Source organism: Astyanax mexicanus, chromosome 8 (genome assembly GCF_023375975.1).
Source record: "Astyanax mexicanus isolate ESR-SI-001 chromosome 8, AstMex3_surface, whole genome shotgun sequence".
Lineage (NCBI taxonomy): Eukaryota > Metazoa > Chordata > Actinopteri > Characiformes > Acestrorhamphidae > Astyanax > Astyanax mexicanus.
In genome coordinates, this window is record NC_064415.1 from 40,277,452 (window position 1) to 40,565,809 (window position 288,358).

At 38.5% G+C, this 288,358-nt stretch overlaps 5 protein-coding genes across 7 annotated transcripts; 4 read left to right on the top strand and 1 right to left on the bottom strand.

Annotated features, from left to right (window-relative positions):
- The first annotated feature begins 11,667 nt into the window (after window positions 1-11,667).
- Window positions 11,668-18,890, top strand: chmp5a (charged multivesicular body protein 5a). The gene is made up of 8 exons (XM_007260172.4): window positions 11,668-11,867; window positions 12,584-12,688; window positions 12,944-12,990; window positions 13,412-13,505; window positions 13,621-13,692; window positions 15,299-15,407; window positions 15,490-15,605; window positions 18,394-18,890. Exons 1-8 carry the CDS (start codon window positions 11,802-11,804, stop codon window positions 18,442-18,444), a joined length of 660 nt encoding a protein of 219 aa, XP_007260234.1. The 5' UTR covers window positions 11,668-11,801; the 3' UTR covers window positions 18,445-18,890.
- Window positions 18,891-20,953: 2,063 nt separating this feature from the next.
- On the top strand, window positions 20,954-25,883 carry bag1 (BCL2 associated athanogene 1). The gene is made up of 7 exons (XM_007260169.4): window positions 20,954-21,055; window positions 21,366-21,491; window positions 21,625-21,707; window positions 21,870-21,983; window positions 22,068-22,175; window positions 23,504-23,566; window positions 23,857-25,883. Exons 1-7 carry the CDS (start codon window positions 21,019-21,021, stop codon window positions 23,944-23,946), a joined length of 621 nt encoding a protein of 206 aa, XP_007260231.1. The 5' UTR covers window positions 20,954-21,018; the 3' UTR covers window positions 23,947-25,883.
- A 2,006-nt stretch (window positions 25,884-27,889) lies between these two features.
- Window positions 27,890-106,584, top strand: myom1a (myomesin 1a (skelemin)). 3 transcript variants are annotated; one of them, XM_049482462.1, is made up of 38 exons: window positions 27,890-28,029; window positions 33,417-33,617; window positions 48,516-48,647; window positions 50,208-50,385; window positions 51,444-51,601; window positions 56,690-56,782; window positions 57,240-57,328; window positions 58,849-58,881; window positions 60,399-60,560; window positions 61,942-62,103; window positions 63,747-63,888; window positions 66,179-66,378; window positions 66,484-66,540; window positions 66,627-66,751; window positions 66,872-67,055; window positions 70,523-70,697; window positions 70,795-70,916; window positions 76,100-76,296; window positions 77,138-77,264; window positions 79,631-79,806; window positions 79,983-80,097; window positions 80,882-81,038; window positions 81,430-81,536; window positions 82,827-82,871; window positions 83,004-83,140; window positions 84,750-84,894; window positions 86,605-86,664; window positions 86,748-86,815; window positions 86,933-87,058; window positions 88,521-88,598; window positions 88,853-88,940; window positions 92,038-92,076; window positions 93,247-93,352; window positions 98,214-98,377; window positions 98,583-98,619; window positions 100,074-100,096; window positions 100,405-100,460; window positions 104,530-106,584. In XM_049482462.1, exons 2-38 carry the CDS (start codon window positions 33,490-33,492, stop codon window positions 104,788-104,790), a joined length of 4,452 nt encoding a protein of 1,483 aa, XP_049338419.1. In that variant the 5' UTR covers window positions 27,890-28,029; window positions 33,417-33,489; the 3' UTR covers window positions 104,791-106,584. The 3 variants fall into 3 exon arrangements, with proteins under 3 accessions (XP_049338419.1, XP_049338420.1, XP_049338421.1); XM_049482463.1 differs by lacking the exon at window positions 88,521-88,598 and having other exon boundaries at window positions 27,891-28,029; XM_049482464.1 differs by lacking the exon at window positions 33,417-33,617 and having other exon boundaries at window positions 27,891-28,029.
- Window positions 106,585-116,223: 9,639 nt separating this feature from the next.
- On the top strand, window positions 116,224-166,256 carry lpin2 (lipin 2). The gene is made up of 19 exons (XM_007260170.4): window positions 116,224-116,501; window positions 127,363-127,563; window positions 138,721-138,816; window positions 140,915-141,210; window positions 141,309-141,416; window positions 143,319-143,442; window positions 143,607-143,979; window positions 145,795-145,894; window positions 146,168-146,355; window positions 146,471-146,564; window positions 148,032-148,194; window positions 150,561-150,646; window positions 151,008-151,158; window positions 153,013-153,161; window positions 155,681-155,767; window positions 155,939-156,091; window positions 161,572-161,686; window positions 163,040-163,143; window positions 165,827-166,256. The coding sequence occupies exons 1-19, from the start codon at window positions 116,394-116,396 to the stop codon at window positions 165,969-165,971; spliced, it is 2,841 nt and encodes a 946-aa protein (XP_007260232.3). The 5' UTR covers window positions 116,224-116,393; the 3' UTR covers window positions 165,972-166,256.
- A 12,218-nt stretch (window positions 166,257-178,474) lies between these two features.
- On the bottom strand, window positions 178,475-223,495 carry emilin2a (elastin microfibril interfacer 2a). The gene is made up of 9 exons (XM_022678039.2): window positions 223,236-223,495; window positions 211,738-211,857; window positions 202,073-202,269; window positions 199,842-201,758; window positions 184,419-184,772; window positions 183,168-183,215; window positions 183,003-183,050; window positions 181,194-181,334; window positions 178,475-180,039 (listed from the first exon to the last, which is right to left on the bottom strand). The coding sequence occupies exons 1-9, from the start codon at window positions 223,328-223,330 to the stop codon at window positions 179,711-179,713; spliced, it is 3,249 nt and encodes a 1,082-aa protein (XP_022533760.2). The 5' UTR covers window positions 223,331-223,495; the 3' UTR covers window positions 178,475-179,710.
- Window positions 223,496-288,358: the final 64,863 nt, after the last annotated feature.

A 288,358-nucleotide genomic window follows, 5' to 3' on the forward strand; every position in this document is an offset into this window, starting at 1 on the left:
CCTTCACCTACACGTAGAGAACATCACACAGGCATCACACATCACATTCAGCCATCCATGAACATCACCTTCATATAGACACATATAGACAAAGATATAAATCTTTGCTGACTAGTTACTAAAATGTTGGAACATGATGTTTGTTATTTTGTAACTGAATCATTAGCTGACTGACAAACTTAGTCCCTAAGATTAGTCTATTGATTATTATAGGAAGATGGATGATCACAAGCCATCAATCCAGGCTGAACTGCTTGAATATTTGCACCAGGAGTGGCATTAAGTTGTCCAAAAGCAGTGTGTAAGACTGGTGGAGGAGAACCTGTGATTAAAACCCAGGTTATTCCACCAAATATTGATTTTTTAAACTCTTAAAACTGTATGAATATGAACTTGTTTTCTTTGTATTATTTGAGGTCTGAAAGCTCTACATCTTTTTTGTTATATCAGCCATTTGTCATTTTCTGCAAATAAATGCTCTAAATGACAATATTTTTATTTGGAAAATTTTGGAATTTGGGAGAAATGTTGTCCGTAGTTTATAGAATAAAACAACATGTTCATTTTATTTTACTTTATATACCTATAAATAGCAAAATCAGAAAATCTGGTTCAGAAACTGAAGTGGTCTCTTATTTTAACAATGCATTTTATTTTTTCCAGAGCTGTATTATACAAGAGAATTCAAAAGTTTACATGTTGACATTGTTGGCTCAAATAATAAAAACTAAATCAGAAAATGAGTGATATTTGCTTGTCACTAGGGTTGCAGCGGTAACCGGTTTCACGGTATACCGTGGTATTAAAATGCACGGTTATCATACCGTGTGTGTTTGCTTATTACCGGTAAAACGCAAGCCAGCGGAGAAAGTCACCCGCGCATGCGCAACTCTGCTCCGCTTCAGCTACTCAGCACACAGCGGTGAGAATGGCAGAAAGTGCATCAGACTAGAGCCTAGATTCTCTGCCCGAACCAGACCTGACCCGAGGACCGACCCGAAATCAGGTCCGTTCGGGCCGAGATTTCCCACCACATTCCTCGGGCCGGGTCGGGTTGGGCTCCAGAAAATAGTCTGAGATGTAGGCATCTGTTTTTTAATTATATATTTTATTTTTAAATAAAGCTCTGGTGTGATAATCACAATGTTAAATCTAAGTAACCAATTATTATTGTTAATGAAAACGAACCAAATAACGAAAACTGAAAGTGAAACTTAACTAACTTATTTATAAGCGCTGTTTTCACTCCTGCAGTTCTACAGCGGGAGGTGTTGTGCCGATTCTGTCCGCGAAGCGGGAGTCGGATTGAGCAGGGAGTCGGATTCGGCATAACAGCGGCAGCGCGGCTGCACCTCGCGGTCCGCGGTGTTAGTTGTAAGCGCTCGCGCTACGACAGAAAACACTGAGAAACTGCAGAATTATGAATTGGACTAAAATGAGCACGAGGAGATAAAAGAGAACCTTTACCTGTGAGTAGCTCACATCAGAACACGCAAATCTCTCTCTCTCTCTGTGTCTCTCTCTCTGTGTCTCTCTCTCTCGCACGTGAACTTCTCCGCACTGTGTTTAGCTGTTCTTAAAAATCATTTTTATTAAATAATAGTTCTATGCTTCTATGTTAGTGTTAATTAACATAATTCTGATCATATTTCGCTCATTCAAACAGCCTGAAAACAGACTTGTAATCTTGTAATCAACAAGCTTGTAATCAATGTGGCCGTAGTCACAGCTAAAGGAGGAAATACATCAAACCTGTTCTCCCATCTCCGAGAACACCACCCCGCTGTGCAGCGCAAAGTATGTGTTCAGTTTATAATTTTACCTAAATAACCTAAATAAAACTTCTTTGTAGTCGTGCACAACCCATGCGGTAATTTATTTAGTTATCCGAAATTTGGGCACGCAGGTACAGGCGTGAAGTGCGTGCTACGATGGATTCACGTGTCCGTGTAAAGGTCCTGGCCGGACTGGATGTGAAAGACGCCATTCATTTACATGCGTTCATTTTCAAATTCTGACGTGCCTGTTTTTCATATGTTGAAGGTTTTAAGGTGTGAAAGCCTTAAAATAGAAATCTCTATTGTGAGGATCATGTCAGAAATAAATCCCCTCTTTCTGCAGTATCTGGTTATATACCAACTTTTTTTATATATATATACACTCTTAATGCCCTTAAGAGTAGTGGGAAAACATGGTTCCCTTCACCTGATGGTGTAGTTTCTACAATAAATAGTTAATTGAACAAAAAAACTTTGTTGTAATTTCTTTAAGGGTCAGTTTAATAATATATGTAACAAACTGTGATACCGTGATAACCGTGATACCGCGGTATTTTCCGAGACGGTTATCATACCGTGAAAATCTCATACCGTTGCAACCCTACTTGTCACAGTGGCATTTACAAATATGTGATGATTATATTAATGTCTGAATGGTTTATTCATCTGACCTGATCAGATTATTGATTCAACCTGAACCTGAAACAGTAAGAGAAGATTTATCTCCCCTTTTAGCAGCTCTGCTTGTGAAATCACAGCAGTGGAACAGAAAACAGGCTCAGCCGCTGAGCTCAAATCATTTACGCTTCTTTTGTCTGCCTGCGTGCGCATTAATAACGTTTTTCAGGCAGCTTTCAGTCCTCCGTTTCTGCTGGAGCACTGCTGTTGCCATGGCAGACTCTGAAGGATGAAGGCAGTGGTTCACGTTTACCTGTGACAGATACTTACAAAACAGTAATTTATCAAAAACAGCCCAGGGAGAAGTTCACTCAGCCTTTCTGATTGGATTTCTTCTGAATTTATTACCTGGGATCTTGACTGTGTCAAAATGAAATGTGCAGATCATAATATTAAAAACATTGGACTTTTAGTGATTATTTTTAATTGATTTATTGATTTACACAGCAAAAACTGGAGAGTTTAAATTTCAGAGTTAAACAGCTGAGAGTTGATTTTCACTCTCAAAGTGTAATTTTAACTCATTCAGATTTAAATGGTGTTCAGTGTTGGAGTTTTTTGACAGAGTTGAATATTTCAGTGTTAATCCCACTAAACCCAATAAATACTGGCCAACTCCACAGAGATTTAATTAAACCCCGCCCAGTTAAACCCGTTATTTGCATAATGGGTGTGTCCCCCAGATCCTAACTTACCATCAGTGTGAAATCTTGCCCACCAGGGCTACCTTCCATTGGGTATTGTGTTATATTTTGTTTAATGGTTCTTTGTCTAGCCAATATGTTGTAGGCTATAAGAGCAAGTTACCATCCTTTGTACAGTAAATTGTGATAAAGTGTTGGCAATGCACTAAGAAATACAATGGAAAAGTACACGCTAACCTGTCCTGAACAATAATTAAATAATAATAAAAAGTCATATCAATTGACTAATCTTCTTCTCATTTATAAATTTTTTAAACTCTTTTCAGTGTTAGTGTAACAATTTAGGAAGTCTGTGGGAGTTAATTTAACACTTGCCTTTTTGCTGTGTTATAATAGAATTTTGAATAGACAAACATAATTTATTTTTCATAAACAACTTTTTGGTTGTTGAGATTGACCTAATATATGTGTTGGCTGACAAAGAATCCTTCTTTGGATTCTTCATTACAACATAAAAGAAGGACACATTGCACACAAAATAAGCCCAGTTGCCACTACTGTGATGCAATCAATCTTCAAACACAGCCTCTAAGGGGTGAATTGCAGATCTCCTATTCTGACCTCTGGTTTCTATCACCACAGCAGTAAAGAAAATATAAGTTGTTATAAGCTGAATTTGGATTATTTTAAAGATATAGCCCTGCTTTAGATCACTGAATTAGTGGTCTCTGAAGAGAGACAGGATTTCGGCTCTTGCTCATGAATATTCATCCATGCAAACATATCGCCAGAGAACGTCAACCTGCCTTTCCTCACAGTCTAATATTATTTTACAGCTCTAAAACTCAAAAGACGTAATGTTTTCAGAGATACTGCCTTAGTTGTAAAGATATAGCACTTAGTGCTTTCCCTGTGGCATTGATAACATTTCTTTCAGCTAAACTAACTTGGTGATGTGGTGCTTGGGCAGTTTCACCACGTCGAAGGCCCAGATTCTGCTCTAAATCATAAAATCTGATTGGAACAGCGGCCGCTTTGACCAGTGTTGTGTTGAGTTGTGCCTCCTTGTCAAATCGTGCTTCTCTAGTGTTTATTTAAGGCCTCTGTAAAATACGGAATCAACCGGAGATCCTATACCTATAGTTACTTACAGAAGACAGCTAATGTTAACTAGCTGGTGTAAACAGAGCTGTAAGCTCTTTAGCTGATGAATCACTGTCGGCTCTGCTGCAGCCCGGGTTCAGCTCTGTCTGTGGGCGGTCCTGAGCCAAGGTGGGCGAGGCCATAAATAATATTTCACGGGTTAACGTAGACCCGTATGCTTTTCCTGATGGACTGGTTATTCTGAGCATTTTCTTTTATTAGCTACTGCAGATAATGGAGGTTGAGGAACAAATTCATGTGCAGCATCATATACAACTCAGAGAGACCTATTGTATTTCAAAAAGAACAAGAAAAAGTGGATTTTAGCAGAAGGAGACCTTTAAGAATAAAATCAGCTCTATCATAAAATCTGCAACAGAAAGCTTAGAGAAGATGGTTAAGAACTATTTTTCTAAACTATGGCCTAAAATCGCTGGTTCAAATCCTTGATGCCATCAGTAGCCAGAGTCTGAGAGAGCACAATTGGCTCTTGATGTCTTAGGTGGGTAGATGACGTATCTCTCTCTCCCCTCATCACTACTATTGTGCTGCCAGGACAGGCGTCACATTGGAGGCAGTTCTAAAAGAGGTAGTGGCTGACTTAAAATATATGGGGGATATAGGGGGAGTCCTAATAAGAGGGTGGGATAACTGAGGAGAAAATTGGATGGGAAAAAAAAAAATATATATATAGGCAATAAGTAAATATTTGCTAATGAACTCAACTTAAAATAACACAAATAACAGAAAATCAGTGGCTTGCAGTTAATATAGTGGGTACCCCTTCTGCAACACCCAACCCCCACGCCGACCTACACATAGATTTATGTTAGAGCTACATATTCTCTGTCTCGACGTTATATGAGCTTAATGCACATTAACAGCCCAAAAATACAGCTACAAACGACCAAATCAATGCTTCACTTTCCTACAAGTACAGCTGGCCAACAAATATCACTCATTTGTATGCCTACAAGATGCCAGAGCAGCCAAAACATTAAGTACACACAAAAAATAATATTGTGAATTAGGTTCACATTAAAGGGCAGCCTTTAAAAAGGCTTTTTAATATGATATGACAAAATATTTGTCTCATTTACCGTTTCAATTCCAACTAATCCAGCATGTTCTCCATTTTATGACTATGCAACGCGTAGCCCCTTCAGCACAGCGCAGAGAAGGGCTTAGACAGCCATGACCCCGCCCCCGGAGTTAAAATAATGAATCTGATTGGAAAGCTTGTCCTGCGACTTTGCTAATATACTTCTTAAAAAATCAGTAGAAGGGTCAGGCAGAACCGTTGGCATAAGCCATTTTAAAAAGCTTTGATTGGTTAGAACAGCTGTCAGTCAGATAAGAGTCCCATAGCAACTGAAAAACACAGACTAATGCTTTGAATTAGTTGCTGTTTTTTTATTTTAGTTAATTTATAAAAAGATATGCTTATAGTTTACAATAACTATAATATATATTTACAGATGAAATATTATGTAATGATTTACATGCACCTATTGTCACCCCTTCTCTGAAAATATACATAAAAAGACACATGAAATAAGGATTTTTTTGTCAGATCTTTTTAGCACAGTTTTGGTGCCAGACATTACAATTGTCTTCAGTTCTAGCAGCAAGAGCAGCATGCCTATTCTCTAACTTAATGATAAATGATATTGATATTGAATGGTAAGTACACTATTTTTAAAAACATATCTAATTCTGTATTCTGGCTATCCAAAAAAAGGTCACATACTTTTTGGTTGAACCACCTTCCACTTTAACTACGGCACCCATTCGATGTGGCATCATTTCCACAAGCTGTTGCAACGTCACAGCATTCATTTCTGTCCAGTGTTGCATTCATTTTTGTCCAAGATCTTGTATTGATGAGGGGAGATTTGGATCACTGCGTAAAGTCTTCTCCAGCACATAACCAAGATTCTCAATGAGGTTAGGATCTGGTCTCTGTGGTGAACAATCCATGTGTGAAAATGATGATCTCATGCTCCCTGAATCACTCTTTCACAATTCCAGACCCATGAATACTGGCATCGTCATCTTGGAATATGGCCGTGTCATCAGGGAAGAAAATATCCATTGATGGAATAACCTGGTCTATATTCAGTATATTCAGGTAGTCAGCTGACCTCATTCTTTCAGCACATACCGTTACTGAACCTAGACCTGACCAACTGCAGCAACCCCACATCATAGCACTGCCCCCACAGGCTTGTACAGTAGGCACTAGACATGATTGGTGCATCACTTCAGCTGCCTATCTTCTTACTCTGATGTGCCCATCACTCTGGAACAGGATAAATCTGAACTTCTCAGACCACATGACCTTCTTCTTAGTCCCAATCCCTTGAGTTGCCTTCATGTTGTGCATGTGGAAATGCTCTTACTTTCACTAATAAACAATTTTAGTGCTGTTTTTCTACAATATGATTTCATCAAATGTTTGTGATTGCCAGTAACGATCATTCAAGATTTTTTTCCGACCACATTCCTTCCTCAAGGATGATGTTTACCCACTGTTCTTCCACTGTTCCACTGGACAGTTCTTACCTTGATTTTAGTATTTTCATCTCCAACCGTAGATGTTTTCTCTGCTTGGTACTAGTGATGGGTCGTAGTGTGCCGAGGCTTCGGAACAAGTGTCAAGAAATCCAGGAAGTGCTTAATGAAGCATGTATTGAGGCTTGTGTTATTAAGGGGGGGATGGCGTCACTGATGACATCTGAAGAAAAGATTTATTGTATTAATAGACCTTTACCAGACCTTTACCCACACATCACAAACAGATTAGATGAATGAATGAACACAAATTCAAATATAGGTGTTTTAATTTATTTTCCTGGCAGTGTACATCAAAAACAGTTAAAATACCCATAAAGTTTTTGGGCAGCAGGGGGTTTTGTGTGCACATGAAGCCTTAAGAAATTAACGATTTCTCTAACCACTTGAATGGAAAGCTTCAAAGCTTCATAAGGCTTCATCTGGACATCAGAACTTGATGCATGCCAATAGTGGTGCAGGGAAAAATCGAGCTCAAATCGCATTTCTAACATTGAACGATTCAGAATCGATTCTCATTTTCAAAAAAACTTTTTTTTTTTGCGGGTGCAGCTACTGTCTCACGGAGCTTTTTAACTGTCTCACAGAGCTTTTAAACTGTCGCACAGAGCTCAGCTACTGTCGTGCGGAGCTCAGCTACTGTCAGACGGAGCTTTTTAACTGTGGCGCAGAGCTTAGCTACTGTCTCGTGGAGCTTTTTAACTGTCGCGCAGAGCTTTTACTGTACTGCAGAGCCCTTTAACTGTCATGCGGAGCTCAGTTACTGTCCTGCGTAGCTCTTTAACTGTTAAAGAACTCCACGAGACAGTTAAAAAGCTCCGCGTGACAGTAGCTGAGCTCCGCGGGACAGTAGGGTGAGTGTCGCGAGACAGGAACAACAGGACAGGAAAAGTTTTTGCTCTTACTGCCTCTCCCTATTAGGCTACAGAGAGGCGTGTAGTGTTGTGTTACGTTGTTTGTTGTTGCGCCACTAAAATATGGAGGATGAAGAAAAAGAGTCCAACCGATTCGAAAGAATCGGAAAGAAATTGAATCGTGACCCTAAGAATCGATTCTGAATCGAATTGTGGGATTCCCAAAGATTCACAGCCCTACATGCCAATAATTTGACTCTTTTGAAACAGAGTAACATCGTTTCCACAACCACAGGATGTGTCTTTTCACATGGTTGTTTAAAACATAAGAAGCTACTCACTGCATCAGTTAAGCTTAAATCACTTGTTGCCAGCTGAAACATAATCACCCATGTAGTAATTGTGCAATGGAAGGCTCTTGCCTATTTGCTTAGTTAAATTCAGGAGGTTTCCTTTTTGAACCAGCAGTGTACTAAACAGTGTTTAAATATATTTGTATATTTCTCTAACATTTGTGTTTTTCTGAGAAAATAAATGTTTACTGTCAAGGCAAAAAGCTTTAAATCTGTATTATCCTCAGGCGTCTGCAAAGCAGAGTGAAACACTGCATGGAAATAAATTATGGACACAATAGAAGCAGGTGCCAAGGTTGAAATTCATGTAATACTGTTTCATGGCAGTTCAGGGATCTCCTGCAAAATTTGTAGGCAGTGTAAATTATTTAAAAGCTTATGATGTGCAGTTTCAGCACCTGAGCATGAATCATACAGGGAAATAAATTAGAAACTGTGATATATAATAAATCAACGGAGGCACAAACAAAACAACCTTAATAGTGCACATACACTGATACTGAAGATGCTCGGTTTGGTCAGGTTATTTATAATATACCATCCATCACAACAGACTAAAAAGCACTTTAGGAAGCTCTCAGCACCCTGGCTGTACTAATGTGACTTTAAATTGAGAATGAACAGGTTTAATTTTCACAAATGTACAATAAGAGAGCCACAACATCCCCTAGTGTTTAGAACATCCTGATAAATTGAGTGACTGGGCTAGTGAAGAAGGTCATGAAGACCCCTATAATGACTCTGACAGAGCTCAGTAGCTGAGATACGAGAGACTCTACATACGACAACTGTTGCCCGCGTTGTTTATCACTGAAAGCTTTACGGGTAAGTGGCAAAGAGAATTATATCTAAAGCTCACCCTAAGGCATGTGATTGACTCCAAGGTCAAGTGGAAGAAGCTTCTTTGATCAGGTGAGATAAACCTCACATCACCACAAACACTACATTCTCACTGTGAAGCATTGGTGGCACTGTAAGGGTTGTGAAGGTTAAATTTAATCTGAATGGAGCAAAATACTCTATAGGCAAATCCTAGAGCAGAATTAGAATCAGCCTGCACTTAAGACATAGGAGAAGATATATTTTCCAGGAATACAATGTATCAGTGTCCTACAGCGAAAGCTACAATTTAAAAAAAAAAAAAAAAAACAACAGGAAGGTTCTGGAATGTTCTTTGCATCTGGACTTGAAAAGGGCTGTTCACCTCTGATTTCTTTGCAACTTGACAGAACCTGAGCAGTTTTTCAAATAGAAATTGAGAAAATATGTATCCAAGTAAGTATCCAAATGGCAAAATTGACTTTTTTGCCCGAATCATCTCCTCATGATATTGCTTGGCCACCTGTGTTAAAAATTTCATACACCCTCAGTTGATCAGATCATTTGATTTTAATCCTTTAAAATAATGGTCTATGTTAAGAGTGTAACCTTTTGTTATGCTAATTTCTTATGCCTATAATATGACTAGGACCATTTTAATAGATTTCCAAGATGGTGGCTACCTTCATTGAACTAATTTCCATGATTCTGGGTTTGTCCCCAATTTGTGGTAATGAGATTTTACTTTAATATACAGTTGACTTATTATTAATAAAGGCTTTAAATATTGTATACAGTTACAAGTATTGTACACAACTAGATGTTTACATAAAGACACATTTTTATCACTGTCTGACACAATGATTTTTATGCTTTTTATCACTGTCTGACACAAACTCAGAATAAACCTTTCCCGTATTAGGTCAATTAGTATTACAAACAATGTATATTTTTGCCAAATGGCAGAATAATGAGCAAGAGTTTTTAAGACATTTTTATTACTTTCTGCAAAGTCAAAAGTGTACATAAATTTAATTAGTATTAGGTACTCTTAAACTGTAAGACTTGGGTCAAATGTTTTGGATATCCTTCAACAAGCTTCTTACAATAGTTGGCAGGAATTTGGGCTCACTTCTCCTGACAGAACTTTTGTAACTGAGCCATGTTTGTAGGTTGCCTTGCTCGCACCTGCCTTTTTCAGAATGATCCATACATTTTCAGTAGGACTGAGATCAGGGCTGTGTGATGGCCACTCCAAAACATTGACTTTGTTATCCTTAAACCACTTTGTAAGCAGTTTGGCAGTATGTTTTTGGAAGACACATTTGCGCCCAAGCTTTAACTTCTTGGCTGATGTTTTGAGTTGTTGCTTCATTATTGCCACATAATGTTCAAATATAAATATTCTAATAATCCTAACTGACCTAAAACGGGAAAGGTTTATCCTTATGTAATGTCAGACAGTGAGAAAAATGTGCATATGTGTTTTTTATATAGTAAATGTAAACTTCTGGTTTCAACTGTTTATTCTTATTTTTTTTAGTTTTTTTAGTCTGCATTTTAGTCATAAAAATAGCTAATTTAATAAAGCTAGCTAGAAATGCTCTACAATTTATGGCTGTTTAAATGCTAAAATATAAAACTGTTGTCTGTCTTTTCAATTAATATTTAAAATATTTTGAATTATGGTTGTTTTCTGGTTGGCTGTTAGTTAATGCTAATGCTAATGCTAATGCTAACATAACATTTTTGGATTAGCCAGGCTATAGTACACACACACACACACACACAGGACTAGTTAAAATGTCTCATTAAAAATGTATGCAGCTTACTTTCTGCTGAACTTCAGGACTATATAAGAAGTTTAATGATTTTCACTATAATTATTTGTTTAATTTTGTTGGAAGGTAATCCTAGGGTTGGACTTTAGGGCTCCATTGTTGCTTTTACCTGTGTAATATATTATTAAACTCTTGGTTAAATGGGAGAAAAAATTTATGCAAGTAAAGCATGCTGTGCCAAGTAAAATTTTCTAGATATCTGAAGCCCTAAAACTTCCTCACATAAAGTTATTACACCGGAGTAATCACCAAATAATTATAAATAACGTTACACTTTAACCATAGGTTTGAGAAAAAAAATTGGGTCTGAAACCTGTTTTTAAAATTAAATATAATTAAAATACATGCAGCGTTTTGTACAAATAATATTCCCAAGGTATTTCCTAAGGCCTGTCCACATATACGCAGATATGTGTAAAAACAGTAAAGTTCAGTAAAGTTATCAGTAAAATTTCACTGATTAAATTACAGCAGCTTACCTTTAATCAGTTAAGAGAAGTCTGAGGGTTTTGTAGTTTCCTGGTTTTTAGAAGGGTTAACAGCGGTAAACACCTGTGCTGTAAATGTGATAATATCTGTAGTTATTATCCAGGTAGCATTACGAAGCTGGGTGCAGCAGAAAAAGCATTTATCAGTGTTGTTAACAGATAAGTAGAGTCTCTGTTATCCTCTCTCAGCTCGTCTGGAGGAGCTATTTCCCCACTTTACTTCCGTTTCTCCAGTTTTATTGCCTCAAATTCTCCAAACATTATAAAACAAAGTTTGTTCCTAGTAGTTTCTCTGCATGGCTCTGTTCTGTGATGTTGATTTTCATGTTAGACTGTATAAATACTGTGTATATATATATATATATATATATATATATATATATATATATATATATATGCGTATTTATTATTTTATATAACTTTCTCCGTCTCTGTATGTTATTTATTATTTTTGTAAATTCACGTTATTATCCGAGACTTTTATTCTAGCGAGGCTTAGTTTGGCGATCTACCGGAAGTGGCTCCTCACTGATGCTCTGTGTCTGTGTGTGGCCGGTTAGCGTTTATTTAATCCGGTTATTTTACTGATTCTCTTCAAACACAGTCACAAAAACACAACACAGCACAGCATGAACCGGATCTTCGGTCGGAGTAAGAACCAGCCGCCACCCAACCTCTCAGAGTGCATCGGAAATGTGAGCTGAATCTGTAATATCTCTCTCTCTCTCTGTCTCTCTCTCTGTTTTTTGTCTGTCTCTGTCAGTCTTCCTTTTCTGTCTCTGTCTCTCTCTATGTCTCTGTCTGTCTCTTTTTCACTCTGTCAATCTGTCTCTCTTTCTCTCTGTTTTTTTCTGTCTCTGTCAGTCTGTCTCTCAATATCTCTGTCTTTTTTCACTCTGTCAGTCTGTCTCTCTCTCTGTCTCTCTCTCTGTTTTTTGTCTGTCTCTGTCAGTCTTCCTTTTCTGTCTCTGTCTCTCTCTATGTCTCTGTCTGTCTCTTTTTCACTCTGTCAGTCTGTCTCTCTTTCTCTGTTTTTTTCTGTCTCTGTCAGTCTGTCTCTCTGTCTGTCTCTTTTTCACTCTCAGTCTGTCTCTTTCTGTTTTTTCTGTCTATCTCTGTCAGTCTGTTTCTCTGTCTATCTCTATATCTCTGTCTCTCTTTCACTCTGTGAGTCTCTCTCTCTCGCTTTCTCTCTCTCTCTGTCAGTCTGTCTGTCTTTCTCACTGACTGTTTTTCTCTCTGTCTGTCTTTCTCTCTGTCTCTCTCTTCCTCTCTCTCTTTCTGTCGCTCTCTCTCTCTCTCTCTCTCTCTCTCTCTCTCTCTCTCTCTCTCTCTCGTTATCACGCTCTCTGTCTCTCCTGAACCCTGACAGCTGTGCAGCCTCTGACCACAGTGATGTCCACCTTTTCAGGTTGACGCGAGGGCGGAGTCCATCGACAAGAAAATCGCCAGGATCGACTCTGAGCTCGTCAAGTATAAAGACCAGATGAAGAAGATGAGGGACGGACCAGCAAAGGTGCACCAGCATTATAGCCTGGAGCCATAAAACAGCAAGCATAAACAACATAGTGCATGTACACCAGTTTATCAGTTACTCAGTTCTTAAGTGCACCAGTCAGTCACCTAATTAATGCACCAATTAAGAAGTTAATCAGTTTTTAGTTTGTCAGTTAGTCAATGCACTAATTGATCATTTCATTGGTTAATCAGTGCAATAGTTCATCAGTTAATTTAAGGACTAATTTAGAAAGTCTAAACTTTCTGTTTACAGAATGCCGTGAAGCAGAAGGCGATGAGGGTTCTCAAACAGAAAAGAATGTGAGTTTTTTTTCATATTATAAATAGCTATAAATGTTTATTTGTTGGCTGTTCTTAATAATGATCTTGTCATTAGCATGCATAAGACACAAATTTAGCAAAATGTAATGCTTGAGCTTAGGGCTGCACAGTATACATTTCAGTATCATTAATGCAGTGTGGGAATCATTGTTTTTTGAATATGTTACAGTAGAGGGCAGCAACTGTAAAAGACAAAAGACAAGGTTAGACAGTCATCATATACAAGTAATTATTACCACAAAAAAAACCCACAAATTATTTTTTTAGGAAATAAATAAATGTAGAATATTGACTCCTTAACAATTTCATTTTATGTAAAAGAAGTTGTAATATTATGATAAATCATATTTAGAGATGTAGTTCTCTGACGTTCTGATTGTTTTGTGTGGCTGTGATGAAGGTACGAGGGCCAAAGAGATCAGCTTGCCCAGCAGTCTTTTAACATGGAACAGGCCAATTACACCATTCAGTCTCTAAAGGACACAAAAACAACAGTAAGAACATAATTATTTATTATGTTTACCGTGCAGCTAATCTGAATATAACAAATTAACAGTGGTGTAAATAAGTGGACCTGCTGAAAATTACCTGTGACTTGTTCTTGTGTAGGTTGAGGCTATGAAGATCGGCGCAAAAGAAATGAAAAAGGCCTATAAGCAAGTGAAGATGGATCAGATTGAAGTAAGTGATTGTGCACTTTTGCAATACCTAGTCTGCACTGTCAGGCAGTAATGAAAGACATAGGGGTGTATTGGTTCACGACAAGATAACCATATTCACCATACTTAACTCATTTGCCCATCTGTGCAGTGAACACACACACATAATGTACACACTAGTGAGCATACACAGACACACAGTGACATATAGTGCGCTGCTAATGACTTTTGCTTGTGAGTTTTGGCACAGTTTTCACTGCCATACAGGCCTTAGAAGAAGGCGTTCCCCTTGAATCTGCATTGGTCAGCTGATTTTGACCTGAGAACTTGCCTGCAGAGCTGCAGCAGCTGCCGCCACAGTACCTGCTTGGCTTTACCTAGAGGCATTATAGCTAGACAACCCTATCTAACTCACTGACTAAGTAAGTAGCATACTTCAAGCATGGATATTTGGCCCTCCTCACTAATGTGTACTTTTTAATGGAGTGAAATACTCACTTAGAAAAGAAATATAACATTACACATACCGTTTGTATGAATTTTGATTAGAAAAGTATCTGCTGCTGCTGCTGTGCACTGAAACCTGTTCTCTTCGCCGTGTTTGGAAGACTGCTTGAAGCTGGTGGGGTGGGCGTGGCAGGTCTCAGACGAGGGTTCAGGCTACCTGTCAGTCCAAAATTAGGTGACCAATGGAGATTTGAGGTGAACGCTTCTTCCAAGCCCCGCCCATCCGTGAAAAGTGTGCCAAAACTCAGATACCAAAAAAATAAGCAGAAGCAAACAAGGGATTCCGGAAGCAAGTCTTTAAGAGCAAAAACCACAAAAAAATCACAAAAATGAAAGCAAAGACGGGCAAAATCTAAACTGGAACATTTTTTAAATAATTGCAAGGAATAATAAGGTAACCAAGTATGTTTAAAAATATATATTTGCTGTATTTTTTCTCTTTTGAAAGTATGGACCAGAGTACGTCTCAAATCTATTATTTTCCATCATTTGACACCGGTGGGTCTTTTGTGACAATATAAGCACCAAAAAATGTATTAAATCTGTTCAATTTGAAATCTGATACATATTAAGTTTGCTGCAGTGCGACTGTGTCTGAAAAGCTAGATAGGAATTCATTCGACTTTTACAACAAAGAGAAGGAAAAAAAAGCAGCAGCAGTGATTTGAGGACTGTAGTGGTGGTATAAATCCCAAGATACTAGATGTTTTTTTTTGTTTTTGCAGCCACACAGTGTTCCTAAAGAAATGGCTTAACATGGCTACATATTGTGGCTGAGTCAGATGTCAGAGATGTCCGACATGGGCCACATTAAAAAAATTGTATGAAAAGCCAAAAATAATCATTGGATTTGGTCAGAAAATCTAATTTGGGCCACTTTTACCTGCTGTGTAAACAATCAGACATTGACCCATATTAAACTTCCAATTTAAAGTTTCTTCACACCCACAGCTGTTTATTATGTTACCAGAAATGCTTTTCCAAGATGCTTCTTAAGTGGCCTATGTGATTTAAACAAATGTAACAATTGCTGTGTTTGTGTGACAATTACGTGTTTTAACTAGTTTTTCTGTGCTTTAAAAGTTAGTCAGCTCATCATTATCCTTGTGTCTGACTCCTAGGACTTACAGGACCAGCTTGAGGACATGATGGAAGAAGCCAGTGAAGTTCAGGAAGCTCTGAGTCGGAGCTACGGCACTCCAGACATCGATGAAGACGATCTAGAAGCAGGTAGGGGTCTACTCTTATATCTGGAAGGCAGGAGGATGTAATGCAGAGAGCATTTAAATGGTAATTTTGACTGTCATTTCAGAGTTGGATGCGCTTGGAGATGAGCTTTTGCTGGATGATGACAGTTCCTATTTAGATGAAGCTTCGGCTGCACCCGCCATACCAGAGGGAATGCCCAGTGACAGCAAAACCAATAAGGTTAGATTTGCATTTCATTTCTGCAACAACAACTTTTTTCATTCACGGTTGTCTTTGCTAGTTTGAATTTACACTTGTCACACGAGACTCAAGTCTTAGTATTATTTCACACATTCAGGGAAATCACTGGTAAGTTCCTTTAATATCACTTATATAATCATAAATTGCCAAAAGTCATGGGATATTAATCAGTATGGAAATTCATTAACTTTTTTTTTTTTAAGTTGTGAGGTGTTATCTTGTGAGTGAGGATGATTATTGGTCAGGATGCTCATTGCCAGAGTGATGTGAATTATCAGAGTTTGAGACAGGACTGTAAGCACATTCCAAGAATGAAGTTGTGAACATTTTAAGAGTGCTCACACCAGCACAATTTGGTCAGGTTAAAATGCACTTAGGTTAAAAGGGATTCATTTGCACCATTGGTGATGTACATTTCAGCAGGTGTGAAAACAGTAATATTACTTCACCGAGACTTGCAAGAGGAGGACTCTGGAATGGATTATTTGTAGTGAGAACATGATCAGACCATGTTTGATTCATGTTTGAGTTGAACAGTTTTGATGATGTTGGTTAATCTGATTTGTAGGGCTGGCCCGAATAGCGTTTTTTGAGCTCCGGATATTCGGCACTGATTCGAAGCGAATATTCGAATATTCGTTTTTAAAAAAAGAGATAAAAAAATAAAATTAAAAAAAAGCAAATCACGGCCCCTTTAATCCACTGAAAAATGTTCAATTTGCTCTGACCGACGAGACATATTCACCCCGGATTTTTGGTGTTTTTATCCCCCATATTTTTGTGTTTTCACCCCATATTTTTTCTGTGTTTTTAGCCCAGATTTCTTTGTGTTTTCATCCCGGAATTTCTGCTGCCCCACACGCGGCTTATCCGCTGCATAAGCAGGCTAGGAGGCTGCTGCACGGTCTCTCCGCTGCGCAAGCCAGCCCAGTAAATTGCTGTTTGTGTTTTCACACTTAGGCTATTTGCTTAAAAAAACAAACAAAAAAAAACGTTTGTTCAGGAAGTATTTTATATTCTTAAACATTGTTAATTATATTAGAGGACAGTCATTGTAAACTGTACTTGGTCTATTTCGGTTAAAGGATTGTGCAGGGCATATTACTGATTTTGTATTTTTGCACTTGGGCTATAAGCTCAATATTAAACATTTCGTTTGTTTAGAAATTATTTTATATTTTTAAACCATGTTAAATTATATTAGAGTAGAGGAAAGTCATTGTTAATGACGTTATTGTACTTGGTCTATTTCGGTTTAAGCATTGTGCAGGGCATAGCCATTACTGATTTTGTATTTTTGCACTTGGGCTATAAGCTCAATATTAAATATTTCGTTTGTTTAGAAATTATTTTATATTTTTAAACCATTTTAAATTATATTAGATAAGAGGAAATTCGTTCAGACATCATTTTTGTAGGCCAGGCTTTTGTAACCGATTTAGCCCCTACTGTTGCCACATTACCCCTTCCGTTTTATTATATAAATCAGTTTCGAAGAGCCTGCATTTTTTTTTATCATGTATAATAGAGGTCTGCGCGAGACTGATTTTTAAACCCACTCTTCCACGCTCCCGCGTTTCTGTCTCGTTACCGCTCCGCAAAAAAATTGCTTCTTTTAATCCCGCGCGCCACATACACATTTCTGCCGCTCCCGCCCCACGTTCCTAATATAAATTAAATAAACTACATTTAATGCTTCAAATTTACTTATATATTTATTAAAACAGCAGCGCTGAATAGTGCTGTCCCGTTCCTTACCCCAGTCCAAACACCATCGGTGTGTGCGTGTGTGTGTCGGTTCATCCTGCGCGTTGAGAGTTTTCTTTAGGTTTTTTTTTTTTTACAATTATTACAGTTTTCTTAACTATTTATTAATTTGCTCCCGCATCGTCTGGATTAAACTCCGGCTCCAGCCAATAACAGTTCAGTTCTGTCCCGCGCGCAAGATATTCTGACGGGACCCGCGAAAACAGAAGTGGTTAGAGTGAGGTGGAACTCTGGAAAGGAGAAAAAAAACGAATATCCGAATACCAAAATTAAAAACCGAATACCTACTCAACGAACGAATATCCGAATACCCGAATATTCGGGTCCAGCCCTACTGATTTGTTTTGCCCGGATAATTACAGAATACATATTTTCAAAAATGTCTTCTCTACTGCCGCTCTCCGCTGAATTGTTAGTCCAGAATACAGGACCTTCTTCCTGTATTTACTTTCTTGCTTCGCCCCACACAGATCAGACCAATAAGCAGAGACGCAGTGCTCACATTGTTTGTTGTAAGGCATTTTGTTGCACTTACAGTTTTCCTTGTGAGAAACCATCCAAACCAGGAGGAAGGAACAATCAAAGTTAACAAAGTCATAAACTGATTCAAATGAGAGAAATGAACTACAGATGTCATAAAATCTTTACCACCCACAGTGGACCTCGCTGTAGGTAATAATCGTGATTGGTGGTATCTGGCAAGAATTGTCCATGTGAACAGACAAGTGAATCAGAAATCAAATCCATATTCAATGCAGGATACCCCACACACATATCCCACAGGTCAGTGCGGTGTGGCAGTATGGAGCTTCCAAAGGACATGGCAAAAGTTATGGGACACTATACTCCACAAAGTTCATTTAAGTGTAGACCAAGCCTTTATAGCTCTTTAACTGCTTTTTAAGAATTCTTCTAAACAGAAAAGAAGCAGAAACTGGCATAAACCCCATGCATTGATTTTGTAGATCATCTGTTCAGCATATTTATGTTTATTCCTCAGGACGGCGTGCTGGTGGACGAGTTTGGACTACCGCAGATCCCAGCCACGTAGACGGGGTGCTTGCCGGATCTTTCTCCTGACTGAATTTCTTCTGCATATTTTTGTACATTTGGCATTCAGATCCATGTTTGCTCAAGAAGGCTTACCCAATATGTGGTAGTAAAGCTTGTGTTTGTGTTGGGTTTTGTGCCATTCCAGCATGTGGACTTGTAGCATTAAGTTTCCTTTTTGTTTTATTGGTTGACAACCATCTAAGTATTACCAAGTGTCATGTTCTCAACATTAATACCTAATTTAGTAGGTAATAATAATAATTATAATAATAATAATAATAATAACAACAGTAAATATAGTCTAAATCCAGTTTGATTATTCATTTCAAGTTGACTGTTGACTGTATGACTGTCTGTGAATGGTCAGTACTCTGGAAAAAAATGTTTGCACTAACTTATTATTTAAGTTTACATAATAAATTATACTTTTTTGGAAAACTGCAACTCAGTGGTCATATTGTTTCCTCAGTTCATATTGCTCACTGTGTACATCAGGGTACCCGCGGGTCCTTTTTTAAAAAATCTTAAAATGTCTTGAATTTAGTTTTACATATTCAATATCTAAAATGTCTTTAACTGTCTGTAAATTTAGGAGGGGAGGCATTAAATTACATTTGAAACAAAGTGAATAGCCGCACAAAGCGTTTAATTTTAGCCGTTTAGAGTGTTACAGGTATTTAAATCAATAAAACGATGAGTGCCCAAATTAATGCACCTGCCTAATATTTATTGCACACTTTCTTTAAATCCTATAAACTTCATTTTACTTCTCACATATCACTGTGTTTATCTGCTATATGCTATATTTAACTTAACTTGCTGATCCAAACAACCAATGATTTATAAAGGAAAATCATGAAAATTATCAACGGTGCCCAAACCGTTTCATACCACTGTATATCACAGACCCTGCTAAATACGCAACAATAAAGCATAGCATTAAGACAACCTTCTTGTTTCCACACCCACTATCCACTTTTTCAGCGGCACTCAGCTTATAGAAGCTCTTTGTGGTCCTATAATTACAGATTGTACTCATTCTGTTTCTCTACATACTTTTATTATCCTCCATTTACCCTGTTTTTTGTTCAGAGTACATATTTGTTGGGTGGTGGGCCATTCTCAGCACTGCAGTGACTGTATTGACATGGTGGTGGTGTATGAGGTGTTAGTGTGTGTGTATGAGTGGTTCAGACACAGCAATGCTGCTGGAGTTTTTTTAAACACTGTCCCCACTTATTACGCACTTCTATGTAACAGGTCCGCCTTGAAGATTTAAAGATAGAGACAGAAGGTCATCTGTTGCTGCAGTTTATATTGGTCATCCTCTAGTCCTGCATCAGTGGTCACAGGACATTGCTGGCTGCATATTTCTGGTTGGTGGATTATTCTCACCATTCTTCTTCTCTGCCTTTCTGATATTTTTCTTGTTCTGCCACTTCTGGGCTTAACAAGAACTGTCCCTGTGGTCTTCCATTTCCTTACTTTGTTCCTCACAGTGGAAACTGAGAGGTTAAATCTCTGAGACAACTTTTTGTATCTTTCCCCTGAACAACTATGTTGAACAATCTTTGTTTTTAGATCATTTGAGAGTTGTTTTGATGAGCTAATGATGCCACTCTTCAGAGGAGATTCAAATAGGAGAACAACTTGCAATTGGCCACCTTAAATACCTTTTCTCATGATTGGATACACCTGGCTATGAAGTTCAAAGCTCAATGAATGTATATATATATATATATATATATATATATATATATATATATATATATATATATATATATATATATATATATATATATATATTATTTTTATTTTATTTTTTTAAATGCTTTGCTGCACAAAACAATATGTGAGAGCTGTTTGTTGTCCATTAGAATAGACCATGAACCAGCTAATGAACAAGTTTATAAACCAATCAAACAGTAACTTGGCCTGCCCACTGCAATGGAATAACAGTAGTACTAGAAAAGGCAAATTTTTACTAATTTAATTTGATTCATAATATTTTTAGTTATGCTTTTTTTTTTTTTTTTTGCTGTTTAGGGATGGTTTATGAAATCAAAATGTCAATATGAAATGGAAAATATTACACACAGGCTTCCAATTCAATGGAAATAAAAATAGATATAAATATTTTAGTTAATTTAATGTATTTGCTCTTATAGATTTTATAGTAAAATATTAGACTCTCTACTATAAAATCTATACAGCAAATAAATTACAGAAACAGAAAACAGCATTCTTGTATTTTTGAAAAATGAATATTGAATCATATTTGATATAATATATAATATTTTTATTAATATTGTCTCTCAAATAAATAATACACAGTCATAAAAAGTGCTATATCATTTTTGTGTTTCCGGAAAAGTTAGAAAAAATAAAATAGTTTATATAAGCAATTACTTTAGAAAGGTGTCGATATTTGAAAAAGGACCACTTTTAATTGTGTTTACATTTTTGTTGCGTTTCTACACTGAGCGGCGCTGTGTTTTTAAAAGTTGACAGGGGACTTTTATTCTATATCCGGTTTGACTGCGGCTCTGTTAGCGGCTGCTAATGTGAAGCGATGGCGGAGAACACCGTTACAGTGACGGTTGCCTACGGTAATCATGTTTACTCAGGGGGTTATGGTCTCCAGCAGCTTCCTTAGTCTCTTATGTCCTCCAGGACTTAAATACCAATTTAACTAAAGACTTACAGAGCTGAAGTTTAAGTGTAGAGAGAGCGAAGCTAGTGTTAGCCTGTTAGCTGAGCGGGTCTCTGTTTACTGTGCTGTAGAGACAGACTGTGGGTTCAGACTCAGGGGCTCCAGGTTAACTGAATTAACAGCTGGTTGAGTTAATAAACAGGTAGTTAGTGCTCTGTGTAACTTAGCTAATTCTGATAAAGTGTTTTATTCTGCTTTGATTTCAGGCGCTTCAAAGCACAGTCTGACACTGACAGGTCAGGATGGAGCAGAGCCCTGTCTCAAGGACCTGTCTGAAGCTTTGACTGAGGCAACAGGTGTACCTTCAGCTTCACAGAAAATCATTTTTAAAGGTAGGAAGCATTCCACGTTTCATCTTTTACCACATTGTTCCCTCAAATGTTAGTATTTAGCATTGCATACCTGTTTTCTCTTTTCTTAACACCCTAAACACTAAATAAAGACTTTTGTTTTGTGTTGCTGTAGGAAAGTCCTTGAAGGAGATGGAGGAAAGTCTCTCCAGCTTTGGGATAAAACAAGGAAGTAAACTTATGATGATTGGGAAAAGGGTAAGGCAGATATACAGTACCAGTCAAACATTTGGACACATGTCTTCTTATTCAATGCATTTTTTTGCTTTTTATGATTTTTAACTCCGTACAATTTTTTTGTTTTATTGTTCTGGAGGTCTGGACAATTGTGTGAATAATACATGAATTTGTGCCCGGTAGAATAGTCCAGAAGAGGAGGCAGAGCTGAAGAAGCTCAAAGACATCGAGAAGTCTGTGGAGCAGACAGCCAAGAAGCTGGAAAAAGTGGATGGAGAACTGACAGGACTGAAGAATGTATGTATGCTCAGCTCAGCGATGTTTACTGTAATGTAAGTGCATGTTGATTGCTCATTTTGAAGTGATGCTGATTATTTCCAGGGTTTCTTAGCGAAGGATTTGCAGGCTGAAGCTCTTAACAAACTGGATCACAAAGTGAAGGTTGCTGCTGAGCAGTTCATGAAGATTCTGGAACAGATTGATGCCTTGGTAAAGCTTTTTTTATTTCAGAGGTTCAGTCACTTTTTATTTTGGTCCATTCAGATTATGTACAGAAAACTGTTAAATAAAATAAACTCAGAGTGGTTGCAGTTGAGATTAGGGTTAAATCATGAAATGAATTGAAATCAAACAAAAATTGTTTACCTTATTTTTCGTACTAAGGCACACAGACTGTCTGTTTTCTGGTTTATTTTCTTACATAAGGTGCACTGGATAATAAGGCGCATTATGCAACACTAGTAAGGAACAGGTGTGTCTCCATGTTTTCCCTCTAATTCTGCAGGTCTTGGCTAATGCTGCTCCAGCAGTGCTAGATGGGGTTAGCAGCAGGCTACAGTCCAATAATACTCACCTCTGAATGGTGAAAGATCTAGCGGTTAGTGGCTAATGCTAATACTTCTCCAGTCCCGGTGCTGGAGAACTAAACTGAAACTCCTGTATCACTCTGCACTTCAGCGGAGTGGCTTTACTGCTCTATACAACCTGACTATTAAAATTCATACATAAGGTTCACTGGATTATAAGGCACACTGACAATTTTTGGCCAAATGAAAGGATTTTAAGTGCACCTTATAGTGCGAAAAATATGTAAAATTCTGGAGATAAAACATTGGGGTTGTAATCATGTATATTTACACGTATAGTAGTATAGTATAGTAGTGGCATTTAATAATTATATTTAAATGTAAATAAAATAATGCATGCATTATTGCCAAAATGGCATCAATTGCTTTAAAAATAATAACCGCTGTGTAGTGTACACTAGTGTAGACCATCCTGTGGGTGAGTGAGTGAGTGAGCAATGTATGCATGTGGAGAGGGTAGTCATAATTAGTTAGGATTTGTATACATATTTCAGCAAAAATAAATAAAGGTATATATTTTAATGATATATCATAGAAACACTCAGCCATATATTAAGTACCATAGAAAATTAATGCTTGTCATTTTTGACCCATGTTGTGCAGAGTGGTAGTGATTTAAAATATATTTATTTGAAAAGTATGAAAAACATCTAAACTCGACAGAAAAAACACCTGTGTTTCCATCACTAAATAAAAACACTAATATGTCCCCAGGCATTTTAAAAATATTTACATGTTAACTATTCTAGTAATTATGTACATTTCTGTTAACATCACAAACTTAAACATATGGATAAAAGTATGGATATTCATTTGAAGAGCTGATCAGCAGCAGTATTAAATTTAAACAACTGAATTTTCATCACTACTGAATAATGTCAAACATGTTGTTGCTTGTTTTGCCAGCTGTTTTACCAATGAATTGTCATGCTATTCTGATTCTGTTTGCAGAACGTGCCAGAGAATTTCAGTGACTGTAGGATGAAGAAAAAGGGACTTGTAAAAACTGTTCAGGTGCAGTTATACTTATTTTTATTGTTACATGTTGTAGATTTAACGTTAAAACAGTGATTCTAGTTCATTTCAGGTCCTGGTGCCACCATCATCTGCACAGTTTAATGTTTTTACTGCACTGACACACTGTCAGCTTCCAAGTCTGGTTGTTTAACTGATAATCGTATTTTTTTTGTCCATGTGTGCACTGCTGTTTTAAAAATCATATGGTCATGAAAATTTCCCTTGAAGGCATGGAAAAGTCATTAAAAATATCATTTTTCTTATTTTGAATCATTTGTCTTTCACAGGGATTCCTAGCTCAGTGTGACAAGATCGAAGCTGGTATATCGGATCATCTGGCGAAGATTCAGACCAAAAACTTAGCCCTAGCAGAATAGCAAGGAGCTCACTCCTTACATCACCGGTTACTGTAAGAGTTGCTCTGTGAGCAGCCGAAGAACCATCACAGCAGGCTTCAGTACTGGAGCAAGTGTAGCAGCGTTTATATATGCCTCATGTCCGATCTTGGGCAGTCCAAAAACTTGCAGTGAGTTGAGGTTTGTAATGTCGGATGCATACAGCAGTCTCAGCTCTGGTTCGCTGCAGTGCTGTAGTTCAGTTCAGGCCTCATTTTACAGCCTATGGGCCAGTTTCCCACACTCAGATTAAGTCTAAATTCGTGCTGGCAGCTCTGCAGTTTAGTCCAAGACTAGGCTTAATCCATGTCCTGGAAACCAGCCCTAAGGACCAGAATTTAACAACCCAGAGTCTGGGGATTACAAATTTTACGGGTTTGGCGTCTGCCTAAGTGAGAACTGATGCCTAATTTTATTTGTTAGATATGACTGCTTACTAATTTGGCTCATCAGGAGTAAATACACAGTATGTGGTGCTTAAGTTGTCTCAGATCTCGCTGTATGGAATTGTCCAAACTCTTAAAGGAGAATTCTGGTGTGAAATGGACTTTGGGTTTAGTAAAACGTGATAAAAAGTACTTATTTTTGATGAATAGCCTACCTCCACTCTTCTGCTGCTTTCTAAGATCCAGTATTTTTTTTTTTTTGCACTTTGCCCAAACAGGCTTTAGAATGAGTGATATGGGGAATGCCTTGCGCCTGCAGATAAATTGCTTTTTTCTACCAATATCCAGGTTTAAAGTAGCTCCACACTTCATTGGTAGAATCCAGAGAGCCCTGATATTTAAAACGAGGCATTACGAACTTTAAACCTTTAAAGCCACTGTTTACATCCCATAGCATAGGTAAATCTCCAGGGGCCACCAACTTAAATTTAAGTCACAATAAATCAACCATCGTTCATGAATAGTAAAACCTTTTGAGCAGTGTTTGTCATTTTTTGTTGGTGCTTTGCATTCTAATATCGACAGTAACCAGATTTTTTTTTTAACAACAACTGGAATTCATGCATTTCTAAGGATCTGATTTTGCAATCTGCTCAACTACCCTACCTATTCGTTCGTGCTCTTCGCTCGTGACTTCTTGTGACTTAAATTTAAGATGGCAGCACCCAGAGATTTACCTTCACTTTGGGATGCAAACAGTGGCTTTTAATAAACTTCTTGTGCAGTTTTAAAGTCCTAAATGCCTAGTTTTAAATGTCAGGGCTCTCCAGATTCTGCCAGTGAAGTGTGGAGCTACTTTGAGCCTGGATAACGGTGGAAAAAGCGATTTATCTTCAGGGGCAAGACATGCACCGTATCATCCATTGTAAATGCCTGTTTGGGCAAAGTGCACAAAATACTAGATCTCAGAAAGCTGCAGGAGAGCAGGGGAGGTCTGTTCAACAAAGTTAAGTACTTTTTATCACTTTTTAATTCACCCAAAATCCGCTTTACACCGGAGTTCTCCTTTAAGGACAGTTTCCCAGACAGGGATTAAGCCTAGTCTTGGGGGAAAAAAAGCATTTTGATGACTAGGCTTAATCCCAGTCTGGGAAAACTGACCCATAATCCTACATTTTGCTGGTCCATTTAAAATCCCATTTACATGTACACTTTTGCACACATTCATCACACTCACAATCCAAAACCATACAACACAAAACAACACAGTTATTATTACCTCTGCTCTATTATATTTATGAGTACAGCTGGACAATACTGTCTGCTGTGGTTGTATAACAGGCTTAAATCTCAACATGTTTAATGTGTGTGTGTGTGGGTGGGAGTGTTCTTAGCTTGTAATGTGCTGACGAAGTCCTTAAAAACAGGGCTTGAATCTGAACTACGTAACATCAGATGTTATTCTCCCCTCATTATGGAATCAAGTGTTTATGTGCAGTATTTTGCTGTGGAAATAAAATATCTGTGATTTTATGCAAATTACATTGGAATTTCATTGTTAAACATATGTCAAAGTTAAAGGTTTTATTAGGATTTAGTGAGTTATTTAGAGTCAGTGGAGGGCCAGGATTAGGAAAGGGGCCAGAGTCTGAAATGCAATAAATAAAGTTAGAAGTGTTTACTGTCTCTTGTAGCTCATCTCGCGAGGGGGGAGAAACAAATCAGAGCTACGTCTGACTGCCCATCACGCTGGTGAACATCCTGAGCTGTTGTCCTCAGTGACTTGAATCTGAGCAATGTCACTTATCTCACCAAGCATCTGTGCCGTCCCTAGGAGCATCTGTCCCAGAACGTTCTGCTCGTTGAGGGTGTTGCTGGCGACACATGGCAGATGTCGTGTACTGAGTAAACGTGTTGTTTTTCTTCCCCCTCAGTTCACTCCAAGTTAAGTTAAAGGGCCAACATCTCTAAAAGTTAAATTATCTTTGCCAAAATGTTGTCTACTTTCTTACAGCGTTGCTACAAGTTGCGTTGTTTTAAAAATTTCAATCTTGAGTTTATTTCAACTTATCCATGTTTGTTGGGTAGATCCTATAGTTCATAATGTTCACATATTTGCTTCACTTTGACATTGTTAAAATAGGATTTTGCAATATCATAAGATTTATTACGATCCAATGTGTGTGTGTGTGTATATATATATATATATATATATATATATATATATATATATATATATATATATATATATATATATATATATATATATATAATGTGTGTATGTTTATATACACTTCCTGGCTAAAAAAAAATAAATCGCCACCTGGATTTAAGTAAGTAAATGATGTGAGGTTGATGCTGCAGTTGGTCTGCAGGTCTAGGTTCAGCAACAGTATGTGCTGAAAGAATAAGGTCAGCTGATTACCTGAATAAACTGAATATAAACCAGGTTATTCCCTCAATGGATTTTTTCTTCCCAGATGGCCATATTCCAAGATGATAATGCCAGGATTCATGGTGCTGGAATTGTGAAAGAGTGGTTCAGGGAGCATGAGATCATCATTTTCACACATGGATTGAGAGTTCACCACAGAGTCCAGACCTTAACCTCATTGAGAATCTTTGGGATGTGCTGGATGGAGAAGACTTTGTGCAGTGGTCAGACTCTACCATCATCGATTCTGCAAGAACTTGGTGTAAAATTAATGCAACACTGGATTGAAAAAAAAAAATCTTGTGACATTGCAGAAGATTATTGAAACAATGCCACAGTGAATGTGTGCTGCAATCAAAGATAAAGTTGGTCCAACCATATTGGTTCCAGTATATAACATGAGGAACTGAGACAATGTTTTCTAAAATAAAACATTATTGTTAAATTCAGAGGAGAAGCATGTCTTGCCAATTGAAGTCTTTATTGGGTTAACTACAGGTGTAAAAGTAGGTGGTATCTTGATTTCACCTCAGACCATTATTAATACCCCAGAGGGGATTTCATCCATAGGAATAGAGAAGTTCTTGGGTGTCACTGATATTTCATAGGTTGCTAGGAATTCTGTATAGTTAATTAACAAACCGTTATCATTAAATAAAGGCACTTTCTTCTCAGTTAACTCTTTACCAGTTCCCACCCACTCGACTCCTCCCTCTGTAACTTACTGGGATTTCAGCACATTAATCTTTTCAAAGATTTCAATCTCTCTAGTGCAGCATTTAAAGAACACATTTTTTTTTCTCTTTAAAAAAAAGTTATAGTCAGGGCCCACTAAACCCTGGTTTGAATTTCCTTGTTGCAAGTTGTTCTTAAAATAAAAACAGAAACAGCTTTGAGAAACATTTTAACATATTAATTCCATATTAATAATCAGTCATTTGCAGTTACAGATGTTATTCAGAGTTGAAGTTGGTGCTTCCCACAGTTCTGTCCTCTTTTATAGGCTGCCTGCTGGCTAGGCCTCCACCCCCAACCCTAGGCTATATTTAACAGGCCTGCTGGCCATACAAGGTCGCGGCTGTACTCTGCATTCTGCCGAGTGGCAGCATTATTTTTGTTCTGGGTAGTCCCGTCCCCGTCCCCGTCCTGCTGTCGGCTGCCCCTTACGCCTTGCCTGGATTTTGCCTACTTTTGGAGTTGAGCTGCTTTTTTCTCTCCCTTTTTTCCTGCAAAATTTGGAGTTCGGTAAGGAATTGCATTTTCATTCTGCTGGGAAACTTGACTACCTGTATTTTGGACCAATGAAAATCTATGTTTTGGATGAGTATGCTTTTAAATGCCGTCCGCAGTACAGGTTTTGTACTAGCAATATTAGCAATGTCTGAAACTGAATGTCAGAAATGCTTCCTCTTTTCTCTGTGACCCAAATCTTTGGGTTGCATGAAATTGACTGTACTGTAATTAAGGCCTATGACATAATGCCATATTCAGTTAGTTAGCTAAAGCCCATATCAAGTGTTGAAGCCTAATGCAGAGCTTAGAGTGCTGTAATGCTTTTTAGCACCTGTGAACTAGTATTATGTGTAAATTGTGTTGTAGTAATATCTGTTTTTCTCAGCTTTCCCATGATTCCCAAGATGAAGTACAGCTCTGGAAAAGAATAAGAGACCACTTCAGTTTTTGAATCAGTTTCTCTGATTTTGCTATTTATAGGTATATGTTTGAGTAAAATGAACATTGTTATTTTATTCTATAAACTACAGACAACATTTCTCCCAAATGCCAAATAAAAATAGTCATTTAGAGCATTTATTTGTAGAAAATGAGAAATGGCTGAAATAACAAAAAAGATGCAGTGCTTTCAGACCTCAAATAATGCAAAGAAAATAAGTTCATATTCATAAAGGTTTAAAAAGAGTCCAAAAATCAATATTTGGTGGAATAACCCTGTTTTTTTTTATCACAGTTTTCATGCATCTTGGCATGTTCTCCTCCACCAGTCTTGCACGCTGCTTTTGGATAACTTTATGCCTTTACTCCTGGTGCAAAAATTCAAGCAGTTCAGCTTGGTTTGATGGCTTGTGATAATCTATCTTCTTCTTGATTATATTCCAGAGAACTTGGTAAAATCAAAGAAACAAAAGAAATTATTTTTAAGTGGTCTCTGTTTTTTTTCCAGAGCTGTATGAACAGAGCTGTATCTCAACTATCTACAGTTTATGCATGTCAGTTTAGTTATTTACTGTTAATATACATATTTCTAATGATGTTTGAAACATTGTGGATGTTTTTTTTCTTTCTAGAAATTACCAGAGTAGGTTAAAAGAAACTAGAAATAAGAACATATGTAGTAAAAGTAACAGGTATTGTTCAAAGAACAAGTATAAGGTCCAAAAAGCTGAATATTGTAAGTTGTAAGCTACTAGCTCAACAGTGTATTGGCCTAAAATGAATGCTAATGCATGATGAACCACAGTAAAGCAGTCCACATGATGAACCAATGTATAAACATGAACTGAATCCATAACAATACATTACTAGACGTAAATGAATTGTAAAAAGCAGTGTAATGGTGCTTTCCCAATGCATGGAACCAGCTTGCTTTTCTGTCACTTGGTACCTGGAATTGGATACTTTTTTAGTGCCTGCTTACTTGTGGTTCCAAGCGAGCCAAATTGGGATTAATGCTGCCTTCAAGTCCACCTTGCAATTTTAAACTTCAGACTTTGAAGCTTGTAGATACAAAGTAATCTTTAATCCATTAAAATGGTTTCAGGCCAAAAAAAAAAACAACCCCCTGAGAATTTCATAAATTATTATTTTTTTTAATTATTCTGTTTTATTTGAGTTGTTTTGCTGTTTTACTGCAAACAAACAAAAAGCAAATTATGATTATTAGTTGAGCAATATTTTTATTTGTTTCATATCTGGATGAGAGAAAACCAAATAGACTGCATTTATTAGCATTTTTATTGACATGCCCCCCTTTCATTGAAAAATCAAAAGTTTTCCACTCATAATAAGAATTTTTGTTGGGGGGCATTTAGGGTTGCAGCGGTAACCGGTTTCACGGTATACCGTGGTATTAAAATGCACGGTTATCATACCGTGTGTGTTTGCTTATTACCGGTAAAACGCAAGCCAGCGGAGAAAGTCACCCGCGCATGCGCAACTCTGCTCCGCTTCAGCTACTCAGCACACAGCGGTGAGAATGGCAGAAAGTGCATCAGACTAGAGCCTAGATTCTCTGCCCGAACCAGACCTGACCCGAGGACCGACCCGAAATCAGGTCCGTTCGGGCCGAGATTTCCCACCACATTCCTCGGGCCGGGTCGGGTTGGGCTCCAGAAAATAGTCTGAGATGTAGGCATCTGTTTTTTAATTATATATTTTATTTTTAAATAAAGCTCTGGTGTGATAATCACAATGTTAATGCTAAGTAACCAATTATTATTGTTAATGAAAACGAACCAAATAACGAAAACTGAAAGTGAAACTTAACTAACTTATTTATAAGCGCTGTTTTCACTCCTGCAGTTCTACAGCGGGAGGTGTTGTGCCGATTCTGTCCGCGAAGCGGGAGTCGGATTGAGCAGGGAGTCGGATTCGGCATAACAGCGGCAGCGCGGCTGCACCTCGCGGTCCGCGGTGTTAGTTGTAAGCGCTCGCGCTAGCCGCAAAATACGACAGAAAACACTGAGAAACTGCAGAATTATGAATTGGACTAAAATGAGCACGAGGAGATAAAAGAGAACCTTTACCTGTGAGTAGCTCACATCAGAACACGCAAATCTCTCTCTCTCTCTCTCTGTGTGTCTCTCTCTCGCACGTGAACTTCTCCGCACTGTGTTTAGCTGTTCTTAAAAATCATTTTTATTAAATAATAGTTCTATGCTTCTATGTTAGTGTTAATTAACATAATTCTGATCATATTTCGCTCATTCAAACAGCCTGAAAACAGACTTGTAATCTTGTAATCAACAAGCTTGTAATCAATGTGGCCGTAAAGTCACAGCTAAAGGAGGAAATACATCAAACCTGTTCTCCCATCTTCGAAAACACCACCCCGCTGTGCAGCGCAAAGTATGTGTTCAGTTTATAATTTTACCTAAATAACCTAAATAAAACTTCTTTGTAGTCGTGCACAACCCATGCGGTAATTTATTTAGTTATCCGAAATTTGGGCACGCAGGTACAGGCGTGAAGTGCGTGCTACGATGGATTCACGTGTCCGTGTAAAGGTCCTAGCCGGACTGGATGTGAAAGACGCCATTCATTTACATGCGTTCATTTTCAAATTCTGACGTGCCTGTTTTTCATATGTTGAAGGTTTTAAGGTGTGAAAGCCTTAAAATAGAAATCTCTATTGTGAGGATCATGTCAGATATAAATCCCCTCTTTCTGCAGTATCTGGTTATATACCAACTTTTTTTTATATATATATACACTCTTAATGCCCTTAAGAGTAGTGGGAAAACATGGTTTCCTTCACCTGATGGTGTAGTTTCTACAATAAATAGTTAATTGAACAAAAAAACTTTGTTGTAATTTCTTTAAGGGTCAGTTTAATAATATATGTAACAAACTGTGATACCGTGATAACCGTGATACCGCGGTATTTTCCGAGACGGTTATCATACCGTGAAAATCTCATACCGTTGCAACCCTAGGGGCATTAAATAATTAAACATTCGACCGCTGTGTCAATAAATGCTGTTCCAAATTGAAGGTTCCTTCATATCCAGCAGCCAAAGTTTAAAACGGATGCAATTTGAAAGACACAACTGATGTATCCTTTGCTGCCTTCGGTTACCCACAATTCACTCCACACGCCAACGAGGCGAGGGGAAAAAAAATATACAATACCACGAAATTTGGGTGTAAATAACGGGAAACAAAAACGGGAAAGAGTTGTTTTTTTTATTGTGTTACAATTATTCATGAATTTAGTATGAGAAAAAAAGAGCCTGTAACACTTGTGTGTGATGTCACCACAAGGACAAGTTGTTAGCCTGTTTCTAATGTGTGGCCAACAGGCACAGTTCTGGAGAACCTCATTTGGAACTGTTTGCCATGTTTCCACCAACAAAAGTACTGTTTTTTCCGCACTATAATTATATAATATTATATAAGGCGCACTGGATTGTATGGAGCATTTTAGGAGACACTCAAAGGAACTTTTAATTCAGCAGGTGTCGCCGCTGGGTGGCTGTGGGGAGATAGCTTACTAAGTTAAGTAAAGCTAAGCTAAGTAAACAAACTTGAAATAAAAAAAACCTTTCTTTTAAAGTCAAAAGAGCGCTGAATAGTAATCTACACAGATTTCTCTCCTAAAAAAACTGTTTATATGGGTGAGTAAATCGCTTTTGTTTAATTACAGTAAGCTTAGATTAACAAATTTCTTTAGCACTAAGGCTGGAGCATTAGCAGTAGTGGCTGCTAGCGGGTAATGCTAGTGCTGCTCCAGCAGTGCTAGCTGGGGATAAGAGCAGGCTACAGGTTGATAATACTCTTTGATAGGGGAAATAGTGTCCGCTGCTGAGCATATGATGTGACATTTTGACAGTTCTACTAAAACTAGTGGAAATGAGGACTGGTTCGCTGAAAAGCACCACGGTTTTTAAAAGCCTGAACTGTTCTTATGGTGGAAAAAAAGCGCTATGAGACTCTTTATATGACTGCTACAGAGAACCTGTCCCAACTTGGCTCCATCCTAGGCTTTTGAACATAGCCAATGTTTCCAACACGAAGGCAGCATCATAAAATGTGGCGGTGTAAACTTTGCAGAGCACCTATTGGACAGTATAAAAACTGACCAACTGAGAATCTAGTCCACCATCCTTTCAGCACTGTCCATTTTTACTGTGTCATCATCTCATATGAAGATAATAGTGATAATGTTTAGCGACGTCACCAGCTATAGCTGTGGAAAAAAATGAGATCACTTAAAAATGATGAGTTTCTTTGATTTTACCAAATTGTAAACCTCTGGAATATAATCAAGAGGAAGATAAATGATCACAAGCCATCAAACCACCAAACTGAACTGCTTGAATTTTTTACCCCAGGAGTGAGTAGCATAAAGTTATCCAAAAGCAGTGTGTAAGACTGGTGGAGGAGAACATGCCAAGATGTATGAAAACTGTAATGAAAAAAAAAACACCAAATCTTGATTTCTGAACTTTTAAAACTTTATGAATATAAACGTTTCTTTGTATTATTTGAGATCTAAAAGCCATTTCTCATTTCCTGCAAATAAATGCTCTAATTGACTATTTTTTATTAGGAATTTGGGTGAAATGTTGTCCATAGTTTATAGAATAAAACATCCATGTTCATTTTACTCAAACAAATACCTATAAATAGCAAAATCAGATAAACTGATTCAGAAACTGAAGTCGTCAAGGTGGATAAAACAAATCAGGTACCAGGTACAAGAAAGCAATTGTGGTTCCATGCATTGAAAAAGTCCTATCATTAAACATACTCAGAAAAGCCCAAATTCTTACATAGATCATGTACATCAGTGACTGTATCTGCTTATATTCAACCTCTGGTAAGTACATAAACTTTTGAATGCAATTCTTCTTTCTGCCTTGATCTAAATCCCACTGCATTGATCCTCACTTAAGCTACAAAAGTGAGAGGGAAAGGGGTCCACAGGAAAGTCCTGAACTGAAAGCGCTCGGCCACGATCCACTCAGGATGTCGGCATCCTCGCAAGTGCAGAAGGAGGAGCGGAACCTGGAGACGCGCTATGAAAGCAGCTACCACCAAAGCTCGCTGTCCTCCGTCAGCCACCAGTCCTATGCAGCTCATACGAGCTTTGAGGGGTAAGAGGAGTCATGGAGGAGGAAGCCATGCGGAACTGGGCTTCCATGCTGCTGGAGCTTTAAAATAATAACGTGTGCTGTGTGAAGACTAAGCTCCTGGATCAACACCTCACTCTGCTACTGCTTTTTAATCACAGCTTTTTAAGCCTTTACCCAGCTTTAGCAGTTTACTCAAGAGGCTAAGCTAACTTTGCTAATAACCAACCATCTTCTAGTTTAGAGGTGTCCAGCTGTGGGCCTGGAGGGTCTTAGCCCAGATTGCACATTTGGCAGCTCTTCAGATTGTGGTGCTACAGATGGTTCTTTGTTTGATGGCGTAGAAGAACCACTTTTGTTTCCATGGATAACCTTTTTTTTTAATGGATAGAAATGTGTGCATATGAAGAACCTTTACACGAACCGATGTTTTTTTAGAACCAGTTTTAGCCTTCTATATCAGGGTGGACTGGTAGAAATATGAGTTGAGCAATTGTGTCTTTTTAAACATGCAATATGAAAAGTTTTAGAAAATCTGATTTTTTGAAATCTGATTTTTTTTTGTTTAAAACAGCTTGCTGTCCAATGACTGTTAAGCTGTCAGGTGTGCAGTAAGCAACTGTGTAGGCGGGCTGTAAGACTGCCCACCCAATCAAAAGCTAGACTCGCTAATGGTATTTGCTGTGAATGGAAAACTAATTCTTAACTTTTGACTTAATTTTGACACCACTGCACATAGCTTCTGTCAGCCGTGCTAAGAAGTCCAATGCCCTGCACTTTATTAGTGTTTTTATCTGCTTCAAACACACCTGATCCATCTAAACAGCTCATTAACAAACCAATATTTACTGTATTTTTTGCACTAGAAGGTGCACTGGATTATAAGACGCATTTTAAGAAACACTATAAGGAACTTCCAATTCAACAGGTCTAGCTGCTGGGTGGTGGTGGTGGGGGGAAGCTATCTAAGTTAAGTAAAGCTAAGCTAAGTAAACAAAAAAATGACTTTCTTTTAAAGTCAAACAAGCACTGGATGTAAATCTACACAGATTTCTCTCCTGAAAACTGTTTATTTGGGTGAGTAAAGTGTTTCCAATTATTTACAGTAATCTTAGATTCCTGAATTTCTCAAGCACTAAGGCTGGAGAATTAGCATTAGTAGCTAACTGTCAGCGGGTAATGCTAATACTGCTCCAGCAGTGCTAGCCGGGGTTAGGAGCAGGCTACAGGCCAAAAAGTCTCACCTCTAAACTGGGTAAGAGCTAGCGAGGTTAGCGGGTAATGCTAATGCTGCTTCAGCAGTGCTAGCTGGGGTTAGGAGCAGGCTACAGGCTGATAATACTCCCCTTTGGGAGTATAGGGAAATAGCGGTAAGCGGCTAATGCTACTCTAGCCCTCGTGCTGGAGAGCTGAACTGAAACTCCTGTATCACATTGTGCTTCAGCAGAGTGGCTTTACTGCTCCTTATAACCTGACTGATATAATTTATACATAAGCTGCACTGGATTATAAGGGGCAGTGATATTTTTTGGAAAAATGTAAGGGTTTTGAGTGTGCCTTATAGTGCTAAAAATTGTGGTAGTTAAAGTAGGCGTGTTAAAGAAGGATTAGCTCTAAAATGCTCATGGCACAGGGTTGAGAAATCACTTTAAAGCTATAAAAGGTTCTTCACACTCACTCATGTCTACTGCAAGCATTGTTCTTTATGGAACCAAAAGTGGTTCTTATCTGGCATCGCTCAAACAACCTTTTTGTAGCACCTTTATTTTTAAGCCTGTATATTGGAGAAGGAAGTCACCAACCCATTCTGGACTCCAGCCCTCTAGGCCTGGAATTGGACACCGCTGTCCTAGATGCCCCATACGGATACTCTTAACTTAGACTAATGGTGTTTTGCAGAGTGCAGTAAGTCATGCATTGTTTCCCAATCTTGTCTTTAAAGAAGAAATCCTCAAAGCTTTTCCCTCTAAACACACACAGAATCAAGCTAAAATTACTAAACACCTGGTATAGCTTTAATGGGGACTGAAACAGAGAAGAATTTGGACTGTATGATGGTCACTGGTGATGAAACTGGCTGAAAAACACTGTCCTACAGGCTTATCTGGTGTAATGTACTACTTTGTCTAGCATTATGAGCCAAGGGGGAGATTGATTGATTGATTAATTGACTGATTAATTAATTAATTGATTGATTGATTGATGATTGATTGAGTACTAGTTGTACTTTTCCACAAATAGTCTGTCTGTTTGGCTATGGAAGAGTTTTGGTGGTGGAAACCATTTAAATCGTTGGATTATGGTTAGACGTACAACTTCTGCAAACTTAAGTAGATTTAACTATGTGTTTTAAAACACATTTTTAATACACTTGAAGTATATTGTAAATGTACTACTTTGCATATTGATGCACATAGTGTTTATGCCTTAATGATACTGAAAAAAACAAACACAAAATTGCACTTTAAGCAGTATTTAATGCCACTACATATATTTTCTATCAACACAATGTGTAATTTAAAGCATTGCTTAAAATACATTTTATGGAAATGCAGAGAAAGTATATTTAATGTGTATTTTCATAAAGTATATTAAATTGAAAATGCTCTTTTAGTATTTTTTATCTAATTTCAACACACTTTTAATGCTCATACGTGTGTTTGTGTCTGTATTTGTTGGTTTATGTGCTTTTTATAGACAACTTTAGGCTACACAATACCAAAAAGTGTTGCACTGTTGATACAAGGCAAAGAAGCATAGGAAAAAAACAGTTTGTGCCAACAGTTAAATAGCTATCACAGTAACTACAGTGAAGTAGCGGCCGCTAGCTGAATGCTGCTAACGTTAATTGTGTTGTTAGCGCAACGCTGAGAGCAGTGCAGTGAAATGAGGTCAGATTGCTTTTGTTCCAGTGGCAACACCTTGTCTCAATGCTGAGAACTGTTCTCTGTGACCCTTTGGGAGGAAGAATTTGAGCCTCTCAGTCGCCGCGAGCCAAGTTTATTAATGGGAGCTAAGCCCTATTTGTAGCTCCCAGGATACAGGATCACACAGACTGGAGGACTGGAGTTACTGTACTGGAAAACTGTACTGACACTCTCCAGGTTAGACTATTGATATTGCTTTACTTTATTAAATTATATTCAACATAAAGACGGGCAATGCAATATGCTATTATTTCTATTTTTGATGTTCATCCCCTTCAGTCCTAATTTGATTTTTTTTTTACTAAAAAAGAGGACAATTACAGTCCTAAAAAGGACTTAAAGGTTTAACATTAATTGAAAGTTAAAAAGACCTACAAGTTTTTTTTTTTTTTTTTTTTTTTTTTGATGTTGATGATACATCATTCGGCCATAATGTTGTTTGTATCTGAAATGCAAAAAATGCTATCTTACTTAAAAGGCAGTGTAGACATAAAATTTCTCTGTATCCAAATTAAAAACTAACCATATGTCTCTAGTTCACTACTAGTAATGAGCATTTAGCTGTGTTTTTTATGTGTCCGTCAGGGCCGGCAATAGCCATTTGGGTGCCCTAAGCAAAAATGACCTCTAATTACTTCAAAATGCTAAAGTAATATTACTTGATACTTATACCCTTATTAGTATGGAAAGGCCTCTTTAAGGATTTAATGGTGTCTTTTAAAAACTGTTTGATTTGCTGGTACATTTCTCCAAAATGCTAAAGTTATATCACTTAATGCTCATACGATTATTTGTATGGCAAGGCTACTTCAAAGTTTTAATGGTGTCATTTGATAACTGCTTAATTTGCGGGTTTTATTGAACTCCAAAATCTGGTTTATGTGCAACCAAATAGACAATTTTCCTAGGTTTGACCTCCCATTACTCCAAAATGCTAAAAGTAATATTACTTGATACTTATATCATTATTAGTATGGAAAGGCATCTTTAAGGAGTTAATGCTGTCTTTCGATAACAGTTTGATTTGCTGGTTTTATTGGACTCCAAAATATGGTTTATGCACAACCAAATAGACATATTTTGAATACCTTGATTACGTGAGAAAGAGATCTTTATGAATTTAATAGGTCTACATTTGGTCTATATACAACCAATATAGTTTTTTTTTCGTCCAATTTGCCATTCTATTAATTTAAATTCTTTTTTTTTTGGATTCAATGTTTTTATTTAGAAGCATTTTGTTTTCACGAAAAATTACATTGCTTACAATTAAATTGCTTTGAATGATACAAATGCAATGAAGTGTGATATAAAGCATTAATCATAATCCAACTCAACTGAAACACATAAAAAGCAAAAACATCCCCAACCCACAACCCTCCCATGAATGCTGCATAAAAAAGATGGATGTACAAAATAGATCTTGGTTAACTTTAGTCTCCTTTGAGGTATAATATTAAAGGGGTCCAAATCTTGTCAAATAATTTAAGTTTATCCCTCAGCATGAACCTAATTTTCTCCAACTGTAGCGTATTTGTCATTTCTGCAATCCACTGCTTAACCGATGGTACTCCTGTGTGTTTCCAGAAGTTAAGAACAAGTTTTTTAGCAGTAATTAAACTATAGGAAATCAACTGCTGCTGAGCTGAGGAGAGCTCTAGTAATACTTCAGATATACCAAATATGACGAGAACTGGGTCTGGCTCCAAGTGTACCGACAACATATCAGATAAGGCTGCAAATATGTTGGCCCAAAAGTTATAAATCTTAGGACATAATACATAGCTATGAGAGAGGGTGGCCTCCGCTACCTTACATTTATCACACAAAGGTGATATATCTGGAAACAGTTTGTGCAGCCTAACCTTTGAGTAATGTAGCCTATGCAGTATTTTAAACTGAATTAGACAGTGCCTAGCGTTAACAGAGCAAGAATGAATGTGTTCAAGACTAGCTTCCCAAACATCCTCAGAAATGTTTATACCTAATTCTTCTTCCCATGCACTTTTGATTGATTCCATGCCAGGAGACTTAAAACTCTGAAACATGCTATACAGATAAGAAATCACCCTATTCATTCCTATTCCATGTTTCACACATTGATCAAGACTATCCAATTTTGCTGTAGCATAATCGGGCAAATACGATTTGATATAATCTCTAATCTGAAGATATTTAAAAAAATGGTTTCCAGGTACATTATACTTCTCTCGCAACTGCTGAAATGAGGCAAAAGTCCCAGATACATATAAGTCTCCAATCATGCGTAATCCCTGTTTTTCCCAAGTACGAAATGAACCATCCAAGGTAGACGGAATGAAGGAAGGGTTTGACGCAATCGGAAGCAAGAAAGACATTTTCCTAAAACCAAAGTGGTTCCTTAATTGATTCCAAATACGGGCTGTGTCATAAATAATAGGGTTTCTATTACATAAAGAATGATTATGAGTTGTAGGAGATAAAATGACAGCTTCTATAGCATAGGGCAAACAATCCTCTCTTTCCATTTTCAACCAGTTAGCGCCCACTGATAAATTCTCACAATGTTTAAGAATATTTCTCACATTGGCTGCCCAATAGTAATGTAGGAAATTTGGTAAGGCCAGTCCTCCTTCTGATTTGAATTTACAAAGATGATATTTACTGATTCTAGATGCTTTATAATCCCACACAAAAGGAATTACAATGGAATCCAATTTTTTAAAAAATGATTTTGTTAAGAACAGTGGGATATTCTGCAAAAGATACAATAATTGTGGAAGAAAAGTCATCTTGATAGCATTGGTCCTACCCAATAAAGAAATTGGCAAAGTTTTCCAGAATTTGATATTATTTTTTAACTTAATCAGCAAGGGGTTGAAGTTTGCTTCAAACAAAGAAGTGTGTGACCTTGTTACCTCAATACCTAAGTAAGTAAATTTATCAATAGAAGTTCTAAAGGCAAAGGAATGGGGCCAGGATGTATCCTTAACACAAATAGGCATTAATTCACATTTGCCCCAGTTTATCCTGTATCCAGAAAATGCCCCAAAATAATTGATCAGGTTTAAAATGTTTGGAATACTAACTTTAGGGTCTGAAATAAATAAAAGAATGTCATCAGCATACAGGGAAATTTTGTTTGACGTGCTACTAGTATCATAACCAAAAATACCCGGATGAGCCCGGATAGACTGAGCTAAAGGCTCTATTGCTAATGAAAACAATAAAGGGGATAAACAGCAGCCTTGCCTTGTACCCCTATGCAACTTGAACTGTGGGGAGAGTGTTTTATTAGTCAAAATCCTTGCACAAGGATTGACATATAACAGCTTAATCCAGGATATAAAAGAATCTCCAAGACCGAGCCTCTTTAAAACAGCAAAGAGATAAGACCACTCAATTTGGTCAAATGCCTTCTCTGCGTCAAGTGAGAGCACAGCAAAATCTGAAACCGCAACTCTGGGTGTGTATATAATATTAAAAAGGCGTCTAAGGTTATCTGAAGAATTACGGTGTGGTATAAAACCTGTCTGATCAGGGTGTACTAACTGGGACACTACCATACTCAATCTGTTTGCTAAAATTTTTGTAAATATTTTTTGATCCGAATTTAGTAATGCAATCGGACGGTAGGACCCAACATCCTCAGGATCTTTACCTTTTTTAGGAATCAGTGTAATAATTGCCTCATCCATTGTGGGGGGTAGACACCTGTTCTCGCAGGCGTGTTTAAAAACTCTCTGCAAGTAAGGAGAAAGCAATTTGTCAAATTTTTTGTACAGTTCATTGCAAATCCCATCAGGGCCAGAAGTTTTACCGCACCGTGAAGACATGATAGATTTAGAAATTTCCTCAATTGTAATTTCAGCACCAAGCTTATCTTGATCATCCTGATTTAATGTGGGTAGTGTACAATCCTGTAAAAAATCATCCACTGTCTTTTGATCAGCATTGGATTTAGAAGTATATAGATGCTCGTAAAATTGTTGAAACCTCTTATTTATGTCCACTGGTTTAGTAAGAGTGGCACCAGATTCTGATTTAACTGTATGAATTGTTCGGTCAGATTCAGCTTTGCGCAGTTGCCTAGCTAAAAGTTTCTGTGGCTTATCTCCGAATTCAAAATGTTTTTGTTTTAAATAAAGAAGGGGCTTACTAATTTTGATTGACAGAATTTGGTTAAGCTTAAATTTAAGTGCTGATATCTTTTTAATTTTTTCAATCGTAGGATTAGTTGCATTTTCCTTTTCCAGTTTATTTATTTGATTTTCAAGTTCTGCTTGTTCTGCTTTATCTCTTTTCCTCTGTGATGCCTGATAAGATATAATACTACCTCTTATATAAGCCTTAAATGTATCCCAAAGTATAGGTGCAGATATGTCAGGTCTATCATTAGTCTCAAAGAAAAATTTTATTTCAAACTCCAAATAAGAGCAGAAGGAAGCATCGGTCAGCAGCTGGGGATTAAGCCGCCAGATATTATGAGGTTTATCCACCTCTCCCAGTTTCAGGGCAAGAGTCACTGGACTATGATCGGATATAATAATGCTATGATACTTAGCACCACAAACAAATGGCATGAGTTTGGCATCTAACAGAAAATAGTCAATTCTTGTGTAAACATTGTGAACATGAGAATGAAATGAGTACTCTTTACCAGTTGGGTTAAGGATCCTCCAGATGTCATACATATTAGAATTTCTAATAAATGTCTTTAAGAAAGTGCTTGTATTGGAAGAGGGATTTTTTACAGTTGCCGATTTATCTAGGTACTGGTCCAAAACACAATTGAAGTCACCCCCAAATATCAAATTCGAATTAGAAATGTCAGGAATCTTGTCAATGACCTTCCTAAAAAAATCAGGAGAGTCATAATTTGGCCCATAAACATTCAGTAAAGTTACAGGTATAGATTGCAATTCTCCAGTGACAATAATATATCTACCCTCTTTATCCGCAATAGTAGAGTGATGTTTAAATAGAACTCCTTTGCGAATTAAAATTGCCACACCCCTGGCTTTGGCTGAAAAGGAGGAATGATATACTTGCCCAACCCAATTACATCGGAGCCTGATATGGGAGTCCCGTTTGAGATGGGTTTCTTGAAGAAATATTACATCCGAGGAGAAAGATTTCAAATGCGTCAAAACCTTCCTTCTCTTAACTGGTTCATTAACCCCACGAACATTCCAGCTAGTAAACGTTAGAGCCAGACCCTTCCTCCTAGAGCTCTCAGTATCATCCTGCATAGAGACCGTATAGGCAGATCATCATCCGTCAGTCGAAATTGGACATTTATAACAGTGTGCAGCACTCATATAATCCCACCCCCCACCCAAACAAACCCAACATAACAAAAACTGTCTGGCTGATACCACAAACGGTACAGCACGACCTACATGGACAGAGAGCAAACTCAGCAAAATGGATCTTAAAGAAAAAAGTAAAAACAAATATCCATCCACCATCAACTGGACTAACTCCTATCAACCAGTTAAAGTCCCGCTGTATACACACACACTGGGTTAACACGAAGCCAGATTCAGTGGCTCAGCTAAAACATACATAGTAATCAGACAGTTGCCCCATTATCAGATGGAAAATGAAGTATATAAAGTATAACATCAATCTCGAGCGTAACAAGCGTAGCAATGAGTGTAACATACACGTTCGAGCGCTGAAATTATAAGGCACAAACTGTAAACACCAAAGCGCTTAACATATATAAATATAAAGATTGCAAGAGGTGGTCGCAAATATTACCTGCGTCTTCCGTGACCGGCTACGAAAACAAAACAAGTAGCCTATAAGTTTCACGGTCCTTTTTCGGCCCCAAAATGTTCTTGTACAAACTTCAGTGCCTCAGTGGGATCCGTGAAAACTTTCTCATTGCCGTTATATGTAACTCGCAGCTTAGCTGGATAAAGCAAGCCGAACTTAACTCCCGGTTTGTCCCTCAGCATCTGTCTGACTTTAGTGAAGGCGGCTCGGCGTTTAACCACTGCCGGAGGAAAATCTCGAAAAATGTAGATGGGCTGATTGTTGAAGCGTAGACTCCTCTTAGCCGTGACCTTGCGCATAATCTTCTCCAGCACATGATCGTAGTGGACCCGGAGGATGAGATGGCGCGGGGGTCGTCCATCCTCGGGCTGAACTCGCAGGGCTCGGTGTGCTCGGTCGAGAAGTGGCGGCTCCTCCAGTTCGAGCACCTCTTTTAGCAACTCCGCTACAAAGTCCCTCACATTTCGGCCATGTTCCAGTCGTTCTTGTACTCCTACAATCCTCAGATTTTGCCTCTTGGAGCGACCCTCCAGATCGAGGCATTTCTCAGAAAGTTCTGCTACTTCGGCAGCCAGAGCTTTAACTTGAACCTGAAGGGTTGGGATGGAGTCGGAGTTAGCAGACGTAGCCCGCTCGACGTGCTCTAAGGTTGCATGGTGGCCATCCACCGTCGCCTTCAGCACGTCTATCCTCGCATTAACATGCGTTTCCAAATTCGCAATCTCTCCCCTTAAAGAGTCAGTAACCTCTCGAAGCTTGGTATCGATTGTGGAGCAGATGTCCGACTTCATAGTACTGAAGTCCGAACGCAGAAGCTCAATGGCTTGGAGGATTGGTTCATTAGCCTGTTGCTGCACATTTTCACCTGCGCCATGGCTTTCAAGCAAGCCCGAGGACTCCTGCAGGCCTTCCTCCTCAGAGCTCTCTTTCTTCCCAGCTCTTTTTGGTGGCATTTTCTGCAAGCCAACCGAAACAATTAAGCTCTCAAGTGATACAGAATCACTTAACAGCCAGTTTACTCTGATATTGCCTACTTAGCGCCGTGTTAAATGAAATTTTAAGCGAAATTAGCGGGAGCTCCCCAGAGTGCGTCCTACGCCGCCATTACCACCGGAAGTCCCCCTATTAATTTAAATTCTTACAGTATTATTACTTGGAACATACATATTAAATACGTTTACAATAATTTAACAGTGTTCTTCAAGACTCTCTGACCCACTGTTCTTGGTTTCCACAAGATATCTGAAGGTGTTTTGTGGTATCTGACATCAGATCATTTCAGATCAAACCCACAGCACCTGCCTGATGATTGGAGATGTTCTGACCCAGATATTTGTTGAGCCATCACAGTTTGGTTTGTGTTAGTGTGTGCAGTTCCTTACACTTCCTTCCTTACACATTTTTTCCTGCTTTTAACACGTCATCTTCAGGAGCCGACTGTTTACTTTCTGCCTTGTACAGTGGTATGAAAACATTTTGCCCCCTTTATGATTTCTTATTTGTTTGCATGTTTGTCACTCTTGAATGTTTCAGATCATCAAACAAGTTTAAATATTAATCAAAGACAACACAAGTAAACACAGCGATGACTCATCCACAAGGTCACAAAAGACCCCACAACAACATCCAAAGAACTGCAGGTCTCACTCGCCTCAGTTAAGGTTCACGACTGTACTTCAGAAAAAGAACATTATACCAACAGTAAAACATGGTGGTGGTAGTGTGGTGATCTGGGGCTGTTTTGCTGCGTCAGGGCCTGGAAGACTTGTGATAAATGGAACTATGAATTCCACTGTCTTCCTAAAAATACTGAAGGAGAATGTCTGATCATCTGTTCGTGACCTCAAGCTGAAACAAACTTGGGTTCTGCAGCAGGACAATGATCCAAAACACACCAGCAAGTCCACCTCTGAATGGCTGAAGAAAAACAAAATGAAGACTTTAGAGTGGCCTAGTCAAAGTCCTGACCTGAATCCTATTTAAATGTTGTTTCATGATCTTATAACTGTGGTTCATGCTGGAAAACCCTGCAATGTGGTGGAATTACAACCATTCTGTAAAGAAGAGTGAGCCGAAATACTCCTGCAGTATTGTGAAAGACTCATTAGATAGATAGATAGATAGATAGATCTATCTATCTATCTATCTATCTATCTATCTATCTATCTATCTATCTATCTATCTATCTATCTATCTATCTATCTATCTATCTATCTATCTATCTAATGAGTCTTTCACAATACTGCAGGAGTATTTCATTGCAAGTTACTGCAAACGTTTGATTGGTGGCCCAACCAGTTATTATTTTTTCTTACAAGGCCATGTAGATTTGGGTTTTTTTGTTCTCTCTTAAAAATATAAACTTTCGTTTAAAAACTGCATTTTGTGTTTACTTGTGTTATCCTTGAATAATATTTAAATTAGTTTAATGATCTGAAACGTTTAAGAGTGACAAACATGCAAAAAAATACTGTAAATAATGCAAACAACTGTATATCCAGTCCTTGTTTGATGCCTTTGTTAATGAAGATAGTCAATATTTTTCTTACTTTATCTGTTAGCAGTGCTATTGTTGTGGCTAATTAGGGCATAGAGTAGTAGTAAAGGAATATAATAAACCCATATAAAGTGAAAATGATTGGCCAAAGAAGACTCAGTTTTGGACACAAGCTGTCAGGAAACTCTGTTGAATACCACCATCTTGGATTCAACTTTAGTTTTTCCTAATTACCCTGCAAGTTAGGGTACCTTCATCACACAGATGTACCATTCAGCAGAGTGACCATTTTTGTTGTGTTGCACAGGTTTTACTAAACAAGTTCTTGTCTAAAACAGGAAAGGCTATTTATCTATCTGCTACCAACTCTTCTTTTATTTAAAGCTCTATTCAGACAGGATTCATTTCTCAGGGGGACATCTGTTAAAAATATTTCACACTTCTAGTTGATAAGACTCTTGCATCCGGACTGCAGTTGAAAAAACAGGAGGACCAGTGAGTTTTTTGCCTTTCTTAGTCACATGACATCGCGTTCAGTAGCTCCTCCATTTTCACTCGCTGTTGTGTTTACGTGGATCTCCGTGGAAACGCATGCTCAAAGTGTAATTACGGTGTGTGGCAGTGGAGAAAAGCTTATTAATTAAACGCGAGATTATGTGCATGTGCATCCAGACAGGACTAAAATAAAAAACAGTAGGTAATTCAGCCTGTAATTTTCTAAGAGGACATCTGATAAAAACACATACATGGTCGTTCTGGACAGGAATAAAATCACAGAGGACCACCCCCCCCCCCCCCCCCTCCATAAAAGAGAAATTGCCCCAGGACCCCTGAGAACCTAATCCATTCCAGTTAGAGCTTAAGACACCTAAAAGGACTGAAGCTAAACTAAACTGCTATAAAACCATTAGACAGTTGAATACAACTGGCAGATGCATTTGGGTGATGGATAAATTGATTTATTGACATAACATCATGATATGTACGACCTATCAGGAGACAGTCAGGTCAGTTATGCTCTTGTGAACTATTGGAAAAGTATGGCTGTGTGACATCATCAGGGATTGAACCCGTGATCTTTCACTGATAAGCCAGTGCTTAAATTGAAGTCAGGTCAGTTTTGCTCTCTTGAAATATTGGAAAATTATGGCTGTGGCGTCATCAGGGATTGAACCTGTGATCTTCCACTGATAGGCTGCTGCTTAAATGGTAGCTATGCTGGTTTGAAGTATAGGATGTTCTGCTCTATAGTTTGAGGCAGTGTAAAGTGAGGTGAACAGTATGAATAGATGAGATGCTTCTTCAGAAAAATGTTAAGGCCACTGTGATGCAGAGCTAAGCTGTGACAATAGAAGAGATGAAGATTGAATCTCCCCACACAGCAAAGCCTTACGGATTATAGTGCCCCATTTATTAACCACAGTATCAACAAAAGCAATCCCCTAATACCCCTGGCTGTGGAAGTATGTGTCAGGGCTGTTTACATGCCTACAGGGTTATCTCCTTCTGCTGTTCTATTTAGATGATCATCAATATTTAATACTTCCTGTCTCGCACATTATTTCTATGCGGTATAGCAGTTTGTGCTCACGCTTTCTTTAATTCTTATTATCTAACTGTAACACCAGAGCATTAATAAGCAACATTATAAATGTAGATAACTGATGATACTCACGCAGCCCTGTAACAGATCAAGAGCGGAAAATGCTCCTTTCCCTCTGAGCTTCTTGTTGTAGTGCGCATACAAAACATTTGCTCGAATTGAATAAATCATTCGCTCGAATTAAAGAAATCATTCCCTCGAATTAAAGAAATGCTGAGCATGAATTGCAGATTGTTCTCTCGAATTCAAGAAATCATTTGCTTAAATTAAAGAAATTGTGAGCACGAATTGCAAATTATTCACTCAAATTAAAGAAAATGTGAGTACGAATTGCACATTATTCACTCAAATAAAAAAAAACATTCTCTTGAATGAAAGAAATTGTGAGCATGAATTACAAATTGTTCAACTGAATTAAGGAAATTGTCCACTCAAATTAAATAAATCAATCGCTCAAATTAAAGAAATAGTTCTTTCGAATTAAAACATTTGCTTGAATTTAAGAAAGATTTCTTTCAAATTAAAGAAATTGTTCTCTCCAATTAAAGGAAACGTGAGCATGAATTGAAAATTGTTCACTCGATTTAAAGAAGTCATAAGCACGAATTGCAAATCGTTCGCTCAAATTAAAGAAATCGCTCATTTGAATTAAAGAAATCGTACACTCGAATTAAAGAAATCGCTTATTCGAATGAAAGAAATCGTACACTCGAATTAAAGAAAACATTCACTCGAATTAAAGAAATTGTGAGCATGAATTAATGAAATCTGTCACTCAAATAAAAAAAAAATCGTTGCTCGAATTAAAGAATTTGTCTGCTCGAATCTAATCAACCCATCTAACGTCCACTTAGCAAAACCGTAGCAACCACCAGCTTGCAACCACCTGGGAGCAGCATAACAAATGCCTATCTATAAATTGGCAACATCATACCATAGCAACCATTTAACAAAACTGTATCAATTATATAGTATACCAAAGCAACCACTTTGTGCAACCATAGCACTCACCTAGCAACTGCTTAGAAACACTACAGCAGCCACCTGGGATACCATATTAACCACCTAGCCACCTAACCACTTCAAGCTAAATAATAGCAACCATTTATCACTGTATTAAGAACATAAAATGAACAAAAGAAACGTTTTATTAAGAGCCATATTCAAGAGTTTTCAATCATGGAGAAGAACCATTTAACCATGCAGAGAGCTATGTTGGCAATTAATCTATGAGATTATACCTTTTCAACTCTTTCTTAAAGGTATATAAATTGGAACTTTAGGTAAAAGATGGTGCAAAAAGAACATTTAGATCATTTTGGATGGTTTCTACAGCTAAAGGACCCTTGTTAAGTTGTTTTCTAGTTAACATTGAAGTCTTTATTAGCTGGAGATGCTCAGGGGAAGCTCCTCCAGAGAGAACAACGGAATTGAACCTGTTGTGTCAAATGCAATTTGGATAGAATCGTTTCTGTTAATGACAACAGGAGGCTTCAGCAAATGTGCTCTGTTGTCTAGTGGCTTGTTCCATTACCCGTTTGTCACGAAGTTTTGTTTGTTAGAATTGCTTCTCTGAGGCTTTTCATAGCTTTTTCAGGCTTTTCAGAACTATGGAACAACTTTTTTTTTTAATGGCGGATAAACACATTATAGGCTTGTACTAACGCTAAGCAATATTATCATGTAACCTACTAAAGTACTTCTCATCATTCCATCAAAACTGCACCCTCTGATTTTGCCAAATCGTTGCTGTCCTGAGAGAAACAACTCAGAAAACACATCTTCCTATCAAAACCTCACTGAAATTTGCTAAATTGATGTTATCTATATTTTTGTGTATATTTCTGTTACCATGGAAGCTAGCAAACTTAAGCTACAGTATGTACAAACATTAGCATGTAGCTTGTCCTATTGCTACTATTAAGGCTACCAAGGTTGGCTAGTCAGCTAGGTTAGCGATTAGCTGGCCATAGCATGAAAATGTTGAAGTTGTTGCCTCCAGAACAGCCACGACTTGAAAAATCAAGGTGAGGTGTGTTGTGGTTCTCGCCGCTTGATCAGTCTCATATCAGAGGAGTCATATCAGATATCATATCAGCTTTGTGGGCTAACTTCTCTTGGCTGTTCTTCAGGGTGAAAACCTCAAAAACAAAGAAGCAGGAGAAGAAGCTGACTGCCCTCTCCAAGAAAGACAAGCGCCGCCACCTGGCACTGGACACCGAGGACGAGGTCATCGGATACGTGGTGCCGGTTTTTAGAAGCAGGTGACTAAAGTAAAAAACTGTGTAAAATGTTTCGAGCATAGACAAATTTGAATATCACTACCATCCATGCCAACATAAAGGATAGGTACAGAAATACAGTATTGTGCAAATGTTTTAGGCACCTGTGGTAATTTTTATCTGTAAAGTAAGTGTTTACTAGCTCAGTAAAACAATAACAGCATTACAGTAAATACAAACAGCAGATTTACTAAAAGCAAAGCTTTTACAGCCTTGTTTTCCTTAAAGCAGCACTAGGTAGGATTTCCTTGATCGTTCCTCTTTTTAAAGAGGTAAAATTACAGCTTGAAACTCACTGCAGCGCTGCATTGAGGTGTAATAGGAGGAATAGCGGTGCTCTCGTGTCTGTGTCGGAGACTCTGTAAATTTTACGAGGCGGCCGCTACCAACGCTCGCGAGAATTGCGACCTGCTTTCCGACCTTTAGTTCTTACAGTTCTACAAGGACTACTGGTTCATTCTTTACAAACTAACATACAGACACTCTGGCAGAAGCTGGAAAGAGGCAGAAGCTGGAAAACGAGAAAGAGAAACTAATCCGCCTGAAACATTTATTACACTCTGCAACTGTAGGGGGAGCCCACGAGTACAAAATCTCAATCCTACCTAGTAGAGCTTTAAAACATATTATAATCTCTCCTCATCTGAGTTTAATAGAGTTATTTCTAGTTCTCATTATATCAACACCTGGTTTGGTAAATGAGTAAATGTGGTAAATCAGGTGAGCTGCTGACGGAACTGAACATATACACATGCTGGCTAAGGAGCATCCAGGAGAAATCTGGAACTAAACTTTGTTCTTCAGCTTCGGTTACAGGATATAACATACTTATTTAAAAACGAGAATTCCTTGTTACGTTCTACGGAATGTATGTTTATTTGCATCTTTTTAAATTATATGTGGTGCTTTTTTCAGAGAAAAACACTCATATTGCTGAGATAAATGGATTGGTCTAATATGCTTTGGTGCCTAAAACTTTTGCACAGTACTGTATGTAATAAAAATAGTGTAATGGTGTGAAAAACAGTATAAAATATTCTTATGGTAATGGTTGTGTTTTGCTATTGTCTACGCTACCCCATTAATTCCCAGTGGTATTACTCTGTTCCCTCCACATACTTCAAGCAAGGATATGAATGCATATGCCACGTCTGCAAGTGCTTACTTACTTTACTGTGGGTGTTAAAACACTCAGTTCTTAAGGGGACAGTAGAGGACAATTCACAGTGTCTGTAAACAAGATAGAGTTACCCCCACGATAGAATGCCAGAGGTACAAGTCCACTTGGCTGTAGCTGTAGCATTCCATGCAGTTCACACTTGTGTTGTATTATGAAATGCATTTTTTTAAATACATTTTTAAAGACAATATTTGATAATATTAGCTAATCAAAGCTAGCTCCTCACACTTATAATTGCATAACATGCTTATTTCTTTAATTATGTACTATAGAACTAGATACTGTATCTGAATATTTATATTGTCTAGGAATATTTTAGCTTGTATTGTGTGCCACTGACTCAAATGAATCTGTGTGATCAGTCATTTAGCCACTCAGGAGCTGATGGAGACTCAGGAGGAGGTGAAGGAGGAGGGCGTGGGCTACGTGGTCATGAGGAACCTCTTCGCCAGAGACTCTGCTTACCAGGTCAAAGTGGAGAAGAAAAGTCACACCAAGTGCATGAGGGAATCCGCTGACCGTCTGACCCTGGGAAAGAAGGTTACAACTCTTTTATCTCTTTACCACATTTGTTTAAATTTACCTCTGTTCCAGATTTGAGTATTTTTTTTCATTTAACAACACTCTTTAAATAGTGAAGAAATCTGTAAAGTTGCACAGTGCCATTATTTGTTTACAAAAATGTACATTTATATGCTACACAATTTACTGTATCCCAGCAAACATGCCCTTATAGGCAGCCCCCATCGGGCTAATGTGCATTTGGGAAACAGTGGGTAGTCCTAATAGTAGGACTAATGACATTGAGTTTATGCTGGTGTCCCATTGTGGACAGCCCACATTGGGCCGCTGGAGATTTTTTCAATAAGCCTATGCCATTGGCAAACTGTGGGCAGCCCATATTGGGCCACTGAAATTTGTCTTATCAGTGTGGCATTTGCTCCATTAGCAGAGTTATGGCGTTGTCCCTATGGTATGGGCAAACTGTGGGTATCCCACATTGGGCCAGCAGCATTGGGCCCATTTTACAGTCCCACTGTGAGCAGCCTATACCTGGCCACTGAAGATTTGCTCATCAATACGATGTTGGCCCCATGGCATTGGCCACATTGTGGCTCTCTGGAGAGTTGCCCAGTGGCATTGGCCTGATGGCATTGGCAAACTGTGGGTTTGGGCCAATGGTACTGTTTCACTGTTCCACTATGGGCAGCCAACACTGGGATGGAGATTTGCTTGTTTTTGCAATGTTGATGCCATGGCATTGTCTTATTGTGGACAGTTCAGATTGGGCAACTGGAGAGAACTGGAGAATTCAAAAATGTATAGTTTAACTTATAACTTTGCTTGATCAACACCCATCAACATAATATCTCAATACTTATCGCTTTTCGAGTGTTTCCACCAACAAAAGTATGTTCCGTACAACTGGTGGAAACGTGGGCTGGTTCGCTGAGAAGCACCACGGAAAAGCCCAAATGGAACTGGTTCAAGAACCAAGAGTTATTTAGGTGGAAAAGCAGTCTATGTGAGATATGAAGGTAGCACTGTTTACATAATGAAGTGAATCTGAAAGTATGACACTGTCTCCGCCCCTGCAGATGCAAGAGAAGCAGGAGTTCCACAAGAAGATGAACCCGGACAGCCTGACCCATCCTCCTGAGTTCACAGTGAAGCCCCGTGGTCAGACAGTGTGGGAGGGCAAGAATGTGACATTGCACTGCACCGTGGCCGGCTGGCCCAAACCTCGTGTTGCCTGGTAAGAAGTGCATCACTTCTGTTTAGTGCAGCAATAAACAGCTGAAACTGAAAATGAGTGTATTTTCCAAAGCATTCTTTAGGCTAAGAACTTCGTAACCTCTCACATAAGAACATTGTTAAAATGACCTGAGTTTCCAGAAAACCTTCATAAGTTACATAGTTCTTAAGCTTGTTCTTAACCAAGAATTCTGACCCAAATATAAACGTTTTACAAACGTCTTTTAAAAAATGTCAGCTGCCGCCAAAGTCCTTTAAAAAATAATTTACAGATGCATTCAATGTGCTCTGAAAAAAAATAGTAAAAAAAACATTAATATTTAGAAAAAAGTCTGTGAAGGTCTTTAGTTCATTAATAAGCATATATATATATATATATATATATATATATATATATATATATATATATATATATATATATATAGTGTTATATGCAAAATTTAACAACAGAACAGCTGAGACGCTAGCTCTTTCTCCATTCAGATGAGAGTATATCAGACTGTAGCCTGTGCTTTTACCGTGTTAAAACAAGCTACGTAGGAGGAACTGCTAGCTGTTATTAACCTGGCTTACCGGAACACTCAGGGTTTCTCAGTGTAGTGCTGTAGGGCGGCATTAACTAGGGTTAGCGGTTAGCCGCTAATGCTGCTGCACACAGCCTTATTGGAAATCTGGAAATCTAAACTTACTGTAAATAAACAGAAGCACCTTTCTCACACACATAAACAGTTCTCAGGAGAGAAATCTGTGTAGATTAACATCCAGTGCTTGTCTGACTTTAAAAGAAAGTTTTTTTACTTGACCTGACCAGTTATTAAATTATAATAATTCTAGTCATTTAATAGGCTTGCCATTTGAGCATTCACATGTATGGGTAACACTTTATAATACTGTTCCATAGTTAATAGGTAACTAAGCAGGAACTAAGCAGTAACTAATTAATAGTGCTGCATTAACACCTAAATATTTTCTATTAACTACCAGGGAGTACTGAATAATTACTCAGTAGATAGTACTGAACTAATGATTATAGTAGTTCACTATTAACTTCACAATAATTACTGAGACTTACATATCTCCCAGAGAACTACTTACTAATGATGTCTTCTTTATAATAACTATTCATTAATTACTGCTCAAATCAACATTAATTACTGAAAACCCTTACATCCCGGGGAACTATAGATCTAAATCAGGCATATTTGAGTTAAATGCATATTAATTGAAGGCATATTTGAATTAAGCAAGTGACACCATTTGTAGTAGTGATAACCTTAATTACCTTATTATCCTCAGTTACTTCCAAATATTAGCACCATATAGTAAAATACTTCAGTGTGTATTACTCTGCTTAACCATCAATTTTTGGAAGAAAAAAACAACATTATAACGTAATATTATTGCATAGAAGACATTGATGAAAGTTCTCCAGAAGGCATCTAAGACTCTAAGAATGACTGTAAGACTGTAATAATGTAACAATCATTGCTTTAATACTAGGTATCAGCCTTATAAAAGTGGATCTTCAGCGTTTGCAGTCTCACAGAGATTTATTTTACTGCGTACTATTAGGGTAATTACGGTAATTTCACAGCGGACGCAGCTCTCCAGGTCCTTCGTGTAAATTCTCTGCTGTGCTGCTGTGCTGCTGCTGCTGCTGCTGGAAGAGGATTAAAAGAGACTCTGCTGCTTTCATATTTCTGTATTTGATTGAAAATAAACTAGTAATCAAGATATTGAGATCTTTTCCAGCTTATTTTACCCCCGGATCAGATGAGGACTCTTTGTGGGTTGTTAACCAGCTTTAGGATGTGTGTTAGCTAGCTAAGTTAGCTAAGTTGGTTGTGTGTGTAGTTAGCGTTAGCCACCTAAGTTAGCTAGGTTATGTGTGTGTTAGTTAACTGGCTAAGTTAGCTAGGTTATGTGTGTGTTAGTTAGCTAGTTAAAATGTGTGTTAGTTAGCTAGGTTATGTGTGTTCGTTTGCTAGCTAAGTTAACTTTTATGTGTGGGTTAGTTAGCTAGGTTATATGTGTGTTAGCAAGTTAAATGCGTGTGTGTTAGTTAGCTAGGTTAAATGTGTGTTAGTAAGCAAGCTAAGTTAGCTAGGGGAAATGTGTGTGTGTTAGCTAGGTTAATTGTGTTAGCTAGTTTAAATGTGTGTGTTAGTTAACTAGGTTAAATGTGTGTGTGTTAGTTAACTAGGTTAAATGTGTGTGTTAGTTAACTAGGTTAAATGTGTGTGTGTTAGTTAATTAGGTTAAATGTGTGTTATTATTATTATTATTATTATTAATGTATATTTCCCTTTATAATACTGTGACATGATCTGCAGTAACTCCTAAAGAAGAACACAGTAACTCCTCAGTAATTAGTAATTAGTTACCATGTTTCTCACTTTATAATACTGTGGTATGATTTGCAGTAACTCCTAAAGAAGAACACAGTAACTCCTCAGTCATTAGTAATTAGTTAACATGTTTCTCACTTTATAATACTGTGGTATGATTTGCAGTAACTCCTAAAGAAGAACACAGTAACTCCTCAGTCATTAGTAATTAGTTACCATGTTTCTCACTTTATAATACTGTGGTATGATTTGCAGTAACTCCTAAAGAAGAACACAGTAACTCCTCAGTCGTTAGTAATGGGTTAACATGTGCTGCTGTTAACTCCTGCCTAGTTCGTTATCTAACACAAATATTTATTCATTTAAACATGATTTCCCCCAGAATAAGGATGTAGGACACAACCTAGAGTAAAGCTGTATGTGAGCCATCACTTCTACTGAGCACATCTCCAGGAGGACTGAAGAAGAGCACAGGTTTAGAATAAACACCTGTAACACACTGACAGAACATTACAAAAAGGGGGGTTAAGCAGACTGCTGCACATTTCAGTGTGTCTAACATTTGGAAGATATTGAGGATACTAAGGTAAGTAAGGTTAATATATGATAAGTGGTGTCACTGACTTTAATATCACCACTGATAGAATAACCTGCAGCAGCAGATAAACACACTGATAGAAGCTAGCGGTCCGGCGCTGTGGAATTACCGTAATTACCCTAATAATGGGCACTAAAAGTCTGTGAGACTGCAAGGCTAAAGATGAACGTTTATAAGGTTGGTGCTGAAAATTAAAGCAGTGACCATTAAAACAAAATTGAGTACAGTCTTAGAGTCTTCTGGAGAACATAAATAATGTCTACTATGTAATAATATTACGTTATAAAGTTTTTTTTTTCTTTCAAAATTGGGGTTTAAGCAGATTACGACACACTGTATTAATTTACTATATGTTGCTAATATTTGGAAGATAATGATGATAATAAGGTAATTAAGGTTACTACTACTACAAATGGTGTCACTCAATATCACTTTAATATCACCACTGATAGAATAATTGTTTGTGTAGACTGATTTAGATCTATAGTTCCCCAGGTGGCATGTAAAGGTTTTCAGTAGTAAATGTTGATTTGAGCAGTAATTAATGAATAGTTATTATAAAGGAGACATCATTAGTAAGTAGTTCTCTGAGAGATATGTAAGTCTCAGTAATTATTGTGAAGTTAATAGTGAACTACTATAATCATTAGTTCAGTACTATCTACTGAGTAATTATTCAGTACTCCCTGGTAGTTAATAGAAAATATTTAGGTGTTAATGCAGCACTATTAATAAGTTACTGCTTAGTTACTGCTTAGTTACCTATTAACTATGGAACAGTATTATAAAGTGTTACCCATGTATGTAAAATAGCATTCACTTTGTGATGACAAACCATAATTTTAGATATTACTCTTTATTTAAAAAAAAGAAATACATTGGAGATTTTTACAGCAAACGTGATATTATCTTCTGCATAATATAGAGTTTGCAATCAAAAAGTTTCAGATGCATCATACTTATTAATAAAGCAAGGTGTTTCTTCTTGCTCACCTCACAGAGATCTTGTACATTGGCATGCACTCTGGTAAGAGCTGCCTGTAGGTCTTGTGATGAAATATTCAGATTGTTGGAGATTCTTCACACATCTTACAGTCTGCTCTTGAGCTGAACTTGTTAGTACAGCCTGACCTGCTCATGTTGACAACTGTTTATTTTTTCATCAGAATCTTCTTTCTGAAGGGTCAGAGACCATAGTGATCATCTCACTTCAACAATCAATCTCAAACCAAACAGATATCTGAGATTTAAATAAGGCAGGATCCTCCAGAAACATCTGCAGCTGATTCTAACTATAGACATATAATGTCTTAACTTATTCTTCAGAATTGAAGATCAACTGTCCATACTAAATATGTTAAATATGTTAGATAACACAAATGTTTTCATGGTGTAATTAATGACTGTAAATATGTTTGAGTTCTTGATCAGTTTCTGCACTGGTAAAAATGTAAAACAAGTAAAACAACACGTCTTTTTTGGCAGAAATGAAGGGGATCCCTGCTGTGAAAAATATATATTTATATATATTTTTACATTTTCTAGCAGCCATCAGAAGCCATTAAAAAAAGATATCATATGTATTACATTTTTGCAGGATTTTAATAAAAATATATTTAAATATAAATTTTATAAATGTTTCTTTCAATAATTGACAGGGAAATAGCAATATATATTTTAAATTATTTTTCATTATTTGTTATTTTCTATTTTTCATTGTTTGTATGCAGTTTATATGCATGCACTAAATATACTGCACTTAATGTCATGGTAGCTTTAGGTTGTAATATCACTTTATTTTTTATTGTATTTGAAAAAATGTTGCACTATTTTTTTTTAATACAAAATCAGGGTCAATGAAATACACAAACATTTATATATTTTTAGTTTCTAATAAATGTATTAAACGTTTTTATCTAAACTAAATAAAAGTATTTTCTTGCAGTAGTATCTTGAAATTAAATGTTTTGTCATATTGCCAGTAACATATTTTATCAAAAAATACCCATAATTATAAATATATTATTTCAGGTCCATATTGCCCACTCCTATCTCCAGTTTTTTTTATTGTAAATTCATGGGCAGAATTGTGTGTTTTAATATTTATACTCTTCTTTTTTTTCAAACTCTTTACTCTTTCAAGGTACAAAAACAACGTGCTCATTGATGCCAAGGCCCACCCGGAGAAATACACCGCTGAGAGCAGCTACAACATGCACTCTCTGGAGATCAAGAAGTAAGAGAATTGATTGGTGTATCGTAGAGTTTAACACACGTGGGTCAATACCCCATCCTACACCAGTAGGAGCCCTAGAGCAAGACTGTTATAGTGCTACTTCCTCCAACTTCTTTACTTTAATACTTCTGCCTTAAATGCTTTACTTTTCCTTGACACTTGTGACTTTACTGTGAAATAAATGGTTCGGGTCATTTTTAATAGAAGTCAATGTAAAATTATTTTTTAAAGCATATTCATATTCACATTATGTCAAAATGTAACCAATTTGCAGAAACAGAGATACAAGGTTGGCACCTTACTGTGGTGAACTTTTGAACTATAACTACCTCATCCATGTCTGCACACACTGAACATCTGTACACACTTTATTTCTATTTTTTCTCAGTTTTTTTTTCTTAATACATTTTGCTTATTATTTTATTCTATATCTCATTTTTGTTCTTGTGGCCTATAGGTGTAATTTTAGCGACACTGCAGAATATCGCATCTCAGCTCTGAATGTGAAGGGGGAGAGCTCTGCTTTTGCCTCAGTTATTATTAAACGTAAGTTTCCTGCATTTATCTGATTTATTTTGTGTCTATTGTAATTACAGTGATTTCTTTAGGAAAATCAGGAGTGGTAAAGGTAACCAATATTATCTATTTTAAAGTATTAACAATAAAATATATTTTATAAATACAGCTAGCGCTGGGAGTTTAACTTGAAAGTTAAGTCGAATTTTTGTTTTAAAGCGATGTTCAAAATGGAATAATGGAGATTGTACATCATTACACATAGAAGCTCCCAGAGTGAATGTCAGTATATAGACATTTGCTTCGGTCAGAAACATGTAAAGAACTCTTTTATGTGACAGTATTTAACTGAAATACAAGGAGGTTAAAAGCTGCATGTCTAAAAAATTGACTTGTTAATTTTAAAATGTAGATAACTGATTGTGATCACAGCAGCCCTGTAACAGATCATGAGCGAAGAATGCTCCTTTCCTTCCCTCCGTGCTCTGCTCTTAAACTACAGCCCAAGCCGTTAGAACTACATTTCCCTCAAAATGCTACGACTTAAACCTTGTAATATTATGACTTCATTCTTAAAGTCAACTGTATATATTTTATATTTTAAGATTTTTTTTTCGTAAGAGATCATGCTTTTGGCAGAGGTAACATTTATTAGAAGAGGAAGTTGTGTTCTGTATGTTATTTAGAAAATATATAGAAGGAAATATATATTTATTAATAAATATTTTGTAGAATGGTACTTAAATGTACACTGAGGTACAAGCTATGTTATTTATGTTTTTCTTTTTTTTATAGAATGAAAAAAAAAATCTTAATCAGGTCACAGTCTTGTCTTGGACACTTCTGGTTTTAGTCTTGACTATGACACTAGCAATAATATCTGCTTTTTCAAGTTGCTAAAGAATGCAAGAATTTAGCATTTTAAATTTGTTCTCTGTTCCTAGACTTTAGTAGGATGAAACATGCTGATATTTTGAAGTCAGGCTCATGAATAAGTTTGTTGAGAATTACTGATATTAATATACCAAATAAAGCTGAAAAAATGAACCTTATAATGTTGAAAAAATTCACTTCATACGTCAAACCTGTTGTGTTTGAGCAAGATAAACACGTAATCAATGTACTGTATTATACTGTGTGCTGGGCTCAGGCCCTGATAAACCCTGTGCTACACAGGTACGGATGAAGCTTAGATAAATCAAAAGGGAAAGAAGAACTTCTTCAATTACTGCCATACCTACTATTGAGACAGTAATGCTCTGCAATGTGCAGTCATTTAAGAAGTGCTTTTTCAATTCTCTTTAATGTAAAAGGACTAATGATGCACTAAAATCACAGAACAAGAACATTACCCTCCATTAAAGCTTTCAGATCATTGTACCCTGAATGCACTGAGTAACAGTAGTGCTCAGCTAAGACAGAGAGCCATTGTTCCTATTCAAACACAACAGGCAGTGTTCAACGTCTTCTGTTGATTAATCATCTGATAATAATTGCTGTCTGTGCAGTACTCAGGCTAATTTGCATTTTACTTTTTCTTTTTTTTTAAGGATTCAAAGATGAAGAAATATGTGAAAGACCACGTAAGTCTGGCTAATATGCCAATCTAGATAGAACATTGACAAAAGCATGCATTTTACACTGACATGCCCCAAGGACAAGTCTCATATCCCATGACTTTTGCCATGTTTCATCGAAGCCCATATGATATCTGCCAGAGTCACTTGTTTGTTTGCATGGACAATTCTAGCCACTATAAGGCGCACCGGATTATAAGGCGCATTATTTTTTTAATCAATCGAGTGCTGAATGTAAATCTACACAGGTTTCTCTGCTTAAAACTGTTCATCTGGGTGAGTAAAGTTCATTTGTTTATTTATAGAAAGCTTAGATTTCCAGATTTCCACTGAGGCTGGCCAGACAGTGCTACACTGTGGAATCCAATATACTCACCTCTAAACAGCGAAATAGCTAGCCCTTAGCACAGTTAGCGGGTAATGCTACTGCTGCTCCAACAGTGCTAGCCAGAGTTAGGAGCAGACTACAGTCTGACATACTAACCTCAAAACAGCGAAAGAGCTAACTAGTGCTTAGAGCGGTTAGCAGGTTATGCTAATATTTCAGCAGTGCTAGCCGGGGTTAGCAGCAGACTACAGTCTGACATACTAACCTCAAAACAGCGAAAGAGCTTACTAGCCCTTAGCACAGTTAGCGGGTAATGCTACTGCTGCTCATGCAGTACTATCCAGGGTCAGCAGCAAGCTACAGGCTGATAATACTCACCTCTGAACAGCGAAAGGGCTAGCGCTCAGCGAGGTTAGCGGGTAATGCTTATGCTGCTCCAGCAGTGCTAGCCAGGGTTAGCAGAAGACTACAGTCTGACATTAGAGCAGTTAGCAGGTAATGCTAATACTTCAGCAGTGCTAGCCGGGATTAGCAGCAGGCTACAGGCCGATAATATTCACCTCTGAATGGTGAAAGAGCTAACAGCTAGGTAACGCTTAGCGCGGTAAGCGGGTAATGCTAATGCTGCTCCAGCAGTGCAAGCCGGGGTTAGCAGCAGATTACAGGCCAATAATACTCACCTCTGAACAGCGTAAGAGCTAGCGCTTAGAGAGGTTAGCAGCTAATGCTAATACTGCTTTAGTCTCGAGTCTTGGTGCTGGTAAACTAAACTATTGAGCTAAAATATAAAGCTGTACTTCAACAAAGGGGCTTTACTGCTTCTTACATCCTGATTGGTAGAATTCATACATAAGGCCCACTGGATTATAAGGTGCAATAAAGGATTTTAAGTGCTCTTTATAGTGCGAATAATACGGTACTCATATCTGGCACCGTTATCAGACCATGTTAAACTAGGCAATTGATCATTCACGTTGCCTTGTCATGAGCACTCTGGCTAGTATTAAGTCTCACACACTGACAATAAAACACCTCACAACTCATACAAGTTTGGATGTTCCCAAGCCGCCCCCTGAGGAAATACTTTATGATTATGGTAAAGTTTAAATGCATGTTGTACAGCTATTGGAATATAAAACACTCATTTAAAGATTTTTGTTGAAGATCTAATTCTTGTCTCTCTTGTGCTCCTCAGATGGTTATAGTCCTGAATATGGTGTCACCTTCAGGACCTCCATTATTGATAAGTTTGGAGTTGCTTTTGGACGAGAGGGAGAGACCATGAGTTTGGGCTGCACAGTCGTCATCTACCCGACTGTCAAACGCTACCAGCCTGAGGTGCTCTGGTACAGGAATGGTGGGTAGGATCTTTTGACTGTTTTGAATGTTTCCCAAAATACTTTTTTTTCATTATTTTTTTCAAATTTTATCCCATTTTTCCACCAATTTGGAAGGATAATTAGCCCATGCATTAGGACTTTCGCTCTCACTAGAAATGTCCCCAACTCTAGGCAAGTGAAGACTGGCACATGCCTCCTCAGATATGAACTTAGCCATTGCCTCATTTTGAACTGCTGCTGATGCAGCATTGCTGAGTAGCATCACAGCGCGCTCATAAGAAAACGCAGCAATTCCTATACATCAGCTCACAGACGCCTTGTTCTGACCGATATCATCTTGGGCGTGATGTGGGGAAAGAGCGCCCTCTACCCACCCAGCGAGATCATGGCCACTTGTTCTCTCTCGGACTCTGGCTGCTGATGGCTAGCAGCATGATCCAGGATTCGAACCAGCGATTCTCGGATCAGAACATAGTGACAGTGCCTTAGACCACCGGACCACATGGAGCCCCCTTATTCCCCACAATTTCGAATAAAAATTTACATATAAAAGCATGTTAAAAACAATGCAAAGTAAAAAAAAAGGTTTTACAAGAGGTTTCATACTTTTGGGCCCCACTATATGTTTGAGGTTTATGTTGTGTCTATAGGTGTTAGAAAACCTGCTCATTAATAGTACCGAAATTTTGATTTTTTTTTTTAAATAGGTTTATCTTTTAACATTTATGCAAGTCGAACATTATTAAACATACATACAGCTCTGGAAAAAAAATAAGAGACCACTTAAAAATAATGAGTTTCTTTGATCTACCAAATTGAAAACCTCTGGAATATAATCAAGAGGAAGATGGATGATCACAAGCCATCAAACCAAGCTGAACTGCTTGAATTTTTGCACCAGGTGTGGCATAAAGTTATCCAAAAGCAGTGTGTAAGACTGGTGGAGGAGAACATGCCAAGATGCATGAAAACTGTGATTAAAAACCAGCGTTATTCCACCAAATATTGATTTCTGAACTCTTAAAACTTTATGAATATGAACTTGTTTTCTTTGCATTATTTGAGGTCTGAAAGCTCTGCATCTTTTTTGTTATATCAGCCATTTCTCATTTTCTGCAAATAAATGCTCTAAATGACAATATTTTTATTTGGAATTTTGGAGAAATGTTGTCTGTAGTTTATAAAATAAAACAACAATGTTCATTTTACTCAAACGTCTACCTATTAATAGCAAAATGAGAGAAACTGATTCAGAAACTGAAGTGGTGTCTTAATGTTTTCCAGAGCTGTATATTAAAATGTTTAATCACAAGAATAGTTCACATATTAAGCAGTTGGTCACTTGTTTTCAATGATTGTCTGTGCTGCATTATATTGACCTCTTTGCTGTTTGACCAGATGTTCTCCTGGCACCATCTAAGTGGGTGCACATGCACTGGAGTGGGGATCGGGCCACGCTGACCCTGGTCCACCTCAACAAAGAAGATGAGGGGCTTTACACCCTGCGCATCAACACCAAGTCTGGATTTGACACTCACTCTGCCTATGTGTTTGTCAGAGGTGAAGCTTATACCATTACATTTCATACTCAAATAGTTTTCTGTTCATGTTAAGTAGCAAGTTTAAAGTCCTTAAATCCTTCTCCTCCATTAGTATTTTGCCTTTTTTTGACACTAATTTGCTGAATGCAATCAAATCTTTACAATTACTTTTTAAATCAGTTAACTCTTTTTAAATCCTTTGATTTCTGAAGAAACACTAATGCCAGGTTCACACTGCACAACTTTTTGAGTCTTCAGTCGTGCTGTTCACACTACACGACTGGTTGTGCTGTAATCGTGAGTCCTTCAGTTGTGAAGACTTTCACACTTAAATGACTGATCAGCGACACGGGGTCACAAATGACACAATTTCTCACTGTGGGGATTCGCCGACTAACCTGACTGCTCTCCAGAAACACGTTTCGTCACCAGAACACACCTGAACTAAACACACACGAAAACTTGTGATGCCATGCCAGAGAATCTCTATAGAGGAAAATGCGCACTCGCAATGAGATATGAAGCAACTGAGAAAAAACAGAATTCTGATCAGTTTTATACTGAAATATGTACTTATGTCCTCAACACAGAACTGTCAAATGTTTCAGTACCGCAGACATCTTTTTCTTTTTCAGTTTGAACTCCAGTTATAAGCCTTTTAAACATGCTCTACCCTGTATCTCCAGGATCAGCTCGCCAACCAATCAGCTCACAGTAGCAGTAATGCTAGTGCTTTAGATAAACTGAAATATACAGGCATGCTTTCTTAGTTGTTTAGTACAATACATTATTCTACTATTATTCTAAAATTAAAGAAATACTCAGAACAAGTAGTTCATAATTATTTTTATTTTAAAGTTTTTAGCTTTTAGCTCCATTCACCCCCATTCATAGAGGATTTACTCAGGGGCTCCCTCTAGAGTCATTTACTGATATAACAGGGGGAATGGTAGGGTGGTCAGACTCTCCATAAACACCTCCGGTGTGTTTTGGACCCGTGGTTCTCTTTTTCTGTGATCCCATTGGCTGTAGGTAGCCGCTGCTCCTGACTCCTAGTCGCAGACTGAGTCAGATATTAAACATGTTGAATATTTACGCTTCAGTGAGTGTCTTTCAGTAGTTCACACTACAAGACAGCGCGAGAGCCGAGCGATCAACAAAAAACTGTCTGCGAAAACTGATAAACTGACCCAAAATCAGGTAGTGTGAACCTGGCATAAATGAGCAGCTGTCTCAATACTTTTTTTTTTCCATAAAGTATAAGTAGGCATATGTGCTTCACATTAGTGAAAGACTAAAGTGCTGTGCCTTCAAGCAGTGGTTTACTCCCTGTATTAGGTTTCTCAGAGGAGTGCTGCTTCTATATCAGGCTGAAGTCACCAAAGACATTCCAGTGAAGACAGAGGCTGGAGTGCACGCTAACCTTAAGCCTTAAAACATTTGTGTGACGTTTAGTTCTTGTTTATGACATGGAAATCATGCTATTAAAATAGTACGATGTTGACTTGTACATGTGTATTTGGAGTTTGAGAAGGTTCTGTTGATCCTCTCTTTAAAGTCAGGATTGCAGACATGTGCTCAGAGAGCAGAGGCCACACATGTTACTTACTGTGCCATAATTAGAACTGACACCAGTGTTTAATGTGTGTGTGTGTGTCTCAGATACTGATGTGGAGGTGGAGGGGGTTCCTGTTGCTCCTCTTGATGTCCGTTGTCATGATGCTAATAAAGATTATGTGGTGGTAACCTGGAAGCAGCCTGCGGTCGAGGGAAGTAGCCCCATTCTGGGCTACTTTATAGACAGGTCAGTACCTACAAAATACAGTGTATACAAGAACATTGTATATCTATAAATTTACCTTATTTTTTGCACTATATGGCACACTTTAAATTCTTTAATTTTCCCAAAAATCATCAGTGCATCTTTTAATCCGGTGCACTTATGATGTATGAATTTTACCAGTCAGGTTGTAAGGAGCAGTAAAGCCACTCTGCTGAAGTACAGCTTTATACAAGAGTTTAGTTTAGTTCTCCAGCACTGAGACTTAGGCAGTATTAGCATTAGCTGCCAGTATTATTAGCCTGTACCCTGCTGCTAACCCCGGCTAGCACTGCTAGTGCATTATTAGCATGACCCCCTAACCACAGTGCTAGCTCTTTTGGTGTTCAGTGGGGAGTATATCGGGTCTATAGCCATATAGCATTTACTGTGTTAAAATAGGCTATGTGGATGAACCGCTAGCTAATATCGCCCTGACTTACCAGAGAACTCAGGGTTTCTCAGTATAGCACTGCCGGCTGGCATTATCCGCTAACTGCTAGCGGTTAGCTGCTAATGCTAATGCTTCAGCTTTACTGGAAATCTGGAAAAACAGTAGCACTTTACTTACCCGAATAAACAGTTTTTTTAGGAAAGACGTCTGTGTAGATTTACATCCAGCGCTCGTTTGACTTGTTTGCCTCATCTGAAATGTTTTTTTTTAAGATATGCAGAGTTGTTTACTTAACTTAACTTATTTTTTACAGGTATCGCCACCCAGTGGCTAGAAGGAAAACATGGAGACACTACTATATATATACTATATATATAGTTATTAGTATCGCATAAAATGCGCCTTATAATCCAGTGTGCCTTATGTATGAAAATAGACCAGGAAATAGCCTTGTTTTTTTTTGATAGTGCACCTTATAATCAAGTGCGCCTTATAGTGCGAAAAATACAGTATATATTTTTTATTTTATTTTATTTTACACATATTATATTTATATATATATATATCTTTTCAATATTGCCGAAAGTATTTACTCACTCATCCAAATAATTGAATTCAGCTGTTCCAATCATACCCATGGCCACAGGTGTATAAAACCAATCATCTAGGACTGCAGACTGCTTCTACAAACATTAGTGAAAGAATATGTTGCTCTCAGGAGCTTAGTGAATTACATTGTGGTACTGTGATAGGATGCGTCGTGAAATTTCCTCACTACTACAGTCACACAGTCAACTCTCTGTGCAATAATATCAATTAGCAATTTTATATGTATTAGCAATTTTAAAGTAACCCATAACAGACAAACCAAGTCTCCTTGAAGCTGCGGGAGTCTCCTGCATTTCGGTAGTGGCTCCCTGATGTCACATATAATCCCCCGGAATTCAGAACGAGTGCACTGCACACAAACGCGCACACAGTTCTCTGCAAAGAGTCTGTGAGAAAGCCAATCTGTTTTTAGTGTGGGCGGGCAGTGTTTTTCCCCCCTCCCGGACGGGATTTGTTCAGTGAGTGAGAGAAAGCAGATCATGGCGGAGGCAATATTAATAATTATTGTAATATGATATGAAATGTTTTAGATGTTGCGCAATTTTTTGTGATATTGTAACTGTCAATTTTTGTCAAATAAAGGCTTTTTTCCAAAAAAAAAAAAAGGAAAGCAGAGGCAGGGCCTTCCAAAAAGAAAAAAGATAAAAATCTTTTCATTTCACCTCTGAATACTCTAAATTTAATTAAAAAAAAAACGTAAAATTAATTAATATAATAGTAAAGTTTTTTAAAGGGGATTAACCTCCCTGAAATCAACTTTTGCAACTTGGGATGTCTGCCATAATGCCACAGTAAAGAAGGCCAAAATACCACACTTGTGCTGGGCACAGATAGAAATTAGCCTCTTAGCTTTTGAGCCATCTGTGCAGTGAACATACACATGCACACCATACATGAACACACATAAACAGAGGGATGGACAGCCAACACTGCTTAGCCTGGAGAGCAGTGAGAGTTGAGGGCCTTGCTGAAGTGGCGGCCCACCAAACCAGGGTCTCGAACCCACAACCTTGCCGTCAATTGTCCTGGCAGCATCAGTGTGTCATACAACACAAGAACTCACAGAATCACAAAGCACATGTATTTCACACCAAGATTTAAGTCATGTGTTTGATTTTTTGTTCATGCATAAACACATATTGGCACCATAGCTCAAATAAAGCTAACTTAGGACACCAAAAATTTGGACACTAAAAATATGTCTTACCTGATCAATTAGTCTCTGAACTATTGCTTTCACTTTATTTTATTTTATTTATTTATTTTTTGTAGGTGTGAGGTTGGTACCCAACAATGGATCCAGTGTAACGACACCCCTGTGAAGTATGCCCGCTTTCCCGTCACTGGGATCATTGAGGGCCGCTCCTACATCTTCCGGGTGAGCGCTCTCAACAAGTGTGGAGTGAGCCGTCCCTCGAGGGTTTCTGACCCTGTGGTGGCCATGGACCCCTCTGACCGGGCCCGTCTGAGAGGTGAGCGACCGTTATTGTGGTATTAATGAATTATTAGAACATCATGTCAATTGAGTAATGTATAATTGACTGTAATGACTGTTAATCTATGTAATTTTAATACAGCTGGCCCCTCTGCTCCCTGGACTGGTGTGATTAGATTCACTGAGGAAGACCCCACAGGTAATGAATGAAGGAATAAATGCTTATTTTTATTTCATTTTATTTTAATGAGATATATAAAAAAATATTTTTCAATCCTCTCTCAGTTGGTGTGATCCCTGGATCTCCTACTGACCTGGAAGTGACTGAGGCCACAAAGAGCTATGTGGTGCTCAGCTGGAAGCCTCCTCTGCAGAGAGGGCATGAGGGGGTCATGTACTACATTGAGAAGGTGGGTGGATCTATGTGAAGGGGTTTAAAAAGCTCTAAGTGCTTTTTAAGTGTTATTTTTATTGTTCTGAGTTTGGTCTGTCTGAAGCTGATTATGGCTCTACTGTGCACCTGTTTGCAGTGTCTGGTTGGCACAGATACCTGGCAGAGGGTGAACACTGGCATGCCTGTGAAGTCTCCTCGTTTCGCCCTGTTTGATCTGGCTGAGGGGAAATCCTACAACTTCCGTGTGCGATCCTGCAACTCTGCGGGAGTTGGAGAGCCATCTGAAGAAACTGGGGCCACTACTGTGGGAGACAGACTGGGTAGGAGTCGGGCTGGAGCGTGACAATCTAGCACTCTGTCTAAAACCCAAGATTTTATTGAGCCAACCAACCTTCACTAACACAAACACAGAAAAAAACACCTCTGTCACCTTCATTTTAATGTGTCGTATACAGGGGTTGGACAATGAAACTAAAACACCTGTCATTTTATTGTGGGAGGTTTCATGGCTAAATTGGAGCAGCCTGGTGGCCAATCATCATTAACTGCACATTGCACGAGTAAGAGCAGAGTGTAAAGGTTCAATTAGCAGGGGAAGAGCACAGTTTTGCTCAGAATATTGCAATGCACACAACATTATGGGTGAAAAAAAAAGGAAAAATTGTTGTTGCACGTCTTGCTGGCGCATCTGTGACCAAGACAGCAAGTCTTTGTGATGTATCAAGAGCCACGGTATCCAGGGTAATGTCAGCATACCACCAAGAAGGACAAAAGACATCCAACAGGATTAACTGTGGATGCAAGAGGAAGCTGTCTGAAAGGGATGTTCGGGTGCTAACCCGGATTGTATCGGAAAAACATAAAACCACAGCTGCCCAAATCACAGCAGAATTCAATGTGCACCTCCACTCTTCTGTTTCCACCAGAACTGTCCTTCGGGCCAATAAATTATTGTGCTCTAAAACCAGGTTTCATTGTCCAACCCCTGTATATACTGTATTTTTTGCACTATAAGGTGCACCGGATTATAAGGCGCACTATCAAAAAAACGTCTATTTTCTGGTCTATTATCATACATAAGGTGAACCGGATTATAAGGCACATTATGCAACACTTTTTTTCCTTCTAATTCAGCAGGACTGTTTATTTGGGTGAGTAAGGCCCTTCTTTTTATTTACAGAAAGCTTAGATTTACAGATTTCCACTAAGGCTGGGTGCAACAGCATTAGCATTAGCTAGCCGTGGTTAGCAGTTAATGCTGCCCGACAGCGCTACACTAAAGGAACCCTGAGTGTTCTAGTAAGCCAGGGCGAGATCAGCTAGCAGTTCGTCCCACTGGAGCAGCCTTAGCATTAGCTGCTAACCACACTAAGCTCTAGCCCTTTCGATGTTCAGAGGTGAGTATATCGGACTGTAGTCTGCATGTTTACCATGTTAAAACAAGATAATCAGGATGAACTGCTAGCTAATATCACCCTGGCCTACCGGAACACTCAAGGTTGCTCAATAAAGCTCTGTCGGGTGGCATTTTCTACTAACCACGGCTAGCACTAGAGGTTAGCTGCTAATGCTAATGCTGCTGCACCCAGCCCTAGTGGGAATCTTTAAAGCTAAGCAGACTGTAAATAATCAGAAGTGCTTTACTCACCCAAATAAACAGTTTTCAGGAGAGAAATTTCTGTAGATTTACATCCAGCACTCATTTGACATAAAAAGTACAGTTTTGTTTACTTAACTTAACTTAGCTTTGCAGGTTTCCCCACCCAGCATGTGTTAGAATTAAAAATTGCGAAACCCTTGTCCCTTCGCCTTATAATCCAGTGCACCTTATGTCTTAAAAAAGTCAAGAAAATAGACGATTATTTATAGTGTGTCTTATAAACTGGTGCGCCTAATAGTGCAAAAAGTACTGTTCATAATTTACCATTTAATTGAAAGTTTTAAAATAAAATTTTATTTATTGGAAATTTGTAAACATTTTTTATTAGCAATTTATATTTTTCGTTTGTCTACAATTGGCTGTTTAATTGATTACCGTATTTTTCGGACTATAAGGCCGTATTATAAGACGCACTATCAAAGAACGTCTATTTTCTGCTATTTTTCCATACATAGGGCGCATCGCATTATAAGGCGCGTTAAGTGACACTAGAAAGGGTGCCTATATCAAAGTGAACAGGGGTGGCGCCATGTTTCCCTTCCCCCAACAGGGGTGGTCGCTTGCCGGTGGAGCGTCTCAGTATACAAATCTAGCTTTTTCAAAGTCAAACGAGTGCTGGATATTAATCTACACAGATTCCTCTCCTTAAAACTGTTTATTTGGGTGAGTAACGTGCTTCAGTTTATTTACAGTAAGCTTAGATTTCCAGATGTCCACTAAGGCTTGCTGCACCAGCGTTAGCATAGCTATCCGCTAGCACGCTAGCTAGTCACCTAAACTAGTAAAGTTAACCCAAACTTAAACGACAGCGTTACACTGAGTAATCCTGCGTGTTCTGGTAAGACAGTGAGATATTAGCTAGCGATTCGTCCCCCGTAGCTTGTTTTAACACGGTAAACAAGCAGATTACAGGCTGATAAAACTCACCTCTGAGAGAGTTAGCGCTTAGCATCTAGCTAATGCTAGCCAGGCAAAGCAGCACAGACTTACAGGCCGATAACTCACCTCTGAACGGTGAACGCTTAGCGATTAGCATCTAACTCTAATAATACTGCTCCAGCAGTATTAAAAGTGCTAAATTTAGAAAATACTGATCTCTGAACAGTGAAAAAGCTAGCTAGCTAAGCGGTTAGCATCTAGCTAATGCTATTGCTGCTCCAGCCTCGGAGCGGCACGGCTCTGCACGGAGTGTGTGTTTACTGCTCCTTACACCTGACGGGTAAAATTTAGATAATACTGATCTCTGAACAGTGAATAAGCTAGCTAATGCTATTTGCTGCTCCAGCCTCGGAGCTGCACGGCTCTGGACTCTGTATAGCACTGAAACTCTGTATAACGCTGCACGGAGTGTGTGTTTACTGCTCCTTACAACCTGACGAGTAAAATTTAGATAATACTGATCTCAGTGAATAAGCTAGCTAGCTTAGCGGTTAGCATCTAGCTAATGCTATTGCTGCTCAGCCTCGGAGCTGCACGGCTCTGGACTCTGTATAGCACTGAAACTCTCTATAACGCTGCACGGAGTGTGTGTTTACTGCTCCTTACAACCTGACGAGTAAAATCCATACAAAAGGCGCACCGTATTATAAGACGCACTGTCAATTTTTGTGAAAATTAAAAGTTTTTAAGTTCGCCTTATAGTCCGAAAAATACGGTAGTTAAAGTGGCCGGCAAAAGGTTAACTTTGTAATACAATGTTTATCTAAATGGTTAAGTTAGAAATGGGCATTCAACTGAATGGTTACACTGTAGTTTATAGTTGTCTGTTTAACTGTTTTTACTTGGCTGTTTCATTGAATGGTTACCGGTAGTCAGAAGTTTGTAATTGGCATGTAATCGAAATGTCAATTTTGTAATTGGCCGATACAATCTCACTTAAGTTTGAAATTGGCCATTTGATTGCATGATTTTGTAATAAAAACTGTAGCTGTAATTGGCCAGTTTTTTTCACATGGATAAATTTGTAATTGGCCATTTAATTACATAGTTCATTTTTATCATTTTTGTTAAAGAGCCACAAATACCATAATTATTAGGTTTGTATTGCATTGTTTGGGCTATGTATGTACTGATTTTATTGTGATCTGATTATATTCTCACTCTACAATCAACGTTTGACTATTTCAGACCTGCCCTCAGCCCCAGGGCCTGTTGTGGCCATCAGGAACACGGCCTCCTCTGTCGTGGTCACCTGGGGCGCCTCCAAGGAGGACAAGTCTCTGGTGCGCTACTACATCGAGGTCAGTGTGGTGGGAAGCAACGTGTGGGTGCCCTGCAACAACAAGCCAGTTAAAGGCACCAGGTAAATCCCTGTCCCTGTGCCTCCCTCAGGCTGAAAACATGTGAGGTCAGTGAGGGTGTGTTAAACTGATGTGTGCTGGATCTCCTGTGGTTTGCAGGTTTGTGTGCCACGGGCTGAACACTGATGATAACTGCTTGTTCAGAGTGAAGGCGGTGAATGCTGCCGGCTACAGCACGCACTCCTCCGAGTCTGAAGCCTGCATTGTGAAACAAAGCATTGGTGAGTGACATCACACCAGTCCAAGCTGGAACTGGGACCTGTAGAATGGGTTATATTATATTAGATGTAGTCCTGTGGACCCACTGTCCTGCACTGTTTCAAACTACAGCCACCAAAGCCAAGGATAAAGCTTTTACTGGCTGAGGAATGATGAAATTCTTAATTTCCATTCTTAATTTGACCATTTCTAGTTATTATGAATGACTTTTTTTTTTAAAGGCAACAGTGAAAGTAAATGACATGCAGATTTTTATATTTATTTACAGTACTAGAAAAAAATTTGGACACACATTCTCATTTAATTACATTTTTTTCTATATTGTAAATTAATACTGAAGTCATCCAGACTATGAAGGAACACATAAGGAATCGTATTAAATTTAAAAGTGTTAAACAACCAAAATACTTTGCGAAGCATTTATGTAACTCTGATGAAATTATCCTGTACAACAGAGGTAACTTATGGTCTTTCTTTCTCGGAGCAGTCCTGATGAAAGCCAGTTTCATCATAATGTTTTTGATGGGTTTTGGGGACTGCATTTGAGAATACTTTTAAAGTTCTTAAATGTTTTTGGGATCGACTAACCTGCATTTTTTAAAGCCATTTTTCTTTACTTATTTAAGTACCGATAGTTCTAGCCATAATTTAAATAGGGCTTTTCGTTCTCAAACACATTAACTGTTTCTTAAATTCAATTAATTAACTGTTGACAAGTTCAGCACAGCTGTTAACTGAAAACCATTCCAGGTGATTCTACCTCATAAAACTGACTGAGAAAATCCAACCAAGATGTGCAAATCTGTCCTCTAAGCAAGAGTTGCTACTTTAAACAATTTAAAAGGGTTTAAAGCCTTTTTATTTACTAAATAATTCCATATGTTTTTTTTTTATCATAGTTGGATGACTTTTGTATTAATAAGTCATGTGATAGCAGTATGTAAACCCATCCCAATCACATTTTTTTTGTCTAAAAATGTGAGCATTTTGCAAGGATGCTATTCCAGTAAGCTACCCATCAAGCCACCCGCTACTTTAATCCACACTTCTTTTTCCTCCAAACTGTCTACACAGTCACTGTACTTAACACTCTCATGCCCTCTCTCTCTCTCTTTGTTTCTCTCTAATATACAGTAGATATTAAATTACAGTAAAAAAGACTCCAGTCTGCCAGACCTAAACCACACTACACTATTATTACTGTCCCCCTCTCAGAAATGGGGGTGAGGTTAAACATTGGCTAATGTGATTAGGGCAAGATGACGTGAATTAGAGTTGGAGTTTGAGTGACATATAAAAAATATGTATTTGCTGTTTAGCTTCCTTTTTAATTGACTGTATCAACTGCAGAGCGTACAGTAGGGCTGAAAAAAATGGTCAATTCAGAATTACGTTGTGAATGTGTCTTTAATGTATGAAGGGCGAGAGAGGAAGACACACACAATGTGAGAGAGTGACGAATCCTGAGCATCCTGATTGGCCTCTCCTTATGTTATTTGGCCAACAAGGTTTCAGTGTGGGTGGGACTTGCAGCGCTATGTTTTAGGGAGATGGGGTTGTTAGCTGGCTAAGTTTTAGGGAGATACTGTACTGTGTCCGCTCCTTTAAAATTAAGTTATATGTTATAGTAACTACAGACTTAGACAAACCATCATGTCAGAGAGTAAAAAAAGTAAAAAATGCATAAAAGTATATTGGAATCTCCTAAAAATAACATCCAGCCTGTGTGAATAATTCCTATAATATACTTTGTAATTTTTTGTTTAATATAGTACGTCAAACAATAAAAAAATCTACGGCAAAATTGGTCAAAATTGGCCCTAAATGTTTAGCTGTCCTCACCAATAGGAAGTACAAATGGAGGCATAACAAAAAATAGTTGTGACTAATCGACTATTCGAACAAATAATTGCCAGAATATTTTCCATGAAATAGGCCCTTTGAAAATGTAAAACTAAATTAATTTCTGTCAAAAATCTTTACATTGCACATTTTTTTTACCTCACCACACCTGAGTCAAGCTAATATCCAAGGTATCATGAGCTACGTCAAGTTTATTGACGCAGGGAATGTTTGAAACTGTCCACCGCACAGAGAGTCCAAAGGACAGGACTGTAGAACCACAGGTATGAACATAAATAGATAAATATTACAATGGAGTAAAATAATTGAAGGTCAGAAGGTTCTTATTTTCTTTATAACAGCAGCAGTGACACTGTTTATATGTCTTGTTGATACACAGATCAGCACTGTTTCCTCACACTGTACGTAATTAAGCACTGATTATCTTTTAGCTTCCTTTTTTCCAGTTTTCACTGTCACCTCACAGCCCTTCACTCTTCGTGTCCTTGTCATCACAAGACCCTGCTGATTTCCTCATGTGTTTAAACCCACAGCCAATGATGCTGTTAGTGCTATAAATGGTCCTGTGCCTGTTGTTTGCTGCATGAGTGTATTATAGGAATTGCATGCTTTCTAACTTCATTTGACCATGCCTCCTTTACCTCTAATCCCTATTTAATGCTGTGAAACTTCTAAAGGACAGTGATACTAACCTGCCTTGTGTATATGATGTAATGGTGCATCAAAGCAAAGTAGAGTCCGGTAGACTCTGGCTTTATGTCGCTGTGTAATGCAGTTTGCCTGTGCCCATGCTGTGTGTCTCTTGCTGTGTTTTATGAATGACTCCAGGGCATGGGGTATGTGTCCTTGTTTCACCAGGCTGAAGGGTAAAGTACGAGTGGGAGAAGGTCCAGACCTGCCCCAGAGTGCTGGCAGGTAAAAGCACAGTGAGTAGGTCAGTGTATGGGACAGTCATACATCTCTTATTTACATCTGATTTTAAAGTAATAAATTGTAAATGTATTTTATTTGGTACTTTTAATTGTAAAAAAACAGTATACATTGGTATGAAAAAGTCTGGGCACCCCTGATAATTTTAATGATTTTCCTTTATAAATCATTGTTTTAATATATATATATATATATATATATATATATATATATATATATATATATATATATATATATATATATATATATATATATATATATATAGCAGATGAACACAGCAATATTTGAAATGTGAAATAAAGTTTATAGGATTTACAGAAAGTGTGCAACAATTATTTAAACTAAATTAGGCAGGTGCATACATTTGGGTCTAGTTGTGGTCTCTAGTATGAATAAATTTCATGTGAGCCGTTTTTTTTTGTAGAAAAAAAAATGTGTTCAAACTTTTGACTGTGTACAGTATAGTGCACAATTTCTTAATTATTTCTGAGCTTTCAAAACTTCTAAAAACACAGAGAAACACTCTTTTTTGACAATTATTTATAGAATTTATTTATCAACTGTAAAATGTATAATCTCTAATTCTTGACAAAATATCTGTACTGCATGTTTAAATTGCATGACATATTTTGATGTTTAGTATGTTGAAGTTTTACTGATGTGTGCCAAGCTAAATAAATTGATTGTGCACTTAACTGTGGGCAATTCTTTTGTCCAGTGAAAACATGACTTCAATACGGCATGCTGTTTTGTTTTGTATTGTACTAATTTTATCTATCTAAAATGTTAGCATGAACAGCATCATTTTGGCTTTATTTCATCAATTTCTGCAAACATACAATTAGCGGAACAATGTAGGATCAAGATTACAGTTTTCTATTTTACATTTAATGCTTTGTACAGTATGTCCATATTACAACTACAAACTTAAAAAAAAAAAAAATTTAAAACTGATGTTGTTAGCCACATTAGCATGTTTCTTTAAGCACTGGTACCTTCTTTCACATGATACACTTTCCTCTTCACACGAGCTTTGTGTCATATTTGTGGGGACATGTCTTGGTATCTGTCAACACTGGCAAGATGGCGGTACAAGCAAACAAACAAAAAAAAAGAGTATTTTCCTTTTCCTAAAAAATAGGATAATCACTATATTACCATAGTTTGATGTGTAGTTTTAATGTTTTATGGCCATTTTCAACATTTAAAAATTTGCTAGCAGTTTGTCTGAGGAGCTAACCAACTTGCTAACTGTCTAGTTCCACCTTAAATGGTGCAACAGACAGCAGAGGCTGAAACACTTAAGGTGGAACGGAAAGATAAATTAAAATAAAAATCAATCAAGCTAATTTAAGCTCTCCATCACAGAGTAATTATGCAATAGACAATAATAATTAATTTCTGATCCTCCCGCTCCCTTTCTGAAGACACGTGATGCCCTAAAGTTAGCTAGTTAACCAGCAGCTAGGTTAACTAGCTAAGTTAGCTAGCTGAGTGTTAGTAAAAACCTCTTCTAATTTGAATGTAAGTTAATGAAACCAGACCTTTTCCAAGCAATTTGTGACCATTTCTGTGGGTCCATCAATCATGACATGTTCATATAACAAAATCGACTATTGCTGTGAATAAATAATGGAAATAAATAAAGTGGAGATATATGTTTTTCATTGGACAGCGGCAACATGTTTTTGATCACCTCAGGTAGGCTAACAGTTAGCATAATTTATAATAACATTGTTAGCTAGTTACCAACAGGATGCTACTGCTAACCAACATTAGCAATGTTATCTATTGATGTCTTTTAAGGTTATTGTAGAAGCCTCTTACCAGCTAAACTGTAGAAAACGAACTGTTAGCTTAGCTCAACATGTTTGTGCAGGTTTGATGTTGAGTTTTTATAAGAAGCTAGCTCCCTCTCTCTGAGCAAACACAGTTTACACTGGATAATAAAGCTGTTGCCTTTCTTGTACTTGAAGCCGAAAAGTCCAGTATTTTCTAGGACTTTTTTTTCTCAGTAATGTATGTGATTTAAAATTCACTGAAGTACAATAATTCAAACAAAACATACTTAAGTTTAAAAATGATTTAAAAAGTATAAGTACAGAAAAAACTACTCAATTACAGTAATGTGAGTAAATGCAATTTGTTGTTTACCATCTCTGACAAAGATAATGTTTAGTTTTTATGCGTGAATTCCGATTTAAATTCCCAGAAATTTAAAAAATGTACACCAAACAAAAGTCTGGGTTATAGGAGGATAATGAAATAATAATTATTGGGCTGGTATAGACATTGGTTTATTACTGAATCTTGTATAAGAAAAGCTAGTATGGATGCTTCACTCCTTTAATTTTGGGTAGCAGGGTGTTAATCTGATCTGTTCTCTGTACAGAGGTCCCCTCACCTCCCTCTGCTGTGACCCTGCTGGAGCGGGTGCGTGACTACATGGTGGTGGGCTGGCAGGCTCCTGCAAAGACAGGGGGAGCCGACATCAGGGGCTACTACCTGGACTACAGGACCGTGAAAGGAAATGTTAAGAGCAAGTGGCATGAGGTCAACCTGAAGGCAGTCACTACCACTACCTATAAGGTAAATATTGCTGCTTCAGGAGCCTTTCTGGTTATTGAGCTTAAATTGCAAAAATAAATGAAAAGAATTGTGTGAGTGTTCTAAAACTTTTGACCAATAGTGTATCTCTCTAATTTACAAGTCTGTGCTAACCACTTGTTAAGCTAAGCTATGTTATGTAATGTGAATCAGATTTTCCACCATTTAACTGTAATGTAATATGTATGTCTAGCTCTTTTCTGATTGGCTGCCCTGTACTGCACCACATTCAAATACTGAACTGAAGTGAAACCTCTCTTATAGCTTCAGCCTGAATGGGGCAGGGCCAACTAGCTGTAGTCTAATTAACTGACATGCCAAAGGTCATGGAATAGCAGTATCTACACTGACCACAGAGTGTTACCTCTGGAGATTACTTAGTAGTAGTTGTGAGGTATTATCTTGTGAGTGTGGTTGTCGCTTATGGCAAGGTGACTGAATTATTATATTTTAAGTGACATTGCAAAATGTATTATGCAATGTAAATGACATTTTCCTAATCAATAATATTAACCAATTATGGGTTGTAATGGTGGAATCCTTGAGTTAAATTGAGGTATTTTTGGCCATATATTTGGATTCAACCCCAGACTTTTATTTGTCATAAAATAACAAAAATTATAAGGGTAAAGGCCACACCTGGCCATGACATCATCAGTCAATTGTCCAATAATATTTGAGACAATGACAATAGAGGGAATATGTAAAAATGTATTTTGGGAGACTTGCCTTTTTCTATACTTCAAAGCTTTATACACAATTTTAGATAAGTTAAAAATGAGGTAAAATCTTTTTTTTTTTTTTGCTTTCTATTTGTGCACAGGTGGAGAACTTGAAGGAGAACCTCTTCTACCAGTTCCAGGTGCGCGCAGTCAACCAGACTGGCATCAGCGAGGGTTCTGTCCCCAGTACTCCATTTGAATGTAAGGAGTGGACCGTCGCAGTGCCAGGTAAATCTATCTGCTATAACTCTCTAATACAAGACTAATCTTCGCAATGGACCTCATTCAAAACAATCCAATGCGAAATAATGTCTCTAAGCTCTCATTTCATTCATTTAATCAGTCATTTAACATTATGGAAATGAGATCATGCTAACCGGTTCCCATTAGATTACATTAGCCACATTAGCATTTTTACTTTAAGGCACTGGTTCCCAGCCCTTGTTCCTGAAGTACCCTCCAGCCCTGCATATTTTAACGTTTTGTTTTCCTGCTGTCACACGCCTACTTTAACTTCGGAATGGCTTGCTAATGAGCTGATTAATTCAATTAATCATGTGAGTGGAGAGCAGGGAAAACACTGAAACGTGCAGGGCAGCAGGTACTTCAGGCCCTGCTATTTAGAAATTAATGCTTTATGACAGGGTAGCAGGTACTCAAGGCCCAGTTACTCAGGGGAGAAATAAGGGATTATTTTTTAAATTGATTTTAGATTATGTTGTAGTGTTTAACTTTGTGTTTACTTTACTGTTTACTATTTCAAGATACAAAGCCAAAAATATATCAGAGGAAGCTTAAATCTACCAACAGACAGAAGGGCTCACTATAGCCACAGGGCAGTGTAAAAACAGCTCAGTGAGTAATCCAGCTCAGACAATTAGCATCGCATCTAAACCTATTTAGCCATGCCAAGGCCATAAGCATTACATCTTTGTTTAAACCTGGCTGATAGCAGGAGTAGCTTATTCTGAGCCTTGCTACTGTCTTTCATTTTTTGTAATTGCGTGGGCCTCCACAGCACAATGCAGTATATGTAGTAGAAATGCGGTATTGTGCTTCATTAATAAGTCTGCTGGAATGCAACAGTTGTTAAGTGTTCAATGAATATTTATAAATTATATAAGAAATTATAAAAAATAAATTATAGATATTTTTTAAAAGCAAGACAAAAAAATATGTTAAGGTTATTCTGTATTCAGTATTTGGCTTTTGAGCAAATGTTCTATTTTGTTTAGTTTTAGTTTCAACCAAATATTTTAGTTTTGATGCATTGCTAGAAATTATGCATTACAGAATATTGGCACTTGAATTAACATACACTACCAATCAAAAGTTCAGGTCATTTCAGGTCAATAACCGGAAATGGTACAAAATCCAATGTACAAAATTTTACAGTAAAATGCTAGAGCCTTTAAAAATATCTATTTTAATATTGTAAAAAAACAAAACAAAAACAAAACAAATTGTATATTGTTAGAAGATATTGTAAAAACCCGAAAGAAGTATATATTGTTAAAAGAAAGTTTTTATTTATTTATTTATTTATGTAACAGCTTACAGTTGGTATGCAGCAATGGAAAAAAATAAAAGTTTTGGATTTTTAATTGGATTTTAAAAATGTCAATTTACAAAGCTGTTATCTGTAGTAAAGCATTGCTGGAACAGATCATGTTACTGCACTCTCTACTGCAGCATTTACACACTTACATACAGCACATTCACACTTTCATCATAATTACTAGAAAAAGACACAGAAACACAGATAACTACTAAACTACTAAAAGTAGAAGTCTTTTCTTTAGAGAAATTACAAATAAATCCAGAGAGTGGTGAGTAGTGTTTCCTACACCTTCAAAAGACTTTTGTAAACTGGAGAAAACTGGTAGAGGAAGAGGTCTGGCTGACCCACATGGCAAAAGCTTTAGCCTTTAGCTTATCTTAACATTGCACTTAAGCATCGATGCATCCTATGCATTTGAATGTAGAGAGTTGCCACATGTTGCGGTGCATGCTGGGTTGTGTTGTGATGAACGCAGCCCCGCCTTTTGGCAAAAAAGTTCAGCAGAGCTCAACTTAATTCAAAGAATCTGTTTGCCGCACTGCGTCCTGCCAATCAGGGAACAGCAGGCTGCGACTTCACACACATATGAGCTTCACACACACACAGAGAACAGATGCTTTTTAAGAAAAGCAAAAAAAATGGCAGACTATAAATTTTTAGAACTATAGATTACAGTAAGGTTGATTTCAAATTAAAAATCTAAAATTTTTGATTGCCTACTTCTGTTGCTTTATTTAAATTTAAAAAGTAATCCAGCAAGACAGAATGTATTGAAGAAAAGTGCTAGTAGACACGTACCATCTTAGTTTCAACAGTGAAGAAAAAAATTAGGTCTGACAAGCAAAATGCAGTAATAAAGTCATTGCTAAGATTAAAAAAAAAAAAAGGCAATTTGTCTGCATTTGGACAAATAAAAATGGTGGTGTTTTAGGATTTTTGACCTGGATATTTTCCATCAACCCATCAGTCCCTCAATTTACAGTTTGAAATGACGTTTTCCTGTCATATGTTTGTGTTTTGACTATTAACAAAGGACCTTCTCATGGCCTGCGTGTGCTGGAGGTGCGTAAGGACTCCATGGTGCTGCTGTGGGAGCCGCCCACATTCAACGGCCGCAGTTCCGTCACTGGGTACTACGTGGACATCAAGGAGGAGAAGGGCAAATGGAGAGGTGTTCAGGAAAGATCCACCAAGGAAACATATATGAAGGTTGGTTGCAAACATCTATCTGGTCATGTCAGCCAAGGAAATTTGAGTTGAAACTTGAGGCGTGGATGACCTCTTTGGTCATAGAAAGCTTGTGTGGTAGATGATGTCATTGTCAAGTGTGTTGCATTTACGTACAAGTTATTAATATAACAAACAAACTGTTTGTGATGACTCAGATATCTGGACTGAAGGAAGGCACCTCCTACCAGCTGTGTGTGTTCGCTAAGAACGTGGTTGGCGTTGGTGGACCATCGAAATCCTTGGGCCCTGTTGTCGCAGAGACCCGACCTGGTGGGTAGCCAGTTATTGGCACATTTGAATTTCTGAAGTTTTTCTGTATTCGTCATCACTGTTTGTTTTTCTGATGGTGTTTAGATACTAGTGCATTTAAAAAAATGGAATACCATTGAAAAGTTACCTTATTTCAGTTATTCAGTTGAAAATGTGAAACTGATAAATTAAATAGATGTATTACACACAGGGTGATCTATTTTAATTAACTTCTTTTATGGCTTACAGCCAATGAAAATCATTATATAAGACCAATTGGTACTTTTGGCAATCTGGGCAGTGTGCCAAGTCCGGCTGGAAAATTAAATCCATGACATGACTCTCCAAACCATCACAGAGTGTCTCTCCACTCTTTCTTTAGACTCTGGTCCCTTGATTTGCAAATAAAATGTAAAATTTACTCATGATCAGTGATGGTTTGGGGAGTCATGTCATCTGCTGGTATTGATCCACCGTGTTTTATTATCAAGTCCAAAGTCAGTGCAGTGTTTTCCCACAAAATCTTACAGAACTTCATGCTTCCCTCTGCTGACAACTTTTATGGAGATGCGGATTTCATTTTCCAGCAGGACTTGGCACACTGCCAACACTGCCAAAAGTACCAATTGGTCTTATATAATATTCAAAATTTTGGGTTTTCATTGGCTGTAAGACTTAAAATAGATCACTCTGTGTGTAATACATGTATATAATATATGAGTTTCAGATTTTGAACTGAATCACTGAAATAAAGTAACTTTCCAAAGATATTCGATTTTTTTTTCTTGGTCTTGGTCATGTCTAGGCACCAATGAGATTGTGGTGGACGTGGACGACGACGGTGTGATCTCCATGATCTTCGAGTGCTCAGAGATGTCCGAAGGTTCTCAGTTTGTGTGGTCCAAGAACTACAAGGCCCTCACCGATACCTCTCGCCTCAACATCGAAACAGTCGGGGGCAAGTAAGTTGGCCAATCGCAGCCGTTTATTATGTAACACAGTTCCTGTGATCAGTCTGACGTGTTCTTTGTTAAGGAGGTCTACAGTTCCTTTGTTGGTCACATGGCAGCGGAAGGTGATGAACGTTTATATGAGCACTTTGGGGGGGACTTGACAATGCCGCGTGGGCGCTGGTGTGAAGATAAGTGGCGGCAAGCTGTCATGCAGGCTAGAGGACGTGTGTGCCAGGCTTCGCTCTGCCAGATGTGATGTAAGAGCAGAGACAGTTGGAAAGTGGGCAGGAAGCTTGAAGAGTTGGAAAGTTTGAGAACTGCGAATAAAAATACTTCCGACGCTGTTCTTACAAAGTGAGAGACAAAGTAATCTGAGTTGCTCCAACTAATCTGTCATTAGATCCAGAGCCATCTTCAAGGACCCCTCCCTGGAGGACCTGGGCACCTACTCCTGTGTGGTCACCAACACTGATGGAGTTTCTTCCAGCTACACTCTGACAGAGGAAGGTGAGTCACTTTCCTGGACTCTCTGGCCGCCGAGCGTCAGTGATATTCCGATCTCTGTTTTGATTTGTGATGTCTGCGTCTTGAGAGAAGCTCTGGCAGGCCTTCTCAGATAATTGTCTGCAGTGGCCTGTCTTTTTTTTCCTGTTTTTTTTTTTATTTTGCGTAGGTCAATGTCACATAGACAACTGAAGACATGTTATTTTCTAGTCAGAATCATGATTGCATTAGCAGGGTGTCTGCAGATCATTAAAAACTCTTAAAAAAGAGTCCTTAATTTGTCTTAATATGTCTTAAGCCCTGTCCAGACTGGATTAGTTTCTCAGGGGGTCCAGGGGGTAATTTTCTCTTTTATGGGAATTTGTGAATTTATTAGCATCCACAAAACCATGTATGTTTTTTTTTTAGACATCCTTTTAGAAAATTACAGGCTGAATTTCCTACTGTTTTTCGCTAAACTCTGTGGTTGTCTGATAATTTTATTCCTGTCCAGACACACATGTCTGAGTTTCGTCACCTTGCGTTTAAGAAAATAGTGGAGATCCATGTAAACACAACAGCGACTGGAAATGGAGGAGCTACTGAACGCGATGTCACATGACCGAGAAATAAAAAAAAAAAAACTTTACTGATCCTCCTGTTTTTTGAATTAAAGTCCAGGTGCAAGAGTTTTATCATTAGTAGAGTAGAAGCGCTTCAATTTTTTTACAGTAAGCTTAGATTTACAGATTTTCATTATTGCCACCCGACAACGCTACACTGAGGAACCCTGAGTGTTCCGGTAAGCTAGGGCATTATAGGCTAGCAGTTTGTCCCATGTAGCTTGTTTTACCATGGTAAACACGCAGACTACAAGCTAGTAATACTCACCTCTGAAGAGCGAAGTAATGCTTATACTGCTAAAGCAGTGCTAGCCTGGGTTAGCAGCAGACTACAGGCTGAATAATACTCACCTATGAACGGTGAAACAGCTAGCACTTAGCACGGTCAGCCGCTAATACTAATACTGCTCGAGTCTTAGTGCTGGAGAACTAAACTAAAACTCCTGTATAAAGCTGTACTTCAGCAGAGTGTCTTTACTGCTACTTACAACCTGACTGGTAAAATTCATACATAAGGCACACCTGATTATGAGGCACACTTTTCATTTTTTGGGAAAATTAAAGGATTTTAAGTGCGAAAAATAATACAAAATATTTTATTTGTTTTTATTATTGTGAAGAACTCAATGCATGAAATTTCATGCATGAACTCTATAGTCTTAATATATATTTTTTTCATTTTCTTTTATAGGTCTGAAGCGCTTGTTGGAACTCAGCAATGAACACCAGTTCCCCAGTACGTATCAATCAAGGGCGGTAGCATTATAAAAGTGTGGCCTTCACTTCCATGCCTTCTTTTATGTCGTGATGATGTGATTAAATCTGTCTGTGACAAAGCTATGCTTAAGTTATTATGTTATTCTCCCAGTTATTCCCTTCAAGTCTGATATGGCCATTGAGCTTCAGGAGAAGGGACGCGTGCGTTTCTGGGCTGAAGTGGGCAAGTTTACTGCTAACTGCCAAGTGGAATATGTCTTCAATGACAACATTGTTACTCAAGGAAAGGTATGGCAGCAAAAGTGTGGACATTGATCCTTATTAATATTTGTTCTTTATTTATATTATTTACGTTGTAGAGTAATATTAAAGACTTAAAAACTATGAAGAAACGAAAATGCAATAATTTACTCATTGCACTTACTCATTGCTACCTCACACCCCATCAACAGTCTTTTTTTACACCTTCTGCCTGCGTCATTTAAATAGCAAAGGTGCTTGTGAATATATCTACCTTGATGGGCATGGTGGTCTGAAATTAAGGTGTGTCCAGGTACCCTTCTGGCATATTGCTATCTTGGCTGTGGAAAACACAGGTGCACCCCTAATTGATTTGAACCCTGAGAACATTCAACAGTCGGACGTCCATTACTATCTTGGCAACACAAGTGTGCCACATGCACTTAGTGTGTGTGTATAAACCCTGCTTGTTACACACACAACTGCAATTCAAGAAATCTAGGTTTTACATAAATAATAAACAGAATTCTAAATAAAATTACATTGCTGTTCCCATAAATGATCTGCTAATGCACCTTCACAGCATGAACACAGGTCAGTTTCCTCTGCTAAGAAGCGCAGAGGAGCTGCACCATTAACATAGCAATCTGCCAAAGTCAGAGGACACCTGGCTTTTAAAGGGAATGGAAAGTGACACTGTGATTGGTTTATTTCATGTTACGCTCAAAACACACTCATGATTAAGATAAATAAGAGAATTTAGTGTATGCCTATTGTGTTTTTTGAGCCGTGCAAGGCATACTTTTCCCGTCATTACGATAGCAAAGACACACTGACATGCCCTAAATCAAGCTGCACTGTGCACGGTTAAAGATGTGCCTTAAGATTGCTCAAATATGGCCCAAAAAGTGTTTGGCCTTCACAAAAACTTGACATAAAATCCCAACCCAGGTCATTTGTTAGTGCAGAATGAAGGAAAAGCATTTAACAAGAGTTTAGCACCTCCAGGAACTCATTTAAGACAGTTGGAGAACCATTCCAGGTTCCACCTTATGAAACCAGCTGAGAGAATAATGCCAAAAAAGATGTGTAAAAAAAAAAAAGGCAAAGGGTGCTACTTTATATGAACATATTTTGGCTTGTTTAACAATTTTAGTTTACTTCCTAATTGCACATGCATCCCATCATAGTTCTGATGTCTTCAATATTAATCTGAAATGTACAAAATAATCCAAATAAAGAAAAGAAAACATTTAATTTTAAGATGTGTGTCCAAACCTTTGAGCAAACCGATTGCATATTGCCGATTGATAACCTAAAAATATTAATATTCATATTATTACAACTAATGGGGAACTGTAAGTTACGTTATAGTGATTTTACTTAAGATAAGTTAATTTTTTAAGACAACTGTTTTGCTATTTTTTTGTAAGTTATGTTGAATAAAAACCTGAGTTAGCATAAATTAAACCATCAAGTTATTACAACTAAAAGGGAAGTTGATTTAACTTTTTTATTTTTGTTATACAATCCATTTGCCCAAAATTCTACTTAGTATCTTGTGTTCTAAATAAATATGTTGATTTCTTCTTAATTTTCTTTTAAATTCCTTTTTACTTAAATATTTATTTTAACTGTGTGTTTTTTTTCACATCAGAAATACACAATGAACTTTGACAAGAACACCGGCATTATTGAGATGTTTATGGACTCCCTGGAAGTTACTGATGAAGGAACCTTCACATTTAACCTCGTTGATGGCAAAGCTACTGGACGGACCAGCTTGGTGCTTATTGGACAAGGTACAGTAATGATAAAGGTGCTCTTCTAAAAATGTACAGTACATCACAACAACAGCGTCCATCAGCCTGTTCTCATTGCTGTACTCTAGTGTCTGTCCTCTAGAGGGCAGGATAAGATCAGAAGAAACAGCAGCTTCAGCCTCAGCCTGAGCTGACAGATTTCTGCAGGTCCTGGTTTAGGACTCCTGTTAGTTTGTACAGCATGAAGCTGATAGTACAAATATTTTATTAATTTAAATATATAAATTCTACCCAAACCGATCTTGCCTTGTGTGGAAAAGTGTTTGCCCCTAAATTTAATAACTTGGTTGTTCCTCCCTTGGTGGCAATAACTGCAAACAAGCTTTACAATAACTGGCAATGAGTCTTTCACATCTCCGTGAAGGAATTTTGGTCCACTTTACAGATTTTTTTTTTATTTAACCACATTGGAGGGTTTTCCAGCATAAGCAGCCTATTTAAGATCATGCTACAGCATCTCAATCAGACTTTAACTAGGCCACTCCAAAACCTTTATTTTATTTTTTATTTTTTTAAGCCATTCAGAGTTGGACGTGTTTGTGTGCTTTGGGTCATTGTCCTGCTGCAGAACCCAAGTACACCTGAGCTTAAGGTGATGAACTAATGGCCAGACATTCTTCTTCAGGATTGCCTGAGATACGGCAGAATCTATTACAGCAAGTTGTCCAGACCCTAAAGCAGAAAAACAGCCCCAGCCAATCACACTACTACCACTATGTTTTACATTCAGTATGATGTTCCATTTCTGAAATTTTTAGTTAGTTTTACGCCAGATGTAACAAAGCAGACACCTTCGAAAAAGTACAACTCTTTTGTCACATCAGCCCACCGAATAATTTCTCAAAGTTATGGGAATCATCAAGATGTTTTTTGGTAAATGTAAGAAGGGCTGTTGTGTTATTTTTGGTCAGCATTCGTTTTATCATTGGAACTCTTCTGTGGATACCATTTTTGACCAGTCTCTTTCTTATTATTAAATCATTAACACTGACCTTAACTAAGGCAAGTAAGATCTGAAGTTCTTTAAATGTTGTTCTGGATTAGTTTGTGACCTCCTGGATGAGTTGTCCATGCCCTTTTTGAGACATTTTGTCCATTTGTGAATAGTAGCTCTCACTGTGGTTCACTGGAGTCCCAAAGCTTTAAAAAATAATTTGTAATCTTTTCCAGACTGATAGATGTCTGGTAATGTCTGTAATGAATTTAGAAATATTGTGTTGTTTTTTGAGATCTTTTATCCTGCTTCATGTTGTCAGACACGTTTTATTTGAATGATTTCTTGATTCTACAGGTCTGGCAGTAATCAGGCCTGGTTGTGGTTAGAGAAATTGAATTCAGCTTTCCAAAAAATGTAGTTATTCACAGTAAATTTGTATGTATGTATATGGGGGGATTAATTTTTCTGATAGGGCTAGGTTGGTTTAGATAGATTGTTTCCCTTAATACATTAAAAAACTGTTTTTTGAATTTACTCAGGTTATATTTGTCTGATATTAAAAAAAATCTGAAAAATGTTAGTACTAGTTCTTTACCTCCTTCAGTTGCAGCCTAGACTTTAAATCACTGTGAATATTATAGTATGTTCTTCTTGCATCTGTTTTATTAAATAACTTAAACACTGTTTTAGTTTGAACAGGCAGTGACAAAAGCAGCATTTTGTGATTTTCCATCTTCTGTTTTGTTTTGCAGAATTTGCTGAGCTTCAGAAGAAGTCTGAGTTTGAGAGAGCTGAGTGGGTCAGGAAACAAGGTAAACAGCCAGAGGCGTGTCTGAATACTAAAGAGTAAAGAGCATAAAACAATATCCTCACGCTTTCCTGTCTCCCCATACAGGTCCTCACTTTGTGGAGTACCTCAGTTTCGAGGTCACACCAGAATGTGACGTGTATCTGAAATGCAAGGTTGGGATGGGATGTTGAGTGAGGCGTAACAGATTTCTTTCTGGCTTTTCTCTGGTCTTCCTGATTGATGTTTGATCTCTTTCGGGCCTCTCTCTCTCTCTGTCTGTCCCTCTGCAGGTAGGGAATATCAAAGCTGACACTGAGATAGCCTGGTTTAAGGATAAAATTGAGATCGAGGAGGGCGATGAAGATGCGCAGAAGATTGGCATCACTGAAGGAGTGCTATCCTTCAACATCGGCAAGGTGAGGCAGCTGTGGGAGGGCTTTGGGGATGAGAAAGGAATCCAAAAATACCTTTGCTTGCTTGGCTATGCTAAAGGTTACTCTCCCTCTCTGTGACATGGACTCATAAACAATATGTCCATAGAGAAATAATTATTAATTATTGTACTTATGTAATTTTTTTATATCCAATTCATTCACTTTTTAAACAATATAGTGCACACTGACATGTCACTAGTTTTATCATATCCCATGACTTTTGTCATGTTCCATGAAAGCTAAACAAAACTTAGTTTACCTGTAGTCTTTTTGTTTGTGTGGGGCCCACAATCATTGCCACCCACTGCACTGTCCACTGTGGATGGTAACGTGTTGTATGATGTATTCCTGATACAAACATGGTACATACAGTGAATTGAGAAATCGTATATTTTTATATAGAATAGAATACTTCATACAATGTTCCTTTTATCTGGCACCCACTATCTCATATAAATTCATGCTTGATAATTCACATTGCCTTGCCATTAGCATGTTGTCCAGTGTTAAACTTAATTTTACACCCTGCACAAAGTGTGTTGCAATGCTCATTGCTATATATCTACAACAAAAGTAGTGGTGGTCTGGAAGTGAGGTGCGTTCAGGACCATTTCTGGTATATTGCTATCTTAGCAGCATAAAATGCAGGTGCAACACTGACCGATTTAAACCCTGACAACAGTTAATTGTCAGATCTTCATTAAATTATCTTGGCAACACAGACGCACGCTTCTTATACACCCACACAATGACAAGCAGCAGCACAGACTCAAATTTTACATTAACAATGAACAGAATACTAAAATAATATAACACTAATGTTCCTGTAAATGACGAGCTCACGCACCTTCACAGCATGATCATACAGGTCAGTTTCAGAGCTGCTTTGTTAAAATAGCAATCTGCCAAAGTCTGGCTCTTAAAGGGAATGGCAAGTGACACACTGATTGTTTTTTTTTACATTATGCCCCAAACACACGCATGATTCATTAAGATAATTAGTACTTGCCTTTTGCACGTTTCGAACCACACAAGGCATATATAAAGATTTATAATGTACATAAACATGCCATTACAACTGACATCAACCCAGTTTAACATATATTAAAGCTAATTCCATCAAGTGGGTTTTTGTTTTCTGTCGCTTATTTTTTCATACTGCTATATTAAATTAACAATATGCTCTATTTATGTGTACAGTATGTGTGAAACTTTAGAGGTTTAGTGGGCTTGGAACCTAATATTAATTCACTACTGATGCCTCATACATTACAGAACATGTGCAGCATCCTTCATCACATCAGTATAGGTTGATATACAGATTGATATACTAGACATAAAGAGGGATAAAAAGTTACTGCATGCAAGAACAGGGGAGGTGCATGTCCCATGCTGCTCCAGCAGAGGACGCTGGCAATAACTGCAATGTTTGTCTAATTTACAGCTTGTTATTAAGATGGAAAAAGAAGAAAAAAAGAAACCCTCTAAAGCTGCTGCAGAAGAAGCCCCAAGGAAACCAAAAGTCTGGAGCTTTTCCTTTAATAAGTTGTCGCCGATTCGCTCTGTTCCATGTTCTTTTATCTGTGTCGCTGTCCTCCTCTTCCGTTTCTCTGGTGTCCCTGTTTACCTGCAGCATCCACCGCAGGAGAAAAGCTTGACTTTTCGGATTCTTTCTCGTTCCTGTTTGATTTACTCAAAACGTGTCTACATTTATCATATCTGCTCTGCACTGCCCCTAGTGATCTTCCCTAACATCCTTCACAATTCTTCACACAGCTCTCCAAGAAGGATGCAGGTGTCTATGAGGTCAAACTGAAGGATGAGAGAGGAAAGGACAGTACTCTGCTGGATCTGACAGATGCAGGTAAGAAGCTGATGATACACTCAAGTAAAAAAAAAAATACAGGTGCACTCAGAAGGAATCTGGGACTGACAGGAATGAAATATGGTGGGTGGTACTTTTTGAGGGTCATGTACTGCAAAAAATCCATTGGCAAAAACGAGACAAAATATACTGCATTTTTCGGACTATAAGGCGCAACGGATTATAATCAGTAAACGGCTATTTTGTGGTCTATTTTCACACATAAGGCACAATAAGCGCCATTAGTGCTCACAGTGATATCCAGCCCCGGTTAGCAGTGCTAGCCAGTTGCTGTTAGCAAACGCTATCCACCCCCGGTTAGCAGCGCTAGCCAGTCGCTGTTAGCAAATGCTTAGCCAGTCCAGGTTAGCAGTGCTAACCAGCTGCAATTAGCAGTGCTTATTCAGCCCCCGTTAAAAGTTCTAGCCAGCCACAGTTAGCAAGCACTTAGCCAGTCGCTGTTAGCAAATGCTTAGCCAGCCCCAGTTAGCAGTGCTAGCCAGCCGCAGTTATCAGTGCTTATTCAGTACCAGTTAATAGTGCTAGCCAGCTACAGTTAGCAAGCACTTAGCCAGCAGTGGTTAGCATCTCTATCCAGCCCCGATTAGCAAGAGCTTAGCCAGCCCCGGTGAGCAGCACTAGCCAGCCCTGGTTAGCAAGAGCTTAGCAGACATCCCAAGTTGCAAAAGTTGATTTCAGGGAGGTAGCCCCCCCCCTAAAACACTGCCCGCCCACACTAAAAACTGATTGGCTGTATTCACAGACTCTTTGCAGAGAACAGGCCAATCAGAACCATCTTTGTTTTCTCTCTTTCCTTCCCACATGCGATTAGAGAAAAAAAGTCTGTCGCCTGTGTGCCCGTTTGTGTGCAGTGCACTCTTGGGGCTCTCGTTCTGAATTTCGGAAGCTAGACAAAATATACTGCATTTTTCAGATTGTAAGGCGCACTATAAAAGAACGTCTATTTTTTGCTCTATTTTTATACATAAGGCGACACTGGTAAAATTGCACACTTAAAGTGAACAAGGCTGTCGCCGCTAACACAGCAGCGCTAGCCAGCCATGGTTAGCAGCTCTTGCCAGCCACAGTTAGTAGCACTAGCCAACCCCGATTAACAGCACTAGCCAACCTCGGTTAGCATTGCTAGCCAGACATAGTTAGTAGCGTTAGCCAGCCCTGGTTAGCAGCGCTAGCCAGATGTAGTTAGTAGCACTTGCTTAGCAAATGCTTAGCCAGCCCCTTTTAGCATCACCAGCCATTTTAGCTATCCAGCCCAGGTTAGCAGTGCTAGGCAGCCGTGGTTAGTGCTAGTAAATGCAGCTAGCGGTTCTTCCCATATAGCTTGTTTTAACACGGTAACTTCAACACACAGACTACAGTCCGATATAATCACCTCTGAATGGCCATAGAGCTAGCGCTGCACTCAGCCTCAGTGCTGGAAACTCCTGTATAACGCTGTTCTTTAGCAGAGTGGCTTTACTGCTCCTTAATACCCGACTGGTAAAATTCAGACATAAGGCGTTTCAGGTCATAAGGTGCACTGTGGATGTTTGGAAAAATTAAAGTTATTAAAATTAAAATTTTATGTGCGCCGTATAGTGCAAAAAATATGGAAGTATGTAAATTGAGACATAAATGCTTAAGTTAAGCAAAAAAAAAAAAAAAACTGCCAATGGGGTGAGAACTTTTTTCTTAGTAAGATTTCTTAAAATAAGCAATCAGCAATTCTTAAAATAAAGTCTCAAAATGAGCGAAGTAAAACTGAAATCAGATAAAAAATGAGAATAACTTGTCTGGTGACTTTTTGTGCTTATTTTAAGTTCAAATTACTTGTTCTGAATAAAATTATTATTCCTAAAATAAGTAAAACTATCTTACACTTACAATGCTTATTAAAACAGAATGTTTTATCAGAGAAAAAATAAGATTTATTGCTCTTTTTGATTTAGATATTTGCAGTGTTGTGTGACACTGAAGATGACTCCCTGCCACTCAGTGAAGAGTCATGATTTCGTGATGGGGGTCTGTGTATGGATCAATATCTTTTTGTCATGCATCACACATCCAGAAGACCCGGTGTCATGGTGTGGGGTGCAGTTTCATATGATGCCATATCAATCTCTTTTGGTCTTCATTCTGAACGCATGCTCTGCTGCTCAATTTAACAAGGCCAGACATTGAAAATGTGTGCAGGTGGTTTATTACGGGACACCATTAGGAACCTCTATGACTCCATGCTGAGACATCTGGCATATTGCACAACACATTATGCATTACACACTACTCAAAGGTGTGAAAAGTATTCCCATTAATTACTCTGTAGGTGGAAGTATAGATACTAGAGTTTAAAATACTTCTGTAGAAGTTGAAGTATCAACTCAAGCTTTTTACTCAAGTAAAAGTTTAAAAGTACTGCTTTCAAAACTACTTAAAGTATAAAAGTAAAAGTAATGTAATGTAAATATGATATTAAGGTTAAAAGCTTAAGCCACACCACAGGAGCCTATAGTGTACTACCCTTCCCCAAAATACATTTTCTTAAAGCCATAATGACTCAAATGTTATATTAATATGCTAATGTTGAAAAATTTGGAATGCACTAGGCTGCCTGTTTCAGCTGCATATATATCTAAATTCCTAAATTCTTAAATTTCCTTCGCGATAAATAAAGTGTCTGTCTGTCTGTCTGTCTGTCTGTCTGTCTATCTATCTATCTATCTATCTATCTATCTATCTATCTATTGAAACAATGCATTTTAATACAATGCAAATATATTAAAAAAAGCTTAGTTGGTACATTTCGAGAGCTTTACTTTATTTGAGTATAGAAAACCAACATTTTTACTTAGGCAATGTAACAAAGTACACTACTGTTGAGTACGCTACTCGAAACATATTGCCCATATTAGTCTATTTTCCTGGTAACATTTATCTTCCTTCTGAATAGCACTGCATCTGACACTTCCTTCTGGGTGCAACTATTTTCGCAACAGTTTTTTTTTATAGTATGTGTATGAACATGAATGTCTTCTGTAGGCCAAAGGTAATAAAATGCTGCACTCAGACTAAAACACATGCTCTTGATTTCTCTTTACAGGCTATCAGGCCGTGCTGAATGAGATGTTCAGAGTTATAGGTGAGATTCTATATTTTTACTGTATGCACTAATATTGGAACTGTGGGCTGATTCTGATTTGCAACACCTTTTATGCACATACAAATTAATACTAGTATGCAAACTTTTATCATATGTAAACTCTAAGTAAATAGACCTCCATATATAATACAAATTGAAAGGGTTCTCTTGATGTAAAAGTTGGGTTTTCTGCGTTGCCTAGATAGCAATGACCGTCTGACAGTTGACTGTTGTCAGGGTTATAATCAGTCAGTTAATTACCTGTGTTTTCCAATACCAAAAAAACAACACACCAGAAATTTTACTGAGATAGAGTATATATATAGTTCTTATTGAAGGAAGCAGCAAATGTTGCTGATAGGGGATAGAGACATCTCAGTCACTGTGTGCTAAGAGTGTGTGTGTGTGTAGAGTGATGGATGGGTTCAGTACAGTGTTTCTGTTGTGTGTGAGGGGTGGTGAGGGTGGGTTAGTTCCGTCTCTGTGTGTTGAGGAGTCTGACTGCCTAATGGAAGAAGCTGTTGCAGAGTCTGGTAGTGGAGGCTCGAATGCTGTGCTATCTCCTGCCGGACGGTATTAGAACGAAGAGTCCGTGTGAGGGATGGGTGGGGTCGTCCACAATGCTGTTGACCATGCCCATTGGTGTAGATATATTCACAAGCTCTGTTGCTATTTAATTGAAAGTGTTGACTGTGTCTAGAATGTAGTAATGAGCACCTTGACAGATCTTTCACCAGGTGTAAGATTGACTTATACACATACACTGTTATGCCAAAAGTCATGGGATAGAATGTAAACTGATCATAAGGCACTACCTAAGGGGACGGCTTGAAAAGGGGAACAGCATTATTAAGTTAAGTTGTGAGGTGTTATCTTGTGAGTGAGGCTGAAGTGTGAGCATTTAGCATTTCTTGTTCCACATTGTCAGGAATACATTGAAGATGCCATTAACACCCTAAGCACCCTACAGCACAGTGGGTGATAATGACAAATGACTCTCTGTTAGTCAAATCTGAATAAATCAATACCAATGGCAATATAATTCCAATATCGTGCATCACTTTTTTTCTATCCACACACTTCTGGAAACTATTGGAAATTATTAAGATTATTAATACTCTGCGTAGTTTTGTGATGCTCATATTTCCATTCTGGTCTTCACCCCCATAGCCAACTCCTCCACCGAGCTCCAGATTCAGAGCACAGAACAAGGCATCATCCTTTACTCCAACGTAGTGTACCACACTGAGGAACTTCGTGTTGGCTGGCTTCTCAAGTAAGTTCTTTCATGCTCACTCATTCACTCATTACACTTTTATTCCTGTCTCTTCACAGAAACGCTGCCGTCGGTTTCGTAACTGACAGCTTTATTTTTAAACTCATCTCCAGCAACATCTGCTCACAGACAGACAGTGCTTCAGTTTCAGCTACAGAGCTCCAATGCGCTGCCAGTGGGAGCGTCTGTAAAGTCACTCTGACACTTCAATTAATAATTAAAGAATTAACAGCACTGCAGATTGCCTCAAGATTGTGGAAGTCTAGTTAAACCAATTCACCAAGACAGTGTTTCTCAATCCTGGTCCTGGAGGCACCCTGCAGTGAGCATTTATCAACTAATTATTTATTCAACTAATCAGCTCCTTAATGAGCTATTTAGAGTGGTTTTAAAGTAAGGAAAATACAAAAAATGTTCAGAGCAGGGTGCCACCAGGACCAAGGATTAAGAAACACTGCACTGCAAGACATGTAATACTGTAATAAAAGTTCAGTTTTTCAACATATTTTTGCTTTGTAAGAAGTACAGTGGCTACAATCCTATGCAAATATTTGGACAAATCTGACGAAGTGAAAAGCATTTACTCAACCCTTTTCGGAGCACAATTTCTATGATTTGCTAAAATGTGTGGAATATACTTCTTAAACATTACACAGTTTATTTTTTTTAGAAAACAAGCAATTATTTTAAACTGAGGAGTGATATCTGTATAACTAAACTTTCATGTTTAGATATTTTTCTAAAAACTTCACAAAATATTGTGTCCGATTCCTCAAGAAGCAGCATAAAGGCCAAAACAGACCTAAATACAGCGCAACACATTTTCTTACAAAAAATTGCTTTGTATTAAACAGCAGGTCTTCAAAACTCCAAAACCAAATACACAAACAAACCATGATTTGTACAAGAAGGAAAAACAATTCTTATAATTAAAGAAACCCGGCTAGCTGAATGGCGCTGTCCGGAATGTTGTCGTTAAGCCACGATTCCACAAAAACCAAAACACAGCAGTCTCTACCCAGCGTGAGTTCAGAGACTGCTGTGTTTTGGTTTTTGTGGAATCGTGGCTTACCGACAACATTCCGGACAGCGCCATTCAGCTAGCCGGGCTAACCACGTTCAGAGCCGATAGAAGCGCGGCTCTATCCGGGAAGACCCGCGGTGGAGGCGTGTGTGTTTACATCAACACGGAATGGTGTAACAACGCTGTGACTGTCGCCAAACACTGCTCTCCACTGGTGGAGTTCCTGATAGTCAAGTGCAGAGCTTTTTATTTAGTACGGGAGTTCTCCGCCGTGCTAATAGCTGCTGTGTACATTCCACCCAGCGCTAGCATTGGTGCTAATGCTAAAGAGGCTCTGTGTGAACTCTATCGGACTATCAGCGATCTGCAAAACAAACACCCAGACGGACTGTTTATTATCGCCGGAGATTTCAACCACGCAAATCTCAAGTCAGTGCTCCCTAAGTTCCACCAACATGTGAACTTTGCAACGAGAGGAGCGAGCGCGTTGGATCTTGTTTACACAAACATCCCCAGCGCGTACCGGGCGGAGCCCCGCCCCCACCTCGCTTTCTCGGATCACATGTGTGTTTGGCTGACACCAACATACACACCACTCATCAGACGCTCCAGACCAGTTCAGAAGCAGGTGAAAACCTGGCCGGCAGGCTCCATCTCTGCCCTTCAGGACTGTTTTGAGTGCACTGCATGGGACATGTTTAGGGAGGCTGCTACTGAAGGCGATTCTGTTGATTTGGAGGAGTATGCAGCATCAGTCACTGGCTACATCAGCAAGTGTATTGATGATGTCACTGTCTCCAAGACCATCACCACACACCCAAACCAGAAGCCTTGGATGACTGCTGAGGTACGTGCGCTGCTGAGGACCCGCGACTCCGCCTTCAGAGTGGGTGACAAGGTGGCCCTGAGGAAAGCGAGAGCCGACCTGTCAAGAGCTATCAGAGTGGCAAAGCGCGCACACGCCCAGAGAATCCACAGCCACTTCAAGGACACGGGTGACGCGCGGCGCATGTGGCAGGGCATCCAGGCAATCACCAACTACAGGACAATGCCACCGTCCTGTGAACGTGATGCCTCCCTCCCTGATGCCCTGAACAACTTTTATGCACGGTTTGAGGCACAAAACAACACGATGGCGAGAAAGACCATGCCCAAGCCGGACGAGCAGGTGTTGTGCCTGACTGCAGTGGATGTGAGGAACACTCTGCGCAGAGTCAACCCACGAAAAGCTGCAGGACCAGACAACATCCCCGGCAGAGTGCTCAGGGAGTGCGCAGACCAGCTGACAGATGTTCTCACGGACATCTTCAACATCTCCCTGTGCAGCGCCACTGTCCCAACGTGCCTCAAGTCCACCACCATCGTTCCCGTGCCGAAGAAGTCCACAGTGTCCTGCCTCAATGACTACCGTCCCGTTGCACTTACACCCATCGTCATGAAGTGCTTCGAGAGGCTAGTCATGAGGAACATCAAGACACAACTGCCCTCTTCACTGGACCCCCTGCAGTTTGCGTATTGTCCCAATCGCTCCACGGACGATGCCATCACCACCACCCTTCATCTCTCCCTCACCCACCTGGAGAAGAAGGACACTTACGTCAGAATGCTGTTTATAGACTTCAGTTTAGCATTCAACACCATCATCCCACAGAACCTCACCAGGAAGCTAAGCTCGCTCGGCCTCAACACCCCCCTCTGCAACTGGATCCTGGACTTTCTGACGGGGAGACCCCAGTCAGTCCGGTTCGGGGGCAGCACCTCCAGCACCATCACACTGAACACGGGGGCCCCCCAGGGCAGTGTCCTGAGTCCTCTGCTGTTCACCCTGCTGACTCATGACTGTTCTGCAAAACACAGTTCTAACAGCTTTATCAAGTTCGCTGATGAAACAACCGTGCTGGGTCTCATCACCAAAGGCGACGAGTCAGCATACAGAGAGGAGGTGCAGCGGCTGACAGACTGGTGTACAGTCAACAACCTTCACCTGAATGTGGACAAGACAAAGGAAATGGTTGTTGACTTCAGGAGAGCACAACACACCCACTCTCCACTCAACATCGACGGGTCCTCTGTGGAGATTGTTAAGAGCACCAAGTTCCTTGGTGTCCACTTAGCAGATAACCTCACCTGGACCCTGAACACCAGCTCTACAGCCAAGAAAGCCCAGCAGCGTCTCTACTTCCTCCGGAAGCTGAAAAAGGCCCGTCTCCCTCCACCCATCCTCACACTCTTCTATAGAGGGACCATTGAGAGCATCCTGAGCAGCTGCATCACTGCCTGGTTTGGGACCTGCACCGTCTCTGACCGCAAGACCCTCCAGCGTATTGTGAGGACAGCTGAGAGGATCATCAGCGTCTCTCTCCCCTCCATCACGGACATTTACACCACCCGCAGCATCCGCAAAGCAACCAGCATTGTGAATGACCCCACTCATCCCTCACACAAACTGTTCTCCCTCCTGCCTTCGGGAAGAAGGTACCGCAGCATCCGGTCCAGCACGACCAGATTCTGCAACAGCTTCTACCCCCAAGCCATCAGACTCCTCAACTGCAGAGACTGAACTGATGTTTTTTCTGTACATGCACACACACTCTTACCCCACTTACCCCAGAAAATGGAAAGCACTAAAAACCCTACTACCTCACTGGACTCTATTGCACACTGTGTAATAGAGTAATTACTACCTCACCTGGTCCTTTTTGCACACTGCAAAATTTGCACACTGTCTTGTTATTTATTATTCTTTGTCTGTATGGTGTTGTATTGTCTGTCTGCACTTTTGTACTGTTGCACTATTGTTCTGTGTACACTGTGTTTATGTGCACCATGGTCCTTGGAGGAACGTTGTTTCGTTTCACTGTGTACTCTGTATATAGCTGAAATGACAATAAAAACCACTTTGACTTTGACTTGACTTGACTTTGAAAAAAAAAAAAACACATCAGCATACCAATGCTTCTTTCTTTAATTTTTTTTTTTAATATATTATAGTAAAATCAATTGTACCGAAGTAAACTTAGCTTTCATAGCCACTAATAGAAATGGTTTAGTGCTCTGAAACCACAGGCCTTTTTTTTTTACCTCACAGCCCACCTGTTTATATATAGAAAACAAAATGTACTGTGTTTTTCACAGCATAAGGCCTTGTAAAAGTTCTGAGTTGGAAAAAAAAGTTTAATTTTGAAAAGTTACAACAAGCAAATTGCACCTATTCAGTAGAATGGCCCATAAACTTAAAAAAAAAACTAGGTGATTTTACTTTATATTTAATTAGCAGCACATCTTGCAACACATCTAATTTGTGACTGTATTATTTATACAAACACAATGATTGGTCCAGAATTGGATAATTCTTAGCATTAAAAGTATTGGATCTGATTTGGGGACAAAATACCCTGATCGTGACATTTCAAGACATGCAGCAGAAGTTCTAAAAGTTTGGAGGATTTGGAGATTGAAGCTTATGAAATATTAATGCACCTCATAGCCCTGGATTGCAATTCACTCAGGCTTAGCAAGCACTATGTCCTTGTTTATTTCCATATCTGCAGTTACACAGGTCTTAATAGAAAATGTTTATCATAATAGGTGTAACTTTATAATTGGAAAAAATGTTTATTATAATAAGTTTTACTTTATAATTGGAAAAGCTACAGTATATGTTATTTGGATCTGCAAGTATGTTTTATATTTTAGGTAAAACCTTTTACAAAGAGTATGTACACTTTTAGGTGCTGCACTTCTTATGTACTGTGTCCATCACTGGTAATTTAGCATTGCGTAATCTTGACCAGCAGCCCCAGAGTGAGTCACTGAGCTTGTTTGTGTTCGTTCCAGGGAATCAAAGATCTCCCATTCAGACAGAGTGCAGTGCGGAGTAACAGGAGAGCAGCTGTGGCTGAAAATCAAGGAGCCCACAGACAAGGACAAGGGCAAATATGCCATCGACATCTTCGATGGCTCTGCGGGCGTCAAGAGGGTTCTTGACCTTAGCGGAAAAGGTAAGGTCTCAGATGTTTCAATCAGACTCTGACTGCCTCACTTTTATCTTCCTGTCTGTGAATTTTAGCTTTTTGACTTATGTTTGCTTTTTGTAATATTCTGGACAAAATATCTTTTTTTTTGTAATATAATATTCTTGACAAAAAAGGGTTTAGAATTAATAAGTCCAAAGTGCTGATGAGTTTCTTATCTGCTCTGTTCTAGTTTGGGACGAAGCCTTTGCAGAGTTCCAGAGGTTGAAGTAAGTGCCTAATTACATATTTCACATACATATATTCATATATTTTATATTTATTCTACATATACCAGAGGTTCTAAACATTTTTCATCTCACATCCCTCCTATTTATATCTAGAAAACAAAATGTACCGTATATTTCGGTACAGCGGTTCATAGCACGTAGCTTGTTTTAACACAGTAAAGTAGAAGGTTACAGTCCAATATACTCACCTCTAAACGGTGAAAGAGCTAACTAGCGCTTAGCGCAGTTAGCAGGTAATGCTAATGCTGCTTCAGCAGTGCTAATCCGGGTTAGGAGCAGGCTACAGCCCAATATAATCGCCTCTGAATGGCAAAAGAGCTAGCACTTAGTGCGGTTAGCAACTAATGCTAATATTGCTCTAGTCTCAAGCCTGGACTAAACTATAGAACTAAACTATAAACAGACATAAACAGGCATTAATTTCAGGGAGGTACCCCCGGACCTGGACTTGGAAATGTGCAATATTACAGCAACATAAAGACAGGAAATATACAAGAATAAAACAGAAATTATGAATGTAAATAACAATATTTCTCTCTACAATTAGAGGAAAATAGCCATTAGCTACCCAGCACATAAACACCAAATAAATAAAGTAAATTAGTAGTGATAAATAATACAGAAAAAAATTATACATAAATAAAATAGCTAAATTCACAATTTTTTTTGTAAGTGGACTATTTCAGAGATTTTGGTATGACAGTACAGCTCTGGAAAAAAAGAGACCACTTAAAAAATGTAATCGAAAACCTCTGGAATATAATCAAGAGAAAGATGGATGATCACAAGCCATCAAACCAAACTGAACTGCACAAATTTTTGCACCAGGAGAGAATAAAACAAAGTTATCCAAAAGCAGTGTGTAAGACTGGTGGAGGAAAACATGCCAAGATGCATGAAACTGTGATCATTTACTGTGGTTATTCCACTTAATATTGATTTCTCGACTCTTAAATCTTTATGAATATGAACTTGTTTTCTTTGTAATATTTGAGGTCTGAAAGCTCTGCATCTTTTTTTGTTATTTCATTCGTTTCTAATTTTCTGCAAATAAATGCTCTAAATGACAATATTTTTATTTGGAAATTGGGAGAAATGTTGTCTGTAGTTTATAGAAAAAAACACATGTTCATTTTATTCAAATATCTACCTATACATATCAAAATCAAAGAAACTGATTCAGAAACTGAATTGGTCTCTTATTTTTTTTCAGAGGTGTAATGATGCATGCTGAATAAGTTACAAACTAGCGAAAACAGATTTATTTGTTCAGTTAACTTCACAGAAACTTTCTCAGACCCTCATTATAAGCGGCCTGGGCTCAGACCTTTTCCTGACTCTGCAGTGTGGAAGTAGACTGTATCACCTTGACAGCCTTCTGATGCTATTTAAAGCCTCCACTAACACTGTGCTTATCTCTTTTCCTGCCTCAGGGCGGCAGCCATCGCAGAGAGAAGTAAGTGATTGTCTCCGCCGCCGCCGTTGTTGTGTTCTTTCCTGAAAACAGCCTGTTCTGAAAGCATGTGGATGCTATTTTCAGCTATCTTTCCGTTCCATTTGCGCAGGATGTCTTGCTGCTGCTGATGCAGCGCGGGATACATCTTCCTGCCTCAGTGTCTTGAAAATGCTTATATCCATTAGTCAATATATTTATATATTTAATAAAGTCATTTTTTTCTTTTTGAGTAAACAATAACAAGTAGGAGGAAGAGCAGGAAAAGCTGTCATATTATATTTTATCTGACTGCTTCCTTCTTCTCGTAGACCGGGCCCGTGTGGTGGGAGGCCTGCCAGATGTGGTCACTATCCAGGAGGGCAAGGTAATACATTTCCAACTAGCTCAGATGACAGGAAGCCTCATTATAACTGTCTACCTTTACTCAAGTTTTTCTCTTTTTCAGCCTATTAGAACAAATGGTGGCGTAGTACAATCTGAACTTTCTGTATTTCTGGCCACATTTATTTCACCAGGAGATATTCAGCACAAATTCTTCCAGTTCTCTCCTTTAATGTGACCTACAACTGAAAAAAACACAAATATAATCAGATCTACTGTCATAAAATCACGTGAAAAAGTTAGGACGTATTCATATGTGTGTAAAAGAGTTTTAAATAAGATAGGCTCCTCCAGTATCCTCCCTAATGAAGTTTTGGTCTTTTAACATTTGTTAAAGTGACAGTCTGTATTATTTAGTTTCTAAATTAAAAGCAGAAGCATTTCTGAGTGAAGCAGGGTCAAAATATAGTGTTTAATGGTACCAGTGTTCTGAAACGTCTATCACTGCTAAGCCTTATAATATATTACCGTATTTTTCGGACTATAAGGCGCACCGTATTATAAGGCGCACGATGAGTGAACGGTCTATTTTTAGTGTTAGTCCATACACAAGGCGCACTGGATTATAAGGCGCACTAAATGTCTCTTAAGCATGTCTCTTAACTGGAGCCATTTCACGGTCCTTACACACACACCGTAAGACTATGTTGAAGCACAGTTAGTATTACTCCGCGACGCTCCTGACAACGGTAGCCGTAACGCTCCGACAGACCATAATATTACTATGTTGAAGCACAGCAAGTACCGTATTACTCCGCGACGCTCCTGACAACGATAGCCGCAACGCTCCGACAGACCATAATATTATGTTGAAGCACAGCAAGTACGTATTACTCCGCGACGCTCCTGACAACGGTAGCCGCAACGCTCCGACAGACCATAATATTATGTTGAAGCACAGCAAGTACCGCATTACTCCGCGAGGCTTCTGACTATAATAGCGTGTTGTGCCGAATTCGGTGAATAAAACGGTTTTAAAACAGAGATAAAGATTGGATAAGTTTCATTTCTGGATGAAGTGATTTCCAGCGCTGTTTGGATATAACTGTGGATTACAGGAGACTGGATTGATGGATTCTCTTTAGTCTGGACGCGTTTTGAAGGTAGGACCTGTGGCTGAGCGCGGGTGTGTGTTCGGGGGGTGGCGGCAGTGACCGGAGGTTACCCCAGGACAAAAGGAGAGCCTTTTATTACTGGAAACATGCGCTCTGACGCAGCTTTAATTCATGAAACATACATCCTACAGTAAAAGCACAGTTCTGGAATCCGGAGAGCCAGACGGTTCGAATGGTGTATGACATGACCGCATTCGATGAAATATGGACGAACGATAAACGCAAATATGAGAGTTATGAATTATTAAAATCATAACCAAGGCATATTTCGCCCTAAATGTTTATTTTCTGAAAGGATATTCCACTAAATAGGCTAAATAGCTCAAAAGCAGAGATTCTAAGCTTTAAAATGGTATATTGGATGTCTATATTGAACCTGTAACTGTTCATAACTATTCAGAAACACAGCCAGTTATGAAATATTAAATATTTCTGGCCCGCCGGTGGGCCAGCGCGTGTTAAGAGGTTAACTTTACTTAGAAGTGGGCGCTAAAAAGAAACAGTTTGTGCTATTACCCCAGAACGGGTGAAAAGGAAAGTTTACCGGCACCTTGTTCTGGCCACGGAGCTACAGTGGAAACTAGCTACCCTGAGCCACAGCCGAGAGGCAGTACGGCAGTCAAAGGTAACCGCGCGCTAGCCCAAGAGGGGGATCTTTTTCTGGCGTGGGTGAGGAATTCTGCACAACAGAGCGCCGTGTACCACATAAAATCGAGGTCAGTAAACACAAGCAAAATCCATACACAAGGCGCACTGCATTATAAGGCGCAATGACGATTTTTGGGAAAAAATAAGTATTTTAAGTGCGCCTTATAGCCCGAAAAATACGGTAATTCTAAAAACTGGGGTGTCGGGTCGTAAGTCTTGTGATGTAAGTCTTTACACACTTACATCACACGTACAGCCTCTAAAAGAGGATCCGGCTCAGTTTTACTGAACGTGAGCGGCTGGTGGAGCAATGGAGACTTCAGAAGGGGAAACTCTGAGCTCAGTAGCTCATTCACTCATAGTAAAACCAAAGAAATGAAGGAGTGAAGTTTTTGACTGAGCATGTTTTCTCTCTCTGTGTCTCTTACTGAACATAACCTGGACTCAGATTCATTCGCTCTGAAAGAAGACCACATCACACCCGCCCAGTTTAAAATGATTCTTCTGCACGCTCGGTGCAATTACCCATTCTCACCAGAGAGGGCCCTAAGCTTTAAGGTCCATTAAAACCAAGTCAATTTTGTTTGGACAGAAAGTATGGATGGGTCTGTAAATGAGGCCAAATCTCTCTTATAAATGTATTTTTTTTTTCTCTGCTCACTGTCCGCTTTTTGCTCTTTTTTGCTCTCTTTAACCTTAAATAGTGTGGGAAACTATAGTCTGCGGTACTTTGGGAACATAGACAGACTAGGATTCGCCCATACAAACTTTTGTTCATTTTTTAAAAACTTGACGTAATTTTTTTTTTTTTTTACATAGTATAATACACATTAAATCTCACTCTTCATGAAAGGGCTTTTAGCACGGCAGCGACAGACAGGCAGACAGACAGACACAGACAAACACAGTCAAACTGATAGATATACATCTGTACAAAGCCTCAAAGACACAAATGCATAAATACACTCAACACAAACCTTTCGGCCCACCCTCTCCACACCACCATTGGCAATAATGCATCACACCCTATACATCACCACCCCTATATGACAGCAAAATCTAAGCCTTAGTCTTTTTATTACAATAAACAACTGAGAGGTGGCATTTTATGCTATAGTGGTACAGTGGTATGGAAAGGTTTCGGCACCCCTGATCATTTTTACGATTTTCCTTTATAAACACTGATCTGAACATTGGTTGTTTGGATCAGCAGTTTCAGTTAAATATATCATATAGCAGATGAACACAGTGATATTTGAGAAGTGAAATGAAGTTTATAAGATTTACAGAAAACACAGTTTTATTATTTTTATCATGCCTTCTGTTTCTGGTGAGGCTCCCAATCCAATGCATATTTTACTGCACCTTGACAGCTACATTTTTTGGGGCCTTTTTTGTAGGATATTTTATAGTTAAAGTACCTGAATAAAATTACAAAGCATATTATAAGAGACATTCACACAGGAGACATTATAGGAGGCATTTACGGATGTCAGATTTAATTATTTTTAGGAACTTCTACTTAAATATGAGATATAAAAATATAATATTCATAAAAAATGTATTAAAAATTAATATTGCTTTTAATTTGACCATGTTTTGATAAAAAAAAATGATTCAATATTTTCTATTGTGAGGAAGTTTTTTTGTAAATCATTTTACTGGGAAAGAAAATTATTTCTATATTATTTGTTTATTTATTTCCCTTTGCATTGCACTCTCGAATTGCCTCTGTAACCAGAGTTGCCAGGTTCAAGCTTTTCCCACCCAACTGGGCTTATTTTAATAATCGCAGGTGAAAATGTAGATGTATATATATATATATATATATATATATATATATACGTCTTTTTGGACTACTTTTATATTTATCACGACCGGCCAAAAGCCTTAATTGCAAACAGTTCTTAAGCTTATGATTACGCTTATGATGGGTGTATTTTAGACAACTTTAAGCAGGAGTTTTGCTGGACCTGGCAACCCTGGCTGTAGCTCATTTAAATATAAATATATAATGAGCTGATATGCAGTATAGGGAGTATGGGTGTTGTTATGTCCCTTATCTGGAGTGGTTACATTTTGGAAAACACAGAGAGCAAGCCGTGTGCGTGTGTGTGAACCCAATACCCCTCCCACTGGTGTAGTTAGCTCTATAATCGCTGCAGCCTTAGCGGACAGTCATCTCAGTCATTGTTTCTCAAATACGTTTTTTCTGTAGTCTGAAATGATCCATTAAATCCATTAACCTTTATAATGCATAATATTTTTTCTCCCTCCATTCTTCTTTAGTCCCTGAACCTCACTGGCAATGTATGGGGCGACCCTGTACCTGAAGTGAGCTGGACAAAGAACGACAAGGTCCTGCAGCCAGACGAACACTACACGCTGAAGTTCGAGCACGGCAAGTTCGCCAGCATGACCATCGCGGCAGTCACCTCGGTCGACTCAGGCAAATACGCCCTGGTGGTGAAGAACAAGTACGGCACGGAAGCCGGCGAGTTCACCGTCAGCGTCTACATCCCAGAGGATGAGGCGGAGAAGAAAGACTAGAGGAAGATCGAGATTGAGGGGATGGGGAGGGGAGGGGAGGGGGGGTGAGGAATCCTAAATATATGACCAGTCTGCATCGCACAGCATTTAACTCCAAAGCATGTTCAGCCACACAGAAATACCCAAAGACCCAGACTAGTCCCTTTTATTAATATATATATGTATATATATATATATATATATATATATATATATATATATATACACATATATATATATATGTGTATATATATATATATATATATATATATATAGGTGTATTGGTTGGTTGATGGTATTGGCAAGCCTTAAATGTGTAAAAAAACTCCAATCATAATTAATTAATTAATTTATAGATAGCAAAGTAACCTTTTCTGGATCTAACATCTAGCATCTAACAACTTCATTATGATAGGACACAAACTTTGACATCTATGCCACTGGGGAACCTGAAATGTGGGACTACCTGTTGACTACATCATAGCAATACAAGCTAAACTGGTATAATTCAGGAGAAACGTTATCATGATTACATGTAAAATGTATCCACACCATGTTTAGCATGAGAATGTTGTTACACAAAATCCGGCAGTCGTCTAAGGATTGGTCTTATCAACAGATCAAAGATCTGAATTATTTTTATTATTATTATTATTTTTTTCCAATTTTCTCCCCAATTGACACTGCTAATTACCCAACCCACTCATTAGGACTCCCCCATTCACTAGTGATGCCCTAACGCCAGGAGGGTGAAAACTAGCACATGCCTCCTCTGATACATGTGAAGTCAGCTACCTCCTCTTTTAAAACTTCATTGCGGCGAGCATCACAGCGCACTCGGAGGAAAGCGCAGAAACTCGGTTCCAGTACATCAGCTCACAGATTCCTTGTGCTGATCGACATTACTCTTTGAAATGATGCGGGTAGAGAGTGTCATCTAGAGTGTCAGCCTAGAGAGAGCAAGGCCAATTGTGCTCTCTCAGGGCTCCGGTAGCTGATGGCATAGATGGAATAGAATTCCAATCACATTCAACCCTTCAGTGATGTTATATTAGCAAAAATGTATGTGCTAGCATTCACCTGCCTTTGTGTGTAATAGGAGGAGAGCTAGCTAGTGGGTAAAACTTGCTTGTGTGGGTGAAGGGATGGGGTATCAGGTATTAATCAACAAAACAACAAAATAAAAAATGGAAAAGAAAAAATATATATATATATCTCCAAAACAATCAGTATTACAAAATTTATAATTATATAAGCCAGACTACAATCAGTTTCCGCAGTTTATTAAAGTTTAAGAATTAGAATCTGTTAGAATTATATGGGCCAATTATATTGGTTATCTGAATTTTAATTCCATAAAATCTATATTGATATTTGCCACAAAATGCTGATATCAGTCAGACCTTGATAAGAAGTAGCTACAGTGAATTAATGCATTCATCCTGAACACTGTGTAGACTGCACAATATGTTTATAGATCCTTCCAGGGAACTCTACACTCTTAAAATGAAGGTGATAAACCCAACAGAAAAAAAAAACACTTTCTAAAGAAGGTTAGACCTTCTAAAGGTTTGTTACACTCACACATCTCTCATTAGAAACATGTTTTTTTTTTATGGTACCAAATGTGGTTCTTCTGTGGTATCACTCAAAGACCCATTTGGAGCATTTTACACCCATTTGGAGCATTTTTAACACAAGGAGAAAATTGTAAATGACGCATTAATGAACATGGTGAACATGATTTGAATTCAAATGCTTTGAATGTTGCCTTACTTTTATCCATATAAACTGGGATTCTGTTATCGAAACATAGCACACATCTCTGCTGTTTTCATTTATTAGCTCTCTGTTCATATTAATGCTTTTTATCTATCTCTTGTAATAGAGATAATCGTCTAGCTTTGGATTATCTTGTAAAACAGCTTAACACACACAGAGAAAGAGAGAACGAGAGAGAGAGAGAGAGAGAGAAATCTAAACTCATTAACAACCATTGTTTGCTTCAAATTGTCCTTTATGTTTAGAAAAACATATTTATACATTTGGACATTAAGCTTTAGAAGCTTAGAGAGTATAGAATTGAGACTAGTAGTATTACTTTTAGGACTACACAGTGCTCTGTGTGACCCTGAAGACTGTTTAGGTGTAGGTATCATGTCCGTAGGCTGCTTGTTGATTTGTATTTTCAGTGTGTCTGGTCTGAAGTCACCCTGCGCTGGTCTTAAAATCACACTAAACCTACATGCAGAGTGTTAAGTGCCAACAGACAATAAAGCAATGCAATGCAAACAATGTGTTTTCTTCTTCAGGAAACCTGTTCTGCAAGGTGCTGGGGTCTCTCTGGGCCCCACTTCAGGTTTTGAATTCTTTCAATGTGCTGTAAGCATTTTAGAGAGAAAGCTTATTATCTGTGAATTCCCCTGTGTAACTTTTTATATCTAAACTGATTAGCTGAATTTGGCTAGCTTTGTAATCATTTGGTCTCACATAACATAAAAAAAAGCATTTGGTACCCTTAGACCTTGTATTTATATTGTATTTATTTTGCGATTTTTACAACTGACAACAATCGTCCCAAAGCATCTCTTTAGAGTGGTAGCAGCACAGAGAATCAGACAAAACATTAAACATACAGCACAGTACCCTCAGTAAACAAAAAGTCTCTTAGAGCTGAAGGAGAAAGAAATCTTTAGAGAAACCAAGGCTCACATGTACATTATTCTATCACATATGCTGTCAATGTTAATATATAAGAGGGGGCTCACCCTCCTTTGGTCAGACTACTTATAACTGCATGTTAAAAAGGCATATTTAAAAAAATGTGCATATGCTCATTCTTTTTCATAATGAAATGATAAAAATTAAACTTTCATAAATTTTAGATTCATTGCACACCAACGGAAATATTTCAGGTCTTTTATTGCTTTAATACTGATGATTTTGGCATACAGCTCATGAAAACCCAAAATTCCTATCTCACAAAATTAGCATATCATGAACAGGTTCTCTAAAAGAGTTATTAACCTAATCATCAGTTAAAAACTCCCAGCCTGGTTAATTACTCAAAACCGCAATCATGGGTAAGACTGCCGACCTGACTGCTGTCCAGAAGGCCATCATTGACACCCTCAAGCAAGAGGGTAAGACACAGAAAGAAATTTCTGAACGAATAGGCTGTTCCCAAAGTGCTGTATCAAGGCACCTCAGTGGGAAGTCTGTGGGAAGGAAAAAGTGTATCAGAAAACGCTGCATAACGAGAAGAGGTGAGCGGACCCTGAGGAAGATTGTGGAGATGGGCCGATTCCAGACCTTGGGGGACCTGCGGAGGCAGTGGACTGAGTCTGGAGTAGAAACATCCAGAGCCACTGTGCACAGGCGTGTGCAGGAAATGGGCTACAGGTGCCGCATTCCCCAGGTCAAGCCACTTTTGAACCAGAAACAGCGGCAGAAGCGCCTGACCTGGGCTACAGAGAAGCAGCACTGGACTGTTGCTCAATTTTTGCATGTTATTCGGAAATCAAGGTGCCAGAGTCTGGAGGAAGACTGGGGAGAAGGAAATGCCAAAATGCCTGAAGTCCAGTGTCAAGTACTCACAGTCAGTGATGGTCTGGGGTACCATGTCAGCTGCTGGTGTTGTTCCACTGTGTTTTATCAAGGGCAGGGTCAATGCAGCTAGCTATCAGGAGATTTTGGAGCACTTCATGCTTCCATCTGCTGAAAAGCTTTATGGAGATGAAGATTTCATTTTTCAGCAGGACCTGGCACCTGCTCACAGTGCCAAAACCACTGGTAAATGGTTTACTGACCATGGTATTACTGTGCTCAATTGGCCTGCCAACTCTCCTGACCTGAAGCCCATAGAGAATCCGTGGGATATTGTGAAGAGAAAGTTGAGAGACGCAAGACCCAACACTCTGGATGAGCTTAAGGCCGCTATCGAAGCATCCTGGGCCTCCATAACACCTCAGCAGTGCCACAGGCTGATGCCACACCGCATTAAAGCAGTCACTTCTGCAAAATGATTCCCGACCAAGTATTGAGTGCATAACTGAACATAATTATTTGAATGCTTACTTTTTTGTATTAAAAACACTTTCCTTTTATTGGTCGAATGAAATATGCAATTTTTTTGCCAAATTAAATCAATATTAAAACAATAAAAGGCTTGAACTACTTCAGTTGTGTTTAATGAATCTAAAATATATGAAAGTCTAATGTTTATCAGTACATTACAGAAAATAATAACCTTTATCACAATATGCTAATTTTCTGAGGACCTGTATAACTGCATGTTAAAAAGGCATTATACATTCATAAAAATTAGAGACCACTTACAACATGAGCTTTTCAGATCTAATATTGAATCTAATATTATATCTAATCCTGGATATTTTTTCTTAGTAAATAAATTACCAAGTATAATATTTTTTGTCTCACTTGTTTAACTCAGGATTCGTATGGTCATGAAAAACCTGGTAAAGTCATGGAATTTGAAAATAGCTAGTTCCAGGCCTTGATAATTTTGGAAAAATAAAAATACCCAGAAATATTTGTGTTTCTGTTTATCAACTTATCAAATCTGTTTTGAGCTAATTGATCATTTGAGTTAATTCAGTAATTAAGCCTTACACAATGGAGCTCTCAGGATCTGACACACATTTTATTATTGAACTGTAGACTGTGTTATTATTTTCATCAGATTAATTTTAGGTCTACTATAATCAATTTTGATTATAGTTTTAGGTGTTTTTTGGTTTTATTGTCCATGTCTGCACTGATGTTTTAAAAATCATACTGTCATAAAGAATTTGCCTTGAAGGCAGGGAAAAAGTAAAACAAATCATGAAATTCTATTGGTTAAAAAGTGTGTGAACCCCCTTAACTCAGTTCTCTTTATCTCCTGTTAGGACTTTTAGGAGTGTGAAATCTGATAATGTTTTAGGTCATGTTTATGCAGAAAAATAGAAAATTCTAAAGGGTCACAAACACAAACAGGAACCTCTGTGTGTGTATGTGTTTATCTGCACTTATTGAAACAGAGACTTGTGTTGATCTGACCAGCAGCAGCAGGAGTGTGTGGTGGAGGACTGGTGGCCCCACAGCTGTGAATCACGTGAAGGGCCTTCTTCATTCACTGAGGCCACATCACATCACATCACATCACAGCAGCGCCTCCTCCAACACCACCACCACCACCACCGCCGCTGCTGCTGCTGCCGCCACTGCTCCACCAACTAGCCTCAGCGCTGCGGACCCTCCGACCCACCGAGCGACCTTTAGTCATGACCAGCGGCTGAACACCGTCCACGCGGCGCGGGGTTATGGTCCGGGCTGGGAGGCGCGGGGTTTCGGTTCTCGGAGGTTTGGACTCTGTTTGTGTTGACAGTCCAGGAATGAAAGAGTAACATCGGTTAGAGAGCTGAACTGAATCTGAAAGCGGAACCTTCACCGGCCGGAGCGAGAAGAACGACAGCGGACATTAAATACGGCTTAAAACAAGGTAAACGAATGTTTGAGGTAAACGTTGATACTTCTGTCAGAGTAAAGCGACTAACCTAACAGACCAACAGAGGCTGATAGTGGAAATGGTGTAGGGTTAGCTAGCTATGCTAACACTCATTTAAACAGAGCCAGCTAGCTAGCTTAGCGCTAGCGGTAACTGACAACAGCTCAGTTCACAGCTCGGTTTAACGGCTAGCTGGAGCTGCTAACAGAGCTAATAAGCAGAATTGAATTAACTAGTTAGCTAGCTAGCTAAGCGTCCTAGCTAAATTAGCTAGTTAGCTAACTACTATGGCAGTGTTTGTCTAAACTAACGTTATCCCGACACACAAGCTAACCTAGCTAGCTTAGCTAACTTAATTTATTGACGTTAGCTAGCTAGCGCTAGTAGCGAGCCGAGTCCTGCTTTCTTTACCTTAAGACAGCAACGCTGTTGTCAGTCTTTATAACTTAAATATGTTCATAAAAAGCCTTAAAACATAACCTAGCTTGTTAACCTAGATAACTATATTAATAATATATTTATAACTATTAATATAAGCCTAATATTGGACTATACAGCACTTTAAATGAAGATTTTCAGTGAAAAGGAAAATATATTCTAAAACCAGGCTTAATCCCTGTCTGTTGTCTTGAATACAGCATGTTTTTCAACTCTAAAACTAGAGAAAATCATAATATCTATCTTTAAACCATATTTTAGTGAGACATGGCTGTGAAAGTGATAGAAACTTATTGTTTTGTCAGTCCTGTTTGAGAGAGGACTTTGTAAGCTTTCCTTTTTAAACCAAAGTTTACTATCATAAGTTAAATGGTTCAACCTTTCATCTTACTCAGATTTCATACAATGAGGTTACAGTAACTTATATTACATTACATTACATTTGGCAGACGCCTTTGATAAAAAAAAAGTACAATAATGATGTACATTTAGCAATAGAGGACATAGATGTTGAAAGCAAAAAAACATGTTTGACTGGGTCTTAAGGAGACAAAATGGATAAAGTGGGATAGAGGAGGAAAGGAGAGTTAGCTAGCAAGCTAGCTGGTTAACTGCTTTACGACGAGGTCAAATAACAGCAACAGTTTCTTAGCTAAGCTTCTGTGACTAGTCTGGGGTGTTTGGGGTTTGATAAATGAATGTAAAGTCAGTGCTGAGTCGCTGTTGCTGTGTTTGGCTGAAGTTTGTAAAACTGTCCGCTGCTCCTCGGCTGCCAACTCACCACTCTGAATCAGGGCTGTAAACGACTTCTGGACAGCATTAAAATAGATGAACTCTAGCTATTTAGCTAATTAAATTCGTTAGTTGAGATTTAAAACCTTAATTTAAACATAGTATTAGCTTTTACTTGTTTTCTTTCCTTTAAGACAGCACCACAGTTGTTGTTCCTTATAAGTATGTGGTAATAATAACCTGAGAACATAGCCTAGCTAGTTAACATAGATAGTTTAGTTAGATAGTTTCCCAAACAGGGATTAAAATAAGACTAATCTTGGACTACACAGCATTTTAAATGGAGGTTTTTAGTTAAAAGGAAACCTCAACGCTAGAGAAAATCATTAGCTATATCTGTCTTTAAATGGCTGTGAAATGGTTGAAACTTATTGTTTGGTTCTGACATGTTTGAGAGAGAACTTTGTAAGCTTTCGTTTTAAACCACAGTTTACTAGCTATCATAATAAGTTTGAGGGGTTTAGTCTTTCATTCTTTTCATGATTCATACAGTGAGGTAAAGGTTATTGTTTAATGTGTAAAATATTTAATAAGTAACAGTATAATGCAGCAGTTTATTGGGCATGGATTAAGCCAAGTCTTGGAATACACAGCATTTTAAAATGAGATTTTAAGGCTTAATGCAGCATCTTTCTCAACCCTAAAACTAGAGAAAATCATTGTATCAATTTCTAAAATGATGATGTTTTTTATAGAGACATGGGGGTGAAAGTGAAACTTATTGTTTTGTCAGTCCTGTTTGAGAGAGGACTTTGTAAGCTTTCATTTTAAACCACGGTTTACTAGCTATCATAGTAAGTTTAAGGGGTTTAACCTTTCATCCTTTTTAGGATTCATACAGTTGGTGAAGGTGAAGGTTATTGTGGAATGTGTAAAGTTAGGAATAAATAACAGTATAATGTTATGGTTCATTAGACATGTATTCAGCCTAGTCTTAGACTACACAGCATTGAGAGTTTGAGACTTAATGCAGCGTCTTTCTAACTAGAGAAAATCATTGTATCAATATCTAAACTGTATTTCTACAGAGAAATGGCTGTGAAAGTGATGGAAATGTTTTGTGTTGTCAGAGCTGTTTAAGAGACGTCTTTGTAAGGTTTCCTTTTAAACCACAATTAATAGCTATTGTAACAAGTTTAAGGGGTTTACCCAGGTTTCATATAGTGAGGTAGAAGTTATTATATAATGTGCGAAGTAGGGAATAAATAACAAAATAATCCTGTGGTTTATTGGACATAGATTAAGCCAAGTCTTGGAATACACAGCATTTTGCATTACGATTTTGAGGCGTAATACAGCATCTTTCTCAACCCTAAAACTAGAGAAAATCATTGTATCAATCTCTAGACTGATGATGTTTTTTATAGAGACATGGGGATGAAAGTGAAACTTATTGTTTTATCAGTCCTGTTTGAAAGATGACTTTGTAAGCTTTCATTTTAAACCACAGTTTACTAACAATCGTAAGTTTAAGGGGTTTAACCTTTTCATCTTGTTCGGGTTTCATTCAGTGACAAAGGTTATTGGAATGGAATGTGTAAAGAAAGGAATAAATAACAATATATTGCTGCAATTTGGACACATTCTCATTCAATATTTCATTGAACTAATTTGCATTTGAACACCATTTTCTAAACATCACTCGCTGATTCTGTGACTAGTCTGGGGTGTTTAGGGTTTGGTATATGGAGGTAAAGTCAGTGCTGAATCATTGTTGCTCTGTTTTGGCTGAAGTTTCTGTCCGCTGCTTCTCTGCTGCCAACTCACCACTCTGAATCAGGGTGATACACTAGCTAGCTAATGTTGCTTCATTAAAAAAAAAAATCATTATCTTGAAAGGTCCATTGGTTCCTATGGCATTCTGTCCTTCATTTTATCTCATGAATTCTCTAAGTGACTTATAGCTACTGAACATACTGAGTGTATCACAGGACAGTGTGGGAATGTGTGTTTGTTCATCTGACCTTATTTACTCAATGTAGGAGTGCTGGGTTAGCGCTGGAGATAAATCTAGCTCATTTTAACACTGTATCTTTAGCTTCATTCAGCTCTATTTCAACATTTTAAAAGGTTTTATGTTCTATTTAACTAGTTCCGACTATTTCTAGAATAAAGTGTTAAAATACAGGTTATAAAATTGTTGTTGTCATGTTGTGTTACATCAGTTTTTAGCCTTATAATGTTTGTAGTCATGTGCCCACAGTAAGAAAAAACAAGAATGAGCTTCTTACTGAATTTATCAGATGTAATTTTGAATTGGATACGAATATTCAGAAGTGTAAAGTGTGTCTGGGCTCTTGTGGGTTAATCCTGCTTTATTTCCCTTAACACAGCACTACAGTTGTCCTTCATTAGGAATATGTGGTAATAATAACCTTGAACACATAGCTAGCTAGCTTTGGAGCAGTTTTCTAGACATGAATTATACATAGTCCTGGACTACACAGCTTTTTAAATTGATTTTCAGTTGAAAGGGAAATCTTAGGCTTATTGCAGCCTGTTTTCAACTCTAAAACTAGAAAAAAAAAACTAGAAAATCATCCATCTATTAACCTTATTTTTAGTAAGACAAGGCTATGCAAGTGATTGAAACTTAAGAAAGGACTTTTTTAAGCTTTCCCTTAGATCCACAGTTAATAGATATCAGCACAGTTTAAGGGGTTTGACCTTTCATCTTATCCAGATTTCGTTCCGTCATGTAAATGTTATTGTAAAATGTGTAATGTACTGAATAAATAACAGTATGGTGGACTGTAAAAAAGTGGACAGTAAATGAGCACACACATGTTATGGGCAATATTCTAAATGTAGGTTTTGATACATTTTTAATTGATTACCATTTATTAGAATATGAAAGTGAGATTAAAAAAATCTGCAAAGCTGACGCAAAGGAGAAGGACCGGCCAGAGCAAGCAGTTCAGCAGTTATCAGGCCAGGTGATTGGTGGGCGAGAGGGTGCTAGGATACATCAGCAGAGATTATCTTTTTTTTCCCACAAGCCCACCATAAAAGAAGAACTGTGTCTTCCATTCATGAGAAATATGATAAACAGGGTTGTAAATTGACTTGTAAAACTAACAATTTAATATTTTTGCTCCAACCCAAGTCACATGCTTACATACTTAAACAGCTAAAGGTGACAAATGGCACATTTATCTTATTATCATGCTGAACTGTAATAGATTATCTGATATAAAAGTCAAAAATACTTTGTGTGTAATGTATGTATGTAAGTCATGTCAAGGAGCTTTTATTGTCATTCCATCTGAGTACAAGTACACAGTGCAATGAAATGTTTCATGTTGAACCATGGTGCAACATGAAACAAACCGTACAATGAAGAAACAAGTGCAAATGTGGCAACAAATTTTGTAACATAGAACTAAAACACTACAATAAATACCGATACGGTACAATCTGAAGCTTGTGGTGAGGATAAGGTGCAGAGATACTGTACATACTGTAACATATAGGTCATACATGAGCACAGCAGCACTGAGGTACATAATATACAGCTCTAGAAAAAAAAAAGACCACTTCAGTTTCTGAATAAGTTTCTCTGATTTTGCTATTTATAGGTGTATGTTTGAGTTAAATAAACATTGTTGTTTTATTTTGTAAACATCGTACAACATTTCTCTCAAATGTCAAATAAAAATATATTGTCATTTAGAGCATTTATTTGCAGAAAATGAGAAATGGTCAAAGTAACCAAAAAAAATGCAGTGGTTTCAAACAGTAAATAATATGAAGAAAACAAGTTCATATTCATAACATTTTAAGAGTTCAGAAATCAATATTTGGTGGAATAACCCTGGTTTTTAATCACAGTTTTTATGCATCTTGGCATGTTTCCCTCCACCAGTCTTACACACTGCTTTTGGATAACTTTATGCCACTCCTGGTGCAAAAATTCAAGCAGTTCAGCTTGGTTTGATATCTGTGATCATCCATCTTTCTCTTGATTATATTCCAGAGGTTTTCAATTTGGTAAAATCAAAGAAACTCATCATTTTTAAGTGGTCTCTTTTTTTCCTCAAAGCTGTATAGGACAGCAAATATTGCTGATGGGTATAAAGGCAGTTCAGTCTCTGTGTGCTGAGTATGTGTGTGTTTGAGGAATGGTGCGGGCTTATGGTATATGTATATATGCCAGTAGCTTGTTGATCTGATTTGAGGTGATAAGTGTCATGTGTCACATGAGTCACATGTGTTGTACTGGTTTTGAAGGTCAGTCAGTTAACAGGTGATCACGCCACTGGTTGACCATTTTTTTTTTCTTTTTCTTTTTTTTTTGACGTGGATTGGCACATCTTAAATCAGGCTAAAAAATAAAGGTAAAATTCCACTCCATTTTTGCCTCCAATTGGCTGTTTCTGTTGAACCACCAGACCAGATCTTGGTAAAATGATTAACTATACAGTGCAGTTTTTTTTCCTCGTCAGTCAGAGGAACATTTGTGGTCCTCTTCACGTGCAGAGGATTAAACTCCTCCTCCTTCTTCTTCTTCTTCTCTCCCATTAGCCAAACCCCTTATCAGCAGTCAGCTCTACATGTCTCTTATCTGGCTAAAAACGCTGACCCCATACCCACCGTCTCATTGGGTGCAGAGTGGGCGTCTGTCTGCGTGATTGGTTGTTTAGTCGGTTTGGTCGGAGCTCAGTGCGTAACAGGAAAGTGAAAGAAAACAGCATGTTACGTAAAGCATGCCCAGCAATGGCGTATAGAGTGTGACTGTTTGTGTTTATTCCTGGGAGGGTCAGTCAAAGGCCAGTGCGGGCAGTATTTGAGCTAGGAGCTGCTGATGATGATTACAGACAAACAGAAGTGCTTGGTTAACAAGGAGGAAGAGTTTACATGAACCGATAGAGTTTGAAAAGCTGTAATGAAGAGACTGCGCTCTTGGGCAGAGTTAGACCCCCCCTTTAGCGGTACTGAGGAAGATAACAGTGAGCAGGATGAGTCTTCAGCCCTTAAGCCGTCGTGGTCCTTGGTGAGTAAATTAACTGACATTGGGCCGACGGGGCCTTGATCCGGGAAAGGCCTTGTTTACTATCTGTTTGTACTGAGTAGGGTCGTCCAGGCATTTGCTTTCCATACTCTGTGATTAGAGATGGGGTCTATGGTTGAAAAATATATATTGTGTGTATATCACAATATTTAAAGATATATTCATGATACACATGTATATACATGTATTAACAAAGTTAAAGATTCTAAAAAAAAAACATTGTGAACACACTTTCATGCATAGTTCCATGTTTTTTTTTATTCTGTTTTTGCCGCACATCATTCAATTAAACTAAGACTTTTATCTTATTGCCCAGCTCCCCTTATAGTGAGGTATTCTGTTCAGTTTGCTCTGCTCATAACATCTTGTTTATCATTTCCTTTCTTGTATTCCAGCCCCAACATAATGTTTCTACACCAACAAACAATTTAAAACAGGTAGAACAGATAGATTGAAGCAGTTAATTCTGTTTAAGACAGGCTGTACAGTACATTGGTCTGATGTAAGCAGCCAGTAGGTTTAGAATGTGATTAGTCCCAGCAGTTATGTTTACATATATAATAATAAGCCCATACATACACAGGCTGTGGCATTTTAATGTGTGTGTTGTCACGGAATGTAAAATATAACTCTGTATAGCAGAATGCTGTGGGTGTGGAAGAATTTATGCTTTTTTTTAAAATTCTATTCTAGTTTAATCTTTTAAAAGTTTAAATATTTGTATAATTAATTCTTTAAACATGTATTTTAACCACTTGACAACAAGGCTTATATGTTAATCTTGTACACTTTAGTTAAGACTACAATGTTTGTATTAATGGTTTCATTGTAGTCCAGTGTCCCATTTTTGGACGTAGGAATTGAGTTTATTTTTTTTATTATTTTATTTAAGGGAGAATATCCATAGTTTCATATAGCTGAATGTTGTTTCAAGTTTTTTTTCGGCTTCGTTCTGATTCTGAGTCCCAGTTTAAAGTTATATATATATATAGATATTGACATTTTTTTTCTTTAAACATGTATCATAACCCCTTGAAAACACAGTTTAGTTAAATCATTTGTTAACTATTTAGCATATTTGTGGAAGCCTTCTGTGTTCTATGAATGCATAAAGTTTGGACTAGACACATTACAGTAGCCTTCATTTTTTTCTCTCTTTATTTGGAAACAGTTTATCATAGGCTTATGCCACCGGCTTGTATTTGTCATGGGGCTCAGTTCTGTTTATCAGTTTTGGCAGAGCTTCAGGAAATCTGCTGAATTCTTTAAGCCGTAGCTTCTTTGTATGTTAAGCTGAACATTGTTGGCATTATCTCTCCTGTCTTTGGTTTGAATTCAGGAAGTATTCTGAGTATTCTTGTTTTAAAAGCAGTGATTTTCCTCAGGAGTTTGTTGGAGTCTGCTATAGAAACTGAAGCTGTAGTGTGTTATTGAGTGCTTTGGATGTTCAGATCTTTCTGGTTGACAAATCCAAATCCATCTTATTTTACACATTTCCGCCTCTCTAGAACATCCAGTATTAAAAAAAAAAGAGTCAAAGTGTAGAGTTTGAGATATGTAACCCTTAGAATAACACCGTGCTCAGCTGTCTTTAGAGCATGTTTAAAAATGTTTAAAGATACATACAGTAAATTTAGCTTAGCAATATTTAAACTATTGTGAATTTTTAAATGTTTGCCTTTTGCTTTCATGTTATTCCTGTTTTTCTATCATGAACCTCATGTGGGTACATTCAGGATTTTTCCAACTTGTTTGTGTCATTTTATCGAATTGTTGAGATTAGGATTTCTGATTTCTTCGAATTAAGAAGGTGCTGTTATCTGACGGAGCCATTAGATTGTAAAGACATAAATCTGGTTGACCTGTGTGCTGATTAGAGTAATAAAATATGAACTGCATGAATGCTTACAAACACACACAATATCAGCAAAAAATGATTAGTATCTTAATGGTGACTCTGCAAAAATGGGCATATTTATGCCCAATCCTATTTCACCCCTGGATCTTTTAAATGTACCCATCTATTCTGCATGTGCATGCCTAGATGAAGGGTGTCCTGATTCATTTTAGGCCTGAGGGGTTGTTAGGGGTTGGAAGTGCTAGGGCTACATGGCCCTTCAAATGGAGATTTTACGTTCCATCTTAAATAGTACAGTAGATTAGAGACTGCAGTGTTTAAGGTGGAATGAAAAAATTAAAAGCTAATTAATATTCCATTAATGAAGTTTATTTTGTACTTTTTTGCCTAAACCTAATACAACTGTTTTTAATATATTTTGTGAATGTATGAGTGAATAAAGAGAAATGTATAGGCTTAAGAGTACTAAACTACGGCTAAAGCATGTGGAAAAAGTCAGTGCTTGAAAAAAACAGTGTGGCATTGGTCATAGTTGCTATCGTGTATCGTTCATGTTTGAACTGGTACCAGCACCTGGAGTTATGTAGCAGTATCCAACCACACTTTATTTTCTCTCTGTAATAACATATTATTTAATTTTAGTCAATAAGATATTTTATTGAAATATTTTAGAAAAGTGGGAAAGAAGAAGAGTGAAGAAGAAGCATGTGGATGTATTATTTGCTGTTGGATGATTCAGTGATGATTCAGTCATGATGTTGTGGGAATTACCCGGAGAGACAAAACAAAAGTCCCAGCTCAACACAAGTAAACACAGTGGTTTACGTGTATTGAGCGAGGAAAGGCAAATAAGAATAGAGGTGTGGTTTGAGGGACATACTTATAGACTGTATTCGACTGGATTACTTGTAAATACTTACCTGGAGGTGATGTTGTAGCTGTTAATTCCACATTTCTGTGTGTTTAAGCTTTTCCACTTAATTTTGGCATTTGATTGATTGGACATAAATCAGGACTTGCTATTATTTCGTCAGTACACTTAAAAGTACTGACTTTGTTTACATGTTAAGATTGATAGCAACAGTTAATTTTGTGTTGTGTTGAAACCATCCCCACTAGATAACCGTGTGATCTCTAGTTAGAGTCCACTTTTATGCTTACCTAAAAAATAATTATGGCTGGCTATCGAAATATATCGCAATGTATTGAATCATTACACATGTATCAATATAGTATTGCCAAGTTCTTGTCAATACACAGTCCTAATCTCTACCCATATTAGGGGTGGGCGATATGGCCCTAAAATAATATCATGATATTATGTATCATGATATTTTCTCAATAACGATACTCTTGGCGATATGACAAAACATTAAAAAAAATTAAAAATACACTATACACTGCAAGAAAATTTAAAAATAAAAAATGTATTATTACATACAATATAATACTGCACACCCCTAAGTGAGATATTAAAAAATACAAGAATTTTATCAGATTTGTAACAGAAGTCAATGATCCAGAATGTCATGATACTAATAATAATGCACTCCAAATATCTCCATATATCCAGCATTAAAGTAAAATAAATGATACTCTACAGATATAAACTGTCTCTAGTAGATATATAATGGGAAATGGAATGGGTGATATGGCACAATATTTTAGGGTATAATATCGTTCACAATATTTAAAAACTTTGACGATATAATTGTGTACGATACGATAGGGCACACCCCTAACCCATATAACTTTTACTTTTAGATCTAATAGTTTTGAACCTATGTTACTTCCCCACTCTTAAAAGATGAAGCCTTACACTTTACATTTTATTTTTTCCCGCTAATTATGTGTAAAGGTTTTGTACCATAGAAATTATTAATATTTTATACTAGACTCTCTTTGTTTTTAGTTTTTTTCTTTATTGCTTTAATTGAACATTTCTGTTATTGGGCATTCAAGACTGAAATGTCCATGTGCTCTTTTCTGATTGTTTTATCCCCTCATTCAAAACATAGTCTGTACTGAAACACATGACTTCAGTATAAATAAACACGCAGCTTAACCATTGTCAGCAGAACAGGCTTACACAGCATACAAAACATTTAGAGCTTCACAAAAACGGTAAATACAGAAGACAATAGTTCTTGATTCTATATTTGGACTGAACCAGACTGAACCAGTGGTGGATGTTGGATTATTCTGAGTAAGGGGCCATCAAGGGGCCATAATATTCATAGAGGGGCCAAGTATTATTTCACCAGTCATACCATGTTCAATCACTTGAATATATTTTATAAAAGCTTACAATCTGCAATCAGATTTTTTTAATCTGGAAAAAATGTATGTTGCAAATTTATAACAGACAAAATATATTAGATATATGTTTTTAAATATTTTTTGCAGTTATTTGAAAATTACTTGCGTTTGGATTTTGCCAGTCTTTGCTATGGATTTTCTGAAGATTCTCTCATTTGCTTCTGTTTTTTTATATTTATAATCTGGAATTTTTATTACAGTTTGTATATTTATTTTGCAAAAACCTTTGACTCCATACAATTCTCCTTACCAGTTTTACATGCATCTTTAATATACATACACAAAATACTCACTAACACACAAAGCATGTGATAAAATCCAGCATTCTGTTTATTTTATACAACTTTTTTTATTTTATTCTGTCAGATTAAAACATCAGAACATCTCATAAGCTTTATTTACTCAGGACATTCCTATTAACAGTTTAGGCATTAAATCACGTCCATCTATTTTCTGATCATCATTCTCGAGCAAAGGACAGATGATTGACAGAACAGTGGCACTTCAGGGGTCAATCAAATTTCAGCTGGGGCCAATGCCCCTGTGGCCCCGCCCCAAGAACTGCCAGTACAATCAATTTACCCTCCTACAAATAATCCTCCTACAATTTCTTTCCATGCGTTGAGCCCTCTAATTCTGTTCTTGTGAACTTATTGCTAAAAGCCTAACCTGAGGCACAACGATAGAATTTTGTGATTTCTGTATTATAGAATTGTAATATTTTATCATATTTGAAACTTCTATGCAGTGGTTTCTAAAGCCAATATGTGTTATTCAGAATTGAAGGCCATATCTATTTGTTCTTTATAGTCTTTTTTTTTTCTCTCTCTGTGCTACTGCTCCTCAGAAGGTTAAGGCTCTGTGTTTGCGTGTGAAATGGTTGATTTGGAACATGGCATTTGTGCAAAATAAATGTAGGTTAGTTCTAGGTACAGAGTCTGTTAAAGACCCAGCTGAATGGTGCTCTAAATAAAGACAGTGCCCTAGTTTAAATAATTTAGCCTCTCCATGTAGTCTCTCAATGTTTTTCTTTATAGACTAAGGTTAGGTGTTTTGAACAAATTACGGTATTGAAGGTACCAAGAAGTCATATCCCTGTAAATCATTAAATTGTGTTTTTTTTTTCTGAAAGAGCTCCTCAGATGTTAAGTAGTGTATTCCAAATCATTATTTTTGATGGCTGTGTGCACACTGTTAATGTAAGACTCCAGAGAATCAGTGCCTCAGAGAGGATGTTAATAATGTGTCTCTCTAAGAAACAGAACTGAGAGACACAATATTAATATTTTACTATGAAGCTGAAAGCATCTTTACAAGCTTACAAGCTTTTGTGGTTTGAGGAAATGATTAAGAACTAACTTCATCGGGAGTCATTTCATAATTACGCAGACAAATTAGTCCATAGTTATTAGGGATGTTTTCACAAATGCATGTCTGGAACAGTGTTCACGTGTTTATCACATTGCATTGGTTTACTCTGGTTAGTTTTGGTTTCACACTGCAGTTTCATCGCCTACGTGGGCCGTGTCTCACTATGCTCAATACTGATTGATTGATTTTTGTAGAATGCTGTCTGTTCAGTGAGATGCCTTTCTAGCTGTTGTGCCAGCACACGCAGCTGAAAGAGTGTACCAGATTACCTTTTAAATTCCTTTTATTTCAGCTTTAATCTGTAGTTTCTGTAGCTACAGTAGTCACAAGTGTAAGCAGTCAGATTTCAGCTACACTGTCTCTCCTGAGCGTCCATTGGTTTGTTTCACACACAAAAGTAGGGGTGGGTATCGTAACTGATTTCTTAGGGTCCCGAATTGATTCAAAATCAATTCATTTAGGTAAATTTCAGTTACAATAAAAATTGTAGTTTAAGTATAAAATGTTGTAATTGTACAAGGAAAGCTCAAACTTCCATTATTCAAATATTAGTGTTTATTATATAGACTTAACACAACAGTTTTTTTTTTATATCATTTAATGTAGCTTAGTTAATCTCTACACCGTGTTTCACAGCTCTATACAGGTGTAGAATGGCCACTTTACTCACTTTACTCTGTTTACATGTGGGTAAAATATTATTCAGAACATAATTTAGAAGCCATCGTTTTCAACAACGCTGTATGAACCTATACACTGACATTTTAGTTACATAAAACAAAAACATAACATGCTTCATACATTTCTTATTTATCTGAGAAAAAAATTGTGAAGTTTACCCATAACCACTAGTTCAGATGTGATGATATAATAAGCACAGTGATAATAAAAGTTTAGCACGACGGCTGCGTGTAAGGCTAGTAAACCCGGCTAAAGGGGGATTAGCTTAACCGGTGATTTGCTTAACCCTCTAAGCTAACGGTGGATTCAGACGGTCAGGTCTTACTTTAAATAAAGTACAGGTGAAAACAACACTGAAAAACAACTTAAAACAGTGTAAAAAGTACTAGTTTAATAAACACATGCAGCACTGAGTGGAAATACAGAAGAAAATTACTTTTTTACAGAAACTCCCCGCAGTGCGACTCCTCTGCTATAGCTCACCCCAGCCAGAGGGCGGTGCTTCTGAGTATGGTCTTGCAAGATAAATATGGAAAATGGGCTATTTCTAAAGAACGATTTGGATTTATATGAATCTATATCAGATCATTCAAATGAAGATTGATTTAAATCGAAGAATCGATTTTTTTAAACACACAAAACACAAATTTACCAATTACAGATAAAGAGGCAGGTGGTGGACACTGCATCCACTGGTTAGACACAAGAAGACAAAAGACGAGTTTCTCAACTGTGCTGTTTTATTGCAGAGACATTTATTTAAATGTTGAGAAAGCAGCAATTCTGAGACCTTCTCCTTCAGACACCCCCATACTGACCAGTGGAAACATTACCATTCAAAATGGGTCTCTGCCCACTGGTATGTAATAGTGAGAAAATCTAATTAATTTTGTAATTAATTTAGCTCCAGGTAAAGCATGAGTAGTAGTTGAAATGTTGAAAAATGCCATTTGTGCCAATAGTGACTATTTTCAACAAAAAAATACTACAGTTAAAACATTTCACAGATTACAAACAGTGGTGTACATTGATTTATTTATTTTTGATTAATCGCACCAAAATTTTGTAGTTAATTGAGATTAATCACAGATTTTTCTTCTTCTTAAGACTAAGTTTTAATAATGGGTGTTAAGAGTAGGCAATATGGCCCTAAAATATTATCAAGATATTTCAGTTTATTTTTTTGATAATATTTTTGTTGATATGACACTACCTTGAATTTGTTTTATCAATTTCTAGAATATACTGCTGCAATTTTTCTTTTTTAGTTTTATTAAGTATAAATATAACAGATACATTAACGTTAACTAGAATAAAACAATCTATAAACATTTATCTATTTCATAAAAAGTAACTTACCAAGACCCCAAATTTGTATCAAAAAATAATTGTGTAACAAAATAAAAATGTACTAAAAATAAAATGTAAAAACTAAAATGGACCACAAAACTAAAGTGTAGCTCATTTAGTGCGTATAATATAAACTGAAAAACAAACTGGTTTCAAAAATATTACTATCACGATCAATTTTATATATATTTTTTTGTGATATTGTGTACAATACACATAGCACACCCCTAATGAGTATTTAAATGTAAAAAAAATAATCATAAAATAAGTGTTAGATTAGTTTAATTTTAAATTTATATTAGTGATGTCAGTTGCTTAAAAAAGTATTGTATTAATCCCAACAGTATTCAGTGATTTTAATTTTTATTAAATGCTAAAAACTTCCTGATATGTTGGGAGAAGAACATAAATAACTGGGTGTTAATGGAGGAAATAAACACTAGTGTAGAGTATAGCTCCATATTTAAATTTCAACAACTTGGAAAGGAAACGTGTGTTTCTGTGAGCGAGAAAGAAAGAAGCTTAAAACGTATATTAGCATAAATAAAAAGTAACCTGGCTTCTGAATTCAGCTGTATACAACAGGTCAAATCAAAAGGCTTTTATTGTCATTATATCTGAGTACAGGTACACAATGTAATGAAGTTACGTTCCTCCGAAGCCATGGTGCAACAATACAATAGACAACATGAAGTGGTACTCTAACACTACAATAAATACAAAACGTACAGCAGACAAGACGATTTGACAGACATGACATGTTTGTTGTTTGCGTGTTTACATTGTTAAATACTCGAAATCACTAATGCATCACCAGGTTCTGTAAAACAAGTTAATTATGGGAGGAAATTGCTGCCAAACTTGGTGACATGATTAAACTATATATATATATATATATAAAAAACATTTAATGTTAAAGTTTCCAGATTAATTACAGGCTGTAATGCACTAATGTTTATACCACTAATAAAAATATTTATGTATTTAGAGATTACTCATGCTTTACAAAATATTACACTGTGCTTTGAAAAGCTATAGTTTGATTTGTGATTGTGCTTTGTGTCTGATGTTTCTGCACAGGCCCTTTGTCCTAATGACAGAGGGTATAAATCTTGAGAGGATGTTGACAGAATAGCCTCTGGAATTTCTCTTGCTGGTCATCATAAACACAACCTCTGGCCTGAAAGTTCTCAGTATCATTGCTGTTTCCTAAAACAGTCCCTTGGGTTGTTGTTTGTTCGGCATACACCCTGCTCTGCAGGACCTTGTCTTTTAAACGTAGACTACAGCTGGGCAAACAGGATTCTGGTTCTGGTTCTGCTCAGCTTTGAGAAACAACTGTATAGCACTATCACGGTTGCTAGATCTAGGGGGACATGGGGGGGATATTGAGGCCACCAATATGCTGACACAGAATAGGCTGTCTGCAGGCATGCAGATAAGGCCCATCAAGAGGCAGCCAGCCAAGGGAAAACCATGAGCTGAATTTTCATTACTGAAAGAAAATGGCCTGTAGGGATGAAAAGGCTGCGGGTTGCATGTTGTGAGGCCCAGTCCTGTATAGATAGAGCAAACATGCAAAAATACACTAACATTTACTGTTCTATTCAGCCCCCTTTCCGGAACCCCTAAATAAAATTCAGTGCAATTAATTGTCTTCAGAAGTCACTTAATTAGTTAATAGAGTCCAGCTGTGTGTAATTTAGGCTATGTTCACATTACAAGCCACATTACTCAAATTTGATTTTTTGCTCAAATCAGATCTTGACGGTTCACATTCACAAATGTAAATGATATGTATCTGTGTTTAATGTGAACGAATCTTTCCCTTCTTCACTAACAACAAAATATTATATTTGAGACCCCACTCGCAGCTTTATATAGGGAAATGGTGTTAGCAGCTCATGTGGAGCATTTTTTTTTGGAGTGGAGAGTAAACAGCTGGTCTGAAGTACATGCTCAGGTCGAAGAGGTGAAAAAAGGCCAGGCGGTTTGCTTTTGCTATTTTTTGCAGCTATAGCTGCACAGCTGCTCCATGAGATGCGCGGGTATGAGATTTTCTGACTGTTCACATGCACCTGGCAATTTGAACATAACCTTTGTCTCAGTATAAATATAATCACCTGTTCTGTGAAGGCCTCAGTGGTTTGTTAGAGAACATTAGTGAACAAACAATGTCATGAAAACCAAGGAACTCACCAGACAGGCCAGAGATAAAGTTGTGGAAGTTGAAGTTTAAGAGAAGGGCTAGGTTATAAAAACATATATCCCAATCTTTGAGAATACCAGGAAGCACTTTTCAATGCATCGTCCAAAACTGACAGATCAAGCAAGGAGGAGAAGAGAGCATTGATCAAAGAAGCAGCCGAGAGGCCCAGGGTCATTTTGGAGGAGCTGCAGAAACTTCTAGCTTGGCCTAAATGCAAAGCATCATGTGTGGCATAAAATAAACTCTGCTCATCACCCTGAACAGACCATCCCTACTGTGAAACATGGTGGTGGTAGCATCATGCTTTGAGGATGCTTTTCCTCAGCAGGAACAAGAAAGCTGGTCAGAGTTGATGAGAAGATGGATGGAGCTGAATACAGGACAATCCTGGAAGAAAACCTGTTGGAAGCTGCAAAACACTTGAGGCTGGGAAGGAGATTCACCTTCCAGCAAGACAATGACCCTAAACATACAGCCAGAGCTACAGTGGAATGATTTAGATCAAAGAATATTCATGTGTTGGAATGATCTGGTCAAAGTCCTGATCTAAATCCTGTTGATCTTTTGTGGCAAGACGTGAAAATTGCTGTTCTCAGAAGCTCTCTTTCCAACTTGGCTGAGCTTAAGCTATTTGGTAAAAAAGAAAGAACAAACATTTTAAAGATTTCTAGATCTGCAAAGCTGAAAGAGACATACCCCAAAAGACTATTGAGTATTGAGGGTTGAATACTTTTTTTGATTAACATTTTGAAAACCATGTATCACTTTCTTTCAACTTCACAATTGTGCGATACTTTGTGTTGGTCTATCACTTAAAATCTCAATAGAATACATTTAAGTTTGTGGTTACAAAATGTGAAACAGTTCAAAAGTCAGTCAGTTCAGTCAGTTTAGGGCCCTGTTGCAGCCGAGACCTCATAGCTCTTATGCCACACTAAACATGTCTTGGTTTATTTGCTGCGGTAATGGAACTAAAAATCATAAAAAGTAGTACTGAGAAAAGTCTGTTTTGAAAAAGCACCGTCTTCACTCTCCTTCTTTCTCTCTGTGTGCAGGCTGACACCATGAACTATGTGGGACAGCTGGCTGGCCAGGTGCTGGTGACTGTGAAGGAGCTGTATAAGGGCATTAATCAGGCCACGCTCTCGGGCTGCATCGACGTGGTGGTGGTCCGACAGAAGGATGGAACTTATCAGTGCTCCCCTTTCCACGTGCGCTTTGGCAAACTGGGCGTGCTTCGCTCCAAGGAGAAAGTGGTGAGTGCCAGCTGGAACACAGTGACTGTAAAAGATGGATGAAAAAGGGGTATAAAGAATGAGTGATTGGTGGGTAGAGTCAGGCTTGTCATGCAAATAGAATTTTAAGCCAACTATTTGTATTTCAATAAATTGGCTTATGTGGAAATATAGTATATATAGTTATATGATTTAAATCTTACTAATTGTTCTCTGCTCAAATTTTTACTCATATATTTTGCAGAAAGTTTTTTGTTCTGCTTGTTCAGTCTGATTGTGTAATTTGGGCTTTTATACAGCTTTTCCATTTTAATTAAAAAATTTTTTTTTGGGCTAAAGTTTTGTCACATTAATTAAAATATGTAAGTAACAAGGGGTGTGTCATATCGTATCGTACGCAATAATATTGCAATCAATTAAAAAAAAAACTTGAAAAGAAGAATATTTACTGTATTGTTTTGTTGCTACATTACTTTTATTTTTCTTTATTTTATATGAAATCAGAGGAAAAACATGATGTATGATTAAATAAATGATTCTGTTTTGTATACTTCTAACTAATCTATATTCTACTAACTAATTAGTTAATAAAAGGTAAAATGTTTATTTGTTGAATTTGAATCCTAATTCTAATATTGCCAAGAATATTGGCATGCAAAAATACCCTAAAATATTGTGATATTATTTTAGGACGATATCACCTACACCAATTAAGTAACACCCAACCAAACACATGGGCTACCACAGCAACAACTTGGCCACCAACGAAAATACCAAAGCATCTGCTTTGCAACAACCTAGCATTACCATAGAAACCAGAATGTCATAAACAACCACAGAAACCTCAGAACATACAACTTTAGTTACTTTGGAACAGCGTAGCACAGACCTAGGCATTGTACAGCGTGTGAAATTGTTGGTAAATTATAAGGAAGGAATAAATCTCTAAGTCACGCTATCCGCATCGAAAACTTGTGTGCATGTCTAAATGTTGTATTACGGTAGCCCCGTGCACAGCGAAGCTGTTTTACAACTAAATAAAAAGAATTTACTAAAAATATTAATTATAAATAATTAATATAATTAACACTTACACACCAGAAAGAATACTACCTAACTGTATAACAGTGTAACATTTTAGACATGTTTAGAGTCCTATTAAATGGTACCACAAAAGTCTTGAACATTCAATCCTGACTAATTCACTTGTCCAAGACCAAAACAGGCTAGATTTCTCTCACTGAACACACAATAAAAACTGAGGTGTAACATATATACCAATGCATTTATTGCATTTTTTTTTTTATAAAGTTAAGGTGATTTGATTTTTTTGCCGTTGCTGATAGTGCTGCTACTTTGTAAACACTGTAAAAGTTGCACATTAAAAAAAAAAAAATCATAAATGTTTGTTAATTTTTTATATAATTAGGGCCGAGTTGTCCAGCGGTCTAAAGCACTGTCACTATGAGCGGGAGGTCGCCGGTTCGAACCCCCCCTTATGCAGCTTTGCCATCAAGCTTCCGGTGCTCAGAGGTAGCAAAATTGTCCCTGCTCCCTCCAGGTGGGTAGATGGCGCTCTCTCCCCACATCACTCCTAGGGTGATGTCCACAGCAAAGGGCGTCTGTGAGCTGATGTATTGGAACTGAGTTGCTGCGCTTTACTCTGAGCGTGCTGTGATGCTGCTCGGCAATGCTGCATCAGCAGCAGCTCGAAAAGAAGCGGTGGCTGACTTCACATGTATCGGAGGAAGCATGTGCTATCTGCTGTCTTCACCCTCCTGGTGTGTTGGGGCATCACTAATGATAGGGGAGTCCTTATAAGTAGGTTGGGTAATTGGCCATGTAAATTGGGGAGAAAATGGGAAAAATTAGAAAGAAAATTATATATACAGTATATCAACATTTTCATTGCATCACTATTGCTTAATTTACTGTTCTTTATTAAGTTAAAGCAATGCTGGTCTTTTGAAAACCTTGTTTATGACAGGTTGTGGTGCTAGTCAAAACATCACACTAATTAATTAAACATTAAATAATTATATAATCCATCAGATATTATTGTATAATTGTAACATTTCATTTATTGTTATTTCATATCTAAAAAGGGTTATTATTAAAGCCTTATACGCCAACAGTATATTGGGCTAAACCGAGCTAAGGATATTAGTCTGGCCCTCTTAAACTATTCCAATTTCTCATGTGGCCCCTTGGGAAAATGAATTGCCCACATCTGGTCCAGCATCTAGCAAGCACTTTGCAACATCATAGCAATTTCTTAGGATGTCAACCACCTAGTAACACCATAGCAACCACCCAGCAATCACTCAGCAAAATTATTGCAAGCACACCCAACAAACAGTGTCCACTCTTTGAACACGATGTGAGGATTATGTTAAGAGATGCTGGAATAATCTTTTACAGGGTTAGTTTGAGTTATAGTAGTTCCTGTTCTGTGTAATAAACTGGTCTTTCGACAGTTTCTGGTATCCTGCTGTCTTGTCAGAGGCCTGTTATTCTCGAGTTTACTGCATTATCTGGAGCTGCACTCAAAGCCTCAGAGCAAATAAAAGCACTAGGTTCAGTGAAAGTAGGCTAGCTCTTATCACCGGTGGCCCTGCCGCTTGTCACGTCTGCAAACAGTCCTGCAGCTGCTGCTGCTGCTGGAAATGGGTCGTTTTCTGTGGTGAGAGTTTGACCCCACAGCAGCGTCTCTTGGCCTGGAACAGAGAATAGAGAAATGACTCTTACCACATCCTGCAGAGACTTTTCAGTTGCCCCGGTGTGTGAGAGAGTTTGTGCTTTGCTCTTCCTGGCCACACACACACACACACACACACACACACATACAATGTTTTAATTTTTGCTAAACAGTTTGAGCAAGATTTAGGTATTTCTCATGCAAAGAAAACTGGACATCTCTGCGGTTTGTTAAAAAAAAATTGCCAATTACATTTATTCTGTTCACACCTGGTCAGCTCATCCTATTTATGTTAACATCATGATTATATCTGGATAAGAATACTCCACTTAAAAAGACAAGTGTAATCACACTTAGGATGCAGTTAAAACAAGTACCAATCCAATCGCTCAAATGTTTCAAACCATTTGGTGGTCTGAGACTGCTGAGACGCTATAGAAGGGTAACCATACTAGTTTCTCCAAGATGCGTTTGACAAACCAGTACAACCAAAGCTTCTCCCCGTGCAGTGATCCGCTCATCAATGTTAAGCAGTCTAATCAGTTGTTTTCTATTCAGAATGAACTGCTAAAATTGTTGCCTTTTCCCAAATTTGAAGAATTATAAGAAAATTACTCATTTCAAATTATTCTGTAGACAAATAATGTTATGTACCGCGTGCAGTGCTGCGACAGGGCTGGTTAAAAAAAAAAAAAACCTTAGCCTATCAGAAAAAAGTCACGAGAATAAAGTCGTAATATTAAAAGGGAAAAGCAGATTAATTACTTCAGCTGCCAGTTTATGAAGTTTGGAGGGAAGGGGGCATTTTGCACTCATGATCTGTTACGCGGCTGCTGGATTGCCATCAGTTAGCTACATTTTTTAAGCTGCTGCTTATTAATACTCCAGTAACATAATACAGTGTACAAATTTTGCGAGAGACAAAGAAAATGAAATCTCAACAGATAACAGTGGAACACCTCCAAGTAGTACCACGCGATTCATGTTGAAGTAGCTGCAAGCATCGAAAACGGTATCAGTATCTGCAATTGGCTGATTGAGCTGAAAGACAAAGAAAATCAGCCCAAAAACAGTTATGTTTCAAATAAAATGTAATAAATAGACCAGTAGAAATGCTGGAAAATAATATTTTGAATTTTTATTTACTTTTCAATTTACGTTCTTTAAAGCTTTTTGTGTGACAGTGATATGTAAAGTTGTTAATTGATAAACACTATAACCAAATTAATAGATGTAGTTTTCCTGAAATGCGAGTAAACCGATTGTAGCACATTTAAAAATGGAGATGCAATGGAGTTTTCCTGACACAGTTTAAACTCTCTTTCAGCACTGAGCACCAGACTCAGTAGTTTACTATAGTTCATGGACAGCATTGTTTATTTAGTGTACCGTGTTGGAAGAGCAAAAATAAGGTCATTGCCCTCTGTGTGACTAGGGCTGTCGCAGTGAAAGAATTTCCCCTGCGGTTGTAGATAACGAAAGAAAGACGTGTTGCAGAACTAAATAACTCGTAGGTCTGAACGCCTTTCAGCCATAATGATCTATATTAGAAGAACATGTTAAACACAGCTTTAATCATCAAGTCTGGGAAGAAAACCACGTTCACATTTGAATACCTGATATTTAGCTGTATAATTTTAGTTTAAACCTGCCGAAATTATACTCCCCCTCTGATTTCAGCCCACTGCGTGATGAAGAGGACAGCACAATCTCAAAAGAGAATTTGCCTGGAGACAAAAGTGACACTGAATGTATGCCAGAGCAATGTAAAAATAAAAGTAGCTGACTTTGAGAATAAAGTTGTAATATTAAATAGGAAAAGAAGGCTAACTCCTAACTGTTTGGGCGGCCAGTTTAATAAGATCAGGAGCTGTTACAGGGCTGCTGTGATTATTATCAGTTATTTAGCTGTATAACATTTATAACTGTATTACAGTTTAATAATACAGATTGTGTGCCGATTTTGTCATGGAGGCGTAGCTTCCTCATTTTTACAGTTTACAGTTAAAACTAAGGCAATAAACTCAGTTTCACATTGTATCATAACTTTGCCACGCATATCGTGCTTCACAGCATATTTAATAACACACAGACTGCCTCTTGCATCAGTAAATGCTTGATTTCCTTCATTCATGACTGGAACTTATTTGTATTGACAGGGGTTGGACAATGAAACTGAAAGACCTGGTTTTAGACCACAATAATTTATTGTCCCAAAGGACAGTTCAGGTGGAAACAGGAAAGTTGAGGTGCACATTGAATTCTGCCGTGATTTGGGCAGCCGTGGTTTTATGTTTTTTGGATACAATCCGGGTTAGCACCCAAACATCCCTTTCAGACAGCTTCCTCTTTTGCGTCCACAGTTAATCCTGTTGGATGTGGTTAGTCCTTCCTGTTGTTATGTTGACATTACCCTGGATACCGTGGCTCTTGATACATCACAAAGATTTGCTGTCTTGGTCACAGAGCAAGTCGTGCGCCAACAATTTGGCCTCTTTTGAACTCTGGTATGTCTCCCATAATGTTGTGTGCATTGCACTATTTCGAGCAAAACTGTGCTCTTACCCTGCTAATTGAACCTTCACACTCTGCTCTTACTGGTGCAATAATGTGCAATTAATGAAGATTGGCCACCAGGCTGATCCAATTTAGCCATGAAACCTCCCACACACAAATGACAGGTGTTTTAGTTTCATTGTCCAAACCCTGTACGTTCTTTTAATCGCAGAACTAAAGTAAAGCAGCTAAAGGTCTCCACTCACCAATGGGTGCTCTCCCGACACTGCAGCGGGGGTGCCGAATTGCAATGTAGGCGAGGCTATGGCAAGCAACAACTCGCAAAATCTAGACACTTTATTATTTAACTGTAACGATAGAGGATTAATACATGTAGATAACTGATTATAATTAATTTTAATATTAATATCAAAGTGGTTCCTTGTGTAACAGCCCCTTTTCTTGCACTAAATTTGGCTTTTTTGACCAGAGCAGCTTCTATAGTTTCCAACTTTGAAAAATAAAAACAGGGACGGACTCTAGACCAGCAGCCCCCGATAATTATTATTATTTTTTTTATAATTGTATTTCTAATTGTTCCCAATTTCTTCCCAATTTTGCAAAGCCAATTACCCAACCCACTCATTAGGACACCCCTATCACTAGTAATGCCCCAACACACCAGGAGGGTGAAAACTAACACATGCTTCCTTTGATACATGTGAAGTCAGCCACCGCTTCTTTTCGAGCTGCTGCTGATCCAGCATTGCCGAGCAACCAGCACGCTTGGAGGAAAGCGCAGCGACTCGGTTCCAGTACATCAGCTCACAGACGCCCTGTGCTGTGGACATCACTCTTTAGTGATGTGGGGAGAGAGCGCCATCTACCCACCCGGGAGTAGGGAGCAGGGCCAATTGTGCTCCCTCTGAGCGCCGACAGCTTGATGGCAAAGCTGCATGAGGGGGTTCGAACCGGCGACCTCCCGCTCATAGTGGCAGCGCTTTAGACTGCTGGACCACTCTGTGCCTTGCAGCCCCGGATAATAACAGGGGGTTAATGGGAAAATTACATTAACTCTTGCACAGGCATTAAAGTGTAAAACAAGAGGCCCTGCGTGGGGGAAAACGCCAATATCACGGTTGCGAGATTAGGTCCCATACGCTGCAATTTTCTCGTCAATAGCGCGATATTGCTATACTGCAGTCATCACGACAGCCCTATGTTTTACAGACGTGGGACAATCATACATTTAGGCATCATAATACATTGTAATAAATATCTCATACTTTCATACAGTCAAACAGCATGTGTGGGCATGGGTTTGTTCTTTTTTTTCCCTCCTTTTTTCACACGTAGCTGACCTCTGCTGGAATTCTTTAAATAAACCTCAGAAATGGCAGGGGATGGAACTGCTTCCCTCAACCTGCAGGAAGTGTGGAGATGCTTCGGAAAAGAAAAAGAAGAAGAAGGAGTGGTCGCTATGGCAACAGGTTTCTCAGGATGAGAAGTGCTTGGCACAGGAGGAGTGAGATAGTACCGTCAAGGTTACTTATATAATGGGGAGACAATCCACGGGGTGGCTTTTCTTTTTCTTGATCTTTGCTTCGAAAAGCTTTTTTTAGTGCCTCGGATGGTGGTAGAAGTTTGCTACTGGACGAAGTGGCCAAAATCTATATCATGATGCATTTCTCAATTTTGGACGGTACCTTTTAATTCCAATATTAATAAAAACAATATGAAATCTACTTCTTGCGGTCTACATCATCTTGCATTGAGGACAGGCTACTGAAGCCTGTAGTGTTCTGCCGTTTATGCTCAGCTTGAATCCAGTGAACTGATGGCAGCACCTTTTTAATAAACATCAGTAAGTGGCAGATGCTGTAAACAGTGTGTGTCTCTCGGCACATTTTTTTTGTGATTTTTTTTTTCTGATTGGCTGATTGATTGTTGATAACAGATCAATGGTACTGGTGTACTGCTTGCTGCTTGTTGCCATATTGTGGCTACAGATCTTGTTCTCTCAATAGGAACTACTATTGCATTTCTGTTAGAGATCCATGAATGCTGATACTTGTATTGGGTATTGATACAAACTCTGATACCATGCTTATTGACTCGTACTCTTAAGTGCAAACAATTCACCAATACAAACATCCTCTAACGTGTGCCAGGTGCATATTGCTGCAATGACCGTCAACACAGATCCACACAGAAGAGAGAAATACTAGTGCATCTCAAGAAACTAGAATATAATTGAAAAGTTACTTCAGTAACTTATATTTTGAACTGTATATTATATTGTATATAATATATATTATATAGATGTATTACACACAGAGTGATTTTCTTTTTTTGTTGATTATGGCTTAAAATCAATGAAAACTCAAAAATTTGTACTTTTGGCAGTGTTGGCAGTCCTGCTGCCCACACTCAAGTCCTGCTGGAAAATGAAATCTGCATCTCCATAAAAGTTGTCAGCAGAGGGAAGCATTGTCAGTGATGGTTTGGAGAGTCATGTCATCTGCTGGTGTTGCTCCACTGTGTTGTATCAAGTCTAAAGTCAGTACAGCTTCTACCAGGAGATTCTACAGCACTTCATGCTTCCCTCAGCTGACAACATTTATGGAGATGCGGATTTTATTTTCCAGCGGGACTTGGCACACTGCCCACACTGCCAAAAGTACCAATTGGTCTTATATAATATTCAAATTGTCTGAAACACTGATTTTTTTGTGGGTTTCATTGGCTATAAGCCATAATCATCATCAACAATTAAATAAATGCTTAAAATAAATCACTCTGTTTGTAATACATCTATATAATATGAGTTTTATATTTTGAAAAAGTAACTTTTCAATGTTGTGTGTGTGTGTGTGAGATTATTCTCCAACCTTATGTTCACATAAAGTTTGTTCTGATAACATGTTCTTGTGGCAGTGACATCCAGCCATCTCCCACATCTATTTATTTAGGCTCGGCAGACACCAGTCTGTATCTGCCCTCACCTCATTGTCTCCAGAATAAAATATTCAGAGATAGGACAGCAGTCTTGCTTTGAAAGGAAACACCTTCTAATTCTATTTTCAAACCAAGTTTGAGGCCCCATTTCTTGTCTTTCCTCAGTCTTTAAATATTTCATACTGGACTGGCATGTTGAAGACTCACCCCGGGCCATCATTAGTAGCATCATTAACATTCTGCCCCATCTCTGTTCACACACACTCACTCACACACACATCTTAAATTGCCTAGCAACCTTGTAACTGAAGACAAGAGGCTTCTGGACCGGCAGATTGGGAAGTTGGGAGGAAAGAAAGACTGAAGATTGGGTGAGAAAATCCGAGCCAGAGTTCTGAATATCTATGCATTCGCCAAAGGCTTCAGATCACTGCTAAGGTTTCCAGTGACACGGGGTCAGCCGAAAGTCGATAAGTATACCGTCGGGCTCGCGTCACCTGACTCTGTGGTGGCACAGTATCAGGTGCGTGAATTGATCTCGTGGGTGTACTGGCAGCTGGCCAGCAGCAACGTTCTTGTCCCGTTCACTAATTGGGTTCGGTAATTATGCAGAGTGCTGAATGAAGCATCAGACTTGGGCATTGTCCGTCTCTGAGCAGATCATTACAGATGCGTGGTTAAGCAGGAGAAGGCTGCAGCGTTCTGTTGTTCCGTAGTGAAGTGAGGAAGAAAGCATGGACTGTTCTACAAGCGTCTATCGAGACACTGAATAAATAAATAAAGTCCAACAGGTCTCTGAAATGTACATTCTTTCAAGCATTCCGATAGCTTGGGCTATCAGAATTTTTTCATATAAATGTTTTTTAACTGACCATGGTTAGTTAGTTTTTATGATTTGGTATGCATGCATTCCCCTCCCCCCCCTCTTTTTGTTTTTTTTTAATGGCATTTGAGTCTTGGGGCCCTATTTTATTCTATAGGCGAGCCATCAACCGTGCAATGTGCAGCTTGATTTAGGGTGTGTAAGTGTGTCTTTTCTGTTGTAACAACAGGATTAGTACACCTTGCTCAGCTAGAAACACACAAAAGGCATGTACTGATTCTCTTAATTAATTTTGGTTTATTTCACATTATGCCCAAAACACACCCAATCAACGCGTCACTTGCCATTTCCTTTAAGAGCCAGATGTGCTCTGACTGGCGGATTGGTATTTTAATAGTGTAGCGCTTCTCATCTGCTCATTCACACTGTGAAGGATGTATGGTCAGGAACAGCAGTGTTTATATTATGTTTATTGTTGATGTAAATGTTGGGTTTGTGCACAGCAAAGCATTAATGAAGGAAATAAGAGAGAGAGATTTGGAGTCGACAGTTTAGAGGAAAATAAAGCAGAGTAAAGTTGCGAATGGCTCTATAGGTAGCTTCCTGGATTAGCGTTTGTGCTAACCATACCTAAATCTGCGTCAATAAACATAGCCACGGCCTTTAGAACATGCAATCGTACAAGAACACTGGGAGGTCAAAGTGAGTGCCCAGTATGCAAAATATTTTTGGCACTTGTTAATCCATTCAGAATTGTCCATGTCCGAATCGAAATGCATCTAAGAATCAATAATTTCACCCACCTCTACTAACATTAAACATTCTTTTAAGGTTAAAAGAAGTCATATTTTGGGATGCCTAAATAATTGCATGTTTGAACAATGCAAAATAATAATAATTGCACTAAATTAAATAAAATTAAATTAAGAGTTTTTGTCTTTAACATTATGCCTATTGGAGAACAGTACAGATACAGTACAGGTACAGATTTTTTTTTTACACTAGTTTACAATTACTGAATGACTTAAAAATTTTGATTAGAAAAAACACTGTCAATTAAAGTACCTCAAACCAAAGAACAATTATGCTTTTATCAATTGTGCAGTCCTTCACTGTAATAATCTATTTTATTTGCTTTAACACATGACTGTGTTAATATCATAACATATTTAAAATGTTTACACTTGTTTCTTTCTTTTTTAATCTTCTGGCACATTGTTGCAGGTTGTGTCTGTCATGGTGCTTTTATGACATATTTAGCACAAACTAAAAAAACAAAACACCCCTCAGTTTTGTGCATTCATGTGTAGGGATAAAGAGAATATATGGAATATCAGGAATGGTGTTTTTGCTACCGTTCCTGCAAAGCCACGCATATTCATTGTACAAGTATTGTTTCTAGTAGGTCACAGGACATTTTCTGGCTGCAGCAGCTTTGATTGGTTACTAGAGCGATGCAATTGCACAATCTCACCAAAAACAGACTGTCACTTTAATGTAGTATCAATGTATTATGGCCATTTCAGAGGTGGATTAGGCTGATTTCCAATCCATTCAAATCAGTTTGTATTGTATCTGATTTATATGTATCTAAATATAGTTTTCATTAATAATTGTTGGTATATTTTTCAAGGACTGATTTGTTTTCTGTTCTCCATTGATCTGAGAAGCCCCAGCAGCCAATACTTTCCACCATGCTTTTGTATTTGGATCAGCCCATGTTTTCTCAGCTGCACTACAGTGGTAGTTCACGGGTTAGGGACAAAAAAATTGAGAACAACAACCACAAATAACAACAACTGCTCAGAAAACAATGCCCTTTGTTTTTTGACCTGTTGTTGCTCTCAGTGATAAAACCATGAGCCTGATCAACACCAAACCAAATCAAACTGGAGCACCTCTTGAAGTTTGTACGAGGTAGAATGAGGTCAGTAATAACTAGACACTGTGTGAACCTTAAGGTGAGCACACACGGGTTCAGAGGGGAGTAGCAGGCTAAATGTCAACTCATATTGGTTTCTTAAGGTCAGTGCTTAGATGGAGCAGACTTTTGATATGTTTGTGTGGTCTGACCGGAGAAAGTATCAAAAGTTCAGCCACTTGAGTGGGAATATGAGGATCAGGTAGACTTATTGACTTTGTGTAATTAGATTGAGCTGAAGATGAGTTTAGGACTGATTGCTGTTCTCTTGATTTCCCTCAGATCGACATAGAAATAAATGGGGAGCCAGTGGAGCTACACATGAAGCTCGGAGACAATGGAGAAGCGTTCTTTGTGCAAGAAACGGAGGTGCAGAATGTGAGTATCTTCACAAATGGCACTCTAATGATAGTGTCTGTTTTTTGTGTTATGTATATATATATTTTTACTAAATAATACACAAGAGCCTTAGCCTTACAATCCCAGTACCTCAGTGTTAAAACATAGAGTAGGCTATAGCTTGTCTTCTAGGCCCCCAATCCAGTTTCCCCCCCTTACCCCCACGACTTAGCCCCATCCCCAGTTAAGGCTACATGTCACTTCAATAAGCATTACGAGAACCATTGTATTATTTTATTTTAAAGCAGCAGTTCTTAAGATTTTCTACAGTCTACAGAGCCATGTAAGGAATGTTGTGTGTTTTTTTTTTTATGTAAAAAGTGGTGAGAACCAAATACTAAGTGGTGAATCGTACTTTAGATTTTTCTTTTGATGGAAAATCTCTATTCAAAATACAGTTTAGTCTAAGACTGGGCATAATGTCTAGGAAACTGACCCATAGATATGCTTCTTTGCTTGTTATAGTGTATAGTGTCTATAGCCACGTCTGGGCAAGTTGTAACTTATCTGCACTTTATGAAACAGAGCAGGTAGTTAGCCAGATTGCTAGTTTTCTTGCGTAATGCTAGATATCCTGTAGCAAACAGGTAATAATGGTAGCTAGCAAGCTATATTTTAAACTGACAGACAACTTTAATGACTTACAATAATTTGTCTTTCTGAGTAGATTCCATAGTGAAATAAAGTTGTTAGCTAGCTAGCTATATTAGCTAATATTATCTACTTTATTTCAAGTTGGAATGTTTTAGCTAGTTAGCTAAAGGTAAGCCCAGAGCTAACTATAGCGAGCAAGCTAGATATCTAACCAGCTAACTCTTATAAGAAGTGCATGTAGCAGTCTGTGAAGTCATGTACAAATCAGTGAATATACTATATATCTGGTGCTCACCACTTAGTATGAGGTGCTCACCACTTAGTATGTGGTGCTCATTACTTTTTTTTTTTCTTAAAAAAATACACCTCTCCCTACAGGGCCTCCGTATTAGTCAGAGGACAAACTAGTATAATAAGTGGCATCAATGTGTTTCTGCGATAACTGTTGATGTTGGTTGCCTGAGCAACCTGCTTGTTGCTAATGGCGTTGATTCAAGGGCTACCGCGAACATGGGGATGTCAATGGGCAGTAATAATACCCCAATACCACCAATGCCAAGGAGATGGGTGACTGAACTCAAAAACAAGAGGTAGTGTTCCAAATGTAAAAAAAAAATGGAATTGGGCACTTTTCTATACACAAAAAGTAGCTCTTATAGTGCAGTTCTCAAACTTTTTTTTACCTTTGCAGATATTAGGTGCCACTGCGGCCCTCCCGACCCACACTCTACTGAGAGTAAAACCAGAAACTCCAGGCTTTACAACAATTCTGTTAATTATAAACCTGAGCTCAGTCTTTAAAATCTGCCTATTTTGAACAAAACCTAATTCATACAGAGGTGCTTGAAAGTTTGTGAACCCTTTAGAATTTTAAAATGTTCTGCATATTTATGACCTAAAACCTCAGACCTAAAAAATCAGATTTACACACACGTCATAAAAGTAGATAAAGAGAACCCAGTCAAACAAATGCGACAAAAATAGTGTATTTGGTCATTTATTTATTGAGAAAACATAAATGTGACTTTCAAACGTATGTTCACCTCCTAGTATGAGCAGTATCACACCAGATTCAGAAATTCACATACTTTTACCACTCACAAATATGTAATATTGTATCATTTTCGTCAATAAATGTAAAAGTATAATATTTTTGTCCAGTTTGTTTAACTGGGTTCTCTTTATATACTTTTTAGGGCTTTCAAGCTCTGCAGTATATTCAAATAGGACCTATTCTTGTAACAGAAATATCCATAAATGAATCAATGTTCATATATTTTAGGACCATATGAATCAGAATCAAATCGATTTAAGAAATAAGTGGCTTCTATCTAGCCACTATCTAGCCCTATAATCTATGTTATTTGTTTTAAGGAACCACTTTTTTAGATATACCAATTCAGATAGTGATCCACTTCTTATGTACGTGTTTTGAGGTGTTTTTGTTCTTTATCTGAAAAACGTTCTTCTGTCCACCACTCAGGAGGTAGTACCAGCTCACCTGGCCACTTCTCCTATCCCCACTGAAATTCACAAGTTCTGGATCGGAGGGGACCATACTGGGGATCAGGACCAAGACAATGACCCCCAGGACCCCGAGGATCCCCCCGTGGCTAGCACTAGCACGGGCAAAAAGAAGAAAAGGCGAAGAAAGAAGCATAAAGGTGACTCTCGGCGGGAGGAGATGACCCCGCCTGCCTCCATCGGTGCTTCGGCCCCTGCTGAGGAAATTTTTGAAATGGACATGAGCTCAGACGAAGAGATCACTCCCTGCTCAAGGTGAGAGCTCAATTTATACTCCAGTTCTCTTAAACTGTCTTTGTGTTTTGAGTCTGAGTCTTTTAAAATTATTCCTTCTTCCATTATTATTGTTTTAGATCGTCTTCTATCAACACATTGAAGGAGGTTGAACCCAGACTACCACCAGTTCGCCATTCACCAGAGAACTACCCTTATTCAGATGGAGACTGGTCTCATGCAGACAAGTAAGTATTCTTATAAGCCAAACGCACAGGCATCCATACATAGGAAACAGTTATTAATTATTACTATAGTTTAAATATTACATATATATTATTATATATTACTTTTAATGTTAAAAGTAATATATATATATATATATATATATATATATATATATATATATATATATATATATATTAGGGGTGTCACGTTTCTCTAAATCCTCAATTCGATTTTATTTCCGATTTTAGGGTCACGATTCGATTCTTGATTTTCTTTTTACTTTTTTTTTTAATTTACAGCAGAGAGGCCTATGCCAGTTTTTGATTAGTCTATGGTCATTCATTGGTTTGATTTTTATATATATATATATATATATATATATATATATATATATATATATATATATATATATGTGTGTGTGTATATATATATATATATATATATATATATATATATATATATATATATATATATATATATATATATATATATATACACACACACATATATATATATGTTTATATAGTTGCTTTTAAACTGTTGTAATTTATAGGTATATGTTTGAGTAAAATCAACATTGTGGTTTTATTCTATAAATTATTATAATTATTAACCATTAATAAACTAATGGTACACAATTTATAAACTCTTTATAAAGGTAGCCCTTTTTAAAGTCGAGACACAGGTGAAAACTAGGGCTGTCACGATTCTCTAAATCCTCGATTTGATTTTATTTCCGATTTTAGGGTCACGATTCGATTCGATTCTCGATTTTCTTTTGTCTTTTTTTACAGCAGAGAGGCCTGTGCCAGTTTTAGATCAGTCTATGGTCATTCATTGGTTTGATTCATCAAATTTACAATATCTTATTTTCAAAAGGTGGGCTTGATATAAGTGATGCAAAGTGATACAAGTGATCTGTAATACACCACATTAGGCAAGGTCAAATTTAAATAATTTACTTAAGATATATTTGTAATGCTATCTAGGGGCTTTTTTTGGTAGCAGCAGTGTGCCCATAACAAAATAAATAATAAAAAAATACAGGAACAGTCATGTACAAAATAATAGAACAATTAGAGCCTTAACAAACTGAACTCTATCCTACTATAACAGTTAAACATGAAAAATAAGACTTTAGGACTTTTTCGGTCCCTGAGAATGACAAGTTTTTTTCTTTAACAAAGATATATTATTAACTTTATCTGAGGGACAGATGCTCCTTAAGGTACCAAAACTGTTAACATATTTGAGGCTAGACAAAGTAATTGTTATATAAATATATGTTAAAACCTTGTTTCTTTCTTTAATTGTGAACCAAATATCATGTCTCATCTCGTCTTTTGAGATGAGTGTCTCTTCACATCCATGGCCGAACCAACTGAAGTCAAGGCATCAAAATGTTTCTTAGTGTCGATCCTTGAGTACTGCTTGTTTTAGTGTTTTCCTACTGCGGAACACACACTATTTCAGATCAAGGGCTGTTTGTTCAGTTAGGACATTGAGTTCATTAATTGGTCAGGTGAGTTGGAATTAAAAAAAAAAGAAAAAATCCATGTAATGTCATTGCCCCACAGGTTTTATAGACTTAGTGTACTTTCCTGGCATCCATTATAATATCAGGAATCACGATTTCTGGCCACGTTGAACTTCATTTCAACGTTCTGGCCATCAAACCCAGCTGCTTTAAATTTGGACATTTAATCGCTTGTTTTATTGCCGTTTGGACGTTTCCATTTAAAAAAAGCAATGTTGTACAAAAAGTACTGGAGAGCAAATGGTATAATAAGAGATTTTGTAACTTTTTGTAAACCATATCACAAATTTGGCAGAATTCTCACAATATGTGTTAACTGTTTTGTGTGTTTCTGAACATGATTAAAGTGTTTTGTATTCTTTCTTTTTATCTGCGACTCCTAAAGCCATACCATGTCGGCAGCCTTCTCCCCCAAGAGTGACTCTGAGCTGGTGATCAGACCCTCAGAGTCCTTGCTTAAAATGGAATCTCACATGCAGTGGACATGGGGAGAGTTCCCAGAACCCAGGGTAAGTGTGAGCCCATAGACTAAGGCTAAGACTAAGGCCATCAATTCCTCACCTACAAATCTAAAACCAGTAACTTATATAAAAAAAAAAGTATTATTTAGACGTGCAAATACATAGAATAAAATAACTCTCAGCTTTCTTGCCTCAATCAAATAATTTTCCAGGTGGCAAAGAAGGAAAAGACAGAGTTGCCGAAGACCGTGACCATAACGCCGACGGAGAACACTCACTTCAGAGTGATTCTGAGCTCTGAGGCCATGGACCCTGATGTTGATGGACAGCGAGGACCAGCTCCTATGCAATCTGCACCTGCTGTGTGCACCATTGTCAAGCCTGAACCCCGCACTCCAGTCACCCCTATCAATCCTCTAACCTCTATCTCTGACTGTCTGGAGGTGCTCCCTGGTGAGGCTGTGGCCACCTCCACCCCATCAGACCCACATATTGCTGCTCCTGCTATTGCTAGTGCTGCTGCTGTAATGGGTGGAGAAATGGGAGACATTTGCCCCAAGACTGATTCCCCTTCCAAGAAGAAAGGTGGGTTGAGTTCTTGTTTGCAACTTCAATTAAATGTCTGAAATATTGCAGAACCTATTTCTTTTGACACTGACGTTCCAGAAAGTGCTTCCTCAGGGAATGACTTAAGATTGTATAGGTGCATAAGTGAGGTGTTATCTTGTGTGTACAGTTGAACACTGGGCAACATGCTCATGGCAAGACCACATGAATTATCAGAGTTTGAGAGAAGTCTGATAGTGGGCGCCAAACGTATGGGATCTAATATTCCTCGATCCGCAGTGGTGTGTGTGTGTGTGTATACTGGGAACACACCATGAAAGGTAATACCACCATCACTGGGCAACACAGTGGGTGGTAATGATTGTGGCAGGTGATTAGGATTGTTAGGATTGTCTGTACAAACAGACAAGCAACACTTGCAGCTTCTTAACTCAAGATCAGAATAACCTACATAGAATATGCATCATAAAAACAGCTGAAAAACTGAAAAACAACTACATTTTTATGCAAGTATTTGTAATGTACAAAAGACAGAGGTTTACAGATGTTTGCTTCAACCGAATGCTTCTACTGGACATTAACGTTGTATTCCAGTAGTATAATCCTGAAATTTTAAAACAGTAAAGGTGAATTTAATAATATTCCAAAAATATTATTGCAGAATTCACCTGAAATATTGTATTTTATTTTGGGGCCATATTACCCACTTCTACAGTGAACTTGCTGATATCATTCATTGTTCCATCAATGAATGCAAGCTCTCCTGGCCCAGATGCAGCAAAACAGACCCAAACCATAATGATACTACCACCATGTTTCACAGATGGAATACGATTCTTATGCTGGAATGCAATGTTTTCTTTTCTCCAAACATTTTCATTTAAACCAAAAAAAGTCTAATTTGTTTACAAGCCCATGCATACAGCCACAGAGAAACTCACACACTGACGGACACTGGATTATTCTTCAGAACGCGGGTTTGTGATTGAAAATTGAGAAATAATGCACTAAATAGATCACCGAAGAAACTTTATAGGAAAGATTATTATTATTTTTCCACAATTAATCATGGATTCTCACCGGAGAGCGATGACGCTGCAGTTTTTAGTCTGTGGGAGGCCAACTAATAAACACTTCAGAAATGAGCAGCGTTTTCAGATATTTTAGATTAAAAAGATAAAATGTCTGTATTGTGACGGCACCCCTGGGGAAAGCGATCAGGAGGCACACAGAGAAACCAATGTTCCTTTTGGAGAGCAATAGCTTTCTCCTTGCAACCCTGCCATTCAAACCATTGATGTTTTTATTGGTGTTCTGTTGATGGACTCATGAACATTTAACATTAGCCCATAAGAAATCTCGTTGTTCGTAATAAGCAGACTTTGTTAGATTTCTGTTCTTTAAATAAAACAGGGTGCCCACTTACACCTGATTGCCATTCCAACAATTGAAAACAACTGACTTTATTTTGCCACTCACACAAATTTATTTTTGGGTCATTTTGTATATTTTTTTTGTCTCATTTTTCAACTAGGTTCTCTTTATCTACTTTTAGGATGTGTAAAAATCTGATTATGTTTTAGGTCATATGTATATTTCGAAATCTAGAAAGTTCTAAGGGGTTTAAGCACCACTGTATATAACCATTGTTTTATATGATATTTATGCTTGTTCTTTAAGTTTTTCCTATACTTTTTTGTATCTTTAAATGAGTTGCTGTGGCAGCATACTGTTTCTGACACTGGAGAGAAAGCCTCCAGTGGAGGAGCCTACTGAGCTGTTCTTGTTAATGTTTCCTTTAGTAACTGAGCTGCTTCTGCTATTTTTGTTTAGGAGTCCCAAAGCGGAGCCAGCACCAGGGCCCTGAGGATATATACCTAGATGACCTGAATGTACTTGAACCTGATGTGGCTGCACGCTACTTCCCGAAGAGGTACACAGAAAAGATAATCACATTGTGTTTTTCCCAGAATGCCATGTCACTCCTTTTCCTCGCACTGAAATGAGGTAACAGCTAAGAGCTTTATTGTGCAGCATTCCTCTGGGTATTGCTGGGTCAGCCTTTCTTACTGGTGCTGCTACTAGCTGCCCTTTGGACACAGCTAGCCAAGATAATCCCTGCATGGATATTTCCTAGAGCCTGACTGAGGTGAAGACATTGATTTTGACATTGTGTGTTTGTTTGTTTGCTTGTGTTTATGTACAGTGAGTCTGAAGCCGCCTCCAAGCACTGGATAGATTCAGGGACTCACTCAGGTTCTCAGTCCCCCCAGTCTGTGGGCAGTGCTGCGGCCGACAGCGGCACCGAATGCCTATCTGACTCCGCCTCCGACCTGCCTGATGTCACGCTCTCTCTGTGCGGAGGCCTCAGTGAGAATGCTGAGATATCCAAAGGTGACCTTTACACACACCATGATCGTTTACTGTATTGGTGATTTGCAACAAGCTGAAAAATAAGTATGTGTAAATGGTTAACATGGTGCTTTTTTGTGTGTGTCTCCTATTCTAGAGAAGTTTATGGAGCATATCATCACCTATCATGAATTTGCAGAAAATCCAGCCATTATAGACAACCCCAATTTGGTTGTGAAAATAGCAAATAGGTAAGAATTTTTATGGTGAAGAGGATTGATTGATTAACAATGCAGTGCTGCTTCTTAGTTTCAGTAGCTACCTCCACTGTGGGAGGGTATCGCCACTGATTTTCCAGGGCGATTCGATTCCGATTTAATTCAGAATCAATTAATTTAGTTAAATTTCAGTTACAATAAAATTGTAGTTTGAATATGAAATGTTGTAATTCTACAAGGAACACTCAAACTTCCATTATTAAAAAATAGTGTTTATATTTTGAAGACTTAACACAACAGTAACATTCTTTCTTTTTAATATCCTTTAATGTAGCTTAGTTCATTGCGACACCTGCTTCACATCTCTATACAGGTTTGAATGATCACTTTACTCAAATGTGGGTAAAACATGAAGATTAATGAGGCTTTGGAAGCCATCGTTTTCAACAGCGCTGCATGAACATATATATTGACATTTTAGTTACATAAAATTTCTTATTTATTTGCAAATAAAAAAGTGTCAAATTTACCCATACTCACTAGTTCACATATGATATTATAATAAGCACAGTGATAATAAAAACACAACAAGCTAAATTAATGATGTAAAGAGAGAAAACTTTATTAAATTTAAAGAAAAAATCTGCAAGTCTGAGTGGAGTTCAGCTCCCTGTTAAGAGAGCCTCTTACTTGGCCGGTAATCACGTTTGTCTTTGGGGACAAAATGATTTAAATTAGTAACAGCGCTTCATAAAGAACACGATCATAATTCATAATTATTTACACATAAAATCACTCAGCTACAGGTTAATCTGCAGTTATTCTGGCTAACAAAAACCTGTTACACTGTTAAACCTGTTACACTGTACGGCCGCCTGACGCTGCTAGTGCACCGGCGGGGGTTAGTTTAGCGCCCCAGCTGTGTTTGGTGCTTGGAAATCCAGCTAATGGGGGTTTCGCTTACCCAGCTAATCAGCTAACCCGCTAAGCTTACTGTAGATTCAGCCAGTCAGGTCTTACATTAAAAAGGACAGGCAATATTAACACTAGAAAACAAGTTAAAACAGTCTAAAATATACTAGTTTAATAAACACATGCAGCAGGGATTGAAAATACAGAAGAAAATTATTTACATATTTACAGAAACTCCCCTGCAGTTCTAACTCTAGCTGCCATCTTTTGTGCTCAAGCCATGCTTAACTGATCACTCCAGCCAGAATGGTGCTTAACAAAAAGAATGGTCTCACGAGATAAAACATAGAATATTAAACTGAAATCAATATAAATCTGCTTCTAGTGACTAAACATCTAAAGATGGTGTCAGCCTGCTGCCTTGCTGAACCTTGCTAGATTTCAGTATGTGGCTAAGCACCTGCCTGACTAAAATTCACAACTATTACAGCTAGGCTTTTGTACATATGGACAGAATTGTTGTATACTAAAAACTATGCTTTTATTAATATTTAGTCACACTTTGCATTGTTATTTTTCTTCCCACAGATACTACAACTGGGCCTTGGCTGCACCCTTGATTTTAAGCTTGCAGGCTTTCCAGAAAAACCTACCCAAAGCTACAGAGGAAGCCTGGGTTAAGGAGAGGATGCCCAAGAAGTCAGGCCGCTGGTGGTTCTGGCGTAAAAGAGCAGACAGCACCATAAAACAGGTAATGCTAAGGATAATTGATATCATGTCTCATGAAAGCTATGCAAATGTGCTCCACACAACTTGATTAAACAGTGATTAATTACTTCTCTTTCTGACACAACAGGCCTTGGTTTTCACAGTGTGCGTCCACAAAGCTATTAAACGGCCCTTAATCTCCGTGCGTTCAGTTGACCTCTCGGGTCTTTAAACGCTGGCAAACTAGAAGCGACAGCAGCGCTTCTGTAATTACTGGTACAAAAGGATGAGCGATGTCTTTGTTAGCAAAGATCCGCAGCCTCTGAAGTTCTTTTATTCTCTCTAAAGCCTCGCCAGTCGCTTGTACATCACACTGCCCGACGACTCCTCTCCTGTCATTCTGCAGGCCTATAATTAGGAGTCTGTGGTGTAGTGTGAAGCCTCGCAGATGCAGTGGATCAGTGCTGACTGATAGAGGCAGGGCAAGCAGCTCATTACTCCGGGGACTTTCATCAATAACGTACTGAATGTCCGTCACATGCTTAAGGACGAGCCGATTCGGACGTGTAATCACTCACTGGAGAGTTCTGTGATATGCAGTTGATGGGTCATGTCATTCGGCTGCCGAGAGACTGATTGCCTTTGTGTTGTGGCATCAGCTAGAAAATGTTGGAAACAGTTTTGCAGAATTTGTTACATTCAGCAAAAAAATCAAGCTTAGTTTTTTCCTGTTCAAATATATTCAGTATTTGAACTTCTTTGTTTGTATTGGATATTTGTTAAAGGTATGTAAAAGGTACAGTATATCATGTTTTCATACAGGTCAGTTTACTTTAAGTTATCTTTTAGTGTGGTTACTTGGAAGGAAATAATGTGTCAGATAGCGCTGGACAGAATACCGGTTCATCAGTAACTATAGCCCTGTTTAAATATTAATACTTTAGCTTATATGTTAATTTTAAAGCAGAACTGTATTTGTAAACTGGAGAGAGAATGCCTCTAACGGCTTCAACAATAACATATTATAAACTGATATTAAGCTTGTATTTAGAGAAATATCTCTTTTAATACTTAAACATTGAGTATTTCATGACCATTTATAGTGTTTATTTTTGAAAAGAAAGCCATGTTACAGTTATTTCTTTTTAAGGTCTATTGTATAAATGTTTTAGCTGTTTTACTGCTAATAAAGTCAGATTCCTTCATAATATTGTGTAATTTTGTGGGACAAAGTAAAACCAATAGTAATCAAAGCCTTAATTTGAATCCTTAATGCTTTATATGTACTCCTAACAGTAGAGTTATTGTATATTTAATGAGGAGATTATGCTGTGATGAAACAAAAAAATTCAAATCCTCAAAACATTTGACTTCTCTTCTCCACCAAGATTGTGTCTGTTATGAATCAGTTGGACTCATTGGGTGATTAAATTAATTAGGTATGTAATTTGCTAGAGGTGTACGATGCACTCTGCTCACAGTTAGATGTACGATTCTGGCTTTACGATTTGAGTTTCTCACAATATTTCAAACAAATTATAAATGGCAAAAACTATAGAGACTTTTTTCCCCAATTTATTTCTTAAGTGTTTTAAAAAAAATGCACCTGTAATTTTATAAGTGTAAACAAACTACTGTGTTGATTTATTTCTCAATTAATCACTTGTTTATTTAGGCAATTTCCTCTTAACATACAGCTCTGGAAAAAATTAAGAGACCACTTCAGTTTCTGAATCAGTTTTTCTGATTTTGCTATTTTTAGGTATATATTTGAGTAAAATTATCATTGTTGTTTTATTCTATAAACTACAGACAGCATTTCTCCCAAATTCCAAATAGAAATATTATCATTTAGAGCATTTATTTGCAGAAAATGAGAAATGGCTGAAATAACAAAAAGATGAAGAGCTTTCAGACCTCAAATATTGTAAAGAAAACAAAAGGTTAATATTCATAAAGTTCAGAAATCAATATTTGTTGAAAAATAACCCTTAGAAGTTTTCAATTTGGTAAAATTTAAAGAAACTCGCCTTTTTAAGTGGTCTCTTAATTTTTTCCAGATGTATGTGACAGCAGTGTTACAATTATTGTTATAAATAAACATGAATTCTCATTATCCTTTTTTCATCATGGTTTTATCCTATCACACAATATAAATTGCCATTTCTTCTAAGCATATCCATATAAGATTTTTTTCCTAGCCCTAGCTGGCAGTGTACATGTGAAAAGGTGTGATGTGTATGTAGTTCAGGCTTTTTTAAATCATGCATTTTGATTAAATTTGTCACAAATTGGCTGGAAAAATGAGATGAGGTAAATTAGATTTTTTTTTATCGTTTGTTGCAGTGTCCTTTTTATTGGTTGTTTAATGAGATTCACTTCTTTTTTCTGGTGTGTTTTGTTCTGCAGTCTGAGAGCACAGGAAAGCTGGAGATGAAGGAAGCGCAACTAGAAGACAGTGGCACCTCCCTTTCCTTGGAAAGCCACGCCCGCACGTGAGTCATCGCATCATTTCAGTGGTTGTGGTTAAGGTGCTAATTCTGTGAATGGAGGGTCAACCTAATGTAGACCAAAAACTGTGACCTGTGATAAACTATACTGTGTGAAAAGAAACCGTACTGTTGCTTGCAGTAAAGACCTCCTCTCAGATCTTTGCTCACTGACTGTAGCTATTTCCTTAGCTGCTGACTGCAGTTTTCCCACCAGAGTGATGCATCTGCCGCACAAGAGTTAAATGAGAGCTAGCCTCTCTTGCTTTCTTGCTCTTAATCTCTCGTGTTCTTGTCTAAATGATGAACAGGGAGTAGGTGTGGTTCACTTACTGTGTGTATACTCTCTCTCTCTCTGTGTGCTCAGAGGGGAGACCAGAGACTCATCCAGTGATGAGGAGGGGAAGGAGGTGAGTGCAGCTGCTGCCTCTCTAGAGCGCTCAGCCCAGACGGAGCCCCAGCCCCAGCCCAGCACACACTCTTACCGCAAGTCCCTGCGCCTCTCCTCCGACCAGATAGTAAGTGTGATTCAGCCCCCCTGCTTCACTAATGTGACATGGTAGCGGGTTATGAAAGCAGGTAGCTTATTTGCTGTAGTCTCTCTCTCTCTCTCTCTCTCTCTCTCTCTCTCTCTCTCTCTCTCTCTCTGTTTCTTTATGTCTTGTGTAAGTGGTGTTGAAATGCCTTTAAGTCCTTTACTAATCAATATGTTCACAGATGAGTCTACAGGAGTCCTGCATAGAATTACATGCTCCTCTAATCCCCCATTAAAGGCTCAGTGTTGTTACAAGCCATCCTATAAGCTTTCACTTCAATCATTTAATGTGCAGCACAGAAACCATGTACATGTTTTTCTTTTGCATTAGAGCACCCCCTGCTGGCTTTAAAGACCCCTGAAAAAAAAAACAATTGAGAAAGTTATATTAGGCTCTTTTTAAGCCTTACTTTTGAAACATCAGATGTTAGAAGATGTATAACATACAGCCTTATGCAAAAAAAAGTTTGCGTACTCTCAAAAAATTTGTAGATTTTCAGAGTGAATGCAGGTAAAGATAATAACACATGGGTGTGTGTTTTAATGCCTAGGTACTGTTTATTTTAAAGATTCACCAAAATTATTTGTTTTTTTCACTGAAACCCGAAAAAATGTAACATTTGGCTGAAGCCAAACACCTTTTTTTCCACAGAATTTCATTATTTTGTCCACTGTTTTTTTTAACCAGTAAACACATAATCAATAGATTTAAACAAACTAGCTTTAAACAAAAAAGTTATTACAAAGCTACAACTATATGTAAAAAAATGTATTAAATGTGTAACATTTTAATATCCCAGCTGTCAAAACAAAAAAGCACAATACATCTAATTCAGCAGTGCTACTCAGTTTACACATTTACCTCAGCATTAGTGCTATTCTAATGATAAATGTACTTCAGCAGTGCAATTCTAGACATTTAACACAGTAGTGCACTTTGAAATTTTATACAAACAATTACCTCACCAGTGCAGTTTTAGACAAACCGTTAGTCATACATTTACTTCAGTAACTAACATTTACTGGAAGTGCACAGAACGTCACAGAAACCTGTGCGAGATTTAGCCTCTGAATCTGCTCACTACCATTTCCTCAGTCCCATTGTCACACTCAGGGTTGGCAAGTATAGACCACAGCATGCAAACAGTGTGCTGAAGCCATTGAAATGGGCAAGTTGGCTAATTTTCTGCTGAGCAGGTAATCACTGAGCTTCAGTAAGGTTACTAACCATTGCTGGGCAATTTATCACATCCGCAAGCATAGTAGAGATGTGCATTGTGGACATTTAAAATGTGTATATATATATTCACTGCTTAGCTACAGAGTAAGACTTGTCAATGCTTGCCACGGTGTGTCACTCTGGCAACCCGTGTGAGCTTTGCGTCTGTGTAGGAGCAGGTGAGGCAGAAAACTCTACCTAGTGTTAGGAAATTAGGAAATTAGACTCCTGTACCCATTTCACACAATCACTTGCCTTTATTACTCTGATTGTTCCTTTAACATTCATGCAGTGTCAAACATGGAACAATTTCTATAATTGATTTGTGAGAAAGAAATAAATGCACCTGTAGAACTGTAATGTTTTTTAATGGAGTTGCTTTGATGAGACGCTTCCAGTTCACCTGCATTAAACAGAGATGACTAAGCACACGATTTCCTAACTGCATTTTATAGATCACATTATGCATATCTAGTATGTGATGTCTTTGATGACACACCTTGCTATTCCTTGCTACGCTATGAATGATTATGAATGACGCACAGCTGATATGATGGTGAGCTACAAAATGATGTAGAAGTTCGGTGAGTAAGTTTAGTGTCTCTCTGCATCTCCCAGGCCAGCCTGAAGCTTAAAGAGGGACCTAACGACGTGATGTTCAGCATAACCACCCAGTACCAGGGCACATGTCGCTGTGAGGGAACCATCTACCTGTGGAACTGGGATGACAAAGTCATTATCTCGGACATTGATGGCACCATCACGAAGTATGTTCTTCAGCAACTCTGTTCTCTCTGTTTTGGAATATCTCACAGATTTTTGCCTCTGCAGGACTGCCAAACGAGTGCCACCCTTAACAGATCGCATAATAAACACATATTTTTATTAGTGGTGTCAATCAATTAAAAAAATAAATTACAATCACAGTAGAATTGTGCGATTAGTCACAATTTATCACACTTCTTCCTTAAAACTAAGCTTTTGATATCGGGTATTCAAATGTAAATAAAAATAATCAGTGTTAGAAACACTTAGATTTGTATTATTGGTGCCAGCTCCCTAAAAATAATTGTATTTATCACAACAATATTCTGTAAAAAAAAAAAAAAAAAAAGAATTACTGTATTTTTCGCACTATAAGGTGCACCAGATTATAAGGCACGCTATCAATAAACATTTATTTTCTGGTGTATTTTCATACATAAGGCACACTCGATTATAAGGCGCATTTTATGTGACAATAGTAAGTAGTAGTAGGAACAGGGGTGTTGCCATGTTTTCCCGCTAAATTCCCCCCTAGTAGCGATACCTGTAAGGCTAAGCTAAGTAAAGAAAACTGTTATTTAAGAAAAAAATAAATAAATTAAAAAAAAATCAGATGAGTCAGACAAGTCAAACGAGTGTTGGATGTAAATCTACATAGACTTCTCTCCTGAAAATTCCTTATGCTTCTGTTGATTCACAGTAAGCTTAGATTTCCAGATTTCCACTAAAGCTGGCACGTTAGCAGCTCACCGCTAGCAGTTAGCGGCTAATGCCACCCGAAAGTGCTACGCAGAGGAACCCTGAGCTACAGCTCCATATACTCGCCTCTGAACAACAGAAACGCTTGCACTGTGGTTGGTGCCTAATGCTAATGCTGCTCCAGCAGTGTAAACTGGGGTTGAAGCAGGCTTCAGGCCAATAATACTCACCTCTAAATGGCAAAAGAGTTATTGCTTAGTGTGGTTAGTGGTTAATGCTGCTAACCTGTATAATGCAGGTAAAATTCCAAAATAAGGCGCGCCAGATTATAAGACACAGTGTCGATTTTTGGGAAAATTAAAGCATTTTAAGTGTGCCCTATAGTGCGAACAATTCAGTACTAAGTTTAACTGAGAGTTTTAATGGCAAAATAAACGCTAATCCACCTTCAATACTTCAAAAAGAGGAAACCTAGAATCATAATACGTGTGTGTGCCTGTGACCGAGACAGAAAGGGAGAGCGAGAGAGCATAAACTTCAACATAAAGAAAAAGTATAATCTTAACTTCTGAACTCATTGCAAGTAAGCATTGCTGTGTTATATTTCAAAATAAAACTGCTTATGCATCACCAGGTTCTGTTTATCTGTCACCAGAATAATTTGCATTAGAAAAAAAGTTTTCAGAGTAGCTGTAGATGATAACATGTTAATGTTGACAGCCCCCATTTTAATGCCCGTGATATTGTTGATATCTATGGAAAAGCAACAGTTAGCTTCAGTACGCTAACACTTTAAAGCTCCAGCCAGGAGCAGCTGCAGAAGAAGTCCTGAATTTTTCACAGTTAGACTTTCTGAATGCCTCTTCATTGAAAGCAAAAAAGTGTTCAGCTTGTAGGAATGTGCAGTTACGATTCGTTGTGTGCTAACGGCTCACTCACTACTGCCAATAACAAGCTATAATGGCTTCACACTAGCTTTATCTGGCACGAGAAAGCCAGCCTTTGAGACTTAAACCAGTAAAAAAGGGTTTGAATGTGTGCTGCCCAACAACATTCCACTAACGATCCCTGTATTGCAATGGCAAATTCGCTAAATCACAGCCCACTCTAGTATCTCTAGCTTCTACTTCAACAAATGGAACCTGTCTATTTGAATAGCACTGTGGGTTTGGTACGTCCACGGCACTAATATTAGCCGGGCACCAGTCTGTCTTCGGTTGCTTTTAATTAACGCAAAGGCAGGCGTAATATCGCGACGTCTTTGCAAACGGACGTCCTCCGCCTCCGGACTGGGACCAGTGGGTGGGCAACATCAAAAAAAAAAAAAGAAGCGTAAAAGCGTGACTGACTTGACTGGTGCTTATTATTTCTGCGAGCAGCGTGCCTGACGAGCCTCTCTGGCGGCCGCCGCCGTGCCGGGAGTTTGGCTGCGGGGTGTGAGCGGGGGCCCCCAGCTTGGACCGAGAGGACGATGTCACCATAATGAGCCAATTTAAATCCACCTCTCCCTCACTGCCACCCAGCCTGTGTGGCAGATAAAACGTTAAAAACAGGGAGAGGGTCCTCATTAGCAGGCGACACGGTTTGAGCTTTGCCGATGGAAGATTTCAGTTTTTTCAACTCAAGTTAATTTAAGGAAAAAAAATATATAACACACTTCTGTGGCTATATTTGGAACTGGAGTTGAAAAAGGGCTCCTATGCATAAGCACCATGCTGATTCTTCTTCTTCTTCTTTTTTTCCTTTTCTTTTTTCTCTCTTTCTATATCTGTCTGTGTGTGCGTGTGTCTGTGTGTCTGTCTGCGTTTGCGTCTGCCTCCAGATCGGATGTATTTGGGCAGATCCTGCCTCAGCTGGGGAAGGACTGGACACACCAGGGCATCGCTAAGCTCTACCATTCTGTGGCTGAGTGAGTCCATCACAGCTTCTTTTTTATTTTATCTAATTATACTTTATAGTCTTTTGACCTGCATTAGCAGATGGCCCAAAATATCCTTTCATTATGATCCTTCTCTGCTGTAATACTCCAAAGTAGCTGCACCAGGATTTCTCATCATACTTTTTTTCTTTCCTGTTGCAGGAATGGCTACAAGTTCCTGTACTGTTCAGCGAGGGCCATTGGCATGGCTGATATGACTCGAGGCTATCTGCAGTGGGTGAATGATGGCGGCACCATTTTGCCCCGCGGGCCCCTCATGCTTTCTCCCAGCAGCCTCTTCTCTGCATTTCATAGGTAACTCTCACCAACTTGAACAAACAGAATAGAAAAGCTGGAAATTTTGAAATGAAGTGCTAATAGTAGCTCCGCCGCTGGCGAGTAAAAAAAATCCTGTTTTCGAAAAAAAAGAGAAAATCCCAGTGAATAAAACCTGCAGACTGAATTTGTACATTCTGAATATAAGGAATGTGTCCCTGTTGTTTCAAAATGTTTATTTTAGGCCTAATCAATTAATTGTAATGTTATTAAATGCGAATGTGCGTGTGCTATCTTAGCATTGTAAAACACAAGTGTTCCACTGACCGATTAAAACCATGACAATAGTCAATTCCTGTCTCGGCTATGCAGGTGTGCCTTGCACAAAAACATGGAAATGAACATGGACATGGAATTTGAAAATAGGAATTTACAGGCCTGGATAAGTTTTAGAAAAATACCCAGAAAGTTTTGAAAATGTGATGTAAATTTGAATTACAAATCGTTGTGTTTTCGTATATTGATGGAGAAAATCTATTTTAAGCTTACAAAAACGTCAGCTCAGAGTTAATTCATTAATTTAACCCTACACAATGGAGCTCTCAGGATCTGATGAACATTTTATTATTGAAGATCAAAAATCTAAATTTTATCAGATTAATTTTAGACCTACTGTAATAATTTTTGTTTATCATCTTATGTATTATGTCTGCACTGATGTTTTAAAAATTCGATGGTGATAAAAATTTGCCATGGAAAAGGAAATTTATTGGTTAAAAAGTATATGAACTCTGCAATGCGCATCAGCACAGACCCAACTTTTACATCAATAATAAACAGAATAAAGAGTAAGATAACATTGCTTTTTCTGTAAATGACCTGTTTTCACACCTTGTGTGACACAGTGTGTACATGCAGGTCAGTTTCCTCTCCTAAGAAGCGCAGAAGCACTGCGCTGTTAAAATACAAATCTGCCAAAGTCAGAGACACACTGATTGGTTTATTTCACATTAATTTTAGTATTAGTTAATTAGTACTTTCCTTTTGGGCATTTCAAGCTGCGCATAACGTATCCTCATATTTTTATGATAGCCAAGACACACCTTTACACGCTCTAAATCAAACTGTGCGATATGCATTTGATGGCTTACCCAAAGATCGCTAAAATAGGGCCCATTTTTTTATATATGTATATTTTTTTGTTTATGTAGGATATTAAAAAATATGTTAATATTTCAATTTCATGGTCTGAAAATTGTAAATGATGTCAATTAGACGCTTTAAAGAGCAAATAATGCTCATTGTTATGCTGTCAAGTTAACATTATATCAGTAACATAATATAGTCCTAAAATGACAATAATATATTTAATTGCAATCATTCTTTGGAACAATATATTGCTCCAAAAAAAGAAGACTGATGGCCTTGCTACATTTCCCTTTGTTGTAATTGTGGATATGAAAAAATACAATACAATTAGATTCTGTTATTAATGTAGTATTGATATTTCTTACAGGAGTAAGGTGTTATTCTAACAATGTTTGTAGGTGAAGAAAAATACATGAATGACTCTGTACCTGCCTGAAAATGCCTTCCTCTGACATTTAAATTCAGTATTAACAAACACTGACAAACTGAAAGGTTAAGGCTGTTACCCTAGATGACTTTTTTGGGGAAAATGTTTTTTTGAGGATGTTTTTTTTGTTTTAGTGCTGTTTTTAGCATGCCCCTCGCCAACTTTTCCTCATTACTTGAAAGTGCGTCATACCTTTGTGACACAAGTGCTCGCTCGCAGCAGAAGGGGAATTGGGGACATCAAATGTGGCAGTGTTCTTAATTAGAACACACCCAACTTCTGCCACATTAGCCTCAGTGTGTTCTTCGGCTAGTCATGCAAATTATGTTATGCAAAATACTTTGATCATAACATACTTAAGACTCTAAGGCTTTGTTGTCTGTAAGCTTTGGTCTAAATGGTGCTGTTTAGTTTAGTTGTTTAGTTTTTTTTTTATTTAAGCCTTTTAATCCTATAATTATCAAAAGAGCAAGAAATAATAGCTAAAGTTGTTTGCAGAATAAATCCTAGAAAATCAGAAGGTTTTTGCAATACAGTTGTGGTCAAAAGTTTACATACACTTGTAAAAAAACATAATGTTATGGCTGTCTTGAGTTTTCAATAAGTTCTACAACTCTTATTTTTCTGTGATAGAGTGATCGGAACACATACATGTTTGTCACAAAAAACAGTCATAAAATTTGGTTCTTTCATAAATTTATTATGGGTCTGCTGAAAATGTCACCAAATCTGCTGGGTCAAAAATATACATACAGCAACAAAATTTGTCAATTTTGGTGATGTAGCGAGTTGTGTCAATCAAATTAGCTTCATGTCATGGCCTCTTCACTTCTTGTAAGTGATTCTGATTGACTACAGCTGTTGACTTCTCATGAGCCCATTTAAATAGGGCTCATTTGACCCAGTGATTAGACTCAGCTACAAAAGCTACAATGGGAAAGTCAAAGGAACTCAGTGTGGATCTGAAAAAGCGAATTATTGACTTGAACAAGTCAGGGAAGTCACTTGGAGCCATTTCAAAGAAGCTACAGGTCCCAAGAGCAACTGTGCAGACAATTATACGCAAGTATAAAGTGCATGGAACAGTTGTGTCACTGCCACGATCAGGAAGAAAACGCAAGCTATCACATGCTGCCGAGAGGAGATTGGTCAGGATGGTCAAGAGTCAACCAAGAATCACCAAGAAGCAGGTCTGCAAGGATTTGGAAGCTGATGGAACACAGGTGTCAGTCTACACAGTCAAGCGTGTTTTACATCGCCATGGACTGAGAGGCTGCCGTGCAAGAAAGAAGCCCTTGCTCCAGAAAAGGCACCTTAAGACTCGGCTGAAGTTTGCTGCTGATCACATGGACAAAGATAAAACCTTCTGGAGGAAAGTTCTCTGGTCAGACGAAACAAAAATTGAGCTGTTTGGCCACAACACCCAGCAATATGTTTGGAGGAGAAAAGGTGAGGCCTTTAATCCCAGGAACACCATGCCTACTGTCAAGCATGGTGGTGGTAGTATTATGCTCTGGGGATGTTTTGCTGCCAGTGGAACTGGTTCTTTGCAGAAAGTAAATGGGATAATGAAGAAGGAGTATTACCTCCAAATTCTGCAGGAAAACTTAAAACCATCAGCCCGAAGGTTGGGTCTTGGGCGCAGTTGGGTGTTCCAACAAGACAATGACCCAAAACACACATCAAAAGTGGTAAAGGAATGGCTAAACCAGGCTAGAATTAAGGTTTTAGAATGGCCTTCCCAAAGTCCTGACTTAAACCCCATTGAGAACATGTGGACAGTGCTAAAGAAACGGGTTCATGCAAGAAAACCATCACATTTAGCTGAACTGCACCAATTCTGTCAAGAAGAGTGGTCAAACATTCGACCTGAAGCTTGCCAGGAGCTTGTGGATGGCTACCAAAAGCGCCTAGTTGCCGTGAAAATGGCCAAGGGACATGTAACCAAATACTAATGTTGCTGTATGTATATTTTTGACCCAGCAGATTTGGTGACATTTTCAGCAGACCCATAATAAATTTATGAAAGAACCAAATTTTATGACTGTTTTTTGTGACAAACATGTATGTGTTCCGATCACTCTATCACAGAAAAATAAGAGTTGTAGAACTTATTGAAAACTCAAGACAGCCATAACATTATGTTTTTTTACAAGTGTATGTAAACTTTTGACCACAACTGTATAAAGGATTGTAAAGGGTCCCTAAACCCCCTGATTTTAGCGGACTCCATCCTCAGCTTAAATTTGTGTGGTAGTGGTGGGATGCAGATGGTTGAAGGCAGCAGGGAGGGGCGGTGCAATTGATTGTCTGATCTGCATATTGTGATGTGTCTACATACCAAAGTACACGGACACATCATCCACGCCTATAGCACAGTTAAACCTGAGAGAGAATTTACCACAAAACATTGGCAAGTTTTCCTGCTGAGATAGACACTTATTTTCATGTTCTTTTCCACGTATTTTCTTGGTTCTTCACCCCAATGACTTTAGAAAACATTGATGCAGTGGTTCAGTTCCCTTCTCAGGGTTCCTGCAGGTCCTTAAAAAGTCTGAAAATATCTTAAATTAAAATCCATGTCTTAAATTAAAACGAAGGTCTTAAATTAGCGGTAAATTTGCTCTTGGTATAACATTTTCAGACGGTGCGTTTAATGCCGGTGAGAAAACTTCTAATCCAGAGAGAGAACTAATGTTAGAAAAGAGTAGAGATAACTCTAACGTTACTGTGGAGAAATTTTAGGTTAACAGAGGCCTAGCTAACATTAGCAGCAAGCTAACTAGTTTACTAACTTTAGCAGCGAGTTAGCTACGCTACTGCGGCAAGCTAACTAATATGCTAATGGTCAGCTAGCTAACTGGAAGGTCAAAACAAGTCTTGACTAAGACTATAATAAATAATATCGTTTCAGGGTGCATTTTACTGCGGTTCTCAAGCAAAAAAAAAAAAAAAAAAAGATGAAAAAAATGGGGAACGTTTTGATTTTTAATACAATACATTTTTTCTACCAAAGAAATGATAACTACATTTTTGGGTCTTAATTAATATTTATTGAGGTCTTAAAATGGTCTTAAAAAGCATTAAATTTGACTTTTAAAATGGTGCAAGAACCCTGCTTCCGTTCTATAGAAATAATGGCAAACATTTTTGTCATGTTGTCAAATTTTTTCAATCAGTTTTTTCAATAGAGACTAGAGGCAGAGTCACAAACACCTGTTCATTTGGTAGACCAGTCCCCATCTCCCAGACCAAGCTTGTCTCAGACTACCTTTATTGAGTTTTATAGTGCTGCTGGATACCCAGTTTATCCAGGAAGTGTAATGTTTCACCAGTAGAAGTTTAGTACTACTACCCTGCAACGATCCAGGTTAATGCTCAAGCTTCTGTGAGACAATTTAAAGAAGAAAAAAAAACACATCTGTCAATCACTTAATTTGTAAATGTAATCCCTCATTCTTTTAATAACCCTGATAAAGCAGAGTAACATTTTAAAATTAGTTTTCTGTAAAAAAATAAACGCTTCAGTTAGACAGTAGAGATGGAAAGAAAGATTGTAGCAGAAAAATTGAGATGGAAATTGGGACATTTTTTGTAATTAAAATATATATTGGGATAAATGATGCTACACATTAAACTGCACGCAGCCAGCCGGGGCTCTAGACCTCTGGTGGCTTCACTTTTGAGAGATGTTGTGTCACCATGCTTCTCTAAAGCCATTTCTTTACCCGTCTAAACCCTGCTCATCATCAGTTCATTCAGTTCAACTTCACTTTAGCTCATAAATAAATGGAACGCCCATGTCACTAGGGAATGGGTGAGGGCTTGTTAAATCCAGCATTAAAGCAGTAGTACCACAAATTATTCCAAAGCACTTTACTGGTCAGTTCTATATGATAACCATTTCAATGCTTCTTCTAAGTTTTTACTGTCTCTTTTCCAGGGAAGTGATTGAGAAAAAGCCAGAAATCTTCAAGATCGAATGCCTTACTGACATCAAGAACCTGTTCTATCCCAACAAGCATCCCTTTTACGCCGCATTTGGAAACCGAACCAATGTAAGTTTTGGAAATGCAGGGAAGGTGATGTCAGCTGCTGGCTGAAAGTACAATGTGTGGATTCATGGTTGAGGTGTGCTGCTCCCCACCCAAGGCTGTCTGCTTGGGTTCTTAAAGCTGGGAACCCGGCAGATGTTTTTTAAGGTTGATGCTGTACCAATATTGCAGCATGTCCTAGTACATACTAATACATTTGGAAGCAGTTATCTTTTTTGTAATAAAAAAATCTAAAGACCAGTCTGTCCAACAAGATTGATGTATAACCTGGGGGTCACAGCTGATTTATACTTTATACAAATACAGCTCTGAAAAAAATTAAGAGACACGTTCAGTTTCTGAATCAGTTTCTCTGATTTTGCTATTTATAGGTATATGTTTAAGTAAAATAAACGGACAGCTATTCTCTCAAATTCCAAATAGAAATCTTGTCATTCAGAGCAATTACTTTCAGAAAAAGTGAGAATTGGCTGAAATAATAAAAAAGATTCAGAGCTTTCAGACCTCAAATAATGCAAAGAAAACTAATTCATATTCATAAAGTTTTACGAGTTCAGAAATCAATATTTGGTAGAATAACCCTGGTTTTTGATCACAGTTTTTATGCATCTTGGCATGTTCTCCTCCACCAGTCTTTCACACTGCTTTTGGATAACTTTATGCCACTCCTGGTGCAAAAAAATCATGTAGTTCAGTTTGGTTTGATGGCTTGTGATTATCCATCTTCCTCTTGATTATATTCCAGAGGTTTTTTATTTGGTAAAATCAAAGAAACGCACCATTTTTTCTCTCCTGTTTTTCCAGAGATTTATATCTGTGTACCTCTTCCAATTGGAAGAGTTGTGCTTAAAAATGAAAGGTAGGGGTACAAATTAGAAATGATATTGAGCCTAAGTCTGACCAGAAAAGAAATGATGAAAATAAATGAACGGGTAAATATAATAAGAGGTACTAGGAGTTCTAAAGCTCTAGTGGGCCGCATGTATAATGTATTTGTGCCTCAATGAAGACCCAACCATTGTGCAAAGTGAGTAAACCTTATACAGTATGATACTGTGAGTGACTACTCCACAATTGTAGTGTGTTTACATTGTAGTGTACATTGCAAGCCATTGCATTATGCAGTGATCAGTCACAATTTAAATGAACAGCTCAGGCTCAGGGTGGATCCTCTGCTGTTGGCTGGGTGTACAGACATGATCACATCTATGTCGTAAGCATCGAACATCACTGCTTCTGTCAGAACATCTCATCCACACAAATAGGGAATTTCTGTGTCGTGTTTGTGTATTTAATGGAAAGAAGTAGCAGAACTTTCCACAGTCTACAGTGTAACCTTGGCTCTCTTTTTCGCAGGATGTGTTTGCCTATAAGGAGGTTGGAGTGCCTGTCTGCCGGATCTTCACCGTCAACCCCAAAGGAGAGCTGATTCAGGAGCAGACCAAGGGCAACAAGTCCTCGTAAGCACGTCCACTTCACATAACTGAAGTTTTGAGTTTCTCTGGGAGTCTCGAGGCTAATTCACCATAGCAAAATACATCCGTTCATAAGTTCTGATGGAATGTGCTCCAGAAACTCTCATAGAAAGATGGTGAACTTTACTAGAGTTCTAGTAATGTTGTACAGAGAATGAAGACAAATCTGAATCATCTAGCTCTTTTACACCAACACACAGCCTCACATAAAGCTCAACACAGAAAATAAATAAGTACTTTTCAGGTTTTCAGATATCAGCAGTCTTTTTCTTTTTTTTGCTGAGGAACCTTTTTTTTTGTATTTTTTCTCTCCATAGATCTAAGTTGTCAACTTGCTGCCACACTAAATGTTTGCAGTTTATGTCTCTTTAAAAAATTGGGTGTCACAAAAGGGATAAACAGGAATCAATTTAATTTATAATTAAAAACACCTCTTTGTTTGTACATGCATGTTTGATTTTAGCAGCTCACGGATCATATAGAATCATATTGTAGTTATTGTAGTATGATTACTAATTACAGACTGCAGTTATTCTGTTTCTGCGCATAATTTATTATGCTCCTTTTACCCTGTTCTTTAGTAGACAGGACTCCACAGGACCGCCACGAAGCAGCTGTTATCTGAGTGTGGCTCTTTCTCAGTACTGCAATGACACTGACTAATTGGTTGTCCTGCTAAGATTGGATCAGAAACAGCAGTGCTGCTGGAGTTCTTAAACACCTTAGTGTTACTGCTGGACTGAGAGTTGTAGGCAGTATGTTGTGGGCGGCGTCTCATGTTTAGCATTCTGTTTTTAGCATCCTGTAGGCAGTATGTTGTGGGCAGCGTCCTGTGAGCAGTAATAAAGGACTAAAGGATGACCTACACGAACTGTGTAGAAACAAATGAGCTTCTGTCTCAGACTTTACTTTATCTACAAGGTACAGAGAGGTAGTAGAGTCCGATGGTGTGATCAGTGAATAAACAACATGGTGTTTAAAAACTCCAGCAGCACTTCAGTGAACAAACAAGAAGTGGTGGAGTTAATTTGGGTTAATGTATTGTCTGGTCTGTGTAAATCCTTCATTATAGGATACTTAGCAATTAGAGCAGAGACTTTAAATGTTAAATAGTGGTGAGAATATATAAAAAAAAAAGCATCTGACTTGGCTGTGAGCAAGCAAGCTGCCACATCGTGAATAAACAGTAGAAACCAAAATAAAAATGATTGTCATCTAATCCTGCTCACAGCTAACGTAATACTACGCTGCCTGTCCTCAAAGTGTTTTTTCAGTTGAATCAGATTTGGCTGTTCAGTTTCTTTATATAAATATCTGGCAGACATAACAAAAAAATCTACTGGGATAAGTTTCAGTGATGATTACGGCAACAGTCGTAAGAACATGCTGTCCCCAAAAAACCCACCCAAAAACCCAAAAGACAAAATGAGTAAAGTGGAGAGAAAAGAGCAGGGTCAGGTTAGAGCACACTCTGAGTTTCAACAGCTCTTATTTGGGTTGGGTTTTGGGACTTTTTCTTTTTGAGATTTCCTGCTGAGGAACCTTTATTTTAGAATTTCTCTCAGTGGTTTCTTCAGTAAAGAATAAAAAGAATTAAGAATTAAAAAGAAGTTAGGTCATATGTAATTTTTTTTTATATGATGTGAATCTCACAATTGTTCTTTACACAGAGTTAACCTTTCATGATTAATCGACCAATAGAATAAATTAAATAAAAATAAGTAGAGCGTTACACAGGAGTTCCAGTTACATTCTCCAGCAATGAGACTGGGGCAACGTTAGTATTAGCAGCTAACTGGGCTTAGCGATATCTTTTTCGCAGTTCAGAGGTGAGTATTTCAGACTATAGCCTGCATTTGTCCCATTTAAAACAAGCAACGTGACACGCAGAAACCGCTACGTGAAACTGCTAGCTAATATCGGCCTGGCTTACCAGAACACTCAGGGTTCCTCAGTGTAGCGCTGTCTGACTAGCATTAGGCACTAACCGTGGCTAGCCTTAGTAGAAATCTGTGAATCTAAGCTTACTGTAAAAGAACAGAAGCGCATTACTCACCCAAATAAACAGTTTTCAGGAGAGAAATCTGTGTAGATTAACATCCAGTGCTCGTTTGACTTTGAAATAAAATGTTTTCTTTTTTTAAGTACAGTTTTGTTTACTTAAATTAGCTTAGCTTTACAGCTTTAATGCTTTACTGTTGAATTACAGTAAAAACATGGAGACACCCCTGTTCCTTACTAAAGTTGCATAATGTGCCTTTGAATCCAGTGCTCCTGGATTTATTGATGGTGTGCCTTATAGTGTGAAAAATTCTCCTATTGTAAAATATACTGACTGAAAAAAGGAAACACTGGTCAATATCTGTAGGCTGACATGACTCAAATATTCAATTTCTGGGGGCAGCCCTACTTATTTATGATGATGTATATGTTCATAGTTGGGTCAGACAGAATAATATGAAGATGTTCGAGGTCAGTGTAGCCAAAACATTTGCTTTTTTGCTAATGATAAAGATTTGCATTAAATGAAGTTCAATCGTATTCACTCCAGAAATGTTACAATTCTTGATTTCCATTCCAGTATAAGGATGCATTGAGTTGTAGTGCTTTTTAAAAACTAAACTGTATTCTCCAAGACTCATGCTGTCGTCTGTCCGTCTCTGTGCAGGTACAGTCGATTGAGCGAGCTGGTGGAGCACGTCTTTCCTCTGGTCAGTAAAGAACAGAGCTCTGCGTTTAACTTCCCCGAGTTCAGCACCTTCTGTTTCTGGAGACAGCCCATTCCCGAGATGAACCCCGACGACCTGCTCTAGGCTGAGGGCGCGCTCTGACTCCGCCCACCTGCGATTTCAGCTCTGAGAACCAGCCTTCCTGCACAGAACCGGACACGGCAGACGCGGCCAACTGTTACAGGGTTGTGGGCTCAGTGACTAATCCTTGAGGTCAGACCCCTGCAAAGTGCTGTGAAGACCTGAGCACTTGCAGTTAGTTGCCACACGGTCATACATATTCATACGTATGTTCATACACACACCAAAACACAAACCAAACCATGCCTCCCTGTTCCAGCCAAGCCAACGTGTGTGTGTGTGTGTGTGACTAAAAGGAGGGTCACACACCGGTCGACGGTCACGTTGAGCTTTGCGGTAGAGGTGATTTGCGTGCAATTTATCCACTAGTTTTCTCCACACATCACACAGGGAACAGACTTCTCACTGGACACTGGAGTAAATGGGCACTAATCTGGCTCTGTGGTATGTATGTATGTATGTAAAAAAACAAAAAAAACTCATAGGCCTGATAGATGCTCTTAATTTTCTAATCTGCATCGTGATGGTTTAGCTGCTAAGGCCCGGGTCACTCCAGTCGTCTCCCAGTGTGTAGGGGTTTATCCGTGGTGGTGGTGTTGGTGGTCTTCGCCTGGCGTAGGCTAGTGTTTACAGTCCTGTGGCTCAAATGGTTATTGGTCACAGTGTGGGTGCAATGAAGAAACAGAATGGAAGAATGGAAAAACAAGGCATGTTGTTGAATGGTGGGATGACGTGTACGTGTAGGATCACAGATGTATTTATTAACATACAAATGTCTGATATTTAAATTATTATTCTGTTCTGTTTAATGATATTAATAATAATAATAATATTAATCGTTTATGGGTAAGATCATTTAGAATAATTAACATGCACTGCCTCTAACATGTGGTGAGTGGATGGATCCCTGGGTGACTGTGCACTGCTGGATGATGAGGCCGGATGATGAGGGGTGTAGGCTCTGCAGGACGCTGCTGTTGATGCTCCTCCTGCTGCTCTTGCTGCTGCTGCTGCTGCTGGTGGTGAAGTGAAGCGAGCACTGATCGGACATGCCGGTGAGGTCGATATGATTATATAATATTTTATTTTTTTATGCTGCTGCTTAGCCCGAGGCTACGCTCCGGCTTCTAGCTCCAGCCAAAGGCCCGTGGAAAGGCACAGTGCACTGAGGACGGCGGCTCTGCGTTCGTTTTCCAGGTGTTTTCCACTCGTTAAGATTTTCATTGTCTGGCTGCTTCGCGATGCCTTACTTGATCACACTTCTTTTCAGCAGCGGCCAGGAGAACGCCACAGATCAGCTTGCACATAAGCGCTGAAGGAGCCGCAGTTTGGTTGGATGCTGTTCAGCAGGCTTTCGAGTGAAGGGTTTATTGAAGGGCTTCTTTTTTCACAGCTGCAGTCAGTAAGTGTTTAGAGCTGCTTGTACAGTGCTCATAAACTAGTCTCGGGACACCTCTATGATTTGTTATGTTTGCTAACGCGTTACGGAAATTTACTTTAACATATTCCAAAGGGCTTCATTTCAGCGAATGTTGTTTTCCCCACAGGCGTTTAAGTGCTTTTACAGTCTTGGAGCACTCTCTGTCAACTTTCAATGGTGAAGTTATTTAAATATTCATTTGTGTCCATCAGAGAAGTTGTAATGAGGACCAGACAAGCTTGATTAAGTAATAAAATAAATGAAATAAGTTAAATACTGTAAAAAAAAAAAGAAAGAAAAGAAAAAAGGCAATGAAAAGTAAAATGTGCACACGCCTTCTATGTACGTTCAACTAAGTGAAGTCCATTGCTGCTGACAAAAAAGTGCACATGCACACACACATACACAGCTTGCCTAGTCCCTGTAGAAAAGTACTGGCAATAGAATATCTATAGTTTATCTATAGTGCAGATAAACATATGGCATCTTTAGTGCCACGCCTAATGCCTTAAAGAATCTTAAATAATAAATATTAGACTCTATTGATGAAAACTTTAGAAATGTGGTCATTAACAGTGATGCAAAATCATTATTTTTTGTAGTAGTGTAGTTTATGTTTATTCTAATATTAATGTTTTAATTAATAATAAAAATGATATAATAATAATAATAATTTAAAAAGCCCCAGAAGAGCCCATGGTTTCTCAGTCCCTTTTAAAAATTGGTTTTTCATTCATCTGACCTCCTTTACAGACTAAACGATTCCTGGGTTAGTGCTATAGATAAAACTAGCTCCTTTAAACAGTACAGTTCTGTTCCAACCAGTTTATAACCATTCAAGTGCTTTAATTAAGTATTTTACGGTATATATAATTAGTTCTGACCTGATATTTTTAGTGTAATGTGTTAAAATACAAGTTAGGAAGTTGGATTTGTAGGAAGGAAACTAATATAATATAACCTTACAATAAAACAATGCTCACTGAATTAATCAGCTTTATTATTTAGTTTTTAATTTGGCGTCAATATTCAGAAATGGCCTGGGCTCTTATGGGTTAAAATATTGGAAACTACCCAACTTTCTGACATGTGGTAAAGCTTAGTTGCCAAAACAAATAAAGAAATGAACCCTTCAGAAACATTACATAACAATAATAGAGGTAATCCAGGACTACTTCTGAGCACTGTACTGTTTATCACCTTTAATTAATTTGCATAATCAGAACAATAAACCTGAAACACGCTTAGATCTTTTTGATTTTCAAATAATAATCTCCTAGCTTTTTGTAGCTTTAACCTTACTAGGATACCCTTTAAAGATCCTTTCAGGTATAGAAATAGTGTGTGTATGCGAAACACCGATCAGCCGTAACATTAAAGCGAATAACATTTTAGTTTTCTCATTAAAGGAACAGCTGAAGAGCCAAGCTAGAAATATAAAGCAGCAAGTAAACAGTCAGCTGTTGTCGTCCTACGTCTTGTTAAGTCAGAAATGTCTTGTCAGCATAAGGTGAGGGGCTCCCACCTCAATAAAAATATTAGAGATTAGATAGGTTTTTTAATATTATGGCTGATTTTTATTGATATATTAGGCCCAATCTCATTTCACCCTTTGACCCTACTACCACTAAGCCCTACCTACTAGGGGTAGTGTGTCTCGATTCTTGTTAAGCTTGATATGTAGGGGGAAGTAGTATTAGGGCGTCATGACCCTTCAAACTGATTTTTCAGAGGCACACTCAAAACAGTTATAAGAATCACTGGAAAGACAATAACCACTATATTTCATTGTTATCTGGTTATTTTCTTCATAACAAGCATACAAAAAACAAAATCACTGGTAATTGTCTCTGTAACTAGCTAACTAGCTAAAACGTTCCCATTCCATCTTAAATGGTGCAGAAACTGCTTAATTTAATGTATAATAAAAGCAAAAAAACGAAGCTAATTTCAGCTCTTAATCACAGAGAATTTAAGGAATAGTCAAAAACAATTAATTTCTGCACCACCTGCCCCCATTCTGAAGACATACACAATGCACTAAAGTTTACTGGTTAACTACCAGCAGCTAGGTTGCTGAACTTTAGCGCTCTACTGCAAGCTTTTGTAAACAGCTCTGGAAAAATTGAGACCACTTTTTTAATTCCGCTATTTACAGGTATATGTTTGAGTAAAATGAACATTGTTGTTTTATTCTATAAACTACAAACAACATTTCTCCCAAATTCCAAATAAAAACATTGTTTCATCATTTGGAGTATTTATTTGCAGAAAATGAGAAATGGCTGAAATAACAAAAAAGATGCAGAGCTTTCAGTCCTCAAATAATGCAAAGAAAACAAGTTCATATTCATAAAGTAATTAATCATAATCATTAATCACAGTTTTCATGCATCTTGGCATGTTCTCCTCCACCAGTCTTACACACTGCTTTTGGATATTTTTATGCGACTCCTGGTGCAGAAATTTAAGCAGTTCAGTTTGGTTTGATGGCTTGTGATCATCCATCTTCCTCTTGATTATATTCCAGAGGTTTTTTAATTTGGTAAAATCAAAGAAACTCATCATTTTTAAGTGCTCTCATTTTTTCCAGAGCTGTAAATCTGTATCTTGTGCTTGAAGCTTCCTCTTATAGAAAACTCTGTTCTAAGAGGTAGGGGTACAAGAAAGAAATGGGATTGGGTCTTAGTGTTAATTTTTGCAGGATACCAACAGTGAGTGGTATCATAGCTCATGCCTTTGTGATGGTGGTGGATGTTTAAAGCATCTTTTTTTTATTTTTTTATTACCCACCCCACCCCACCACCATTACCATTCAGACCATCAGGTGCTTTGAAGAGGAACAGGAAATGAATAATAAAAGCTTTGAATATCTTTGTGTGTAAGGAGCACCTTGTGTTTCTTGATTAAGAGAAAATAAAGAGGAGAATAATAATAATAATGCTATAGAAATGGGTGACCATTGATTTCAGTGCACTGAAGAACAGAAGATTGCAGCTATTTTGCACGAGAGGGATCAAATCTCAGATTCTGGACAGATGTTGACTGAGGTTCCTCCGGGGCACATCCCAGTCATAGTCCCTGAGCAGTTAATGAACAAAAGCTGCTCTTTGCCTCTCTAACAGGAGACACGCACTTACCTTTATCCTTTATTTTATTTTGCTTCTGCATAGGCGTTTTTTTTTTTTTTTTTTTTTTTTAAGGACACCGTGTGTTAGTTATGTAGGCATGCACACAGACTTGAAGCACAACAATAGCGAGTAATTTATTTACAGTAGAATCGTCGTGAGTTCATTATTTGAGGGAACTAAACAGTGGGCATTTCGTTCCGCGCGTGCGTGTGTCGTCCGTGTTCATGATGTGTAGAAGTGAAATCTGTCTGTTAATGATTAACAAAGCGATCCCATTCTTTCTATGAAAGTAAAAACTTCTTTGTGTGGGATGAGCACACTCATCTTGTATGAACCTGAGATTTATGATTAAAAAAAAGAACAAAAAAAAAAAAGAACAAAAAAGGAAAAAAATAATTAAAAGAGAAATGCTATTATTTCAAAACTGTTGTGGTAAATGCTGAACATATTTTTTGTTTTTCTTCATTCTTCTCTCGCTTTCACACCCTTAATTTGTTTTATTTTATATGCTTTTATTTCTTGACGTAAGCTCTTTGTGGGGGTAAAAAAAAAAAAACGTGTGTTAGTTTCTGTTGGTTTTGATGTAAAGTTTGAACTCTATTGCGTCTGACCACCTTAAACACCTTTAAGTGTGTACTTGCTGTATGGATTTATTAAAACTATGGTTTTGAAAAATGTTTATGAAACAAATCTATTAAAAATAAAAGTGCATTTACTACTCATCTTTTGGAATTGTTTTTTTTTTTTATATATTATTATTTACACAGCCAATTTACAATTTACAGATGAGTGCAAATGCTTGATCACCTCTGTTGCAAAAACACAGATTCTATTAATATTCTGTGTGGAACATTTGTGTAATGTTAAAGGAGCGGTCCTATTCCTGAGTGGTGAAGGAGAAACAAATATTTTATAACAGTACTTAATACACTGACAAAAAGGAGACTGCACCACAGTGCATGTTAAAAAAAAAAAAATCTTAATGCATGGCCCAGTGCAATTACAAAATTAATAATACAAAAAATAATTACAAAAAAAAAGGGCTCTGCAAAACCAATTTTGTAAATTATACTGTATTAAACGTGTGTTCTGTACAGGTGCTGGTCAACGAATTAGAATCATTTGAAATAGTGCAATCATGAAATTCTTTGAATGCATTTTTTGTGCAGAAAGCAAATCAGGTGTTCACCGCACCTGTCCTACTCGTTAGACTAATCACAGAACTCGTTACCTGGAAAAAAAATTGCTCAGCTGAGCTTTCCAAAAGGCCCATTTAGGCCATTTAACTGTGACACTGTTGTTTTATTGAATTAGAATAATGGAGAAACCGTTTCATTGAATTAGAATAATTAGGGTTCAAGCACCGAAGGTGCGTAGAACCCTATTGTTTTTGCTAAGATTTTTCTTATTATTATTATTATTATTATTATTATTATTATTATTCTTTTTCTCCTGAAAAAACAGTTGTGCAGCCTAAACCGTAAGTCATAGAGAAATGAAACTTGGTAGGTAGATGTAGGATCAGTGCATCTCGGTGGACAACAAAAATGGCACCGATTGGTCACGTGGTGGCGCTATAAACAAGGAAATTCATTTTTCACAATTTTCTCAATAACTCAAAAACCATAAGTCCTACATTCAAAATTTTTTTGATGTATTCCTTGGGTCAATACCAACAACTTTCCAATTTGGACCATGCACTTCCGTCTATATAGATTTTTTGCTAATTTGCATAATATGCAAAACCTACTTTTGCAAACTAGTCCTAGGAATTTTGACCAATCCTGGCATGTTTGGTATCAAAACACTCGTGAGAGCATGCGCTTCAATATTCATTAAGAAAAAGTTGAAATATGTAAACAATATGGCCGCCATATGCAAATTAGTCCTTCCGGATATATGCCCCATTCACTTCAAGAGGTAAATTTGGAGCACTGTTTCTCAGCAACCGTGCAACCTAGCAAGTTGAAACTTTGCATGCAGAATCTATCATACAGCCTCTAAAGGATGTTCAAAGGGCAACTTAATCAATCAACATGGCTGAACACCATCAGCCAATCAGCATTCAGCAGACATTTTGGCAGGCTGAATGTTGCCCAATCTGGATGATATTTGGCAGTTATGTTCAGGTGGAGACACTGTAGTGACCTGCAAAGTGCTGAAACAATCCGCCCACTGGGGGGCGCTGTTCCAAAAAAACGAGTATATGTCAATCATGCTGTACTATTTTGACATCTAATTGTTTTTGCCATATTTAGTACAGTGGCTCTGACAAATTTCTCAATACAACTATGTTTAAAAAGTGCTTTGTTCATTCATAATTGCTAATTGTTTGAAAATAGCTATATTGAAACTACTCTCTGGATATTTGGCCTATCACCTCCATTTCAGTCTTGCTGCACACTGTAGAGTCTCTAGGTAAATGTTCATTAAAAACATTTGTGAAAATTTCACATACAATACTCTCCAGGCATCAAGCAATCTGTGCGTCCTTGGAATTTCTAACCTAAATTGCTGTAACTCTGCAGTATTTGCTGTAATCTCACAATGTTAAAGACCTCTGTACAATATCACTCTGATGAAGCGCCATTTAATACTAGATTAAGAATAACTTGACATTACATGTCATATCAGAACATTCACTCCTTTGTGCCTCTTCTCAACATTAATAACAGGTGAAAGACTTTTGATCATTTCTAAATGTGACAGAATGTCTCCAATTGTGTTAGACCTTCTTACACATCACCATTCAATGCTCCAGTAGGCACCATTGTGCAAGTTGGTGCTTGAACCCGATGATTGCCGCTTGCGGCTATATTTTTTATTATAATTACAATCATCACTTTCTCAGTATTTTGTGGCTGCCCCCTTGGCTTGTATGACTGCCTGAAGTCTCCGCGGCATCAATTTGACCAGCTTGTCGCAACTTTCCGCACTCACAGCTTCCCAGGCAGTGGCGATGTTCTGCTTCAGTTGGTCCAGCGTAGTAGGCTTTCTGTCGCAAATTTTCCGCTTGACGATGGCCCAAAGGTTTTCAATGACATTGAGGTCAGGCGAGTTGGCCGGCCATGCCAAAACTTCAAGCTGTTTTTTAGTGAACCAATCTTTGGTCGACTTTGCCGCATGAGCCGGTGCAAGATCCTGTTGAAATATGAAGTCTTCTTCGCCGAACTGTTCCTCAACAGTCGGAATCAGGAACGTTTCCAGAACATCTTGATATACGGCAGCATTAACAGTCTTCTTGAGGAAGCAGAGTTTCCCTACACCTCGAGCGGACATGCATCCACAGACCACAACGTTCTGGGGAAACTTGACGGATCTTTTCACGCACTCGTGGTTGTAGGTTTCGCCACCACGACGCCAGACACGAGGACCTTGGTCACCGAAGGAGATGCAGAAGCGTGATTCGTCACTGAAGACCACTTTCTGCCAGTCTTCAGCAGTCCACTCGCCGTGTTCTTTGGCCCACTTCAGCCGTTTCTCCATTTGTTTCTTGTTCAGCATCGGTTTTACTGCTGGAACGCGAGATTTGAAGCCGAGTTCGCGCAGACGACGGTAAGTGGTTGATCTGGAGACGTCAGCGCCGGTCTGCTTGTTCCACAAGTCGGTGAGCTTGGAAGTGGATTGAACCGGTTGCTGACTGCGATCTTTCTCAGCTGCTTGTTGTCGCGAGCAGAAGTTTTTCGGACGCCAGTTGGTGCGCTTGCTGCAGTTTTTCTTGAGAGCTTTGCAGACGGAAGACTGGCTGATGCCGAGCTGCTCAGCAATTTTAGTTTGGGTCAAGCCTTGTTGGCGAAGGGCTTGAATTTGAGCCACTATTCCGGTTGAGAGGTCGCGCTGCTTACCCATGATTGATTTTACAACTTAGAAATTCTACTCAACCCTGACTTTATACTGCACAGTGAACACTCTTCACAGAAAACAAAAATTCAAGCATTTATTCTAATTCAATGAAACGGTTTCTCCATTATTCTAATTCAATAAAACAACAGTGTCACAGTTAAATGGCCTAAATGGGCCTTTTGGAAAGCTCAGCTGAGCAAATTTTTTTCCAGGTAACGAGTTCTGTGATTAGTCTAACGAGTAGGACAGGTGCGGTGAACACCTGATTTGCTTTCTGCACAAAAAATGCATTCAAAGAATTTCATGATTGCACTATTTCAAATTATTCTAATTCATTGACCAGCACCTGTAAAGTGCAAAATCCACCGGAGATCCTATGTAAATGTAAAGTTACACACAGAGAGGTGGGTAGTCCAGGTCCAGAAAGTAAAAGTAGACACAATGCTTTCCCTGATCTACTTGTATTTCTGAGGATTTTCTTTTACTTGCTGCTGCAGAGAATGGAAGTGAAGGAACAGTTTAATGTACAGCATGAATATACAACTCAGAGAGACCTATTGTATTTTACACTATTGTATTTCACACAGAAAAAAATGGATTTTAATACTTTCAAGCAATAAAGTAACTGATTAAATGGTAGATCTCAATGCAGTGCAAATTGTACTGTGATTTACAGCCCAAGCCAGACTTTTAGTTTAGTTTCATTTGGTTTTATTTGGTTTTACTGTGTGTCTGCTACAAGTTTCTGGAAGGTACAGTAAAATGAAAACAATCAAACATTCTTGTTGTTTTTTTTTATTGACGTGCCTCACTGAGCAGTGCAAGAAGAAGTGTTGCAATAAATAACATGAAATTATCCAGGGCAAAGGCAGTGGGGCTTTTCTCTGGAGAGAAAAAGGGAAATTTACACACACACACACACACACAAACACACACCCTCTGTGAGAATGACCAGCGCACAGTCTGCTGTTCATCGTCCACCACGTCAACAAGCTAATTATTAAATCTCCAGACCCTTTCCACCACGCTGTTCTAATCCCTCACTGCTCACAGCTACATTACTTAAAGCTGTATTTTACCTGTACTTCTGAATAATACTTCTAATAATAATAATAATATTGGATAATATTTAATATTACATGTATCAACAAAGAAATAGTTGCAACCAGAAGGAATTATTGGATTCCAGTGATATTTGGATCATAAGAAACCATAAATGACTGAATATTTACACTGATACAGGCAACTCTTGGTTATATATTTATGCATTCACGAATGCGTAATGCAATGAAACATGCCAGGCATCTTGGCATAGAGTTGTAGAGGTTCCTAATGGTGTCCTTCTATAATCCACGCCATGCATTTTTAATTCAGTAAAATCACTATTACAAACTGTACAGCGGGCAAAACTTTTTATTATTATTTTTTTTAATATAACTTTTACCAGACATGGATATACTTTAGAGTACTCAGAGATGAAATTAGTTTTAATGGGAGCCATGATGCTCCTGAAGGCATCCCATCCAGGAGGGGAAAAAAACACTGATTGGTTGACTCACAGACTCTTTTCAGAGAACAGGCCAATCAGAACACTCTCTGTTTTGCATGCTCTTCATGAATATGCACCTTTCTCTTCCCCTCCCTTTCTTACTGGTTGCAGGTCCTTATTACTGTAATATTGGCCTGTAAAAAAGACCAAAGATGATGATGAGCCGCTGCTGCTGAGTCACTCCTTTACAATATGGCATGATTACCCACAAAGTTTCAGCCTTCTGGGTGCAACTATTTTTTTTTTATTTTTTTTTTTGACAAAATCAAATATCTGATGCATACACTGTAAATAATAATGTACAGTTCTTCCCTGTTTACTCCCTTGGCATAATTTTGAAGCCCAGAGCTCCCAAATTTGAAGCTGACATTTTCTTTGCACTTGAGACAAATCTTTAGAACTGCTCAAAACTCTGCCCATGTTTTCTGTGGCAAGAAACTTACACTGGTTATGCATGTTCATAATATCAGATGGGAAGTTCGGGTGCATCTCAAAAAATTAGAATATCATTGAAAAGTTTACTTTTTATTTCAGTAATTCAGTTTAAAATGTGAAATTCATATATTATATAGGTGTATTAAACACAGAGTGATCTATTTAAGCGTTTATTTCTTTTATTGTTGATGATTATGACTTACAGCCAATGAAAACCCAAAAAACAGTTTCTCAGAAATTTTGAATATTATATAAGACCAATAGGTACTTTTGGTATCAGTGTGGGCAGTGTGCCAAAGTCCTGCTGGAAAATGAAATCCGCATCTCCATAACAGTCAGCAGAGGGAAGCATGAAGTGCTGTAAGATTTTGACTTTAGACTTGATAATAAAACACAGTGGATCAACACCAGCAGATGACACGTCTCTCCAATCCATCACTGATCATCAGTAAATTTTACATTTCATTTGGAAACCATGTGACCAGAGTCTGGAGGAAGAGTGGAGAGACACACAGTCCAAAATGCTTGAGGTCTAGTGTGAAGTTTCCACCAATCAGTGATGGTTTGGAGAGATTTCATTTTCCAGCAGGACTGCCCACACTGCCAAAAGTACCAATTGTTGTTATATAATATTGTAATTTTCTAAAACACTGATTTTTGGTTTTCCATTGGCTGTAAACCATAATCATCAACAATAAAAGAAATATAGGCTTAAAATAAATCACTCTGTGTGTAATATATCTATATATAATATATGAGTTTCACATTTTGAACTGAATTACTGAAATAAAGCAACTTTTCAATGATAATCTAACTTTTTAAGAAAGTTTGTATTCTAAATCTAAACAGAGCATCATACATTTTATTTGTAGTAAAACCATTTCAAATCTACATGTATCTGAAATGTAGTTCTTATCTCTGTGTAGACAAAAATGATAGTTTTATTACTTCTGTTCAGTTCACTATATAAGGAGTCCAGAAGTATTTAATTAAATTCAGGATGAAATATGAATGCAAAAAGCTGAAAAAAAAAAGCTTTAGTGAACAAAAATATGATGTTTTTGCGTGGACAGCAGACCAAAAACGCAGACAAAACTCATGAGACAGGGTCTTAATACTGTTCTTCACATTCACGTCATTGTTCACAAAGAAAGGCACTAAAATCAATTTCCTAAAATCTTACACATCTGGATCTTCTCTGATCTCTCCTCACACAGGCACTTATCCCTCAGTAACTGGGAGTAACTGTTTGTGCTGTGGGTGTCGCTTCTGCTGCTGTGGAGTTTAAGACTGTGGCTTTATGTGGGCGACGCTCTCCATTCTAAATTATGACTGACTATAAAAGCAATTAGCTATTCATATAAAACTTGATTTATACTCAGATCTGATCTCAGAGTATGATTCAAGTATAGAACTGTTCATTTAATGTTGTTTTTTTTTCTTTTTATTGACATAAACGTAAACTCATATGAAGTAAATAAACAATTTATACAATAATAAAAGAAACATGTAGATTACTACTAAATATCTTACAGTGCTTATTGTAAAACAAGCGTGTGGTGTTTGCTAGGGCTGCACAGTTTGGCTGTATGGATGTAGCACCAAATTTCCTTCAATGACTCTGATATAAATCATACTAGTGCATCTTTAAAAGTTACTTTATTTCAGTAATGCAGTTCCAAATGTATAACTCATATATTATATAGATGTTTTACACACAGAGTGATCTATTTTAGGCATTTATTTATTTTATTGTTGATAATTATAGCTAACAGCCAAACAGCTGGTCCACTGTGTTAAATCATGGAAAATCTTACAGCACTTCATGACAACTTTTATGGAGCTTTCATTTTCCAGCAGGACTTGGCACACTGCCCACACTGCTAAAAGTATTAATTGTTCTTATATAAAAAATTACAATTTTTTGAGACACTGATTTTTGGGTTTTCATTGTCTGTAAGCCATAATCATCAACAATACAAGAAATAAACTCTATTTGAAATAAATAAAAACTGAAATAAAGTAACTTTTCGATTATATTCCAATTTTTTGAGTTGCACTCGTATACACTGTGATTGTTGTTTGCTTTAGCATATCGTCACTGTCTTATGAAAAACACTTATCTCCATTTTTGTCGATTTTTAGTTTACTACATCATTTGAAAAGACAAACTGTCACTTACACTGTGCCAAAATTTCTTGATGGACAAACCAATAGAAACTCTTCACAATGACCTTAAATAAACTATTTTTACATTAACTTCCCTTGAAAGTTTACAAGGGTTCTCTCCTGTATAGTTTTCGTTTTGGAGATAAGTGTTTTTTATTGGACAGTGACGCTATATTAGAAATAGTAAAAAGCATCAGAGGATTTTTGGTGGTGGTGAATGAAGACTTTCAGGCATTCAGCATTATTACGATCTGTGATGTGATGCTTCCAAAATCAATAAAACACCCACATCATCTCATCTTCTTATCTGACTGAATGCTTGAGATTCAGTCCGGGTGCATGGAGAACAACACTCGCAATCAAGTACTCATTTGCATATCGCTACCTTGTGTGATATCAGTACAGCAAAGCCCAATACTGCTTTAACAACTAACAGACGTTATAAAATGAAGCCCTAGTGTCACTGTGGCATTCTCAAATATTATAGTCTGGAGACAAATCAAATTCTCTATAATAATAATAATAATAATAATAATCAAAGACTCTATAATCATCAATGCAAGATCTTGGTGTACCGGATTATAAGGCACACTATCAATGAACGACTATTTTTTGGTGTATTTTCATACATAAGGCGCACCAGATTATAAAACATATTGAGCGATGCTAGTAAGGATGCCTACATTGAAGTGAGCAAGGGTGCTGCCGTGTTTCCCTTTTAATGGGTTCCAGTCCAATATACTCACCTCTGAACGGCGCAACAGCTAGCACTGCGGTTAGCAGCTAATGCTAATGCTGCTGCTGTTGCACCCAGCCTTAGTGCTGGAGAAACTTCACTGAACATCAGTAGAGTTGCTTTACTGTTCCTTAATACCTGACTGGTAGAACTCATACATAAGGAGCACCAGATTATAAGGCACACTGCTGATTTTTTGGGAAAATTTAAAGGATTTTGGGTGCGCCTTATAGTCCACATATATATATGCAACATATATTGACTAACATTTGAATAAAGGAAAAGTCAGAATTAGATTTGTCACCAATCTAGAAGTTTGAGAAATGCCTGCGCGCTGTTCTTCTTGCAGTGTACCCCGACTTGGAACAGGCTGCCGAGAGTTAGTGTTAACAGTCTTTCAGCATCCTCCTCTCTTTCTATACCTCTCTCTCTCTCTCTTTTTCTCTCTCTGGCTGGAGGCTATCTCCGGGCCTGAGGCGAATAGAGGAAGACCGCGCTGAAGGTGGAGAGGATCTCCTTGGCGTCGGAGATGGCCAGCGCTCCTGCCGTCCGCACCAGCGACACACGGTCGGCCGCCCGCAGCGGGAGGATGAGGCTGAAGGAGGCGGAGCCTCCGCACGTACACGGCTGCGGAGCGAGGTGTCCGCTTGCCCCGGAGTAACCCGCGGTGTCCAGCTTCTGCACGCTGCGGTTGGACACGGAGAGCACGGCCTCCACTCGCTCACGCCGCGCTGCCATCAGGACCGCTGTGACCAGATAGCGTCCGTCTACAGGCGCAGTGAAGACTCCTGCAGGGGGAGAACGCAGGAACAACATCAGCTGCCAAGTAGGACACGGGTCATAAAGAAGCATCTTTATTTTGTTGAAGTAACTGTCTCAGCTGTCCAAAGAAGGACAGATTTGACTAGATTTTGAAGCACTGCTGTGAGGATTTGACTGCATTAAGTAAAAAGAGCATTAGTGAGGCCAGAATGTTGCATAATCACTATTCCACCTCACCCCCAACCCCCCACTCACCTGAATAAAATATTGGATAGAGAACAATCGTTCCAGTGATCCATAGATCTCAGTGACGGGGAGCTTTATAGGCCGAGAGGCAATTAGGGCTGCAACTAATGATTATTTCGGTAGTCTACTAATCTGATGATCATTTTTTCGATTAGTCAAATAATCAACAATTATTTCTGCCATGTTCTTCCTCTCTAAAAACAACAGACAAACTATAAATTATACAAAAAGGGCATGGACAACTCATCCAGGAGGTCAAAAAGAACCAAGAACAACATTCAAAGAACTGCAGGTCTTACTTCCCTTAGTTAATGTCAGAGTTATATTAATGATTCAAAAATAAGAAAGAAACTGATTGAAAATGGTCTCCATGGGAGAGTTCCAAGGAAATAACTAACCTGACCTAAAAAAAACACATTTTCCAAATAACTTTGTGGGTATAAGTTATTTGCACTAACGTGGCAAAAGTGGTTCTTTTTGGAAGGTGCATGTCCTGTTACATCTGACGTAAAACTCATAAACACATAATTTCAGTAAAAACATCATACTGAACGTGTGATGGTCTGGGATGCTTTGCTGGAACCAGGAATTCTGCTGTTTATCAGACAATCCTGAAGGAGAATGTCCGACCATCTGTTTGTGACCTCAAGCTTAGGTGTACTTGGGTTCTGCAGCAGGACAATGAACCAAAGCACACAGTTCACCTCTGAATGACTTAAAAAAAGAGACTAAATGAAAGTTTTAGAGTGGTCTAGTCAGATTCAAACTGAAATGCAGTCTCATGAATTTAAACAGGCTGTTTAAGCTGGAAAACCCAACAGATGTGGCTGAATTAAAACAATTAAATATCAGTTATAGTAAATATCAATTAGTAAAATATGACAAAAAAAGTGAAATCTAAAGAAATCTGTAGATGTAAGGGATTGAGTTTTACCTGTTTGGGAATCATAATGTCCTCCATCATTGACCAGCACCCTGTTAAAACGGATGATGCCAAAGTCCCCTGAGAAAGCCTGCTCTGTGAGAGCGGCAGAGAAGGAGAAGGGCTCCACAAACGAGTCTCTCTCTGATGCAACTGTAGAAAACAGAAATATAATCAAATTTGTTTAACAAATTAAAACAAACATGCAAAAAAAAACTGATATTTTCATAGAAAATTAAAATGACAAGCGAAATAAACAGGCAGAAAAAAAGAACGAACAATTTGTTATCATTTTATTTCAGATTTTTTTCCCATTTTCTCCACAATTTTCACTAGGACTCCCCCATCACTAGGGCTGCCACGATTAGTCGACTAGTCACGATTATGTCGACTATTAAAATAGTCGACGACTAATTTAATAGTCGATTAGTCGTTTTTTTTTTTTTCTTTGTTTTTCTCTCCAAACTGCTGCGACTGCCTTTCTGTCCTGGACGCACATGCGCAGTAGTGGAAACCGGGGTAGGTAGTGGACGACATCTCAGGACATTATACAGACAGGCTCTGGTTTCATGGCTACCCCGCTACAGAACTCAAAAGTGTGGGATCACCAAGAAAATAAAAGTGAAACGCGTGCAATGCAATATCTGCAATGAAGAACTTGCCTTCCTCGGCAGCACAACCGCGATGCACGAGCACCTGAAAAGGAGGCATGTTGTGGCTGATTAAATGACGAAGAAGCTAAATTGCTATTTAGCTGCTAAAATTAGCGTAAACAGAGCGTTAACTTAGTACTTAACTTACTCATCTTGATAGCTTTAAAACAGAGGTCACTAATAGGCGGACCGCGATCCGGATCCGGACCCAGACGTTGTCACAAATGCCGTCCCAAACCGATAAACTACAGAGAAGGATTTCATTCTGACAGTGGCTTCTGTTTTCAGTGCTTTTCGGTGCAGTAAACTCACAGATCAGTCATGTGTGGTGTAAAATCACCAAACGCTCTCCTCTGCCAATCAGATCTGTGCAGACCGCTGCCCTGGCTAGTGAATTGGGACGCGGCCAGGAAAAACGCCTTTATAAAGAGATAGGGAGCCCAAGAACTGGCAGAAAAACAAGATCGGGCAGAAACTAAAGACACACTGAGTGCGACAGAGAGACGGTAATGTACACAATATCTGGACAGAGAGGCATTTTTTATTAATATACTTTTTTTTCATAATAGTTCAAACAACCTCACAGTTGAGATGTTTCATAAATGCCAGTGCCTTATCCTTATTTTACACAGTTGTTTACACTTTATGCTAAACAGTAAAATAATTGTCTGTTACAACAAGCTGCATATTTCATTAAAGGTTTAATGAACTATGATTTTAATTGTTTTTATTTTTAGTTAGCATATAGCTGAAATCTAATGATGGTTGTATAATAGCAGCTGCATTCTATTGTGATAAACTGTGTTTTATATTCAATTAACGTATGATCCGATTAGTCGACTAATCATAAAAAATAATCAGTGATTAGTCGACTATAAAAATAATCGTTTGTGGCAGCCCTACCCATCACTAGTAATGCCTCAACTCCAGGACATGAAGATACATGAAGCATTACCAAATAGCATCACAGCCTACTCGGAGGAAAGCGCAGCAACTCGGTTCTTATACATCAGCTCACAGATGCCTCGTGCTGAGTGACATCACCCAATTGTGCTCTCTCAGGGCTCTGGTAGCCAATGGCAAGCTACATGAACAGGATTCGAACAGTCGATATCATGATCATAGTTTGTTAACCAATATTATTCACAATTAATGGTATCACATGTACCTGGTGTGGCGACAAGTCTTTGTGCAGGATTCCATGTGGCTTGAGAAACTAATAATAAATATACAAAAAAAATCCATTAAAATCACACAAACAACTGGAACAACTGGTGAACAACTGGAAATGCAGTAACACATATGAAGAGCTTATATAAAACATATATTTTACCTGCAATTGGATTTGGTTTATATGCCACAGGCCGGGCGTGAGGATAGCCTGTCATTGGAAGAGAAAGAAGATATTAATAATCTGATGTGTGCAAATGCACACTTGTAAATTTTGTGAGGTGTTATCTTGTGAGTGAGGCTAAATAGTTACGTGGGCAGTGTGCTCATGGCAAGGCGACATCATTTATAAGTATGAGTTTAAGTGAGGCCTGACAGGTGGTGCCAGATAGATGGAACATTACATTTCTGATCATGACCTGCGACATCTGGCTAGAATTGTCCATGCTTTAATGCAGGAGGCCCAATCCGTTACTTTTACACATCCTACAGGTTAATGCAGAATTCTTTAACTTCAATAGGACAAGGCAAAAGTCATGGGACACAATACTATGTCATGTCATCTTCAACATTATGCTATTTGAAGATCAGTTCATCTTCTCCACAACTACTATTCATAGTAAACAAAATTTCGACCAGAATAAGGGGAAATTATTTCATTTTGTAATATACAGCCCTGGCTTACAAGAACACTCAGGGTTCCTCAGTGTAGCACTGTCGGGTGGGATTTATAAGTGCTAACGGTTAGCTGTTAATGCTAATGCTGCTGCACCCAGCCTTCTGGAAGATTACTGTAAGAACTTTTAAGAACTACAGTTTTGTTTACTTAGCTTAGCTTTTAATTACCCCCCCCCCCCCACCTCCAAACAGCAGCATAAAAAAGGAAAGAAGGAAAACATGGCGAAAGATGAGACCTAAATAGAGCTTTTTGGTATTAACCCCACTCATTATTTTACAACCCTAAGAACAAGTCAGATCTGTGAAGCATGGGGGTGTTAACATCATACATCGTACTTTTCTGCAAAAGAGACAGGACAACTGCACTCTATCGAAGGGAACATAGATGGGGTCAAGTATCGCAAGATTTTGTTCAACAGAATCCTTCCCTCAATATGATGGGATGAGGCTGGGTCTTCCGGCATGACAATGACTCGCAACACACAGCTTGGAGTGCCCTGGCCAGTCTCTTGATGTGTATAGAGGAGTGGGCCAAAATCCTTGCTGTAGTTTGTTCAAATTGGTCAAGAACTACATGAAACATCTAACATGTGTAACTGCAAAGAAAGGTTTCTGTACCAAATATTTAATTCTGTTTTTCTATTGTCCCTAATACTTATTTTCTGCAATAAAATGCTAATAAATTTTTAAAAAAATCATACAATGTGATTTAGAGGATTGTTTTGTAATTTTTCACCTGGTGCACCAGCGAATCCTTGCATCGGCTTTCCAGAATTCTCAGATCCGCGCTCGCGTCTGACGTACGTCCTGCTGTTCCAGCCTGGGGGTCCAGCCTCCCCAACCTCGTGGACGGGCTGATGCAGGCTTGGGCGGCTGGGCTGTTGGGGGCGGCTGGGCTGTTGAGGGCGGCTGGGCTGCTGTGGTTGAAGAATGTAAGGAATACGAGGACGGGGAGGACGAGGTGTTACCGGCACTGTCCTGTGGGTTATTATCAGAGGGATGTGGATCTCAGGGATGTGCACATTCCGAGACTGGGTCGGAGTTCCAGAGTCTGGGACCACAGCAGGTCTCTCCTGTCTTACTGGCATTCCTGATATGAGAAAGAGAGAGAGAGAGTGAGGGAGAGGGAGGCTTGCAAAGAAAAAACTGGCAGATCAAACAAACAGTTATGCAGAGAGAGAGAGAGAGCAAGTAAAAGCAAGTGGATAAATCAGACATCATGACAGACTAAAAACATGAAAGCAATGGAAAAAGTGACTAATCTCACAAGTGTACGAGTGTATCCATCCAATAAACCTTATTTAGGTATTTAACTCACATGCCATAACTCTCTCTCTCTCTACCTCCCAAACGCTGTAAACTGCTTCTATTTTATATCAAAGCCTCACAAATTTAATGAAGGTGCTTCAGGCTAAAACCTTAAATTTTCCAAACTGTTAGTTCACACTCATGTGGGCTCCCATGTGTGTGTATGTGTATATGTGTATGTGTGTTTTATGCCTGTTTTTTTTTTTTCTTTTTTTCTCTCCATCCACCATAAGGCCATGAGCATCAAAACTGCTTCCTATTATGAGTTAACACATTATGGGCTATTTCTCAGATATTAGCATCAATAGGAGAACAGCTTGCTCATGTTTGTGCAGGTATCACTGCACAGTAGAATAGTGCACTACCATTCCAGAGTGTGAAAAATCTTGTAAGGACCTTAGCAGTCAAATTAGGGTTTATGATTTGCCCTACTTGCAATCAATTATCTCAATGTTTTTCATGTCTTTCAGATGATAACTTGATCTCTACTTTATGTTTATGTTAACTGGCATTTTCTTGTTACATTAAAAACAGTAAAAAAGCTACCTGATGAGTCAGAAATCTATAAAGCTTTAAAACCATTAAGAAGATTGTATAAGCAAGTGAATCAATAATTAAGATATCCTCGCTGACTAAAGCATTATGTTTTAAAGTTAAATTCCTTTTCATATTAAACTGCTAGCTTGCACTCTGGTAGGGCTGCGACAATTAGTCGAGATAATCGACAATGTTGATCATAAACACTATCGACTCCAAATTTTAGTTTCGACTAAGGTTTGGAAGGTGGAACATGTCTGAAGCACCTCCCCTAAAGAACCCAGACTTCTCTTACATGTCATGATAATAATAAATACAGGGTTAGATTAAGAATTGAGTGCATTTTCATTAACAAATTATATTTAAATTATGGTACACAGGAAAGAGAATTCAGTGTTAGGATTATTATTGTATTGTTGGATAGGGTTGTGCCTGTTTGGCTGGGGAAATCAAACCTTAGTTTGCCGACACACAACACTACACCAACCCTTGTAGCACTATATGTATCAGTGATGGAACCATTCCCCATTTCCCAAACCAGTTCAAAATGTGAAACATATATTATATTATATACATACATAACATATATTATTGATGATGATGGCTTACAGCCAATAAAAAAAAGTCGGTATCTCATAAAATGTGAATATTAAAAGACCAATTGGTACTTTGGCAGTGTGGACAGTGTGCCAAGTCCTGCTGGAAAATGAAATCTGCATCTCCATAAAAGTTGTCAGCAGAGAAAAGCATAAAATGCTGTAAGATTTTCCAGAAAAAAAAAAAAACTGCACTGACAACTGACATGGCTCTTCAAACCATCACTGCCTTTCATCTGGAGGAAGAGTGGGGAGACACACAGTCCAAGCTGCTGGTGTTGATCCACTTTGTTATTATCAAGTCCAAAGTCAGTGCAGAGTTTTACACACAAGGACAGCAGTGCACAAACCCAATTTTTATTTTTTCTATTTTTTTATTTTTTATTTTTTAATTTTCTCCCCTATTTTGCCTGGCAAATTACCCAATCCACTCATTAGGACTCCCCCTATAACTAGTGATGCCCCAACACACCAGGAGGGTGAAGACTAGCACATGCCTCCTCCGATACATGTGAAGCCAGCCACCGCTTCTTTTCGAGCTGCTGCTGATGCAGCATTTCCGAGTAGCATGAGCGGGGGTTCGTACCTGCGACCTCCCGCTCAAAGTGGCAGTGCTTTAGACTGCTGGAACACTCGGCGCCCTACAAACCCAACTTTTATATCAACCATAAACAGAACACAAAATAAAACAACACTGCTGTTCCCGTTGAGGATCTGCTTAAAAACCTGCACAGCATGAAATGCAGGTCAGTTTCCTCTGCTAAGAAGTGGAGAAGCTCTGTAAATTGAAATTAAAGTTAAAATACCCATCTACCAAAATCAGAGCGCACCTGGCTCTTAAAGGGAATGGCATATGGCAGGCTGGCAGGCTATTTCCTGTTACGCCCTTATCACACCCATGATAAATTAGGAGAATTAGTACATGGCTTTTGTTTTTGTGTTTCGAGCAGGGCAGGGTGTACTTTTCCCATTGTTAGGATAGAAAAGACACCTTGAAACGGCCTAAATCAATCACGGCTCGCCTGTAGATAGCAAAATAGGGCCCTAAATCTTTTGACTGATTAACTACATTTGAGTAAAGGAAGGGTTAACTGATTACTTTAAGTGCTGGATGGAGGTGGTGCCTTTAATAATCTTCTAACTGTCCTGCACAGCTGTGGATGCTTCCTGCTCTCACTGGCTTGGAGAAAAGATAAGTATACAGTGCATCACTCGCGACACTCCAAGACTAGTCAACTCTGCAACTACTTGTTTTTTTTTTTTTTTTTTACCATTTTTTGCTTCCCACTCATATAAGTAAAACAGCAACAGCAAGAATCCCACGGCTTCCCTGTTCAACAAGGAGGAGGACGTCAGCATCGTTCTCCTGTGTTTCACTGTTGCCCCAACACCGCCTCCCTCTGCAACATGCGCAACCTCCCACGTACAGCCCATTTCCCACGAGATAATTGGCATCTAACTGCGTCTCCCCCGAGCCTGAGGAAATCACAAGCTTGTGGCGCAGCAGTCCCGGAGTTCAGCGCTCACAGATGTGGCATCTTAACCACTGCTGAGTCACTGAGGTACTGACACTGAAGCTCACTGCAGACATGACGGGGGTGACTCAGGATCTGGTGCTGGGCTTGTTTATTACGAAGGAGTCGAGTCACAAACAGTCGGCAGGAATTCCGATGTTGCCTTTGCGTGGTTTGGAGGGGGGAGGACTGTGTTTATGATGTTAGGAAGTAAGAAAACTGGATTCAAATGGGTGTCATCAGACACATAACAGAGGTGCTTTGAACGTTATGGGGAGGCTAAATGGTAATGGAGGGAGTGGTGTTGGTGGTGAAGATGGTGATGGTTGTGGTGGTTCTACACATGCACATTAAAAAATAACTCTACCACTTAGTCGTAGCACTGCACATTCACGCCTAAGGGTAGGGTGTTTCAATTCTTGTTGGGATAAAAAAGTAGGGTTAAGTGTTAGGGTTAAATCGCCTTTAAATGAAGGCACACTGAATGTGTGCTGGATGATGTTGCCAAAATGTACAGTACTTAGAATTTTGGACAAAAGTTATTTATGTATTTTACTTAATTTATTTTCTATGTTGTAGATTAATATAAAATTAATAATACAAAAAAAGTCCTGTGGTCTCCATAATCCCCTGAACTAATCCCAACTGAGATGGTGATTTGAGGTGATTTGGGATGAGAAAAAAGCAGCAACTGTTGTTCAGCACCTCCAGAAACTCCTTCAAGATGCTGAGAAAACTAGTCAGCTGCAGATGCTGTAAATACTGTCTTACAACCCAAGACCAATAGTTTGATGTACTCAAATAATCCAATAATTATCATTCTTTTTAACAAAGAAATTATATATGTATATATATATATATATATATATATATATTTGTATTAAGAAGTGTTTTATTGGTCGCTTGTGCCACCATCCTTTGTCATAACCCTCAGTTTGGAGTACCTAGGGATGGACAACAGTTTGATATCAATACTGATCAATACTGATATCTGTCAATATTAACAGTGATATCATTTTTACACATTTTTGATATTTCAATATCACCCAGCAACCATGTCGGTCTTCTAACCATGAACAAGACATGAAACACACATCCTCCCAAACAGCAGAGGTCCTCTGACCAGCGTATATTAATGAAAAGATGTATATTGAAACAACAAAAAACATCTTATTTTTAAACTGTAATTTGAAATTACTAAGTACATTTTGGATCAAAATATGGTCATATTTCTAAATGCTGTTAATATTTGTTAATAATTTGTTAATAATATCTCAGGAACATATTTCAGCTATTAATGTAAAATTGTCTTAGAGTGTAGTTACTCTAAGACATATTTGAATATAATAGAATAGGTGCCACGAGATCTCGCAAGATTAAAATGGCGCAATATTTCTCGCCAGGTGTTAAATGTAGGGCTGTCCCTAACGATTATTTTTTAAACGATTATTCTAACGATTATTTTTTCGATTAGTCGACTAATCTATTTATTGACAAACATATTTAAATAATTATTATTTTACGTTTTAAAGCAAACGATAAATTACTATATTTATATATAATAACAACAACAACAACAACACAAGCCTACTAAACCAAACCCCACACTTATAATCACTTACATGTACAACACGTTGTTTAGATCTATAACGCTAAAAATGGATAAGCGACCCGGGCTCCAGAAAATAGTCTGAGATGTAGGCGTCTGTTTTTTAATTATATTTTTATTAAAAAAAAAAAAAGAAAATAACGAAAACTGAAAGTGAAACTAAACTACTTTATTTATTAGCGCTGTTTTCACTACCGCAGTTCTACAGAGGGGGTGTTGTGCCGATTCTGTCCGCGAAGCGGGAGTCGGATTCAGCAGCGGATTCGGCACAAGGGCGGCGGCACCTCGCGCTCCGCGGTGTTAGTTGTAAGCTCTCGCGCTAGCCGCAAAATACGACAGAAAACACTGAGGGAGCTGCAGAATTATGCATGGGACTAGAATATGAGCACGAGGAGATCAAAGAGAACCTTCACCTGTGAGTAGCTCTCACCAGAACACGCAAATCTCTCTCTCTCTCTGTGTCTCTTTCTCTCTCTCTCGCACGTGAACTCCTCCGCGTTTGACCTGCAGCACTGTGTTTAGCTGTTCTTAAAAATAATTTTAATTAAATAATAGTTCTATGCCTCTATGTTACAGTGTAATTTAACATAATTCTGATCATATTTCGCTCATTCAAACAGCCCGAAAACAGCCAGTCGGAATTTTTGGGACCGATCTAACCTCTAATGCTCTCCACAGGCGCCGCCATGTTTACGACGCGCCGACGCACGTTATGCAAATCGATGTATTTTCGTAATCGATGACGTCGATTATGTCGACGCGTCGCCCCAGCCCTAGTTAAATGTGTCTCTCGAGACTTATGTACAGATAACCAATGAGATTCTTTGCATGTGCTTCTGCATACACACACACACACACACACACACGCAAACACACCCCAGTCTTCGAGGTTTAAACTACAGTGCGATGCGAAATCCTGGACAAACGTGTTGATGCGACACAGAAGATCCGTTTATAGGTTGCCAGGTCTGTATAGAACCCTCACAGAGATTCCCAGTTTAATACAGAACCCTCACTTAGGGGATTGTGACAATAGTTCAAAGGTCCGAGACTTGTGAGATCATACAGGAGAGAAGTTTTTGGGTTTATGGTAAAACCAGGTGCAGTACTTGCATACTGTTCTGTATTTTACTACATATGATAAATCATTCATTCTTCATAATCCAAGTAAAACTGATTGGCATCCATTACAAGATGACTACAAAATATAAAAAAAAAAAATATTTTCAATAATATTTTTTAAAATATATAGTTAAAATCTCATTCTCATCTTGTTAACCCAATATTGTGTCTTGTCTTTCAAAGCGATATTTAAAGGATCTTTAAAGCGTTGTCCCATTTCTTCAGGGGAGGATTTCAACCACTTCCCCTTATGTAATTCAGTTCTAAAGGAAAGGGTGACACTCGAAAACAAGGGGTAGAGGCACAAATAAAAAAAATGGGATTGGCCCAAAGTGTTATTAGCGACGACGGTTCCGCACCCTGCCCAAATGGGCCGATCCCTCTGAGAGTGACCTTGCTCACAGCATGATCCAATCTGGAAAGTTCCAGATGGCTTTCGAGACCCTGACTCACAACTCTGACCTCTCCTTCCCCACCTCAAATCAATTTCTCCTCTGGAGGAGCGGCGAGCGGCCACAGCATACACGAATTATTAAAAAAATCTCTCATTCTCGAGCTGGTTGGCATGCCTCGGCACACACAGGCACACGGTGGGAAAGGGGAAAAGGTTCTCTGGCATCCTCTTCTACTAAGATATCAATCAGCAGGAAGAGAACGACAGGAGATAGGAGAGGAAGGGATGAGGAGATAGTGCCTGGGAAGAAGGGGGCAAGAGAAGCTAAAATATGCAGCCCAGAGATCCATTTTTGGAGATATTTTGAGAAAGCAGAAATGCAAGGCTTTGATCAGAAAGGTCAGCGCCGCGTCGGCTTATTCCTCGGAGATCATGCAAAAGGTTATGGATTCAAGTTCTGGTGTCAAGTGGCCGTCTCCGAGCTGCGAGGCTTAGCCATTAGTCCGATTCAGCCGCCAAAAATGGGAGCCAGCATATGTGGTGAGGGACGTCAACTCATTAAAAAAAAAAAGAGCCTCAGAATTAATTTTGCAACGATCTTGGAAAACAATGAAGCAATCAGCGAGGATCTGTGATTGTCAGTTATGAGAAAGGCTAACCGCACACTTCACAGCAGACCGTCCTGTCTCCACACAACAGCAGCTGAAGGAATTGGTTCCACAATTGTGCAACGCTGCACCCTTGGCCCGGGTCCGTGGCCAGAATGAATGAGTAACATTTCAGGCTTTTTTTTTTTTTTTTAACAGCAGGCTCAGTTGTCTTGTTGGCTACAGTGATTCATTTGTTACACCTTCGGGGTTCTCGTGGATCTGCAGAAGGCTTCGACAGTTTAACACCCCACCCTGTTATAAGACACTGTTAAAAATGTTTTGTGCAATCTAAATAACGCCAACCCAAGTTCAAAATGTACTGTCCAGGAGATTCTTGAAAAAACATATACAAGCTAGGGTTGTCACGATACCAGAATTTTTACTGCGATACCAATACCAACTGTAGTATCTTCAATCGATCTTCATTTGAATGATCCGATATTGATTCATATAACACCGAAACAATCTTTAGAATTAGTGGGGGTGATCTGGAGCATGAGGGATGGTCCGCAGGACATTTTACACTGTTTAAGTTGTTTATCAGTGTTGTTTTCATTTGTACTTTATTTAAAGCATCAGACCTGACTGGCTGAATCCACCGTTAGCTTAGCGGGTTAGCCAAATCACCGGTTAAGCTAATCCCCCTTTAGCCGGGTTTACTAGCCTTATACTCAGCTGGCGCATTAAAGTAACACCTGCTGGTGCACTATAGCAGCGTCAGGCGGTCGTGCAGTGTAACAGGTTTAACTGTTAGACGGAATAACTGTAGATTAACCTGTAACTGAGTGATTTAATCTGTAAGTAGTGAAATTATAAATTATAAATGATGATGTACAGTTGTGGTCAAAAGTTTACATACACTTGTAAAAAAACATAATGTTATGGCTGTCTTGAGTTTTCAATAAGTTCTACAACTCTTATTTTTCTGTGATAGAGTGATCGGAACACATACATGTTTGTCACAAAAAACAGTCATAAAATTTGGTTCTTTCATAAATTTATTATGGGTCTGCTGAAAATGTCACCAAATCTGCTGGGTCAAAAATATACATACAGCAACAAAATTTGTCAATTTTGGTGATGTAGCGAGTTGTGTCAATCAAATTAGCTTCATGTCATGGCCTCTTCACTTCTTGTAAGTGATTCTGATTGACTACAGCTGTTGACTTCTCATGAGCCCATTTAAATAGGGCTCATTTGACCCAGTGATTAGACTCAGCTACAAAAGCTACAATGGGAAAGTCAAAGGAACTCAGTGTGGATCTGAAAAAGCGAATTATTGACTTGAACAAGTCAGGGAAGTCACTTGGAGCCATTTCAAAGCAGCTACAGGTCCCAAGAGCAACTGTGCAGACAATTATACGCAAGTATAAAGTGCATGGAACAGTTGTGTCACTGCCACGATCAGGAAGAAAACGCAAGCTATCACATGCTGCCGAGAGGAGATTGGTCAGGATGGTCAAGAGTCAACCAAGAATCACCAAGAAGCAGGTCTGCAAGGATTTGGAAGCTGATGGAACACAGGTGTCAGTCTCCACAGTCAAGCGTGTTTTACATCGCCACGGACTGAGAGGCTGCCGTGCAAGAAAGAAGCCCTTGCTCCAGAAAAGGCACCTTAAGACTCGGCTGAAGTTTGCTGCTGATCACATGGACAAAGATAAAACCTTCTGGAGGAAAGTTCTCTGGTCAGACGAAACAAAAATTGAGCTGTTTGGCCACAACACCCAGCAATATGTTTGGAGGAGAAAAGGTGAGGCCTTTAATCCCAGGAACACCATGCCTACTGTCAAGCATGGTGGTGGTAGTATTATGCTCTGGGGATGTTTTGCTGCCAGTGGAACTGGTTCTTTGCAGAAAGTAAATGGGATAATGAAGAAGGAGGATTACCTCCAAATTCTGAAGGAAAACTTAAAACCATCAGCCCGAAGGTTGGGTCTTGGGCGCAGTTGGGTGTTCCAACAAGACAATGACCCAAAACACACATCAAAAGTGGTAAAGGAATGGCTAAACCAGGCTAGAATTAAGGTTTTAGAAATGGCCTTCCCAAAGTCCTGACTTAAACCCCATTGAGAACATGTGGACACTGCTAAAGAAACGGGTTCATGCAAGAAAACCATCACATTTAGCTGAACTGCACCAATTCTGTCAAGAAGAGTGGTCAAACATTCGACCTGAAGCTTGCCAGGAGCTTGTGGATGGCTACCAAAAGCGCCTAGTTGCCGTGAAAATGGCCAAGGGACATGTAACCAAATACTAATGTTGCTGTATGTATATTTTTGACCCAGCAGATTTGGTGACATTTTCAGCAGACCCATAATAAATTTATGAAAGAACCAAATTTTATGACTGTTTTTTGTGACAAACATGTATGTGTTCCGATCACTCTATCACAGAAAAATAAGAGTTGTAGAACTTATTGAAAACTCAAGACAGCCATAACATTATGTTTTTTTACAAGTGTATGTAAACTTTTGACCACAACTGTATATACAGACACTTGGTCCATGCAGATGTATTGAACTCCAGCTCTGTTTAGTGCTTCTTTGGAGGATTTATCATATTTTCTGTGTCTGTATAGTACAGATGTAATAGTAGCCTTACTGTATGAACTTGAAGGGGTGGCACAATTTAAAATCTAAAAAAAGGAAAATAAACAGTGAGAAGAACATTTAGTAATGTTATGTTAATTTGAACACTCATTGCTTTTTTATTAATCAACATTTTACAGTTTTAAATAAGACCATGCTCAATGTAACGGTCTAGCAGTGCCTGACTTTCAATTTGCGATGGAAACGCACAAACGTGAACTTCTCGAGTTCACACGGCAAGACAGTTATCTAGCTTATCTCTGATGCTCTGATGAAACAGTTGGATTAGCAGTCGCTGGTAACTCTTATTAAATCGATAGAGTTTATCTTAACTAACTCCAATAACCTCTCCACCCCTCAGCTGTCTGTAGAGTTCAGGCTGCTTATCCATTGAGCCAAGTTACTTGTGTTTGCTCCTTTGCTCTGGAGAGATTTGTAAACTGGGTTTGTGGTGTTGGTTGGGTTACCGTCTATATTAGCGATATAAGCAAAACATGCCCACACTTTACTCCTCACGCCCGTAAAAGATGTGAACGTCTTTTACCTTAGCCATCGCCATTCTACACAGACTGCTGGGGTGCGTGAGTTGCTCAACTAAGTCAAATGAGTAAATGCGAAGTGATTCATTTGTTCAGAATACTAGGTTTAACCTTAATCCTACCACTCAAGCCAAGGTGTGAATCGGTTTTGTTATGAAATGAATCACTTGAAGCTAGTAACCGGGCTTTAAACAGTACTGAAAGCACATCCAGATGGTTTGGGGTGAGCAGGACCACAGAATGAAGAAGGCAATGGGTCAACAAGTGCTAAACACCTCTGGGAACTAGGGGTGTGCCATATCATATCGTACGCGATAATATCGGCAACATTTTTGAATATCGTGAACGATATTATACCCTGAAATATCGTGCTATAACACTCACCCCTAACTATCACATCAGGGTCCTACCTTTTTGCTGTTTTAAGCAAAAGTAAAATTCACACTGTTCTCATTTCCTATTAACTATCTACTAGAGAAAGACTTTTTCTGTCCAGTGTCATTTATTTTACTTTAATCCTGGATATATGGAGATATTTGGAGTTCTGTTAGAAATCTGCTAAAATTCTTGTATTTTTTTATATCTCAGTTAGAGGTGTGCAATATTATATCGTAAACAATAATAAACATAAGTTTTGTTTTGTTACAGTAGTATTTTATTGTCATATCGCCAAGAGTATCGTTATCTCGATAATACCATGAAATATCGTGATATTATTTAAGGGCCATATCGCCCACCCCTACTGGGAACTCCTTTAAAGCTCACCTTCCGTCGTTTTTTCTTTCATTTTAAAATGTCTAGTTGTGGTCTCTAGTATGAATGAATGACATGTGAGCCGTTTTTGTAAAAAAAAAGTGCTCAGGTGTCTCTGTATAGCTCTTTTTTAATGGACTGTTTTAGGGGTGTGTCCAAAATGACCGGATTCCAGCTTTGCTCATGAATATTCATACATGCAAACAGCATGCAAATATCTCTCCTCTGATTGGCTAGGAGCACTGCGACGCCCCTCCACCGCTCTGCCGCTCACTGCCTCCCACCTCCTAACTGATGAGCGGTGATGTTGCGTCGCTTCAGCTCCGCCTCTGGGAGTTTCTCGAGCCAAGGTGGGCTGGTCTGTGAGTTTCTGCCTACGTAGGCAGAAAGATAATTCAAAATTCACCCGTTTTTCGGAGGGGGGATTTCTTTGCTTAGCTCCTGCAGAAAATGGGGGCTGCAAAACAGTTTAATGTGCAGGTGTACACATTCAACTCGGAGAGACCTACTGTATTCCACAAAAAACAAGAAAAATCGGATTTTCGCGGAAGGTGAGCTTTAAGACTGTCAGAAACTTTTTCAGGTGACCACCGCTTGAAGATCATCAAGAGAATGCCAAGAGTGTGCAAAGCCGTAATCAGAGCAAAGGGTGTCTATTTTAAAGAAACCAAATATAAAACATGTTTTCAGTTATTTCACCTTTTTGTGTAAAGTACAAACCTCCACATGTTTATTCATAGTTTTTATATTTGTATATATACAGGTTCTATCGGTCTGATATTAAAGTTTGTTCGATAAAACAAACAGGGAATATACACAGCTCTGAAAAAAATAAGAGACCAGTTCAGTTTCTGAATCAGTTTCTCTGATTTTGCTATTTATAGGTGTATGTTTGAGTAAAATAAACATTGTTGTTTTATTCTATGAACTACAGACAATATTTCTCCCAAATTCCAAATAAAAATATTGTCATTTAGAGCATTTATTTGCAGAAAATGAGAAATGGCTGAAATAACAAAAAAGACCCCAAACAATGCAAAGAAAACAAGTTCATATTCATAAAGTTTTAAGAGTCCAGAAATCAATATTTGGTGGAATAACCCTGTTTTTTAATCACAGTTTTCATGCATATTGGCATGTTCTCCTCCACCAGTCTTACACGCTGCTTTTGGATAACTTTATGCTGCTTTACTCCTGGTGCAAAAATTCAAGCAGCTCAGCTTGGTTGGTTTGATGGCTTGTGATCATCTTCCATCTTCCTCTTGATTATATTCCAGAGGTTTTCAATTAGGTAAAATTAAAGAAACTCATCATTTTTAAGTGCTCTCAAATTTTTTTTCCAGAGCTGTATGTATGCTAGCATGTGTGTCTGAGAACTGAAATTGACTTTGGAGCGCAGACACAAGTTCCATGCATGCTGAGGGGAGATTGAGAGCGCTCCGTATCCGCCTCGGGCAGGAATGATGACATCAGCCTTTATAGGGAGCCTCCCATGGAACCGAGGAATCAGCGTGCAGGCGTGACATCACGGGCGGCTTATGGCCCAACATCTGCAGTGGGGTGTGGGAAGGAGGCCGCTTCACAGCACTGCACCTCCAGAGGCCCAGTCACTGGCCCGGACGCTTAATGAGGACCAGACCTCGGCGCAAGAAAACAGTGGAGCCGAGTCGCTCCTTATTTCAAAGTTCTGCGCAGTAAAAAGTAGGGCCTGACCAGCAAAAGACAATCTGAGGACCACACAACACCCAAGCTCACAAAGTTCAGCCTCTGAGGAGGGAGACCAGGCTTTTTTTTTTTTCTTCAACAACCAATAGAGATTAGCCATGGAATAAATGTATATAAGGAAGCTAAAAGAGACATAATTCTTGGTTTAATGCACAGCCTGACATGTGTAGATACACAGTGATGCCCTGGCCCCTGGTGTATTACTTTGTATACATTAAATAAATGAATAGCATTCTGTAATGGATCCAAACCAGAGGTTTAGGTCAACCATGCCGCATTGTGAACAGATTGCCTATTAAGTGTTTGTTTATGAGAAGGTATAACTGCGTAACTATATATGGCTCTATTCCAATGCTCCTTGCTCTTGTTTTGGTGTATCAATAGCAGACATGTGGGGCCCCCTGCCTTTCAGCAGCCCCGGGGCAGAGGGACTCAATAGTGTGCAGATATCTTGTTACAGATACAATATGGAGTTTCACTGCTTGACTGGAGGATTAACTTTACGAAAATACCGAAAAGTCTGGATATAAATTCAAAGACCCATCTGAATGCTGTTGTTTTTTTCCCCCTCGCATGACGTCTCTCGTGGGTATTAGTCACGGTGATAAAAGTTAACTGCGGCCAAAAAGACGGACTAAATTTTTATCTGTGGCAAATGTTCAATTTCCACTTCCCGAGGCTTGCCAAGATCATATAAATCATGCAATGTTTTCCAATACATTTCACCATTTTTTAATTGCACAAATATAGCCTCAGTTCCAAGAACTGCACAGTGATGTTTGGGTCCAGTACAACAAGAAGTCATAGGAATCAGACTGATTCTGCTCCTCAAAATGTGAGATGCAATCAATGCAGTCTTTCCAGGCTTAAGGTGCTGATGAGAAATGCTGATAAATGTGTATCGAAAAAAAATAATCGTATTTACTTACAAACTGCATGAATTTAAGTACACACAAAAATAGCTGAACCCCGAAGAAGGGTCAGATTGTCACAGTGGATAAGACAAAAAAAAATCAGTTTGTAGCAGAACCAAGGTCAACGCCATTGTTTGATTCAGAATGTCTGGTGTCATCCCAGATAACCTTTTCTCTTTAGTAAAGACACTTTGACAGTCCAAAATTATGTATACAGTATCAGATTTTTTGCACTATAAGGCGCACCAAATTTGAGTGAGTAAAGCGCTTCCATTTATTTACAGTAAGCTTAGATTTTTACTAAGACTAGAGCAGCAAATTGGGTAAGGTAAACTGGATGTAGTGGGTTAGATGTGGGAGGGGTGGGATGGGATTTAAAAGAGATAAGAAAACATTGTATGATTTTTGTGTTACACTCTGTTTGTTACATCTGTTATCTACAAAACTTTCAATAAAACTTGATAAAAAAAAAAAGACTAGAGCAGCAAAATTAGCATTAGCGGCTAACTGCTAGCACTAGCCGCGGCTAGTGGCTAACGCCGTCCGACAGTGCTACACTGGATAACCCTGAGTGTTCTGGTAAGCCAGGGTGATGTTAGCTAGTGGTTTGTCCCATGTAGGTTGTTTTAATATAGTAAACGCGCAGACTACAGTCCCATACAGCAAAACCGCTAGTGCTTAGCACACTTAGCAGGTTATACTAATGCTGCTCCAGCAATGCTAGCCAGGAAAAGCAGCAGGATACAGGCTGATAATACTCACCCCTTAACAGCCAAAGAGCTAGTGTCTAGCACGGTTAGCGGCTAATGCTAATACTGCTTCAGTCTCGGTGCTGGAGTACTAAACTGAAACTCCTGTATTAAGCTGTACTTCAGTGAAGTGGCTTAACTGCTCCTTACGACCTGACTGGTAGAATATACATATAAGGCACATCAAGGCAAACTGTCAATTAAAAAAAAAAAGAAAGAAAATTTTAAGGGCGCCTTAAAGTGCAAAAAATACAGTAATCTATGAAAGGGAAAGTAAATAAAAATTTGTGATTTTTTTCGATATGTTCTGGGTAGGAGGGGCTTTCTGTTCAGACAGCTCACAGACAAAGTTAACGAATCAAAGAAATTCCTTAAACGTATTATTTTTTACTTGAAATGAATAAAAGAATAAAGATTACAGCTAAAACCTTTTTTTCTTGTTTTAATATTAAAAAATAATAATAATTTGTTTCATGTTTGATCTTTTTTTTCATTAGTTTCTGATGTTTTATGTTTTTTGCCATGGTACTGTTTCGGCATTGGTATTGACATACAGCTCTGTAAAAAAAAAAAAAAGAGACCACTTTAGTCTCTGAATAAGTTTCTTTGATTTTGCTATTTATAGGTATATGTTTGAGTAAATTAAACATTGTTGTTTTTTCTATAAAATACGGAAAACATTTCTCCCAAATTCCAAATAAAAATATTGTCATTTAGAGCATTTATTTGCAATGACTAAAAAGACCTCAAATAATGCACATAAAACAAGTTCATATTCATAAAGTTTTAAGAGTTCAGAAATCAATATTTGGTGGAATAATCCTGTTTTTTAATCACAGTTTTATACATCTCAGCATGTTCTCCTCCACCAGTCTTACACACTGCTTTTGGATAACTTTATGCCACTCCTGGTGCAAAAAATCAAGCAGTTCAGCTTGGTCTGATGGCTTGTGATCATCCATCTTCCTCTTGATTATATTCCAGATGTTTTCAATTTGGTAAAATCAAAGAAACTAATTTTTAGGTGGTCTCTTATTTGTTTCCAGAGCTGTATTTAGGCAGGTACCATATCAAAAGTCATACTTTTGGTATGATGACTACAGTACTCCTGGGTGTGTCGATTGTATTGATGATTTACTGAGTGCATTTTGCATGACTTACCTTGTTGCTTCATGGTTTGATCCTTGAGCGTTGCGAACTGTTTCTGAAAGTTGAGCAGGTTGTTCTGGAGGGTTCCAATCTCCCCAGAATGTGTCTGCAGAATAGAGCCCAATTGTGCCAAGTCTCTCTTCAGCCCTTCTTTTATTTCCTGAATTTGATTCGTCTCACCATCCAGCTTCCCACACAACTTCTCCAGGGTAGTCACTCTTCCGTTCACTGTGGAGACACCTTCAGCTATGCCTGCTGCATTCTGCTTACACAGGCTCAGCTCTGCCGTCACCTGGGAGCTGAGCTTGTCTAGCCTGTCTCGGAGTTCCTCTACCTGGTTGGGACTTGGTTTGCCTGTTCCGTGAAAGAGAGTAGGTAAACCTGTTGGTCTCTGGACCAAACCTACATTTCCTGGTAGGCAGCAACTGGAGTTAAGAGCTAGAAGGTCTTGGCTAAACTTGCTGATGGAGTCTCCTAACCCTGTTACAGCTCCAGTCAGGCCATCGACATTGTCTGTCAGAGGTTTCAACCTGTTGTTGAGGTCCTGTTTGCTGACGACGTTTTGCTGGTTCTCGATGGAAAGGCGTTCCAAAATGCTCTCTAATTCGACAAGCTTTGCAGTATTTTGCTCCACGTCAGTGTTCAAGACATCCAGGTTGTTTCTACAGTGCTTGACATCCTTAACAATAGTGTCAAGACCTCCCAGGTTTTGAGGATCAATCGATTGGCTTGGTTTGCAGTTCGTTGAGCATACCTGCCCAATGGCACTCAACTTGTTCTCCAATCCCTCAATGAGATACTTGTTGGAGTTGACCTGAACTTGCAGACCGTCTACGGAATCGCTGAACATTCCTGGGAAGGAGTTGTTGCTCATCTCAACTAGCATGGCCGTGAACTGATCCTCCATAGAAGTCAATTTCTCATCCATGAGCTCGTGAATCTTCGCTATCTCATCCGCAAGTTCCTTGGTTAGCTTCTCCTCCACGTAGAAGCAGTACGTCTCTGCGTTCTTTTCCGTCACGTTCATCCGTGCCTCCAGCTCTTCTATGCGAGGCCCAAACATGTCTTCCAGCTGCAGCATGGACAAATGTGCCAGTTCATTGTCCACCCGAGCATTAAGGACTCGGTGAGCGTCCGCCACTCGCTGAAGCGCCTGCCTTAGATCATTGTGATCACCATCATCTTTCAGCAGAGCTGTTTGCCTTTGAGTGCGTACAACTCCATCCGACATGACCATATTCACTTGCAACTCACGAATGTCCTTCCTGAGCTCAGACTCCTTGCGTTCTACTAGTTTGCTAAGGTTTGCATAAGTTCTTTCCTGGCCCTCTTCGCATGTTTTCTGAAGAGCCAGGATCCGGTCGTCACATTCACTCTTTAACTTGTTAATCTGATCTTCCATGTCCACGACCAGTTCTTTCTTTAGCTTCTCAAATTTGCTGTCTACATAAGCCTGAAGGATATCGATGTCTGTCGAGGCACCAGGAGTGACCGCCGGCCCTTGAGAAGCATCCATGAGCATTCGAATCTGCCCATTGTGTCCGGTCACTGTGTCACGCAGCTCCTCAATCACATCTTCTTTGCTTTTTAAAGCATTCGTCACATCATCAAGCCTGGCAAGAACTTCCTCCATGCCCCTTTCTCCTTGAGTGAGACCCCTAGTGGCCTGGTGCCCGTCCAGATGTGCTGCGCTTTCTTCAGTGCCTCCTGCTCTGGCGCTATCAGGTACACCCATGTTGTTGAGGAGAGTGGACAGCATTTTGCTGGTGTCCTCCTGAAGGTCGGTCCTCAGATTAGAAGCCATGTTAGTCATGGCTGATTGAAGATCCAGCACTGTTTGGGAAAGGCGCTGCACGTCTTCCTCAAGCTGACGGGTTTTCTCAGTTCTGTGGTGGCTGTAATATTGCCCTGTCTCTCTTCGCTCTGCCCCTATAAGAGGATAAAATGACAAAAGCATCCTTTTGAAAAGAATATAATTTGTGTAAAGATATCTAGGATGGGTGGTATGATGTGTAATGGCTGTTGACTTTTTTCTGTGACTTCTGTAAATCAGTCCTTTAAGGATGGTAAGGCCCTGTTACAGCATATAGATTTCTATTCTGTTCTCTCCTAATTGCACCAATCACATATGAGATTCATGTAATTTTTTAAACAATAAGACTCAAAATTATAACAATGTTTTTCAGTCCTATTATTCAAAAATACATTTGAATAAAAAGACATTCTTAGGATGATTGTCCTACTTTGTGCATTTCTTGTGTATCCAGTGTGTCGAGGCTGAGGGTGAGACTGAGGCTGATGTTCAACCAACGTCTGTCTATTCGGTGTTCCTTTCAGCTCTTTGCAGTCCAGACCTTGGTACCCTGGGCAACATCTCCATTCAAGCTCAGTAACAGTCTTGTACGAAATCTTGTAAGTGGGTCGAAAATGGGTCCGATACCTGGAAAGCAAAATTTTGTACACAATAATTAAGTTAAATTGTAGCCTTTACTTCCCATGAAAAAAACATCAGACTCAAACACTAATCCTCCGTTGGCTCTATTCTGCTTTAATATTTTATTTAAATCAAAGATAAAAATAGCTCTTGTTAGCTACGGATCAGCACAAACTGCATGTCACATTCGCCAGAGCTCAGTCTGCTTTAATTACCTTAGAGTTTCACTTTGATTATGCCTCATATATTTCTCATAATCATCTCTGATAAAACTCTCAAGTCAACATCCTTTAGCTGACCATTAATGTATCTGTACAGAAAATGTTCATAAGAGGCCTAAGAGACTGGTTTAATACCTTAACATAGATTTACTATTTTACATAATACTACTTAATATATAAAGTATATATCCCACTGCATTAGTGACACTGACAGTTATTGGGTTTACTTGAAAGTTATTGGGTTTACGCATTAGTGACATTGACAGTTATTGGGTTTACTTGAAAGTTATTGGGTTTAGTTGTTATTAACACTGCCAGTTATTGGGTGTGAAGGCAGTTATTGGGTTTAGGAGGCAGTTATTGGGTTTAGATATTAGTGGCACAGACAATTATTGGGTTTAGTTGTTACTGACACTGCCAGTTATTGGGTGTGAAGGCAGTTATTGGGTTTAGGGGGACAGTTATTGGGTTAAGATATATGTGGCACAGACAAGTATTGGGTTTAGACAGCAGTTATTGGGTTTAAACGTTACTGACACAGTCAGTTATTGGGCTTAGACAGCAGTTATTGGGTTTAAACGTTACTGACACAGTCAGTTATTTGACTTAGACAGCAGTTATTGGGTTTAAACTTTACTGACACAGTCAGTTATTGGGTTTAGACAGCAGTTATTGGGTTTAAATGTTACTGACACTGTCAGTTATTGCGTTTAGACAGCAGTTATTGGGTTTAAATGTTACTGGCACTGTCAGTTATTGGGTTTAGACAGCAGTTATTGGGTTTAAACGTTACTGACACAGTCAGTTATTGGGTTTAGACAGCAGTTATTGGGTTTAAACGTTACTGACACAGTCAGTTATTGAGTTTAGACAGCAGTTATTGGGTTTAAATGTTACTGACACTGTCAGTTATTGGGTTTAGACAGCAGTTATTGGGTTTAAACGTTACTGACACAGTCAGTTATTGGGCTTAGACAGTAGTTATTGGGTTTAATTGCTAGTGACACAGCCAAGTATTGGGTTTGATTACAGGTATGGGGTTTAGATATTACTGACACAGGCAGCTATTGGGTTTTGATAGCAGTTAATGGGTACAGACAGGCATTTATTGGGTTTATATGTTACTGACACAGCCAATTATTGGGTTTAGATGGCAGTTATTTGGGTTTATATGTTACTGACACAGCCGGTTATTGGGTTTAGACAGTAGTTATTGGATTTATATGTTACTGACACAGCCGGTTATTGGGTTTAGATGGCAGTTATTGGGTTTAGATGTTACCGAAAGAGCCAGTTATTGGGTTTAGATGGCAGTTATTGGGTTTAGATGTTACCGAAAGAGCCAGTTATTGGGTTTAGATGGCAGTTATTGGGTTTAGATGTTACCGAAAGAGACAGTTATTGGGTTTAGATGGCAGATATTGGGTTTAGGTGTTAATGACACAACCAGTTATTGGGTTAAGATGGCAGATATTGGGTTTAGATGTTACTGACACAGCCAGTTATTGAGTTTAGACAGCAGTTATTGGGTTAAGATGGCAGATATTGGGTTTAGACGTTAATGACAGCAGTTATAAGTTACACTGGGTTAGCCTGATCTTTGGCATGGCTAACACTGCGTTAACGATGTTGAATAAGTTGATGGCACTGTGTTAGCAACTTTAGACAATCCTTGAGGAAATGTGGGATGAGGCTGGTAACCGACATGTAGTTAGCTAGTATGCTCTGTTCCATGCATCTCCTAGTCTTGAATGAGCAACGTTGCAAATGGAAAAGGAAAACCATAACAATAACCATGTGGACTAGGTCCGCACCATCACAGAACTACAGGGCATGACCTTAGTAACCATTTGGCTCTGCAGTAAAAAGCAGCTAATGCTTCCCACACTTTCCTGATTCTTTATAATAGAGGTATGAACACTGGCTTCAGCATCACACAAAAATCCATGCCAACAGGTGACTCATCATCATTCATCATCATTCCACCCTGCAGCTCAGTTGGGTTCTGACCAAACTATCTGAAATAGACTTGGACATATAAATGCTTACATATCTCCACTGACTCTCCCACAGCTTTTGTGACATTTTGTGGTTTTCTGCACTACCACACATGTGGTGACAGCTTTATGACTCCAAAACAAACACTAGTAAGAAAAGGTGAGACAGCTGTGTTTTTGGGAAGGAACATTTTATCAGAACCAGGCTCGAGGAGAAGTCTGTTGGATGGAGGGAAAAAGGGGAACACCCTTTATTTTCTAAATGAAAAAAGAGCCTGTAATTTGAGCCAGTCTGAGCCAGTTATTTAAGCCAGTCCACACTATTGTTCGTGCTGAAATTTTGGTTTGATTTTTGGCCCTTTCCAGTTTCATATTCTAACTGTGAACATAGTCAATTAATGGTGTACATAATCTTTTTCTCCTGAGTCAATAGATTTTGAGTATTTGCTGATACAGAGTCCCGATCCGATACATTGACGGTGCAGTAACACAAAAAAAAAAGAACAGAACAAGTCCAAGTTATCTTTAAAGTATTTTTTAAAATTAATTTATTGTCTAATAAATTAATTATTGTTGAAACAATGGTATCAAAACATACATTTTTTTTATGTCACACAACAAGAATTCTGTGATTAATCATAATGAAGATGTTTTTGGGAAGCAGCAAGATAGATCTTACCGTAAACGATACAGTCATATGAAAAAGTTTGGGCACCCCTATTAATCTTAATCTATTATGGTTCTAAATATTTGGGTGTTTGCAACAGCCATTTCAGTTTGATATATCTAATAACTGATGGACACAGTAATATTTCAGGATTGAAATGAGGTTTAATGTAGCTGTATGGGAGAGTGATGCGAAAAAAGCCATTTCTGCAAGCACGCCACAAACAGAGTCGCCTGGAACTCTGTTTGTGGCGTGCTTGCAGAAACGTCTTCTTTCGCAGTAAAAAGTAGTTAGGAGTATTAAAAAATCAATAAAATGATAAGGGTGCCCATACTTTTGCACCGGTCAATTTTTGGTTTAATGCATATTGCACATTTTCTGTTTTAATAAACCTCATTTCAATCCTGAAATATTACTGTGTCCATCAGTTATTAGATATATCAAACTGAAATGGCTGTTGCAAACACCCAAATATTTAGAACTAAAAATGATTAGGATTAATAGGGGTGCCCAAACTTTTTAATATGACTGTATATACAGCTTTGGAAAAAAATAGAGACCACTTAAAAATTATGAGTTTCTTTGATTTTCCCAAATTGAAAACCTCTGGAATATTAAGAGGAAGATGGATGATCATAAGCCATCAACCCAAGCTGAACTGCTTAAATTTTTGCACCAGGAGTGGCATAAAGTTATCCAAAAGCAGTGTGTAAGACTGCTGGAAGAGAACATGCCAAGATGCATGAAAACTGTGACTGAAAATCAGGGTTATTCCACCAAATATTGATTTCTGAACTCTTAAAACTTTATGAATATGAACTTGTTTTCTTTGCATTATCTAAAGTCTGATAGCTCGGCATCTTTGAAATTTGGGAGACATGTTGTTTGTAGTTCATAGAATAAAACAACAATGTTCATTTTACTCAAACTTATACTTGTAAATAGCAAAATCAGAGAAACATGATGCAGGACTACAAGTACCCAAATCAATACAGCTACCGCCCTTAACCCAACGCCAATCCAGACTGGTATGGAGTCAAATATGTCAGTAATTATATTATAATTGCACAAAATGAAGCATAACATTTTAATACCACCCCCTATCCTTTAATGTAGCTCCACTGAGCATAGAGGAGCACTTTGTAGTTCTGTAATTACAGACTGTAGTCCTGTATCTGTCTCTCTGCATACTTTAGTATTTCACCTCCTTTCACCCTGTTCTTCAAGGGTCAAGATCCCACAGGACCACCACAGAGCAGATAGTGTATTTATTATATCAGTGGTGGGTTGTCCTCAGCACTGCAGTGACACTGATATGGTCATGGTGTATGAGTGTGTGTGTGTTTAGTGATACAGGCAGATCAGATACAGGAATGCTTCACATGCTTTTTGAAGGCTTTTAAATGTGGCAATAATTGGTGTGTAAGACAAGAATTCTCAGTGACACAATAGTACTGTAAAAGGGAGGACAGATTACATCATTTCCTGTGGTGCGGAGGGGCCACGTCTGTGAGTGAAATTATTAATAAAAACAACCCCAATCCATGTTCTCATAAAATACTTCCAGATAAGACCAAGACATATGAGTCACTATGGGAACAAACCTTCATAAAAACCCATGAAAACCCATTGTTACGCAAGTAAAACATTAGAACTGTTTAGTTTGTCGATTTTCCCAAAAATCGACAGTGCATCTTATAATTCGGTGCACCTTATGTATGAATTTTATCAGTGAACTATTAAGGAGTAGTAGAGCCACTCCACTGAAGTGCAGTGTTATAAGGGTAAGTTTTCAGTGAAGTTTCTCCAGCACTAAGGCTGGGTGCAGCAGCATTAGCATTAGCCGCTAGCACTAGCTTTTTATCAAAGGAGATTATATTGGACTCTATTCTGTGTGTTTTCCTGGTTTAAAACAAGCTACATGGGACAAACCGCTAGTTGATAGCACCCTGGGTTACTGGAACACTCAGTCTAGTGCTGTCGGGTGACATTTATGTACTAGTGCTGTGGTAAGCGGCTAATGCTAATGCTGCTGCACCCAGCCTTAGTGCCGAAGAAACTTCACTGACAACTCAACCTTAGACAAACTTAAAACCTTAGCTTTACTCACCCAAATAAACAGTTTTCAGAGGGATAAATCTGTGATTAACATCCAGCACTCATTTGCCTTTAAAGGAATTTTTTTTTAAAGATTTACAGTTTTGTTTACTTAGGCTTTCTCCCCAGTTTCCCCATTAGAAGGGAAACATGGCTACACATTTGTTAACTTCGATGTAGGTGTTCTTACTAGTGTCCACTGTGCCTTACTAGTGTCCACTGTGCCTTACGTATGAAAATAGACCAGAAAATAGACGTTTATTGATAGTGCGCCTTATAATCTGGTCTGATCTTTGGTGCTGACTCATTGGTCAGCACCACTGGCAGACGGCTGCACAACGCAGGACCATATGTGCGTCAAACATTACAGCAACTGCCCTTAACACATCACCAATGCCACCAAAAACTGCAATGGTGTTGTGCCAGGTGGTTGTAGATAAACTGATAAAAAGTCAGTAAAGCACAATATTACAATATATACAATTGCACATTGCAATTATACACAGTCAAGCGTAACATTATTATCTTACTGTCTCTACACCCATTATCCATTTGTTTAGCTTCACTGATGATCATATAGGAGCACTTTGTAGTTCTCTAATTACAGACTGTAGTCCTTTTGTTTCTCTGCATACATTATTATCGCCACAGGACCACCACAGAGCAGCTATTAAGTGGTGGAGCACTGCAGTGATAGTGACATGGTGGTGGTGTGTTAGCGTGTGTTGTGCTGGTACAAGTGGCTCAGATACAGGCAGATTCATTGGTCATCTTCACCAAGACACTCCAGTGCGCTATTCCAACAGGACGACGTCTCTAGATGCTATTTAATGGCCTATATAACTTTACCCAGTTACCATAATTAAAGTGACTTATCTCATTATCAAATAAAGTCACATTTTAGGGCTCCAGAAAGTATGATGGTCTTATCGACATATTGTGCACCATACATGTTGTGCAGATGTTACCATAGCAACATGGACCTTGACTAGTGCTTCCCTTTTTTCCTCAAGTTAACAAATACATTCAGGTCAGTGTGCATTAATATTATCCTTTAAGCTACAGTATTAATATATTTAAACAGGGCTATAGTTACTGCTTACCTCGTATCCTCAAGTTTTAGGGAGTTTTATCACTTGCTGAATAAATGATTCTGTACTCAAGACCATTTCTGGGCTCGTCTGGGGGATAAAGTGCTGTTCTCAAGACAGGATGGAGTGAGGGACGAGTGAGCTTATGTTTCCAGAGAAGTGGGTATTGAGCTACGGTGTAGGGTCGCATGAACCGATATATCGCCCAGCACCTTCGTGAACCACAAACTGACTGCACCAAGTGACCCAACAGCCACCATTGGGGACATACAGCAAGCAGCAATACCCTCCATGAGTCATACTGTTAGTGCCAGCACCACTGGCAGACGGCTACACAACGCAGGACTGCATGCACATAAACCATAGGGTCCTGCAACCAATTAACTTTTCTAAATGCACACTTCAGTGCATTATTTCAACAGCATATTTCTGCAGTCTCTATGTCCTAAAGACACAGATGCTATACCATTACCAGCTGCATTGCCACACCTCTCCCTAACAAAAATTGTGTAAGATGTTATTCAACAAGCTTTCAACCCTTCACCCCACCGAAAATGTGCAGAAATATTTAAGCTGCATGAGAGGGATTAAAGCAACAACATTAGGAACCTCTACAACTCCATGCCAAGAAGTCTGGCATGATGCATTACACGTAAGTTACACTACCTCCGTACGTGTTTTTCTTGGTAACTTGCTTTACCTTCCCTGCAAATAGCACTGCAACTCGACATGTCCTTCTGAGTACAACACTTTTTTTCAAATCCCTGAATTAAAACTACACTGAAAAGATGTAGTCTGGAGTCTGAATTTAGTGTAGGAATTGCGCAAACCCTGTTAAAATGTCACTGCTGAGAGTAGTGCTATATTTTTTCCAGGAGATTCGACATCCAGATGAAATATTCCCAAGAATTTTACAGTCTTGCAATGTCTGCGTTTAGTAGCAGCAGTTAAAATGACTTGTGACCATTTAGCTCTTAGACAATATTAAAAATTCAATGTGCCAGAAACACACTCTTACAGCTCTGAATGAGGGTTATATATTTACTCCAGTAATACAGAGCTTATGTTGATGTTTAGTGTCTCTTATTGCCTTTAGGCCTCGTTCTGGCTGAGGACAGTGGGCTATTTAAACTGCTGAGAATGTCTAATTAAGCTAGCTCCACTCCACCCAACCTACACACACACACACACCCAGATATAGACACAGACAAACATAGAGTACGTACTCTTGTCTTCATTGAGGATTTCCATAAACTTCTGGATTATCTTGGTAGCTGGTATTCATACCCTTTAAACTTTTTCATATTTTGTCACCTTACAACCACAAACTTTTATGTATTTTATGTATTTTTAAGTGACAGACAAACACAAAGTAACACATAATTGTGAAGTGGAATAAAAATACATGGTTTTCAACTTTTGAATGAAATAAAAAACTGAAAAGTGCAAAAGTATTCATCCCCCTTTACTCTGAAACCCCTTTATAAAATCCAATGCAATCAATTGCCTTTAGAAGTTTCTTAATTAGTTAGTAAAGTCTAGGGCTGCACGATATATCGTTTAAGCATCATCATCGCGATGGTTGTGAGGTACTGCTTGTAAACGCACGTGTCAAACGATGTGCACCTCAGCCAAGCACAGTTTTGGGCAGATATTTTCAGTTACAGCTGAATTCTCACTTTTAATCTAAAAAAAAAAAAACCTATTATTTACCCTTTAAAAAGCCATTTAAATGCCTGATTAAAGGGCAGATTACTGTAATTTTGCCGTTTTCCTCGGGTTTTGAGTGCTTGGCGCTGGACCGAGACTGGCTGGTGACGTAATGGGCCCTGCATTGTTAAATATTGCGATATATGTGAAGGCCTCATTGCTTTGTTAGAGAACAATAGTGAACAAACAGCATCATGAAGACCAAGGAACTCACCAGACAGGTCAGAGATCAAGTTGTAGAGAAGTTTAAAATACCAAGGAGAACTGTTTAATTCATCACCCAAATATAGAAAATGTTGTTTACCCAAACTTATAGATCAAGCAAGGAAAGCACTCATCATAGAAGCAGCCAAGGGGCATATGGTCACTCTGGAGGAGCTGCAGAAATCCACAGCTTATTTAGGAGAAGTTGTGCACACATAAAATCTGGCCTTTATAGAAGAGTGGCAAGAAGAAAACCATTGTTGAAAGAAAGAAATAAGACAAGGTATTTGCAGTTTTCCACAAGCCATGTACGGGACCCGGCAAAGATGTGGAGGAAGGTGCTATGGTCAGATAAGACCAAGTTTGAACTTTTCTGCTTATGTGTAATGGAAAAGTATCACTGCTCATCACACACCATCCCCACTGTGAAACGTGGTGGTGGCAGCATCATGCTGTAGAGATGCATTTCTTCAGCAGAGACACAGAAGCTGGTCAGAGTTGATGAGAAGATGGATGGAGATAAATACAGGGTAATCCTGGAAGAAAACCTGTTGGAGGCTGCAAAAGACTTGAGACTGGGAAGGAGATTTACCTTCCAGCAAGACAATGACCCTAAACATACAGCCAGAGCTACAGTGGAATGAATTTTCAGGTGTAAGAAATGCCCAGTCAAAGTCCTGACCTAAATCACATTGAGCTTCTGTGGAGAGACATGAAAATTGCTGTTCTCAGACGCTCTCCATCCAACCTGGCTGAGATTGAGCTGTTTTGCAAAGAAGAATGAGCAAAAATCTCAGTCTTTAGATGCGTGAAGCTGGTAAAGAGATTAGCAACTGTAATTTCACAGAAAGTCGGCTCTACTAAGTATTGATATGGGGGGATTAATACTTTTGAATGTCACACTCTTCAGATTTTCATTTGATTAACATTTACGAAAAAACATGTATCATTTTCGTTCCACTTTACAGTTATGTGTTACTTTGTGTTGGTTTATCACTTAAAATCTCAATAAAATACATTTAAGTTTGTGGTTGTAAGATGACAAAATGATACTTTCCCAAGCCACTGTTTAAAAACTAAGGGGCAGATTCCAGGACAGGGATTAAGCCTAGTCCTAGACTTTACTTTCCTTTTATTTTCATTGGAAATCTCCATTTAGAATGCTGTGCAGTCCAAAAACTAGGCATGATCCCTGTCTAGGAAACTCTCTGTATCTCTAGCATCGTTTTTTTGTCAAACAAAAGAAAAACTGCATAGACCAGTCTAAATTTTCCCACTCAACCTGGGGGACTAGTCCCCCTAAGGCCTAAATACACAACCACACACACACAGACCTTGTCTAAATGTCTAAAAGCCACACTGAATCACTGCAGAGTAAACACTCCACATTAAGGGATGCACGGCTTCCTTTTTTTGTTGACATTTGAGTTCTTGTGAGTTCAGCGAGTCTGTGAACTGCAGCCCCTCCCACTCTCCTGAGCTCCTACCTCATCTGGTGCTGGCAGTCCGGCTGGTTCATGGGACAGGGAGCAGCCTCTGCGGGAACTTCCAAACCCGCCTGAACTGCGCAGCTCACGTTCTTCTGCACGATAAAGGCACACCAGTTCCTGGAAACAGGGCAAAAATGAAAGGAAAAGGAACAGGAATAAATCAAAGATAGTTACAAGTGAGTTATAACAAACATCCTGAAGAGAAAAAGAAGTATTTTGAGTTACAAAACATTTTTGACAAAGCTAGGGTCTCATAACTTACTGTTAGTGATCATCAGTGACCACAGCTAGATGTTTCTCTATGACTACATACTGTAAAAACGGTTGTTTGACAGTTTGACACGATAAAAAAGCATGGGGTCAGTTTACTGTACTGTGCTGAGGCACATGCATGGTCAAGGTGATCACACAAGTCAAGAGAACCAGGCTTTGAGGTGGAGATATGCTCAGGCATATGAATAGGACCTTGGATAACCATGGTAATCCCTGCTTCAAAAATGACACCATCAATCTGGTCCACCAATGACACCATCAAGTCTGCAGCTGACTGTATTGATAAAAAAAAAGTCCACATTCCTTTAGACAACAAACACACACCCATTCCAGGGAATCACAACATACAGCTCTGGAAAAAAAATAAGAGACCACTTATATATTATGAGTTTTTTTTTATTTTACCAAATTAAAAACCTCTGGAATATAATCAAGAGGAAAATGAATGATCACAAACCTTCATACCAAGCTGAACTACTTGAATTTTTACACCAGGAGTGGCATAAAGTTATCCAAAAGCAGTGTGTAAGACTGGTGGAGGAGAACATGCCAAGATGCATGAAAGCTGTTATTAAAAACCAGGGTTATTCCACCAAATATTGATTTCTAAACTCTTAAAACTTTATCAATATGAATTTGTTTTCTTTTCTTTTTGTTTGAGATCTGAAAGCTCTGCATCTTTTTTGTTATTTCAGCCATTTCTCATTTTATGCAAATAAATGCCCTAAATGACAATATTTTTGGGGGGAATTTGGGAGAAATGTTGTCCAGTTTATAGAATAAAACAACAATGTTCATTTTATTAAAACATATAACTATAAATAGCAAAATCAGAGAAACTGACTCAGAAACTAAAGTGGTCTCTTAATTTTTTCAGAGCTGTACATCATTATATCTTTTCAGATGTTCTTAATGTGTTTACCAAAGCTAAGGTCTCTTAACTTATCTACAGCGAGTAACTTCTCTGTGCTACATAGGGCCTTATCTTACTACACCCTGCGCAAGCGCATCACAATGCTCATTGCTATCTTACATCCCACAGACAGTCTATTTTAATGCCTTCTGCCTGCACCACTAAAATATATAATATAAAAATATACCAATCTGCCATAGTCAGAGCGCAACCTGGCTCTTAAAGGGAATTAAAGGCAAGTGAATGCTGATTGGTTTATTTAAGGCTACGCCCAAAACACACCTATGATTAAAAAAGAGAATTAGTACATGCCTTTCGCACATTTTGAGCTGTACAAGATGTATTTTTCCAGTTGTTCGGATAGCAAAAAGAGACTTCGACATGCCTTAAATCAAGCTGCATGATGCACAGTTGACGGCTCGCCTATAGATCACTAAAAATGTGTAAAAAAAAAAAAAAAAAAAGTGTAAAAAGGTTGGTTTGACAGCACTAGTTAGACTGACCAAACACAATACGTGAAATGGGAAAGTCAAAGGAGCTCAGTGCAAATCTGAGAAGAATGATTGTGATTGAAGATTCAGAAATGTGTCTTGGAGCCACTTCTAAACATCTTCTAAACATCTGATTCATCTATAAGATCATCAACTGTAAGTAATTAGCCTATAATTTATTGCGATGAACTTTCTCCCTAACTGAGAAGAAAGCAGTTTCACTAACCACAAAGGCAAAGGCGTGCCATTAACTAGAAGCTGATGGGAATTCCAAAGTCAAAGTCAAAGTGGTTTTTATTGTCATTTCAGCTATATACAGAGTACACAGTGAAACGAAACAACGTTCCTCCAGGGACCATGGTGCACATAAACACAGTGTAGACAGAACAATAGTGCAACAGTACAAAAGTGCAGACAGACAATACAACACAATACAGACAAAGAATAATAAATAACAAGACAGTGTGCAAATTATGCAGTGTGCAAAAAGTGTGCAAAAAAGACCAGTGAGGTAGTAATTACCTCTATTACACAGTGTGCAATAGAGTCCAGTGAGGTAGTAGGGTTTTTTAGTGCTTTCCATTTTCTGGGGTAAGTGGGGTAAGAGTGTGTGTGCATGTACAGAAAAACCATCAGTTCAGTCTCTGCAGTTGAGGAGTCTGATGGCTTGGGGGTAGAAGCTGTTGCAGAATCTGGTCGTGCTGGACCGGATGCTGTGGTACCTTCTTCCCGAAGGCAGGAGGGAGAACAGTTCGTGTGAGGGATGAGTGGGGTCATTCACAATGCTGGTTGCTTTGCGGATGCTGCGGGTGGTGTAAATGTCCGTGATGGAGGGGAGAGAGACGCCGATGATCCTCTCAGCTGTCCTCACAATACGCTGGAGGGTCTTGCGGTCAGAGACGGTGCAGGTCCCAAACCAGGCAGTGATGCAGCTGCTCAGGATGCTCTCAATGATCCCTCTATAGAAGAGTGTGAGGATGGGTGGAGGGAGACGGGCCTTTCTCAGCTTCTGGAGGAAGTAGAGACGCTGCTGGGCTTTCTTGGCTGTAGAGCTGGTGTTCAGGGTCCAGGTGAGGTTATCTGCTAAGTGGACACCAAGGAACTTGGTGCTCTTAACAATCTCCACCGAGGACCTGTCGATGTTGAGTGGAGAGTGGGTGTGTTGTGCTCTCCTGAAGTCAACAACCATTTCCTTTGTCTTGTCCACATTCAGGTGAAGGTTGTTGACTGTACACCAGTCTGTCAGCCGCTGCACCTCCTCTCTGTATGCTGACTCGTCGCCTTTGGTGATGAGACCCAGCACGGTTGTATCATCGGCAAACTTGATAAAGCTGTTAGAACTGTGTTTTGCAGCACAGTCATGAGTCAGCAGGGTGAACAGCAGAGGACTCAGGACACTGCCCTGGGGGGCCCCCGTGTTCAGTGTGATGGTGCTGGAGGTGCTGCCCCCGAACCGGACTGACTGGGGTCTCCCTGTCAGAAAGTCCAGGATCCAGTTGCAGAGGGGGGTGTTGAGGCCGAGCGAGCTTAGCTTCCTGAAGAGGTTCTGTGGGATGATGGTGTTGAATGCTGAACTGAAGTCTATAAACAGCATTCTGACGTAAGTGTCCTTCTTCTCCAGGTGGGTGAGGGAGAGATGAAGGGTGGTGGTGATGGCGCGATTGGGACGATACGCAAACTGCAGGAGGTCCAGTGAAGAGGGCAGTCATGTCTTGATGTTCCTCATGACTAGCCTCTCGAAGCACTTCATGATGATGGGTGTAAGTGCAACGGGACGGTAGTCATTGAGGCAGGACACTGTGGACTTCTTCGGCACTGGAACGATGGTGGTGGACTTGAGGCACGTTGGGACAGTGGCGCTGCACAGGGAGATGTTGAAGATGTCCGTGAGAACATCTGTCAGCTGGTCTGCGCACTCCCTGAGCACTCTGCCGGGGATGTTGTCTGGTCCTGCAGCTTTTCGTGGGTTGACTCTGCGCAGAGTGTTCCTCACATCCACTGCAGTCAGGCACAACACCTGCTCGTCCGGCTTGGGCATGGTCTTTCTCGCCATTGTGTTGTTTTGTGCCTCAAACCGTGCATAAAAGTTGTTCAGGGCATCAGGGAGGGAGGCATCACGTTCACAGGACGGTGGCATTGTCCTGTAGTTGGTGATTGCCTGGATGCCCTGCCACATACGCCGCACGTCACCCGTGTCCTTGAAGTGGCTGTGGATTCTCTGGGCGTGTGCACGCTTTGCCTCTCTGATGGCTCTTGACAGGTCGGCTCTCGCTTTCCTCAGGGCCACCTTGTCACCCACTCTGAAGGCGGAGTCGCGGGTCCTCAGCAGCGCACGTACCTCAGCAGTCATCCAAGGCTTCTGGTTTGGGCGTGTAGTGATGGTCTTGGAGACAGTGACATCATCAATACACTTGCTGATGTAGCCAGTGACTGATGCTGCATACTCCTCCAAATCAACAGAATTGCCTTCAGTAGCAGCCTCCCTAAACATGTCCCATGCAGTGCACTCAAAACAGTCCTGAAGGGCAGAGATGGAGCCTGCCGGCCAGGTTTTCACCTGCTTCTGAACTGGTCTGGAGCGTCTGATGAGTGGGGTGTATATTGGAGTCAGCCGAACACACATGTGGTCCGAGAACGCGAGGTGGGGGCGGGGCTCCGCCCGGTACGCGCTGGGGATGTTTGTGTAAACAAGATCCAGCGCGCTCGCTCCTCTCGTTGCAAAGTCCACATGTTGATGGAATTTAGGGAGCACTGACTTGAGATTTGCGTGGTTGAAATCTCCGGCAATAATAAACAGTCCGTCTGGGTGTTTGTTCTGCAGATCGCTGATAGACCGATAGAGTTCACACAGAGCCTCTTTAGCATTAGCACCAATGCTAGCGCTGGGTGGGATGTAGACAGCAGCTATTAGCACGGCGGAGAACTCCCGTACTAAATAAAAAGGTCTGCACTTGACTATCAGGAACTCCACCAGCCGAGAGCAGTGTTTGGCGACAGTCACAGCGTTGTTACACCATTCCGTGTTGATGTAAACACACACGCCTCCACCGCGGGTCTTCCCGGCTCCTATCCGCTCTGAACGTGGTTAGCCCGGCTAGCTGAATGGCGCTGTCCGGAATGTTGTCGTTCAGCCACGATTCCACAAAAACCAAAGCACAGCAGTCTCTGAACTCACGCTGGGTTGTTCGCTGGAGTCGGATGTAGTCCAGTTTATTGTCAAGGGAACAGACGTTTGCCAGAAAGAGCGATGGTATAGCCGGCCGGCTAGGACTAGCCTTTAGCCTCGCGCGGATCCCGGCTCTCTTTCCGCGCTTCCGCTTACACTCGCACCACTTGCGATGGCACTTCCGCTGGGCTCCGGCGTCAGGAAACACCGCGGGCTGGCGGCCTGGGTCTCTTAGCAGGCTAAGCTCAAGTAGCGTCTGCAGAACCTCGTCCGGTAGCGTGTTTTCTGGCTGATTTCTCCACTGTAGCAGGGTCTGGCGGTGGTAGAACATGTGCACGGGTGTTCCGATGCACATATTTGCAGGAAATAAACGGAAAAAACGACAAATAGTAACACTAAAGCACCATTTAACGGACCCGGAGCAGCCGCTGCGTGTTAACGCGCCGCCATCTTGGGTGGGTATCTCACTTCCAATCTCACTGTCGCCAATACCAATCGAGGTCAGTATAAGTTCATCTTTTTGCTTAAAATAGCAAAATATTTTTTTGCTATATTTTTCGCACTTTTATTTTCCCAAAAATCATCAGTGCGCCTTTTAATCCAGCGTGTCTCATGTAGGAAATTTAACAGTCAGGTTATAAGGAGCAGTAAATCCACTCTGCTGAAGTACAGCCTTATACAGGAGTTTCAGTTTAGTTCTCCAGCACCAAGGCTGCAGCAGTATTAGCATTAGCCAGTAACCGCTGTTTCCCTGTTCAGAGGTGTGTATTATGAGCCTGGAGCCTGCTGTTACCCCCTTCTTGCACTGCTAGAGTGGTTAGCCGCTAATGCTAATTAAATTCAGGAAGCCAAGCTTGAAATAAATGGAAGTGCTTCACTCACTAAAATAAACAGTTTTCAGAAAAAAAAAATTAGTGTAGATTAACATCCAGCGCTTGCTTGACTTTAAAAGAAAGTCTTTTTTATTACAATTTTGTTTACTTAGCTTAGCTTTACTTAACTTACAAACTTACACACCTTAAGTCAGAAATACAAAAAAAGCTTTCTGTGAATATACAGCCGGAGTACAACTCCCGAATATGATCCGATTAGCAATCAGAAATTCCAGCATGGTGCTTCAAACGGATGCCACCAGTGCAACAAGTTCTTTAATACCGTCAATATCGTCAGCTGGAAGTGGTAAAATTGAAAAGTGGAAGCATTTAAGAGCCAAAGCAACTCAGCCATAAAGTGTCAGGTCATGTAAAGTTACAGAAGTCACCAAAAGCTCTTTTGACTCAATAACTGCAGTGCAGTGCTCCAAACCTCCTCTGGCATTAACATCAGCAGAAAAACTGTGCACTGGGAGCTTCATGGCATGGGATCTACAGCCGAGCAGCTGCATGCAAGCATACGTCACCAAGCACAATGCCAAGCGTTGTGATCGAGTAGTGTAAAGCACACCACTACCAGATTCCACAGCAGTGGAAATGTGCTCTGTGGAGTGAGGAATCACGCTTCTCTATCTGCCAGTCTGATGGACGACTCTGGGTTTGGTGAATGCCAGGAGAACATTACCTGCCTGACTGCGTTGTAACCTTCCTGACTGTGTTACCTGCCAACTGCAAAGATTGGTGGAGGAGATGAAAAAATAATAAAATAATGCTGTGAGGTTGTTTTTCAGTGTTTGGCCTAAGCCCTGTAGTTCCAGTGACGGGAAATCTTAATGCATCAGCATACCAAGACATTACGGACAATTGCACGCTTCCAATTTTGCGATAAACAGGCCCTGTTCTGTTCCAGCACTGAATAAGTTAGCTCAATGTGCCACACAAGCTGAACATTTGTTGACTACCCAACGTCCAGTTGGTCCAGTTGGTGGAAGGAAAAAAAAGATATCCACTGAAAATGACCTCTTTCTTATTATTTTGGAAGATTAGAGATCAGGAAAAACTTCTTTTTTACTCTTTACTTTTTAATTTAGACCTTTATTACAAAGCTCAAAGACCAAAGTTTTTTTCTCTTTTTAATTCTGACAGGCCAGTCATGTTGCTGCAAATCTGAATGTGTTGTTTTTATGAAAAAAAAAAAAAAAGAGTCATCAGTGGTAGCTTAACTTTCTAAGGACGAGACTGTCCAATAACCCCTATAATTATATACACAAAACCTTCTACTTGCATTTTTACATTTATATACTTGAATATGTTAAAAATGTGGCCCGAGAGGAGCCTTTACTTTGCCTAAAATATTTTTTTTGCTCTCTGTTTATCTACCCCCTAAAATCAAGTTCAAGTAACTAAAAACTATTCTTATTCACACTGTCTTAAAAAAATTGCTCCTTGCTACACATTTTTTCAGAAATACATATAAATGATTATACATATTAATATATATTAAAGTAACAGTCTGTACGTTTTTGATGAGAATGTGTAAAAAAGTGTCAAAGCATGCTAAAAAGTACTTTTAAAGCATGCATTGTGGTGCAGTCTCTTTTCAAAATAAAAGCATCTGGTAATTTTAGCTAAAATCCTGTTGTGCCCTTTTTTTTAGCTAGCTAACTAAGGTAGAAAGTACTGTTACAATAGAAAAGTATTATTTTGGAAGACTAGTGATCACGCTTTACTTTTAAATTCAGTAATTTTTTACAAAGCTCAAATACCAAAGTTTTTGCCTCTTTTTTCTTTGCTGCAAAATTAAACATATTGTTTAATTAGTGGTAGCTTATCTTTCTAAGGATGAGACTGCCCGATAACCCCTATAATTATATACACAAACCCTTCTACTTCCATTTTTACTTTTATATACTTGAATATTGGTACAAAATATGGCCCGAGAGGAGCATTTACTTTGTTGCTCCATATTTACCTACCCCCTAGAGTTTCAAACACATTAAAACTATTCTTATTCACATTGTCTTTTAAAAAAATGCTCCTAGCTACACATTTTTGCAGAAATACATATAAATGATTATAAATATTAATATATTTAAAGTAACAGTCTGTAAGTTTTTGATGAGAATGTGTAAAAGTGCCCAAGCATGCTAAAAAGTACTTTTAAAACATGCATTGCAGTGCAGTCTCTTTTCAGAGTGAATGAATCTGGTAATTTTAGCTAGAATTCTGTTGTGCCCTTAATTAGCTAGCTAGCTCTCTTCAGTCTTAATTCAGCAATTCTTTGGTTTAATGATGCATGAATGAGCAGATAAAGTTTGCTGTTTTGTTCTCCATGGTCGCAGTAGCTCTTCAGTAGTAACAACATCATTAGAAGTGCCACGGTTGTTCAAGTAACCACCAAAGTTGTTTGTTAGAGCCAGAAAAAAGGTCTAAAAATGGCCTACTATACCGTATTTTTCACACTATAAGGTGCACTTAAAATATTTTAATTTTCTCTAAAAACGTCAGTACACTTATGCGTTATGAATATGTATTTTGCCAGTCAGATTGTAAGGAACAGTAAAGCCACTCCGCTATAGTGCAGTGTTATACAGGAGTTTCAGTTTAATTCTCCAGCAGTATTAGCATTAGCCACTAACCGCACTACTGGCTAGCTCTTTTGCTCTTCAGAGGTGAGTATTAACAGCCTGTAGCCTGCTGGCTAGCACTGCTGGAGCAGCATTAGCATTAGTCGCTAACCATGCTAGCTATTCCGCTGTTCAGAGGTGAGTATTATCGTATTAGCCTGTAGTCTGCTGCCAACCCCAGCTAGCACTGCTGGAGCAGCATTAGCGTTAGCTGCTTACCAGTGTTAAGTGCTGGCTCTTTCACCATTCGGAGGTGAGTAATATTGGACTGTAGCCTGCTAATGCTAATGCTGCACCCGGCCTTAGTGGAAATCTAAAAAAAATCTAAGCTTACCCAATGAACAGTTTTTAGGAGAGAAATTGGTGTAGGTTAACTTCCAGGGCTCGTCTTACTTTAAAATAATTACAGTTTTGTTTTCTTAACTTAGCTTTACTTTACTTAGTTAACCCACCACGAACCAGCAGCGAGACCTGCTGAATTAGAAGGGAAACTTGGCGACACCCCTGTTCCTTACTAAGTGTTGCATAATGTGCTTTATAATCCGGTGCATCTTATATATGAAAAAGACCAGAAAATAGACATTAATTGATAGTGCACCCTATAATACATCACATTATATAGTGCAAAAAATACAGTACTTTCTACTTAAAATAAAAATCTTATGTACTGCTGCTTTAATTAATAGTGCCCTTTGTACTGTAATTTTCTGTTTAACGAATAACAAAGAGAAAAAAGCACAACAGAAAATGGAAAATACACTAAAAAATCTACTCCCTTAAGACCAAAATTGTTCAACATTTCATTACTACATAAAATAAACCCCTACTTCGAGAAATCCTCTCAGAACTCTCTCTCAACACCACCTCCAGACTGATAACCTCTGATAAGATGGCCTGGAGCCCACAGCTCAACCCTGCAGTCTCCATCTCATCTCTTTCCCACAGCTAATACTATCAGCAGGCCTGGATGAACAACATACAGACAAACCACAGACACTTCAGCCTCACACCAGTACAGTCAAGTACTGGCAAGAAGTCAAACATATCAATTACTCAAGCGACAGTGACCTGAGCATCTCAGCTTTATTATCTCAACACCCCCCATTCATCAGGAATAGACTAGAACTCTGGGCTGAGAGATAACTGGTATGCTGTTTTAATCTAAAATGACAGAAGAGATACAATCCTAAATAAAAAACTGATAATTACTGATCTCTGTCTACTCAGCTTTACTAGAAGAAACTGTCATTTTAGATATTAGCTACTTTTAATATGTGTACTAGTAACAACTTCAGATCTATCTACAATCTACAAAGAATTTCTGACTATTCACATAACCAGGAAGACATACTGCTTGTGTAGTTTTAAATAGTGATAAGTTATCATTGATTTATATAGGACTTGAATTTAGTTCAGAATGTAGAACTATAAAAAAAACTTGTACAAATTAGGAATGCACTGAAGTTACTTTTTGCCCGAAATCAAAATAGAACACAAGTTTTCACACATTTTAATATATTTTGCCACATTGCATAGAAGAAACTGCCTGAGCATGTCTTTATCTTGTACCCAATTTGTTAACGAAAAAAAAAAAGTTTATTTATTGTTATTTTCTGTCAGGCAATCTATTTTTCACACTGATTTAATGTTAGAATTTAAACACTAAAACCAATGCCTATTAGGCGATGTTGAATAAAGTTTTTAAGGTAATTTTTCCATTATTTACCAAAAAACATACTGTTTGCTGTGGAATCAAACATTATGTTTATTTAATGTTATTTTTTGTCAGAAAAACTATACAAACATTTAAATTCACAATAATTCAATATCAGAATTTTTGACACTAACCAATGCCTATTAGGCGATGTTAAATAAAGGATATTTTAAGGTAGTTTTTCCATTATTAACAAAAAAATGTGGAAACAAATCTTGTTTATTCAATGGTCTTTCTGTCAGGGCAACCATTCAAAACATTTAAATGAACATTGATTCAATGTCAGAATTCTAACACCAGTGCCTACTAGGCAATGTTAAATAAGGGTTGTTTTAAAGTTGTTTTTCCATTTATAACCAAATAAATATGCTGTGGAATCAAAGGATTATGTTCATTCAATGTTCTTGTCTGTCAGGGAAACTATTTAAAACATTTATATGAACAATAATTCAATGTCAGAATTATAAAATGCCTACTACGCAATGATAAATAAGGGTTGTTTTAAGGTTGTTTTTCCATTATTACCCAAAAATCATGTTTATTTAATGTACTTTTCTGTCAAGGTTATTTTTCCATTATTAACAAGAAAATATGTTGTGGAACAAAAAATATGTTTATTCAATAATCTTTTCTGTCAAGGAAACCCTTTAAAACATTTAAATGAATGTTAATTTAACATCAGAATTTTACAAAGAGCCAATGCCTATTAGGCAATGTTAAATAAAGTTTATTTTAAGGTAGTTTGTCCATTATTAACAAAAATTACATTGGTTTAATGCTCTTTTCTCTCAGGGAAACTATTCAAAACATTTAAGAGAACATTAATTCAATGTCTGAATTTGAACACTAACCAATGTCTATTAGGCAATGTTAAATGAAGCTTGTTTTAAGGTTGTTTTTCCTTTTTCAACCAAAAACAATAGGTTGTGGAACCAAAAAAATATGCTTAATCAATGTTTTTTTCTGCAAGGGCAACCATTCAAAACATTTAATTGAATGCTGATTCAATGTCAGAATTTTGACACTAACCAGTGCCTATTAGGCAATGTTAAGTAAAAGTCCCTTTAAGGTTGTTTTTCCATTATTAACCAAAAAAAAAAGGTTTATTCAATGTTCTTTTCTCTCAGGGAAACCATTCAAAACATTTAAATGAAGGTTGATTCAATGTCAGAATTGTAACACCAGTGCCTATTAGGCAGTGTTAAATAATGGTTGTTTTAAGGTTGTTTATCCATTATTAAACACAAAAATATATTGTAGAACCTTAAAATGAACGTTTATTTAATGTTCTTTGCTATCAGGGGACCTGTTAGCCTTACCACAACAGTTCAGTCAGTTAACATAGCAGCTAAATGTGAAGTAGTTGAGGTAGGTTCACTTTAACCCCTTTAGCAGTTAGTTCTGCGCTGCTGCAGCTGTAGGTTAGTAAAGTTACTCACTTGTTGCCGTGTCGGTGCTGCTGAGAAGCTGCTGGACTTCCACAAAAACTCCACAAAAACACAAGAGCTAACACAGAAAACCCGCTGCAGGCCATCACTGACCGACTCAAACCCACATAACCCGCAGAACCACAGAGAGAGAGCGCAGTCCGGCCGAGCTAAACCTCCCCACAGCTTCGAGAAACCCCACTGAACATCCCACAGACCTGCGGAGAGTTAGAGGAGTGAGGAGAAACGAGGGAGAGAGTGAGGAGGAAAGTTTGGAGGACTCCCCGGGGGTTCCTCCCTCCTCACTGCCTGACTGAAGGAGGAGAAATGGGGGCGGGAAGAGAAGTTGACACAAAACAATAGTTAATCCCTAAATGCCCCAAAGTGCTTTAAAGTCAAAAGCACTGAGCCGGTGTGAAAAGCATTACCTGGATTCTCTGGATATCTCAGTTAAATCTCACAGAACATTCCTCTGCTTTCAGAGTTATAGCTGAAATAATGAGGGTCATAGCTGATAAACCTTATTGAATCAGTTCATTCCAGTACCTGGTTGCATAAAATTCATTCTAAGAGAATTGTTTCTCTTAAGATTGCTCTTAACAATTCCTTATTATGGAAAAAAATGTTTGTTTTGTGTTATCTAAAGGCTTTCTTAAGGGAAACCCTTATATTAAATGCCCCCTTAAATATTGAAGCTCCCATAACCCTTTGATACACAACATGGGTCAAAAGTGACCCAGCTAAGGGTTAACTTTCTATATTTTTGCAAAAAATTAATTTAAAGGTCTCATTCCATCGTTTTTTCACTCATTTTAAAATGTCTAGTTGTGGTGTCGAGTATGAATGAATGCCATGTAAGCTGATTTATGCGGGGGAAAAAAAGGGCTCAGGTGTTTCTATTTAGCCCTGATTTAGATCACTGAATTAGAGGTCTCTGAAGAAAGACAGTTTTTGGCTCTTGCTCATAAATATTCATACATGCAGTTATATAGCCTCTGATTGGCTAACAGCACTGCAGCTGAAAACATCTACCTGCCTTCAGCCCACAGTCAATTTTACAGCTCCAAAACTTAAAGAACAAAATGTTTTCAGAGATACGACCTTAGTTATAAAGATTCAGCGTGAATTTAACCCTTAAACTTCACTTAACATCAGACTCGAGCGCCCCCGTGGCCAAGAAGCGTTATTAGCTCCGCGAGGCGAGCTCAGACTGCCTGCCCTGGCGGCGCTCTCTCCCCGCGACCGAGAAACGTTATTAACCATAGACTGTGTATAGCTGGACAGAGCATCGTCTCTCAAAAGTGAAGTCACCACAGGTCGGGCGCTCCCTGCTGTTCGGTTGCAGAAAGCTGTGAAACCCCACCCATCCCCATAGGTTTCAATGGCAAAACAGACAACTTTCACGTTTTTTTTCCAATATACTGTAATTCTACCTCCATAATTTAAATGCAACAGCATTTTTATATCCCCACAGAATTTGTTTTTTAAAACGTTATTCAGCTTTATTCATAAAGGTGTGGTTATTGTTAAAGGGCTGGGTTACACCTAGCCGGGGTGGGACCAATGACTGTATGGGTGGGACCATAGACTGTGTGAGCTCTGTCAAGGTAGCCCTCAGGGGCGGGTTTATTTAAATGAGTGCTCTGTCTCTACACAGTCTTTCTCCCTCCTCTGGTCTCTACTGCGCAGACTCTGGTTTCAGGATTGCCAACATAGAGGAAGATTTTGGCTTCATTTTCATTGAGTGAATGGGAACAGCGACACGACGTCCATCTTTTTTACAGTCTCTGTTATCAACACCGTGAGCCGAGCCCAGACTACCCGCCCCGGTGGCGCTCTCTCTCCGCGGCTGTGTTTCTCTCAGCTAAACTAACACTACTAAACTCTTGGAAACTAGATTCTTGGGCAGTTTCACCATATCGAAGCCCCAGAGTCCGCACTATATCATAAAATCCAATGGGAGGCTAAGAAATAGTTTCATATGCAGCATCAGCATGCATATACAACTCAGAGAAATAGTATTCCACAAAAACATAATAAAAATGGATTTTAGAAGAATGACAGCTTTAAGACTGCCCTTAAAAATCCCTTATAGAAAAGTGTGTTGAAGAAAAAAAATGTTTAAGAGAAACCTCTTAAATATTAAGGTTGCCTTAACCATTTGATACACAACATGGGTCAAAAGTGACCCAAATAAGGGTTAACTTTCTATATCTTTTCAATAAATTCATTTAATAATTCAGTATTCAATGCATTCCTAAATGAACTTTTTATTATAGTACATTCTTATTTTATTTTTTCCTCTCTGACTTTTTAAATAAAAGCCCTTAATTTTAAAAGTAAGCGTTACCCATGAGATTCGTCTGAGGGATTTTATGCAACACACTTGAGTGGATCCCTTGGGTTAGGGAAACTCTTTTCTTAGTATTTATACTTAAGGGAAAAGTCAACACACTCCTGTATCTAATATAGTTTAGTGTGTTTCCTGCTCAAATTCACCAAATTCACCAGTTTCAAGCGTTTTTCCAAACACGGGAGAGAACAGCTTCCAGTGCACAACAGCAGCAGATACTTTTTCCAATTACATTTTATACAAACGATATGTTTATTTATATTTACCGTCAGAACTGTGCCAAAACTCAGATGCCTTTAGCAGAAAAATCCAAAACAACACACAGAAAATTGACTGACAAAATCCAAGCTTTTTTTTATTTAAAATAACTGCAAAGGATAATAAAGTAACCAAGTATATTTGAAAATATATATTTGATATATATTTTTTTCTCTTTTGAATTTGCAACATACAATTCTTACCTTTGATTTTTAAAATTTTTATTGCAGATTAAATTTTTTTGTGTAAAACTTTTGGCACAATATTCACTCCATAGAAGTGTTTCTCATCTGTGGTCCTGGAAACCTCTTCTACCTTGCGTGTTTTGCTTTTGAATCACCGGATTCAAAAGCAAAAGTCAAAATTTAAACTGAAGTTTGCTGAATATATCCACGGTGACTCCCAAGATTCAAAAATGTATAAAAAATATATAATTCATGTCAAAGAGGGTTAAGTAATTCCTCAAGTGTTGCATAAGGTCCTTTAATGGTCTATTCCCTAATATAATTATCTAAGGGACCCAAAACCTTCCCTTAACTCGTGAAAAACTGAGAATACGGGCGAGTGCGACAGATGCCACAGATATGTTTAACTAATTTAAAAAATCTGAATAAACTAAACGTAAAGTAGGAGAAACTGTACTGTTTATATAAGTGAGTTTTTTTGAGAGATTTTGTAATCACTTTTTTATATATAATACATGAAGTGGTTCTCAAAAGTTGCTAAATCTAGGGAAAAAAATCAATACATTAGCGACACTGGCTCTCTAATAGTGAAAGGTTATTGTGGTGGATGGATACAGTGGAACTTCATTGTAGTACACCTACAGTTACTGCAGTAAACCCCTGAGTTAAGTGAGCTGTCTGAGAGATTTTATGCAACACACTTAAGTGAATCCCTTGTGTAAGGAAACTCTTCACTTAAGGAAAAAGCCAACACAGACCTGTATCCAACATGGTTTGCTGTGTTTCCTGCTCAAATTCATCAACTGCCAACTAACTGACTAACTGAATCAAGAGTGTTTGAGCAGTAAAAACTCTCATCTGTGGGCCTCCATGACCCTAGTTTAAGAGAATCTTGTCCTACCTTACTCCATGCCAACTCAAAGACCCATTTTAAAGGAGAAATCTGGTGTGAAATGGACTTGGGGTGTAGCTGAACATGAAACTTTTGTTGAATAGCTGGCGTTTAAAAAATCCAGCTCTTTTAGGCAATGCTCCCTGACTGAGCACTAACAAATAGGTCACAAAATGTTAAATGAATTCTGTGGAAATGCATTAATTCCAGCTGTTGCTGAAAATATCTCTATAATATTCATAGATTTTCACTAAATTAATTTCGCAATCTGTTTTCACACTGGATGTCTCCATTAATTTATAATTGGTTCTTTGCCTGGTTCAGTACAACTGAAATGTGAGACGTAGTACAGTATCTCTCCAGATTCCAACTAAAAACTTCATAAAACATATAGCTTACCACTGCAGAAAAATGCCTTTGCTGTTAACTGTCTATAGAGGGAAGCTGGTCTCTAGCTCGTCTTTAATTAGCCAAGCTAGCTTGTTAATCAGACTATCTTTATAAAGGGTTTATAAATGGTTTACAATTAGTTTATTAATTGTTACTAAATAAGGTTGTAAATGCCTTAGAAATCATTAATAATCAGTTATAACACATACGTAGAAAGGGCAACAATGACCTGTTGTTTGCCAAGTAGTGAACCCACAGCCATCTATATTGTTGATCTTTCTACGTATGTGTTATAACTGATTATTAATGATTTTTAAGTCCTTTACAACCTGATTAGTAACCATTAATATACGAATTGTAAACCATTTATAAACCCTTTATAAAGATAGTCTTATTTTAAAGTGGAACCACAGATATTTATCAATGTAGGTCATGCTGGTCCATTGGAATAGTCATTTTGGTCATGCTTGTGAACTAGCATGGTCAAGCTTGGTCATACTAGTTTATTAACTTGGTCAGGTTGATCATGTTTGTAGACCAGCTAAACCATCAAACTTAATTGAGGATAGACTCTATGCTGGCCTCACAGCTAAGATGTTTTTTCTTTCTCAACAGGGAATACGGTCTCCATAAGGTAGCATTAGTTTGAACACAGTGTTACAAGTAAACCTTCTCACAGAAACAAGACAAGAAGTCCATATAAGCTCAGAAAAGTCCATTTTCAGAACGTTTTTGTTCACCAATTTATTTAAAGTGTACTAAATGAGCAGACAAAACATTTAAGACCCTATATTAGCGATTATGTCTTGATTTAGGGCGTCTTGATCAGTGTGTCTTTGCTATTATAAGGACAATAATAAGTCAGGTGTGTTCTAACTTTGGTGCGTTGCTAATGACAGCTACTAATTTGTTATTTCATTTATTTTATATTGACCATACTACACTGCCTGCCAAAAAAAAAAAATCCCACCTGGATTTAACTAAGCAAATGATCTGGGGTTGCTGCAGTCGATTAGGTCTAAGAATGAGATCAGCTGACCAGGTCATTCCATCAATGGATTTTTCCCTCCCTGATGAACACGGCCATATTCCAAGATGACAATACCAGGATTCATGGGGCTGGAATTGTGAAAGAGTGATTCAGGAAGCATGAGATCATCATTTTCACACATGGATTGAGAGAGTTCACCACAGAGTCCAGATCTTAACCTCATTGAGAATCTTTGGGATTGAGAAGGCTTTGAGCAGCGGTCAGACTCTACCATCATCAATGCTGCTGCAAGATCTTGGTGAAAAATTAATGCAACACTGGATTGATATAAATCTTGTGACATTGCAGAAGCTTATCAAAACAGTGCCACAGCGAATGTGTATTGAAATCAAAGCTAAAGGCAGTCCAATGAAATGTTAGAGTGTGTGACCTTTTTTTGGTGGCGATATAAACCTACTACATTTGTGCTGGGCACAGATGGAATATAGCCTCCACTTTTAAACCCATCTTTGCAGTGAACACACAAACACACACACACACACATACCAGTGAGCACACTTTAATAAAGTTAAAGAGTAATTTTATTCAGTAAAATTTAAATTCAACACGTTTTTCATTCATTAGCTTTTCTTTTAAACATTCAAACTCTGCACAGCACAAATCTCACAGGAGATTCTTCTTCTCTTTGCCTTTTGCTTAACATTCAAGCTATTGCACACTTTAATTTATGGGTTAAAATAAAAGGATATCAAATTAAATTAAATGAAATTGCCCCTAACTCTGAAAATGTATGCAAAGACAGGTATATCTCATTATCACTTCTTCACACTGAGGATAGAAAACTTTTAATTGACTTTTTAAAATCGTTGTTTTGTTTTGTTTTTACTTAATACGCTTGAGTGCACTCTCCTTTCATGATTGAGTGTCTAAAATGTTTTGTTTTTTTTCCTGGTTAAAAGTGTCTATCAGAATGAAACTCTGATATATACAGCCCTTAAAAGAACCTCTAAAAAGTTTTCATTTAAGTTTGCCCCCTCGCTGTATGTGTACCCTCTGCACATAATCAGTAGTCCACCATATCCTTGACAAAATAGTTCACATTAGCAGTTGTAAACCAGAACTACTTGTAATAAGAATTCCATTATCTGCTGTTGTCCAGAAGAGGATGGGTTCCTCTCTGGGCTCTTTGTTCCTCTCAGCGTATCTTCCTCAGACTCTAAGGAAGTTGTTCCTGTAGCTGTTAACTCCTGCTTGCATATTATGGAGTCTGTTAAGCTGCTTTGTGAAAGGGAAGTGGAGGCCCCCTGTTGTACCAAAGGGGGGGCTATTCAAACCAGAGTGTGTTGAATTGAATGGCTGTCAATAGTGTGTTGTCATTTCACAATAAAACTCCATGTTATTGTAGGCATTATCTGTAAGAGGTGTCTTAGAGATCTCTGGACTCTAAAGTAATGCTTTGTAGGCCTGGGTTAAACATGCCATTATCACCACATCAGAAAACCTTTAGCCTAAACAACTTCAGTGTTTTATTTAGAACAGTGCTTCCTTTACTCGGTTCTGGAGGCCCTATCCGCACGTATCCGGATACTTTTTTGTCTGCATTTTGCCCTCCAGTTTATACAAAAACAAGGATTTGGTCACTGAAAAAATGAGCATTTCTAAAACGTGTTAAACTGTGCAGATAAAAGCTTTGTTTATAGTATTTGTTTATGATTTATAGGAAATTTAGGCTTTATGAAAGGCATTCAGTGAACTATATACAGTTGCAGGAAAAAGTATGTGCACCCTTAGGGACTATTTGGATTTCTGCTAAATTGGTCACTAAATGTGTTCTGATCTTCATCCTAGTCACAACAATAGACAAACACAGTCTGCATAAACTAATACCACACAAAAAATATATTTAAAACCATAATAAAACTTAAAACCATCTCTCCACCAACTGAAGTTCAACAGAGGATGGATGATGCAACAGGACAACGACCCAAAACATAGAAGTGAATCAACATCCGAATGACTTCAACAGAAGAAAATACGCCTTCAGAGTCCTGACCTCAACCCAATTGAGATGCTGTGGCATCATGACCTCAAGAGAGCGATTCACACCAGATATCCCAAGTTTAGTGGAGAGGAATGATCCAAAATTCCTCCTGACTGTTGTGCAGGTCTGATCTGTAACTACAGGAAACGTTTGGTTGAGGTTTTTGCTGCCAAAGGAGAGTCAACCAGTTATTAAATCCAAAGGTTTACATACTTTTTTCCCCTCACTGTGAATGTTAACATGTTGTGTTCAATAAAATCATGCAAACATATATTTTTTGTGTGGTATTGGCTTAAACAGACTGTGTTTGTCTATGTTTGTGACTTAGATGAAGATCAGAACACATTTAATGACCAATTTATGCAGAAATCCAAGTAATCCCAAAGGTTTCACATACTTTTTCCTGCAACTGTAGGTCAGTATTTCTCAAACTGTGGTATGGTACTACTGGTGGAACTCTGAGCATCCCAAGGCGGTACACTACATGACCTCAATCAATAAAGTTTGGGCATCCCTGACAATTTTCATGATTTTCCTTTATAAATCATTGGTTGTTCAGATCAACAATTTCAGTTAAATATATCATATAGCAGATAAACACAGAGATATTTAAGATGTGAAATGAAGTTTATAGGATTTACAGAAAGTGAGCAATAATTCTTTAAACTAAATTAGGTAGGTTCATAAATTTGGGAACACCAACAGAAAAATGACATTAATATTTAGTAGATCCTCCTTTTGCAGAAATACCAGCCTCTGAACGCTTCCTACAATTTCCAATGAGAGTCTGGCTTCTGGTTGAAGGTATTTTGGATCATTCTTCTTTATAAAACATCTCCAGTTCAGTCAGGTTTGATGGTTTCTTATCATGAACAGGCCTCTTTAAATTACACCACAGATTTTCAATAATCTGATATATCTGAGATGATCATTCCAGAATGTTGTACTTGCTCCTCTGCATGAATGATTTAGTAGATGTTGAGCAGGGTTTAGTGTTTAGGGTCGTTGTCTTGTTGAAGTATCCAGCCCTGGCGCTTTAAACTTCAACTTTCACACTGATTCTTCAACATTGTTCTCAAGAATCTGCTGATATTGACCCTCCACTTTAACAAGATTCCCAGTACCTGCACTGATCACACAGCCCCACAGCATGATGGAACCACCACTAAATTTTACTGCGGGCAGCTTTAAGTGTTTGTCTTGGAATGCTGTGTTCTTTTTCCTCCATGCATAAATAACCACCCTCCAAATAATCTAATTTTAGCTTCATCAGTCCACAGAACTTTATTCCAAAATAAAGCTGGCTTTAGTCCAAATTTGCTTTAGCTTTAGCATACCTCAAGCGGCTCTGTTTGTGGCGTGTGCTCAGAAAAGGCTTCTTCAGCATTACTCTCACATACAGCCTCTCCTTGCGTAAAGAGCGCTGAATAGTTGAATGATACACAGTGACACAGTGATCTGCAACAAGATGATGTTGTAGGTTTTGGAGCTGGTCTGTGGGTTGACTATAACTGTTCTCACCATCCTTCTCCTCTGCTTATCTGAGATTTTTCTTGGTCTGTCACCTGTGGTTCTTCCATTTCCTCACTATGTTCCTCACAGTGGAAACTGACAGCTAAAATCTCTGAGATAGCTTTTTGTATCCTTCCTCTAAACCATGATGAGAGTTGTTTTGAGGCTCTACTCTTCAGAGAAGATGCAAAGAGGAGAAAAACTTGCAATTGGGCACCTTAACCCTTTCTCATAATTGGATTCACCTGTGTATGTAGGTTAAGAGTAAATGAGCTTACCAAACTAATTTTGTGTTCCAGTACTTAGTGCTAAAGGTGTAATTAATGCTAAAATTGTATGCACCTGCCTATTTTTGATTCAAAGAATTATTACACACTTTCTGTAAATCCTATAAACTTCATTTCACTTCTCAAATATCACTGTGTTCCTCTGCTATAAGATATATATTACTGAAATTGATGATCTGAACAACCAATGATTTATAAAAGAAAATCATGAAAATTATTAGAGGTGCCTTAACTTTTTCATACCACTGAAATATATAGCAATACTGATATTTTGTCACTCCCCTAGTGTCTTCAGTGGTCTCAGCTTTTACCATTCCCATCAGGTTTGTAGGTCCTGGTCAGTCCTTAGCTTCCACAGGAAGTGATACGGAGGCTAGTGTTAAGGCTGAGCTTGAGTAACCTGAGGAATGCAGTTCTTGAAGCAGTTTAAAAAAAGGGATTCATCGTTAAAACATGATGCTTTGCAGGTACAGGGAGAAGACGAACACAAACCCCTGCTCTCCACATGGTTTCAAGCGTTGGAGCTAGAGCTGCTTTAGACAGAAGCTTCAGTACATGTGTGTATTTATGGGTAGCTTAAGGCTTGTTCCAGGCTGAAGCTCTTTTTTTAGTCAATGGTCAGGCGCTCTGATGCATCATTTACTGTTTACTGCTGGAACCGCTGCTCTTTGATCTGGGCCTGCATTCAAAAAGCTTGTGAGAATGGAGAGCTGATCCTGGATCTGTAAATAAGATAAGATAAGCTCTTCTACTCTGAGGAGCTTCTTGAATACAGTCCCAGGGTTGTTAAATTCCACACGTTACTTCTGCCGTGCCATTGTTCTCGTGTACAGCCTCACGCCTTTGGACAGGGATGGGCTGCGAATGTCTGTTAGGAAATGAAAATTAGCCAGCGCAAGCTAATTAGCCGTTATGCTACAAACAAACCGACCGCTCATTAGTGAGGCAGTCTACTTAGTTTCTGACGGGCCACACATAATAAACGGAATGCGTTAATTGCAGCCTTTCATAACTGAGTAGATCAAAGACAAAAATAATTACCGTGATTAATTGTGCAGCCCTAATAAATAATAGCGTACATGCAAAAGCTACACTGATAGGCTGAAAAGTGTACAAACAGGAAGTGTTTGAAGTGTGGGTGGAGCAAACACAGTGTTTTGAGAAAAAGACACTGCACTCTAACACTAAACCCTCGTCATAAATACCGCTATAAAGCATGGTGGTGGGAGCATCAAGGTTTTGTGTTGCTGGACCTGGATATCTTGCGATAATAAAAGAAACAACTTTAAAGGAGTCTTAAAACATTGTATGGAAAAATCTCAAAAGAGAACTTAAGTTAAGAAAATGTAGGGTCATGCAACAAGACAATGACCAGAAAGCTCAGTAAAATTAGAGTCCTGATCTTGACCCTAAAACAATGCTGTGGTATGACCTGGGTAGGCATGTGCATAGAAGACTTTCTAGAAATATTGATAAACTGGATCTCCTTATTATAGTATTATTATGTACAGTATTAATTGTGACATATATAAATCACTTAATCTAAGGCAAAATATTTCATACAAAGAAGACCTTTCCAACTGTGAAGAATGTGGCACACGGTTAGGAATACACAACTTGCAGCAGTGAGTGCCATGGTGCTTTAATGTTTATTATTAATTGTGGTCCTCTTTCTCATTACTGTGTGCTTTATTCTAAGGTGAACTAGTCTTTTCTATGTGTTTGTCCCTCTGTAACTGATATGTTATTATACAGTACCAGTCTTAACCTTAAATTCACCTTAAATTCAGTGGTTTTAAACAATGTGGAATTATTCAGTAAACCAAAAAATGTTAAACAAACCAGAATATATTTTTTTCATATTTTAGATTCTTCAAAGTAGCGCCTCTTGGTAAGATGACAGCTTTGCACATCTTGATATTTTCTCAGTCAGTTTTATGAGGTAAAGTCACCTGGCTTTCAGTTAACAGCTGTGCTGAGCATGTCAAGAGTTAATTACTTGTCCTCTTAATGTGTTTGAGAGCATCAGTTGTAAAGTTGTGAAGAGGTAGAGTTAGAGGTACACAGTGAATAGCCCTATTTGAATAATTTAATCCACATTATGGCAAGAACTACTCAACTAATTAAAGAAACCAATTAGTCAACCAAAAAATGTCAAGAATTGTGAAAGTATCTTCAAGCTGTAATTGGTAAAACCATAAATTCTGCTCTCTACCTGAAGGAGAATGTTCTGTCATGAGTTCATGACCTTAAGCTCAGGTGTACTTGGGTTCTGCAGCAGGACAATGACCCAAAGCACACAAACAAGTCCACCACTGAATGGCTCAAAATGAAAAACAAAATATAAATTTTGGAGTGGCCTAGTCAAAGTCTGATTGAGATGCTGTGGTACAACCTTAAACAGGTGCTTCATGCTGGAAAAACCTCCAATGTGGCTGCATTAAAACAATTCTGTACAGAAGCGTGAGCTAAAATTCCTCCACAGAGATGTGAAAGACTCATTTCCAGTTATCAGTAAAGCTTAATTGCAGTTGTTGCTGCTAAGATTGTCACAACCAAGTTATTATGTTTAGGGATTTGTTTGGACAGTTATTTTTCCCTTAATAAATGAAATTATCATTTAAAAACAGCTTTTTATGTTTACTCAGGTTATCTTTGTCTGATGTTAAAATGTGTTTGTTAATCTGAAAAATGTTAGAAAAAAACAAAATGGAATCTGTAGCAGTACTTTTTCAGAGCACTGTAGATCAGCCTGACATGAACACAATCTCCTGGTTTCTACATTCACTTTGTTGTTCTATATTTACAGAGTGTAGCCCTGTATCTTCTTCTCTGCATACTTTATTGTCCTCCTTTCACCCTTTTTCTTTAATGATCAGAACAGTCAGTGGATCAGACCAGAATGAGATCTCATAAGACTGGGTCATTCTAACACATGAATATTCTTTGATCTAAATCATTAAACTGTAGCTCTGGCTGTATGTTTAGGGTCATTGTCTTAATGGAAGGTGAATCTCCCTTCCAATCTCAAGTCTTTTGTTGTCTTCAACAGGTTTTCATTTAGGATTGCCCTGTATTTAGCTCCATCCATCTTCCCATTAACTCTGACCAGCTTCCCCGTCCCTGCTGAAGAAAGCATCTCTACAGCACGCTGCTGCCACCACCATGTTTCACAGTGGGGATGGTGTGTTCAGGGTGATGAGAAGTGTTACTTTTCCTCCTCATATAGCGCTTTGCATGTAGGCCAGAATGTTCAACATTGGTCTCATCTGACAGAACCTTTTTCCACATGTTTGCTGCGACTGCAAACAGCAATTCATATGTTTCCCACCTGAGCTGTGGATTTCTGCAGCTCCTCCAGAGTGACCATGGGTCTCCTGGCTGCTTCTCTGATCAGTGCTCTCCTTGCTAGATCTGTCAGTTTGGGTGGACGGCCATGAGTTGACTAGGTTTGCAGGTGTAGAAAACTTTTTTCCATTTTTAGATGATGGATTGAACAGTGCTCATTGGGATGCTCAGGTGTTTATATTTATACTGAGACTAAATTACACACAACTGGACTCTTATTAACTAATTAAGCGACTTCTGAAGGCAGTTGATTGCACTGGATTTTATTTAGGGGTTTTAGTTACCTTCAGATTTTCGTTTTCGATCCACTTCACACTTATGCAGTACTTTGTGTTTGTCTATCACTCTACTTAAAATCTCAAAAAAATACATTTAAGTTTTTGGTTGTAAGGTGACAAAATGTGGGAAAGTTCAAGGGGGATGAATACTTTTGCAAGCCACTGTATGTGTAATCTGTATAGTTTTAAGCTGTGCAGTTGCCTGAGGATTGTCCATGCTGCTGAAGTACCAAGAGAGGGCAGTGCAGTCACATGGAACGCAGCTGCTAAGACACTGCCTGTTGCTGCTGCTGCTGCTGCACCTTCTAACACTGTTGCATCAGAACAAACTGATGGAGGAGCTGATTTGGATGCAGAACGTGGTAAACTTCTGCCTTCTTCTACCTTCCAGTATAAGTGCGAGAGGCCACTTCAATACCACCCCTCATTCTTTTCAAATCTGCCGTGAAGGACGTTAGAGTGCTCTTGGTGAGACTAAGAGTGCAGGAACTGGCTGTCAGCAGGATTGCTGTTGGGTTAGCGCTGCGACAGGTTCTTTGCGAAAGTGTGGTGCGAGGTTTAAGCAGTCTTGGTTATATATTTAGGGATGTAGAGGGCTTTGCATTGTGTGATTTATAGCTTTGTTTATTACAAGTAAATGTAGTCTATGAACATGGTTTCTTACACTCATTCTAATAAAAAGAAATAGCTGTTGGCGTTCCAAGTGGTCATCCTGCTTGCCATCAGCAGCCAGAGTCTGAGAGAGCACAATTGGTCTTGCACTCTCCGGGTGGGTAGATGGCGCTCTCTCCCCACATCACTCCTGGTATAAAGTTAGTCAACACAGGGTCTGTAAACTGATGTATCAGAGCTGGGTCACTGCGCCTTTCTCCGAATGTGTGAAGGCTAATCCGTAATGCTACACCAGTGACAGTTACATACAGTGGTGTGAAAAAGTATTTGCCGCCTACAGATTTCTTTTGTTTTTGCTGTTTTGTCATACCGATATTTTTCCAATTATCAAACAAATTTTAATATCAGACAACAATAACCTGAATTAATATAAAAAAGCACTTTTTAAAATGCTAATTGTATTTATTAAAGGAAAACAACTATCCAAAACAATCTAGCCCTGTGTGAAAAAGTGTTTGCCCCTAAACCTATTAACTTGGTTGCGCCACTCTTGGTGGTAACAACTGCAATCAAGCTTTAGCGATAACTGGCAATGAGTCTTTCACATCTCTGTGGAGGAATTTTGTTCCACTCTTCTTCTACAGAATTGTTTTAATTCAGACACATTGGAGAATTTTCCAGCATAAACCACCTGTTTAAGATCATCCTACAGCATCTCAATCAGACTTCGACTAGGCCACTCCAAAACCTTCATTTTGTTTTTCTGAGACATCGTTTGTGGACTTGTTTGTGTGCTTTGGATCATTGTCCTGCTGCAGAACCCAAGTACACCTGAGCTTGAGGTCACGATCAGATGGCTGAATATTCTGCTTCAGGATTGTCTGTTAAACAGCAGCATTCTTTGTTCAATCTATTACAGCAAGTTGTTCAGATCCTGAAGCAGCAAAGCAGCCCCAGACCATCACACTACCACCACCATGTTTTACATCATTTTTGAAATTATGTGTTAGTTTTACTCCAGATATAACGGGACACACACCTTCCAAAAATCAGGCCTAGTCAAAGTCTGATTAATATGCTGTAGGATGATCTTAAACAGGCTGTTTATGCTGGAAAATCCTCCAATGTGTCTGAATTAAGGCAATTATGTAAAGAAGAGTGGGCCAAAATTCCTCCACAGAGATGTAAAAGACCTGTTGCCAGTGCTTACATCTCGTGCATTGAGGCTCTACTCTTTGCAGGATGAGTAAAATGGCTTAATTTAAAAAAAAAATATGTGGTCACATGACCAATTTCTTCAGTGGTTCCCCAGAAACAGGGGTGGCGCAACTTTCCCACTGGCACAAATCATCCACTTTCCCTTTCTGTGAAACTTTTAAGTGATGTTGTGTGTCTTCATGGCAAGCTATTGAGATGACTGCAGTATATGGATGATCATTGTCTAGTAGGAATAGCACACTGTAGTGCAGAGGTCACTAATGGGCGGACCGCGGTCCGGGTCCGGACCCAAACGTTGTCCAATGCGGACCCAAACCTACTGAGAAGGATTTAATTATATGCACGCTTTGCGGCACAGTAAGTCACAGACCAATCACGTGTGGGGTAAGATCACCAAAGATCACCATTATTATTATTATTATTATTATATGTTTTTTTCATCATTCAGTTCAAACAACCTTACAGGATATAGCACTTAATCATAACACAAGTTAACAATCGGTCCGAATTGAATAGACTGAATTCTAATTAAATACCCCTGCTGTAGTGTGTGTTCAGAAAAGGTTAAGTCACTGGTTGCAGGCCCTCATTAACTTAATTTTGAGCTGTAAAGTGACTGTAATGAAAACCAAAGTACCAGGCCTTCTTGGTGCCTCCACACACAGATTTGTTGGTCATCTCCACCAAGACAGAAGCAGGTCTTTGTCACTGAAGATTATTTTCTACCATTCTGAGTCACTCCATGACTCAGTTTCATTCTCGTCTGTTGATTCTTCCTGGATGCAACCATTAGTTTGACGATAACTGTATTATATGAAGCTTTCTGTCAACAGCATGTGTACTTTACTTAAGATATTTCCTAAGAAGTGACTGTTCATCCTCTGCGTTGGGGAAGAAAAATGGGTCTGGTGGGATGAAGGCATTGATTTTCTGAGATATTATGTTTATCATACTTGTCTTCAAATGGGAACAGGATGCTCTTTGAGTCCATGAGGAAATTAAGATGAGAGAAATAATGAAAGAACAATTGTGGTGGATGATTCTCTTTGACCAATCTTCATCACTGCAAACGCTCGAATGAGATTTAATTGAGATGCTCACATATAATCAATGGCGCAGCTGAGCTCGGTAAAGAGCAGAAGGCCGGATGTGTTGGTATTTAATCTTCAGCTTAAAGGGCCTTTTTCTTCTTTTTATTGCAGCTATATTTTCCCGGTGTGAGATAGACATCTGTGTAAATGTATGAAGCAAAACTTTTTTTTAATTATCATTTTAATTATCATTATCTAACCTTTCTTAGTCTCTTGGAATAAACCAGGCTATTTGTGTAAGCTTTAAAATAAATATACTGTATGTTAACCAAGCTGGTTAACATATACATAACAATACAAAATACAAAATGCAGCATTTGAACTATTGTTTGGGTTCAAAACCGAAGTTCATCAAGCTGCTAAATAGGGTTTTTGAGGAAATCCTTAAAAAACCTAAAATCTGTCTGTTTCCTGTTCACCAGATCAACCATTGATTGCTGCCCACTGCTCCGGGCACTTGTTCTCACTATATCACTGCGTGTGTGTGTGCGTTGTCTTTAAAAAGATAATAAACATCTCAATATACAGCTATATACAGCCAAAAATAAGTATTTATGAATATATATATCGTCGCTGTCCAAGGAAAAACACTTATCTCCATTTTTGACGATTTTTAGTTTACTACATAATTTGAACAGACAAACTGTTCCTTACACTGTGCCAAAATGCCTTGATGAACGGACCAATACAAACTCTTCAAAATGACCTGACGTAACTTCTTTTTACATTGATTTCCATTGAAAGTTAATAAGGTTTTTTCTCTCTCCTGAAAAGTTGCTGTTTTGGAGATAAGTGTTTTTCATTGGACAGCGACGATATACTGTGGACAACATTTCTCCTAAATTCTGAATAAAAATTTTGTCATTTATAGCATTTATTTGCAAAAAATGAGAAATGACTGAAATAACAAAAAAGATGCAGAGCTTTCAGACCTCAAATAATGCAAAGAAAACAAGTTCATATTCATAAAGTTTTAGGAGTTCAGAAATCAATATTTGGTGGAATAACGCTGGTTTTAATCACAGTTTTCGTGCATCTTGGCATGTTCTCCTCCACCAGTCTTACACACTGGTGCAAAAATTCAAGCAGTTCAGCTTGGTTGGTTTGATCATCATCATTGTGATCATCCATCTTCCTCTTGATTATATTCCAGAGGTTTTTAATTTGGTAAAATCAAAGAAACTCATCATTTTTAAGTGGTCTCATATTTTTTTCCAAAGCTGTATATGCAAATGAGTCATGTGATCAGGTGTATAGAGGTTATCCAGCTAAAAAGTTTTGGTTAGTAGAATGTTACTTTTCACTTTTTTTTAGAACATTTAATCTGACCCAAGTTTTCTTGATGTCCTCAGAACATTTTTATTTTATTTTTTTATTTTTGGGAATTTTACTTTTAAGGTTTTCATAATGTTAAGGAGAGTAAAATTGCCAAAAATACTAAGCAGTTACTGTAAATTCATCACTGATACAGTGGCATTAATTTATTTTGTTTTCATCTGTTTTTAATGGTTTTTTGATTTTGCTATATGTCTAGAATACTGGTTATCACTGTGGCACTTTTGCATATGCTACAGTAGCAATGAAGTCTCAGCAGCCAGAGTCTGAGAGAGCACAACTGGCCTAATTTTAATCATGTAGGTGGGTAGATGGCACTCCCACCCCACATCACTCCCATGATTCCTGACACTCAACTCTTTCAACTCTCTCTTATGGCTGGATTTTTTTGGAGCTTGTTTATAGGGACAGCTGAGACCCAAGAGGAAATAAAAAAGCATACAAAAAGTGATTATTTGCATAAAGTGTTCATTTAATGGTTGGATATATACGCAAATGTGCTATTTTTTGTGCATATTGCGTTCAAAATCAGTCAGGTTTTCACATATGGCCTGTATGGAAAAGTTTGAAAATGTTAGCAGTTTTTAGAGGTGCATTAAAAAAAGATGGAATGTCATTGAAAGTAATTTAGTTCAAAATGTGAAACTCATACATTCTATAGATGTATTACACACAGAGTGATCTATTTTAAGAATGTATTTATTTTATTGTTGATAATTATGGCTAACAGCCAATAAAAACCCAAAAATCTGAAGTCAGTGTCTCAGAAAAGTAGAATATTATATAAGACCAATTGGTACTTTTGGTATCAGTGTGGGCAATGTGCCAAGTCCTGCTGGAAAATGAAATCCACATCTCCATAAAAGTTGTCTCAGCAGAGGAAAGCATGAAGTGCTGTAAGATTTTGTAGGAAAACAAAACTGCACTGACTTTAGACTTGATAATAAAACACAGTGGATCAACACCAGCAGATGACATGTCTCTCCAAACCATCACTGATCATCAGTCAATTTTGTGAACATTTAATTTGTAAATGAAGGGAGCAGAGTCTGGAGGAAGAGTGGAGAGACACACAGTCCAAACTGCTTGAGGTCTGGTTTGAGGTTTCTACAGTCAGTGATGGTTTGGAGAGACATGTCATCATATATGAGTTTCACTTTAAGGATTTTGTTAAACCATGCAGATTATGGCGTTAATAAAGTGCAGCTGAGCGAGAAACATTTGCTTGTACTTGTGGAACAAACTTCTGTTTTTTTTTTTTTTTTTTTGCGGTGTCTACAGAGCCACTAGACCCTAGACTGTCCAATTTGTGTCTAATCAAGCTGGATGGAGGGTGGCGGCGTGTGAAGCACCTCTGCCCCTGTGCCCTGCTGTCAGCGTTGTCAGCGAGGGGAAGGTAACTGGGCTCTCTGGCTGAGTTTCTGTGTAATTGGCGGCTGCGCTCGCTGCTCTTCGCTCACCGCGGCATAATGCTGCTATCCTGACACAGGAGGGTGAGGGTGGAGGTGGTGGTGGAGGGGAGGGGGAGGTTGTTGGTGGTGGGGGTGAGTCACCGTGCCGATGCTGCTGCTCCTTCTCTGCCGCCAGCACCTCGTCTCTTGCCAGGACTCGGCGCCACAGATTGGCCACAGACTGACCGCGCTTCTGTGGCACCAGCCTGTGCCCGCCACCGGCTCCGACGTGTCTTTTTGTTCCTCGGCGCTGTGTGAAAGCACTGTTCTCTCTTTAATCTCTGTTGTTTGTGTGAAAAATGCCTTCTCTCGCTGCTTCGCCCCCTCTCAGGCGGTGCTGGAGAGGAGGGAGCTCAACCAGGGATTTTTTTTTTTTTTTTCAGAAGGTTTAACGAAGCGATTCAGTTTCGTCAACAGACTCAGATCAACAATCTGAACAGTTTGAGCTGTTTGCATTTAACCACAGGGCATTTGATTCAGTTTAATGAGCCTTTTCTATTTAACTATAGGTAGATTCATTGAGGCTAATGCTAACGTAGCTAGGAATTTTGTCATAGCCAATGTAACAAAACAGACTGAATTGAGATGCTTAAAGTAAAAAGTAGATGAAGCTTTAATTCTAGGGGCATAGTCGCAATACAGATAATGGTCAAAACCAGAGAGAGAATAAACTGATAGATCAGAGCCAAAACGCTAGACAAATAGCCAAAAAAACAGTCCGAAAAAAACTGAAAGCTCAGTGCAAACAGATCAAAAGGGATAGCCGAAGTCAAACACGAAAGAAAAAGGGTCAATACACAGAAATACAATAAAAAAGAGAAGTCTTAGTTTTTCACAGAAGTAACAATGGAAAAAAAAAACTAAAAAAATAAAATTACTAACAGCTGAATACAATTCTAGAGTCTGAACACGTGATATTGTCAGATGCATGCTGGGGATTGTGGTTCTGGAAAGGCGCATGTCCATTGACATTTTACGCCCCAGTTTAGCATTTTTAGCATTGTCTCAGGTTAGCACTGTTAGCAATGTTAGCACTGTTACTAGTTTATACAAACACATTATGCATTTTTTTTTATTTCCAAACACCATGGAAACAAGTTCCCAGATAGAAGTTGGACACTATTGTGTGTATGATTGATTTAATTAGACACTTATAGATAGAAGTGCTAATAAACTGTATAATGCTACTTACTGCCTTTACTACTGTTGATATGTGATGCAGCCATCTTGGATTCTAAACTGTGGAAGGTTTATCAAAGCGATTTAGTTTTGCCAGCAGATTGTTTTTTTTTTTTTTAATAAACTCCCTTTGAGTTAATATCAACTCATTTTAAGTATATCATCAATCATCGAATACACTCTATGACAGAGTTAAAGTAACGCTTTTCTGGGAGTTGGCCTTTTAACTCTGTTCAGGAATTTAATCTGAACTGTTGTGGGAGTTTTATTAAAGTTTTATTAAAACATTTGTCCCATCTAGAGTAAATTACAGCTCTCAGCTGGAGTTCATTTTACCATAAACTCCGTCACAGTGTTAACAAATACTGCACAAAAATGTGTTATTAAACTAATATTATTAAAGACATTGTAATATTTAAAAATCCTGGAACATTTAGGAGTAAACATTACAACAAAAAGCATCATTACTGATTACAATAGTTCTCAGTGAATTGCCAGCACTTTGTCACACTTAACAGTGCAGAAGATGGTAACTTGCTCTTATAGCCAACAACACATCGGCTAGGCAAACAACCATTATATAAAACATCATAAAAAATACCCCATGGAAGAAGCCCTGGTGGGCAAGACTACACACTGATGGTAAGCTGGGATTGAACTCTGACACCACCAAAGAGTTCCCTCAACAAAACTTGTAGGAGAATAAACTCACACAATTTAACACTTTCACACATTTTTGTTTAACTCCAGATTTTTTAACTCCAGAAATTTTTTTTTGTGTACTTGGGTTCTGCAGCAGGACAATGATCCAAAACACACAAACAAGTCAATTTCCGAAAGTCTTAAAAAAATGAAATAAAAGCTTTAGAGTGGTCTAGTCAAAGTCTGATTGAGATTATCGCACTTTAGCCTGTGTCTGTCCTGTTTTTTTCCCTCTTTTGGTTTTCTGTGCTCCTGCCCGGTTTTCCTATCTTGTGTTCCCAGCCATGAGCTTTTTTGAGCACATGGCATTGTTTTGTTACTGTCCAGTCTCCACCCTAGCCCCGTCCTAGCCCTGCCCTAGTCATTAGTGTTATCATCATTTGTGTCTCATTTGTAACTCCGCCCCAAGAGATGTTTATCGGTAAAGCTTGATTAGAGTGGCAAATCTAGTTATTAGATTTAGGGGGCACTTTTTCACTCAGGGCTAGATTGGTTTGTATAGTTTTTTTCCTTCTGTAACTATATATATATATATAAAATCACAAAGAAAATCTATAATCTATAAATAAACCACTTCTTTTCATGTGAAGTTTAATTCAGCTCGTATGTAGTAACTATGTTGGCTATGATTCAGGATTTACAGAGTTTGAATTGAGAAGAGCAGCACAGAGGAGTCTCAGGTATAAGCTGGTGGGTGTGTGTGTCTGTTTGCTCCAGAGCTCCATGGCTGTGGGTCTGTGGGTTCGATCCTCTCTTTGGTCTCCCTCTGTGAGGAGTTTAAGGAGTGTTCTCCCTGCCTGGCACCTCCAGGTGCTCCGATTTCCTCCCCAAAACACATGGTAGATGAACCGATCCCGATAAATTACCCCCAAGCTGTGAGTGTGGGGGTGGATCGTTGTGTGTTGTACCTCGTGATGGACTGGTACCTTCTACAGGGGGGTATTTGTGCCTTGAGACCAATAATTCCAGGTGAGCTTTAGACCCACCATTGCCAGGATGAAGCAGTTATGAAGATGGATGATTCCAAAAAGTTTACATATGTGTCTAAAAAATAAGTTTCCCTAAACCAGGGGTGTCCAAACTTTTTTTGTTGGGGGGCAGAAGGAGAAATATATTTGAAGTCACGGGCCACAGACTCTGTAATAAAACAAATAATGAAATATACCACTTTTTTTCAAAGTGATGTTTAACTCCTTTATTACGGCAACTTTTAGACTCTTTGGCCCGTTTTTCTGCGCTAGAAATGCGCGCTCTCTCCGCTTTTAGACTCTTTGGCCGTTTTTCTGCGCTAGAAATGCGCGCTCTCTCCGCTTTTAGACTCTTTGGCCCGTTTTTCTGCGCTACAAATGCGCACCCTCTCCGCTTTTAGACTCTTTTACCCCGTTTTTCTGCGCTAGAAATGCGCACTCTCTCCGCTTTTAGACTCTTTTGACCCGTTTTTCTGCACTAGAAATGCGCACTCTCTCCACTTTTAGACTCTTTGGCCCGTTTTTCTGCGCTAGAAATGCGCATCATCTCTGCTTTTAGACTCTTTGGCCCGTTTTTCTGCGCTAGAAATGCGCACTCTCTCCGCTTTTAGACTCTTTTGCCCCGTTTTTCTGCGCTAGAAATGCGCACTCTCACCGCTTTTAGACCCTTTGGCCCGTTTTTCTGCGCTAGAAATGCGCACTCTCTCCGCTTTTAGACTCTTTTGCCCCGTTTTTCTGTGCTAGAAATGCGCATCCTCTCTGCTTTTAGACTCTTTGGCCCGTTTTTCTGCGCTAGAAATGCGCACTCTCTCCGCTTTTAGACTCTTTTACCCCGTTTTTCTGTGCTAGAAATGCGCACTCTCTCCGCTTTTAGACTCTTTTGCCCCGTTTTTCTGCACTATAAATGCACACTCTCTCCGCTTTTAGACTCTTTGGCCCGTTTTTCTGCGCTAGAAATGCGCACTCTCTCCGTTTTTAGACTCTTTTGACCCGTTTTTCTGCGCTAGAAATGCGCACCCTCTCCGCTTTTAGACTCTTTTACCCCGTTTTTCTGCGCTAGAAATGCGCACTCTCTCTGCTTTTAGACTCTTTTGACCTGTTTTTCTGTGCTAGAAATGCGCACTCTCTCCGCTTTTAGACTCTTTGGCCCGTTTTTCTGCGCTAGAAATGTGCACTCTCTCCGCTTTTAGACTCTTTTGACCCGTTTTTCTGCGCTAGAAATGCGCACTCTCTCCGCTTTTAGACCCTTTTACCCCGTTTTTCTGCGCTAGAAATGTGCACTCTCTCCGCTTTTAGACTCTTTGGCCCGTTTTTCTGCGCTAGAAATGCGCACTCTCTCCGCTTTTAGACTCTTTTGCCCCGTTTTTCTGCGCTAGAAATGCGCACCCTCTCCGCTTTTAGACTCTTTTACCCCGTTTTTCTGCGCTAGAAATGCGCACTCTCTCCGCTTTTAGACTCTTTTGACCCGTTTTTCTGTGCTAGAAATGCGCACTCTCTCCGCTTTTAGACTCTTTGGCCCGTTTTTCTGCGCTAGAAATGTGCACTCTCTCCGCTTTTAGACTCTTTTGACCCGTTTTTCTGCGCTAGAAATGCGCACTCTCTCCGCTTTTAGACCCTTTTACCCCGTTTTTCTGCGCTAGAAATGTGCACTCTCTCCGCTTTTAGACTCTTTGGCCCGTTTTTCTGCGCTAGAAATGCGCACTCTCTCCGCTTTTAGACTCTTTTGCCCCGTTTTTCTGCGCTAGAAATGCGCACTCTCTCCGCTTTTAGACTCTTTGGCCCGTTTTTCTGCGCTACAAATGCGCACCCTCTCTGCTTTTAGACTCTTTGGCCCGTTTTTCTGCGCTAGAAATTTGCACTCTCTCCGCTTTTAGACTCTTTTGACCCGTTTTTCTGCGCTAGAAATGCGCACTCTCTACGCTTTTAGACTCTTTGGCCCCGTTTTTCTGCGCTAGAAATGCGCACTCTCTCCGCTTTTAGACTCTTTGGCCCGTTTTTCTGCGCTAGAAATGCGCACCCTCTCCGCTTTTAGACTCTTTGGCCCGTTTTTCTGCGCTAGAAATGCGCGCTCTCTCCGCTTTTAGACTCTTTGGCCCGTTTTTCTGCGCTACAAATGCGCACCCTCTCCGCTTTTAGACTCTTTTACCCCGTTTTTCTGTGCTAGAAATGCGCACTCTCTCCGCTTTTAGACTCTTTTGACCCGTTTTTCTGCACTAGAAATGCGCACTCTCTCCACTTTTAGACTCTTTGGCCCGTTTTTCTGCGCTAGAAATGCGCACCATCTCTGCTTTTAGACTCTTTGGCCCGTTTTTCTGCGCTAGAAATGCGCACTCTCTCCGCTTTTAGACTCTTTTGACCCGTTTTTCTGCGCTAGAAATGTGCACTCTCACCGCTTTTAGACCCTTTGGCCCGTTTTTCTGCGCTAGAAATGCGCACTCTCTCCGCTTTTAGACTCTTTTGCCCCGTTTTTCTGCGCTAGAAATGCGCACTCTCTCCGCTTTTAGACTCTTTTACCCCGTTTTTCTGTGCTAGAAATGCGCACTCTCTCCGCTTTTAGACTCTTTTGCCCCGTTTTTCTGCACTATAAATGCACACTCTCTCCGCTTTTAGACTCTTTTGCCCCATTTTTCTGCGCTAGAAATGCGCACCCTCTCCGCTTTTAGACTCTTTTGCCCCGTTTTTCTGTGCTAGAAATGCGCACTCTCTCCGCTTTTAGACTCTTTTGCCCCGTTTTTCTGCACTATAAATGCACACTCTCTCCGCTTTTCGACTCTTTTGCCCCGTTTTTCTGCGCTAGAAATGTGCACTCTCTCCGCTTTTAGACTCTTTTGCCCCGTTTTTCTGCGCTAGAAATGCGCACTCTCTCCGCTTTTAGACTCTTTTGACCCGTTTTTCTGCGCTAGAAATGCGCACTCTCTCCGCTTTTAGACTCTTTGACCTGTTTTTCTGCGCTAGAAATGCGCACTCTCTCCACTTTTAGACTCTTTGGCCCGTTTTTCTGCGCTAGAAATGCGCACTCTCTCCGCTTTTAGACTCTTTTGACCTGTTTTTCTGAGCTAGAAATGCGCACTCTCTCCGCTTTTAGACTCTTTTGCCCCGTTTTTCTGCGCTAGAAATGCGCACTCTCTCCGCTTTTAGACTCTTTGGCCCGTTTTTCTGCGCTAGAAATGCGCACTCTCTCTGCTTTTAGACTCTTTGCCCCGTTTTTCTGCGCTAGAAATGTGCACTCTCTCCGCTTTTAGACTCTTTTGACCCGTTTTTCTGCGCTAGAAATGCGCACTCTCTCCGCTTTTAGACTCTTTGGCCCGTTTTTCTGCGCTAGAAATGTGCACTCTCTACGCTTTTAGACTCTTTGGCCCGTTTTTCTGCGCTAGAAATGCGCACCCTCCCCGCTTTTAGACTCTTTTACCCTGTTGTTCTGCGCTAGAAATGCGCACTCTCTCCGCTTTTAGACTCTTTTGCCCTGTTTTTCTGCGCTAGAAATGCGCACTCTCTCCGCTTTCAGACTCTTTGACCCGTTTTTCTGTGCTAGAAATGCGCACTCTCTCCGCTTTTAGACTCTTTGGCCCGTTTTTCTGCGCTACAAATGCGCACCCTCTCCGCTTTTAGACTCTTTTATCCCGTTTTTCTGCGCTAGAAATGCGCACTCTCTCCGCTTTTAGACTCTTTTGCCCCGTTTTTCGCCGCTAGAAATGCGCACTCTCTCCGCTTTAAGACTCTTTTGACCCGTTTTTCTGCGCTAGAAATGTGCACTCTCACCGCTTTTAGACTCTTTGGCCCGTTTTTCTGCGCTAGAAATGCGCACTCTCTCCGCTTTTAGACTCTTTTGCCCCGTTTTTCTGCGCTAGAAATGCGCACCCTCTCCGCTTTTAGACTCTTTTACCCAGTTTTTCTGCGCTAGAAATGCGCACTCTCTCCGCTTTTAGACTCTTTTGCCCCGTTTTTCTGCGCTAGAAATGCGCACTCTCTCCGTTTGTAGACTCTTTTACCCCGTTTTTCTGTGCTAGAAATGCGCACTGTCTCCGCTTTTAGACTCTTTACCCCATTTTTCTGCGCTAGAAATGCGCACCCTCTCCGCTTTTAGACTCTTTGGCCCGTTTCTGACACCTAGCGTTCAAACTTTGAATCTCACATTATAAAAACCTGCTTAACAGCGGGCCAACTTTCATTCTATTTCTAAAATACCTCACGGGCCGCTCCAAAAAAGGAAACGGGCTGCAAATGGCCCGCGGGCCGTAGTTTGGACACCCCTGCCCTAAACTCTTTGTTTAATCTTTGTCAAAAAGCATTTTCACACGTAGCGTTTTGTTAAACCAAGCAATTTATTCTAACTAAGCAACTCTGGTAACAGAGGGTTGGATTCCTGTATAGTTTTGTTATTAACCTGCTCAATTGCACCTGATTCAATGCACCTGATATGTTTATTGGCAGGTTTTTATTAATTAAGATCTGTAGAAGGTGATGTTCAGTGTTGTAGCTTAAATCAGGTATGTTGAGATGACTGTTTGCACTGTTCATCAGTTGCAAATGTTCAGATTGGATTTGCATCACAAACATTTCTGTCAATCTGGGCTATATATTGATATTCTATTGTATTTTAATCATTTTTTCAAATTGTATGGACAATATGCATTTTAAATCATATCAATGACATTATCAGGGCTTAAAGGACATTGACCCAACTGTACATTTCATTACAGAATGTAAAAAATCTGTTAAACTGGATGATGTTCAGTAGAAATTGAAAGAAACACGATCAGAAAATAAATTTGTGTGCTGAAGCTGATATCTGATATAATACATACATACAAACTACGGATAACATTTCTTCCAAATTTCAAATAAAAATATTGTCATTTACAACATTTATATGCAGAAAATGAAAAATGAATCAAATAACAAAAAAGTTCATATTCATAAAGTTTAAAGAGTTCAGAAATCAATATTTGGTGGAATAACCCTGTTTTTAATCACAGTTTTCATGACTCTTTCATGTTCTCCTCCACCATTCTTACACACTGCTTTTGGATCACTTTATACCTTTACTCCTGGTGCAAAGATTCAAGCATTCAGCTTGGTTTGATGGCTTGTGATCATCCATCTTCCTCTTGATTACATTCCAGAGGTTTTTAATTTGGTAAAATCAAAGAAACCCATAATTTTTAAGTGGTCTCTTATTTTTCCCCAGAGCTGTATATATATATATATATATAAATGTTTTCCTTCTAATTCAGCAGCTCTGGCCGACTTTTAAAGTCAAACGAGACGAGCGCTGGGTGTAAATCTACACAGATTAATTTTCTAAAAACTATTTATTTACAGTAAGCTTAGATTTCCAGATTTCCACTAAGGCTGCACGCAACATTAGCATTAGCAGCTAACCGTTATTGCTAGGGTTAGCAGCAGGCTACAGGCTGCAGTGAAATCTCCAGCAGTATTAGCATTACCTGCTGACTGCGCTAAGTGCTAGCAGAAGACCACGGGACAACAAAGCTACAGACCAGCAGAGGGCGACTCCACTGACCGGGAGCTGAACTGCTTGAATTTTTGCGGTGGGAGTGGCATAAAGTTATCCAAAAGCAGTGTGTAAGACTGGTGGAGGAGAACATGCCAAGACGCATGAAAACTGTGATTAAAATCATGGTTATTCTATCAAATACTGATTTCTGAACTCTTAGTATCGTTGTTTCTAAATTAATATGATCTTGCTGTCTTTGCATTGTTTGAGGTCTGAAAGCTCTTCATCTTTTTCATTATTTCGACTATTTCTCATTTTCTGCAAATAAATGCTATTTTTTTTGTTTGGAATTTGGGAGAAATGTTGTTTGTAGTTTATAGAATAATTAAAGAGAAGGTTCATTGGAGTAAAATTGGAGAAACTGATAATTTCTTTTTTCTAGAGCTGTATTTTATTAAGATTTTAAGTGATGGGCCAGCTTAAGGTGGAATGAAAAAAGTATTCAGCCCCCTATATCACTACTTAGTAGACTCACCTTTCACTGCAGTTACAGATGCAATTTTTTGGGGTACATTTAGAGACTTTATACATTTTTGCCAATTCTTCTTCTTTGCTAATTATCTCAAGCTCAGCCAGGTTGGATTGAGAGCGTCTGTGAACAGCAATTTTCACGTCTTGCCACAGATACTTTTTACTACTTAAGATTTAAGTCAGGACTTTTCAACACATGAATATTCTTGACTCTGGCTGTATGTTTTGGGTCATTGTCTTGCTGGAAGGTGAATTTCCTTCCCAGTCTCTCAAATCTTTTGCATCATCCAACAGGTTTTCTTCTAGGATTGACCTTTATTTATCTACATCCATCTTCCCATCAACTTTTACCAGCTTCCAGTTTAAATCTGCAGTATACATTTTGTATAGAGATGTTTAGAGCCCTAAACAGACACAGAAACACTGTTTTACACAGACAGACAGTGATCTTGCTTTATAGCTCTTGTATATTGACCAATGTGGACCTGAAACACTGTTTATTGCAGTGAAAATAAAACGTCTAATTCAGACAAACGTGCGAAACTGATTTATTTAAAAAAAAATTATAATAATAAATTGGTTCAGAAGAATCGATTCATTCATGCTGATGGATATCGCTGGGCTCCTGCTGCTCTGAGCCCAGGGTCCTGAGCTCCTGCAGGTTTTATAAGCCTCCGTGGTCTTCTGCCATTCTTTGAGCTGCGATCTGTGATTCATCCCGCTCTTTTAATTGGGCTAAAACGCAACACTTTCATGCAAACGTCTGCATGGAAATGTGGAGTCGGGCCTAATTAGCGCTACACTTTAAATGACCTTTCGGAGATTCATTTTTTCATTATTTTTTTTTTCAGTGTGGATTGTTCTGGACTTCCTCTTAAGTGGACATTATGGTGTGTGTGTGTGTGTGTGTTTGTGTGTGTGAGTGTGGTGGGTCTAGGGGGGCTAGGGTTAGATTTGTGATCTAATGGCACCTCAACTCTTCTCCCAACAGAGCCGAGGCTGGATTTACATTTAGATAAATAACGCTTTCGCCCGCTCGTGGGAGCAGGCAGCAGTGCGCACACTGCATCATTCTGAAGCCGCCTTTGTTCGGAGGAACTTAGCGGCACAAGCTGCTGTATTGAGGGACCTACACACACACACATATATATATACAATATACACCCCAAACACACACACAAATAGCCGTGTGAGACACTGCGATTTATTGACTGTAAAATGTTAATATGGCCATAAGGCGTACTCATGAATTTTTGATCAGGGCCGAGACAGGCTCGTCACCTGAAATGTTAATGAGGTGAGATTGCGCGTGGGCGGGAAGGTCCCTGTCACACAGAACCCAACAAATAGTACAGATGAGCAGCATCCATAAGATCCTGCGACTGTAACAAGAGCAGCAAAGGGCCGCTCGTCAGGTTGTGCCACGGCGCCGCGGAGCGCAGATAATGAATCGCGCCGCGTTGATCAGCGGCGAGATGAAAGATAATGAGTCGTTTGCATGGTGTGATGTTTCTGCCTTTTTTTTTTTTATAGGGTCTTTTGCTCTACCCACGTGTTAATGAACGCAGCGTTCATTAATCTTGCTGTCTTCTGTTTGGTGTTGAAGACAACAATGACAATGAATTAGGCCCTGAGAGCCTTCCTGAATGGATTGGTATCACTTTTTTTGGGTGAATAATGTCAATATCAGAGGTGGAAAAAGTACTGAAAAATTGTAATTAAGTAAAAGTACCTTTACTTTGCTAAAATTCTACTCAAGTAAAAGTAAAAGTACCCTTCTTAAAAAAATCTACTGGAGTAAAAGTAAAAAAAAGTACTCAGTTCAAAATGTACTTTGACTAAAAGTTATATAGCTACTTTTAATTATTTGATGTAAAAAAGTAAAAACAAAACATAAATTAAATTGTTTTTAATAAATTATTATTCCACATAATAATTTGGACCTTTCAGGCAGTATTTGTTCAGACCACTCCATAAAACAAGTGGCATAGGCTTCTATGATCCATTTTTTTTCTTTACTATTAAAAGGTTATTTTACAGTTCATTATTATTTTTTAACTTGCCATTGCTATTTGTTTATCATTTAAGCAGATTGATAAATGATAAAAGTTCTTTCACCACAAGCTGTGCAGGTTTGATGTGGAAGTTTTGAAAGTCTGGTGGGGCAATATCTTTTTTTTAATTCAGACAATTGTTTTTTTTCCCCCAGCATTTTGTTTTTTACTCAGTAATTGGGAATTTACCAATGTAGCTAATCAATTACTTGTGTCAAAATATACTTGAGTAAAAGTAAAATTACCTATTTTAAAAACTACTTTAAAAATGACAAATTACTCATGAAATCTACTCAATTACAGTAACTTGAGTAAATGTAATTCATTACTTTCCACCTCTGGTCATTATACACTATCTACATCTACCGTACAGGCCAAAGGTTTGGACACACCTTCTCGTTCTGTGTGTTTTATTTATTTTCATGACTATTTACATTGTAGATTCTCACTGAAGGCATCAAAACTATGAATGAACACATGTGGAGGTTTATGTACTTTATAAAAAAAAAATGAGCTGGCCTGCTCAGTCCCCGGACCTGAACCCCATCCAGATGGTTTGGGGTGAGCTAGAGCACAGAGTGAAGGCAAAGTGAGGGCCAACAAGTGCTAAACACCTCTGGGAACTCCTTCCTTCAAGACTGTTGGAAAACCATTTCAGGTGACTCTACCGCTTGAAGCTCATTGAGAGATTGATGCCAAGAGTGTGCAAAGCAGTAATTAGAGCAAAGGGTGGCTATTTGGAAGAAACTAGAATATACTTTTTTTTTTTAGTTAATTTATATTTTTTTGTTAAGTGCATAGCTCCACATGTGTTCATTCATAGTTTTGATGCCTTCAGTGAGAATCTACAATGTAAATAGTCATGAAAATAAAGAAAACGTATAAAAAAAAGGAGGGGCTGTGACCAAAAAGGCTCCCTACTCCCTCATTAGTGTTGCGCTATATAGGGAGAGACTAGTTATTTCACTAAAAAGTAATGGTAAAAAAAAGGATTTAATTCAGACAATATCTTGTCATTATGATGCGGCAGCACCGGTCGCATAAACACACCCACATGTGAGGGGTTGAGTCGTGTTTAAAACTCCATAAACACACTGATCTGAGCTCTGAATTAAAATTAGTGAAGCTCTGAGCTGATCATGAAGTCATTTCTCTGGCTGTCATATTTACGCTGTTTAAAAGGTAATGCTCACAATAATGAACTATATGTAGAAACATCTAATATTTGATATTAACAGCATATATAGGCTCGCAATGTTGCCAGATTGGGTGATTTCATGCTAAATGTATGTTATGTTTACGCTGTTTAAAAGGGAAATACATTAATGAACCACATGGAGAAACATCTAATATTTGATATTAACAGCATACATAGGCTCGCAATGTTGCCAGATTGGGTGATTACATGCTAAATGTATGTTATATTTACGCTGTTTAAAAGGTAATGCTCACATTAATAAACCACATGGAGAAACATCTAATATTTGATATTAACAGCATACATAGGCTCGCAATGTTGCCAGATTGGGTGATTTCATGCTAAATGTATGTTATATTTACGCTGTTTAAAAGGTAATGCTCACATTAATGAACCACATGGAGAAACATCTAATATTTGATATTAACAGCATACATAGGCTCGCAATGTTGCCAGATAGAGTGATTTCATGCTAAGTGTTGTTAAAAGTTGTGCTTTGTCGGGTGGACAACACTACACAGTGTTAAGAGTTTGTAAATTTAACCTATCAGAGACAGAGTTTTCAGTTCTGCTGATGGAAATTGGAATAAGCAGTGTTTGTTGGTTATTATGTTATTATGTATGAGTGTTTACTTCTTTTATTGCTTGTAAGCTTATTTTTATGTACTGTAAGTACTTTTTTTTTTTGGTTTGTGTGTCCTATCATACAATATGCAGATACAATCATTTAAATATTGTATTTTTTTGTAATTGGTGATATTTAAGATATATAAGGTATTTTATTTAAATAAAATAAAAAAAAAATTAAAATTTAGCCGTTTGTTCGGCTGTCTGTGACTTAGTAGCAACGCTCGCAATGCAGAGATGTTTACTTTAAATCATGATGCATTATGTAAGTTTTTAGTGCCCTCAAAATCACGCTCAAATTCCCCCTCATGATTCGGGCACACTTTACTTGGATGGTCCATTTTATGGCCTCGTTGATGGTCAACTGACATTCAACTAACATTCAACTGTATGTCTATTAAATGCAACTTAACCCTAAATTGAATGTAAACTAACTTTAACCTTAACCTAAACTTTAAATCTAACCCTAAGCCTGATCCTAAAATGTTGAGATTACAGTTTGGGTTAGAGTTAGATAACGTTTTATAACGTTTTATAGAGAATTAGCAACACCATCACTAACGCTGGGTATACACTGTATGACAAGTTTTGGAACCCTTCTTTAATTTCACAACATACAACATCACATACAATAAAAAAGATACCATAGATTATCCTATAAAAAAGCAGAACAAATATCTGAAAAGTTAAAGTTTTCACACCTCAAATAATGCAAAGAAAACAAGTTCAGAAATCAATATTTGGTGGAATAACCCTGGCTTTTAATCACAATTTTCATGCATCTTGGCATGTTCTCCTCCACCAGTCTTACACACTGCTTTTGGATAACTTTATGGATATGCCTTTACTCTTGGTGCAAAAATTCAAGCAGTTCAGCTTGGTTTGATTTTTAAGTGGTCTGTATTTTGTGTGTTTATCGCCTCAACATTTTTTCTACAGATTTTTTTACCCACTGCAGGTAATGTAGAAGTTAATGGATGGTCAAACTGTGCAGTGAGCAGAACTGTCATTATTTCACCCTATCTGCAGACTCTTTATCAGTCTAAAGGTTCTTCATTCTCAGACATTGTCTCTATTAGATAAACTTACCACGTATTTTCCTGAAAGTTTTCTCACTCATCGTCAACCGCTTTATCCTTTAAGGGTCGCGGGGGGGCTGGAGCCAATCCCAGCCGGCATTGGGCGGAAGGCAGGATACACCCTGGACAGGCCGCCAATCCATCGCAGGGCAGACAGACACAGACACATTCGCTCACACCTAAGGGGCAATTTCAAGCAAGTTCCAATTAGCCTGAACACACTGTCTTTTGACTGTGGGAGGAAACCAGAGAACCCGGAGGAAACCCACTGCGCCACCGTGCCGCCCTAAAAGTTTTCTTAAATTTGAAATTTGAGTTTAAAAAAGTCCTAACAGAATATCTTTGTCAGATTCACAATGTGTTTTAAACAGCAAAACTGTTTACAGCTCTGCTCATATAATTCACAACTCTGCTCATATAATGATGGATCCCACTGTCCTCCTAAAAAAATAAAAATAAAAAATAAAACAGTATTAAGCTTGTTTTAAATAGAAAGGTAAGAAAATCTGATGAATGAGGCACATTGTTCTTTTACTCAGCCTCAAGGCTCTCAAGGACACCACAGAGTGACATGGCATTCTGTTTTTGTGAATAGTTAATAGAGAAAGAACTGTTCTCCAAAGTCATGGCATTAATATGAAACATTCATTTCAACTTTTTTTTAAAAGAACAGTGATTTCTTTTTATGTTTTGTACAGTTTAGAGCTGAAAAACAAAAGAAGCACCACACAAAAAAAATTTACCAAGGTCTCAGACCTTAACTAGCTTGTTAATTCTCTGGCTTTATCACAATCATCATTACTAAAGAGCTTCAGAAAGACTGAACAGAATCTGGATTCCAATTACACTGTGTTACTGTTTAACCACATCCAAGCCAATGTCACCTCGACAGAAGATTCATTTAAATAAACCTTTTTTATCGTTCTCATTATAAAAGTTTGCTTCTGAAATTATGATAAAGAAATTTGTATTTATGGCCAGATTCTGCAAACATGATAAACATGCAACGGTTTATAATCTTTGAAGAATCTGAAGGATTTTTTTAAGAATCTGGAAGAATATATAAATATTTAAAGAATCTGAAAGAATCTTAAAAAAATCTGAAAGAATCTGAAAGAATCTGAAAGAATCTTTAAATCTTTAAACAATTTGAAAAAATCTGAAGGAATATTTGTTTCTTTAAAGAAATCTGGAAGAATCTTTAAAAATGTGGAAGACTCTTTAAATATAAAAAAAATGAATTTTTAAGAATCTGGACGGATCCAAAACAATCTGGAAGAATATTTGCATTTTTAAAAAAGCCGGAAGAATCTGGAGGAAACTAGTTGAAGCTGCAAGAATATTAAAAAATATAGAATAATCTTTAAATATGGAAAAATCTGTAGAATCTTTGAAGAATCTGGAATAATATTTAAAGACTGGAATAATATGGAAGATATATTAGAATCTTTAAATAATTTGGAAGAATCTGGAGGAATCTTTGCTTCTTTGAAGAATCTGGACAAATATAATCTTTGAATGTAAAAAAAAAAATTCAAATCTTTAAAAAAGCAAAAAGTATCTGGAGGAATTAATCTGGAAGAATATTTAAAAAATATAAAATAAAAAAAATGTGGCAGTATCTTTGATGAATCTGTAATTATAATCTTTAAAGACTCTGGAAGAATCTGGAAGAACCTTTAAATATTAAAAAACATATTTGAATTTTATATAATCTGGAATAATCTTTAAAGACTGGAATAATCTGGAAGATATATTAGAATCTTTAAATAATTTGGAAGAATCTGGAGGAATCTTTGCTTCTTTGAAGAATCTGGATGGATCTAAATCAATCTGGAAGAATATTTGAATATTTAAAAAAGCTTGAATAATCTGGAGAAATCTAATAGAATCTGCAATAATATTTGAAAAATATAAAATAACCTTTAAAGCTGCAAGAAATATAGAAGAAACTATAGAATATTCTTTAAATATGGAAAAATCTGCAGAATCTTTGAAGAATCTGGAATTATCTTTGAATATTTGAAAAATATTGGAATCTTTAAATAATCTGGAAGAATCTGGAGGAATTTTTGAAGAATGGAAGAATCTAATCTTTAAATATTAAAAAAAAATCTTTAAATCTTTAAAAAAGGAAGATGTATCTTGAGAAATTAAGTTTCCAGAATATTTGAAAAATATAGAGTAATCTTTTTAAAGATGGAAAAATCTGGCAGTATTTTTGATGAATCTGTAACAATAATCTTTAAAGACTCTGGAAGACTTTGGAGGAACCTTTGAATAAAAAAAAAATGTAATCTTTAAGTAATCTGGAAAAATCTGGAGGTTTTCGTGTTTTTTTAAAGAATCTCAAAGAATCTGGAGGAATCTGATAGAATCTGCAAAAAAAAAAAGGTAGAAAGCTTTAAATCTTGATTATCTGGCAGAATCTTTAAAGAATCCGGAATTGTCTTTGAAGACTCTGGAATAATCTGTAAGAATCTTTGATAAATCTGTAATAATCTGGAATAATATTAGAAGAATCTTAAAGCATATTTGAGTCTTTAATAGAGAATTCATTAGGATAACACATTTTCTTTGTCCTCTGCTTTTCTGTATTGGGGCTCTGAAGATTGTTCTCTTCTTCTGGTCTCAGGCAGGTGGGTTTTCATACATTTGAATTGATTGTTTTCATTTAAAAGGTCCAGGATCCATGGGTTTTTAGTTCAGTATAAAATAAAAGCTCCCACTGTGTGCTAATTTATCTTTGTGCAACTAGTAACACCAGTTGTCACGGTACTCCCAGTCTACCCCAGTGTCGTTCATCATCTCAGTCCCATGTGCTCTTGTTATTGTTTTTGTCCTTTGATTTATCCTCCTCTGTCTGCTCTCCTCATTAGTTCTCCCACCTGTGTTTATTACTTTACCTCCATCTTCCTGGGTGTTTCTTGTCTAGTCTTGTGAAGACGTAGGTCCTTAGTTTTAGTGTTCATTTATTGTTCAGGGTAAGTAAAGAGTAGTTTGTGTCTCTGTATAGATTTATAGATATAGACACATTTGCATATGTGTGTCATGTAGAAGAAGGGGTCAGTACAGCTTGTAGAAGCTAGAAATAAACTATAAAATCTCATATATTTGCCATAAATATACGTTGATCACATCCATCAAACGAACACTGATTGACTCTTTGGTAGCTTTGGTGGCAGGAAAATAAATACAAACAATGTTAAACTTTTCCAATATGGCCGACTTGATTTTGTTTAGCCATAGCTGGTCTTGGGCTACATCCACATTACAAACCTCTTTAGTAATTTTTTTTTTTTTTTTAATCTCTGATTAGATTTGACTTGATCTGGATGGTTCACATTGTAATTGTAAGTGTAAATGACTTTTATCTGTCTGTAATGTGAACAAATCTTCAAAATCTGTGCCTAAAACAGATACTCATTCTGAAAGGGACTGGAACAGGCAAGTATAGAGCTGGTAAGATCTTTTTATGTGAAAGTGATTTTGTGCAAAGAACTTCATGAACTTTTTTATAGCCCATAAACCAATTCTAACCCATGTAAAAAGAGATAAAATATGTCCTCTTTGAATAACTTTCTTCTGAGAGCTTTGGTGCATCGATTAGTTCATCTTTGCGTTATGTGAATTGCGTCACCTTCATTCTTTTCATTGTTCCTCTGACTTCAGCGTCCGCATTGTCTGTCTGTTTTACCGCCGAGCGACTCGGCAGCCTTGAACACTTTCTTTGCTTTATGCTTTCCCCCCCCCCCTGCCGGCCTCGACTACTTCACTCCACACTTCCTCAGCTGCTTGCCCCCTCAGCCGACCCGCTGGCGCTCGTTCACCGAGGCTCTCTTTAAAACTCATTTTGCCTTGTTGTCAAACAAGCCACCCCCTTTTTTCTCTCTGCTTTCAGACGCGGAATAAAAGAGTAACCTTGAGCGCTGACATGACGCGCCTTCACGCTCCTCCTTCGCTTCAATTAAGTGCCGGCGTTTGAAAGAGGCTGCAATCCTTCATACTCAAACACAGCCTGAACATTCATCTGTCTGATGTGCCTGAGAAAACGTGTGAGGGCGAATGGAAGATGAAAACCTGTGTGTGCTGGTTACCAAAAAAAAAGGGGACATCTTGTCATTGTCCAGAAAAAAACACATATATACATTTCTTATTATTTTAATATTGACATCATTTTAAAACAGAGGATAATCTTTACATCTTGAGAAGATTTAATGATAATTGGACCAATGGAAATGCTTTACAATAGAAATAAACATACAGCTCTGGAAAAAAATAGGAGAAAAGGCCAGGATTTTTGTCAATTGTCTGCCTGACATTAAATCACTAAACCTTGAGGATTTCTATTTACGCATTACTTAAAAAGCTTTCATGTTCGATAAAGAACATTACTGAAAAACATAATTGTAATTGTAATAGAAAATATAAAAAAAATATTTAAGTAAATCTGCTTATGTCAAAATCTAATGCATAAAATCATAAAATTAGCTCTTTCTTGAACTTCATTTTAAAAGAAATATTTTTTCTGAATACAAATCAAACAGTTAATGTCCTCCAAACTGTTTTTACATCGTTATTTTCAAACATGCAGAATTTTTTTTTTTTTTTTGTAGGGGGGGGGAGGGGGGGGGGGGGGGGAATTATTAAGTGAAGTAAAGAGAAAACAGGCAGATTCTGTAAGTATGAGGAGATTTCAAATCCCTCAAGTTTTCAGAGAGTAAATAAGTAATTTTACTGCAGGAAAAAAAGGGGTTTGTATCACCAACCCCTGTCACATACGAGAAAAAGCATTTTAAGGGGTTAAAAATTATATGTTTTTTCGATTTTACCAAATTGAAAATCAAGAGGAAGGTGGATGACCACAAGCCATCAAACTAAGCTAAACTGCTTGAATTTTTGCACTAGGAGTGGCATAAAGTTATCCAAAAGCAGTGTGTAAGACTGGTGGAGGAGAACATGATGCCAAGATGCATATGCAAAATATGTAATTAAAAACCAGGGTTATTCCACTTAATATTGATTTGTGAACTCTTAAAACTTTATGAATATGTACTTGTCTGAGTATAAGTCTGAAAGCTCTTCATCTTTTTTTAAATTTTTTATTTGTTGTTCTCATTTTCTGCAAATAAATGCTCTAAATGACAATATTTTATTTGAAATTTAGGAGAAATTTTTTGTTTAGTTTAGAGAATAAAACAACAACGTTCATTTTACTCAAACATATACCTATAAATAGCAAAATCAGAGAAACTGATTCAGAAACTGAAGTGGTCTCTTATTTGTTTGACAGTAATGACATTATGAAATTGGCAAGTCACAGGCTGGATGATGATGCATCTTTGGAACATGAGTACTCTTGATTTGGCAGCCTAATGCCTGCTAAAAGGCCCAAATTCATGAAACTGGCCAGATGCCATATCTTACCAGCCTTATCTACTCACTGTACTGTCAGTCCTCAAAGCTGTTTTTAACATGGAGTTTTTTAGCAAAGTGACACAATCCTTTCATTGCAAGATAAAACAGTTATTTTGAGTAGGTTACATCCAATGGTTAAAGTAAAACAAGTAAAAAGAAGTAGAAAGTATGTGTTGCTCTCAGTAGTTCCATCGTGGTACCATAATGGGATGCCACCTTTGCAACAAAATTTCCTCACTACTAAAAAAAATTCCACAGCCAACTGTCAGTGCTATTATATCAAAGTGTAAGTTACTGGGAAAGAAACTTGTGCTGTCAACATACACCTGTCTCAATTAAGATCATCATTCATGACTCCACCATAAGAAAGCGACTGGGCAAAAATGTCCTGCATGGCAGTGTGCCAAGACAAAAACCTCTGCTAAGCTAAAGGAACATAAACAGAAAAAACATCTTGATGATCCCCAAGACTTTTGGGGAAAATGTTCTGTGGAATGACAAGACAAAAGTGGAACTTTTTGGAAGGTGTGTGTCCCAGTACATCTGGCGTAAAAGTAACACCACATTTCAGAAAAAAAGAACATCACACCTACAGTAAAACATGGTGGTGGTAGTGTGATGGTCTGGGGATGTTTTGCTGCTTCAGTAACTGAAAGATATGCTGTGATAAATAGAACCATGGTTTCTGCTGTCTACCAAAAGATCCTGAAGGAGAATATCCAACCATCTGTTCATGACCTCAAGCTGAAAGGTTCTTCAGCAGGACAATGACCCAAAACATACCAGCAAGTCCACCTCTGAATGGCTGAAGAAAAGCAAAATGAAGACTTTGGAGTGGCCTAGTCAAAGTCCTGACCTGAATCCTGTTGAGATGCTGAGGCATGACTTCAAAAAAGAAGTTCGTCTTCGAAGACCCACCAATGTGCCGAATTACAACACTTCTGTAAAGAGGAGTGGAGCCAAAATTCCTCCACAAGGCTGTAAAAGACTCATTGCAGTTGTTGCTGCTAAGAGTGGCCCAACCAGTTTTTTGGTTTAGGAGGCAAACACTTTTTTCACACAGGGTCATGTAGGTTTGGATTTTTCTATCCCATAATAAAGAAAACCTTCATTTAAGGTAACAAACTCAAAGGTAAATTAATTGAATATGTAACTGTACATTGTAAAAGTACATTTATTAAGTCCCAATCCCACCAAGGCAAAAATGCAACTCCCAACATTAAACTAGAGTTTTTTGACAATTCCATGTTAAAATGATTAATTATTGATTAAAGCAAACACTTGCGATGAAAGTACTCATTAGTTTATTCACTTTTCCACAGTTGAAATCTGTATCCGCACCCTTATGGTTTGCACTGTAAATGTATCGCTTTATCAGCACACACTCAGCTTGGCCATTTTAGCCTTCTATTTCTGTCCACATTTCAGAGCCTCATCATCATCCTTATGTTATGTCCACAATTGTGCAAAAACACTGGCATCAGGCATCCACCATCTGCTTTATTAGAAACCTCGCTTGTACTCATTCACATTGACCACTTCCTATCCTTCATTACAGCCCTGTGCTTTGTTCAAAATCAGTAAATACCACGTTACTGAACTCAGAGCCTCAATACTAGACATTATTTACATGGTGAACCACTGAGAGTAGACAAGTACCCCAACAAATATTCAGTAGAGTTCCATTCTGTGGTCAGAACTATTGCTGAGCACTGATAAGGGACTAGACAACAACTACAAATAACTATTAAGGATCTACATGCACCTAGACAGGTTCTGTCTCAGTCACCTGTCTACTGAAATACCAGAGTAATCTTTAAATTTGGGGGCTCATCCGGGATCAAATACAACGATTACTCTGGTATTTTACTCTACAACATTAGCAGGCTTCCGCAAAACCCCTCACCTTCCCAATGGAAGATGTCTGTAAGTGACAATGTACAGTCTGTGTGAATGTAGATCCCTAATAGTTGCTTTATTTCATATTACCCCCAACACTGATACACAGTAATAGTCCCCTTGGGGTGGGGGGTGGGGGATGTTGGTGCATGAGCCTGCTGTCATTGTAGGGTAAAATACCAGTAGAGTAAAGTAAAATACCAAAGTAATCTTAATATTTTATCCCATACAAGCCCCTAAATTTTAAGATTACACATTGTTTTACTCTACTTCTCTAGTGGAAAAAGCTAAATTAGCCTGTTTCTGTCTCAGTCCCCTGTTTCTTATACTGGTATTTTACTCTACAATGGCAGCAGGCCCACACAAACCCCCTCAGCCTTAAAATGAAAGAGGTCTTTAAGTAACATTGTATTGCCTAAATGCAACTAGATCCATAAAAGTTACTTTTATTTTATATAAAACCCCTCAACACTGATACACAGTAACAGGCTGACTATAACTATAGGTAGGTGATATTGTTGCGTGAGCCTGTTACCATTGTAGAACAAAATACCAGTAGAGTAAAATACCAGAGTAATCTTAACATTTGATCCCGGATGAGCCCCCAACTTTTAAGATTACTCTGATATTTTACTCTAGCATGGTTCAGTCTCAGTCCCCTGTCTACTCTACTATGTACTGTGTAAAGTAATTATTAGGGATCTAGATGCCCTTAGACAGTACATTGTCACTTACACACTTCATCCACTTGGGATTGGGAGGTGGGATGTTGGTTCACGAGCCTGCTATTGTTGTAGAGTAAAATACCAGTAGAGTGAAATACCAGAGTAATCTTAACATTTGATCCCGGACCAGCCCTCAACTTCTAAGATTACTCCTGTATTTTACTCTACTTTTCTAATGGAAAAAGCTAAATTGGCATGGTTTGGTCTCAGTCCCCTGTCTACTCTACTATGTACTGTGTAAAGTAATTATTAGGGATCTAGATGCCCTTAGACAGTACATTGTCACTTACACACTTCATCCACTTGATAGTGGGAGGTGGGATGTTGGTGCACGAGCCTGCTATTGTTGTAGAGTAAAATGCCAGTAGAGTAAAATAAAATACCAGAGTAATCTTAACATTTGATCCCAGACAAGCCCCCAACTTTTAAGATTTCTTTGCTATTTTACTCTACTTTTCTAATGGAAAAGGCTGAATTAGCATGGTTCGGTCTCAGTCCCCTGTCTACTCTACTCTGTACTGTGTAAAGTAATTGTTAGGGATCTAGATGCACTTAGACAGTACATTGTCACTTACACACTTCATCCACCTGGTAATAATGGGAGTGGGATGTTGGTGCACGAGCCTGCTATAATTGTAGTGTAAAATATGAGTAATCTTAACATTTGATCCCGGGCGAGCCCCCAACTTTTAAGATTACTCCAGTATTTTACTCTACTTTTCTAGTGGAAAAAGCTACATAGGCATGGTCTACTCTACTGATATTTTATTTTACTCTACTGGTATTTTACTCTGCAATGGCAGCAGGCTTCTGCAAACCCGCTCACCTTCCCAACACAAGACATCTGTAAGTGACAATGAACTGTCAAAGTGCATCTAGATCCCTAATAGTTATTTTATTCTAAATTACATAGGGAATGTTAGGGATCTAGATGCACTTAGACAGTACATCGTCACTTACACACTACATCCACTTGGGGGTGGGATGTTGGTGCACGAGCCTGCTATCATTGTAGAGTAAAATAACAGTAGAGTGAAGTACCAGAGTATTCTTAACATTTGATCCCGGACGAGCCCCCAAATTTTATGATTACTCTGGTATTTTACTCTACTTTTAGTGGAAAAAGCTAAATTATCCTCCGTCTCAGTCCTCTGTCCTACTGTCTACTACGGTATTTTACTGTACTCTACTCTAAAAACCCTCTTTTTTTTACCTTCTGCAAACAGCCCGACCCCCCCTCCTCCAGTGGAAGAGGTCTGTAAGTGACAAGGTACTTACTGTAAGTAAGTGTAAGTAAGTAACTCTAAGTGCAACTAGATCCCTAATAGTTACTTTATTTCATATAAACCCTCCAACACTGCCCAGGAAACAAATACACTCAGTGGCAACTTTATCAGAACACATTAGATTTACACATTACGGCAATTTGATATATATATTTTTTCTGTAACAAAGCAATGAGACTTCACAGTTATAGTCAGTAACATTGCGTTACTCATGTTTATCAGTAATGGATTGCTTTTAACTTAAGTAGCTTCCCAAATTCTGCTTTAAAAGCATGTATTTATCTATTAGATAAACAGTATAAACAGTAAACTATAAAAAAAACTGGCATTTTAGTTGTTGCGAAAGATGGCAATAAATGCAACTTTATTTTCAGTTGCACCCACCATCAGCCAAAATGTTATATGATTGGCATCACCCAAGATGTATGGGACCATCAGCGTACACTCAGCCTGCTCGTTTTAGCCTTCTATTTCTGTCTGATTGCCATAATCTGAGAGGCGAAAATATTTATTCCGACTCAGATCTAATATCACATAACTATCGATCTTGTTGTCCCATGACTCACCGGGCTCTAAGTGTCCTGGGTAGACCAGCTGGGGAAGTGATGTCATAGGTTCTTACATCACGGCGGAGCGTATGGCCTCGCCTCCCTCATCCGCTCACAGGATCTGCCTAATGCGGTAATGACATCTCTCAGGTCGAGCGGCTGTGGTTTGCTCAGACTGAACGATGTTCTTGCGTCCATTATTTCATTTCCTGGAGATTTTCTCGTCTGTCATCCGTAAGCCGCGTCACTGTGGCCGACCACAGATAGACGGAGCGAGAGCCGTTATCTCACCTGCATCTAGGCTCCTTTACTCGTAATACAGAATATATCTCAGAACGCCCAAGTCTACAGGGAAGGCTAATGTGGCAATGTTACGGAAAGCTTCATAAAAATAAAGGAGCCTTAGTAATAAATAAAGCTGCCTCACCACAACGTTTCACTTCACACTTCACAGAGGGTTAGAAAAACCTTAGCCATGGTTTAATGGTGAGAAATAGATAATGGCAAAGTTCTGTTGCAATAAAAAAACAAAAAGAAAAAATCACCCTCGGCTGCAACACCCACCCCTTGGCTGTTGACTGAAAAGGCCATCTGAGCACTTTGTCTGGGTTTTAGTGCCACGGGAAGGTGATTAGCAGAGTCAAATCAATAATACATGCTAAAGACCGACTAATGCACCATGGAGACAGACAGCTTTTACCTCGCCTCTACCACAATGAGTCTCACGCTGGAAAGGGGAAAAATGGGGGGCAGGACTCCAAGAAAGAACCAATCGAGGAAGAAATAATGAGGAACTGATTGAATGACACAATAGAGTTTGCAAAAAAAAAAAAAATTGAGTTTTTCGAAACAAAAAAAAATTGCCCTTTAACATCATATCAAAGATCTGTGAAGAATGGATCAATAGAGCAAGATCCAAACTTCTTTTCAATAAAATAAAAAAAAAGAAAGTTTTAAAGGCTACAAAATGGCTCAGCAGACTATGGATGCTTTTTCGCATCTGCCTGGTTGTGTCCGGACTTTCAGACTTTTCGGTTTGATCTGAACCAAGGTATTGGGTTAGATTTTCTGAATTGCAGAACTATGACAGAAAGTTGAGGCAGATTACTCTCACCCATTAAACAACAACAGAAGAAAAAAAAGAATCTGTGTTGTGCTGTAGGTGAGTGCTTGTCCTCACCTACTTGGTTTGCAATGGAATGGTTGGCAATACTTCGCAAAGGTTTAGTTACAGTATATACTGTATACAAAGACTAACAGATGCATGCAACTAAATAATCAGGTGACTGGGAATGTGGGACATGTCTCTGATTCTCTGGAGACAAACACATGACAGAAGGTTCAAGGGAAGGTGGATTGTGGGAAGTGGAGTCTGTAATCTTTAAGAAAGCAGGCGGGAAGCCTGGGATTGTGACAGTAACACTGTCACAGCTTTTCTTTATCCCTTTTATGACATTATTTTGGGCTTGAAGTAAGATTATCTATCCTTTTCTTTATACAGCTCTGGAATAAAAAATAAGAGACCACTTAAAAATGATGAGTTTCTTTGATTTTACCAAATAAAAAAAAACCCACCAGGAGTGGCATAAGGTTCAAAAGATTTAAAAGCAGTGTGTAAGACTGGTGGAGGAGAACATGCCAAGATGCATGAAAACTGTGATTAAAAACCAGGGTTATTCCACTAAATATTGATTTCTGAACTCTTAGAACTTTATGAATATGAACTTGTTGTCTTTGTATCATTTGAGGTCTGACAGCTCTGCATCTTTTATCGTTGTTTCTGCCATTTCTGATTTTCTGCAAATAAATGCTCTAAAGGACAATATTTGTATTTGTACTTATACTTTGAAAAACTGATTCAGAAGTGGTCTTAATTGTTCCCAGAGCTGTATATTTAGATGTTGCTAATTTCAGATTAAGCTTGCAAAGCTTTATGTTACAGCTCTGTTCATACATACAATCACATCTTAGTTAAAATTTGTAATTTCCATAAAACAAGAGGTCTATGATTCTCAAGGATTCAAGGAGATTTTATTGTCATTCGCATCACATGTGGTACATGAGGTGGAACGAAATTGTGATCTCACGATCCAGTTTTACACCCAAAGAGCTGTTATTAATAGATATATAGATAAAAAAAGAATACAATAAAAGAAATAGAATATACAAAATAGATAGATAAAAAAAATTCTGAAAATATAAAAACGTTTTACTTTCTGATCAAGCTTGTAAAGCTTAATGTTTTAACTTCCAACACAAACAACTTAGTTATAAAATGTACAGTACCAATTAAAATTAGGAAACCCCTTAAATTCAATGTTACTTCATTATTTACAAAATCAATACAAAAGTCATCTGAACTATGAGGAAAAACGTATGGAATTATTTAGTAAAGAAAAAAGTGTTTAACAAATCAGAATACATTTTATATTTTAGATTCTTCAAAGCAGCACCTCTTTCTTAGATGGCAGTTTTGCACATCTTGGCTGGATTTTCTCAGCTTTATGAGGTAGAGTCTCCTGGAATTCAGGCTTTCAGTTAACAGCTGTGCTGAACTCGTCAAGAGTTAATTACTTGAATTTCTTGCTCTTTTAATGTGTTTGAGAGCAGCAGTTGTACAGTTGTGAAGAAGGTGAAGAAGACAATCAATGTTATCAAAAATGTTATGATGGAACTGGCTTTAATCAGGACTGCCTCAGGAAAGGAAGATCAAGAGTTACCTCTGTAATGTTTTTGAAAAAGTGAAAGCCTCGGTTGGAATCATTTAAAGGAGCTGAATAATTGTCACTGTTTCTTTTTCTTCTGCACCAAGGGCATCATTTCCGAGACGAATGATTCTGTGGCATGCAGCTCTTTTAATGAAAAGTCCTGCACACCTGCATTCAAAAAGTTCCTGTGAATGAATGGCTTTGTGAGCACAGCGTAAACAGGTCGATCATGTGTTTTTTTATGTTGCAGTAACAGTGGCTCTGTGATGACTCTGTGCTGACTGGATGCTTTGACGGAATGGAAATGTGCAACATAATTAAATTAGCTTTAAACAAGCGTTAATTTTTTTAGTAGACAGCGCGGGGCCGGACCGGTTCCAGGTTAAGGCCTCCTGCGCCGCTGGGCCTGCATCGGCTCTCGGCGGCCGAGAGGAAGACGAATGCGAGGGACTGATTGAAATGCGATCTATTTTATTTGATTAACGTCCTATTCCCCTAAGTCAGAAACGGAAGCGGCGTGACAAGGCAATATTTCCAAGACGCTCACCGAGGAATTTATTTTATCGAACGGAGGAGCACAAAGTCAACAAAGCCGGCAGAAGTGGGAAGAGGGGACAAAACAAGCTTATTACAGCCTTCACTCAGAGAAGCCCCTCCACTCCTCATCCTCATATTGCCGTAATGCTTCAAAAATCGATGGCGGGCCGAGAAACAGGTCAAAATGCAATAAGTGTGCAATCTGTCCGGGAAAGGAAATAACACTGGAGGAGGACGGAGGCGATGGCGATGGCGGTGGCACCCTCCCACGGGGGCGCCGCTCCCCTCTCTCTCTGGACCGGAGAGCGCAGGGTTAATGCATTTCCCCGCAGAGCCCCCCCCCCCCGACCGACTTGGAGCAGCGCTTCTTTTTCTTCGAGGCCTTCTCAAATGCCAGAAAAAGACAATGGTCTAATTATCTCATTATCGGTGACTGGACCAACTGTCTGTTTCCTCTCTTCTTCTCTCAGTCCAATCCCTCCCTCCCCACCCCCCGCCACCTTTTCCAGTCCCGTCTCATTTCCAGGACAGAGCATGGCAGGGAGGCGCAGCGCTCGCTCCGTAGGCCATTAGCCCGTAATGACTGCTGAGTGGGGAGTTGTAGAGGAAGTGGCAACACAGTTCTGCACTCTGCTCTACAGCAGCTGTGTGTCAGCAGGTCACAGGGTTAACCCTCTTAAGCTAACCGTGCTGTATGGGCCGTATGGAACATCTCCCACTTTAATTAACTTTACCTGATAACGTGTAACGGAGATGAGCCGAGAAATCCTGTCAGAAACGAGGAATCTGAACTTTTCAGGCCCTCATTTCCTCATTTGGGTTTGGAAGTATAGTTCCAGTCAAGAGTTTGGACTCACCTTCTTATCCTTCTCATGTTTTTATCTTTTCATTGCCTTTCCTGCACTGAAAATGAGTACTGAATCCATACAGATTATGAAGGAACACTGTATAAGAAATCATTTAGTAACTTTAAAAAAGTGTTAAACAAACCAAAATACTCAAAATGTGAAGCATTTTTGGTGGTTCTGTAATCTGGTGTGCTGATAACTTGCAGGTTCTGAGGCTGGTAACTCTGATGGACTCTTGGCCTTCCTTTCCTGGGGCAGTCCTGATGAGTGCCAGTTTCATCAATCCAAAAAAAAAAAATTAAAGGACTTAAAAAAGGTATCCTCAAGTGCAGTCTCAAAGGCCATCAAAAACGTTTTCATGGTCTTTGTGTCTGCACTCAAGTAAACGTTTTAAAGTTTAAAGTATTATTTTTCTTTACTTAGTTGAGTAGTTCTTGACATAATATAAATTAGAATATTACTCAAATAGAGCTAATCACTGTATACTAGCTCTACCTCTTTACTTCAACACAAATGATGCTCTCAAACATATTATTAAGAGGCAAGAAAATCTGGTAATTATCTCTTGATAAGTTCAGCACAGCTGTTAACTGAAAGCCATTCCATTTGACTACTTCATTAAAAGCTGACTGAGAAAATGGTCATTTAGGACCAAGCACTGTACCAGTGAGAAAAGTCAATCAGCAGGTGAGTTCAAAATGTCAGTATTTATTTACAGAACACATATGCAACGCAGAGCAACACATCTGCGAGCAGTGAACGCTGCACATTACTGCAGGTGTAAACATCATGTAGCAGCAGACACATCTTTTGTTTATAGCTGTATATTATCTGGCATATTCAGCTCTAGAACAAAAATAAGAGACAACTTCAGTTTCTGAATCAGTTTCTCTGATTCAGTAAAATGAACATTGTTGTTTTATTCTATAAACTACGGACAACATTTCTCAGAAATTCTCAAAATATATTATAATTTAGAGCATTTATTTGCAGAAAATGAGAAATGGCTGGAATAACCTTCAAACCTTTAAACAATATGAATATTCATGAACTTGTTTTAAGAGTTAAGAAACCCTGGTTTTTAATCACAGTTTTCATGCATCTTGGCATGTTCTCCTCCACCATTCTTACACGCTGCTTTTGGACAACTTTATGCCTTTACTCCTGGTGCAAAAATTCAAGCAGTTCAGCTTGGTTTGATGGCTTGTGATCATCCATCTTTTTCTTGATTATATTCCAGAGGTTTTCAATTTGGTAACTCATCATTTTTATTCATTTTAAGTGGTCTCTTTTTTTTTTCCAGAGCTGTATATCAGATTAAGCTGTGCCTATTCAGCAGTTTAGCTCAATTAAAAATTAGTTTATTTGAAAGCTGGGCTGAATCAAGCCAGATCATGTTCTCACCACAAGCAAACTGCTCCAGAAAAAAAAAAGGTCAAACTTGGTTGCGCAATTAACCTGGTCCAAAAATTCCAAGTAAATGTTCGTTACTGCTTTAACGTTGACGTTCATCCTGTGGTATTTTTTTATTACTGTCCGGGTGTGAGAGTTTCATCACTGATGAGAGCCGTGATTTCTTTTTACAGACGCTCCCTTGATAAACTAATCCAACGCGAACGGGGCTGAAGAGCAGTTATGGAAAAAGTTTCATTTTACGCCAATATGAATTTGGTGTGATATTTTAATAAAACCTCCTCTTGGAGAGGCTGGGAACTGCGGTAGAGCTCCGGCGAGACGGGCGGGGCGGAAGATTGTGCTGCGGTGCAACAAAAGCAATCAGAGATTCAGGGAAGAAGGCATTGTACTTGTTGATTAAGAGGGAAAAAAGCATTCCCAGGGAAACGCAGATGAAACTATTGAAATGCTTCCACTCTCGACCTTGGGCTTCTCTTTGTGTGGAGTCAGACATTGGCAGCGTGAGGCTGCAGCGTGGCACAATGTATGTTTTCCTCGCCTCTTTCGCTCAGATAAAGACGGGTGTGAGTCAAGCGCATGGGCGGTAACTATTTGAAATGCTCTGAGAGATACGGGTAGGAGACGCCGTGCAGCGGCAGTAACTCTCTATAATAAGACTGTGTCATATTCTCATATACATCTCATATATTTCAGCTCTTTCAATGGGTTTTACATAAAGCTCCAGGAAAATGAAGATACCGGCATAAATACACTTGCGTGGGTCGTTATCAGAATACTGTGCCTTCATAACCTTAAAAGAAAGGACTTTTTCATTCTTTTGACTATTTATATTATATTTATTACATACAACTTCAGAGTACATAGAAATCATATTTTCCAGCTTTATCACAATATATTTAATATTTTATTTTATCTCTCATGCATGCGTCATTGCAAGCTGCATGAACACTGGCATATGAGAACTGGCATTCTGATGAAAACATGGTACCAATTGGTCTCATATACTGTAATAATCTAATTTTACATTTCAAGACAAAGATTTTTGGGTTTTGTCTGTAAGCCAAAATCAGCAACAATAAAAGAAATAAATGCTTACAATATATCACTCTGTGTTTAATTCATCTATATAATATATGAGTTTCCCATTTTGAACTGAATTAAGTAACTGAAATAAAGTTACTTTTCAGTTATATATTTACATTTTTTGCTAGAGTTTGCTATACACGTGGCTGTATTGCCCCATCTGTTCCAAACATTCAATTGGCCTTGAAATATTTCTGAGTTATGTTTTTTTAATTGTGTGTATTGTGGATGGAAGAAGGCCAAGGCATCATTTCAGTCCTTGCTGTCCCTCAATAGCAGTTTGCTGGAGGTTCTTAGAAAGGAGTTTTCAGCCTATCAGGTTGCTGAGTTTGCAGCTTTCCTGGCAAATTAAGCAAATTGTTTTAACAAAGTTACAATAGTGCAATGGACGTTTTTTTATCATCAAGAAAAGTGATTCAGGAAGTGTCTCTCTGTCGGGTTCGGCGTGCCTTTAATTTCCGCCCTTTCTCATTTCTCTGCCTGTTTTTGGGCTCCCTATCTCCTTGTTGGAGCGCTTTTGCCTGGTCGTGTCCCAATTCACTAGTCGGGGCGGCGACAGTGTATTGGACCTTGACCCTGATGACATGGGTTCAAACCTGTGTGAGGAGCGGTGTGTTTATTTATTTATTTTTCATTTCTTCTTGGGTTTACCTGCTTTGAGTTGAACTGTTCTGCAATTGGGTTCAACAACCCTCTGGGCTGGAGAGCTACAGGATGGATGGATGGATGGATGGATACTTTATTGATCCCAAAGGAAATTTAGCAAATTTAGCAAGTAGTCTGAAGCACTCCATCCCATTACACTTTATTTTCAAAACAGATTTTTTTTTTGTTGCCCGCCACATAATGGCTTGAAAAATATTTGGCCCATAAATGGCCAAAGTTAATTGCCCGTCCCCTGGCTTAAAGGGTAAACTGGTGGAAAGACTGTGTGTGGTAACGCCTCAACTTTCTGCTTCGCTTTTATCTCTCTATCGCTGTCCAAAAAAGTGATTTTTGTCATTTTTTTACAGAACAAAAAGATGTCTAGCCCCTGTTACACTAAACGACAGGCTGAAGGACCTAAGTGCCTCAATCGCCATTCGTTCTGTGTTTCTGGGCCATCACGGGAAAGACTGAGGGCCGACGATGAGGGTATATTTCACTCCGTATGAGGCAGCTCTGAGCCTCAGCGCGCCGCCTGGCAGAGATTGGGATGGCATTTTCATTTGACCTCGGGGTGACATCGGCGTAATGGGAAGCCATCAAAAGCGCTATCTATAAAACGGAATGGATTTCAAGACGCTCGCATTGATATGCAAAATCTGCGGGAACCATCGGCCGGACGAGCTCTCCTGTTGAATGGACCCCGGCCTGTCGCCTTGAATCGGCTGCCTTTCTTTCGGCCGCAAGTGAAGAAAACAAACAATTTCTCCACATGTTTGAAGGATGGGACTTATCTATTATGAGGAGTGAAAGTATACCCTATATTTACGAGGGAAAGCTCAGTGCGCTGAGGCTTCGGCGAGGCAGGGTCGCATTACTCTTCAGCCTACACAGCTCTGCTCGCCTAGGCGTTATTTATGAAGAAGCAGCACAAACAAATTTGTCGAGTTGCAGCCAGGAGATACAAGTTTTCCCTTAGTTTGATGGATGGGCTTTGATGTTGAGACTCTGGGATGAAATCCTGTTCAGCGGATTTGTGTCTCTTTGGTGGTGGCGTAGCCTATACATCACAGATTGGGCTGTTCAACTCAACGAAGAACGTAAGAGGACATAAGAGAGTGCGTAACAGGTTGATGACTGTTGCTTATGCCAGTTTATGCCTGTCTTCTCTACTTCTCTAAGCCAAGAAACAGTAAACAGTGAACAATGATAGTCACCCACTTCACACCACCATCATGAAGCAGAGGAGTGTGTTCAGTGGCAGACTGCTGTCACAGAGCTGCACAACAGACAGACTCAGAAGATCCTTTATTCCGAGAGCCATCAGACTCTTTAACTCCTCCCATCGGGGATGGGATGCAGCTGCTGACTTAGTTTAACCCAGTCACACCACATGGACATTATTCAACCACTTAATTATTTACACTAACACTTCCCCAACCTCACTTACATTCAAGTACACTTTACTCATGATTGGGTATTCACATATTCACATTTGCGTTTTAGAACTATATTTGTTACAGATTTTTTTGCATATTTATATTATATTTCTCTGTCACATCAGCCAATTATTTAAATATTTAATGACCATTAGCAACATCTACTGCACTGCTCCGTTTACAGATATATCTTTACCTTGTATAGTAAGTTTTTTATAGCCTTTTATATATTTTTTTTCTTTTGTGTTTTAATTTATGTTTGAATATGTTTCTTATTGTATTGTTGCTGCTGGATGCCTAAATTTCCTAATCTTAACCATGAGCGGGAAAGACATTAGAGATACAGTGGCTTGCGAAAGTATTCATACCCCTAGAACTTATTCTCTTTTTGTCGCCTTATAACCCCAACTTTAAATGTATTTTATTTAAATTTTAAGTGATACACCAACACAAACAAACACATAATTGTGAAGCGGGTTAAAAAATCTGAGAAATATTCAGTCGAACTGTTTAATTACAGCTTCAAGCTTATCCAGGTTGAATGGAGAGCATCTTTAAACAGTAATTTTCATGTCTTGTCACAGAATCTCAGTGGAATTTATCTCAGGACTTTGACTGGGTCATTCTAACACATGATTATTCTTTATTCTTCCCAGTCTCAAGTCTTTTTACAGCCTCCAACAGGTTTTCTTTCAGGATTGCCCTGTATTTAGCTACATCCATATGCTCATTAACCCATGATGCTGCCACAACCATGTTTCACAGTGGGGATGGTGTGTTCATGGTAATAAGCAGTGTTACTTCTCTACCACACATTGCGCTTTGCATTCAGGCCAAAAAGTTCAACTTTGGTCTCATCTGACCACAGAACCTTCTTCCACATGTTTGCTGTGTCCCCTACATGGATGGCGGCAAAATACACACAGCACTTCTTACAGTATGTCTTTCTTTCAACAATGGTTTTCTTCTTGACGCTCTTCCATAAAGGCCAGATTTGTGGAGTGTACAACTTATACTTGTCCTGTGGACAGATTCTCCCACCAGAGCTGTGGATTTCTGCAGCTCCTCCAGAGTGACCATGGGCCTCTTGGCGACTTCTCTGACCAGTGCTGTCCTCCTTGCTCGATCTGTCAGTTTGGGTGTATGTATGGTCGTGTTTTGATAGGTTAGCAGTTAAAAAATACTTTTTTTTCCCAAAAGTTCTCCTTGGGCTTGAAATATGTTTTTATAAACTAACCCTGCTTTAAACTTTAAATTCCACAACTTTATCTCTGACCTGTCTGTTGAGTTCCTTGGTCTCCATGATGCTGTTTGTTCACTAGTGTTTTTCTAACAAACCATTGAGGCCTTCAAAGAACAGGTGTTTATATTTATACTGAGACTAAATTACACACAGCTGGACTCGATTAATTAACTAAGTGACTTTTAAAAGGCAATTGATTGCAGTGGATTTTTAGGATTTAAGGTTTTAATAGTAAAGAGCATGTATCATTTTCATTCCTCTTCACAATGATGTGCTACTTTGTTTTGTTCTATTACTTAAAATTTCAATAAAATACACTTACGTTTGTGGTTTGTGGTGTAAGGTGACAAAATGTGAATACTTTTCCAAAACACTGTAAGTGAAATGTAGGTGCAGCAAAAAAAATTAAATGAATAAAAAATGATCCACTCATCACTTACAGAGCGCGATCAATCGTGGCGTGATCCTTTTAACCATATGATCTTCATCCCAGCCGCAGCAATTTTCCTCTGATGTTTCTCTAAGGATGAGACCATGCGAGTCGGCCCGATGAGTTCAATTACAGACGGGAGTGTCACTGAGGTTTTCATTTTCGCGTGTGCCTCGGTTAAAATGGCTTTTATTGCTTTTATCATGCAGCCTGTAACGAGAGAATATTTCCCCAGAGTGTATGAATATGGGGGCAGGCTTTTGGGAAACTTTATTAAACAAATAAAATAGCTGCCTCTTATTGCCTTCTACTGACAAAATTACAGGGTATGGAAATGAAGCCAAATTAGTGTGGTAATGCGCTAATTACTCTTGATTTAGAGGTTTTTGAAAGCCGATTTGCCACAGTCCACAGGAATCTCCGCGACGCAATTAAGGTTGACGTCCAGGTTGCTTTATTGGATTCTATCATTATTAGCAAACGGCAAGCAGCAGTGGGTGGGCTCTCGTATCGTATTTCAGTTTCTTCTTCTCTTTTCTTTTCTTTTTTTAAAAGATAAACTTGAGCGCAGTGGGAAAAGCAATCAAAGAAGTGGCCCTCACACATGATAAACGCCTTGTCAGAAGAAGTTAAGGGGAAGTCGCTCAACGCCTGGCCTCGGGAGAGCCCGGTGGCCTCACATTCCACCTTCAGTCGTGAATTACCTACAGGAGAGACGCAGAAGAAGAAAGTCATTAGGAAAGGCTGCGGAAGGTCTGAAGTATTATCTGTGCAGCTCGCGGGACGACTAACAAGATTGCCACGTTCGACATCAGAGGGACGTCTCGCTCTAATGAAAGCGGGGATCTGTTTGCTTGCCGTTTATTGGAAGTGTCGTCCAGTGACACTTCGGGAAAGCCTTTGATGCTGGCAGTCAGTTTTGCTGTGGCACTAATCTTACATAGACAATTAAGAAGCATAGAAGCTAAGAAGACTTAAAGGACGGCCCCCTTTAAAAAGCTGAACTGGTTTGAGCTTCAGGCTGGACAGTAAATTTGCTCAGTTCCTGGTTCTAGATCTGCCAGAGCTTGTAATTCTGAGACATTCTGAATGAGATCACTGCTAATTTTTTAATAGTCAAAATCAAATTTTTGTGTTTCATCAGATTAGCAGGATTTCACCCACCGCCTAATTGGAGAAGTGTCTGGACGATAACCGCAAACCCAATTGCGCTAACAAGCTTTTCTAATTACCTCAGCCAAAAGAGGCAAACTTGCCAGAAAGTCAGAAATAAGCAGATATAGGCAGTTAAACAGTTGCGCTAAAGTGTGTAGCTTCACAGCATTAAAGTGGCACAACAGTCTAACTGCCTAAGTGTCAAGTCTGGGTACTTGTGGAGAACTCAGGCTGTAACACTTTATAATACAGCCCGCGTTTTAGAGGGTAGGTACTGTGTACTAAAAAGCCTTTACACTACATAATACAACCCACTGCCTGTTGTTTCTGAGTACATACTGAGTGTATACTGTGTTCTTATAGAGTAAGAACAGTAAAAATCAGGTGAGTTGTGGCTTTATTAACCATTCATATAAAACCTTGTGGTTTCTGTGTTTTAATAAACCATTTTCTTCAAAATCTCAGCACAATTTTCATTGTGTTATAAGTGACAGTACAAAATATATGTTTTCTTCCTACTCTACTCCATCCTGAATGTTTTTAGCTGCTCCCTTTTTTTAACAGTTTTAAAAGCATAAATCAAATTCTCATTTTCTTTTGTTGTTCAAACTCTAATATTAAAATGATTAGAATAATGATTCCCTATAGTGTGCCTGAAATAAAGCCTTCATAACTGCCATGAACAAAGGGCAAAATGATTACATATTGTTTTATATGAACATGGCACCCCACAATTAGGGAAATTGCAGGGTCTCCTGTGCTTTATTTGTTCCTACATTTAAGTACGAGTAGGACCCCATAAGTATTTTGTATTTATACTGATTCATAGAGAACAGTTACATCATAAGTGTTGAGAAAGTACAAGATAAGTTTCAGAAGGTTACCTAGTTGTTACACTCTTGTTCCTGGTTGTACTTTATTTATAGGTACAGTTAAAGTACCTGTAGGACCTAGTAAGTATTTTGAATGTTACACTGTAAGTAAAGAGAACTTACCCTCAAAAACGTGGGCTGTATTATAAAGCGTTACCCTCCATTTTTGTTGATTTTTAGTTTACTACATATTATGAACACGCAAACTGCCCCTTACACTGTGTCAAAATTTCTTGATGAACGGACCAATAGAAACTCTTCAAAATTACTTGAAATAAACTCTTTTTACATTGACTTCCATTCAAAGTTTAGAAGTTTTTTCTCTCTCCTGTAAAGTTGCTCTTAGCGAGATACATGTTTTTTATTGGACAGCGACGATATACACACATATACGTATACAGTATCTCACAGAGGTCAGTAGACCCCTCACATTTTTAGATGTATTTTTTTATGCAGTGCCCTTCAAAATTATTGGAACAGTGAGGCTAATCCCAGGGTTCTTGCTTCATTTTAAAAGTCAAATTTAATGCTCTTTAAGAGCTTTTTAAGACCTCAATAAATACCATTGTGTAGTCATAACTTCTTAAGTAGAAAATAATTTATTGTATTGAAAATTAAAACTTAAAGTTTCCCATTTGTTATCAATTTTATTTTAAAATTTTGTTCCATTGTGATGGAGAACACATTAGCAATTCTAGCTAGCCCACCGCTAACGTTATCTCCGCTAACCTCGGCTAGTTCTTTTCCCAGTAACGTTAGCTAGCTTGCAGCTAATTTAAGCTAGCTCTCCGCTAACCTTGGTTCTCTCCCCAGTAACGTTAGCTAGCTTGCAGCTAATTTAAGCTAGCTCTCCGCTAACCTTGGTTCTCTCCCTGGTAACTTTGCTGCTAATGTTGGTATGTGCTTTCCCACTGGCACTAAATGCACCATCCAAAAATGTAATACCTACAGCAAATTCACAATAAATTAAGGCAATAAGACAATGTCATTATACAACCTTAATTATCAAAAAATGTATTTAACACAATATTGCTAGAACATTGATTTTTTAATTTGGTATGAGAGTGTGACTGGCAGAGAGCATCCATCCATCTACTCATCCATCCATTCAGCCATCTTTTTGAGCTAACTAGGGATCTACTATGGATTAATTCTAATTAAAACTAAATATTATTTGCTTTATTACAGTATTGTATCATCAACTATTTAGCGTTGATTTTTAAAAACTGTTAAAGTTGTTTAAAAATATTTGCTACCATCAGTTTAATGGAATAAACTGTTCTTTTTTATTTTTTCTAAACAAAAATTAAAAGTATTACACAATGCAAAATCTAACTTAAGCTCTCTAACACCTCCAGAGGGTTCAGCAGTGATACCTGCTCCCAGGATCACCCCCTTGATGCCATCTGTTCACTTGATTGGCCAGCTGGGGCTCCGCCTCTTAATCCAGCTGACTGCTTTTTTCAGTAAGATCTTTCACTGCTTGTCGGCATGTCCCGCCCCTGCACTCACATCCCTCTGAGAAGCTTTGATGTGGACGGAGCTACAAAGCCTCTGCAGCTCACTTCCACTGACCAGATCTTGACTCTCCAATCACGTAGTTGAGCATCGGCAGCAGGTTCAGTATACCTAAGCTTCAGCCACAGCACAGGGTCTGTTTGAGATTTGCTGAATTACAGGTAAAGTAAGGTTTTGGAAAAGTCATGACCGAAAAGAATCCAATAAGAACACATTGCAGACGTAGCAATAAGGCAACGCCATGCGGCAAAACAAGCAGCATCAGTTTGAGAAATCTCAGCTGTGGGCACTGGCACTGTTCACCTTGTTTATGGGATGTGACGCAGGCTACAACTACTTGGTCTATCTCTACACATTATAGCTGCGTTCCATTCAGAAGGCAGCTGCTCAACTGGGCAGCATTTTCATGTAGCATGTGTGCGCTCCCCAAAAAAAAAAGCACTTTCCCATTTTCCCGTTTCTTAAGAACATCTATTGAGTTTATAAATAAGCTTATTCTTGTTTAAATGTATTGTTTCCAGGGCTGGACTGGTAATCTGGCGTACCGGGCAAATGCCCGGTGGGCCGACAGGCCTCAGGGGCTGATGCTGATTTTTTTTTCTTCCTTTTTTTTCTAAGAGATTGGCCCACAAGTTAGAGGGGGCGGCCCATTGGCCCATCTTCAATATAGACAGTGGACTGAACCAATCAGGATATAGGAAGAAAGTGGCCACACCCTTTCTCTGCGTGGTTTAGCTCTGAGCGCATGGGCGACTGGAAACGCGCTCGTACTGTCTCTCTCTCTCATCACCTCGCTTAATCGCGCGCACGCTCTCTTTTTCTTTCTTTCTCTCTCTCTCTCTCTCTCTCTCTCTCTCTCTCTCTGATGTAAGTGATTGAAACCACTAATATAATTTAATTGTATCAATCTAAAGCTGATATTTCTTAAAAAGAACCCAAACACTAAAATGCATCCAGTAATTAGAAAAAAATATATATTTGTAGTTAAAGTAATGCTGTTGTTTTTGTTTTTAATGAAGCACCACAATCAGGCTCAATGTTTGTTTGTCCTACCTAGATCAAAAAATCCTCTTATGATGAGAGTAGGAGAGAACCCTGGTTACAACCAAAAAAGAGCCCCATTAAACATTCCATCCCCACCCCAAAAAAAACCCAACATGATTATACTAAAGTTAATTTTTCATAATGAAGTTGATAATGGTAAGGCTATACAGAATGTCATGTTTGTAGCCTGATAAAAATACATGTTATAGCTGTTTAAAGGAGAAAGAATTAGAACCGAATTGTTGTATCAGGGAATTAAAAAAAAATACATATTAGAGATGATTTCAATAAAAAGGATAAAGAATCTGAACTACACAGAGCAGACAAAAATGGTGGAGTTAATAATAGACAATAAACTTATTATATTTAATATGCTGATGATACATTATGCGTCTCTGTAACCCTATGCACATAAATTACAAGTTGGTTGTGCTCTGCTAATTATGAGGGGCCGGTCTAAACCAAAAATGCCAGGTCCGATTTTTTTGTCCCAGTCCAGCCCTGATTGTTTCTGAGTTACTCTGCATTTTCAAAGAACATAAAGGCATGTTATGAAGTTTGTGAAAATGGGACTTATATTTTGAAGGCCTACGGAGCTACTGGGTAAAGTTTAGCCTCTCTTTGTTGAGGCACAAGTTCTCACGCTGGTTTATGTTAATAGTCATTGAACCATCAGTGAAGACTCTCTCCGTTATTCTAATGAATAGGGTGAATCTGATGTATTACTCATGAAGAGTAATCAGTAATAAAGAGGGAATTGTTTATGACTTTACTTTGGGGTCCATAAACATGATATATTACTCATAAAGTATCAGTAATAAATGCTTAACATATAATGCATTTACAGTCACTTTCAGTCATGTTTATATAACTTGTTAATTATAACAAATACACTGCGGAAAAAATAAGATAATACACTCACATATAAAAGCAAGTTAATGGATGTGCTATTTTTCCTTTTACCAATGTAACAGCCTCAGATGTCTTGTTGCTTTTATGACAGATAAATATGACATAACAATAAAACAATAAGGACTATTAAATTCTCCTGCCAACTAATAATCTTATTGGAATTAGCAGTAAGTCATCTACAGGTAGAGGTGGAAAGTAATGAATTACATTTACTCGAATTATTGTAATTGAGTAGATTTTATGAGTAATTTGAATTTTTTTAAGTAGTTTTTAAAATAGGTAATTTTACTTTTACTCAAATACATTTTGACACAAGTAATTTACTTCACTACATTGGAAAACCCCCAATTACTGAGTAAATAATTAAATGCTGGGGGGCAAAAAAATAAAATTGTCTGAATTTAAAAAAAAAATGAGTTTTTTTCTCCATGGCAGCGCAGCTAAACTTTTCACAGCAGTGTTTGTTATGGTTAGTGGGGTGCTCGGAGGAACCGGTGTTCTGTTGAGTTATGCTATCCATCGATATGTGCTTCTTTACGGCACTGCGCATGCGCCAACCAACATTTTTTTGGATGATTTCATGTTTTTCATGATAATTCCTTAAGTTTTATTAGAAACATTAAACAATCTTCTTAAATGTAAAAAAAAAAAAAAAATATTTAAATAGCAGTTAAAGCATAGCAATGGCAAGTTACAAAAAATTACGAACTGTTCAACTATAAAATTACAGTTTATAGTCACCTATATTACCATAACTTTTTAAATGTAAAGAAAAAAAATGGATCATAGAAACCTATGCCACTTGTTTTTGAAAATGTTTTATGGGGTGGTCTGAACAAATACTGCCTGAAAGATCCAAATTATTATTAAAAAGATTTAATTTATGATTTGTACTTTTTTACATCAAATAATTAAAAGTAACTATGTAACTTTTACTCAAAGTACATTTTAAATTGAGTACTTTTTTACTTTTACTCGAGTAGATTTTTAGATGGGTACTTTTACTTTTACTTGAGTAGAATTTTAGCAAAGTAAAGGTACTTTTACTTCATTACAATTTTTCAGTACTTTTTCCACCTCTGTCTACAGGTGTGTGTGTACTATAGTAATAGAAGTTTCCAGCATTCTGGAAAAGATGACAGGATGCACATGCAGGTGTCTGTGTTGTATACTCAAAAATATAAGTGTATTTTTATATATATGGATGATTTAAAATTTTATCATTCTGTACAATATGACAGGATGAACCTAAAAACAAAAAAGCTAAAAAGGAAGATTTTTTTTTTACAGAATTGTATGAGGAAAAGAAAGTGGGATTTCAAGTAGAAACCACATGCTTAATAAACATATTAATTACTGATATATTCATACAGTGTACAAAGCCTTCATTAATCTCATATTAATTAATTCATACACACATTAGTTAATGGTGAGTGATTTAACCTTATACAGTTATTAATATATGATTCATTCATTTGTTTCTGCTTAATGCATCCTTACACTGAAAAAATAAATCTGAGCGTTAGTAAATGTAATGTAATTAAATCTGTGTTATTATCAACAAAAAAATATGTTTCTACCTTTACATGAATATCTCTAATTTTTAATTACTTCACATTTGTTCAAAATACAAGACATTGTGTATTTTTTCCATAATATCATTTATTTATGTAATCCCAACAAATCATTTAAGGTACACAAATCTGCACAACAAACAGAAGTCTTGTTATATTTACTAGAGTTTTAGTCACTACCTGTGTCAATGCTCTTTCTACAGTGTTGCTTCATGCAGCTTTCCTATAGGCTCCTGGTACCATATATTTGCATATTTGGTGTGGCCTCTCCCTTACTTACCATCTTTGTGTTGTCTGTTGCCCAAAGCTACCTTATCCTGGGCGTGCAGTAATTATAATATACATGTTGATTGGCAGGTCTCAGTGTTGGAGAATGTAAGAGCACATTAACTTTATTCTGTGTTTCTATTGATCACAGTATGCTGACTTTGAGCTTCAGAGTTCACTCTTTACTGAGTTTACTCCTGTAGTGCTCCAGTATTATACTGTCAGTATTGGCAGTTAAATAATAATATAGTAAATATGTTGAGATTACCCATGGTTAACTTAAAATGATAAGTTATGTAAATATTCTTAAAGTTTTATTTAGTGATGGCAAAAGTGGGGCTTTTGGGAGATCGAATCAAATGAACCAATTGATTCGGAAAATGATTCGATCTTGTGAAACGTTCGAATCATCACACGCCACAGTGACATCTAGTGAGCAACCAGGGCCTAAATCCACAACCTTTTCTTAACAGAAACAGAAGTGATGTGTTTTTTTTTTTTTAAATATTAGAGAAATATTCCCCCATAGCATGTTGTGTCCCTAAATAAATTTGAGTCATGAAAACATATCATTTTGCAGAGAGCAGGGTTGTTTTAATGATTTCATTAAGATGTATTTTTCATTATGATACACAGTGGATTTATATAGCTGCCATTCATTTTACATTGCAAGGTAGGGAAATGCTTCTGTGATACTTAATTTACTAAACATTACAAGTAATCAGTTGTTTTTATTAGTAAACAGGATCTGTTCCACAGTGCTTGGACGGCTGGGTTGCTGGAATTGAGAGAGATTTTTTTTTAGAATTGAAACAAATGAGGAAAGATGGCAGAATTGTCTGAGCCAGTAATCCATAGGGTCTTCTTTTCCTCTGGGCAGATATGAGACCAAGCATTCTGATCTCAGACCAGCTGCTTGAACTTAAGCGCGGACTAAAACGTTTTGATACGGACTTCAAAACAGTGTTTCGGAACACCATGATTCAAATGAACCGATTCAGTTCGATTCCGCATTTCGAGTTTGACATCACTAGTTTTATTAACATGAAAGTGTGTTGGGGGTTGGGTAGTCGAGCTTAACGCCACATCAGCTCGTCGGCTATTTCGTGGCAGGATAGGTACTGTTTATTCACAAGGTTCTACGATCTAAGCCATCGCAAAGCAGGCAGACAGACACAGACAGACACACAGACACATTCACTCACACACTCACACCTAAGGGGCAATTTCAATCAAGTTCCAATTAGCCTGAACGTGCTGTCTTTGGACTGTGGGAGGAAACCGGAGAACCCGGAGGAAACCCACGCAGACACGGGGAGAACGTGCAAACTCCACACAGAAAGACCCGGGTCGCCCCAGCCGGGAATCGAACCCAGGCCGTCTTGCTGTGAGGCGGAAGTGCTACCCACCGCGCCCACCGCGCCACCGTGAAAGTGTGTGTTAAAATAAAGATGAATTGTTAGTTTATTTGACTAAAAAGGACAAATTAAACACTTAAGTTGAGTTAACTCAGCTTTTTAAGGCAGCAGTGTACAAGAGAAAATTAAGTTGGCAATACTTAAAAGAGTCCATTAAGTTAGCACTACTTGAGAAAATTAAGTAGTATCTATGTGAAACAGTATGTTAGCACTACTGGAGAAAATTACATAGTACATACAATGACTACTCTTGCTTGATCTACCTAATTATCTGATGCAAAAAGTTGACATGATTTTTTAAGTAGATCAAGCACACTGTTTTTTTTCAGTGTACTTACTGATCAGTTCATCCTTAATTAATGCCTTAATTAATGTCTCGTCAATTTATAGTACCATCACTGTAAAGTGTAACCTTATCTGATGTTAAAGTCGTTTAGAAATGCCATTAGTACAGCCACACATATAAAGTATGAGTGTATAAGATCACAAAGTTCAAATAACAGTATTAAAATCATCATTCAGTGCACATTCTCCACATTCGTCTCATGTGTTATGAAGGCCCTATGTAGGCAGCCCTGAAATAACGGATCTTTTCTCTTTTTATTACATAAAATAAACTGTAAATCCTCAGAAAACATCTAAATCCCTCTTTCTCTTTCTCTTCCTCTCCTATTTCTTTTTCTTCGTATTATTCTTCGGTGATGCAAAGCCGGCTCTATTTACCTTCCTTATTGCGGAGATGAATCAAGGATGGTTGCTTTATTACCTTTTTCTTCCTCCTCCCTCTGCTCTCCACACTTCTTTTTTTCCCACTTCGCAAAACGGAGCCTTAGACTTCGGCGCCTGTTGTTCAGCACAATCGCTGTTATTTACGCCAATGTTTGGCTTTTGCTCGGGGAACAATGAACTGCGTTTTTCTGCACTTTAGCAGAGCCACACCTGCTCACAACTTTGCACCTTCTGTCGCGGTGTTGTTGCCAGGGAAACAGACGTAGTCTATGCACGATGCGGAGATAATCTCATTCAAACCTCGCTTTTAAACGCTGTAGTGAGAGAGCATAAAGACGGCTGTACGGCAAACATACGGATGAATGCATGGCCTTGCAGCGGCTCTGAATAAAGGAGCCTGCCTGAGCCGAGGCAGGTCCTGCATTCAGTAGAATAGAAGATATTCATTAAAGGCTTTCTCATCAGAAATAAATGAATATTCCTGGCTTTTCTGAAATATGAGAACATTGCGTAATAAACTGTGCGCAATAAAGTGTGTGAGGTGTATTTCTGTGCTATGGATGGCCACCACTTCTGGTTTGAGAGGCCTTTAGCCTAGAGAAGTTCATGTGTCCAGCTAAACTATTTTGAGAAGTCCATTTCTATACATGATTGGCATGTCACAAGTGGTTGCAGGTAAACAACATGCCGCTTCTCAAAAGGCCATATTTACATATATGGTAAAGCATGAGAGCTATAGGAGTGACGGTAAGGGACTATTTAAACGGGTTAGCCTGCAAGACGGAGAGAGAGAGAACACCTGGGACACCGAGAATTGACAAGCTCTCTCCCACACTTTGCTTCTGACTGAAATAAATATTTATTCCGGTTAAGAAGACAGTGTGTACTGAGTTTTATTTCAAGAAACAACAGCCTTCCAAGAACACCCAAAGAGGAGTCCAAAAGAAACAAGAAGACACAACATGTGTTTCCAAAGCTTAAAAGCTGCTTGATCGAGTGCTCTGTAATCAATGCTTCATTATTTGTAAGATTATGAACCCTATCTTACACCCTGATGCTTATTGCTATCTTACATCCAAAAATAAATCTACACTGATGGGTGTGGTGGTATTATTGTGGCTTATTTCTATCTTGATAACAGAAAAAAAAGGTGCGCCACTTACCGAAATGAAGTTAGACAACAGTCAACCGTAAGACATTCATTGCTATCTTGGCAACACAGGTGTGCCGCAAGCTGCGCAAGGCGTACTTTTCCCATTGTTACGATAGCAAAGACACACATAAATGGGGCCCTATATCTCTTCCCCCCCCCCTCTCTCTGTCTCCAATCTCTGTCTATCTAACTGTCTATCTCCTCTCTCTCCTCTCTTTCTTTATCTCCTATATCTTTCTCCCCTCGGTCTTTACTCCCTTTCTCTTTCTCCTCTCACTCTTTCTCACCTCCTTTTTTCTTTCTCTCCTCTCTTTTTCTCCCTCTCTCTCTGTCTTCACTCACTATCTCTTTCTCATCTCTCTCCTTCTCCCCTCTCTTTCTTTCTCTCCTCTCTCTTCCCCCCTCTCTCTGTCTCTGCTTACTTTCTCTTTCTCCTCTCACTTGTCCTCCCCTTTTTTCTTTCTCTCCTCTCTCTTTCTCCCCCCTCTGTCTGTCTCCAATCACTTTCTCAATCTTCTCTCACTCATCCCCTCTCTTTCTTTCTTTCCTCTCTCTTTCTCCCCCTCTCTTTTTCTCCACTCACTTTCTCCTCTCTCTCCTTCCTTCCTCTCTTTTTCTTTCCTCTCCCCCCCTGCCTATCTTAACTCACTTTCTCCTCTCTCTCCTTTCCCCCTCTCTTTCTTTCTTTCCTCTCTCTTTTTCCCTCCTCTGTCTGTCTACACTCACTTTCTCTTTTTCCTCTCTCTCATTCTCCCCTCTATTTCTTTCTTTCCTCTCTGTTCTATCTATCTTCTCTCATCTCCTCTCTCTTTCTCCCCTTCTCTTTTCCTTATCTCTTTCTCCTCCCTCTTTTCCCCCTCTCTCTTTTTTTCTCTTCTCTTTCTCCTTTCCCCTCTGTCTTCTTTTACTCTCTTTTTTGGTGATTCAGGTATGTCACTCTTAAATGGTGGTGAAAAGGTGGGACTTTTTTAGAGCTTGGATTATTATGTTGTTACTAATCTTAATCCAGAAGCTACTATAAATAATTCATGGTTTAAAAATGTTTTTTTTGTAGTGTACCACTGGGTTCTAACTTCTAACACAAAATAATGTAGGATAGGGGCACCTGGTGCCGCTCTGGAGGTCACCTTGCTCTGTGAAGCAGAAGCACAGCTCTGTCTCAGTGGCAGCAGCAGGTCAAGAGAGAGAGGCAGCTGCACACACATTTATTTCCCAAAGGAAAGAGAATTCAAACCAAGACGCTGTAATTATTTCCTCTCATCCTCTGGCCTGCCTCCTTCCCCACAGCGCAGGGGCCCATCTGGGACTGGCCACCATTTCCTCAGAGACTCTGTGTGTGTGTGTGTGTGTGTGTTTGTATTAATGCATGACTAAGCGTACATTTGTATTACTGACAGTATGTGGAAAAGATCAATTCAACAAATGAAAGAAAATAATAAGCAGTTTAGCTTTGCTGTTGCTGTTATTTATCCAGAGGCTTCAGCTGTAATGAGATGAGGTTTGTTTTTGCCCACGCGACATTTGCATTTCAGCAGCTGCCAATCCATCACTTCATCCTTGTGTTTTATCTGAACAAATCTTAAAAGGGAAATCTGGTGTAAAATGGACTTCGGTTGTAGTGAAACATGATTATAAGGATGAACTTTTGTCAAATAGCCCACCTCTGTTTACCCCCAGCAGTGGTGTGCACAGACATTTTGGGGGGCAAGTGCTCAGGGGGGGGGGGGGGGGGGGACGTGGAACACTTCATTATAAACAAAACGTTATCTATCATTGATTTGGGCTAGAGCGGCTAGTTTATCTGGTGACCAGTTGGCTAAAGATGCTTAGTAGTTTGGTGCTGTATGAGACATTTTAACAAACTGATTTCAGGTTGGGTTTAGAGGGCAAACGGTAGGATTTGACTTGATGTGTATGTTACCTGGCTGGTGGGACACGGGGGAGCCTATCTCGCGAGGTCACGTGACAGAGGAAGAGAGAGGTCGGGTGTGTGCGAGCTGATTTCAGGGCATTCTGTTTTCACTCGTTTTTAATCGCTCAGGTTTTCAAAAGATCATTTCAAACCGGCCTCAGTAAATCTTAATAATAATATATATATATATATTTTTTAAAAAACGAAGTTTAAAAAGGGCACTTTGGTTGATAAAGGTCAGAGTTGGTGGTGTCGGCACGCCTTTGACCCCCAGCATTCTGAAATACAGAGCTTTTAGCTGATGCTCCCAACAGGCTT

Coding starts and splice junctions, on each gene's coding strand:
- bag1 (XM_007260169.4), top strand. CDS start 21,019: ATGGCGGAGAACACCGTTACAGTGACGGTTGCCTACG. Junction 21,056..21,365: donor TACAGTGACGGTTGCCTACG/GTAATCATGTTT, acceptor CTTTGATTTCAG/GCGCTTCAAAGCACAGTCTG. Junction 21,708..21,869: donor TTATGATGATTGGGAAAAGG/GTAAGGCAGATA, acceptor TGTGCCCGGTAG/AATAGTCCAGAAGAGGAGGC.
- emilin2a (XM_022678039.2), bottom strand. CDS start 223,330: ATGGCCTGCAGCGGGTTTTCTGTGTTAGCTCTTGTGTTTTTGTGGAGT. Junction 211,858..223,235: donor CAGCACCGACACGGCAACAA/GTGAGTAACTTT, acceptor CCCTGTTTCCAG/GAACTGGTGTGCCTTTATCG. Junction 183,051..183,167: donor TAAACCAAATCCAATTGCAG/GTAAAATATATG, acceptor ATTTATTATTAG/TTTCTCAAGCCACATGGAAT.
- lpin2 (XM_007260170.4), top strand. CDS start 116,394: ATGAAGAGACTGCGCTCTTGGGCAGAGTTAGACCCCCCCTTTAGCGGT. Junction 146,565..148,031: donor GTTGTGAAAATAGCAAATAG/GTAAGAATTTTT, acceptor TTCTTCCCACAG/ATACTACAACTGGGCCTTGG. Junction 148,195..150,560: donor CAGACAGCACCATAAAACAG/GTAATGCTAAGG, acceptor TTTGTTCTGCAG/TCTGAGAGCACAGGAAAGCT.
- myom1a (XM_049482462.1), top strand. CDS start 33,490: ATGTCGGCATCCTCGCAAGTGCAGAAGGAGGAGCGGAACCTGGAGACG. Junction 83,141..84,749: donor ACATTGTTACTCAAGGAAAG/GTATGGCAGCAA, acceptor TTTTCACATCAG/AAATACACAATGAACTTTGA. Junction 88,941..92,037: donor GCTGGATCTGACAGATGCAG/GTAAGAAGCTGA, acceptor TTCTCTTTACAG/GCTATCAGGCCGTGCTGAAT.
- chmp5a (XM_007260172.4), top strand. CDS start 11,802: ATGAACCGGATCTTCGGTCGGAGTAAGAACCAGCCGCCACCCAACCTC. Junction 12,991..13,411: donor GTTCTCAAACAGAAAAGAAT/GTGAGTTTTTTT, acceptor GCTGTGATGAAG/GTACGAGGGCCAAAGAGATC. Junction 13,506..13,620: donor TAAAGGACACAAAAACAACA/GTAAGAACATAA, acceptor GTTCTTGTGTAG/GTTGAGGCTATGAAGATCGG.